The following is a 247992-nucleotide window of genomic DNA, read 5'->3' on the forward strand; positions in this document are numbered from 1 at the left end:
TGACGAACTGACTGATTGGAAAGGTAGCATCCTATGATGGTGCCACGTTGAAAGTCACTGAGCTCTTCATTCTACGGCCAATGTTTGTCTATGGAGATTGCATGTCGGTGTGCTCGAATTTATGAAATAGCCGAATCCACTCATTTGGGGTGTCCACATACTTTTGTATATATAGTGTAATGTATATATCATGAATTGCCCATAGCTTTGAAAAAATCTGGTAAGGTCGGTAGTTGAGCAGTTAAGGTCAGTAGTTGTCAATTGGTCTGAACTTCTGCACCAATTACATTAAATTATTAGCTACCCTTTTGTCAAAACTTCTGTTAACCTCTTCTCTGCAATTACACTATTATAAACATCTAGCAAGCCTACTCTTTTCAATCTGACTGAACTGTGGAAGAAGCAAAACTCATGTTCTCACACCAGATCTAATACTCAGCACAATAAACTAACAAGACACATATTGTGGTCTAATATCCCTCCGGCACTATAACTACACACTGCAGGTTATTATATCATATGATTCACTTAGCCTCCCCATTACCTAGAATCAGTCATGTGATCTGGGCCTAAATATAAACCAACAGCTTTTTCCACGGGTTATTTCTGTTCCATCTGAAATGCACTATAACATTCTTACGTGTTTACCAGAAAAGCACAATTATCTGAGCTTTACCGGGGCACTGCTCTCTGATTCTTAACGGAGTGTTAGCAGTGGGCCCACCTACTGTAGCAACGTTAAAAATCCTAATAGTCATTCAGGGTTCCAAGCCGCCAGCAAAGCAGCTAAGCCTAGATCAGGGCCAAGCTCGAGGACACAGATTTTTCTTCTCATTTCATTCCATCATTTCATTCCATCCCTTTTCTATCTTTAGTAGTGTAAATATGCCAGCTAACTGGGGTCTGGGTGCACTTGTAATGAGACAAGACTGCGACGGCCGGAGCTAATGAGCTGTCAGGGGACTACAGTGAAAGAGACTGAAGACAGAAGCAGCACGCCAGAGCTAGGTACAGTGCCCAGCCAGAGAGGTCAAACAGCAGAGCCCGTATCCAGAGAACTGTACCATAGTGGGGCAAAACAAAAGAGACAAGCCCCATGACAAAACAGGCATCTGCTGTTTCCCACTGCGCCACTCCAAAGTATAGGACATAGCCTTCTACATGACATGGATCGGGAGTGGGTGAAGAAAATGACATCCAGGCCGGATGGTATTCATCTGACGCTGTAAGCACTAGCAGAGTTGTCTCTTTAGAGAAGGGAGGGAATTTGTTGCCAACCTGGGTGTCTAGGTGGAGGAAGGTGCCCTTCTGTCCTCTGTCTAAAGTTCAGCAGGGAGGGAGTGGTATACAGTATCGCTATGGGGCAGTTATCTCCTCTGATGATCCTCCAACCTCACAGCCATTATGTGATCCTGTTTAAATCACTGCACCAGTGCAAAACTCGTCAGTCATGGTGATGGCTGGATGGGGTTAGCCTACAAGTGGTTCGGCTTGCTCTGTTTAGGTCAGGATGTCGCAGAGAAACCACTCACTCGGGCGGAAACGGCATAGGCCTACAACTAAATATGTGTATGAGACCAATAAAATGTGATTAGAAAGGGGTTAACTTACCAGACACAAATGTACTGTACAATAGCAAGGCCAACTGTGAATAAATCAAACTAAGTGGGTGTGCAAGACATTCACAAACGTAAATAATGATTAACATTTACCCTTTACATTTGAAGCACTCCAGGAAACAAATGTTTGCCTTTCAACATCTTAAGTAGGGTTGTCTCACAATGAATGTTTGACTTTGCCTCTGGACCCAAACTTGGAGGAACATTTTTTTAAAGTACGGTGAAAGATTCACCTGCAGCTGAATGGCTGTTTGAACATCCCACACCTTTCTTTATTGAGACCTTAGGACCGTGATCCATCAACATGGAGTGAATGAGTCGGTTCCAGGGAACCTGGATCTACTGATAGTGATTGCTGGGCTGGCAGTGGGAGGAGGAGAAGTATGCTGTTCAATGAGCACAACCCACTAACATATTTTCCATCTGTATGTTGTTATCAACTAACTCATTCCCAAACTGACGAGCTGAAATATAATAAGGAGCCAGACAAATCAGCACTTAGTGGTACCTTGAAAAAGCTTACAAGCTTAAATATCTCAAGATATAACATGGTTGACTCCCTCCTCAACCCCTGGGAACAAGACCTAGCAAAGCTGCAGCTGGCTCAAAACAGAGCAACACGGCTTGCCCTTAACTGCAAATAAAGAACTAACATCAACAACATGCCAGTCTTTCCTGGTTGAGGGTTGACGAGAGATTAACTTCTCTTCTTCTAGTTTTTATGAGAAAATTCCAGATTGTCTGCATAAACAAGTTCAACTCATACATAACCCACAAGATATGCCACCAGGGGTCTTTTCAAAGTCCCCAAGTCAAAAACAAATTCACGACAATGTACAGTATTATACAGAGCTATGATCGCATAGAACTCCCTTCCATCTCCAATTACTCATACAAACAGCAAAATTACCTTTAAAAACAAAAAAAATGCAACATCTCAGAACAGCAGGGACTTTGACACACACACACACACACACTTTCTTTGTATTGTTTGTATAGATATTTTTTGTTATATTGTTTGCATATTGCTGGATTTGTATTTGTTTTTTTAAGTGTGTGACTGTCCTTGTCTATCAGAGTTTTGTTACTGGTCATATTTTCTATTTTTTGTGACCACAGGAAGAATAGATGCTGCCTCTGCAAAAGCAAAATAGCCATCAACAGACACAGAGGCACCTGGGTCGTTCCACAAAATGAGTTCCTTTTGCATCCCTTTTATATTTTAAGAATACATTGTGCACAAATATTGCATTTTAAAAGCCTGCCGTGTTACATGAAATGAAGTGCCCTTTAACATAGACCACATGGAAAATTAAATACATCACATATTTATATAAAGACTTGCTAAAGTGCCAAAATGAATCATTTTGACATGTCCCTTTGTGCAACCTATGTGACTTCTAGGAAGATTTTAACCCTCTTAACCTCAACATTTCTCCACGTTTTCACCATCATTGTATAGACCGAGTTCATATGTCGCTTTGACATTGTAATTTCTGTCGATCATTATTTATGTAGCACTTTACACTCATAAATGTATACGGTTTCAAAATGTCAGATTTGGACACAAACACACACCTAAACTGGCTATCCAGTAACATGGTGTACATGACGTCAGAGCTCAGTGTCTCCTCTTCACCGCACTTTATGGGTTTTGACTAACAGCCGTTCTGAACATGAGGACCGTCCACGACAAGAAGTTGCCCTCCATCCCTCCCGCTAAATTGTGCAGCTTTTGCCAATTGTTTGTTGTCTGAGTGAGGGAAATGCTGTAAGTTACCAAGACTCAACGTATTTTGAAAAATGAGATGTTGAGGATTATAATAAATACCGATTTGAAGTAAGCAAGCAAACCAAACACCTGTGAGTCCAAATGTGCGCTTCACATTTCCATATCATAAAACTAATGTTATATACAGTGTCAACGTTTATGATCACTGTGTTTGATGTACAGTTACAAGAAGACATGGTGTTATACCCTGGGTTTAGGGCCGGGACAATACCGGTGTCGCGAATGAAAACACGAAGCAGAACTCACTCGTTGGACCTTTAAAAACCTGTACATAAAATATTGTGTGCTGTATCTTGGATAATAAATAAATGTGACTCTGGATGACAACATAATGATGTTTGTTTGTAACATTTAGGGCTGTTTCCCTAAAGAAGTGAAGTCCGCTTTGTGTTTTGTTTACTTGCCACGATACTAACGAGTATCGCGATGTTGGTACCGTCAGGGCGCTACCTGGGTTTTCCTGAAAAGAATGGGCCTGTTTGTTGTATTGTGAAGAAAATGTGCCGGATGCAGGGCTGTGTTCCAAACAAAACAACTACAAGTGTGTGTGTAAAGGATGTCACACTGCTTGCTTATCGAGTAGGGCTGGGCGATGTCAAATTCATTTAAATGTATGTTTTTGCACAATATTCAATTTGTCATTTTTATGTGTCAACTGCTCAAATTGCGTGCAGGGCAGACACTACTAAAACAGGAGTATCAATGAACATTGATTCTGGAAAAATGTATGGTCAATTTGTCACGTGGAATTTTAGCCAAAGACTGTTAAACTAGCTGTAAGGTCTGTGTTTAATAAATGTGCAATAAGCGTAAACCACAATTATATAAGGAACTGGCAACTCATTCTCATTCTGAGAAATACGGTAACTCTGTTACGCTCAACCCTGTTACTTTACTTGGCACTTAATATAGTCTTCTTTTATGTTTTGCCTCGAGATAGGAAACTTTTTTTATATATTAAGTTGGAAATTTACTCTTTTTGACAGAATGTAAAAATTAGGTTTAACAATTTATTTTTTTACGAAGTTACACTACTCAAAGGGCATCCAATTGGCTGTACAACCCATCTACAGTACCATAGCATAATGTGAAAGGAAAAAGACCTTGTGCCCAAATCAGCTGATTTGATTTTCATGCTTTGGACCAATCAAGTATATCAGTCCTCCTCACATACTCCTAGCTCACCCTAGTCTATCTGGCCTTCCATTCCACATGCAACAAGTGAAAAGGAAAACACCATTACATCTCATGTTAGATCTGGTTGAATAGACCACGGCCTATGTCATCAAAACCTGCTATCTCAACACAAAGTATGCGTTTGTTTCATGTGTGTAATTATAAAACAAAAGGAGAGTCCATGCCCAAATGCAAAGTCGGGAGTCTGTACACACCTCATCATTAGGTTGGCCTATATGGTTGTCAAGAAAAAGCTACCAAAACATGATCCTTCTCACACTGGACCCATGCAGGAAGATACATGTTGCCCATCTGAATGTATGTGGAAAACGTTTAGCCTATGGACAAACATTGATACAACAAAAAAACGGCCTAGATTATCTCTATATATAATTTTGTTTGAAAATAGTGGACTTCTATGATAACCTAAAGGCCTAGGTGAACGTCAAAACAGGCACGGTGCAGTAGGCTGCTAAAATAAATCTACACCTCCTCTATTTGGTAGCTGTCACAATAATGTTGTACTACGACAGCAAACTGCAAGGCAGAGAACAACCCATGCAACCTATCCGCAACGTCCAAACCGGGAGGTCCAATTAATAGTTGTTTCCCCAAATCACGGTTTCTACAATGATAAAAGACTACAAGCATTATCAACATTGCTGGCTGGAGGCCCACGCTGTGGCTGTGCTCACACGTGAAAGTAAGGTGCTTACGACGCCACGATAAAGACTACTGGCCATATCACGGGCGCAGTGGAATCAATTGAAAGCGACATTGGTGGATACATTGTAACCAAAACAACAGGGAAAACAAATCACATTAGTTGCGAAGAAACATTGTAACGGACTGTCGCAGGCAAAAGCAACTTACATCTTCAAAGAGCGATCCAACGTTGGCTGTCACGAGCAGTATTCCCGAGCCTGCTGTCAGCTTCCCCGCCATAATTCTGTCAGAATCAAAAATGTAGCCGACTTTGGACTGTTCGGAATTGAAAGTAGCAAAAAGTCGTTCAAGGTTTCACGAGGCTGGTTGAGTTAAAATATTGAGGAATTGTGACTGCAGCCAGGTTTGTGACCGTTCGGCTCGCTCATACTAGCAAGGATCGTGCATCTAGCTGCTTGCTGACGGTCTTGCTGCTCTGTAGATGTTCTGGCTACTTTTTCACATTTACAGCCATCACAACTGTTTCCGTTTTAATCCATAGCGACTACTGACTGGGCTCTGGTTCATTCCAACAGTGAGTGTTTAATTCCCTGGCTTTTGCAGTGAAAAAGTCTCCCTCGTAAACCACGACTCCGTAAGGACCATTGCCTTTGATTGTTCAGAGAGGATAGGCTGGAGTCTTTCACTGTCCTGACGTCACCAAGCGAATGGAAAGACGGAGCTGTTTTAAAAGGGCAACGCATTACTTGAAAAGCCACGCCAGACAGCCCCGGAGCCCTTACTTTTAGGCCACTTGACTTGTTGTTGCTTACATGTTTTTTTTTAATACGCAAAATTGTGGGATATAACTGTCCTGCCTAAACAATTTCATTCACTGTGAATGCAGCTTCTGACATATGGCAATGTCATAACAAATAAAACCTAGACTGATTATTACTGACCTTTGGTAGTGACACAGATGATACATGATAGAAAACTTTGCTGGTCAGCTAATTAGCAAGATGAAAGTACTATAGTGAAAGTACTATAGTCAATAGTGTACCTAAAAACTGGGTTGCAGCTGCCGTGTGCTTGAGTCAGTGCAGGACATAAGAATGGCCTACATTATTTTTAATTGCAGATGACACTATCTATTAACTGTTCTTTTCTAAACCACTAGTTATTGTTAAACTTGTAATATATCAATTGTTCATCTTAGCACTTCCATTTAGGCCTACAGGTTTGCCATTGAGTAGTCTATACCTACATTTCTACAAGCTGGGAAGTTGAAATGTTTACCACTTTAAGAGAACAACGTCTCCCATGCCATTTGCCTGTGTGAATTTGGTGGGGCCCACAAATTAGTTTGTTTTTCTTTTTCTAAAGTTGTCATCTGAGTGGTTAGAGGCCTTTTTATATTTATTGTCATTCAGATTTTAGATGTGTTCTCAATGCTCATTAAAAATTTACCTCAAGGGCCTCCCGATTAGCCTTGCGGTCTAAGGCTCTGCATCGCAGTGCTAGAGGCGTCACTACAGACCTGGGTTCTATCCCAGGCTGTGTCGCAGCTGGGGGTGCGACCGGGAGACCCATGAGGCGGCGCACAATTGGCACAGCGTCGTCCAGTTTAGGGCTGGGGGCCGTCCCGAGATGTCCTTGTCCCATCACGCTCTAGCGATTCCTTGTGGCGGGCCAGGCGCATACACGCTGAATTCGGATGCCAGTTGTGCAGTGATTCCTCCTACACATCGGTGCGGCTGGCCTCCGGGTTAAGCGAGCAGTTTGTCAAGAAGCAGTGCGGCTTGGTAGGGTCGTGTTTCGGAGGATGCGCGGCTCTCGACCTTCGCCTCTCCCGAGTCAGTATGGGAGTTGCAGCGACGGGACAAGACTGTAACTACCAATTGGGGATTGAAAATAAATCTAAATAAATCATGAAAATGTACCTCAAATACAACAAGTTTGCAAAGGCCTTTACAACCTTCACCGTCCGAAATGGCCCGGGACATACAAGTCATTTGCTGTGGTCTCATAAGGGTTTCCTCTTCTGTGCCATATCCTCCCCTAATGGTCTGGAGGGAAAAGTGAGGTCAAAAATTGATTCTCGGTGGTCAAGAGGTCAGAACATACAAGAACCAATCAAGACGGGTCTTATTTGGTGAGAAGATGTCAAGATGGTAGAGGCATGAGCCCCAAAGAAAATATGAGCAAATACGGGGACACAGTGGAAGTCCCTAAATGTTTTGGAGTGTTGCCATCTTAGGAGGTAGTGGGCGAGTACACATGGCTCATTAAGATTTTGTGGAGAGAGCAAGGAGATTATCGCTATCACAAGTTATTCAAATTGCTCACAGCTGTGTCTGGCAGTACGCGTGTGTGTGTGTCTGTGTGTCTGTGGCTGTGTGTGTTTAGGGAGGGGATATTGGGTGCCAGGCCCTTCCGTTGTAGACCAGCCGCAGCGGACGGGGTGGTGTACATGATCTCCGGCTGCTTTGCATGTGTTGGTGCTGGCATGACACACCAGGTGTGACTGGCCGCTGGCCTCTCAACCACAGACATGAGGAGGGTAATAACACTCCAGTACTATCCTGCTGCTCTCAGTCAGAGCTGGTTGTTGTGGGTGTGCTGTAGCCTATCAAGTATTTTGCAAATCATTCTTCATTTAATTTGTGTTTCTATTCGTTCCAAAGTGATTACTGCTTTAGATGTTCCTACTTTTGCTTATCGGAATAGTACAGAACGTGACAATGTAGCCTATGTTCTTTCATGGTTCTCACAGATATGATATTGATATCTTTATTCATTTGAAGCCAAGTACTCGTCCAGTTGTTGAAACTGGGGGTACTCTAGTGTAATGTTCTTGATCAGACTGACTGATGTTTATCATTGTTAACAAACATTTTGTCAGCAACTCAGCATACTTGCTACAATCCCGCTGCGGTCGGGTGATTAAGAGGTAACAGGCTTGTGTAAAAAAGAGACCATTAACAGTGCTAGGGAGAGTAAAAGAGAGGGAGGCAGTGAGGAGGAGAGGAAAATAAAGTTGGTGTGTTGCTATTCACATTAGCTGGGGAGGGGGGTTGTCTTTGCCAAGCCTACAGCAGCCCTTTCCCCTTTCCTCCTACTGTATTATTCAAACAGAGATGGCGAAAGCAAGTGCAAGTGTCTCTAAAAAAAGTACAGTATAAATATGTGAGGAGGTTTGCATAGAACATGATGATAACAGTTCAGGTCATGTGTTTCAAAAGGCCCACTAAATACTACACTGTTTGCACTGGACAGGATATCCCACAAGGGTTGTTGTTTGCGTGCGTGTGCGTGTGTGTGTGTGTGTGTGTGTGTGTGTGTGTGTGTGTGTGTGTGTGTGTGTGTGTGTGTGTGTGTGTGTGTGTGTGTGTGTGTGTGTGTGTGTGTGTGTGTGTGTGTGTGTGTGTGTGTGTGTCTTTGTGTGTTTTATTCATTTTGCTGATAAAGGACTCCAACGTCCAACTGGCTGAAGCCCCTCCCTCTCCACTCTGGGTAATGGAACAAATGATGTAGGAATTCCAGTCCGTGAGCAAATATGTGCACTTTGACCCCTACCCCTCCACTGCTCAAATTCACACACATAGAAAAACATGGAAATAAAAAAATGTCAAGCTCTAAAGAGCTGTGATTCAGCCCCTTTAAAACTGTGACAATAATGTCTCAACTTTATGTTTATGTTCCTACGGTGTTCACTGTTTCACTTCCTATTCCCAAGACGTAACTTTTACCATTGTATGGGAATGTCGTCCAATATAGAAACTGTCTAAACTCTCTGTGGCTAATTAAGACGGTGTAGCTAATTTATGAACTTAGAATTCTACATAACACCCATTACAATTTACATTATACACAAAACACTACATTTCAACCAGAGAGTTATAACTGTTTATAACTGATTTACAGAAACTATAAACTGTAAATAAACGACTTACAAACGCATTGCATACCCCGATGCAGCGTTTCCCAAACTCGGTCCTCGGGACCCCAAGGGGTGCACGTTTTGGTTTTTGCCCTAGCACTACACAGCTGATTCAAATAATCAACTAATCATCAAGCATTGATCATTTGAATCAGCTGTGTAGTGCTAGGGCATAAACTAAAACGTGCACCCCTTGGGGTCCCGAGGACCGAGTGTGGGAAACGCTGCATCGGTGTATACCTTTTTCGGCATGCAATGCGTTTGTAAGTAGTTTATTTACAGTTTATAGTTTCTGTAAATCAGTTATAAACAGTTATAGCTCTCTGGTTGAAATGTAGTGTTTTGTGTGATGCAATGTTTAATGGGGTGGTGATCATTGCTAACGTTCACTTCCCAGGATGTTAGGTGGTTGACCTGACATGTGCTGTTTCGTTTCTTCTTGTCCATCTGTAATGCTTTGTCTAGAATCTGGAGTATGTCTTTCTGTGACTGACGGGGTGCTCTCCTTTTGTCAATCACATCACATGTTGTTTTTGGAGAATCGGTCTGTCTCTCACTCCCCACATAGTTGTTGAAGGGGAAATTAGGCTACACTAAAGCTATTCATGTCTTTTTCCTATACACAATGCACACCGGTCAGCACGTGTCCTCTAAGCTACCAGGGAGGTCCCAGTACTGATCTGGAACCTGGAAAGGGGCCCAACCCCCCTCCACACACAGCATGGCCACAAAGTGCCGGGGGAGGCAATTAACCCCGTCCATGATTTCAATTTGAGCAGTTCACAACGTCTCCCTTCTCTGCCATCCCTGTACCCTTAAATGTATGACACATTTCTGTTTCTCCTTTTCTTGGCCTGGGTGGATCCCACCGTGAGGCCGACCTATTTTGACGCTCCCCCAGGAAAGGTCTAATATCCCCTCTTCTAATTTACACTCTCTCACCATTTAATTTGGACCGCCTGCTCCCTTGTGGGACAAAATATCAGTTATTTTCCCAAAAGAGGCTGGTGGACTAAATCTGGTTCATTCTGGAAGGACTGACCGATGAGATGTTCTTCCTTCTTTCAAGTGGTTACTGTACTTCTTTTATATTTTCACTAATTAAACCAGATTTGACAAATGAAAGCAAGGGCTCCACCACTTGGCTTTCATCTGTCTAGTTATTTCTAATAGGTGAATTCTTCGAGGAAGAGAGAAAGAAAGGCTAGATTTTCAGAATTCGAACGGGGCCCTTGTCTAAACCAATGCAGGAAAATGTGGAAAGTTTTAACTCTCTTGAAATCAGGAGTTTGTATCCTGCACCTGAAGTTGCAAACCTTTCCTTGTACTTGTAAATTATAAATACTCCCTCATTTGTGCTACAGAGGTAATAAGTTGGAGCACAAATAACTTGAAATGTGCTAACTATTTGGGGTGGGAATTGTTCAAAAATGTAACTGTACAAGAGATGCTTCACCAGACAATGTACAAATAACCTCACACTTAGTATGCTTTCATTAGCATACAGTCAAACTCACACTGTCATTCCCGCCCTAAAATGTCAACCATTTTAGAAACAGCCGCCCTGCTAACACACAGAGAGCAGGTAGCACTCAAACCAAGACCACCCCCTTCCCACTCTCTTATTTATTTTCCCCTTCATACAAAACCATAACTTCTGCCCTTCTCCTCCACAATCCAGAATCCAAGTAATGAGGTCTGTTCTAAATATACTTTGCAAAATGTAGCCTTTTTTGTTGCTGGTCTAGCTAAGGGATCCTGAAGGTGTTGAAAACTGGCCTGTGTAGCTAGGTAACCGGCATTGCTAAACCCGAAACAAATCCCTCTCTGTGCTCTACTCTGGCCCCTTACGTAAATGCCCTACAGACTTAGACTTAATTGACATCAACTCTTGGCCTTGACCAGACTCAAAATGATGGGATTGTTCCACCTTGTGACCGACATCTGTTTGTGCTGCAGCTCGTAGCCAATCATAGAACCAACCCTGTTCATCTCAGTCTTTGGCTCTGTTCTCTACTTCTGTTCTTTATTCCTTTGGCATGTGTAGCAGAAATGAGTTCTGGCAGATAAAGCATTATTTCTTTATATGCCTACAGTCAATACCGAACTAGATAACGATAAGAGGGACAATATTTGATTTGAGTCTTTACTGTTACAAACATCCTTTCACAGGACACTGTCTGTTTCATTGAATTGTTATACATTTAACTGCTATGGTAAACAAGCTCAATTTGTTGAAAAAGACAGTGTGACATGAATGTCAAATCATGGCCAATCATGTAAAATACCGTTCCATTACATTAGTGTTTTAATTGCGTCAATTGATGCACTCAATGACCTTGTCTGAAAACAATTACATCCTTGCTCATCCTTGTTTCCTCAATTCTTCTCGAAGCTTTTTGGAGGAGGAGGTCAGATCCTCTCCTCCAATGAGCTTTGAGAGGAATTAACAATACCAGAATGGGGGAAGCAAAGATTTGATTTAGTAACATTTTCAGACAAAGTCAATGAAAAATGGCATCATTGTAATAACCATGGTGCTCCAGAAGATGGCAGTAATGATGAACACAAACAACACAGCATTGTCCACCAACTCCAACTATTGTCCACCGACTCCAACTATTGTCCACCGACTCCAACTATTGTCCACCAACTCCAACTATTGTCCACCGACTCCAACTATTGTCCACCGACTCCAACTATTGTCCACTGACTCCAACTATTGTCCACCAACTACAACTATTGTCCACCGACTCCAACTATTGTCCACCAACTACAACCATTGTCCACCAACTACAACTATTGTCCACCAACTACAACCATTGTCCACCAACTACAACTATTGTCCACCAACTCCAACTATTGTCCACCGACTCCAACTATTGTCCACCGACTCCAACTATTGTCCACCGACTCCAACTATTGTCCACCGACTCCAACTATTGTCCACCGACTCCAACTATTGTCCACCAACTCCAACTATTGTCCACCGACTCCAACTATTGTCCACCAACTACAACTATTGTCCACCGACTCCAACTATTGTCCACCAACTACAACCATTGTCCACCAACTACAACTATTGTCCACCAACTACAACCATTGTCCACCAACTACAACTATTGTCCACCAACTACAACTATTGTCCACCAACTACATCTATTGTCCACCAACTACAACTATTGTCCACCAACTACAACTATTGTCCACCAACTACAACTATTGTCCACCAACTACAACTATTGTCCACCAACTACATCTATTGTTCACCAACTAGAACTATTGTCCACCAACTACAACTATTGTCCACCAACTACAACTATTGTCCACCAACTACATCTATTGTTCACCAACTACATCTATTGTTCACCAACTACATCTATTGTCCACCAACTACATCTATTGTCCACCAACTACAACTATTGTCCACCAACTACAACTATTGTCCACCAACTACATCTATTGTCCACCAACTACATCTATTGTCCACCAACTACATCTATTGTCCACCAACTACATCTATTGTCCACCAACTACATCTATTGTCCACCAACTACAACTATTGTCCACCAACTACAATTGTCCACCAACTACAACTATTGTCCACCAACTACAACTATTGTCCACCAACTACAACTATTGTCCACCAACTACAACTATTGTCCACCAACTACAACTATTGTCCACCAACTACAATCATTGTCCACCAACTACAACTATTGTCCACCAACTACAACTATTGTCCACCAACTACAACTATTGTCCACCAACTACAACTATTGTCCACCAACTACAACTATTGTCCACCAACTACAACTATTGTCCACCAACTACAACTATTGTCCACCAACTACAACCATTGTCCGCCAACTACAACTATTGTCCACCAACTACAACTATTGTCCACCGACTCCAACTATTGTCCACCAACTACAACTATTGTCCACCAACTACATCTGTTGTCCACCAACTACATCTATTGTCCACCAACTACAACTATTGTCCACCAACTACAACTATTGTCCACCAACTACAACCATTGTCCACCAACTACAACTATTGTCCACCAACTACATCTATTGTCCACCAACTACAACTATTGTCCACCAACTACAACTATTGTCCACCAACTACAACTATTGTCCACCAACTACAACTATTGTCCACCAACTACAACTGTTGTCCACCAACTACATCTATTGTCCACCAACTACATCTATTGTCCACCAACTACAACTATTGTCCACCAACTACAACTATTGTCCACCAACTACAACTGTTGTCCACCAACTACAAATATAACATTGGCCACCAACTACAACTATTGTCCACCAACTACAACTATTGTCCACCAACTACAACTGTTGTCCACCAACTACAAATATAACATTGGCCACCAACTACAAATGTCCTTTGTGATTCAGTTGGTAGAATATGGCACTTGCAACACCAGGGTTGTGTATTTGATTCCCACGGGACCAGTATGACAAATATACAGCAGCAGTCAAAGTTTGGACGCACCTACACATTCAAGTGTTTTTCTTTATTTTTACTATTTTCTACATAGCAAAAAAATAGTGAAGACATCAAAACTACGAAATAACACATATGGAATCATGTAGTAACCAAAAAAGTACGTCAGACCCCAATAAGATTGTCTGTCGCGATTTGCATCGGCTTGTCACGTGGGACTAGGTGTGTGTGCAGGAATCAGACGCAGAGAGAGTGTAACGGAGTAAAGTGCTTTACTATTGCACACCCAAATGATAAGCCCAATACAATACAGGGTGCAGGACACTATACCAGACAACCCAAAACCACAGGGTGTCCAGTATAGAAAATAAAATACACTACGACCTAATATGTACACACGTAACAAAAGACAATCCAGCACAAAACAAGGGCGGGTCAAACTACTACATATAGGGAAGCTAATTAAACCAAAATACACACAGGTGAAACTAATAAGACAAAACCAACAGACAAACGAAAAAGGGATCGGTAGCGGCTAGTAGGACGGTGACGACGACCGCTGAGCACCGCCCGAACAGGTAGGGGAGCCAACTTGACAGTACCCCCTCCCCCCCACGCGCGGCTCCCGCAGCGACGAGGCACCGGGCAATCCGGGTGGAGGCGGTGGAAATCTCCCAGGAGAGAAGGGTCCAAAATGTCCCCCACCGGAACCCAGCATCTCTCCTCCGGACCGTACCCTTCCCAGTCCACAAGGTACTGTAGGCCCATCACCCGGCGTCTCGAGTCCAGAATGCCACGTACTGTGTACACCGGGGACCCCTCGATGTCCAGAGGGGGCAGAGGGACCTCAGGCACCTCACTTTCTTGCAGGGGACCAGCCACCACCGGCCTGAGGAGAGACACATGAAACAAGGGGTTAATACGGTAATACCTAGGAAGTTGTAAACTCTAACACACCTCGTTTATTCTCCTCAGGACTTTGAACGGCCCCACACACTGCGGCCCCAGCTTCCGACAGGGCAGGCGGAGGGGTAGGTTTCAGGTTGAGAGCCAGACCCTGTCCACCGGTGCAAACATCGGGGCCTCACTGTGGTGCTGGTCAGCACTCCTCTTCTGCCGTTCTCCCGCTAACCTTAGCGGTTCCTGGACGGCTTTCCAGGTGTCCTTGGAGCACTGTACCCATTCCTCAACCGCAGGAGCCTCGGTCTGGCTCTGATGCCATGGGGCCAGGACCGGCTGGTAACCTAACACACTCAAAAGGGGACAAGTTAGTTGAGGAGTGGCGTACGGAGTTCTGAGCGAGCTCAGCCCAAGGAACATACCTTGCCCACTCACCAGACCAGTCCCGGCAATATGACCGCAGAAACCTGCCCACATCCTGGTTTACGCGCTCCACCTGCCCATTACTCTCGGGGTGAAAACCTGAGGTTAAGCTGACCAAGACCCCCAGTCTCTCCATAAACGCCCTCCATACTCTGGACATGAATTGGGGACCCCGACCAGAAACGATGTCCTCAGGCACCCCATAGTGCCGGAGGACATGGGTAAACAAAGCCTCCGCAGTCTGCAGGGCCGTAGGGAGACCGGGCAACAGGATGAGACGACAGGACTTAGAAAACCGATCCACAACGACCAGGATTGTAGTACTTCCTTGGGACGGGGGAAGGTCGGTAAGAAAGTCCACCAATAAGTGTGTCCACGGCCGTTGTGGAACGGGGATGGGCAGTAACGTCTCTCTAGGCAAGTGCCGAGGAGCCTTGCTCTGAGCGCACACTGAGCAGGAGGAGACATAAAATCTCACGTCCTTAGCCAACGTGGGCCACCAGTATCTCCCTCTAAGACTCCGCACTGTCCTCTCGTTGCCAGGATGACCCGAGGAGGGGAGAGTATGAGCCCAATGGATCAGCTTATCCCGGACCCCCCTCGGCACGTACTGAGCCCCCGCTGGACAGTTAGGGGGGGCCGGCTCTAACCGTGAGGCCCTCTCTATCTCCGTGTCCACGTCCCATACTACCGGTGCCACGAGACATGAAGGTGGAAGGATGGGAGTTGGCTCAAGGGACCGCTCCTCGGTATCGTAGAGGCGGGACAGCGCGTCGGCTTTGGTGTTTTGGGAACCTGGCCGGTATGAGATGGTTAACCGAAACCTGGTGAAAAACATGGCCCATCGAGCCTGACGTGGATTTAGTCTCCTCGCTGCCCGGATATACTCGAGATTACGATGGTCAGTCCAGATGAGAAAAGGGTGTTTCGCCCCCTCAAGCCAATGTCTCCACACTTTCAGAGCCTTGACTACAGCTAACAACTCCCGGTCTCCCACGTCATAGTTTTGCTCCGCCCCGAGCTTCCTCGAAAAGAAGGCACAAGGGCGGAGCTTGGGTGGCACGCCCGAGCGCTGGGACAGCACGGCCCCGACCCCTGCCTCGGACACATCCACCTCCACTATGAACGCTAAAGAGGGGTCCGGATGCGCCAACACGGGCGCATTGGTGAATAGCTCCTTCAAACGACTGAAAGCTCTGCCCGCCTCTGCTGACCAACGCAAGCGCACCGGTCCTCCCTTCAGCAGTGAGGTGATGGGAGCAGCCACCTGACCAAAACCCCGGATAAACCTCCGGTAGTAATTGGCAAACCCTAAAAAACGCTGCACTTCTTTCACCGTGGTCGGAGTCTGACAATTACGCATGGCTGTAACTCGGTCATCCTCCATCACCACCCCGGAGGTGGAAATATGATAACCCAGGAAGGAAACGGCCTGTTTGAAAAACTCACATTTCTCCGCCTTGCAATACAGGTCATGCTCCAGCAGTCGCCCAAGTACCTTACGCACCAGAGACACATGCGCCGCGCCTGTGGCAGAATAGATCAAGATATCATCGATGCACACTACCATTCCCTGCCCGAGCAGGTCTCAGAGAATCTCATCTACGAAGGATTGGAAGATGGCTGGAGCATTCTTCAACCCATATGGCATGACGCAGTACTCATAATGACCAGACGTAGTACTAAATGCAGTTTTCCACTCATCTCCTCCCCGGATACGTACCAGATTATACGCACTCCTCAGGTCCAGTTTTGTGAAGAAGCGCGAATTTAGACCTCTATAATCAATGCACGGACGCAGACCTCCATCCTTCTTCTTCACAAAAAAAGAAGCTTGAGGAGACGGGTAATGCGGAGGGCCGAATGTACCCCTGTCCCAGCGATTCAGCAACATATGTTTCCATCGCTACTGTCTCCTCCTGGGACAATGGATACACGTGACTCCTAGGCAGTGCAGCGTTCTCCAGAAGGTTTATCGCGCAGTCACCTCGACGATGGGGTGGTAATTGGGTCGCCCTCTTTTTACTGAAGGTGATAGCCAAATCGGCATATTCAGAGGGAATGCGCACGGTGGAAACCTGGTCTGGACTCTCCACCGTAGTCGCACCAACAGCAAATCCTATACACCTGCCTGAAGACTCCTCTGACCACCCCTTAAGAGCCCCCTATCGCCAGGAAATCACCTGGTTGTGCTGAGCTAGCCAGGGAATGCCCAACACCACTGGAAATGCAGGTGTATCTATAAGGAACAGACTAATCTGCTCCTTATGACCTCCCTGCGTTACCATGTCCAGCGCCACCGTAGCCTCCCTAACTACTCCTGACCCTAATGGTCGGCTATCTAAGGAGTGCACGGGGAGAGGTAGGTCTAACGAAACCAGGGGAATCCCTAGCCTTAACGCGAGCCCACGATCCAAGAAATTCCCAGCTGCGCCTGAATCGACTAGCGCCTTATGCTGTAGAGAGGGAAGAAACCCAGGGAAAGAAGTTAACACATACATATGACCGACAGGAAGCTCTGGGTGAGTATGGTGCTTATTCACCTGGGGTGATCGAGTAGTGCTCCGCCTGCCCTCCCGACTCCCAGACAAGTTCCTCCATCACCTCCTCCACAACTGGTGCAGGAGGACACTCTTCCTCCGGTCCTCCGGTCCCCCTCGAAGCCTCCCCTCCTAACTCCATAGGGATAGGGGCAGGAGGGCTGGGAAGTGGAAACAACAGGACCATATCCGAACGCCCGCGGGCAGCCAGCAGGTTGTCAAGACGGATAGCCATGTCAGTGAGTTCATCCAGTGTGAGGGTGGTGTCCCGACATGCTAGCTCCCTGCGGACGTCCTCCCTGAGACTGCATCGGAAATGATCTATCAGGGCCCTGTCATTCCACCCTGCTCCTGCGGCCAAGGTCCTGAACTCCAGGGCAAAGTTCTGCGCGCTCCTCGTCTCCTGACGCAGGTGGAACAGCCGTTCACCCGCCGCACGACCCTCTGGTGGATGGTCAAACACAGCTCGGAATCGGCAGGTGAACTCGGGGTAATGATCCCTCGCCGTTCCACACTGCGTTGGCCCACTCGAGAGCTCGCCCAGTCAAACAGAAGACGAGGGCGCTCACACTCTCCTCTCCGGAGGGAGTAGGACGCACGGTAGCCAGGTACAGTTCCAGTTGTAGAAGTAAACCCTGGCACCCTGCCGCCGTTCCATCATACTCCCGTGGGAGTGTCAGCCGAAGAGCCCCGGAGCCAGATGCGGTAGCACGAACAGGAGGTGCTGGAGATGAGGTGGGAAGGCCACTCCTCTCCCATCGCTCCATGGCCGAACCAATCCTATGGAGAACGCTGGTATGATGGAGGACCCTTTCCTCCATCGATGGGAGAGGAGATGCGGCTGCTCCTGCTGATTCCATGTTTGGGTGTAGGATTCTGTCACGCGGGACTAGGTGTGTATGCAGGAATCAGATGCAGAGAGAGAGTAACGGAGTAAAGTGCTTTACTATTGCACACCCAACTGATAAGCCCATGTGGCAAAGAAGGGGGTCGAGTGATAAGTGGCAGATATGTGAGAGCAGAGCTAATAAATGGGCTCTGCCCGATCACTAAAATGGCCACCCCTGTCAGAACTACAGATCACAAAATGGCCGACCGCCAAAACTACAAGTCCCAGAAGCAAGGGGAACCCTCAGAAGGTGGAGCCGACTCACAGATAAAGGGTCAAGAAAAACCAGGAAGAGGAAGAGAGAGGGCTGGAAGGAGCTATGAACAATAGAGAAAGAGACTATAGAGATTGGCTGGATTTACCGTGTATGAGCTGGATTGTTTGGACTTACCTGTTGGCGTTTGGACCTGGACCTACCGAGAACCCGATTCGTGTACCGAACCCTGCTATCCTTGACCTCGCCTACGGCCTGGGTGGACCAGGACGGAGAAACAAACACACAGGTACTGTCCTGTTCGAAAGAACTCTCATTCTTGGGTGATTTGGTGACAGTTTACCACTTAGTTTGTGACAAACGCTCCTAATCTTGAAGAGGTTTGCCACACCCAATACAATAAAGGGCGCAGGACTCTATACCAGACAACCCAAAACCACAGGGTGTCCAGTATAGAAAATAAAATACACTACGACCTAATATGTACACACGTAACAAAAGACAATCCCGCACAAAACAAGGGCGGGTCAAACTACTACATATAGGGAAGCTAATTAAACCAAAATATACACAGGTGAAACTAATAAGACAAAACCAGCAGACAAACGAAAAAGGGATCGGTAGCGGCTAGTAGGACGGTGACGACGACCGCTGAGCACCGCCCGAACAGGCAGGGGAGCCAACTTCGGCGGAAGTCGTGACACTGCTAATGGGAATCCTAAATAAAATTATAAAAAATGATTTGAATGATGCGTGTGTTACTATTTTATATATATATATATATATATGTTTTTTCTATTTTGTCTTTTATTTATATTTTTTTTCTCCCCAATTCCATGGTATCCAATTGGTAGTTACAGTCTTGTCTCATCGCTGTAACTGTCACGTTCTGACCATAGTTATTTTGTGTTTCCTGTCTTTGTGTTCTCTGCACCAGATAGGACTGTTTCGGGTTTTGCCACGTTTGTTGTTTTTGTAATTGTTCATCTTTAGTTTTACTTATTAAAAAAACATGAACACATTTACATTTACATTTAAGTCATTTAGCAGACGCTCCCTTCAACGGAAGAAACCCTTTACAGTAACTCCCGAAGCCCGTGAGCCGTGCGTCTTCCGAAACACAACCCAGCCAAGCCGCACTGCTTCTTGACACAATGCCCCCGGAAGCCAGCCGCACAAATGGGTCGGAGGAAACGCCGTACACCTGGCGACCGTGTCAACGTGCACTGCGCCCGGCCCGCCACACGATCCTAACCCGGATGACGGATGATTGTGCTCCGCCCTATTGGCCTCCCAGGCACGGCCGGCTGCGACAGAGCCTGGACTCAAACCCAGAATCTCTAGCTGCACAGCTAGCACTGTGATGCAGTGCCTTCGACCACTGCGCCAATCTGGAGGTCACGTGTGTTAATATACAACATATTATACTGGGCTTTTCCTGTGTATGTTGCCACAGAGGTCCAGATTGTGCCCAAAGAGAAGGGAAGAACCTGGGGAAACCTACAGTTTGGGGAAACTTTGCATTCAGGATAGTCTTCAGACCCCTTGTCATTTTTTACATCACAGCCTTGTTCTGAAATTGATTTCATTGTCCCCCCCCCTCCTCATAAATCTACACACAATACCCCATAATGCCAAGGAAACATTTTTTTTTTTAATTGTTTGCTAATCTATACAAAAAAAACGGAAATATTACATTTACATAAGTATTCAGACCCTTTACTCAGTACTTTGTTGAAGCAAATTGGCATCGATTACAGCCTCGAGTCTTCTTGGGTATGACGCAACAAGCTTGGCACACCTGTATTTGGGGAGATTCTCCCATTCTTCTCCACAGATCCTGTCAAGCTCTGTCAGGTTGGATGGGGAGAGTTCCTGCACAGCTATTTTCAGGTCTCTCCAGAGATGTTCGATTGGGTTCAGAGACTTGTCCTGAAGCCACCCCTGCATTGTCTTGGCTGTGTGCTCAGTGTTTTTGTCCTGTGGGAAGGTGAACCTTCGCCCCAGTCTGAGGTCCTGAGCGCTCTGGAGCAGGTTTTCATCAAGGATCTCTCTGTACTTTGATCCTTTAATTTTTGCCTTGATCCTGACTAGTCTCTCAGTCCCTGCCGCTGAAAAACATCCACACAGCATGAGGCTGCCACCACCATACTTCACCGTAGGGAGGGTGCCAGGTTTCCTCCAAACGTGACGCTTGGCATTCAGGCCAAGGAGTTCAATCTTGGTTTCATCAGCCCAGAGAGTCTTTAGGTGCCTTTTGGCAAACTCCAAGCAGGCTGCCATGTGCATTTTACTGAGGAGTGACTTCCGTCTGGCCACTCTAGCATAAAAGCCTAATTGGTGGAGTGCTGCAGAGATATTTGTCCTTCTGGAAGGTTCTCGCATCTCCACAGAGGAACTCTAGAGCTCGGTCAGTGTGACCATTGGTTTCTTGGTCACCTCCTTGACCAAGGCCCTTCTCCCCCAATTGCTCAGTTTGGCCGGGCGGTCAGCTCTAGAAAGAGTGTTGGTGATTCCAAACTTCTTCCATTTAAGAATGATGGAGGCCACTGTGATCTTGGGGACCTTCAACGTTGCAGAAATGTTTTGGTACCCTTCCCCAGATCTATGCCTCGACACAATCCTCAGACCTCTACGGAAAATTCCTTCGACCCCATGGCTTGGTTTTTGCTCCGACATGCACTGTCAACTGTGGGACTTCATATTGACAGGTGTGTGCATTTCCAAATCATGTCCAATCAATTGAATTTACCACTGGTGGACTCCAATCAAGTTGTAGAAACATCTCAAGGATGATCAATGGAAACAGGATGCACCTTAGCTCAATTTCAAGTTTGATATCAAAGGGTCTGAATACTTATGTAAATAAGCTATTTCTGTTTGTAATTTGTCATGAAAAATCTGTTTTTGCTTTGTCATTATGGAGTATTGTGCATAGATTGCTGAGGATTTGTATTTATTTAATCAAATCAAATCAAATCCAATTTTATTTGTCACATACACATGGTTAGCAGATGTTAATGCGAGTGTAGCGAAATGCTTGTGCTTCTAGTTCCGACAATGCAGTAATAACCAACAAGTAATCTAACTAACAATTCCAAAACTACTGTCTTATACACAGTGTAAGGGGATAAAGAATATGTACATAAGGATATATGAATGAGTGATGGTACAGACCAGCATAGGCAAGATACAGTAGATGGTATCGAGTACAGTATATACATATGAGATGAGTATGTAAACAAAGTGGCATAGTTAAAGTGGCTAGTGATACATGTATTACATAAGGATGCAGTCAATGATATAGAGTACAGTATATACGTATGCATATGAGATGAATAATGTAGGGTAAGTAACCTTATATAAGGTAGCATTGTTTAAAGTGGCTAGTGATATATTTACATAATTTCACATCAATTCCCATTATTAAAGTGGCTGGAGTTGAGTCAGTATCAGTGTCAGTGTGTTGGCAGCAGCCACTCAATGTTAGTGGTGGCTGTTTAACAGTCTGATGGCCTTGAGATAGAAGCTGTTTTTCAGTCTCTCGGTCCCAGCTTTGATGCACCTGTACTGACCTCGCCTTCTGGATGATAGTGGGGTGAACAGGCAGTGGCTCAGGTGGTTGATGTCCTTGATGATCTTTATGGCCTTCCTGTAACATCGGGTGGTGTAGGTGTCCTGGAGGGCAGGCAGTTTGCCCCCGGTGATGCGTTGTGCAGACCTCACTACCCTCTGGAGAGCCTTACGGTTGAGGGCGGAGCAGTTGCCGTACCAGGCGGTGATACAGCCCGCCAGGATGCTCTCGAATGTGCATCTGTAGAAGTTTGTGCTTTTGGTGACAAGCCGAATTTCTTCCGCCTCCTGAGGTTGAAGAGGCGCTGCTGCGCCTTCTTCACGATGCTGTCTGTGTGAGTGGACCAATTCAGTTTGTCTGTGATGTGTATGCCGAGGAACTTAAAACTTGCTACCCTCTCCACTACTGTTCCATCGATGTGGATAGGGGGGTGTTCCCTCTGCTGTTTCCTGAAGTCCACAATCATCTCCTTAGTTTTGTTGACGTTGAGTGTGAGGTTATTTTCCTGACACCACACTCCGAGGGCCCTCACCTCCTCCCTGTAGGCCGTCTCGTCGTTGTTGGTAATCAAGCCTACCACTGTTGTGTCGTCCGCAAACTTGATGATTGAGTTGGAGGCGTGCATGGCCACGCAGTCGTGGGTGAACAGGGAGTAGAGGAGAGGGCTCAGAACGCACCCTTGTGGGGCCCCAGTGTTGAGGATCAGCGGGGAGGAGATGTTGTTGCCTACCCTCACCACCTGGGGGTGGCCCGTCAGGAAGTCCAGTACCCAGTTGCACAGGGCGGGGTCGAGACCCAGGGTCTCGAGCTTGATGACGAGCTTGGAGGGTATTATGGTGTTGAATGCCGAGCTGTAGTCGATGAACAGCATTCTCACATAGGTATTCCTCTTGTCCAGATGGGTTAGGGCAGTGTGCAGTGTGGTTGAGATTGCATCGTCTGTGGACCTATTTGGGCGGTAAGCAAATTGGAGTGGGTCTAGGGTGTCAGGTAGGGTGGAGGTGATATGGTCCTTGACTAGTCTCTCAAAGCACTTCATGATGACGGAAGTGAGTGCTACGGGGCAGTAGTCGTTTAGCTCAGTTACCTTAGCTTTCTTGGGAACAGGAACAATGGTGGCCCTCTTGAAGCATGTGGGAACAGCAGACTGGTAAAGGGATTGATTGAATATGTCCGTAAACACACCGGCCAGCTGGTCTGCGCATGCTCTGAGGGCGCGGCCGGGGATGCCGTCTGGGCCTGCAGCCTTGCGAGGATTAACACGTTTAAATGTCTTACTCACCTCGGCTGCAGTGAAGGAGAGTCCGCATGTTTTCGTTGCAGGCCGTGTCAGTGGCACTGTATTGTCCTCAAAGCGGGCAAAAAAGTTATTTAGTCTGCCTGGGAGCAAGACATCCTGGTCCGTGACTGGGCTGGATTTCTTCTTGTAGTCCGTGATTGACTGTAGACCCTGCCACATGCCTCTTGTGGCTGAGCCGTTGAATTGAGATTCTACTTTGTCTCTGTACTGACGCTTAGCTTGTTTGATTGCCTTGCGGAGGGAATAGCTGCACTGTTTGTATTTGGTCATGTTACCAGACACCTTGCCCTGGTTAAAAGCAGTGGTTCGCGCTTTCAGTTTTACGCGAATGCTGCCATCAATCCACGGTTTCTGGTTAGGGAATGTTTTAATCGTTGCTATGGGAACGACATCTTCAACGCACGTTCTAATGAACTCGCACACCGAATCAGCGTATTCGTCAATATTGTTATCTGACGCAATACGAAACATATCCCAGTCCACGTGATGGAAGCAGTCTTGGAGTGTGGAGTCAGCTTTGTCGGACCAGCGTTGGACAGACCTCAGCGTGGGAGCCTCTTGTTTTAGCTTCTGTCTGTAGGCAGGGATCAACAAAATGGAGTCGTGGTCAGCTTTTCCGAAAGGGGGGCGGGGCAGGGCCTTAGAATAAGGCTGTAATTTAACTAAATGTGGAAAAAGTCAAGGGGTCTGAATACTTTCCAAAGGCACTGAAAATCACAGGATTTATCATAGAATCATAGGCCCTTAACTGTACTAGTCCATTGTGAGTTAAGAATGTGTCCAACTGTACACTTACACTGAGTGAACAAAACATTAGGAACACCTTTCTAATATTGAGTCGCACACCCTTTTTGCCCTCAGAACAGCCTCAAGGGACTCTACAAGGTGCCAAAAGCGTTCCACAGGGATGCTGGCCCAATGCTTCCCACTGTTGTGTCAAGTTGGCTGGATGGTTTTTGTTTGGTGGACCATTCTTTTTTTTGTTTGTGATCAACATTTTATTTTTATTTCACAATATACAACACACAAGGCCGGATCACTTTACAAATACTAGCCGACATGACAACATTAACATACAACTATTCACATACGGTCAGAAGTCAATTATTTGAGTGCACAATATGACATTTACAGAAATGAAGTAGAGTTTACAATAAAACATATTCTATATTATTCTGAGAAAAGAAAATGGCGTCCTCCCAATCCCCTACTATGTAGGTCCATTGCTCGGTCAAGAGTTTGCGTAATACATCCCATGCCTCAACTGTATTTGCCCGAGCTTTATTTATGTTGGAGCATTCTTGATACACATGGGAAACTGTTGAGTGTGAAAAAACCCAGCCGCGTTGTAGTTCTTGACACATTCAAACCGGGTATGCCTAGCACTTGAATCTTTTGTCTTGCCTATTCACACACAATCCATGTCTCAATTGTCTTAAGGCTTAAAAATCCTTCTTTAACCTGTTTCCTCCCCTTCATCGACACTGATTGGCGTGGATTTAACAGGTGACATCAATAAGGGATCATAGCCTTCACCTGGAATCACCTATGTCATAGTAATGGAGGTTATTTACCATGGATTAAATCCAATATGATTTGGTATAGTAACAAGCATAGCATTGCAAAATTCTGGTAACTTTCGAGAAATCTTGGTTGGAGGATTCTGGGTTTCCTACTCATTTTTTTGTCCTGATTCTGGGAATCACCCAACCGTGTTTTCTGGAAAACCTGGGAATTTTGGGAACTTTTATGGAACTTTTTAACCCTAGACAGGTAGTCTTCCTGGGCAGATGGGTTGTCTCCCACGTGAACAACGTTCTGACAAGGTCTGGGATTTTTTTAGACGACTAGACAGGCAACACTTGGTGTGACTTTCCCTTGATATCCACTGGGTGGCAGTGTCTTCACATGCTTTGGTAAACTGTCCTCAGTTGGATAATGGAGTCAGGAGGTCATCTAAGTAACAGTAGGCCATAGATTCAGCAGCCTTAAAACAATACGGGTTGTTTCTTCCCATTGTTGTGTTTCTCTGCCATGCTAACACATCAAGTACATTCCTAAAACATGCTTCACAATTTGCTGTGTTTTAGGTATTGAAATACAGTAGCAGATGGACAGAGATTCAGATACTAGACTGGAATTTCACAATATTTAGCCTACACAAGGGGCCTCACAAACCTCATTAACCCCAGGTGAATTGGGTTGAGACATCAATTTGGAGTTGTGGGTGAGTGGTACCAATCTGAGTGCTGAGTACGCATGCAACAGTGCCCAAATCCAATTAGGCTGTTGAGATTTGGGGTAAGATAACGTCTCATCTGACAGGTCTGGGACAGCTGTTTGGTGGAGGCGACTCCTGGCCCTTTCTGAATTTCTACTCTACTCTGCCTCTGTGACAGCTTCCATTACCCCCACCTCCTTCTCTCCACCTTCCCTTCCTCCTCCTCTGGTTTCCGTGTTATTACTCCTCCTTATACTGTAACCTCTCCAAAAGACCGAAGGACCCGAGAGAGCAGTCAACTGAGAATGCGGTTAAATGTAAAACTTGTCACAAAACATCAAAATGTACATTTTAATTTATCTCTCTATTCTCGTGTGTATCTGTGGTGTAGTGTTTTAAAATATGACTATATGCTTTGATGACAATGTTATGGTAATGAAGATGATCCAATCACAATTTCATCAATGCCATTATTTGTAGAAGCCACAGTCATGAGCGCACAAAGTCACAAGAACACTGAGGCCAGGGCGTTTCAGGAAAGGCGGATGTCAATGTCAGGTTGATTCCACCTGCAATGATCGGTTTAGGGACGAGTGTCGCGTAAGAGTGCCGTGCGTGATCTGACGTAAAACAATGGGAGGATGTGGCTTTTTAGTAAGTAGTGAGTCACAGACAAAGATGTGGCACATACAGAGACACACACAACCATGTGTGTGTGTGTGTGTGTGTGCGTGCGTGCGTGTGTGTGTGTGCGCCTCCTGCGTGTGCATACTAGATCATCTGACCTGAAACTCCATGAGATGATGCACACCCGTCAACTTAATTCATCAAATAAGGATGCAGTCATGTTAGATCGATATCGCTGTAAGCAAGGTTGTATTCAAGCCTTTCCCATCCTCAATACATAACACTTACCATTGGCAGCCAATCCTGTTCAGTTCTCATATCAGAGTAGGAACCTCATTTTAACGTTTGACTGTCGAGTGATTCTCTTGGTGACCGGTACTGTGAATCATAAATGACAGTACAATCACATACACAGAACCTGCATCTGTCAAGAACTGTTCTTGAATGTATTCGTAATGGATTGCGTTCAGACAGCTCTTTTCAAAATGTCCAAATACTGGATTACCTCACTTAATTAACTAGTATTTGAAAACATCTATTTTGAAATGATAATGAATAAAGATACTGTATATACGCTATATATTTAAACAGTGATCTCTGTACTATTTCAACATACATACAACATGTGGGCATGAACACTATGCCTAGGCTGTGTACTTTGGTGTACTCATATGTTTCTTTCTCTTTGTCCTATGCTATGTGTTAATGTTTGTGATTGTCATTTTGTATTGTCCAATGAAAAACAACAAGATAAAATGGAGTGTGTAGGTTGGCCTGCACCCATAATAGCAATTATGTACAGTATCTTACCACCTTTTCAATGACTGAGAGTGATGCAGTGTTGTTCATTGGCCCATAGATGTCAATATTGTACACAGTGTTAACGCAAGGAAATATCACGACTTGGAAGAATTTCCAGCAGCTTTAAGGAGTGGAAATTTCCATTTCATGCACAGTGCAACACCGTGCCCCTACACATGCACGCATGCACACACGCACGTACACATACATACACGTACTTATTTTCTGTGCCTCTTGCCAACTTGCTTTTGAACATTGTGGGGTGGATGAATCATGAATCCCCTGTGGACGTAGTTAGCATAGCGCTGCGTTGTGTTAACAGTAAATGGTCAGAGACATCCTGACTCAGGACAGAGGGTATTCCTGTGCCCAATGTACTAAAGTGTACAGCTCAGAAGGGTATAGTCCTGCCTAACAGCTGGTGACTCAGTGCATGAGCACTAGGATCTGCAAGCAGGTTAATCCACTGGCAATGACACATCCCCTCCCTCTTTTCCCATCATCCGGTTGATTCATGGCATGTATGCGACACTGGCCCTGGCACTGTCACCTTGGGCACATAAAACACACACACACACACACTTATTAAAAAAGATACACACACCCACACCCACACCCACACACACCCTCTAATGCACATAAACTGAACACATGGCTTCATTAGGTAAATGTCACAGAGAGTGACCACTGCACGTGTCTATAGGGGATCATTTTAACACCAGGCAGCTAGAGTCAAGTGAGAAATGGAAGCCCAGAAATACCTAATAGATCCCCACACTGTGAATTCACATTACCTTGTGAATTCAGGGAAAAAAGGCAAATAAAGGTGCTTATCAACCTGTTCCCTTCTAGGGGTAACACAGGTAATGTCAACGAAACAGCTGGAGGTTACATATGTCTGTGATTGGGTTCAGAGAGTCCTTTCCCGAGACATTTCCTCCATTCAGTTCCATTCTCTATGAATCACAGGGCTGGTATTAAGGTGGTCTGGCTCTGGTAGTATCCAAAAGGTTGCACAGGCATATGAAAATAATACCACAGTCTCACTGTGAATCACTTTGACTCTCCCAGCCAGCTCCCCTTTGTGGGCCTCTATGGTATGTGGGTGGGAGATGTGGGAGGGGATTAACACCAAACAGTCTGGGTATCGGGACAATACATTCAAGTATTTCATTTCACCTCAAAACTTGATGTCAAGGGAAAGAGGGTGTGTGTGTGTGTGTGTGTGTGTGTGTGTGTGTGTATGTGTCCGTTACACATGTTTGTATACACTATAATTACTTCAGTATCACAGTAAATACTATCTTCATTCCCATCGGAAATATAGTCGGTAGCAAATACCACCCTGTACCCAATCAGAATGATTCATTAGATGTATTCGGGGGGAGTGAAGAGAGTGAATTTTCTTTGTCTCGGTGTCGGCCATTGATTTCCTTCCCACTGCTGTGGAGGGAGACTGTGAGCATTGAGCTGTCGATGTGATGAACAGAAGACCTGTCAGAGGCCTGAGCCGCTGGGACATACCACTGAGATAGCACTGAGATACCACTGAGCCTCTGGGAATTCTGTGTGAGAAATATGTGGCCTCAGATGCATTTCTCTCATCTCACGCCCCCCAATGTTGTGGTAGAGTTACAGTGAAATTATTTTCTGTACTGTATTGTTACTGTACTGTAATGGGCAGATAAAATACGTGGTTGACCCACATTATAGATCATATGGTATCGTATGATTTATTACTTGGCTAAGGGTCTCAGAGAACCCAAAATTACAGTATGTCTTTGTGAATTTGGCTTTTAAATGTCATTTTTATTTAACTAGGCAAGTAAGTTTTGAACAAATTATTATTTACATTGATGGCCTACCCTGGCCAAACCCAGACAACACGGGCCCAATTGTCAGCCACACTATGGGACTCCCAATCACATCCTGATGTGATACAGCCTGGATTTGAACCAGGGACTGTAGTGACACCTCTTGCACTGAGATGCTGCGCCACTCGGGAGCCTATAAGGATGCCACAAAATCAGTTAGATGTCAGCTCACAATGTACAGATTTAGGATCTTAATTTGATCACTATTTTGTTGCTGAGAAATACACAGCAGGAAATGCAAAAGTCTGGTGTATTTGAGGTATAAAAATACTCCTAAGGTCTGTAATTTCCACTTTGAAATTTCAGACATGATTTGCCCTAAACAAAAATGTATCAACCCCTACAAAAATGTCCATTAATTATAATCCACATAATAATTTACATTTCCTGTTGTCTGCAGGACTGTTTTCCTGTTGTAGCAAACTGGCTCAAATTAAGATTCTACATCTGTGTGGCTCTGAAAAACCACCATGCAAGTTGTTCCATTTAGTACTCTAAACAAGGATTCTTCTAAGATCCTCAAAGTTCTTTGAAGAACCTTAGGGTTCTTGGCACTGAAATTTGCCCCCAAAAGGTTCTTCCAAGAACCCCCTAGGAGGTAGGGTTCACCATGGAACCTCCTTAGTTGGCGGGGGTTCTTGCAAGGAACCTAACTTCCCGAATGAAACATTTGGATTTGAAAGGAGAGAAGAGGCAGACAGACAGAACATGGACACAATTCAATGGCAATCAATCAACAAACAGGTAACAATATGTAGGCATTAAGAATATGTTGAAGGCTATCTGTATTGGGTGCAGATGACTGATCTGCTCACTTTTGTGTCTCTATATATATATATGAGGAGGCATACAAAGGTATGCCAATTGGTATTGGTATGTTATGCAGATCACATTTACCATCTTCCTCCCTTACCTCTTCAATGAATATCCCATAGGCCTCTACATTATGGACAGGGTATGTGTAGGAAAACCATGATCAAAACAGTTTTTACTATTTACCACAAAATCCAAGATATGAATACTGTTGTGTGCATGTTTTGTTAATCATCTGTATAAAAATAAAAACATGGATTCACAGACTTTACCCTCCCTACACCTCTGATGAATATAACCAGTGGTGTAAAGTACTTAAGTAAAAATACTTTAAAGTACTACCTAAGTAGTTTTTGTGGATATCTGTACTTGACTATTTATATTTTTGGCAACTTTTACTTCACTACATTCCTTAAGAAAATAATGTATTTTCTACTCCATACATTTTCCCTGACACCCAAAATTACTTGTTTACATTTTGACATGAATATGGTCCCATTCACACACTTTACAAGAGAACATCCCTGGTCATCCCTACTGCCTCTGAGTTGGCCGACTCACTAAACACAAATGCTCTGTTTGAAGATGATGTCTGAGTGTTGGAGTGTGCCCCTGGCTATCCACAAATAAAATAAAAACAAGAAAATTGTGCCGTCTGGTTGGCTTAATATAAGGAAGTTGAAATTATTTAACTTTTACTTTTGATATTTAAGTACATTTTAGCAATTCCATTTACTTTTGATACTTAAGTATATTTAAAACCAAATACTTTTAGACTTTCACTCGAGTAGTATTTTACTGGGTGACTTTCACTTTTACTTGAGTCATTTTCTATTAAGCTGTCTTTACTTTTACTACAGTATGAAAATGTAGTACTTTTTCCACCACTGAAAATAACAGGAAACCTATTAGATCACCATGCCCTGAAAAATCATTCTGGCTATGGACACGGAGAACTTTAACATATTACCCATTGGACTTGGGGCTCTCCATAAAACACAGACAACTAAAATAATGTGTTATTGTTGATATTGTTATGCATATTATTATTATTAATTATTAATAATAGGGGAGGAGGGTTAGTTAAAATATTAACCCCAAAAGGTTTGACAAAAGTTTCTTCAAGGATCCATTAAAAGGGGTTATTTGAAGAACCCGTTTAAAGGGTTCTTCTAAGAACTTATAGGGGTTCCCCCACAGTTTCAATATGAAGAACCCCTAACGATATTCCAGGAACCTTTTCTTTTTAGAGTGTACATGACTCATTCTTTGTTATGGAGTATTTATGTTTCACATACTTCTTACCTTGCTGAGAGAGACAAAATGGCAGAATCTTGATGTTGCACATTTGTGAATGAACCTCCAACACCACTTGATGAGTCAGTGCTCTCAAATGCCTATGTTTGACATAGAGTGAATGACTGTACAGCTACAGGCATGACTGCTCACATTGCCATTTCCGTTCTGTTCCGGGCAGAGACGGTTGAGAGTCAGAGTCAGAGAGACAGAGAGAGACCTCACAAAGCACCCTGTTTCAGAGTGTAAATGAGTCTGTCAGACTGTCACTAAAAATGAGGAAATGGTGTGTATTGTGCTATTCCTTACATAAGTGAGACTAGGAGCATGATCTCAGACTCTACACTGGGAGACGGTTCTCTGCACTGTGGTTGTGATCAATGTTGAGGAAGACCGCCCCGGGGGATTTAGCAGCATTAATACTCTTGTGTAACTGTAACTGACTCAGATCTGCCATAAAAGGCCATGGAATGTGAAATATGAGGAAGGACATGCACGTGTGTGAGAGTGGCGGAGCTCTCTTTCTCACTCGCTCTTTCCCTTCACGCAGACATACACCCATGGCACATACTGTACATTGGAACATTGTAGATTCAACAGTTCTGTAACAACATGGCCCAACGTAGAACAGCATGTGTGCACATCTGGACCAACTAAACTCACCGGAATTGTTATTCACTCCACTTGTTTTCATGCTGGCTGCTCAATAGTGTGTGCATTTGTGTGTGTGTGTGTGTGTGTGTGGGTCCATAAAATCTCGATTGTTAATCTGAAGATATCAGATATCAGTTTTGGCTGGCAGCAGGAGGACTGCTGGCTACGGCTATTTGATTCATTGTGCCACACACATGGATAGATATTGCACACACAGAGACAGAGAACAAGATAGAAAGAAAGGGAGAGAGCCAGAGGCAGAGGGACAGATTGTCTGAGAGGTTACACATGAACACACCCATGGGTGAAAACAATCCAAAATCCTTCCCTCAGTACACACCCCAGATTCACACACATCTGGCCCATGTGATGTTTGAAGCTGTTGTAAACCAGTTATTATGTTACTGGTTAATAATCTGATTGATACAAAAGACTGATGCTCAAAACATGAATCTGACCGACGGAGAAGATGTTTTGCAAAACATTATGTTATTGGATTTGTTGTAATATATATAATCTAATATATATTTACTTAACAGAACCCATCAAATCTGATCAAAATCAAATCAAATTTATTTATATAGCCCTTCGTACATCAGCTGATATCTCAAAGTGCTGTACAGAAACCCAGCCTAAAACTCCAAACAGCAAGCAATGCAGGTGTAGAAGCACGGTGGCTAGGAAAAACTCCCTAGAAAGGCCAAAACCTAGAAAGAAACCTAGAGAGGAACCAGGCTATGTGGGGTGGCCAGTCCTCTTCTGGCTGTGCCGGGTGGAGATTATAACAGAACATAGCCAAGATGTTCAAATGTTCATAAATGACCAGCATGGTCGAATAATAATAAGGCAGAACAGTTGAAACTGGAGCAGCAGCACGGCCAGGTGGACTGGGGACAGCAAGGAGTCATCATGTCAGGTAGTCCTGGGGCATGGTCCTAGGGCTCAGGTCCTCCGAGAGAGAGAAAGAAAGAAAGAGAGAATTAGATAGAGCATATGTGGGGTGGCCAGTCCTCTTCTGGCTGTGCCGGGTGGAGATTATAACAGAACATGGCCAAGATGTTCAAATGTTCATAAATGACCAGCATGGTCGAATAATAATAAGGCAGAACAGTTGAAACTGGAGCAGCAGCACGGCCAGGTGGACTGGGGACAGCAAGGAGTCATCATGTCAGGTAGTCCTGGGGCATGGTCCTAGGGCTCAGGTCCTCCAAGAGAGAGAAAGAAAGAGAGAAGGAGAGAATTAGAGAACGCACACTTAGATTCACACAGGACACCAAATAGGACAGGAGAAGTACTCCAGATATAACAAACTGACCCTAGCCCCCTGACACATAAACTACTGCAGCATAAATACTGGAGGCTGAGACAGGAGGGGTCAGGAGACACTGTGGCCCCATCTGAGGACACCCCTGGACAGGGCCAAACAGGAAGGATATAACCCCACCCACTTTGCCAAAGCACAGCCCCCACACCACTAGAGGGATATCTTCAACCACCAACTTACCATCCTGAGACAAGGCTGAGTATAGCCCACAAAGATATCTGCCATGGCACAACCCAAGGGGGAGGCGCCAACCCAGACAGGATGACCACATCAGTGAATCAACCCACTCAGGTGACGCACCCCCTCCAGGGACGGCATGAGAGAGCCCCAGTAAGCCAGTGACTCAGCCCCTGTAATAGGGTTAGAGGCAGAGAATTCCAGTGGAAAGAGGGGAACCGGCCAGGCAGAGACAGCAAGGGCAGTTTGTTGCTCCAGAGCCTTTCCGTTCACCTTCTGGGCCAGACTACACTCACTCATATGACCCACTGAAGAGATGAGTCTTCAGTAAAGACTTAAAGGTTGAGACCGAGTTTGCGTCTCTGACATGGGTAGGCAGACCGTTACATAAAAATGGAGCTCTAAAGGAGAAAGCCCTGCCTCCAGCTGTTTGCTTAGAAATTCTAGGGACAATTAGGAGGCCTGCGTCTTGTACGTGTAGGTATGTACGGCAGGACCAAATCAGAGAGAGAGGTAGGAGCAAGCCCATGTAATGCTTTGTAGGTTAGCAGTAAAACCTTGAAATCAGCCCTTGCTTTGACAGGAAGCCAGTGTAGGGAAGCTAGCACTGGAGTAATATGATCAAATATTTTGGTTCTATTCAGGATTCTAGCAGCCTTATTTACCACGAACTGAAGTTTATTTAGTGCTTTATCCGGGTAGCCGGAAAGTAGAGCATTGCAGTAGTCTAACCTAGAAGTGACAAAAGCATGGATACATTTTTCTGCATAATTTTTGGACAGAAAGTTTCTGATTTTTGCAATGTTACGTAGATGGAAAAAAGCTGTCCTTGAAATGGTCTTGATATGTTCTTCAAAAGAGAGATCAGGGTCCAGAGTAACGCCGAGGTCCTTCACAGTTTTATTTGAGACGACTGTACAACCATTAAGATTAATTGTCAGATTCAACAGAAGATCTCTTTGTTTCTTGGGACCTAGAACAAGCATCTCTGTTTTGTCCGAGTTTAAAAGTAGAAAGTTTGCAGCCATCCACTTCCTTCAAACGACAGGTAACTGAAAAAATAAAGGAAACTGTTGAGTAAATGAAGGAAACAAAGTATATTAAAAGCAGGTGCTTCCACACAGGTGTGGTTCCTGAGTTAAAAGCAATTAACATTCCATCATGCTTAGGGTGGTGTGTAAAAATGCCCAGTTGCCCATTATTTTGGCTACAATGGCTAGAAGAATAGATCTCAAAGGAGAACAGGGGGTTTAAAGTGTGTGTGTGTGTGTCTGTGTCGGTGTCCGTGTCTCAGTCAACAGATCTCAACCCAACTGAACACTTATGGGAGATTCTGGAGCAGCGTCTGAGACAGCGTTTTCCAACACAATCAACAAAACACCAAACTATGGAATTTCTCATGGAAGAATAGTGTAGCATCCCTCCAATAGAGTTCCAGACACTTGTAGAATCTATGCCAAGGCACATTGAAGCAGTTCTGGGCCCAAAGCCCTATTACACACAGAGACACATACAAAGCTCACCCTTGCTCCCTCTATTTGTCAATTCTGACCATAACTCTATCCTCCTGATTCCTGCTTACAAGCAAAAACTCAAACAGGAAGTATCAGTGACGCGCCCGATGTAGCTTCGCTAGCACAGACTGGAATGTGTTCTGGGAGTCATCTAATGGCATTGAGGAGTTTACCACAACAGTTACCGGGTTTCATGCATAAGTGCATTGAAGACGTCATCGCTTCCAGGCAAGCAACATTGAACAATACGAGAGAGTACCAGCTGTTCCAGATGACTGTTTGCTCACGCTCTCTGTAGCCGATGTGAGTAAGACCTTTAAGCAGGTCAACATTCACAAGGCCGCAGAGCCAGATGGATTACCAGGACGTGCACTCAGAGCATGCGCTGACCAGCTGGCAAGTGTATTCACTGACATTTCAACCTATCAAATCAAATCAAACTCTATTTGTCACATGCGCCGAATACAACAAGTGTAGACTTTACCGTGAAATGCTTACTGACAAGCCCTTAAGCAACAGTGCAGTTCAAGAAGAGTTAAGAAAATATTTACCAAGTAGACTAAAATAAAAAGTAACAATAAAAAGTAACACAATAAGAATAAGGAGGCTATATATAAGGGGCACCGGCACTGAGTCACTGTGCAGGGGAAAGGTTAGTTGAGGTCATTTGTACATGTAGGTGGGGATGAAGTGATTATGCATAGATAATAAACAGCGAGCAGCAGCAGTGTGCAAAAGGGATTGGGGGGGGGGTCAATGTAAGTTGTCCAGTGGCGATTTTATTCATTGTTCAGCAGTCTTATGGCTTGGGGGTAGCAGCTGTTGAGGAGCCTATTGGTCCTAGACTTGGCGCTCCGGTACCGCTTGCCGTGCGGTAGCAAAGCAAATTATAACTTGGGTGACTGGTGTTTCTGACAATTTTATGGGATTTCCTCTGACACCGCCTATTGTATAGATCCTGGATGGCAGGAAGATTGGCCCCAGTAATGTACTGGGCCTTTTGCACTACCCTCTGTAGCGCCTTACGATCAGATGCCGAGCAGTTGCCATACCAGGCGGTGATGCAACCGGTCAGGATGCTCTCGATGGTGCAGCTGTAGAACCTTTTGAGGATCTGGGGACCCATGCCAAATATTTACATTCTCCTGAGGGGAAAAAGGTTTTGTCGTGCCCTCTTCACTACTGTCTTGGTATGTTTCGACCATGATCGTTTGTTGGTGATGTGGACACCAAGGACCTTGTAACTCTCGACCCGCTCCACTACAGCCCCGTTGATGTTAATGGGGGCCTGTTCGACCAGCCTTTTCCTGTAGTCCACGACCAGCTAATACCTACATGTTTCAAGCAGACCACCACAGTCCCTGTGCCAAAGAATGACAAGGTAACCTGTCTAAATGAATATCGCCTGTAGCACTCACATCTGTAGCCATTAAACACTTTAAAAGGCTGGTCAGGGCTCACATCAACACCATCATCCCAGAAACCCTGGACCCACTCCAATTCGTATACTGCCCCAACAGAGCCACAGATGACGCAATCTGTATTGCACTCCGCACTGCCCTTTCCCACCTGGACAAAAGGAACACCTACGTGAGAATGCTGTAAATTGAATTCAGATCAGCATTCAACAACATAGTGCTCTCCAAGCTCATCACTAAGCTAAGGACCTTGGGACTGAACACCTTCACTTTTTCACATTTTGGTACGTTACAGCATTATTCTAACATTGATTAAATTGTTTTTATCCCCTTATCAATCTACACACAATACCCCAAATGTATTACAAAAAAAATCTGAAACATTACATTTACATAAGTATTCAGACCCTTTACTCAGTACTTTGTTGAAGCACCTTTGGCAGCGATTACAGACTTGAGTCTTCTTGGGTATCACACTACAACATGGCACACCTGTATTTGGGGCGTTTCTCCCATTCTTCTCTGCAGATCCTCTCAAGCCCTGTCATGTTGGATGGGGAGTGTCGCTGTACAGCTATTTTCAGATCTCGCCAGAGATGTTCGATCGGGTTCAAGTCCGTGCTCTGGCCGGGCCAGTCAAGGACATTCAGAGACTTGTCCCAAATCCACTCCTGCATTGTCTTGGCTGTGTGCATAGGGCCATTGTCCTGTTGGAAGGTGAACCTTTGACCCAGTCCTGAGCACTCTGAGCAGGTTTTCATCAAGGATCTCTCTGTACTTTGCGCCGTTCATCTTTCCCTCAACCCTGACTAATCTCTCAGTCCCTGCCGCTGAAAAACATCCACACAGCATAATGCTGCCACCACCATGCTTCACTGTAGGGATGGTGCCATGTTTGGAATTGAAGCTTGGAATTCAATCTTGTTTTTTTAGACCAGATAATATTGTTTCTCATGGTCTGAGAGTCTTTTAAGTGTCTTTTGGCAAGTGGTATGTCGTGTGCCTTTTACCGAGGATTGGCTTCTGTCTGGCCACTCTACCATAAAGGCCAGATTGGTGGAGTGCTGCAGAGATGGTTGTCCTTCTGAAAGGTTCTCCCATCTCCACAGAGGAACTTCGGAGCTCTGCCAAAGTGACTATCGGGTTCTTGGTCACCTCCCTGACCAAGGCCCTTCTCCCCCGATTGCTCAGTTTGGCCGGGCAGCCAGCTCTAGGAAGAGTCTTGATGGTTCCAAACTTCTTAAGAATAATAGAGGCCTCTGTGTTCTTGGGGACCTTCAAATGGTGCAGAAATGTTTTGGTACCCTTCCCCAGATCTGTGCCTCGACACAATCCTTTCTCGGAGCTCCACGGACAATTCCTTTGACCTCAGGGCTTGGTTTTTGCTCTGACATGCACTGTCAACTGTGGGACCTTATATAGACCGGTATGTGCCTTTCCAAATCATGTCCAATCAATTGAATTTACCCCAGTGGACTCAAATCAAGTTGTAAAAATATCTCAAGGATGAGCAATGGAAACTGGATTCACCTGAGCTCAATTTCAAGTCTGATATCAAAGGGTCTGAATACTTATGTAAATAAGGTATTTCAGTTTTTTTATTCGTAAGAATTTTGCAAAGATTTGTAAAAACCTGTTTTAACTTTGTCATTATGGAGTATTGTGTGTAGATTGATGAGGATTTAAAAAAAAATAATCCTGTCACGTTCTGACCTTTATTTCCTTTGTTTTGTATTTATTTTAGTATGGTCAGGGCGTGAGTTGGGTGGGCAGTCTATGTTTGTTTTTCTATGTTTTGGGGTATTTCTATGTTTCGGCCTAGTATGGTTCTCAATCAGAGGCAGGTATCATTAGTTGTCTCTGATTGAGAATCATACTTAGGTAGCCTGGGTTTCACTGTGTGTTTGTGGGTGATTGTTCCTGTCTCTGTGTTTGCACCAGATAGGACTGTTTAGGTTTTCGCACATTTCTTGTTTTGTTAGATATTTCATGTCTAGTTCCTTTATTAAAGAACATGAATAACCACCACGCTGCATTTTGGTCCGCTTCTCCTTCAGCACAGGAAAACCCTTACAAATCCATTTTTAGAATAAGGCTGTATCATAACAAAATGTGGAGAAAGTCAAGGGTTTGAATCCTTTCCGAATGCACTGTAAATGCGTATACCTCTAGTTACAAGGCAAGGCCTAAACTATAGCTAAATACATTGTGTATAGCAATATAATATATCCATGTTGTAAATAATACGCACTGGCAAAATGATTTGATGTAGCCTATAAATGGCATATTAGGTTAGTAAATTCAATTAATGATTACAGCAAATAGTCCATGCATGCCAAACAGCTCAATTGCAAAGAGCTGAATTGATTTAGGCCTGCATTCCAGGTGAATGATTAACCAAATAAATAGCCTGTTACTTTGAATGATAATCTCATATAAGCCTGCCTCTAACAACAAAAAACTCATGAAGCTCCCGCTCAATGGTAACATTAGGCTATAAAAAGGTACGAAATGAACAGTATTCATCAAGAATTCATGAACAGGGTTGATACAAATAAAGAAACCGTTTTGGACAGCTCCCCCGACACAGGCAAATCAGTATGCCACATATCTTCTCATTTATTTGGGCAAATTTGTCTATCACTTTGTACACACCAATATTCTCAGTAATGTCTCTTTCCATTAAAAGAAGAGCGTGGCGAGAGAGGTGCTCCTCTGTCATCGTCAAAAGCAGGTATGTTTTAGCACTAGAAAAACCTGGTTACGAGGGACCCCCCCTTCGAGCCAATGATGAGTCTTTTGGATGTCAACATTCTAACAGTCTAATAAATACATTTCATATATGTTATCGCAAAAATAATCATTTGGTTGTGTTTATGAAGGTCTTAGGTAACATTAGAATCGGAAATAAAAATCTATTTCAAAGTAAACAATAGCATTTTCATTAGTGTATGTACCCTAACAGTACCCCACAATTCAAGTGTTAAAATTAATTCAATTAACACCATCACAAAGAGCCCACCCCAGATAGTCTGCCTGGTCTTATACCCTGACTACACCGCTTGCATCGCGTGTGCGAGCGTTGCAAAATAAATGTAGGAATCTATGTTATTCAATAATTGCGCGTCAACGAGCATCTGTGTTGCCAAGGGCTGAAATAGAAGTCATTCCTATTTCTGACGCAGATCGCACTGCCAGTCCTACTTCTCCCATCTCCTCATTGGTTTATAGAAGCAGGTACCCACGTGCCATCTCCTCATTGGTTATACCCACATGGATGATTGAAAGACAAACTTTTTTGCCGGTTGTCGTGGTAATACTGTGAAAGTTTAGATGCCAATCACCATAGAAGTTCAAAGATGAAACAGCCTGGAAGGAGGAGAGATGACTAGAAACGATTCGGTTGACCGTTTTCTGTGTGGATTAATTGTCGGAGTAGAGGACCTTGTGCATTTCAGGTGAAATAACAACTCAATGTTTATATCCCAGGACAAATTAGCTAGCAAGTGCAAGCTAGCTAGCTAAATTGCCATAAATGTTTAATGCTTTTCGACCTGTCCCCAAATGAATGTAATTGGTTCAGAGTTTGTTTTGATATTTTAACCTGCGTGTCGTGATCGCGTTTGGTGTGGGGGGACAAAATACATTTCTGCACGATGGCGAGCAGCCGGTTTGGGTTCCGTGTTACAGGCTGACCACACCACTCGCGTCGCATGCACGAGTGTTGCAAAATGCATTTCGAAATCTATGTTATTCAATTATTGCACCCACACTGCAAGCTCGCGCAAACGAGCGTCTGCGTTGCCAAGGGCTAAAATAGTTCAAACCTGCGTGTCATGATCGCGTTTGGTGTGGGGGGACAAAATGCATTTATGCACGATGGCACACACAGCCTGTTCAATACCTTGCCAAGGCTCAAGGCTTTTCTGAAATGAGATCAGTATTCCTCCAATGTTGAAGCAGAATCTGTCCACAACCTTGCGCTTCTTCAACACCAGAGACCTCGATTTTATTGGCTTTAAGCTCATTCTCTCCCATCCGGTCAGTTTCTCCAGCCCTTGCAGAATCCACCTGCTTCCTAGCACTGACTCTGTGGTGACTGTCAGGTCGTCCATGATGGACCTGATTTGTGGTTGTTGCATCGTATACATCGTATGTATTTGGTTTTGGGGCACTGGTACTCAGCTTCAGCAGACTTCACAATCATGTTCAAATAGCATCATGGAGACAGTGCAGCCTATTTGATTCCCACCTCAAGTCGGTGTCATACTGTTGTTACTGACCATGATGAGACTCTCATGCTTAACTGTTTGTGGTAGTCCAGAATGAGGTCTGTCACATTTCGCTGTAAGGTCTACTACACCTGCTGTGACAAATAAAAATACAATTTGATTTGACTTTGCCTGGGACATGATGTTTTTATTTTATTATTATATATGTTTTGCCCATATGACTTTACAGCTTTTTCAGGTTGTTGTTACATGTACAGTCTACACACATTTGACATACATGGCACTTTATTTTCTTCACGGTAGTTACATAGCAAGAGCACAGCTGGATAGACAGTAGCCAAACACATACATACATTATAAATAATGTTTTTAGTCATAACTAGTATAGAACATGAGCTTTTAAACATGAGCTTTTAAACCGACCCCCCAACTACTCTCAGTCCATGCCACCTATCTCCATAAACCACCCTCTTATGATTTCCATGTGCCATATATTTTTCAACTGTGCTGTGATGTTTCACATGACTTCTGAACCTTCCTAATCGCACAGTATATACAGATTGTAAGTTAAAGATGAATTTTTTTTACTAAAAGTATTATTATATTGTCGATTGACTATGGCTTTCCAAATCTTCCAACAGTGTTATTTGTAGGGTTACTTTTAGGTAAATGTGATTCTTTAGCCATTCCTGAACCGGTGACCAGAAACAAGCTACATAGGGGCAATACCACAATAAGTGATCTAATGATTCTGTCTCTTCGCAGCAAAATCTGCTCTCGGCTCTCTAAGGTCAGGGTGTGACAGCTGATGAGCTGGGACAACACTCCTGTGTGCTCCAGACACCCAGGTACTTTTAAGATGCTCCTTTTTGCACTGAATTGTCGATGTAGTTATTGTTGGAGAGGAATTCTGCGAGCCGCCTAGCTACAATGCTGAATATCTTCAGTTGACACAGTAAGGAGATGATCCTGAATTGGTCGATTCTCTTGGAATGTTCATCCTTTGCGATCCAGACTCCTTCGGCGAATCTCTGTTGCTAAGCAACCTATCCTCTCCTCCAGATGACCTTTAGGATCTTCCAGAGCCGCTTGAGGAACAAAGGGCAGTGCTCGTGTCGAAATCTGTGAATGGTGCTGGTGGATCTATCAAGCACTCACTGACCGAGCTCCTGCTCCCTGCCGGGGTCGCTATTTGTGCTTTGGATGTGCAGCTCGATCTCCTCCTTGGAGCACGCCAAGTGCCCCCTGCTCTTCTGCGTCAGCAGCTGTTTTGCGAAGCTGAAGGGGTTGGCTATGAAGGTTATCCTTGGCTCTTTCTTTCCGGCATCTCCTTTGCCAGTCAGCCATACGAAGTCAACAGCTTCTTTCTTAGGATGCTCTGTAGCATTGCCAACAGAGGTCTTTGCTCCTCACTGGCCTCCTTGGGCCTGGCTCCTCCTGCGTCTCACCAGGTTTGCTATCTGAGTGTTGTGTCCCTGCCTCCAAATATTTCATCTGGGACTGATGAACCTTTAGGCCTCGGCTGTTCTCGCAGACCTTTCCACAAACACTTGCTATGCTCGTAGTCGGTTGTCATGTTCTCACAACATTCAGAGAATATTAAGAAACAACATTCTTCTGTGGGAATTTCCGTACTTCAGGATAATGTTTTCTGCAGCTTTCCACATGGTTCTATTTAAAGCTATGTTCTCAGAACATAAAGAAAACGTTCCATAAAAAAAACATTTTAGAACTAGTGAATTTATTCAAGAACCATATATAAAAGTGGGACGAAACCCAAAGTGCAAAATAATAATGTGCTCAGGAAATAGTAGGAGAGATTCCTCTCAGGTGTCACATATACTCCCTTTCTGGCCTCTAGGTCATCAGGCTGCTGATTATCCCGCACACCTGTCACCATCGTATCGCACACATGCGCCTCATAACAAGCACCTGGACTCTATCACCTCCTTGATTATCTTCCCTATATCTGTCACTGCCCTTGGTTCTTTCCTCAGGTGTTAATGACTCTGTTTTCATGTCAGTGTGTTGTTTGTGTTTAATATATTTACTAAAACACTCACTCCCTGAACTTGCTTCCCGACTCTCTGCGCACTTGTTATATCAGGAGAACACGCAAAATTTGAAATGACCGGCAGAGAATATTTTTTTAAACAGGCAAGTCAGTTAAGAACAAATTCTTATTTACAATGACGGCCTAGGAACAGTGGTTTAACTACTTTGTTCAGGGATTATTACCAGATTATTATTATTATTATCAGATTATTACCTTGTCAGTTCGGGGAGTCGATCTAGCAAACTTTCGGTTACTGGCCCAACACTCTAACCACTTGGCTACCTGCCACCCCTGTATATATACATTGATAGAGTGGGGATTGGAGCCAGGTGTGTGCAATGATGACGAGACATTAGACACATCATCAATGATGTAACCTAGGGTCAATTGGTGCATAAATATAGGCCTAGCGTTTCAAGCTTTGGTTGATTTCAATTTAATCTACAAGTTAATAATTAATGTTGGATTCACTTCTCCATCTCAACCAAAAATCTAAGTTAAATTGTTGTATAAATAAACAAAATATCTGACATTGTATTCTCATTTGTACTTGGTTCTGATTTGAAAGGGTCCCAAAAAAATCTGGTTGTGCTTTTAGATGGTTGAAATCAAAGTGATAACACAATGCGAATTCAACAAACCTCAGGATATCTTTTTGAGTGGGTAGGAAAATAGGTTGTAATCTCATTGATCAACATCTCAACCAAATATTACCCAATTGTCCACATTGAAATTATGTGGTTTGCCCAGTGGGGTCATTTTATCTTCTGTCACTCTTCAACCACAAGCCTAGTAATGAAATGGTCAAGCTCAACACAACACTGCATTGTCATCGCATGATAAGAATATAGACTTTGTACTAGAGATTTTCCACCGGAAATTTTCCACTGGGGATTTTCCACTGCTTTGCCTAAAAGCCTCAGACTTCCCAGCTCTCACATTTGGTTCCTTGGAAGTTGTGGGAATGTATGTTTTTGGTTTCACATTGGTTGCGGGAACAAAGCCATACATTTCCTGACTAGTCAAATTAAACAAATGTTCAACATTCTGAGAACAGAAATGATCATTTTGCCTGTTCTGGGAACGTTTTCTTTATGTTTCAGGGAGGTTCTGAGAACATTTTACTCTGGTTCCTTGAACGTTTTCCTGGGGGTTTTATTAACGGTCTGAAAACAGAAACTATAGGTTATTGAATAACTTCTTTAAGACGTTCACTGAATGTTTCAATAAGACTTTTAAACTCCAAGCAGAGATAAGACACATGGAAGTTAATTTCATTTAATCATGCAACAGATTTATTGTGATGCGGCATCAGTAGGATTTTAATTGATGATTTATTGTCCATGGGCCACCAGGATGGCGCTAGCATGCCGTTTTTTTTTTTACACATACAAAGCTGTTAATTTTAGTCTATTCAAACAGACCCCATTAAGGTGTCTGGCCAATTAGTGGGCTCAGCCAACACCGGAAAACACTTAACAAGATAGTTTTGTTGATGCTAAGAATGGTATGTACAGTTGAAGTCGGAAGTTTACATACACCTTAGTCAAATACGTTTAAACTCAGTTTATCACAATTCCTGACATTTAATCCTAGTAAAAAAATCCCTGTTTTAGGTCAGTTAGGATCACCACTTTACTTTAAGAATGTGAAATGATTTATTTCAGCTTTTATTTCTTTCATCACATTCACAGTGGGTCAGAAGTTTACATACACTCAATTAGTATTTGGTATCATTGCCTTTAAATTGTTTAACCTGGGTCAAACATTTTCGGTAGCCTTCCACAAGCTTCCCACAATAAGTTGGGTGAATTTTGGCCCATTCCTCTTGACAGAGCTGGTGTAACTGAGTCAGGTTTGTAGGCCTCCTTGCTCGCACACACTTTTGCAGTTCTGTCCACACATTTTCTATAGGATTGAGGTCAGGGCTTTGTGTTGGCCACTCCAATACCTTGACTTTGTTGTCCTTAAGCCATTTTGCCACAACTTTGGAAGTATGCTTGGGGTCATTGTCCATTTGGAAGACCCATTTGCGACCAAGCTTTAACTACCTGACTGATGTTGCTTCAACATATCCACATAATTTTCCTCCCTCATGATGCAATTAATTTTGTGAAGTGCACCAGTCCCTTCTGCAGCAAAGCACCCCCACAACATGATGCTGCCACCCCCGTGCTTCACGATTGGGATGGTGTTCTTTGACTTGCAAGCCTCCCCCTTTTTCCTCCAAACATTACGATGGTCATTATGGCCAAACAGTTCTATTTTTGTTTCATCAGACCAGAGGACCTTTCTCCAAAAAGTACGATCTTTGTCCCCATGTACAGTTGCAAACCGTAGTCTGGCTTTTTTATGGTGGTTTTGGAGCAGTGGCTTCTTTCCTGCTGAGCGTCCTATCAGGTTGTGTTAAGAAGCAGTGCGGCTTGGTTGGGTTGTGTATCGGAGGACGCATGACCTTCAACCTTCGTCTCTCCCGAGCCCGTATGGGAGATGTAGCGATGAGACAAGATAGTAGCTACTAAAACAATTGGATACCACGAAACTGGGGAGAAAAAGAGGCAAAAAATAAATACTGCAATTCCCAAAGAAAAAGTTTGTCATTCTCTGAACTATGAGAACATTCACACCAGTTGGAAAAAGTTCCAAGGTCATTATCAAAATTAAAATGTAATGTCCTCTGTTACGTAATGAAATGTGCTGAGAATGTTCCAAAGCCAAGCAACTATACTGCACCATTTCCAGAAAGTTGTATGCAAAATAACATAGGACAACCATTCTCTCACCAAGCTTGAAGGAACATGTTCTTAGAATATTGTGCTTGCTGGGTGTTGTGTTTCCACCTCCACAACCCGTCTCCGAGTGATGGGAAGTTCAGCTTTTTAATGACTCCAATCTGTTCAACTTGTTCAGTCAAAAAAATAAATATATTTCAAATAATTTTGCTCATTTGAGTCGGTAATGCCCAGAGCATGCGAGACGCCCTTACCGGCGAATTATGAACTACGGCATGTCAATATGTTCATTTGTAGATTGGAAGCTATCCTGTCTTTCTGAGAGGAAGATTAGCACAATATTGTTTGCAAACTGCAGCAGCACCCCAAATGATTAATTCTCGAGTTAGTTGGTTGGGCAGAGGTTTTGGTTCTACAAACCCATCTAACATTCAATAATCAATTAATTGCATTCATTCTTGCACAATGCAATCAATTATCAGTTCTAATCTAAACATGTATTTCCGTCCTATAATGCTTGCAGCATGATCCATTTTCCTGCACAAACACGTGGAAGAAAGTTGGTTGTCGGTGCATGTCTCCAGTGACAAACAAATGACAAAAATCCCTTCAAAGACTAAAGTCATTAAACATGTGAAAACTGAGCTGAGCTTTCTAACCTCCTGCCAAATATATGACCATATTAGAGCCGCACATTTCCCTCAGATTATACAGACACACACAACAACAACAACAATCTCATTTTGATAAACTCCCACATCTACAGGGCCTTTGGAAAGTATTTAGACCTCTTGACTTTTTCCACATTTTGTTACGTTACAGCCTTGTTCTAAAATTGATTACATTTTATTTTTTCCACCTCAATCTACACCCAATACCCCATAATGACAAAGCAAAACTGGTTTAGAAATGTATTAAAAATAAGAAACTGAAATATTAAATTTACATAAGTACTCAGACCTTTTACTCTGTACTTTGTTGAAGCACCCTTGGCTGCGATTGCAGCATTGAGTCTTTTTTGTTATGATACCACATGCTTGGTACACCTGTATTTGGCACACCTGTACTTCTCTGCAGATCCTCTCAAACTCTGTCAGGTTGGATGACGAGCGTTGCTGTACAGCTATTTCCAGGTTTCTCCAGAGATATTGGATCCAGTTCAAGTCTGGGCTCTGGCTGGGCCACTCAAGAACATTCAGAGACTTGTCCCGAAGCCACAACTACATTGTCTGCCTGAGTGCTTAGGATTGTTGTCATGTTGGAAGGTGAACCGTCACCCCAGACTGAGGTCCTGAGTGCTCTGGGACATGTTTTCATCAAGGATCTCTTTGCTCTGTTCATCTTTGCCTCGATCCTGACTAGTCTCCCAGTCCCTGCCACCACCATGCTTCACCGTAGGGATGGTGCCAGGTTTCCTCCAGACGTGACACTTGGCATTCAGGCTCTAGGAAGAGTCTTGGTGATTCTAACCATCTTCCATTTAAGAATGATGGAGGCCACTGTGTTCTTGGGGACCTTCAATGCTGCAGATATGTTTTGGTACCCTTCCCCAGATCTGTGCCTCGACACAATCCTGTCTCATGGCTTGGTTTGTGCTCTGACATGCACTGTCAACAGTGGGACCTTATATAGACATTTGTGTGCCTTTCCAAATCATGTCCAATCAATTGAATCTACCACAGGAGGACTCTAATCAAGTTGTAGACATATCTCAAGGATGATCAATGGAAACAGGATGCACTTGAGCACAATTTTGAGTCTCATAGCAAAGAGTCTGAATACTTATGGAAATAACGTATCTGTGTTATGTTTTTAATACACTTGCAAAAATGTCTAAAAACGTGTTCTCGCTTCGATATTATGTGGTATTGTGTGTAGATTGATGAGGAAATTGTTTTATTTATTCAATTTTAGAATAGGGCTGTAACGTAACAAAATGTGGACAGAGTCAAGGGGTCTGAATACTTTCCGAAGGCACTTAACAAATCTAAACTCAACATGTAAAGTGTTGGTCCCGTGTTTCATGAGCTAAAATAAATCCCAGAAATGTTCAATACGCACAAAATTCTTATTTCTTTCAAATTGTGTGCACAAATATGTTTACATCCCTGTTAGTGTTTCTCCTTTGCCAAGATAATCCATCCACCTGACAAGAAGCTGATTAAACAGCGTGATCATTACACAGGTGCAAAAACTGAAGAACGTACGCACATCCAGGTACTTTCCACAGATGTTAGAGTTGTAGGCAAACTCATGGAAAACAGAAAGGAAAACGCTGCACACTGCTGCTCATGCTCCCAGGTGATATCTATTTACAACGGTTCGACCCTTAGGTCTTCATCAGGCATCCATATCCCAGGTGGGGGCGGAAGGTCCTATATATAGGAGCAGTACTCAGTGACATCACTTCCTGAAACAGGAGGTACAAAAATGTAGTTTCACATTACACATACAATATTCAATTAGGATTAAAAAAACACAATTCAAACTTATTGAAACTATAAAAAACAGTTTCTAGTCAAACTCCTCGTTAAGGCCAAGAGGAGACAGTGTGTTCAGACTGTGGATACAGAACGATTCCCTTTGAAGAAATTTCCTCTCAATGTCCCCTCCCCTGCGTGACATCTTGACCATTTATATCCCAGCTTATTTTTACTTTTGGTTGAAGGCTTTCCAACTGTGTTAGTCCTTCAAAACGATCATTGGCATGTTTTACACAATTGTATTTGTACCCCCTTTCCTTAAACCTTTGTTTGAGGTTCGATGTCTGTTTCAGGTAAGAAGCATCAGAGCTGCATATTCTTCTGATACGACTGAATTGACTCATAGGGAGACTTTTAGTAAGTGGACGTGGATGAAAGCTGTCACCTCTAAGGAGGGTATTCCTGTCTGTAGGTTTCCTATAGAGATCTGTAGAGAGGGAGGTTTTGTCCTTAATAACCATCACATCAAGAAACTGATTTGTGATGGGTCATAGTTCATGGTGAAGTGAAGGTGTTCATTCAAAGAGTTTAGATAAACATGGAATGCCAAGACGTCTTCCTGGGTGCCTGTACACACAGGTGCCTCTTGTGCTGGGGACAATAAAAGGCCACTCTAAAATGTGCAGTTTTGTCACACAGCACAATGCCACAGATGTCTCAAGTTTTGAGGGAGCGTGCAGAGATACCGTGACTACATCCAGAAGCCCGTTGTTGTGCTATTCATCCGCCACCATCACCTCATGTTTCAACATGATAATGCACAGCCCCACGTTTCAAGGATCTGTACACAATTCCTGGAAGCTGAAATTGTCCCAGTTCTTCCATGGCCTGCATACGAGCCAGACATGTCACTCATTGAGCATGTTTGGGATGCTCTGGATCAACATGTACGACATCAAGTTCTCGCCAATGTCTAGCAACTTCGCACAGCCATTGAAGAGGAGTGGGACAACATTCCATAGGCTACAATCAACAGCCTGATCAACTCTATTTTAACTCAGATTTTGTATTTAACTTTTGTTTATTATCTATTCCACGTGCTTCGGCAATGTAAAACTGTTTCTCATGCCAATAAAGCCCTATGAATTGTATTGAATCGAAAAAAGAGTCATTCAAAAATAACGATTTGTTCAAACTGCACATCGCTACCGGCTCCAAAGACTAATTCGGTCATGGCCTCGGTGGCCCTGCTCTGACAAGGGGGCCAATGGGAGGCCGCTGGGACTTTCAATAGTTTTACTCCTCCCTGTACGCCCCAAGTCCTCAGTGTCACCCTGGATGATGGAAACCCTTTAAAACAATTACATTAGCGCTTACATTAAACCTTGAGACCACCTAAGAGGTGGAGCAAGTATAGCTCAAGACAGAGTCCTGTGTTTTGGATGGATGGTTATTCTCCCATGCAGAGTTCTCGTTTTGATGTGATATGCATGGGATATACATTTTCAACCTACCTTGGTGATGTAAGGAGAAACCTGGCAATCTTAACAGTGTACCTCGTGCAAATTGGGCCAGAGGATAAGCCAATATCTAACAGGATAGTGTTATTTAGACCCCCTCAGCCCACTTGAATACAGTAGGCCGCCATAGAGGCACTGTCATCCCCCCTTGACCCACATTGTATTTTAAAAAGCTAAACATAACAGCTTAGACACATTAAACAAGAGTAGGCCAAAACAATAAGACACAGACAGACATTACACTAAACGTTTAAATGTTGCATTTTAAAACACTTGCCCAGCCAATGAGACACTCCAGTGGGGGTCTGAGGATCCACACTGGGCAAAAACAGGTTGAATCAATGTTGTTTCCACGTTATTTCAACCAAAGAAAATCCATGTGATGACGTTAAATTAATGTGGAAAACTCATTGGATTTCCAAAGTCATCAATGTAAGGCCATTTAATCATTTTTAACCTAAATCGAACGACATGCTGACATTTTTTTTAAATGTCAAGTTGATTTCACAATGGTTGACAACTCAAACAAATGTAAATGAACTAAACGAACTGACGCCGCGCACCAATGGGTGTGCACCTTCCTGAACCGACTGCATAGTAGATGCAAAGCCATAGTAAGTAATCACCTACAGTGCCTTGTTTACACTGCAGGCCTTAATGCTCAAATCAGTTTTGTTTTTCAAATCGATAATGGAATACTGACTGTCCAAATGGCACATCGGATGTGTGCGTTCAGACCACAGTCATTTGCTGACATGGCTACGCTAGTTGTCATAGGAATGACAGGTGTGTGCGCAGTGGTGTAGACTGATTGGTGGTACTCGTGCTTCCTATCACTAAAAAGTTATGTTGCAAGTTGCCATGGACGTTTCCCAGTTGCTTTGAATGTTCAAAATCATAGTGTCAGAACAATTAAAGCTTCAAAAAGTATAAGATGATCCAACTTTCAAAATGAGTCGTTTTTGGCTAGCCACAGCTGTCAACAAGCTAGCTAGCTGTTTAGTTTTCTAGCACATTGACTAATTTGTTTGTAAACAATTAACAAGATAGTGAGCTAACGTTACCACCACATGTTCTTGTCAACTGTCAAAAGAATAGCTAGAAAGCAGCAATATATGCCAAATAAGTCTAAAAACCAATTGATGGCAAATAAATCATATTTTACCGTTCAGACTCAAATCGCATTGCCAGAAATCAGATTTAAAAAAAATGTGATTTGACGCACTGACATTGTGAACAAGGATTAATTAGGCTAAGAGACTGGACAAGAGCAACAGCTATGCTGGGATTTGGCTAATTACTTAGAATAGAAAAACAAGCTACAATTTTCAGCATGCTTTACTCACAGAAACACAGGTGAGAGGGCAAGCACTCCTAGAAACCAAGGTTACTATAGTAAACTAAAACGCAGACCAAATCTAGCCATGAACAAATTATTTAGTGAACTGAAATAAAATCATTAACAGATCTGTTTGAGAAAGTAAAAATACTGAAACTATATTTTGCTGCAAAACAAACTAAAATAAAAACCAACAAATTATGTTCAGGTCAAATTGGTTGGGGTTGTGATCAAGAAAGACAATTGTGCTAAAGCTTATAAGGCATTTATAAGTTTAGATGCTATTCATCAATAATCAATGGGTAGCCTAATAAAACTGGGTAGCCTATTCTTTGAGAATCAATGGGTAGCCTAATAAAACTGGGTAGCCTATTCTTTGAGAATCAATGGGTAGCCTAATAAAACTGGGTAGCCTATTCTTTGAGATTGAATGGGTAGCCTAATAAAACTGGGTAGCCTATTCTTTGAGATTCAATGGGTAGCCTAATAAAACATTTAGATTGTAGGCCACCTCTAAAGCTACAATCTATATGTTTTCCTACTTTCTGTTTCTAACACAAAAACGACATAACTAAATAATAGAAAAACGAAATATTTTTTAAATAACACTAAACTAAATAACAAAGTAGGTCTGGAAATTAACTGAAACTAAAGTAAAAAAAAAAGATGAATGGAAAAACACAACTACAATAACCTTATCTTATCTCATTCCCTCCCTGTCTTTGTTGGCGGCGGCCCTACACAGCGGCAAACAACACTCTCCCACCATTTGAGTGAGTGCAATAAAGATACAAGCAAGGGCAGCATTGCCCAATGCTCATCAAAGCACATAAAAGCAAAGTCAAACTCCTCGTTAAGCAAAGCATATAAAAGTCTCTCCAGGGTTCTGGCCACAGTTCACAAGCAGGCACAGGTGAGAGCGATTAGTTCATGATTTGGTGATGTCATTTCTTGCTCGCTTTTTTACAGTTTACACCACAGTACTGTGGACTTCATATAGTAAGAGTGATGCTAGCTATGTTACTGTGTGTTCATCGTGATTTTAGTTTCTGAGATTTGCACAGATTGCCTTGTATGTGAATTTATACATTTTACAATGTATTTAAATGTTTGCCTTTGATAGAATTGTCTATCAAATGGAATGATAGCAAAACAGACTGGTACCCAGACTGCAATTCTCAGACCTTTCTTGATAGTCTGTTCCTGTAACTCAACAATACTTTCTTGCACATTGATATATCTTCATGGAGTCAGATATACATTTTTGATAGACTTTGTTAAAGGTAGACTCAGCGACATGACGGGTTGCATGCGAGCTATGTATGTATCACATAGTACCCACTTAATCAATATCGATCATTAGCTGAATGCTAATTTTAGCAACCAGCTGAACCATAGCTAAACAGCTTATACATTACAACTTTAGAATATAAAAGTGAGCTTAGAACAAAACAGGCTTAATTTGATTAAGATCATGTAAATCATTACATGAGATGAAAGTGAATTGGGACTGAAATTGTTTCATTCACTGAGGAGACGAACCTGCTTGCTGATGCCTTTCCATTTGAAATGACCATTCTTTTGATATATTTTTTTTAAAAGCTACTGCGACAATTAAAACATTAAACAGGCTATTACTGCAATTTCAGGTAAACTCAATAAAACAAGATTCAAATATATGGAAAATGTCTATACAGTTCAGCTGTTTTATAAATATTTCTCTGCTATTAAGATTTTTTTATTGTACGAGCATTTGGCTTGAGACAATTCTAAACTCTACTGCTTGGGATCGGGGCAAGTCGAGGAGAAGTCTCGCACACTACCTACGAAGGTGACATTCGAGATATAGAAATTGTATACTACAGTAATATGTGTACACGCAGGTATTAAACTCTCTTGTACGTAGTGTAAATTACCCCTTTAGAAATGTGAAATTGTTAAGGGATGCATTTGCTCAATTGTTTGATCTTATTTGCAGTGTGGTTTTAAGTCATGAGTCAACTACCTAGATTCTGGAACCTGGGATGGTCTTCCTTCATTGACTGGTGGAGTAGTCAGAGTGCTTCAGAGCAAGGTGATTTTAAATGTTTTTGTAATATCTGATGGGAGGAGAGTGTACTTTCCAGAGTTCTCAACCTGTGAATAGATATCTACAATGCCATGAATTGGTGTTGTATAAATATCGAAACCATGCAAAGAACTTGTTGGTGATTGTAATTATTGACTTTAGGATCATATTACCACGACTATTCAACCCTCTTTGCTTTAACCTCATTAGACTATGTGACAACTACAGGACCATCTCAACCCTATGGTCAGCAGCACCTGAATGAACCTCTTCTGGAGCACAGAGAGGGTCAGCTCTTCCTGACCGAGGCTTTTAAAGTCATCCTTGAGGAGGTGCTATGTAAGGGCACAGACGTCAACAAGAAGGTCTCACATCCCTAAATCAAACTGTTGACTGTCTCTAGCCTAACATGACTGTTCTCTGCACTGTGTCATATTGTTAGATGTTTTGCTGCACAAGCCTTTTGGTAAGTCTTGAGTGACAGAAAGCTGTCCTGGTGGGTCATGTAGCAAACATTTTTAGGAACCACTGGGCTAGTACCCTTATGTTAACTGATATCATCTTCACACCTGACTGCATCACAATCTAACCATAGAGGTACACACTCAGTACTGTATTTTCAGGGGTTTCTTGTGCTTGTTATACCCCTGGTTATAGGTGTGTGAGTGGCGCGAGCCAGAGGAGTTGGCTACTCTGCTAGATCTGGAGCTGAGAGAGTATGGGGAGCAACAGCACCAGCTGCTGCAGAGAGTACGGGATGTGGCCAAGTACAGCGTCAAGACCAGTAAGTCCACCCCGGGCCTAGCTCTGGTCCTGGGTGTTAGGGTGGTTTGCTGCTGGCCTCACCAAGACCAGAGCCACCCGACCCCACAGGGAAACCTTAGAGTGAGATGAGTGTGGTTCTGGTTACAGCCGATTCTTGGTAAATGCAATGGCTTGGGACTGTCCTGAATGCATGCACTAAAGTAAAGCGCATCTCTCTTTCCAGATCATCCGCGGTTCTTCAATCAGCTCTTTGCAGGGGTGGACTACCATGCCTTGACAGGACGATTCCTTACGGAGGCTCTTAACACTAGCCAGTAGGAGGGAGCAATATATATCAGTGGAGGCTGGAGGGAGGAGTTATAGGTGGATGCGCTCATTGTAACGGCTGGAATGGAACGGAGTAAAAAATGTGGTTTCCATATCTTTGTGTTTGATATTGTGCCATTCCAGCCATTACAATGATCTCATCATCCTATGTCTCCTCCCACCAGCCTCCGCTGATATACAGTATATACATATATACATTCCATAAAGTATGTTATGAAGGGGCTTGTGATGGACAGTTGTATTGTTTATTTGACAGGTATACCTATGAAGTAGCGCCAGTGTTCGTCCTGATGGAAGACGAGGTACTCTCCAAGCTACGTTCTCTAGTTGGGTGGGCACAGGGAGATGGCATCTTCTGCCCAGGCGGTACCATGTCTAACATGTATGCCATGAACCTAGCACGCTACCGGGCCTTCCCAGAAGTTAAACTTAAGGGGCAGTGGGCCCTCCCTCGACTGGCTGTCTTTACATCTCAAGAGGTGGGGGAAAACTGTATGGTAGAAGTAATGCACTATTTAACTTCACATTCACATATTAATTCGTTCTACACAAACTTTCCTCCAGAGCCATTACTCTGTGATGAAAGCAGCTGCCTTTCAGGGTATTGGGACAGAGAACGTGTTTAAGGTCAACGTGGATGATAGGTAAAGTGACAAGAACCTTCCTTTGACTCTTGTAAGTCATCTCATTGACATCTATGATTCCTAGGCATGCATGATTTACATTTTAACTCATGCTCTCTGTTATCCTACAGGGGTTGCATGATTACAGATGACCTTAGTGAGAAAATTGAGCTGGCGAAATCTCAAGCAAGTTTACTGTGGTTACCTTGTAATTTACTGTGTCAATTTTATTATATCTGCTGTGATACAGTAATTACACAGATAACAGTTGGAATTGCCACTAGACTAATGGGAATTGCTGATAGACAATCAGTGATATCTTACACAAGGATCTGGCCAATTCCTAGTACTCCGTCAGCATTCAAAGTATTTTATCTGCAATTCCTAGTAGTCTATTGGCAAAGCACATATCACACTGCAAAGCACCAAGTAGAAATGTAAGGATATCATTCATTACCCCTCCTCACCTACCAGGGGGCAGTACCATTCCTTGTCCACGCCACGTCAGGAACGACTGTACAAGGTGCCTTCGACCCCCTGGAGCCCATCGCTGACATCTGTGACAGACAGGGGTTATGGATGCATGTTGATGTGAGTCCTTCTTAAAGTGATCTTTCATTCAAAATCAAACTTTGTCCAATGTTTTCAGACCACAAAAGTAGTCTTCTGTCAAGATGATTCCCAACAGCATCTGTTATGTAGATCAAACTTCATAACCCAAAATAATGTCCAAGATGGCCACCGTCTAATTAAATCCTTTGCAACAGTGACCATCTTTCCCATGTGATTTCGAGCTGAAGAACACTGATTGGTGTTGTCTTGTGGTTTGGCACAGGCAGCCTGGGGAGGGAGTGTTCTCTTCTCAAAGGAACACAGACATCTCATGAGAGGAGTTGAGAGGTGGGAGTCAGGTGCATGCTCAGGAATACAGTTGCTTGAATGCAATTTTGCACTATATAATTGTGCTGCAAAAAACCTACATGTAATTCAGCCTGTGTGAGATAAAGTGTACCAAAGTATAGGTTAGGTGTCTTGATGTCTCGCATGACTGGGCTAGTCTTCCGTATTGGCTCAACATATGACTTTGACTCCCGAGTGTAATTATGTGAATATGTTTGTGATCAGAGCCGATTCAGTAACTTGGAATCCACACAAGATGATGCTGACTGGCTTGCAGTGTTCAGCCATTCTGCTCAAGGACACCACGGTAAGACAACACAACATCCCTTCACCCAGCCTGGTCTCATAGACTAGACATAGCATTGTAATGTAAATCTGAGAAACTCAAATTAGTAGGTTGTTTGGTATGGTTACATAAGACAGAAGGTTACTTAAGGCAAAAACACATTTTGAGTGGATGGGTAGGTGTATAACATGAGTGTCTAGCAATCCAAAGGTTGCATGTTTGAATCTCATCACTGACAACTTTAGCATTTTAGCTAAATAGCAACTTTCCAACTACTTAGTACTTTTTAAATGACTTCACGTTAGGTTAGTGTTAAGGTTAGCTAACGCCTAACCATAACTTTAACCCCTAGCCTAGCTAACACTAGACACATAGCTAATATATAGCGTTATCCACCGAGCTAACATTAGCCAGAACATATTAGAATTCGTAACAAATTGTACAAATTGTAATTTAACATTTAATTTTTTTTTAAAATTTGTAACATATCATACGAAATGGATGACGGACATCCACAAATGAATACATACCATACGAAACGTAACATATCATACTATTTGGAGTGTACCATATTTACGTTTATTATGTTACGAGGTTGAGGTTGAGTCGAGGTTGCTTCATCAGATTCATCAACCAAAGAGTTGTTGTTGAATTGCTGTGGCATTTGCACTCTCGCCTTTGCAATTATGGAAAACACTGTAAAATTACAAATAGTTACACCTCATACATGTTTAAATTGAACTGTTTGTCAATGACAAAACATAATGCAAGTCCTTGATTTGATTTCTCTTATAATAAAAAACGTTATGTTCCTGCATTGTTTAAAGGGATAGTTAGACATTTTGTCAATAAGCCATTTGTATATGATATTTGTGCTTATGTAACTTTCTCACTCAGCCTTATTCAAGATTAATTCAGGACTATCCATTATCATGGTAGCATTCACATTAATGTAGAAGTTTTCAGAAACAATCTATTCTTATTTACAATAAAAGTGACTCTAAAATGACACAATACCTTATTTACCATTAATTTCTATTGGGCACAAAATGATCTGAAACACAAACAACAAATGCATCCAACAAGTTTGTCACAAGCTTGATGTCATCATTGCGTACTAGGAATATGGGACCAAATACTAGACTTTTGACGACCTTAATACACATGTGAATTTGTCCCAATACTTTTGGGTCAGTCAGGAAAGACGCTTGCCAGCTGGTCAGCGCATGCTCTGAGTGCGCATCCTGGTAATCCATCTGACCCTGTGGCCTTGTGAACGTTAATCTACTTGAAGGTCTTACTAACATCGGCTACGGAGAGCGTCATCACACAGTCATCCGGAATAGCTGGTGCTCATGCATGGTTCAGTGGTAATTGCCTCGAAGCGAGTATAGAAGGCGTTAACGGTACTCAGTACTTTGTTGAAGCACCTTTGGCTGCGATTACAGCCTTGCGTCTTCTTGGGTATGACACTACAAGCTTGGCACACCTGTATTTGGGGAGTTTCTCCCATTTTTCTCTGCAGATCCTCTCAAACGCTGTCAGGTTGGATGGGGAGCATCACTTCACACCTATTTTCAGTTCTCTCCAGAGATGTTCAAGTCCGGGCTCTGGCTGGGACATTCAAGGACATTCAGAGACTTGTTCCAAAGCCACTCCTGCGTTGTCCTGCGTGTGTGCTCAGGGTCGTTGTCCTGTTGGAAGGTGAACCTTTAGTCGCATTCTGAGGTCCAGAGCGATCTGGAGCATGTTTTCATCAAGGATCTCTCTGTACTTTGCTCCGTTCATCTTCCCTCTAAATCCCGACTAGTCTCCCAGTTCCTGCCGCTGAAAAACAAATCAGAGCATGATGCTACCACCACCATGCTTCACCGTAGGGAGGGTGCCAGGTTTCCGCCAGACATGACACTTTGCATTCAGGCCAAAGAGTTCAATCTTGGTTTCATCAGACCAGAGAATCTTGCCTTTTACTGAGGAGTGGCTTCCATCTGGCCACTCTACCATAAAGGCCTGATTGATGGAGTTCTGCAGAGATGGTTGTCCTTCTGGAAGGTTCTCCCATCTCCACAGAGGAACTCTCGAGCTCTGTCAGAGTGACCATCAGGTTCTTGGCCACCTCCCTGACCAAGGCCCTTCTCCCCCGATTGCTCAATTTGGCTGAGTGGCCACCTCTAGGAAGTGTCTTGGTGGTTCCAAACTTCTTCCATTTAAGAATCATCGAGGCCACTGTGTTCTTGGCCCTTCAATACTGCAGACTTTTTTTGGTACCCTTCCCCAGATCTGTTCCTCGACACAATCCTGTCTCGGAGCTCTATGGACAATTCCCTCGACCTCATGGCTTTGTTTTTCCAATTGAATTTATCACAGGTGGATTCTAATCAAGTTGTAGAAAAATCAAGGATGATCAATGGATAAAGTATGCACCTAAGCTCAATTTCGAGTCTCATAGCAAAGGGTCTGAATTCTTATGTAAGTAAGGTATTTCTGTTTTTTGAAAACATTTCTAAAAACCTGCTTTTGCTTTGTCATTTTGTGGTATTGTTTGTAGATTGAGGAGAAACATTGAGGGGACATTTTAGAATAAGGCCGTAATGTAACAAAATGTGGAGGAAGGGGTCTGAATACTTTCCGAATGCACTGTAGCTCGTCTGGTAGGCTCGCGTCACTGTACATCTTGCAGCTGGGTTTCCCTTTGTAATCCGGGATAGTTTGTAAACCCCTGCCACACCCAATGAGCATCAGAGCCGGGGTGGTAGGATTTCGATCAGAGTCCTGTATTGATGCTTTGCCTGTTTGATGGCTAGTCGGAGGTTGTAGTGGGATTTCTTATAAGAGTCCGGATTAGTGTCCCGCTTCTTGAAAGCCGCAGCTGGAGCCTTTAGCTCTGTGAGGATTGTTGACTGTTATCCATGGCTTCTGGTTGGGATATGTACATACGGTCACTGTGGGACGTGGTCGTTGATGCAATTATTAATGAAGCCTGTGACTGATGTGATAATATTGCTATTATAAACTGGTTACTAACATAATTAGAGAAGTAAAAATACCCGTGGTATACGGTCTGATATACCACGACTGTCAGCCAATCAGCATTCAGAGCTCGAAAGACTTTACGACTGGGTCGCGTCTCCGGCAACCAAACCGATCGAACGACCAGCCGGCTTGGGTAGTAACCCTAAATTTGAGTCAGGACTATATCTTGTGTAAATGTATTTTCTGAAGAAAAAAAATATATATACCTTATATAGAATTAGGCTGTAACGTAACAAAATGTAGAAAAAGTCAAAGGGTCTGAATACTTTCCGAAGGCACTGTACACATTTTAAATATTCATTTTGTTGTCTTCCTTACCATTATTATTGAGCAAATTCTCCGCTATTCTTGATCTCTTCCCCAGGACCTGTTGAAACGTTGCCACAGTGCAGATGCAACATACCTCTTCCAGCAGGACAAGTTCTATGACATGAGTCTGGACACAGGGGACAAGTCGATACAGTGCGGCCGTAAGGTTGACTGCCTGAAGCTGTGGTTGATGTGGAAAGCTGTGGGGTCACAAGGCTTGGAAGAGCGTGTGGACAGGGCTTTCGCCCATACAAGGTACAAACACAAACCCCAGCTAGCACATTTGGTTCCTTGGAAGTTGTGGGAACGTATATTTTTGATTTCCCATTGGTTCTGGGAACAAAGCCATATGTTTCCTGATTGGTAAAAAGGTCACTTTTTTAAATGTCCTGAGAAAGGAAGTGAACATGCCATCTGTTCTGGTAATATAAATGTTTTGTTTGCAGGAAGGTTCTGAGAATGTTTTACTATGTTTCCCTGAAAGTTTTCCTTGGAAGTTTTATTAATGTTCTTAGAACTAAAATGATTTTAAAGTAATTAAATAACATTCTGAGAACATGTTTCAATAAGACTTAACACGGCCGTCTTAGATTAACTGTGTGGAAATTAGGACACATGGAAATTCATTGGATTAGGTATTAATCGTGCAAACACATTTTATATTCTGTTCACTAGCCATGGAATTACATTTTTTTTGTGAAATATCGTAAATGTGCTGAGAATGTTCTAAGGCCAAGCAACTATCCTGCACCATTCCTAGAACATTATGGGAAGGTTGTATGAAAAATAGTCAAAGGACAGGGTTATTAAACTCTTACCGTACAAGGTCCGGAGCCTGCTGTCCGGAGCCTTTTTGTTGCACTAAATTCACAAACCTGGTGTCCCAGGTATAAATCAGTCCCTGATTAGAGGGGAACAATGAGAAACTGCAGTGGAACTGGCTTCTAGGTCCAAAGTTGAGCTTGAGGGCCATAGGATAACCACACTCACCAAGCTCTAAGAAACATATGGTTCTCAGAACGTTATGTGCTAGCTGGGACATTTACAAAACCTACAGCTGTAATTCTGACTAGTCAAGCTCCTCACTTAAAACAGCTCAGAGCTCTCAATTAAATTAAATGTCAATTAAAGACGTTTCAAACTTCATGGAACAATGATCTGTGTGTTGACTGTCCCACACGTAGATATCTGGTGGAGAAGATGATGAAAAGAGAGGGCTTTCAACTTATAGGGAAGGTAAGTCATTGTTTTATCAAATGTATACTAACATTTTCTTCTCCCATTTTCATCTCACCCATCTTCTGGTTTTGTCCTGTTAAACAGCCTGAGTTTGTGAACGTGTGTTTCTGGTTCATACCACCCAGTCTGAGGGGAAAGGAGAACAGTCCAGACTACCAGGACAGATTGTCAAAGGTTGGTGTCTGTCAAGTTGTTTACTATGATGCCAGTTATATATTTTTTCAACTCAATTTCTATGACATATTCTACATTTAAACCAGTTAGTTTCTGTTGGTCATGGCTGACACAATGCTGTGATCTTGTATCTTCATCACCAGGTGGCTCCAGTGATAAAGGAGCGCATGATTAAGCAGGGTACTATGATGGTGGGCTACCAGCCTCTGGGTGGACGAGTCAACTTCTTTCGCATGATAGTCATCTCTCCGCAGCTCTCCTACCAAGATATGACCTTCTTTCTGGATGAGATTGAGAGGCTAGGGAATAATCTATGATAGTCATTCTAGTTATCGCCTTGCATCTCCATTTATGTCACTGACTCCTCTGGCTCCCAGAATCTGTTTTCTAACAATAATATTACTTGTTTTCTACATTTTTGGGGGAAGCTACTTTGACAATATAGTTTACTAAGCTACTAATTACTTCACAATGGAAGAAGTTAAGATACCCTTAAGAAAAGCAATTTACTTAACTAAAGTTACATTGAAAAAGTAGCTCGCTACATACAAACTACTTTGTGATAAAGTACAGTACCAGTCAAACTACTCATTCAATGGTTTTAAAACATTGGTGTTTTGTGGGTACTATTTAATGAAGCTGACAGTTGAGGACTTGTGAGGCGTCTGTTTCATTAAACTAGACATTCTAATGTACTTGTCCTCTTGCTCAGTTGTGCACTGGGGCCTCCCACTCCTCTTTCTATTCTGGTTAGTATTTAACACTTTTTTGGTTACTCCCTGATTCCATATGGGTTATTCATAGTTTTGATGTCTTCACTATTATTCTACAATGTAGAAAATAGTAAAAATACAGAAAAACCCTTGAATGAGTATGTGTGTCCAAACTTTTGACCGGTACTATATATATATATATATATATATTGTATGGCCTTTATGTATTATTTGGTTGTAGAACATGATGTAGGAGGTCCTTCTGAAAAATACCCATGACAGATGCCAAGGGAAGCCTGATCAATGCCATGAAGCATTGAGACAGACAGAGGAGCCCATGGGCTGTGGGCTGCAGCGGAACCATGTCAACATCCTGGACACGGTTGCATGGACGAAGTCGCCCCTGCATAAACAGTGAACTTGAGTGACCCAACGTGCCTGGATTAAAGATGGCCTTGTCTGGGAAGGGCGGATGCTTACTCAATGTGTCTGCTTATGTTAATGTTTAAGCAGTTGTGTGAGTGTGTACGGTGGGGAGGGGTGGTGGGGAGGAGCTAAGGCTTTGCAGCTGACATGGGCGTGATGCATAAAAACACTCTGCTGGGGTCACAAGTCCATGAAGAAGCTTTCTCTGAGGCCAGTTCCTGCAGGGCCGGCCCTAGCCTTTTCAGGTCCCTCAGCAAAATTTGGTTGTGGGGGCCCCCTCTTTGATGGTGGAGAGCAAAAAAATTACATTTTTAAAGTAAATTTCCTACAATTCTACACATTTTGCCATGTGGCTGAGAATTGTTTTAGTCATTTAATAATTTTGCCATGCGGTGGAGCTAATGTTTTACCTTTTTAAAGCTAATTTCCTGAAATTGTACACATTTTGCCATGACTTATGCCATGTTGATAGGATATCTGTGTAAGAGTGACTAACAAAATCAATGGGGGCTCCCTAAATTTAGATAGCTGGCTTGACTAATTTATAAATCTAAAACATGTTAGCTGACATGGGCCAATTGAGTGACTGCTGAAGACAGAAACTGCTGATGCACAACAACATTTTGAAATTGCACCTGGTGTATTCTACTATTCTAAAAGTAAATTGAGACCCCGACACTTCAGTTAACCCTAACGATCAGGGGGCTTAAGCGACCGCTTATGTCGCTTATGCCTAGGGCCGGCCCAGACTTCCTGCCTTCAAACCCACCGTACATGTTGACTGAGGTCACTGCACCCTGAGGGCCATGTTTGCATTTGGGGCCAAAGAGATGGGCCACGCCTAAAACTCTCAAAGGGACACAGTTTGGCTTCCTGTGGTAACATGAATCAATTTGGGGAATGCAGCAAGTTAGGCAAGCCCAAGTGAGTTTGCAAATAGACAGCTGGTTTCAAAACAAATCTTAGTAATGACTTTCTAATTTGAAACAATTCTCCAATATAGCTTGATCAGTTGATCTTAATGAGCCAAGTAAAATGTAGTCAATGCGGTAGTTAGCTACAGTACAACAGTAGAAGCAGAACTGATCAGCAGGGTTTCACAGAATTTCAACATGAGGAATTTTCTCAGCAAAAAAACTCCAAATGATTACTGAGCCTGAATTAATTAAACCGATCTGATAAAAAGATCAACCAACCAATAAAAACACGAGGACAGTACAATGAAACCAAGGTATCAAGGACAGAAGACAGAACTCTGTATATCAGAGTCTGGAAATGTGCCATGATCTCTGGTTGTATCAGAGGAGGCAGGTGGGAGGAGCTATAGGAGGATGGGCTCATTGTAATGGCTGGAATTAAATTAATGGAAGGGAGTCAAACATGTGGTATTCATATGTTTGATACCGTTACATTCAGCCATTTCAATGAGCCCGCCCCCTTAATGCTCCTCCCACCAGCCTCCTCTGGTTTGTATATCAGGGCCATTTACCATTTGCCTAGCAACTCTATACTAGGAGCGGGTGGGATATTTCAAATGTACAGCCACCAGACCCAGATCAGATTCCTATTATTACAGGTCAAAATATTTCCCAGGATGCTTGACAGAGCCTTTCATTTCCACCGGAGTGTTCATGGTGTTTTTGATAAATACTTCTAGACTTCATTTTTTTTTAAATTACCCGGTCCTTTAAATCCCACATGTGACTTGATTATCTTGCACTATAACCCCAGTATGGACTGGAGTACAATGTCCTTATGGGAACACAGGCCTATGGGGCAATACGATAGTGATATTTATAAAGGTTAGAAGTTAGGGGCTTATTCGAAATGTGAATATCGCTGACATGTCACCCTATTCTTCATGAAAACGAATCATGACTATTCTACACAAAAGCCTACCTTTCTATTTGAACGCTCCATACCGAGGTACCCTCCCGAATTTGACACTTTCTATCTGAACGCTCCATACCGACACTTTCTATCTGAACGCTCCATACCGAGGTTCACTTTCTATCTGAACGCTATTTCTATCTGAACTCCATCTGAACGCTCCATACCGAGGTACCCTCCTTTCTATCTGAATTTGACACTTTCTATCTGAACGCTCCATACCGAGGTACCCTCCTTTATATCTGAATTTGACACTTTCTATCTGAACGCTCCATACTGAGGTACCCTCCCGAATTTGACACTTTCTATCTGAACGCTCCATACCGAGGTACCCTCCTGAATTTGACACTTTCTATCTGAACGCTCCATACCGAGGTACCCTCCTGAATTTGACACTTTCTATCTGAACGCTCCATACCGAGGTACCCTCCTGAATTTGACACTTTCTATCTGAACGCTCCATACCGAGGTACCCTCCTGAATTTGACACTTTCTATCTGAACGCTCCATACCGAGGTACCCTCCTGAATTTGATTGACTCTACATAGAAAATTGACAGGTCTACTCACAGTGCTTGGAGAAGGAAACATACACATAGCACATACTTCCATTACTGCAGCAACACCATCGTTTTGGTCAACAAGTTTCTCCATGAAGTTAAACTCAGACATCTCAGAATTCACAAATTCACACCATACTGTAGGTCCCAGAGTGGTGGCACCATACTGTAGTTCCCAGAGCGGTGGCACCATACTGTAGGTCCCAGAGTGGTGGCACCATACTGTAGTTCCCAGAGCGGTGGCACCATACTGTAGGTCCCAGAGCGGTGGCACCATACTGTAGGTCCCAGAGTGGTGGCACCATACTGTAGTTCCCAGAGTGGTGGCGCCATACTGTAGGTCCCAGAGTGGTGGCACCATACTGTAGGTCCCTTCGTGGTGGAACCATACTGTAGGTCCCAGAGTGGTGGCACCATACTGTAGGTCCCAGAGTGGTGGCACCATACTGTAGGTCCCAGAGTGGTGGAACCATACTGTAAGTCCCAGAGTGGTGGCACCATACTGTAGGTCCCAGAGTGGTGGCACCATACTGTAGTTCCCAGAGTGGTGGCACCATACTGTAGTTCCCAGAGTGGTGGCACCATACTGTAGGTCCCAGAGTGGTGGAACCATACTCTAAGTCCCAGAGTGGTGGAACCATACTGTAGGTCCCAGAGTGGTGGCACCATACTGTAGGTCCCAGAGTGGTGGCACCATACTGTAGGTCCCTTAGTGGTGGGACAATTTCTTTCCCCTGGGGCCTGGAGTTTTCCTTTTCTGGTAACTTAACCAGGAAACCGTTGAACCCTATAGAGTATAAGGTATAACAGTGATTAATCAGTTGTAAAAAAAAAGAAGGTTTTATACAGGCTATGATGGGACCCGTTTTTTTTATCAGGTTACATGGTTTTGAAAAAACTCCTGGAAACAAATCCTGGCCATGGGGGGGTGAAACCCCTGTCAAACTACAGCAAATTATATTTAGACTAGACTAACAGGAGGGTTTCCTCGACCCAAACACAGAGACAACAACTGATGGACAATACAACTCACAGGGCTGAGCTTGCTTTATGCATGTCAGGCCATTGCAACTGTAGACCTAATAAAAAATGTACAGTCGGTGTCATCACTATTATGTTGACTGATTAATTCCAGTTAATAATTTTGCATATAAACCAAATTTGATCACATTCACATTTTTTCCTGACAAACAAATGGACTATAAATACATAATGTTAACAATTTGTTTACACCAGCCAGATGGACAGGGCGCATAGGCGGTATACTCTACAGTTGATCAGACTGAAAAATCATCTTGTTTTCATCCCATACAGCATGTCAGATCTCTAATGTTTGAGTGTGCCTATACAAGAACATTTATTTAAATAGTTTTTGCTTGTGTCTGTCCAGAATGATGTGTTATCGCCTTTACTAAATTAATACCGGCAAAACAACAGCATACCACCCTAGGTTCGTTCTCTGATCCTAATCCTATGATTGGATGGACAACATGTCAGTTCATATTGCAAAAGCTTTGATTGGTTGGAGGACGTCCTCCGGAAGTGGTCATAATTACCTTCTAGGTCTATGGAAGGTGGTAAGGCCTGTAGCCTTCCTCAATTTTGTATTGAAGTCAATGTAGCCAGAGGAGGACGGGGAATAGCGGTCCCCCGGCTACATCATGGCGCTATTGTAGAGCTATATTGCAAAACAGTTTTAATCAGGTATTTGGTGACGTGAACATATTTAATATAGTTGTATCTCATTATTTTTTTAAATTTTGAAATTCACTGAGTAGGATGGGCCTCCCCTTCCTCCTCTCAGGAGCCTCCACTGCCCCACACATGCTGCTTGAGGTGTAACTTTGGTGAAATATATAGAATACATACACTGAACAAAAATATAAACGCAACATGTAAAGTGTTGACACCATGTTTCATGAGCTGAAATATAAGATCCCAGAAATGTTCCATATGCACAAAAACTTATTTCTCAAAAAATGTTTGCACAAATATGAAATTGATATTGTTGCGTTTAAATTTTTGTTCCGTGTATATGGTACGTGTGCTTGCTTTCGTATATGCTCGTGAGATACTTGGGACGTGAGCATGCATCAGTGTGGGCTCTATGCACATGTGGTTGTGGAGAGCATTTGTGAACGACCCTTAGCTCAATGTCAGGAAGTTTGTGGATTAAAAAGAGGCAGAGTGTGTTTGTTGTGTGAGCATGTGTGTTTTTATATAAACAGTGGAGCGGTTAACCTTGATGTCGCTCATTTCCCTGCTCCAGGGGACTGGTTGGGACATGCAGGACAAAAAGGAGCTGTAGATTTAAAGACCCAGATGCAATTAGCCTGTTTCCCCCTCTCCTTTCTACATGAACAGACAGATGGCTGGGGCCCACTCAGCAGAGATGCAGCCCACTGAGGTGTCCCACCAGGCAGGGCACCTGCAGAGAGACAGAGTGCCCTTTGGCTGAGATAGGCATTCAGTATCCTATTCTTCTCTACTGAAATATGGTTATGGGAACATAAATGGTTCTGAACTGAATGCTGTGCTCGTTACAAAATAACCACTGCACTACGGTGAATTGAAGCTAGAATGTAGGCTGCTAGTGTGATTGTATCACTTAATGTAGGCCACACTGGATATCACAATCTGTATAGCAGATCTTTCTCCTTTCCCCATTGGTCGCTACCATCATTCTGAAGGTCTCCTAAGAGTCTCTTTGTTGGAGGTGTGTATATGTGTGTTGTGTGCCCCTCTGAGCACAAACTAGAATAAAGATAGGTATCCTTGGAACCAACCAACACAACCATATTCACCACAGGGTTTCGAAAACACTGCAAGCCTGCATTCCTTCCCCTTACTTCACCAGCATAGAATGAGGTTCTGGGGGTGGAATGGATGCTTGGCAACAATTACTGAGCAAAGTGCAGCTCTGAGCATGATGGTCAGCTCTATGCCCGCAGGCAAAGACGGTACTTGTCGAGCCATGAAAACACGTAAAACCGACAAAACAACAACAACAACCACGGAGGAAAAATCACACGCAATTATCAAAAGCACAATTTGCTGTATGCCTGTTGCGGAAAAAAATAGCTCACTGACATTTTAGCGGGGTGCGCCCCGAGCTATCTGCAGTATCCAGTCTTTTTTCATCATATTTGGACAAGTTTAGGGCCAAAGGAAACAGCTTGGAATGAGAGCTATGAAATCTCTGGCAAGCAGGGAGAAGAGCAGGTCAGTGGTATGAGAGGAGTCTGGGGTGGGAGCACGAGGCTGAGATTCTGAGGTTCCTGGTAAGATGATCTGATTGGGAGATGGGGGGGACAACACCTAATCCTGGATTGGCCGGCGTGCTGCTATCCCTCTGGTTATGCAATAATGACATAGATACAGTCCTATATCTGACCCAGCAGTCAGGGGGGTTATATAAATGAACACTGACATGACTTCAAATGAATGAGAGGCATCCAGGATGCTGGAAAGAGTAGAGCAACAAAGCAGCCCGTTAGTGTCAACTCAGTATAATGCAAGCAAGGGTTCACATTGGGGACGACGAGGCGGAGGGGTATGGACGACAGGATGGATAGATTAGAGTTTAGATGTCAATTCGATTAGCAGTTCGTTCTTTACTTAAAATCCTGGAAATAGTTCAACGCGGGTCGTCAATCACTGTGATAATAAGGGGAGGACGACTATCATATCACCAATGGGGCGAGTGGAGGACGAGTAGTTGATTTACACTATGTACCAGATACGGTGCCTGTCTGAATAGCCATACTTGAATTCTAAATACACTGAACAAAATGATGAACGCAACATTGGTTGGTCCAATGTTTCATACGCACAAAGGGCTTTTTCTCTCAACAATTCTGTGCACAAATTTGTTTACATCCCTGTTTAGTGAGCATTTCTCCTTTGCCAAGAGAATCCATCCACCTGACAGGTGTGGCATATCAAGAAGCTGATTAAACAGCATGATCATGACACAGGTGCAACTTGAGCTGGGGACAATAAGAGGCCACTCTAAAATATTCAGTTGTCACCAAACACAATTACCACAGATGTCTAAAGTTGGCATGCGGACTGCAAGAACGTCCACCAGAGCTATTGGCAGAGATTTGAATGTTAATTTCTCTACCATAAGCCGTCTCCAACTTAGTTTTAGAGAATTTGGCACTACGTCCAACCGGCCTCATAACCGCAGACCATGAGTAACCAAGTCAGCCCAGGACATCCACATCCGGACAGCTAATGAAACGGTGGGTTTGCGAAACAAATTTCTGCACAAACTGTCAGAAACGGTCTCAGGGAAGCTCATCGGAGTGCTTATTGTCTTCACCAGGGTCTTGACCTGACTGCAGTTCGGAGTCGCAACCGATGTCAGTGGACAAATGCTCACCTTAGATTCCTACTGGCACGCTGGAGAAGTGTGCTCTTCATGGATGAATCCCAGTTTCAACTGTACCGGACAGATGGCAGACTGATGCCCATACAGCGCCAGACAATGTGTGAACAGAGTGCCCCCACGGTGGCGATGGGTTATGGTATGGGCAGGCATAAGCTACGGACAACGACCACAATTGCATTTTATCAATGGCAATTTGAATGCAGAGATTCGAAATCGTGACGAAATCCTGGAGGCCCATCGTGGTGCCATTCATCCACCACCATCACCTCATGTTTCAGCATGATAATGCACAGCCCCATGTCGCAAGGATCTGTACACAATTCCTGGAAGCTGAAAATGTCTCCAGTTCTTCCATGGCCTGCATACTCACCTGACACGTCACCCACTGACTGGTTTTCTGATCCACTCCCCTACCCTTATCAGGTATCAGTGACCAACAGATGCATATCTGTATTCCCAGTCATGTGAAATCCATAGATTATGGTCCAACTAATTAACTTCTATTGAATGATTTCCTTACATAAACTGTAACTCAGGAAAATCTTACAAATTGTAGCATGTTGCGTTTATATTTTTGTTCAGTGTAGTAGCCATTTTAGGTATGCGAAAAAAAAGTCTTATAGTATGTGACACACACAAAAAAAATAATAATGAGTATACTTTAAATGCCAGGATGGTAGTGTCATTTCATCTCGTAGAATTCGCTGCACACTTTTGAGGAAGAGTATTGTCTTTCTAGACTGACTTGTGTTCGACACAATGAGATGAGGACACGCTGTACCCAAATGAACGAATGGCATTAGATGACACATTCTCAGGATGGGTGTGCCTGGTTTGCCGATACTTGTTGCTTATCGCATTAGTTTGACTAAATAGTACATTCTAAATAGTATGTAGTATAATTTGTACAGAGTATGTAGTTTACTAAGTAATAGGCAAGAGATTTCAGACATGGCTACTGCCTCAAGTGAGTAAAGAGGTGGAGAATTGTTGCATAAAGTTAAGCCTGGCTAGGCTGGACACATGACAATTAAACTACATAAAAAAGGTAGTCATAACTGATAGGAGTACGTTGAAATACACAAACCAGCAGATGCCAAGTATTGCCTGTATATTTTATTTTACGTACAGTACATATACAAAACAAAAATGAAAATGGCCAATAACATTGACCAACGAGGGCAACAGCAGACAGCCATGTTTGCTCATCAAAACACAACATTTCCTGACATCCGCTTCCATCTTAATCATAAAACAGGTGAAAGGAGCTAGGCACTCTCTCCTTCCCCACTCCTAAAGAGTCAACAAAAACCAAAGGGATTCAAAATGGGGGAAAAAAAACGCATCAGGAGCTCTTGGTCGTGTTCATTGGGGCTTGCAACGGAAAACATTTTGCAACAGAAAACTAAAATTTGCCATTTTTTTATTGGACAAGTACAGGTAGTCCTTGCTTTTTTATTCCGTTTGGGGCCTACTGAACTACCGACACTGGCCAGCAGTATGTGGACACCTGCTTGTCGAACATCTCATTCCAAAAACCATGGGCATCAATAAGGAGTTGGTCCCCCCTTTGCTACTATAACAGCCTCCACTCTTCTGGGAAGGCTTTCCGCTAGATATTGGAACATGCTTCCATTCAGCCATAAGAGCTTTAGTGAGGTTGGGCACTGATGTTGTGTGATTAGGCCTGACCGGCAGTTGGCGTTCCAATTCATCCCAAAGCTGTTCGAAGGGGTTGATGTCTGGGCGTGTAGGCCAGGCAAGTTCTTCCACACCGATCTTGACAAACCATTTCTGTATTTACCTCGCTTCGTGCACAGGGGCATTGTCCTGCTGAAACAGGAAAGGGCCTTCCCCAAACTGTTGCCACAAAGTTGGAAGCACAGATAAGATTTCCCTTCAATGGAACTAAGGGGGCTAACCATGAAAAACAGCCCCAGAACTTAATTCCTCCTCTACCAAACTTGTTGGCACTATGCACCGGGGCAGGTAACGTTCTGCTGGCATCCACCAAACCCAGTTTCGTCCACCGGACTGTCAGATGGTAAAGCGTGACTCGTCCCTTCAGAGAAAGCATTTCCACTGCTCCAGAGTCCAATGTCATCAAGCTTTACATCACTCCAGCAGACTCTTGCGATTGCGCATTATGATCTTAGGCTGGTGCGTGGCTCTTAGGCCATGGAAACCCATTGTTGCGTCTAGATTTTTCCACTTCACAATAACACCGCTTGCAGTTGACCGGGGCAGCTAAAGCAAGACAGAAATTTGACAAACTGACTTGTTGTAAAGGTATCATCCTTTGACAGTGCCACGTTGAAAGTCACTGAGCTCTTCAGTAAGGCCATTCAACTGCCAATGTCGGTCTATGGCGATTGCATGGCGGTGTGCTCAATTGTATACACCTGTCAGCAACGACTGTGGCTGAAATAGCCGAATACACCAATTCCAAGAATGTCCCTATACTTTTGGCCATGTAGTATATGTCCCGACTCCCCTTCCTTCCCCCCTACATTCCAAAAGTGCTGCGTTCAACTAAGATCAATAAAGGTCGATCCTGCAGTCTTCTCCATCTCCAGACATGTAGCCAGTAGTGAGCAGCCACCCATCTCCCCACACCTTCACACACACACTCAAAAGAGTTGAATTCACAGTATTCTTACAGCATTTCTGAGTGACCATAAAGCTTTAATTGATGCATAGTGTTTGACACTTTTGTCCACTCTCTCCAGTGGAAACATTTGACGGGGATAGAACTGGGGTGGGTTGAGAGAATGTACAAAGACACACCGGAGACAAAAATGCAAGAATACAGTGTACACAACCACCCCTGAAAGGATCAATCTCTGGTACCCTTTTTAAAAAAAGTACATCTCCAAGGCCATGGATAGTCAACGTGGGACATTTGAACTCCCGCTGCCTGTCAGTGCTGTAACTCCAGTTAGTGTTCGGACAATGAGCTTACAGCAGGCCACAAAAGGTACAGATAAAGTGCTTTTCTTTACATGACACAAATAATTAAAAGTGAGTTAAAATTAACTCTGGGATCGCTCACAAAAAACCCATAGATACCACACTTCTGAAGTATTCAAACCAAACTGAAATGGAAGAGAGAAACGTTTAAAAAAAAAAAAAAACAACGTATAAATAACGTTACATCGACGTATCCAACTAGCAACGCTGAAGAAGGCTACAAAGATGAAACACTGTATGATAGAATAAACTACAGTACTATCTCTGGATGGAACAGTTTCACAGTTTCATATTTGGAAAGTAATGAACTTAAGAGTAAGACTTTTCACCAGAAATGTTGTGGATATGCTTCCTGGTCTATTCGAAAAGAGTTGCTGGGCTTCCGATGAGGATGGCACTGGGACTGAACGGACTTGACAAGGTCCTCTGACTGGTTGTCGTTGAACCGCTTCGCGACCAATCGGTCGAGAGGACCGTTCACAAAAGCAGCAGTATGGAGATCTCATGGGGATTGTAGAACGGTCAACTTAAATCGTTATGGATAATAAATGGATACAGATAATAAATACATTCGGATTTGTAGTATGTTGCTATTCAGTTCTATTGAAATGTGGTTACATCTAAAAAATAAAAAATACAAAATTGAGGAATTGTTCCGTGTAGTCCATGAGATGCCTCAAAATGGCCCTTTCTTGCTCCCTTATCCAGTCAACAACATTCCACCTGAGCAGCCATTTTCCTCCAGCCATGTGGTGTTGGGAAAATGCTGTATAAATAGTGACCGTGGAAACTGCACACGCTCCCTCTCTCTCCTGGGGATAGATGACTCAAGAGTCAGAGATCCACAACCTCTGACAGAAGACCATTCTTCCACCTTCAGCCTCTACACAGAGTGAGAGAGAGAGAGAGAGGCGAGAGAAGGAGAAAGAAAGAACAAACAGAGTAATGAGTTTGAGCAAATAATGGCAGTTTCCCATGGAGGGACATTCTAACTGAAGGCCTAGACTTTGCACTGAGAGAGATGTGCATGTAGAATAGATGGATTCTTACTTTACTATTCAAGACAGAACATTTCTACGCGAGTCCAAGACACTGTCTTAACTTTCAGAAGTCACGCTTGGACAATCTCTGGACAGCTGACATGGCAAAAACTATTTCCATCATGAGTGATTCGAGTGGCATTCTCAACAGCTTCTGGTGAGCATTCTGAACAGAGCTCAGTACAGGTACCGTCACACAGCTACTGAGGCGTCGCCAGAGCAAACAGTGGTCCTGGGAGCTGTCTGGCTGGATCATATCACCCTGAGACAATATTTAACCTAGGTGTGTGTGTGTGTGTGTGTGTGAAGGGCCTGGTGCTTGGCTACATGGGGTCTGATTCCACACAATCAACAAACAGATACCAGGGGAACATGGGCTTGTGCTTTAGATTGATCAGGCCTAACAATGTTCTATGACAACTAGGGGGATAGGCAGGCTGAGACCAAATCATAAGTCCCTGAGTTCAGTCAACCAAAATCATGAAACTAGCTAAGAATCTACTGGAATGATGGGTGCAAACGTGCACTTTTCTAAAATTTCATGACCAAATCAACTCAATGACTTGGTGTGACGTTACTGAAAAGGTGATTTGGTTTAACTCACATTGATTTATTAGCTCGCCATGGCTAAAATACTCTTCAGTTCATAGTGGCTGTTTAAAGTAATATAATATATGCCATTTAGCAGAAGCTTTTCCCAAAAAGACTTACAATCCGGCGTGCATACATTTTTTTACAGGCTCAGTTAATCGTTAGAACCTTCTTAGGCGCTTCATTAAATCTGAGCAGTTTCCCCAAAACCATTGTAACTAAAGTTCCACTTGAAAAAACGCTCATTATTTATAGGGCTGGGAATTGCCACCTCACGATGCCATCACAAATACTTAAGTGTTGGTACGATATGTATTGCAATTCTCATGATTCTACAGTGCACTCTGACAGTATTCATAACCCTCGACTTATCACACATTTCGTTGTGTTAAGCCTGGATTAAAAAATGGATTAAATATTTTTCCCCCCACCCATCTACACACAATAACCCATAAATGACAAAGTGAAAACAAGTTTAGATATTTTCAGAAAATGTATAACAAAAATTAAAAACAGAAAGATGTTTCACTGTCTCTGTGACCCACAGATAACATCAGAACAAAGTTGACTACCACTACAAAGTTGCCAATGTCTTCGAAATTGTTACAAACAAGGACAAAAATATGCTTCAAATGAAAACAGATGACTCCATTAAAAGATAAATACATTACACAGGGTTGTATATTTAAATCATATTGAAACCAATTCCATGTTCAATAAATTATTATTTTTTGTGCTAATTGTAAGGCTAAGCTACTGTCTGTAACTGTTGCCTCAATATACTATTTCATGATGTGTAACAGCGTGTGCGCAATGATGTGCCAGATCTGTGAATTACTGCATTATTATAGGGTAGTCTAAACAAAAGAATAAGCCGACTCAATATTAGCAGCCATATAGGCCAAGTGATAATATCTCTACTAAAAGTTGATCCGTTGTCAGTATTGTGGAAGAATTCTAATGTTTATGATCCGAGAGCAGCGCTGCCTTCCTTTTGATCCTATCAGTATTGACAGATGCTCCGACGACGACGGACGCACTTGGTGAGCGTTCTCTCTACGAGGCATTCCGGGGAAATGCATGGGACGTCGCCGGCCGGTTTAAGAACGATGCGTCGTTAAAACACTTGTAAGCTTCAGTTTCATCCCTATCGGGAAACCGGGCCCTGCTTAGTTAGTTGTAAAAATGCCAAACATTCTTTAAGCAAATACAACCCCCCAAAAATGTAATTAAGAATATTTTACTATACAATATTTCTATGCCTGTATGTATGAGATAAGCAAAAATTTAGTTTAGACATTCAAAGAGAGGGTGGGTATTTCGCCTGAACATTGCCCAACATGTATCCTTAATCAAAGGTACCGGAATAGTGTATTTAGTGAACAAACTCACAAATGGTCTGAGTGTTGTGGACTCACCTACGTTTCGCAGTGAGAGGTGAGTAGAGAGGTGATCTCGGGGCTCATGTGGCCCACGGCCTTGGCAGCTTCCACGATGGCTCGCCGGTACATCCCTTTCTTCTTGCGGTTGAATCGCGACCTGAAGAACTCCCGGAAGGGGGAGAGTTTGGCAACGGACAGCTGGGAGGTAGTGGGCGAGCCGAACCAGGCCACCTTGGCCTCTGGCCACTGGACCTCGCAGTTAGACTCCTCTTTGCGGCTGCCGCTGATGCTGAGCACCCTCGCCGGCCACCAGGGGAACCCATGGATCTTCCCCCACACGACGTCTCCCACGGCCACCGCGTGGCCCTCCTCCGTCACGCACTTGGTCATGCTACGTGTGTGCAGGCGCACGGTGAGTGGCGGCACAGTCTTGCTGTCGTCTTGTGAGATCGAGGAGGACATGGAGATGTGCTCGCCGGGCGCTAGGTCGCACAGCTCTGGGGACGTGCCATCTGAGCTGAAGGATTTGGATTCGTCTAGACTGTCTGTGCTGCACACGGACAGGCTGGAGGAGTCCGCTTTCCTCTTGCGAAGGTTGATGAGCAGCGCAAGGTCACTTTGGCCTCGGTCTGCCTCCTCTCCAGAGCTCCCCGACCACAGCTCCATGGGGGTTTTCTCCCCAGAGTCCTCCGAGTGGGGCAGGGGACGAGGGACCGGGACCCCGAGGCTCTTTCTGCTCTGCCTCTCTACCAGCTCTGCATCGTAGACCGTCAGGCTGTCCTCTCCGTCCCCCAGGGTCCTCACTCGAATCTTGGGGGAGGGGAAGTCCAGGCCAGCCGTTGGCGGTCTGGGGAGCTTGAGTTTGGGAATGGACACGGTCAGGCCCGTCCTAGTGGCGTCCAGGATGTGGCGCTGCTCCTGGGTCTGGGTTAGGGTGGTGGGCTCGGGCACCTTGCCCAGCTGGCCTTTTAGGCCGTTTTGCATCAGCTGCTTAGGGCAGAAGGGCTTGACAGAGCCGTGGACCCGAGCTGGGATCTTCATCACCTCGCCCTTGCCTTGCGGAGTGCTGTAGGAGATCTTGATGACCGGGCTGTGGGGAATGATGTCCACTGCAGGGAACTTTGGTTCTTCATCCCTCTTGTCCTTCCGGAGCCGCTTGCTGTCATAGCCGGTGGGGCCATTCTCCCGCCTCTTGCTGTTATCCTTGGTGGCATCTGCATCCTCTTTCCTGGTCAACTTCACAGACCCGTCTTTGGAGTCTTCATCGCTCTGTGGAGCGTTCTCTTTCCTGGAAGCCTTGGTTGTGGGCATCCCGTCCTTACTGTCCTCGTCACTGTTCAGTGTGTTCTTACACTTCTCGCACAACACCTGCCGGGGGCGGAGTCTGATGGTGCTCATGGTCATCTGCCCGGGCTCACGGGTCCGCCTCTTCTTCCTTTTAATGGTCCGCGGAGGTGGCTGAGGTACCCATTGACCATAGCTGTGGCGCACCCAAATGGGCTGAGGGAAGGGAGCTCCTTCAAAATATGGAGGGTATGGACCGTGCCCGGCAGGCACTGTTGTGGGCAGAGGGGCTGGGAGACGGGCACCTAGTGGGTCATTTTCAGGGAGCGTGTTTTCATCCTTTGGTCTATGATGTGAAGCCTGGCAGGGAGGTTTAGTAACAGGTTCCTCTCTCAGGACTTCAGGGATTTCACAACCAGGTTTCAATGCAGGGCATTCCACTGGCTTTGTTGTGATATCCGGTAGGCAGAAAAGCCCAGTCCTAAGACAAAAAGTGAGATTTAAAAAAAACTTTAGTATGCTTTGTAGCTTCTGGGTTATTAGATCCAATCATGATGAAGTCAAATTGTTTGCACTCAACTTTATCATTGTGGATAAAGCAAGAATTTAAACTCTTTATAAGTTCCTGTTCGGGTCAAGAACATTAGCTCGACTAAATCTAAGCATAACAAATGCACTCCTCTGACCTTGTTGCAACCAAACCTCTTATGGTTGCAACACTTTAGTTTGTGTAAAAGACAGCACAGTTATCACCTGCGTTGGGTTCTCTACTGGAATGGGGGTTGGGAGACAGCAAGCAAGCAGGTCGTTGTCTAGTTCGCCTATAGCCCATCTCTACAGCCTTGCGCTTCAAACTGAAAAAGCTGAAGTGCGTGTTTTCTCTGTAAATTCACATGTTCCTTTTCATGCCAGTGGCCTACAGGCGCGACGTGTCCAAGCCAGGCTTCTCTAAGGAGCCATTTGAAAAGGGAGTTGAGAGCAGCCAAGGCAGCAGCAGCAACATGGCTGTGCTCCACTCTGCTGTCAGAGACAGCAGACAAAGAGACTACAGGATACCCAGGAGCCCCCTCCACTCCATCTGACTGAAAAAAACAACAACCCCGTGAATCACTCGGGACCCAGAGAGAGCCAGGAGATTCACTTGTTTTTGCATCAGTGTCTGCTGGGTGCTTGTGTGTAATGAGATGATTAATTAAAGCACATTTAGGCAGCCCGAAAGGCGTTTCCCCATGAGCGGCTATTGTCACATTTAAATAAAGAGGCCCAGCGAGGCCTGTTTCCTGTGCTTTAGAGGAGACCTTTAAAGGCCCTTCTTGAGCAACACAATCTCAGCCATCACAATGATTGACACAGGCTGGACATAGTGGTTAACAGGCCATGACAAATCCTGTTTCCATTTAACATAGAATGCTGTACATACACTACAACCAAATAAAGAGATTCTGCACAAAAGGATACATGACATGGAAACTGGAGACGCACAATTAAGGGAAATGCATTCCTATAAACCTAAAAGAAGAAATCACATTTTGACATTCCCAAAGCAAAATATGCCTGTATGCCAAACCACTGTTCTTTGTTTAAGCTTAAGATCTTTTAATATAATAATAATATAATAATATATGCCATTTAGCAGACGCTTTTATCCAAAGCGACTTACAGTCATGTGTGCATACATTCTACGTATGGGTGGTCCTGGGAATTGAACCCACTACCCTGGCGTTACAAGCGCCATGCTCTACCAACTGAGCTACAGAAGGACCACGGGGGAAGGTCAATCTCAAGGCATTTGGAGTGATCCATCACGTGACTGTGTTGGCCTACATGTCTCAGTGAAGGCCTACCGATATGAAAAGCTGGTAAGATTCTGATGCTGAGTCTATAAATAAATAAACCCCGTGGCATTTAAAAAGGTGCACCCACTGCACTGTACTAGCATGTACTAGTGCAACACAAGGCCAGTACATGTGACACACACTGCGAGCCAAATAACATGCCCCATATGAATACCAATCATTCAAATAACATTTTATACCTTACCTCTATTGTTAACACCCTATACATAGGCATAAATGGGATTTCTTGCCAACATTGTGTAGTTCACCCTTTGTCAAGTACAAAGTGGGCCTATAGCCTAGTTTTTCTGGTGTCTAATTTCCTTGGAAACGCAACAATTAGTGCCATCTTTAACAGCAAAACACAGCTGTATAATCTCTTATTTAGAGGTTCAAGTCAATCATTTATAAATAGGCCTACACTGATTGTATCATTAGCTAAGGGTAACATTGGATGACTGAGTTTAACATAGGCCTACATTACTGAAAGCACAACAGGAGTAGGCAAAATTATAATGATGTGATGCCCATCACTTTGCATATCTAGTATTAAAACATGTAACCTTGATGTAATAATAACTAGATAGGTAGCAATAAGAATGTATGTACAAAAGTATAATATGAGAAAGGGTGTTTCAGTAAGGCCAGCCATAGCTGGGTTACATTGTTGGCAGTCTAAATCTGGCCAACATTGAACTAGCTTGATAGTTAAGCTAACAATGAGGTAACGTTACCCACGTAAGCATAACTTTTGTTGAAATGCCCATCACGTTACTTTCACGGGGTGGTTGGCTTTATCCAAACTTCCTAGTAATGATACACGTGTTTATATGTTATTAATATGTTCGCTGTAAAAGTGAGCAAATCGGAGTTAGCTGGCTAACGTTAACTAGCAAGCTAGCTACAACCCCTTGGAGTCTATTGTATGATGGCCCATGTAGCTAGCTAGTTAGCATGCTAAATTAGCCAGCATACATTAGCAGGCTAACTAGCTAATTATTTTGTGATACAAGTATACAATTATTCGAATAAATAAGACTCACTTTTTGTTGCAATCGAGTAATATCCCCATGTAGCACCTTTCTTGATAGGTAAGCGTCACTACTAGTGTATCGTTAACTATTTGATCAACAGTGACAGGAATCCGAGAGCCGGCCCGCAGCTCCTCGGCCACAGCCTCCATATTTTCCGGCGTGAGGTGTCCGGCTTGGCGGTACTCGAGCCCGGCCCTGGGAGCCACGATCGCCTCTGCTAAAGATGCTTCTCCCTTCTACTTTCGAGCACGGGAGGGTACACCAGGGCACGAAATGACGCCATCACCCCCCACCAAGTCAATTACAACAGTTCTGCCACTGGTGACATCACACAAAGACAGAGGATAAAAATATTTTCAGGTTGCCCCTCTATCTTGCTTAAAATTATACCGTTTGGCTTTCCGTTTATTGTAGCCACCATTTCAGAACAATAGCTATTTCATCCACTATTAGTTATTATCTAGCTAATACATTTTTAAAAATGTAATTTAACTAGGCAACATTTTTATTTTATTTACACTGACATCCTAGGAACAGTGGGTTTACCTGCCTTGTTCAGGCTCAGACCGAAAGATGTTTACCTTCTCAGCTCAGGGATTCGATCTAGCAAACACCGGCAAATGGCACAGCGCTCTAACCACTAGGTTACCAGCCGCCACCTGGTACATTTCCCCCTTCCATTTTAATGTTAGCGTCAGGCCATTTTTTTTTATCGTGCCATTCCAAATTACATATATTCCTACCTTCAAACTGCCCTGGTTTACATGAATCACCCCCATATTTACTGTCTGTATCCAAGCCAACTGTATCAATAAGTAATTTAGGCAGTGCTTGACTTGGGCAGGAGCTCTACTGCTTGAGCTCCTGTTCCTCTTATAGAATACTCTTATAGAGCTTCTGCACCTTAATATAAACAGTTCCAGCACCCAAAAGGAGTACCGGAACCTATTGAAGTCAAAGTCAAGCACTGAATTTAGGCTATAGGCACACATACAGTCAAATAAGTATACATGATCAACCCCTGTATAGCTGCTGTACAGTTGCAAGGACCTGAATTAGGCTGCTATTTAGCACTGATTGACTTGATGAATGAGGGTGTGTTTATCTTGGAACACAAGCACTTTACACTTAACTAATGATGTGCGTGTAACAGGCTGAAATGTTTATTGATGACTGGGTATCGGATGCCATTGTAAACTGTTTGTAGAGTGCTATAATTCCATACTACCCTGTCCTGTACGACTTCTTTGCATACAATGTCAATTCATTTAATACAGCAACAATTCTAAATAGCAGTAGGTCTACACACACAAATACTTTCACTTGTCATAGCATCTTGGTGAGTTCTCCCCAGTAAATGCGATGAATCGATACTCGATGTCGCTCTCCTGTTTCCTCTCAGCAAGTTCCGACTGCAATCTCTTGGCCTGAAACAGAAGCAATGGAAGAAAACCACAGAGAAAGAAACACCCAGACATTCATTTAATTCCTGGGGCTGCTGTCATTGAGCACTGAAAATTACTTGACTGGTTACTTGATATACAGTAGAATAGTAACATACTTCCTCCATGTCCTGCCTTGCAGCTTCTGTCTCCTCTTGGGCAGTGCCACTGGGCCTCCTGCGCCTCTCCTGGATCATCTGAACATGGCTCCTGATCCGCTGCTCTAACTCCCGGTCGCGGGCTGCCCTGGGGTCACACAGGTCAAGGGTCAAATGAACCACCATTTCACAAACTAAAGATTCTCTTAGTTACATACCGCTGTGGGTGCTGCATGTTGTTGGTGGTGGAGGATTAGCTGGCTAGCTACAGACTACAGAGACCAGATGCTCGGAGTCCGGACCTGTCTGACCCTGTCCCTAATCAAGACTCCTGATACTTTAACCTGGCTGTGACTGACCAATGCTCCCTCCCTCCACATATACATTTATCACACGATTTCACACGATTGTTTGATTTAATTATTTGTTTATTTATTCTGATGGACTGTACGCTGCAATTCAGCTCTTGTACACCTTGACAATAAACTAAACCTTATACTGAGGTGTACTCTTTTGAATCAATAGTTTACATGAACAGTATTTATTCAAAAGACAGGTACTGGTCTATCGTTGTCAAAATCAAATTAAATTGTATTTGTCACATTCATTACAATAGGTGTAGAACTTGCAGTGAAATGCTTACTTACAAGCCCTTAACCAAAAATGCAGTTAAGAAAAAAAATTGTTAAGTAAAAAAATAGATTAGTAAAAAATCAAAAATCAAACTAACAAATAAAATAAAGTAAAATAACAATAATGAGGCTATATACAGGGGGTACCGATAGAGTCAATGTGCAGGGGCGCCGGTTGGACTAGGTATAGTACTGGACAACAGAAAAAAAAGTCATTAATTAAATCAAATCAGCTGAACCAAAGTATTTGACACAGGGGACAAAATATATGCTTTGAACGAAAGAGATCTTTCCAAAAACCCTCTTTCCACTAAATGTCTCTGAACATCTTTGATTGATCTGCCATTGCTTTCTTTGGTGGCTACTGTCAGTAGATGCTACAACTCATCCAGAACGCCGCAGCCCGTCTGGTGTTCAACCTTCCCAAGTTCTCTCACGTCACCCCGCTCCTCCGCTCTCTCCACTGGCTTCCAGTTGAAGCTCGCATCCGCTACAAGACCATGGTGCTTGCCTACGGAGCTGTGAGGGGAACGGCACCTCAGTACCTCCAGGCTCTGATCAGGCCCTACACCCAAACAAGGGCGCTGCGTTCATCCACCTCTGGCTTGCTCGCCTCCCTACCACTGAGGAAGTACAGTTCCCGCTCAGCCCAGTCAAAACTGTTCGCTGCTCTGGCTCCCCAATGGTGGAACACACTCCCTCACGACGCCAGGACAGCGGAGTCAATCACCACCTTCCGGAGACACCTGAAACCCCCACCTCTTTAAGGAATACCTAGGATAGGATAAAGTAATCCTTCTCACCCCCTTAAAAGATTTAGATGCACTATTGTAAAGTGGCTGTTCCACTGGATGTCATAAGGTGAATGCACCAATTTGTAAGTCGCTCTGGATAAGAGCGTCTGCTAAATGACTTAAATGTAAATGTAAATGTAGATTAGCTACATCATACCTGGCTTCCTCGTGTTCCTTCTGGGACAGGAACGATCTCTGTCTCTGGATCCTCTTTGGTGGGGGGTTGTGGGTCTTGATCTCACCACTTTCAACAACACTACACAGAGACTCTGTGGCGTATGGAGCATTTATCGGTACCTGTACCAAAAAAATACATTCATTTCTATAGAAAGCTGGTCTTTTCTTCATACAACCGAAACTGTGAACTTACAGTAAGTTAAGGATGGATGATAGGTCTATCAGTGACACAGATTGACTACTACTATCCTGGCACATTGCTGAAGAGGTCAGATATTAGATATACAGCTATGGGTTGCTTTCTTTTTTTTCTTTTTTTGAGGATCTGAGGGTCCATGACAAATCTTTTCACCCTCATGAGGTGGAAGAGGTGTTGTCATGTCCTCTTCACGACTATGGTGGTATTTTGTCGACCATGATTTTTTAATTTAACCTTTATTTAACTAGGCAAGTCAGTTAAGAACAAATGATTATATTACAATGATGGCCTGACAATTCCTTAGTGATATGGTCACCAAGGAACATGAAGCTCTAGACCTGCTCCACTACAGCCCCGTCGATGTGGATGGGAGCGTGCTCAGCTCTGTTTCCTGTAGTCCATGATCAGCTCCTTTGTCTGTGACGTTGAGGGAGAGGTTGTTGTCCTGGCACCACACTGCCAGGTCTCTGACCTCCTCCCTATAGGTCGTCTCATCGTTGTCGGTGATCAGCCCTACCACCGTCGTGTCGTCTGCAAACTTAATGATGGCGTTGGAGTTGTGTGCGGCCAGGCAGTCTAGTCTGCTGCTTTGTATCTGACTGTGTGAGTGTGCGCTAGCATTCTGTGGAAGGGTTATGTTTACCAGCTGTGGTGCAGCCTCGCTGGGGACATCTGACTGCAGGATGACTGACTCGGCACACTGGAGGCACAGTGATCCATCGTTAGCTAGGCCTGTCGCTGCCCCTGACCTGGACAGCCTCAACTGAGTGTCTGCGCAGCCTGACGCTATCTTTTTCAACGTCTGCTCACCCAGAATGAAAACAAGGACTCCAGTCAGTCAGTCTCTCTCTTTCTACTCTAACTTCTCTCAGACAGTTTCCTTATAACAAGAACAGAACTGAAAACATTTTTATAATTCAAATGTTCTCCCTTTCCAATGACTGTGAAAGCCTTTCCTCGGGCTGGTATTATGCTGCCCTCCTCTGGTCATTGGAAAGGGAGAACATTTGAATCAGAAAAATGCTTTCAGTTCTGTGAGAGAACAAATAGTGTACTCCAAAAATAGAAAGTGAAAGCAGACATACAGAACAGACATACCTCTTCTCTTCTATGTCTCTCACGCCTTTCCTGCTTGTGCTCCAAGATTTTCCTCTCCTGCATGACCCTAGCATGAGTACGCCATTCCTTGAGGAGCTCTTGGTCTCTAAGGGAAAAGAAAGGCAGGACCATATAAAGCACTGTGAGGAATTCATTACCCCATAAACACTGATCTAAGTTTGGTTTTATTTTGTTTAGGTTAGGATTGGGGTGGGATAAGCTCATCTTAGACCTTGCTGGATTTCTTTACCTACCCCTTATTGGCATTGGCCTTTGCAGACACATAATATTGATCCCTCCCTTTCTGGGACTTCATCAAATGCCAATTTGACACAATACACCCCTGCTTTCTGAAACTGCAAGTAGAGAGACAATTCTCTCTCACCCCTGGTATAACATAGTTAGCAACTAAATACTGTATGTAATTCATGTGATTCAAAAGGCCATGACATTGCTTACTGTAGCATTTATCAATTGTTGATCTCTCAAGGGCTTGACTCTCTTAAGTAGGGAGTCTGAGGTATAGCTAACTGATGTGAGATAATCTGTTGGGTTCTATAAAAATCCAACACTATTAACTTACTTACTTCCTCCTTTGTTCAAGAATGGCTTGTTTTTCTTTAAGCTCTTTCATTGCAGCCAGTCTTCTCTCCTCTGACCTCTTCCAGTACTGCATGTCAAAGGGAGGGAGCTCGGGAAATATATTTCCCCTGGTAATCTCTTTCTTTCTGACAAAGAAATCGAAATAAAATGTTTTATTTTTTTTATTGCTCTCAGAAGGACCGTGTCCCTACAGAGCCTGGGAGATTTTATCGCTAGGCCTCCTCCTCAGAGACTGTCATAAAAATATTCTTAAACTGTCCATGCAGTATTTTCCATCTCAATAGCCTATTCGTCTACAGTGGCTCCCTCTCTTTTCACCTTTCCTTCACAGCATTTAGTTCCTCAGAGAAAGCATCCACCATATTGCTTTCACCTATCATTGCTAGCCTCGTAAACCATACTGTCCACTGTCCTGAGTATAGTGGCACGTCTGGTTGAAGAGTTTGGCAGTTCAAATAAGGAGAGAACACCATAGACTACTGAGTTTCCCCTAGATCTGCAGTTACCAGATGCCTGTCATTTCTCCCAAAACTTTACCAGAGGTTGAACCTTTTTTACTTGACCTTTTAATGACGGGCAGAGGGTATGTCTTGTGGCCTCTATCACCCTCTGCTGCTCTAGGGAGGCGTGAAATAGGGAGGGCATAGCCCAACTCAGCTCTGTCCATTTGGCTCATCTTCTGCCTCAGCTCTCTGAACCTCTGCAGTTCATCTTCATCCACCACCTCTTCACAAAGGTCCAAACTGGACTTTACAAGCTCTGTCAACTGTAGCTTCTCCACTGGGGGCATGTCTGCAACCAAAACATCAACAAGAACTTTCCATGAAAATGATTACGGTAGCAAAATAATACATCTGTCACTTCCGATATAAACAATTGTCCTCTTCTGGATCTTTTGCATCGATGCTGAAACTAAAGTTTTAGTGAATACTAGATGTAATGTTGAAGCTGTAATTAGCCCAAAGTAAGCATGTCCCCTCATTCACAAAATAACATGATGAAATATGGTGTGACATGATCTGAATGCCGGCATATTGCCCTTGCAGTGACAACATAATATCCATCAAGATGAAATTACCTTTCCAGAGAGACAGTGAGCCTTGATCCTCTTTTTTAATAACATGAATATATAAAGATATAATAGGGCACCTTTGTTCTAGGTGTAAGCTTTCTGCTGAGGGGTGCCTTGGCTGGTTACCAATAAGCACTACTAGACAGTGGTTGATGACAAAGCGCCTCTGGTAGAAGCCCACTGGTTATCGATCATTTTAATTGGGCTAAAAATATTACTGGCTATAGCTGCACAAAAAGTCTGCCTGCTGCATGCACCGTCTCCAAGGGAACAGAAGTCACACCACTGAAGTGGAACAAGGGCAAGGAGCTATTTTGGTGGCCAGCCTTTCTTTCTTATACAATCGAACAGATGGCGGTGGGCGTGTTCAGAAGGGCGGACACCACACAAACACCTTGCCGTCACATTGTTCAACTTCATCAGGTGACATTACAGTTATCATTCACCTGGAAGAGAGTTCCGCACACTAACCGGTCGTTCGGCCATGGCACTCCGTAGGTACTGTAGGATGCATTGGAGGCCCTGCCCCACAACCTCTTGAGGTGGAAACGTGATGGGGCAATGCCTCAAACTCAGGGCCTTGAGAGTAATCACATTACCTGAGAAGTACAAACACATATGTCAGAAAAAGGTCATGCAGTTCACAGCTGGAGTTCGGTCACTGAAGAATAAGCTGGGGAAAAAACAACATGTCCCACCCATTCTTCCAGTAAAGGAAATTAAGTCCAAGCATCCTGAAGGACATGCAGCCTAGCCAAAATACTGTCAAAGTCACTGAATACTGTTGATAAAATGCAATGATGTTCTTGTGTAAAGGATAAAGGAAACAAGGTGACAGAATTCAATAATAATAATAATATATGCCATTTAGCTGACGCTTTTATCCAAAGCGACTTACAGTCATGTATTCTACGTATGGGTGGTCCCGGGAATCGAACCCACTACCCTGGCGTTACAAGCGCCATGCTCTACCAACTGAGCCACAGAAGGACCACTCACCCAATTCCAGTGGAAGCTCTGTGATAGGATTCCCTTCGAGCAGCAACGTTTTCAGACATCTGCATCAACCAATGAATACATGAATCCATTAAAATCCACAGCACATCTACAAATATTTTGGTTGAAAAGCCCATACAAACTAGCCTAAAATACCTGTGTAGACCAATTTTCGCAGGAAGGGCTGTGATTTGGTTATTTCTGAGATCTAACCACACCAAGTTTGACAAACTGGTGAACAGCGTATCCGGAAGCCTGGATATTTCATTACCTTCAAGATACAAATTCTTAAAACAACAGGAAGATACAGTTAGAGAGGATACAGTTAGTTCTGAATAACAAAGCATATTCTTGAAAATAATAGCATCGGAATAATCTGCTTGGCCAACCTTTAAAGTAGTGTTCTTCAAAATGCAATCCACAACATATTTGAAGTTTCTTCTGCTGAAATATTGGGTGTCAGATGTGACATTCTCAGTGATCTGTATAGGTCCAACACACTCTGGTAGAATGTGCAGGGTATGTGTTTTCACAGCATTATCACCACAATCAAGGCTTAAATGAAGGTCAGTAATTTCCTTTTCTAAGGAAGACATCGCTGCTGTGCTGTTATCTCATTTGGTCAGTTAGTAAGCAGTTGTATCCTTCAGCCCATCATCAAAGTGCCATCTTGAAATTGTCAACGCCCATGATGTCTAGAGGGAGAAACAAGAAAATATGTCAGACATGAAACTCCTCTTCCAGTTAAATAAAGTGACAGTCAAATTAATGTCCTGGCCCTTTGGGAGAAATTAATCATTAAACGTGTAAAAACTCTCGACTAGATATTGATGTAACGTTAACAAGCATAGATCACATCCGTGAGACACCCCATTGTTGGAAACAGCTAAAATTGAACTCATGCTACTGAAATGTGAACAACTGTTAGCTATAGCTATGTTAGCTACTTTGTCCACATGGAATATTTCTGACATGCAACATTTTAAACGTAGGCTAACGTACGTTTTAGCATTACCATAACTGTTAGCTCGCTAACGCGTTAGATATGCAAACCCAAAACATTTGGTAAAGCGTCATTCATCATCCTAAACCAAGTAATCACTCAAATGTATAAGAACGTATGAGTTATAGGATTATCAACAAGCTGAAGTAAATACATTCAACTTTTGTAGAGGCATTAGCTAGGTAGTTTATTTACCTAGCTAGCTAGTAGTTAGCCAACTAGTCGTGTGATCAGCTATTACCATGGTAACCGTGGTGGCAGGACAACATCAAATACAGGGCGTGTCAATAATCAAACAGTGCGTACAATTGGCATGTGACGCAATTAACAAGTCTCTTCAGCATCATTGGCTTAGAGAGGGGCCGTTTTTGTTGACTTTTAGGTTGACAGACAAACCAAAAGTAAAAATAAAAAAACACTTGTTTTTAAATGAGGAAAGGAATGAAAATCGAAGTATTTATAATATTATTATAATGTCCCATTAAAGTATCATCCACGCCATGCCTAACTAGCATCAGTTTCCTAAATTAACCATAACTCAACCATTTACTGCGTAGATATGTTGTGTCTTGTGATGTTGTCTGACCTGATATGATATCTTGTGAATATGTTATCTGCATGCAATGCCTGTTTGTAGCCTACTTTTTTTGCAAAGCAAAATCATTTTCTGCATTTTTAAATCTTTTTTTTTTACATAAATCTAGACATATCCCATTCACACTGTATGGCATGGAGAAGCATGAAGTGGAATCTCACATCTGTTAATGATGTAGCCTATTCTAAGGTCAGGGAAGTAAAGTGTTAACCCCATTTTCAATGATCTGGCGCCACCCTTTTCTTAATTAGATTCGCATTTTCGCAATGACCGTATCCAGTTAGAGAATATACAGCAGCACTTCCTATAATATTGAAAAATGTTCTTAAGGTCTAGCCGCTAGAACGAGAGCTGCAGAGAGGCTGGGTTCTTCACATGCACGACAGTGAGACTCAAACGTCGACTAGAGAACTGTCACACACGGCTCTGCGAACATAAGTCAGTTGAGGACGGGAAGAGAAAAATAGGGAAGCCGATTGTTTTTCTTTTTAAAACAGTATTGAGGCTCACTATCCGATCTAATCTATCGTCTTTGTTGTTTTAGTGAGGCAAAGTCGCAGTGCGTAAATGAGAGAAAAAAAAAACATTTTTTGAAACAATAACAGAGGGAGCGATGCATTTGTTCAACGTGTCCAACGCACAGGTGTAGTTTTTTTTTAACGAGCGAGGAATGCTATCTGAGCTCACGCATCAATGTTTCACTGGGGCAAGTGGAAGAAGAGGATGGGCGCGAATAGTTCTTCTAAGAGACCGGTCTACGATGAAAAGGAAGATGGTAAGAAAACACAAAGCATTGCTTGCTATTCGTTTGAGTTCATGGTGAACTACAGTGCAACGTTGTAGCGCCACTCAAATTGCACGTGAGTCAAAGTTACAGTGTAGCCTTCTGAAGGCTACATTCATTGGATCAAGCAATTCCATCCCTCTGTTGCCTACTGCTTGTACAATCGGTGACGATGGGCATTCTAGGCTAAACTCGTTCCACCTCGACAATTTTGGAGGAAATATTTCTCAAATGATATCCTCCTCAAGCAAGGTCTTGCTTGCAGCCTAGATATGAAAGGAGAGGTCGGGGGTGTGGTGTTAAACTTTAGATTGGACACTGAAACGAAATGTAAAATGTAGGGCATACATAGTCTAGCAACTAACATCATATTTCACACCTGTCTCTGCCAAACTATGCCAATGTAATGTTTGTTGTTCTTTATGACAAGAAAACAACTGTTCCAGAAAGATGACACTGAAATATTGGTTGCAGTCTATTTATTTTCTCGATCAATCAAGTGGTTAGTGTCTAACGCCATTATCATTACTTATGGGGATTACATACAATGCAGAAGTCTCATTGTTTTCTTGTTATTCTTCAGCCTTTCCAGAAGGAACATTTTCCCTGTCATTCTCTGTAAAAAACAAGATAAGTGTTGGCTGAATGCAAAGAAATATAAGCATGTGAAGTTGTTATTTGTAGTAATTTAGCAGACACTCTTATCCAGAGTGACTTAGTGAGTGCAGTTTTCATACTTTAAAAAAATACTGATCTCATGGGAATTGAACCCACAACCCTGGCATTGCACACACCATGTTATACCAACTGAACTACATAGGACTGAATAATAACAATAATTGAAGAATTAAGACAAGAACAGTGGCACGCATGAAAGTAAGGCTAATTTATGGCTTTTAGTATAAAGGAGAATAAGCCCATTGGAGCTTAACCAAATATACCTTGCTTTGAATCATCAATACCCCTTAATGAGCTAAAATACTAATGTTGCCAACGAGTTTTCGAAAATGACAGAAGCGCCTACTAAATGAGGTCCGTTCACTATAGAGTTGAGGTCATATGATAAGGGAGGGAGGGAGGGGGGGGGGGCAATTCTACGGTAACAGAATCACGCTGAGACTCAGACTTTTCACTTTAAAATGTATGCCAAACAGAAACCATTGATTTGAAAGTTAAACAAACTATAAAACCATATGCACGAGGACTACTTTGAACAATTTACACAGAATATTTCACAAAAATCTGAACAAACCATAGATGTCTATGTTTCACAAGTTTGGACATCACAGTAGAGGTGACAGGTCGCCGGCAGTTAAAAGCGTTGGGACAGTAACCTAAAGGTAATATGTTGATGTGCCTGAAAGCAAAGCACTTAATTGCTCCTGTAAGTTGTTTTGGATAAGAGTGTCTGGTAGGCGAAGAGCACATCAAACTAGAGTACTGAACTCTACTATTCTTCACTGTGCTGTCCAAACTTGTAAAAAACAACAACATAGATGTCTATGATTTAATTCAGATGTGATCTGGTCACCAATCATAGACATCTACTGTACGTTTGGGCCAATTCAAGGCTAGTCCCACCCGGAGTAAAAATCAACGTGTGTGTGTATATATAGATGTTGAAATCAAGGACATGGTGGACTGACCAAATTTCAACTGCTTTTCAATGTCCATGGATGTTTGGTGCAGGTGGGTGCTCAGTGGGTGTGGTCAGTGGATGCTGGTTACAGTAAATGGAAAGAGATGAGAGGTAACATTAACTGGAGAGAGAGAGAGGTTGTCCAGACTGTTTTCACACTCATTTTGACCACCAGATGACAGAACGAAAACAGTTATGAGCTGACCATAACAGTATGCCAGTGGAAGGGAGGACAGTAGCAGGTGACCGAACTGTGGTTTGTGACTACTATGATTTCCCATTGTAGCCAATTCAATTGCACTAATCCCATTACAGATTTTTCGGTAATTCTGCTACCGATTTGGTAAAAGAATTAGGAGTTTGATTACTTAAGTTATAAACCAAAATGTATATCAGTAAAAACTGAACTATTTGGTTGGTTTACCTTTACTTTTTACTTCTGTGAACTTTTATTATCCTCCCTCCTCATGAGGGATATATGGGTTGTTGGTAACAGAATTTTACGGCACAAGGAAATATTTCTTTAACTTAATTTAATTCAAGTAATTTCTCAAACGGAATATACGTGTTGATATTATTTTGCAGGGGTCTTTACTTCAACATTTATTGTGTTTTGATGTATTTCTAATACCCTTTTAAGATGTTTTCTAAGATCCATTTGCATCTGTTTGACCAGAAATCAATGCCATTACTTATGCCTTTTCTTCTCCCAAAATATGGACTCTTGGCTTTCATTTGACACCCAATTTGCTCCCATGAACACGTTGCTGCTCATGGGTCCTTTACATGGAAATGCCCTTTAGCTACAAGGGTTACCCATTTAGAAGCTACCTTTTGTCCATAATGTTAAAATGGTACTTTTTAATGAATCAACAGATGTCAGTGAAAGTTATGTAAAAGTAATGGAAAGTGTAATGGGAAGCAATGAACTGTGCAATCTGTGTTTTTGTCAGTGTTCTTTTTCATATGGAGCTATGTACAGTTTGTCAAATTCAAAGTTATAGAGGAGGCTCTGTTTCCAGAGGAAAAAGGGAGGCAGTTATAAGTTGTTGTTTTTTCTCCCCCCCCTTTTGATTAATGGAGGGGCCTTGAGGCTCAAGGCTGGCATGGAGAAAATGGGGAGGAAACAACATGTATTCTCAATTTTCAAGTCTTATATTATTTCTATGGGCCAGGGTGATTGCTTCGCATTCTATAACGTACTGTTTATTTCTGAATCACAAGTTACATGAATACCTAATTACTTCAGTTACAACGCCTCCACTCCACTCCACCTCACCCAGAATGAGCATGCTGTGTATGTTCATCACCTTCCCCATTATCATTATGCGTAGATGCACATACATTAAGTGAATGTTATGCCGTGGTGCAAGGGGGCGCTTGATAGAATTCCTTTCACATCGTGAACATTTTGAGGGCATTAATTCAAGACTGTGTTTGCAGAGAGAGCGAGGGAGACTTTGACAGTCCCAGTTTAGCCTCACTTGGAAGTGTTTTTCCATTTTATTTTCAGGACATCCAGTGCTACAATTACAACACAAAATGATTTGACGTATACAGCTGCATTCATGAGCTGTATTGACGAATGTCCGCCAAGCAAAAACCTGATGATAAGAATGCAGTAAGTACAGAAATTGTTAGCTCAGTGGGACATGAATATCCTACTTGTCAGCGACAACTGTTTGGAATTTTTGACAGCAACTTTGTAAGCTTATTACAGCATTATAGACACTATGTCCTGGGATTTCCCATGATCTTCTATGTAGAATCTCTTACCTTCTAACGACACTTGTGTCGCTCTAGCTCTGCCCGTGTCAATCACACAGACTAATGGTGCAGATGAAATGGACTAATCCGATGGGTGCACAACCCAGCAGTCTGTAGCTCAAACACTCCATGTTAAAAAGGGGTTAGAAGTCCAAAACGTGCCAGCGTCACGGTGGGGCTGTAGGAGTTTTAATGCGTTATCCATCGCCGTATCTGATCTCTACACATTAAAACGGTAGTGATGACATGCCCTTCAGTCGATTGTATGGAAGTTGCTGAGTTGGTTTCATGTCAAGAGCATCCACTAAGTGTTGTGTTTGTTTTCTACCTGGGTCTCCAAGAAACAGTATCTCTTGGCTTACTGGAAAACTGCACATGGCCTACATCAGGCAGTAATATTAGTGCTCCTTGCCAACAAAGGTCTCGACCATAATCAAGTATTCAGATTGATGTCCAAGAGAAGCTGCCGGAGGGCTATTTTAGTATATATTTTTTTATTTATAGCGAGGAAATAAGAGTGAGCCTATAGGATTGAATGGGTAACTCCTTGCATGGCTGTTATGCATTGCATTATTTCTCTGAACTACTTAGAGCTAGTGTCGTATAAACAGACCATCATATGGCTGGATCCCACTGCAACACTCAAGCCTTTCTTTACAAAGGTCATGCAAACAGTAGCTGGATGAAAGTGTTGAAGCATGAGCAAAGGTAAGTCCCAAGAGAAAGAAGCACTTTGCTTTGACAAAGCCTCACCATACCACTGCAGTAATGCACTGTGTGTGTAATGAGGTCTATTGTAGTAGTGTGTGTGTGCAAGTTTGTGACTCGGGTATGTGCGTTCCATGAGCATGAGGCTTTGAAGAACAAAAACAGCGGGGCAGACATGGAGAAAGATTGCATGGAATACGGAGTCCCAGTTTTCTTTCATCTTCAGCATTACTCTCAATTTCTTACTCTCTTTCTCTCCATCTATTAAACAGAGCGGTAGCCCTGTGCCTGCATATTTTAGCCTCTTACTAGTACTGACTAATTTCCCCTGGCTGATATATGGTGTTCATACTGTAGTATCTGATTCGTGGTGGGAAAGGAATACCTCACCAACTTCACAAGTTGGACATACTGTTCTGTAATAGGAAGGCAATAACATCCCAAACAACCCTTGGACTTTGGGTGACTGATTAGAACTATCCCCTTTTGTGTAGTAGTAGGCTACACTCTTAACAAAAATATACAACCTAAAAGGGTTCTTCAGCTGTCCTCAGAAGAACCCTTTGAATAAACCCTTTTGGTTCCAAGTAGACCCGTTTTGGGTTCAATGTAGAACCCTTTTTAAGGGTTCTACATGGAACCCAAAACGGTTATACTTGGAACCAAAAAAGGGTTTTTACCTGGGGGGAAAAATGTTATTCTATGGGGACAACTGAATAACCCTTTTGGAACCCTTTTTTGTAGAAATGATGTTAAAATTATATATCTCTGTGCTTACAGAAGATGCCACTTTCTAAAGGTATTCAATATTTATAATTCCCTAACCTTGTACTCGCTTCTGGTGATAAACAGGAGACGGTGTTCATAACACAACTATAGTTTCAGACTAAAGGTGTCTTCAAAGAGATCAGCTCAGCTGGGTGCTGAGATAAAAACAGAAAGGAGAAAGGTCACTCTGTGTGTGTGTGTGTGTGTGGGGGGGTTTATGGTGTGAGTTAGTGATGCACGGTTGACTCATAACCTGCAGTCCCTGTGGTTATATCTGCGGGATGTGCTGATTTTAGGGTCATGACATATTGTGTGGGTGGGTGGCAGGAGGAAAGGGTTGAATAAAGAGAAATCAATGCATTAACATTCCATAAATGTATCATTATTGAGCAATTCATATTTATAGGCTATATTAAGGTTTTCTTTCATTATTTTTGCATGGCGTTAGTGCGTAGCCTTAACTTAAATATTAGGGCATAACAGTAGCGTGCTAAAAAACTATTCCCAAAACACACCAATTGCCAGATGCTTTTGTGAACAGAAAACGTCAACGGCGATTCACTGAGGCAAAAAGGACATTGATGTTATTGAATAAAAGTGAAAAGTTGCGAAGTGGAGAGTTGAAAATAAATAGATGGGTCAGAGCAGTAGTTTAATGTTTGGTAAAGATTTGGTGAAGTTGTAAAAGAAGGATGATAGCAGTGCTGGTGTTGTGCCAAAAGCTCCCCCCTCTTCACGTGAATGCACATGCACTCAATTCTTCATTGCTGTGTCTTGCTTGCTTGTTGATATTTCTGATCACGTTAGGCTGCGTTTCATTGATTTTTTACAAATGTATTTTTATGTTGGTTTGATTGTGGGGGAGGCACTAATGTCTGCAGTTTTCGGTTTGGCTATTTGTTTCACGTGTATTAGTCCATAAATAAATATCTTTGCCAAAATTCGTCATCTCGCCCATGTCTTATTCGACTAGTAGTTCTGAAATCTTTATTGCTTGCCTACATTAATTATTAATTTTGGTTGCCTATCCTGATGTGAAGTTTGTTTTATAGAAAGTATAGAATGCCTGGCACACTTCTGAATAATGTTGGTAGCTCATGTTGACCAGTAGTGTGTGCCACAGAAAGTATTTGACTCTAACCACAAAATTTAAGGACATTTGTAGGTGGGGGGGGGGTTCGGAAAGTCTATTTCTTTTGCCAGATGAAATTTCCCCCCCTTCTAATTTTCTTAATTTTATGGTTAGAGTCAAATGCTTTCTGTGGCACACACTACTGGTCAACATGAGCTACCAAAATGATTATGAAGTGTGCCAGGCCTTGCAGTCCTAAAATAGAAGGTGGGGTAGGATATTTCGGCAGGCAAGAAAATAGCCTTGCTGAAACTCCCATAATCATTGTGCTTTGTGGTTGATGGGTGGGGGGGTTGATGGTGGAGGTACTGGGGGAGTTGATGGTGGAGGTACTGGGGGTGCTCTATTGAGGGTGAAGGGACCTATTGGGGAGGAGATTCTTCATGTAGGCGCATTCGGCCATACTTTTGTTTATTATATTATTATACATTTTTTTCTATTATAACAATTTACTGTGATTATGGACTTTATTTTTCACCCAGAGTTCATTTTTATTTTATTACTACTGCACCTATATAATTTAAATTAAAACCAGAAAAAGTGTGCATTTTTAAACACATTTTTTGGGAAAGCAGTAAGATGGAAAAGCACGATGGGATGGTTTGGTGAGTGAGTTTATTACCAAGTGCATCGGTGATGATGTACCCAAGGTCACAATTAAAACCTTCCCCAACCAGAAACTGTGGATTGATGGCATCATTCGTGCAAAACTGAAAGCGCAAACCACTGCTTTTAATCAGGGCAAGGCGACCGGAAACATGGCGAATACAAACCGTGTAGCTATTCCCTCCAAGGCAATCAAACAAGCTAAGCGTCAGTATAGAGACAAAGAGTTGCAGTTCAATGGCTCAGACACGAGAGGTATGTGGCAGGGTCTACAGTCAATCACTGACTACAAAAAGAGAACCAGCCCCGACCGTCTTCCTCACAGACAATCTAAACAACTTCTTTGCTCGCTTTGAGGACAATACAGTGCCACCGACACGGCCCGCTAACAAAACCTGCGGCCAACGTGAGTAAAACATTTAAACGTGTTTACCCTCGCAAGGCTGCCGGCCCAGACTGCGTCCCTAGCCGCATCCTCAGAGCAAGCACAGACCAGCTGGCTGGTGTGTTTACGGACATATTCAATCAATCCCTATCCCAGTCTGCTGTTCCCACATGCTTCAAGAGGGCCGCCATTGTTCAAGTTCCCAAGAAAGCTAACTGAGCAAAATGACTATCGCCCCATAGCACTCACTTCCGTCATGAAGTGCTTTGAGAGACTAGTCAAGGATCATATCACCTCCACCCTAACTGATACCCTAGACCCACTTCAATCACACTACACACTGCCCGAACCCATCTGGACAAGAGGAATACCTATGTAAGAATGCTGTTCATTGATTACAGCTCAGCATTTAACACCATAGTACCCTCCAAACTCATCATTAAGCTCGAGACCCTGGTTCTCGACCCCGCCCTCTGCAACTGGGTCCTGGACTTTTTGACAGGCCCCCCCAGGTGGTGAGGGTAGGAAACAAAATCTCCACCCCGCTGATCCTCAACACTGGGGCCCCACAAGGGTGCGTTCGGAGCCCTCTCCTGTACTCCCTGTTCACCCATGACTGCGTGGCCATGCATGCCTCCAACTCAATTAACAAGTTTGCCGACGATTGGTAGGCTTCATTACCAACGACGATGAGATGGCCTACAGGGAAGAGGTGAGGGCCCTTGGAGTGTGGTGTCCGGAAAATAACCTCACACTCAACGTCAACAAAACAAAGGAAATGGTAATGGACTTCAGGAAACAGCAGAGGGAACACCCCCCCCTATCCACATCGATGGAACAGTAGTGGAGAGGGTAGCAAGTTTTTAAGTTCCTCGGCGTACACATCACAGACAAACTGAATTGGTCCACTCACACTGACAGCGTGGTGAAGAAGGTTGAAGAAATTTGGCTTGTCACCAAAAGCACTCACAAACTTCTACAGATGCACAATCGAGAGCATCCTGTCGGGCTGTATCACCGCCTGGTACGGAAACTGCTCCGCCCACAACCGCAAGGCTCTCCAGAGGGTAGTGAGGTCTGCGCAACGCATCACCGGAGGCAAACTACCTGCCCACCAGGATACCTACACCACCTGATGTCATAGGAAGGCCAAAAAGATCATGAAGGACAACAACCACCCGAGCCACTGCCTGTTCACCCCGCCATCATCCAGAAGGTGAGGTCAGTGGAGATGGATCAAAGCTGGGACAGAGACTGAAGCTGTTTTTCAATCTCAAGGCCATCAGACTGTTAAACAGTCATCACTAACATTGAGTGCCTGCTGCCAACATACTGACTCAAATCTCTAGCCACTTTAATAATTAAAAATTGATGTAATAAATGTATCACTTTAAACAATGCCACTTCATATAATGTTTACATACCCTACATTACTCTACTCATATGTATATACTGTACTCTGTACTATGTCGTTCGGCCGTCGCTCATTCATATATTTAAATGTACATATTCTTATTCATTCCTTTAAACTTGTGTAAGGTAGTTGTTGTGAAATAGCTGGATTGCTTGTTAGATATTACTGCATGGTCGGAACTAGAACCACAAGTGTTTCGCTACACTCGCATTAACATCTGCTAACCATGTGTATGTGACCAATACATGTTTTTATTTGATCGAGGGCCTTGCCGAACCCCCCCCCCCCCTTCTAATTTCCTTAATTTTGTGGCCAGAGTCGAATACTTTCTATAGAACAAACTTCATGTCAGGATAGGCAACTGAAGTTAATAATTCATGTATGTGTGCATGTATGTATTAAAACAGAGGGAGTAAAATGTAGCCAAGCAATAAACATTTCAGAACAACTACTTGTCCAATATGACATGGGAGAGATGCCGAATTTTGGCAAAGATATTTATTTATGGACTAATATACTTGAAACAAATAGCCAAACCGATAACTGCAGACATTATTCCCCCTCGATCAAACCCATAAAAAACATTTAATTAAACGCAGCCGAACGTGATCAGAAACATCAACTAGCAAGCAAGTCGCAGCAATGAAGAATCGAGTGCGTGTGCGTTCACGCCGGGGAGGAGGGGATCTTTTTTTTTTTTACACGGTTATGTTTGGTTGTGAGGCGCATTACAAATACGACAGTCACAAGACGGGACTTCAAAGTGGCACATCAAGGAACTGAAGGCAACTCTTCAGGTGGGTTAAATCGAATAGCCTAACTGAAATCTTGACACTGACTTTAGGTCTATAACCTCTCACATAGTTTGGGAACCCCCATATTAGGCTATTTTGGCCCATGACCCCATTTTGATTTCTGAAAATTCTCGCAACACCAATTGTGTTTTTTTTTTTTGTGTGTTTTTTTTGGGGGGGTCGTGTAATTAACAGCCATTTGTTAACTATTATATGTTTGGAGCTATGCCAGTTAATTGAAAAACATTCTAACAGTATTTCCGATTGTCTTCTCAACTCACCATCACATATGTTTGTGGAGCTATGACGGTCAATTGCAAATTAGTCTGTCATAATGTCTCATCTCAGCAGCACTAATGAGATAAGTGTGCTTGACGCATGTCGTGTCGGATTTTCTCAGTCGGGGAGTGGTCGACATTACGCACCTCATCTCTGCTGTCACATCCAACCTGTATCGATATTTGGTTTTAATGCAGACTGTCGGGTATTCCCTTTGAGTCAGGAACCAAGACACCTCCTTAGTGACCCGTGAATGCGTTTACTGCAGCCTCCGGTCACATGACCGCTCGATCAGCTGTTCGATTTCACTTACCCGAATGTTAACTGAGCCAGGATCACAGTCAAACGGATTGGGTCACAAATCAGTAGCTGTGCTTGGGTAAAATGACCGGGGAAGCCAGGACAGGAAAGTAAGCCATATTACAACGTATGAGTTCTGATAATTGCGTTTTCTCTATAATCTGTTAATTGAAATGCCTTGACACTATATATAGAGTGCCTTGCAAAAGTATTCATTTCCCTTGGTGTTTTTTATTTTATTTTGTTGCATTAAACTACTTTAAATAGATTTTTATTTGTATTTCGTGTAATGGACATACACAAAATAGTCAATTTGGTGAAGTAAAAAGATAAAAACAACTTAATAAAAATCAATAATAATAAAAAACTTAAAATTGGTGCGTGCATATGTATTCACCCCCTTTGCTGTGAAGCCCCTAAATAAGATCTGGTGCAACCAATTACCTTCAGAAGTCACATAATTAGTTAGATTGCACACAGGTGGACTTTATTAAAGTGTCACATGATCTCGGTGTATATATATATATACACCTGTTCTGAAAGGCCCCAGAGTCTGCAACACCACTAAGCAAGGGGCACCACCAAGCAAGAGGCACCATGAAGACCAAGGAGCTCTACAAACGGGTCAGGGTCAAAGTTGTGGAGATGTTCAGATCAGGTTTGGGTTATAAAAAATATACGAAACTTTGAACATCCCACAGAGCACCATTAAATCCATTATTAGAAAATGGAAAGAATATGGCACCACAGCAAACCTGCCAAGAGAGGGCCGCCCACCAAAACTCACGGACCAGGCAAGTAGGGCATTAATCAGAAAGACAAAGTGACCAAGGATAACCCTGAAGGAGCTGCAAAGATGCACAGCGGAGATTGGAGTATCTGTCCATAGGACCACTACGCTATACACTACACAGAGCTGTGCTTTACGGAAGAGTGGCCAGAAAAAAGCCCTTGCTTAAACGAAAATAATAAACAAAAATAATAAACAAATGTTTGGTGTTCCCCAAAGGCATGTGGGAGACTCCCCAAAACTATTGAAGAAGGTACTCTGGTCAGATGAGACGACAATTGAGATTTTTGCCCAACAATGGAAATGCTATGTCTGGTGCAAACCCAACACCCCATCACCCCGAGAACACCATCCCACAGTGAATCATGGTGGTGGCAGAATCATGTTGTGGGGATGTTTTCATTGGCAGGGACTGAGAAACTGGTCAGAATTGAAAGATTGATGGATGGTGCTAAATACAGGGAATTTCTTGAGGAAAAATGTTTGTCTTCCAGAGATTTCAGACTGGGACAGAGGTTCACCTTCCAGCAGGACGATAACCCTAAGCATACTGCTAAAGCAACACTTGAGTGGTGTAAGGGGATACATTTAAATGTATTGGAATGGCCTAGTCAAAGCCCAGACCTCAATCCAACTGAGAGTCTGTGGTATGACTTAAAGATTGCTCTACACCAGCAACCCTACCCAACTTGAAGGAGCTGGAGCAGTTTTGCCTTGAAGAATGGGTAAAAATCCTAGTGGCCAGATTTGCTTAGTTTATAGAGACATACCCCAAGAGACTTGCAGCTGTAATTGCTGAAAAAGTTGGCTCTTTAAAGTATTGACTTTGGGGGGGGGTGAATAGTTATGCATGCTCAAGTTCTGTTTTTTTGCCTTATTTTTTGTATGTTTTCACAAGAGAACAACATATTTTGCATCTTCAAAGTGGTAGGCATGTTGTGTAAATCAAATGATACAAACCCCCCAAAATCTATTTTAAATCCAAGTTGTAAGGCAACAAAATAGGAAAAAATCCAGGGGGGGTTGATACTTTCGCAAGCCACTGTAGGCCTAATTCTGAGACAATAAGAAGACACGGTGGCAGAATAAATTCAATCACATTTGTTTCATTAAACACAGCAAAATCTGTCCTGTGCACAACATATTGTGTGTAACAAAGTTAGTGGGGTGCACGCTAATAGCATTTACAACGTCACTCGCGTGTTTTTTTTGTTTGCTCTGCGTGGCTAACGCTGCTTCGAGGGTGGCTGTTGTCGTTGTGTTCCTGGTTTGAGCCCAGGTAGGGGCGAGGAGAGGGACGGAAGCTATACTGTTATACTGGCAATACTAAAGTGCCTATAAGAACATCCAATAGTCAAAGGTTAATGAAATACAAATGGTAGAGAGGGAAATAGTCCTATAATTCCTATAATAACTACAACCTAAAACTTCTTACCTGGGAATATTGAAGACTCATGTTAAAAGGAACCACCAGCTTTCATATGTTCTCATGTTCTGAGGAAGGAACTGGAACGTTAGCTTTCTTACATAGCACATATTGCACTTTTACTTTCTTCTCCAACACTGTTTTTGCATTTAAACCAAATTGAACATGTTTCATTATTTATTTGAGGCTAAATTGATTTTATTGATGTATTACATTTAAGTTAATGTGTTCATTCAGTATTGTTGTAATTGTCATTATTACAAATACATTTGTAAAAAATCTGCCTATTTAAAAAAAAATAATAATAATAATAAAAAAAATTGGTCAGCTTTGTTTGGTCCTCCAATAATCGGTATCTACGTTGAAAAATCATAATCGGTCGACCTCTAGTCCTAGGCTAGCGAGCATTTGAACAAGCCTAACTTCCTTTCATGGGCAACGATGCGCCAGGCCAGCTAGTTAACATTCGCCTACTACATCTAGCTACATGTTGAACTTCCATACTTTCAGGCCAGGGGCACTACGTATGATTATTGGTTGTCAGAATTGCTGGTATTAATCATTGGCCAGTATGGAGAATTAATTCAAACCACAACTTCGGGTTGGGCGGTATCCAGATTGCTAAATGCTAACGAGCGCGTTGCGTACATTTAGTACAGTTTCTGACCTAAACTATACAAGTAACTTTGATGCACTCAAAAATCTAATATTAACCAGCAAGGCTATTGATCCAGGAGGGGATTCTCTGCTGTTACCAAGAAAATGCTTGATTTTTCTTTTGAAGAAGCTAACCACTTAGTTAGATACACTACATGACCAAGAGTATGTGGACACCTCAGAACATCTCATTCCAAAATCATGGACATTAATATAGAGTTGGTCCCCCTTTGGTGCTATAACAGCCTACACTTTTCTGGGAAGGCTTTCCACTAGATGTTGGAATATTGCTGCTGGGACTTGCTTCCATTTAGCCACAGGTATTAGTGAGGTTGGGCACTGATGGTGGGAGATTAGGCCTGGCTCGCAGTCAGCATTCCAATTTCTCCCAAAGGACAACAGCAAAATGAGATGCAACAATTGAATAATTTTTTTCTTCAGTGACGTTTGGCATCTGTGGTTGGTCTGAAGCTAAATCCAAACTGGCTTCCCTTAAATGTTTTTTTGGGTGCTGCAGGACCATTTCACACCTGAGCTCACTCGCTGATTGGCTATTATTTTTTTATCAAGGGATGCCAAATGCTCGCTGGCTTCCAATATGTTCAACGCTACGGGCAGCAACAATGCCATACTCTTTTTGACCAAACAGCATCAGATGGATACGCGACACATACTGAGACAGAGGGGCGCTGTTTCATTCGCTCAGATGCTTTCTCCAGTGAGATACATTCAGCCTCCTGCGAATTGAAGGAAATGTATGAAACTCAACGAGACGAAAGATAAATAATGAGTTTAAATATTTTTTTCTTTGTTAATTTTATTAGGAAGCCTGGCTTCCCTTGGCATCTATGAATACACACCACTGTTCCAAAGTGCTCCGCTCTTGTCACCTGTTGCTCTTGGTGTATCATTCAATGGGTCCATATTGCAGAGGGATACACATTCATAACTAAAATGCAGAGGCATGCCCGCCGTCCCACCATAGATGTAGCGTCATCTGTACAAATTCCCACCATTCGATCCCATGGAATCTGTTTTTCGCCAATATAGCAGCCCAATGAAAATCCCTATGCTGTTTCATGCTCGGAAACCGTGAGATGGAAGAATGTCTTCGTAAATACCATCCCCCGACATGTATAGAGAACAAAAGTCAGTGCATGGGCATCTCGGCCCTCACAGCTAAAGTCCATTTGGAGAGCAGAAGCTGAAGAGTTTGAGTCGTTCAGTCAGTTTCCTCTTGATTGCTAACAATCGCATTTATGGCGTTTTTAACAGTGTTATATGACAAAGGTATTGATGTGAGTTCACATGCCTCTGCTTCCCCACACATTGTTTTCACCATATCAATTGTGGCCAGTAATATCAAAATCTTTGCAATAGTGTGTGGTTTCATCGCGTAGCAGGCCTAGCTATTCATTGTGGGTATGATTGAAGTGCAAAGGTCAAGTGTGGCCATTTTCCCATGCTCTCAGGGAGCTCTCTGGTTGAATTTTATCTTTTAGATTTGAATCATTTACATTTAGATTGAGAGACAAAGGCAATATTATATTGCATGTATGCATGTACAGTGGGGAGAACAAGTATTTGATGCACTGCTGATTTTGCAGGTTTTCCTACTTACAAAGCATTTAGAGGTCTGTAATTTGTATCATAGGTACACTTCAACTGTGAGAGACGGAATCTAAAACAAAAATCCAGAAAATCACATTATATGATTTAAGTCATTAATTTGCATTTTATTGCATGACATAAGTATTTGATCACCTACCAACCAGTAAGAATACCGGCTCTCACAGACCTGTTAGTTTTTCTTTAAGAAGCCCTCCTGTTCTCCACTCATTACCTGTTTGAACTCGTTACCTGTACAAAGACACCTGTCCATACACTCAATCAAACAGACTCCAACCTCTCCACAATGGCCAAGACCAGAGTGCCGTGTAAGGACATTGGGGATAAAATTGTAGACCTGCACAAGGCTGGGATGGGCTACAGGACAATAGGTAAGCAGCTTGGTGAGTTGGCAACAACTGTTGGCGCAATTATTAGAAAATGGGAGAAGTTCAAGATGACGGTCAATCACCCTCGGTCTTGGGCTCCATGCAAGATCTCACCTCGTGGGGCATCAATGATAATGAGGAAGGTGAGGGATCAGCCCAGAACTACACGGCAGGACCTGGTCAATGACCTGAAGAGGGCTGGGACCACAGTCTCAAAGAAAACCATTAGTAACACACTACGCCGTCATGGATTAAAATCCTGCAGCGCACGCAAGGTCCCCCTGCTCAAGCCAGCGCATGTCCAGGCCCGTCTGAAGTTTGCCAATGACCATCTGGATGATCCAGAGGAGGAATGGGAGAAGGTCATGTGGTCTGATGAGACAAAAATAGAGATTTTTGGTCTAAGACCACCATCCCAACCCTGAAGCATGGAGGTGGAAACAATTCTTTGGGGATGCTTTTCTGCAAAGGGGACAAAACGACTGCACCGTATTAAGGGGAGGATGGATGGGGCCATGTATCATGAGATCTTGGCTAACAACCTCCTTCCCTCAGTGTATCAAATACTTGTTCTCCCCACTGTATGTAAATCCAACAATTTCAACATTTTACTGAGTTACAGTTCATATAAGAAAATCAGTCAATTGAAATAAATTCATTGGGCCCTAGTCTATGGATTGAACATAAATGGGCTGGGGCGCAGCCATGGGTGCACTCTGCACTCTGCTTTAGACATTCCACAGAGATGCCCCTTGAAACCAATTAGGCTCCACTTAAAGATCATCTTAAACAAGCCTCCGATTGTGCTAGGGAAGTTCTACACCATGTGACTGGACTTGACTAGTGTTATATAACAGGAATAAGAGATGCCTTTGAGAGGTTTAGAGTGTTAATTTATTCATGTGACTCTTTGGAGGTCAGGGACAGGCAGAGATTGTATTTTGTGTCCAGCAGCACAACCATAACAGTAAGAGAATGAGGCCAGGGGAGGTTACTGTAGTGCTTTATTCTCAGGCTAGTTGCCTGTCTCCCTCACTTTGCATATTGATTGCTCTATTGAATTAATGTCATTTTGATTGGCATATCATTAAAGGGATAGGGCAAGGTTTTGTCAATTAAGCCCTTTTTCTACTTACCCAGCATCAGATGAACCCATGGATACCATTTCTATGTTTCTGTGTGCAGTTTAAAGGAAGTTGAAGAGCCATTGGTAACTAGCGTTAGCACAATGATTGGAAGTCTACTGGAACAGCTAGCATGCTGGTATTCATAAGTTCATTTGACTCTGGGTCAGTAGAAAAAGAGTTGAATTGGCAATCTCGCACTATCCCTTTAATATGGTTCCAGACTTTTTGAGATGTGATAATATTAAAACAACCAACCAATGTGTTGGAGTTTGCGGACATGCAGCCTGTTGGGCTTAGGACATTCCCCTTGATATGATAAGAGCTCCCTTCACTACACCACGCCTATGTAGAGCTGTGGGCCTCACTCATGATGCCAGAGGGAGTGGTGTCACTCTCACAGTGGCAGCACGCTTGGTTCATTGATGAAATACTGCTCACTGAAGCTATGAATCGGCCCTGAAATGTGACGCCATCAAAAGGAAGGAATAAATACACTGTAGAATGAGTAAAAATAACAGGCTATGTACCAGTACCGAGTTGATGTGCAGGGGTACAAGGTAATTGAGGTAGCTACAGTATTTACATATAGGTAGTGGCAATAGGATAGATAATAGACTGTAGCTGCAGCGTGTGTGGCATTAGTATGCATGCATGTGCATTATATGTTTGTGTGTGTGTGTCTTTGTGTGAATGCATGAACAGTATAGTGGATGGAGCACTGTGTCCTAGATATCTATGAAGGCTCACAGAAGTTAGGTGTATCTGGGCCAGAACTCAACGTGTCCTGCCGCAGCCCCAACCAAGAACTGGACAGAACTAGGCCAGCCTCCATTTCCTCTCTGAACCCCCACATCTGAAGTTTGTGTCTGCCATCATCACTTCTCGTTAGGAATCCAAATATGCCAGAAAGTATACTTTTTAGGGATTTCATTCTTCCCGTTTCTTTGCACCATACTTTTAATTTACTCCATAATTATTTGTGTGTGTGTGGACAGCTTGTGTAACGATGCATAATTCAGCCCTCTGCCTACTTTTCACTTCGGGGAGAGTAACAAAATGCAACTGTGGTGTAATGTCCTCCTCACATCCAACCCAAAGCCCCCTGCAACCTCCTCCAATCTGAAGACTGAAAGCTGTTACACATACTCTATGAATATACTCTTCTCGCCCCCGTCTTGTTTCTGTTCCATTTCCTCCCCTCCATCCCTCTCTCCCTGTGGTCTCTAAATAGATCTCAAGTGTTTTCCTGTGTGCTCTGTAGGACTGACCCCATGTAGTCGACTGGTCGATTGTTTGGTTTGTATTTTTGTGTTAATTAGGGATCCCCATTAGCAGTAGCTAATTAAAGCACATCAGCTAATTACATGACATATTAAAGCACTTACATTACATATAAAACTAAAGATAAAACAGTACATCATGACATTATTACACCACTACATATCTACATATCTAAAATACGAAATGTTTAATACCACCACACAACAATATCCCAGTGTATGCATGTGTCTGTACATTTGTGTGTCTCTCTTCAGTCCCCCCTGTTTCATAAGGTGTATTTTTACCTTAAAAATGACTTCTTTAAAAAAATGTAAAAATTTTTTTGATTCTACTGCTTGCATCAGTTACCTGATGTGGAATAGAGTTCCATGGAGTCATGTGTAGTACTGTGCGCCTCCCATAGTCTCTTTTGGACTGTGACGAAACCTCTGGCATGTCTTGTGGGGTATGCATGGGTGTCTGAACTGTGTGCAAGTATTTTAAACAGACAGCTCGGTACATTCAGCTTGTCAACACCTCTTACAAAAACAAGTAGTGATGAAGTCAATTTCTCTTCCACTTTGAGCCATGAGAGATTGACATGCATGTTATTTCTCTGTGTACTTTTTAAGGGCTTGCCTTGCTACCCTGTTCTGAGCCAACTGCGAAGTCCCTCTTTGTAGCACCTGACCACCCTACAGAACAGTAGTCTAGGTGCGACAAAACTAGGGCCTGTAGGACCCGCCTTGTTGATAGTGTTGTTAAGAAGGCAGAGTAATGCTTTATTATGGACAGACTTCTCCCCATCTTAGCTACGGTTGTATCAATATGTTTTGACCATGACAGTCACCTCAACTTGCTCAATTTCCACATGATTCATTACGAGATGTAGTTGAGGTTTAGGGTTTAGTAAATGATTTGTCCCAAATTTCAATGCCTTTAGTTTTGAAATATTTGTGACTAACTTATTCCTTGCTACCCATTCTGAAATGAACTGCAGCTCTTTAAGTGTTGCAGTCATTTCAGTTGCTGTAGTAGCTGACGTGTGGAGTCATCCGCATACATAGACTCACTGGCTTTACTCCAAGCCTAAACAGCTACCCTGGGGAATTCCTGATTCTACCTAGATTATGTTGGAGAGGCTTCCATTAAAGAACACCCTCTGTTTTCTGTTAGACAAGTAACTCTTTATCCACATTATAACAGGGGGTGTAAAGCCATAACACAAAAAAAATTCCAGCAGCAGACTGATTGATAATGTCAAAAGCTCCACTGAAGTCTAACAAGACAGCTCCCACAATCATTTTGTCATCACTTTCTCTCAGCCAATCATCAGTCATCTGTGTAAGTGCTGTGCTTGTTGAGTGTCCTTCTCTATAAGCGTGCTGAAAGTCTGTCTATTTGTTTACTGTGAAATAGCATTGTATCTGGTCAAACATCATTTTTTCCAGAAGTTTACGAAGGGTTGGTATCGGGCTGATTGGTCGGCTAAATGAGCCAGTAAAGGGGGCTTTACTATTCTTGGGTGGCAGAATGACTTTAGCTTCCCTCCAGGTCTGAGGGAGGGCACACATTTTCTAGTAGGCTTAAATTGAAAATGTGGCAATATCGTCCGCTATTATCCTCAGTCATTTTTCATCCAGATTGTCAGACCCCGGTTGCTTGTCATTGTTGATAGACAACAATTGTTTTCACCTTTTCCACACTTTACTTTACGGAATTCAAAAGTGCCATTCTTGTCTTTCATAATTTGGTCAGATATAGTTGGATGTGTAGTGTCAGTGTTTGTCGCTGGCATGTCATCCCTAAGTTTGCTTATCTTGACAATGAAAACGTAATTCAAGTATTTGTCAATATCAGTGGGTTTTGTGATGAATGAGCCATCTGATTCAATAAAGGAAGTGTTTGGCTTTGTCCTAAAATTACATTTTGGTAATGCTCCAAAGCTTTTTACCATCATTCATTATATCATTCGTTTTTGTTTCATAGTGTAGTTTCTTTTTTATTTAGTTTAGTCACATGATTTCTTAATTTGCCAATCAGTTGGGCTGCCAGACTTATTTGCCATACCTTTTGCCTCATCCCTCTCAACCATACCATTTTTCAATTCCTCATCAATCCAAGGGGATGTAACAGTTTTTACAGTAATTTTATTAATGGGTGAGTGCTTATTAGTAATTGTGTGCAACCTTTATTTAACTAGGCAAGTCAGTTAAGAATAACATCTTATTTACAAAACACAACTGGAATAAGCAATTTCAGAAATGTGTCAAGTGCAGCGTCTGGTTGCTCCTCATTACAGACCAGCAAATATTATTTATCATCAACATATGAATCACTACAAAATGTGTTGAATGACCTCTCATACCCTAGATTAGGCCCTGCCTTTGCAACGTTGGTTTTCCTATGGCTACTATATTGTGATCACTACATCCTATGGATTTGGATACTTCTTTAAAGCAAATTTCTTCAGCATTCGTACAGATGTGATACATACATACATACATACATACATACATACATACATACATACATACATACATACATACATGTTGATTTAATTCCTGTTCTGTTTGTAACTACCCTGGTAGTTTGACTGATAACTTGAACCAGGTTGCAGGCACTGGTTACAGTTTGAAGCTTTTTCTTTAAGTGGGCAGCTTGATGAAAGCCAGTAAATATTTAAATCACCTTGGAAATATACTTCTCTGTTGATATCACATACATTATCAAGCATTTCACACATGTTATCCAGATACTGATTGTTAGCACTTGGTGGTCTATAGCAGCTTCTCACCAGAATGGGCTTTTTGTGAGGAAGATGAACCTGAAGTCATATTACTTCAATAGTATTTAACATGAGATCGTCTCTAAGCTTTACTAAAATGTGGTTTTGAATATAGACCACAACACCGCCCCATTTGTCTTTTCGGTAGATGTTATAACCATGTTTTGCTACCTCTGTATCATCAAAGGTATTATCTAAGTGCATTTCAGAGATATGAATGTCATCTGTTACAAGCAAGTTTTTGACCTCATAGACCTTGTTCCTCAGGCTGCATATGTTAATATGGGCTATTTTGTAGCATTTTTCTGGTTTGCTTGATTGTTTTTAAGGAAGGTTATCATAAGTAGACTTGCTTATGTTATTTCTATTGGAGCTGATAGTGCAGGGTGAGCTGCACACGATGGACTTCCTATTAGGGCACACCACCTTATGGCTAACAGTAACTCTGGTTCATAGGCTCATGATTACTGCATGCAATAACTGTTGGATCACAGGGGTATTCAAGGCAATTAGGGGGACATAAGCTAAGTTACTTGCATTGTCTGCCAACGCCCCTAGGATAATATACATTCGATGCAGCATCATAAAGACTCTTTGTCACAATGGTAGGGATTAGCTGAGATTTTCTTGTTTCAAGTCATTGTTTCAATGCAGCCTTGAAATGCGTGGACATTATTCCAGGAGCCAAGAGGATTTGGATGGACTCCGTCATTCCTGTAGAGCAGGGGTGTCAAAGTCAAATGGACGGAGGGCCAAATAAAAAATTTAGCTACAAGCCGAGGGCCGGACTGTTCGAATGTTCATTGAAAAATTTTAAATGACGCATATAGTCTAGTGAACCTAATTGAACCTACTGAAAACCTAACAAATATATTCCAATATGATCAGATAAATAAAGCAATATTTTCTTATGGCTCTGTCAGTAATCTTTAATTTTCAACAGACACAAAAGACAAATTTCCTTTATATAAAAATCCCCATAACATGAACATTAAATGAAAGAAACCGGTATTCAAGGCACCATCAGTAGCCTATATTTTCTATTTTAGCAAAAAGTGGGCTAAATTTACTTCAAAGAAAAAAACAATAATAGCAATTTTCTATCATCCACTCAACTGAAATATTTTTAAAATATAATTGGATTGAAATACAATAAAATAAAGTGCAAAAATCTATTAATCAAAAACAACACTTTGTTTAAGGAGAAGTAACATGCAGTGAAAACAAATATTAAACTTTAACTTTTAAACTTGAACTGAGTAAAAATTCTAAATATGTGATTGCACAGTAATGTTCACTTGTTTGAGGTTGAGGGTGATACTTGGTGGTGTCCCATCTTTTCCACAAGTTCATCAATGTTCGGGGTAAGGCTCTGAGCTGAGGAAATCCTCAGAATTGAGTGGAGGTGTTCAGCAGTAAGTCGACTTCTGTGTGATGTTTTGTTCAAGTTCATCAAAGAAAACAGTTGTTCACACAGGTATGTGCTGCCAAACATAGACAACGTTTGAGCAGCCTGGATGCGCAGCTGGGGCATTGTGTCGGGAGGAAACGGGCGAACTCCGCAGCACCCACTGCCGCATATTTTGCCCTCAGTGCATCATTGCATTGGAGGTCAATCAACTCCATTTGGAGGTTTGGTGGTGAGCTTTCCACGTCAACAGCAAATGGGTTACCGAGCAGTTCCAACCTGCTTTTTTGTGCTTCAAAGTCAGCAAATCGGCGTCGAAAGTCAGCGGCAAGCATACCTATTTTATCAGCCAACTGTGCGCTCGGGAACGCACTGGTAGAGAGCTTCTCTTTCATGGTCTGGCAGCTGGGAAAGTGGCTCAAATTTTCTTTCCGCATCTGCGTCTCCCACAGAGTCAGTTTGGTTTTAAATGCCTTCACTGTACTGTACATATCAGAGATGACACGATCCCGACCCTGCAGCTGCAAGTTCATTGCATTCAGATGACTCGTAATGTCACACAGAAAAGCCATTTCACACAAACATTTCGTCTCGGAGTTGTGTTGTGTCTTTCCCTTTGCTGTCCAAGAACAGACAAATCTCCTCACGAAGCTCGAAACATCTTTGAAGCACCTTTCCCTGGCTTAGCCATCGCACCTCTGTGTGATAAGGCAAATCACCATGCTCCGTTTCTAACTCCGTCAGAAATGCCTTGAACTGGCGGTGATTCAAACCTTTGGCTCTGATAAAGTTAACTGTGCGCGTGATGATGCTCATTACATGCTCCATTTTCAAGGCTTTACCGCACAACGCTTCCTGGTGTATGATACAATGATAAGCTGTCAGCTCACCTGTCGCGTTTTCCTCTTGCATCTTTTCCCGTATCTTCGCCACCAGTCCGCTCCTGTGTCCACACACATCGCAGGTGCTCCGTCGGTTGTCAAACCCACGAGTTTTTCCCAAGGCAGCTCCATCTCATTTACACATCTTGACACCTCTTCATACAAATCATGCCCCGTAGTTGTGCCATGCATAGGACGTAAAGCCAAAAACTCCTCTGTCACGCTTAGGCTGGAGTCCACTCCGCGGATGAAAATTGACAACTGGGCAATGTCAGAAATGTCGGTGCTCTCATCCACAGCCAAGGAATATGCAATGAAATCTTTTCCCTTTTTCACAAGCTGCTCTTTTAGATTGATGGACAACTGGTCTACTCTCTCGGCAATGGTGTTTCTGCTCAGACTCACATTTAAAAGAGTTGCCTTTTTTCTGGGCAAACTTCGTCACAAACTTTAATCATGCAGTTTTTGATGAAATCCCCCTCCGTAAATGGCCGGGCTGATTTAGCGATCTCTTCTGCCAAAATAAAACTGGCCTTGACAGCAGCCTGGCCTTGTGATTTGGCTTTTTGAACAGAGCCTGTCGAGATTTGAGGCCTCGTTTTAATTCCTCTGCCTTTTGTAGCCTTTGTTCCATGTCCATATTCTTGTTTTTGTCCGCGTGTTTCGTTTCATAATGTCGTCTCAGATTATACTCTTTGAGTACCGCCACACTTTCTCCACACAGAAGACACACAGGTTTTCCAGCTACCTCCGTGAACAAATACTCCGACTCCCACCTTGTTTGAAACCCCCGGTTCTCAGTGTCCACCTTCCGTTTTGCCATTTTTGATGGGTATCTGAAAGTTAATTTTACTGTGATGCTGACAACTGCTGTGCCAATAAATATTGAAATGAAGCAGCCTACTGCTCGGTGCGTCACCGTTGCATTGTGGGAAATGTAGTATTGGTGCGTGTAAAAGATCTGCGGGCTGCCGGCTTGCTGCGGTCTGCGGGCCGGTTCTAATAATAAATCAAGATCATCCCAGGGGCCGTAAAAAACCTTCTCGCGGGCCGGATGTGGCCCGCGGGCCTTGACTCTGACATATGTGCTGTAGAGTATCTTCTTTTCCAGAAGGTGTCAAAGTGATCTATAAAAGTTATTCCAGCAGAGCTACAATAATCTTTTAGCCACGTGTAATGCAGTAACCTGCTGAATCTTTCACACCTGCGGCCCAACTATGGTACTGGACCTAAAATTATTGGCAGTTTTTTTGTATTCTTTTAATGCTTTTGTATTCTTTTAATCCTGATGTCATTTGACCCCACATGGACTACGACAGTGTCAGCTCCCAGCATCTGTTGTAGAATGGTTGGAAGCAGCCTTATGATGTCCTGCACTCGTGCTCCTGGATAGCACAGGGTTTTTGCAACGGGAACATGTTGTTTCTCACCATAGAGATGCTGATAATGACAGCTGGTGAGGTTGAATGGGCCGGTCTCGCAGGCAGTTTCGCAGTCTGAGGGTGGGAGCTCAGAAAATCTGAACCTGTGGGAGAACCCACCAGAGAGGGAGACGGAACAGAGGACGAAGACGCCGGTACCTCCGGATCCGATCTCGAATGGGAAGCCTCTAATGAAGAAGGCGCCGGGCTTAACATCTTCAAGGAGATCCCCGTTGCCAGAGGACACTTTCTTCGACTTCCACGGCGAGTGACGTTGTGGAGAAACGACACTGTGGCGACACTTCCACCAGAGCAGCATCCGGCTACTGGGGTGGAAGTAAAATAAAACGTAGGTGGGCGTGGGCATTCCCCAGTAGCTTGTGTAGGTTTGCTACCTGCTTGCTAAGAGTAGCCCCTTTAGTCCTCTGCAAGCAGTTGTTACATTGAAAGTCAGCACAGTCCACATTGTTCTGGAACAAAGCAAAGTAAACAGCTCCTGCAGCGCTGGAAACATCTGTTTTTACATCCATTGAGAATGACAATAGTTCCTCAACGTAGCCTATTTGAAAAAACATTTCAGCTCTCTCCCTTTCGATAACCACTCAGCATGAAATGGAAAAGAAATGTGATGAAATAGGCCTACCTGATTACTTCTTATCCTTTGGCAAATAGTCTACAGCTGTGTCTGTTTGTCAGGAGCTCACAGGCACAGGAAACTATTAAGGCCCAACATGGGATGGACCAAATTAATAGTTGATACAATGTTTCAAGTTCCTTGCAGATAGGCCATGCATAGCCAATGTGATATGTAGAAAATATCCTGATTTAAAAAATAAAAAAAAATAAAAAATCCTATCTGTAGGCTGCAATGTAATTTGTTTGTTGGTTTATGTAGTACATCTTTACATATTGGCATTAGAAGTTACTTTTTAGATAGAATTTTGATTAACCACATGGCATTGATTTTGAGATATTTAGCTGTTCCACGAAAATGTGCACATGAAAACCATAACTGGCATGCAGATCAGTATAAATGGTACAATAACTTGGCACTCCAAATTGAAAGGTTGCCGGCCACTGGTGTAGCCTGTTACTGGCAACTTGAGGAGCGTAATGGCAGAATCTGCCAAGACCAGCTGCAACGGGAGGAGGGTCTGGAACAGTTTATTTTTCTGCTGGTTATGCTATTTTGATCTCTTGCTCCTTTTTTAGTAATTTGTGTCTTCATTTTGTCTTCTGTCACAGTGCTCATTAGCTTAGATATACACTGCTAAAAAAAAAATAAGGAAACACTTAAACAACACAATGTAACTCCAAGTCAATCACACTTCTGTGAAATCAAACTACTACTACTTCGGAAGCAACACTGACAATACATTTCACATGCTGTTGTGCAAATGGAATAGACAACAGGTGGAAATTATAGGGAATTAGCAAGACACCCCCAATAAAGGAGTGGTTCTGCAGGTGATAACCACAGACCACTTCTCAGTTCTTATGCTTCCTGGCTGATGTTTTGGTCACTTGAATGCTGGCGGTGCTTTCACTCTAGTGGTAGCATGAGACGGAGTCTACAACCCACAAGTGGCTCAGGCAGTGCAGCTCATCCAGGATGGTACATCAATGTGAGCTGTGGCAAGAAGGTTTGCTGTGTCTGTCAGCGTAGTGTCCAGAGCATGGAGGCGCTACCAGGAGACAGGCCAATACATCAGGAGACGTGGAGGAGGCCGTAGGAGGGCAACAACCCAGCAGCAGGACCGTTACGTCCGCCTTTGTGCAAGGAGGAGCAGGAAGAGCACTGCCAGAGCCCTGCAAAATGACCTCCAGCAGGCCACAAATGAGCATGTGTCTGTTTCTGACCGTTTGAGCAGACTCCATGAGGGTGGTATGATGGCCCGACGTCCACAGGTGGGGGAACACCAAGATTGGCAAATTCGCCACTGGCGCCCTGTGCTCTTCACAGATGAAAGCAGGTTCACACTGAGCACGTGACAGACGTGACAGAGTCTGGAGATGCAGTGGAGAACGTTCTTTTGCCTGCAACATCCTCCAGCATGACCGGTTTGGCGGTGGTTCAGTCATGGTGTGGGGTGACATTTCTTTGGGTGGCTGCACAGCCCTCCATGTGCTCGCCAGAGGTAGCCTGACTGCCATTAGGTACCGAGATGAGATCCTCAGACGCCTTGTGAGAGCATATGCTGGTGTGGTTCGCCCTGGGTTCCTCCTAATGCAAGACAATGCTAGACCTCATGTGGCTGGAGTGTGTCAGCAATTCCTGCAAGAGGAAGGCATTGATGCTATGGACTGGCCTGCCCGTTCCCCAGACCTAAATCCAATTGAGCACATCTGGGACATCATATTTAGCTCCATCCACCACAGACTGTCCAGGAGTTCACGATGTTTATGATCAATTCAATAGCTTGATCATATTACAAACAAACAAAACAGCAGACAGACTCCGAGCTCTCTCAATGTCGCCATGCAGTGCTATGATGATGAATAAGAAGATGGTAATGGTGGTAATCATACTCTCTTAGCCCGTGACCTGACTATGCTTTCTGTGGTCTGAATGGAGACTGTTAATGCTGATCTGTTTTCTGAGTGCTGCAGCTCTGCCGACTCTTGAGTGTGGAGATGCAGTATAACCTTAAGAGAGGGTATTTCAGGATGCACTCAGGACAAATGGCTTTAATATTGGTCTGGGTGGAGCCCTTGCTTGAGTTGTATTCATAAGGGCTCAATGTAGCACATTTTTGTTGGTGTTATTTTTTTTTAATGTAACTTTTATTTCTTCAGGGGAGCCCAGTTGAGATCAGGGTCTCATTCTCAGTGGTGCCCTGAGAACAAACAATTCACACACAAAAAAAAAACAAGATACAACACAAATATACAATCAACCGAGACACTTGCTAACCTCAGTGAATTCATTCCTCATCAGCATTTTAATTTGCCCTATTGGCGCCACATATTCAAGATGTAATGAGGATTGTAAATTATTCTAATCATGGGGGGGGGGGTAGTTTTATTTACCTATGATGGTAGATACATGAGGGACCTCGAGTTAACAAACCCTGTGAGTGTGTTTGGTGCCTAGTGTTTTTATTCTTTAACATAAGTGCGATATTTTGGAAGCTTGTGCAGCAGAACTTTGGGAGAAATTACGTGCTCTACGTGAATTTAGAGCGGTCCAGCTGACCATACGATAAAGGATGCAGTGATGAGTATTAAACCTGTCACCTGTGATAAAGTGAAGCGCGCTATGGTACACTGCATCCAAGGGTTTTAGAATAGTGGCAGCTGCATTCTGATAAATGGTGTCACCATAATCAAGAGCTGCCTGCACCTGCGGTTTAGGGAGAGGCATGAACTATTTCTATAAAAGAAGCCTACTTTAAATTTCAACTTCTTGACTAGCTCATCTGTATGTTTTGTAAATATCACATTTTTGCCCAGATATTTATAGGCAGAAACTTGCTCGATGAGAGAACTATCCAATGCAAAAATATGTAAACCACCTGAAATAGTTCTACAATAATTAGAAAATGCATTAAGTACCAATTCTCAATCAACAAGGCTTTCTGCAAGGCAACAACATCTGATTGCAGCTCTAACAGCCTGGTCAGCAGTAGGGGCAAAAGCATACATAAGTGTCAGCTGCATACAGGTGAATGTTACGGAGTTTTGCAGATAGACCAATAATATGTATATAAATAATAGTAAAGAGGACAGGTCCCAAAATCGACCCATGCAGGACACCTTTAGTAAAATCGAGGTAACTTGACAACATCAGAAAGCACACATTGTGTCCTGTTTGACAGATCGTTCCCAAACCACTTGCAAGATGGTCGAGGCCCATTTCAGACAACCTTTGGATGAGTAGGGGATGGTCGACAGTATCAAAGGCCTTGGCTAGGTCTATAAATATGGCAGCACAGTGATTCCTATGATCTAAGCAATTTAACACATTTAAGATTAGCATAGCTGCTAAGACGGTGCTATGTCCAGATCTAAAATCAGATTGGTGCACGTTAAGCATATCATTTTGAAGTTAGTTATTAGTTTGCCAGTGACTAATATTTTTGCAAGGTAAGATCATTTTGAAAGAAGGGCGATACTTATCTAGGTCAGGATCCCCCACCTTTGTGAAGAGGAGGACATGCACCACCTTCCAGATCTTAGGGATCGCACCAGAAGCAAATGTTGAATACAACATTTGGATCAAATGTTCTATAATGAAGGGGGAAGAAAGCTACAGTAAATCGTGTGATAATTTTTTTAAACAAAAATCCACAAGGCACTTAGTACACTGACAAAATGGTTAAACTATTTAAAAAAAAGAATAGTCAGTGCCTGGAAGTGCATCATTCTCTGCTAGGTGAATAGGGGACCCCCTCTAGTGGAACTTATTTTCATAAACTATTATTTCAAATAGGTGGCCAGCTGAGGCAAAATGGTTATTTAAAGTACCCACAAATAAAAAAATGTCTTATGTGACCAGAGGCTGTCATAACCTGTTGGGGTAATGTGGGTTGGAGTTTTATTCAATAGATTTGACCACTTTCCAGAATGTAGCTGGATTTCCACCACTCTCAGATACACAGTTCAAGAAGTATGTTGACTCTGGTTAGAAAAGCAGTCTGAAGGACTGCCAGTCAAAGGTAGAATTAGTCAGTCTAGCCTTAGCCCAAGTTTCTTTCATGAAATCTTTTAGACAATTCATGAGTGAACCATGAGTTAGATCTGTCCTTTACCCTTAATATGTTATGAGGCTTGCTTATCTGCAACAGAGTTAAACAAAGAGGTTAAACATTTAAGGATCCGAATCAGAGATCGAGGACACAACCTCCCAATCACAAAACTCCAGGAAATGTTACTTGATTCTTAAGTTCGAAAATAAATTTTTTAAATAATGCGCGGAGCCGTTTAGGTTGCTTACCATCTCCAATGCAGCCAATCGGGCAATGGTCACTGAGCTCGTTAGCAAAGATTCCATTGGCTGTATACATATGAGTGGCGTTTGTAAGAATGATATCCAAAAGAGTAGATTTATCCGGGTGTTTTATGGTGGGGCAGGTTGGCTTAGTTCAATTTAGCTCAATACAAATATATTTCAAGTCAAAACTAGCATCAACCAATCCAGGTTAAGATCACCCAATATTAATAATTCAGATTTAGCATAGTTAGACAGCAAGTCCCACATCTTGCTAAGAGCAATAGGGAGGGCCGACGGAGGGTGATAAAACTCCCACTGACGTTAGTTGGGCATTATTACCCAGTCGCACATGTAGGACAAGACATCAAATTGCTTGGGGACAGAGGTGGTAATACACACAGCGACATTCAACGTCATTTTTAGGAATATGGCAATACCCACACCTCTGTCAGATCTACAAGATTCTATCCATTTAGAGAGACATCAGTCTGGCACAGACTTTTAACCAAGTAATTTAAAAAAATATCCACGTTGATTTGAGAAGACAGAATTACAATAAGATACATTTACATGAATCTGTCCAAGGCCACAGCTACGGGATTTCAGATCAGACAGTCTTGAACACAAATGCTATGATCAGTAGTAGTCGCTGATTGTCTGGGGGTCATGCACTTTCAAATGAGTAATTAGGTTTGTGTTATTGAAGGATTTCACTTTCTCCCCTCGTGAAAAAATAGCAGCACAAACGTAGGACCTTTTTGTTATTGTCCTCTGAAACCTCAAAATAGTTCCACACAGCAGACATTGTGGGCTAGGTTAGTAAGTCGCTCTGGATAAGAGCGTCTGCTAAATGACTTAAATGTAATGTAAATGTGAATGCTATGTTGCAAGTGTAGTGTTTTTCGTGGCGTCATTACATCATCTACCTACGTTTTATATAGGTATGCAGGTCAGATTTGACATCGGTTTTTGGACATCGGCGTTAAACTGGCATTTTTTAGCTAATACCGTCCAATTCCGATATCCTTACCGATATATTGTGCATCCCTATTTCATATTGGACAAGTTCCGGGAGTCCCTCTTTGTTTCAGTCCATTCTGTGTGGTGCTTAATTAATACGATCTCGGAGTGTCTTTTATGAGGACTCATCTGACCAATAGGAGAATAATAGTAAAATCATGGAATCACAGTGAATTACTTATGTCATTTCAGCAGAGAGAATGCAGCCAGCAAACAGAGGATGATGGTGTTCTATGACGATGTGTCATATCGTTACTATGGTAACCTCAGATGTTTTCTTGGGATTTTGGTCGTGTTGCTTTGTGCATGAGTCCCTATGCGTCGGCACAGAGCGATCAACTGAAGGGTAGAGGAAGGGCTCTGTACTCTCTTTCTCCCTCTCTATTTTGACAGCCTTTCCCCTTAGAATCACTGTATAGTGAGTGTCCTGTTGTGAATGCTTTGTGCAAAGTCAAATTTCACATTCACCTGCATGAATCCCTGTTTGTGTGGATTTATATGTGGCTTTGTTGTACCTCCAACTTTACAAATGAGCCACACACGCACGCACACACACACAATTGGATCTCTTTCTGCTGAGTGTGGAGAATTTGCTGTAAACAAGCCACTTTGTGAGATGTGTAGAGCAGCAGTGCTTTCGGAGTATGTGTATGTTTGTGTGTACAAACATCCAACGAGGCACATCAGTCTAACAGCGGTGTGGGGAGGCAGCCCGCCACTGCTTATTGTAAGCAAGAGACTAATGACAGGGTACCTAAGAGAGACAGGCAGGATGAGGTTGGCTCATCATGTGAAAACCTCGTTCAGGGATAAGGCATCTCTTATATAATTTAATAGGCCTACAAAGAATGGTAAGATGGAGTATAAAGAGTAGACCAAATATTTGGTATGTTCACAGGCAATATCTAGAAGAACAAATACCTAGGCAAGCTAAAGAGTGTTATTGAAACCAATAAAGAGGTGAAATTGAAAAGAGATTGTGGGTAAGATTGACAATTTGGAGAGGACTGTAGTGGTAGACTTGTGAAACCTGGTTACTGAGCCTATTTCCTTCCCCCTTCTGTCTGAGTCTGTGGAACACAATCATTGAGGATGTGGATCCTTAAATTAACAGGCAGGACCACACGGGGGGGAAAATCAATTACTTCCATTTGCTGCTGCTGAGCCACCCAATAATGTGGAGAGTGTTGATGCGAAAGCCTGTGATCTGTGCCCTCTATTGATCCGACTGAGATTCACACATTTTAGAGTTCATTCTAAAGCGATCAGCCAGTTTAGACAGGTTTGGGGGAAAAAAGGATGGATTTCATATGCCTCACTGTATGTTTTAGAAGAGATGTGCATTGCATTAGTTAATCAGTTTAGTAAGTGGGCAACATGCGTGGAAGAAGGAATATACAATTAGAGGTCTACTGATTAATCGGAATGGGCGATTTATTTAGGGCCAATTTCAAGTTTTCATAATAATCGAAAATTGGTATTTTTGGGTGCCGATTTAAAAAAATGATAATAATTTAAAAATACATACATACATGCATACAGTGGGGCAAAAAGGTATTTAGTCAGCCACCAATTGTGCAAGTTCTCCCACTTAAAAAGATGAGAGGCCTGTAATTTTCATCATAGGTACATGATGTGCTCAATTGGATTCAGGTCTGGGGAACGGGCGGGCCAGTCCATAGCATCAATGCCTTCCTCTTGCAGGAACTGCTGACACACTCCAGCCACATGAGGTCTAGCATTGTCTTGCATTAGGAGGAACCCAGGGCCAACCGCACCAGCATATGGTCTCACAAGGGGTCTGAGGAGCTCATCTCGGTACCTAATGGCAGTCATGCTTCCTCTGGCGAGCACATGGAGGGCTGTGCGGCTCCCCAAAGAAATGCCACCCCACACTGACTGACCCACTGCCAAAACGGTCATGCTGGAGGATGTTGCAGGCAGCAGAATGTTCTCCACGGTGTCTCCAGACTGTCACGTCTGTCACATGTGCTCAGTGTGAACCTGTTTTCATCTGTGAAGAGCACAGGGCGCCAGTGGCGAATTTGCCAATCATGGTGTTCTCTGGCAAATGCCAAACGTCCTGCACCTGTGGACGTCGGGCCCTCATACCACCCTCATGGAGTCTGTTTCTGACCGTTTGAGCAGACACATGCACATTTGTGGCCTGCTGGAGGTCATTTTGCAGTGCTCCTCCTTGCACAAAGGCGGAGGTAGTGGTCCTGCTGCTGGGTTGTTGCCCTCCTACGGCCTCCTCCACGTCTCCTGATGTACTGGCCTGTCTCCTGGTAGCGCCTCCATGCTCTGGACACTACGCTGACAGACACAGCAAACCTTCTTGCCACAACTCACATTGATGTACCATCCTGGATGAGCTGCACTAGCTGAGCCACTTGTGTGGGTTGTAGACTCCGTCTCATGCTACCACTAGAGTGAAAGCACTGCCAGCATTCAAAAGTGACCAAAACATCAGCCAGGAAGCATAGGAACTGAGAAGTGGTCTGTGGTTATCACCTGCAGAACCACTCTTTTATTGGGGGTGTCTTGCTAATTGACTATAATTTCCACCTGTTGTCTATTCCATTTGCACAACAGCATGTGAAATGTATTGTCAATCAGTGTTGCTTCCTAAGTTTGATTTCACAGAAGTGTGATTGACTTAGTTACATTGTGTTGTGTTCCCTTAGATTTTTTTTGAGCAGTGTATATTTTTTAGATACCTTTTTATTTAACTAGTCAAGTCAGTTAAGAACACATTCTTACTTTCAATGACAGCCTAGGAACGGTGGGTTAACTGTCTCGTTCAGGGGCATAACGACAGATTTTCACCTTGTCAGTTCGGGGGATCCAATCTTGCAACCTTACATTTAACTAGTCCAACGCTATAACAACCTGGCTCTCTCTCGTTGCCTTCTACAAGGAGACTGCCTGTTACGCGAATGCAGTAAGCCAAGGTAGGTTGCTAGCTAGCATTTAACTTATCTTATAAGCACAATCAATCATAATCACTAGTTAACTACACATGGTTGATGATATTATCTAGCGTGTCCTGCGTTGCATATAATCTGACTGAGCATACAAGTATCTATGTATCTGACTGAGCGGTGGTAGGCAGAAGCAGGTGCGTAAACATTCATTCAAACAGCACTTTCGTGCGTTTTGCCAGCAGCTCTTTGTTGTGCGTCAAGCATTACGCTGTTTATGACTTCAAGCCTATCAACTCCCGAGATGAGGCTGGTATAACCGAAGTGAAATGGCTAGCTAGTTAGCGCGCACTAATAGCGTTTCAAACGTCACTCGCTCTGAGCCTTCTAGTAGTTGTTCCCCTTGCTCTGCATGGGTAACTCTGCTTCGATGGTGGCTGTTGTCGTTGTGTTGCTGGTTCAAGCCCAGGGAGGAGCGAGGAGAGGGACGGAAGCTATACTGTTACATTGGCAATACTAAAGTGCCTATAAGAACATCCAATAATCAAAGGTTAATGAAATACAAATGGTATAGAGAAATAGTCCTATAATTCCTATAATAACTTCAACCTAAAACTTGTTACCTGGGAATATTGAAGACTCATGTTAAAAGGAACCACCAGCTTTCATATGTTCTCATGTTCTGAGGAAGGAACTGAAACGTTAGCTTTCTTACATATTGCACTTTTACTTTCTTCTCCAACACTTTGTTTTTGCATTATTTAAACCAAATTGAACAGGTTTCATTATTTACTTGAGGCTAAATAGATTTTATTTGAGTGTTCATTCAGGATTGTTGTAATTTAATCAGTATTGGCTTTCTTGGTCCTTCAATAATCAGTATCGGCGTTGGAAAATCATAATCGGTCGACCTCTACACAGAATAGCACAACAGTCTGATCCAAGCTTCAGTGGCCACTTTCATTTCCCTGTAAGTCTATTTATTTTGTGTAATCATGAAAGCAGTCCGACATGGGATGTGGGTTATTGCACTGCATTTGAGGATGATATTTAAAAAGGGGGGGAAAAAGAAAGTCCAATGGACAATTAATACAGAAGCCAGAGACTCAAAGAAAGCTTATTCACATGCAAGTCAACCAAAGTGGACCAAGTATAGGCCTCCTGACTTTATGCCCATCAAGTTGCAATGTTCTCTGTTAACCTCAACATCATTATTGTTAATAGATTAGTGGAAATGCCTGGTTGAGATTCTCCAGCATGCAGAGACATTGGACCTGCTACTGCTTGTGCTCATAAGTATGCATTAGAGAGTCTGTTTGGAGAGTCAGCAATTACACTGTATTAGGGCTGCAGTGTAAAATGATGATGACTGCTTAATGATGACAGGAATTGAAGGAAACAGATGTAGTCTTTCGTGTTGCATTGTTCCCTGTTTTTAATGCATGTTGACTAACTTTTATGTTAAGTGTTTGCTGTCACTTGTTTTGCAGTCTTTTTTTGTTTGTCACTTTGCAAATTGGCAAATCCATTTAAAGCCCATCAATTATGTAGTTCTACCATGTCTTATGATTGTTCTTCAACCTATGTGGTAATGCAATTTCAGGAGAATAGGCAATGACTCACTATCATTCTTGAACACAAGATGCTATAGCTAATTCACCATGTAGAGAGGGTAGACCAATGCACGTGTCGGGTACAGAAATTGGGAATTGCTGGCCCTCATGCTGCCATAGACAAGAGTTCAAAAGAACATGTGAGTCTTCTCTCCTCTTGCTCCCAATAAGAGGTGGATAAAAAAAGATCAAAGCCAAGCCAAGGCCTGCCACAAGAGGAGTTCGGTTTTACAAGTTGCGCTCCAACATTGAGCTCTCATGAAAAATGAAGAACACCACCAGCAAAGCTGTCACAGATCACGGCTGAACATACTTGTCTCCCGCATCCTGCTTTAGATGGCCTTGCTCAAGTGATCGTCATCAAAGACTCTGTCCCTGTGTTAGGAGTAGTTCTTCTACTAAAGCCTGTGCAGTATGTGTGTTATCCAACAATTAAATATTCAGTAATCCTGTGCGAAAGAGTCATGGTCTCTTAACCAGAGTTTTTATAGGTCAGCCTTGACAGCGATATGATACTATGATCACTGCGGTGTGGTGGGTTCTCATGTGTTCATGCATATTCTCCGAGAAAATCACAGGGTGATTGATGGGAGATTTTGTGATCCAGCTTCAATCAGTCTGTGCCAGCTCGGTTCAGTAGTACACACGGGAGTTTTCACTCACTGCGAGATCCGATTTACTCTTTCACTTTAGAGAATATACTGAACAATGATATACACAACATACAACAATTTCTAAGATTTTACTGTTTTAGAGTTCATACAGTGCCTTGCAAAAGTATTCATCCCCCTTGGTGTTTTTTCCTATTTTGTTACATTACAACCTGTAATTTAAATGGATTTTCTTTGGATTTCATGTAATGGACATACACAAAATAGTCCAAATTGGTGAAGTGAAATGAAAAAAATAACTTGTTAAAGTGGTGCATGCAAATGTGTTCACCCCCTTTACTATGAAGTTAAATAAGATTTGGTGCAACCAATTTACCTTCAGAAGTCACCATAAATAGTTAGATTGCACACAGGTGGATTTAAGTGTCACATGATCTGTCGCATGATCTCTGTGTATATATACACCTGTTCAGAAAGGCCCCAGAGTCTGCAACACCACTAAGCAAGGGGCACCACCAAGCAAGCGGCACTATGAAAACCAAGGAGCTCTCCAAATAGGTCAGGGTCAAAGTACAGATCAGGGTTGGGTTATAAAAAAATATCCAAAACTTTTAACATCCCAATGGATCACCATTAAATCCTTTTTATTAAAAAATGGCAAGAATATGGCACCACAACATACCTGACCAGGCAAGGAGGGCATTAATCAGAGAGGCAAAAAAGAGACCAAGGATAACCCTGAAGGAGCTGCAAAGCTCCACCGCGGAGATTGGAGTATCTGTCCATAGGACCACTTTACGCCGTACACTCCACAGAGCTGGTCTTTACGGAAGAGTGGCCAGAAAAAAGGCATTGCATAAAGAAAAAAATAAGCGAACACGTTTGTTTGCCTTAAACTTCTTAGGGCTGCAATCCTGTTAACGGGATTGATATGACAACAGCCAGTGAAAGTGCAGAGCGCCAAATTCAAACAAATCTCATAATAAAAATTCCTCAAACCTACATGTATCCTATACCATTTTAAAGGTAATCTTGTTGTAAATCCCACAAGTGTCAGATTTTTCAAATGGGCTTTACAGTGAAAGTACCACAAACGATTTTTAGGTCAGAGCCAAGCCGCAGAACAACAGTTACAAAAAGCACAAATAGAGATAAAATGAATCACTTACCTTTGGTGATCTTCATCAGATGACACTCATAGACTTCATGTTACACAATACATGTATGTTGTTTTTCGATAAAGTGCATATTTATATCAAAAGATCTCAGTATACATTGGCGCGTTATGTTCACTAGTTTCAAAAACATCCGGTGATATTGCAGAGCCACATCATTTTACAGAAATACTCATTATAAATATCAATGAAAATACAATTGTTAGACATGGAAATATAGATACACTTCTCCATAATGCAACCGCTGTGTCAGAATTCAAAAAAGCTTGACGGAAAATGCAAACCATGCAATAATCTGAGAACGGCGCTCGGAAATCAAATCGAGATATCCGCCATGTTGGAGTCATCAGAAATAACATTATAAATATTCACTTACCTTTTGATGATCTTCCTCAGAATCCACTCCCAGGGATCCCAGTTCCACATTAGATGTTTTATTTGTTCGATAATGTCCATTTATGTCCAAAGAGCTACTTTTGTTAGCACGTTTGGTAATCAAATCCAAAGTCATGAAGCGCGTTCCCTAGTTCCAGACAAAATGTCAAAGTTCCGTTACTGTCCGTAGAAACATGTCAAACGATGTATGGAATTCATCTTTAGGATGTTTTTAACATATAACTTCAATAATATTCCAACCAGAGAATTCGTTTGTCTTCAGAAAAGCAAAGGAACGCAGCTACCTCTCATGTGAAATGTGCATGACCAGCTGGCAGACCTCGAACTCATTCCTCTCTCATTCGGTCCCACTTCACAGTAGAATCCTCAAACAAGTTTCTAAAGACAGTTGACATTTAGTGGAAGCCGTAGGAAGTGCAACATAACCAATATCCCACTGTGTATTCAATAGGGGCTGGGTTGAAAATCGACCAACCTCAGATTTCCCACTTCCTGTTTGGATTTCTTCTTAGGTTTTTGCCTGCCATATGAGTTCTGTTATACTCACAGACATCATTCAAACAGTTTTAGAAACTTCAGTGTTTTCTGAGGAGCAGGCACTTTACTCTGGGCACCTCTGGGCACCTTTTCATCCAAGCTACTCAATACTGCCCCTGCAGCCATAAGAAGTTAAATGATATGGAAGAAGGTACTCTGGTCAGATGAGACAGAAATTGAGCTTTTTGGCCATCAAGGAAAATGCTATGTCTGGCTCAAATCCAACGCCTCATCACCCCGAGAACAACATCCCCATATTGAAGCATGTAGGTGGCAGCATCATGCTGAGAGGATGTTTTTCATTGGCAGGGACTGGGAAAACTGGTCAGAACAGAAGGGTGGATGGCGCTAAATACAGGGACATTCTTGAGGGAAACCTGTTTGTCTTCCAGAGATTTGATTAGGACAATAACCCTAAGCATACTGCTAAAGCAACACTCGAATGGTTTAAGGGGAAACATTTCAATGTCTTGGAATGGCCTGGTCAAAGCCCAGACTTCAATCCAATTGAGAATCTGTGGTATGGCTGAAAGATTGCTCTACACCAGAGGAACCCATCCAACTTGAAGGAGCTGGAACAGTTTTGCCTTGAAGAATGGGCAAAGAGCCCAGTGGCTAGATGTGCCAAGCTCATGGAGACATACCCCATGAGGCTTGCAGCTGTAATTACTGCAAAAGGTGTCTCTACAAAGTATTGACTTTCCGGGGGTGAATAGTTATGCACGTTCAAGTTTTGTTTTTTTGTGTCTTTTATTTCTTGTTTGTTTCACAAGAAAAAATATTTAGCATCTTCAAAGTAGGCATGTTGTGTAAATCAAATGATACAAAATCAATTTTAATTCCAGATTGTAAACAAGATAGGAAAAATGCCAAGGGGGTGAATAATTTTGTAAGCCACTGTATAAGGAAAGTAGTCAATTGAAAAAATTCATTAGGCTCTAATCTATGGATTTTACTTGACTGGTAATACAGATAAGCATCTGTTGGTCACATATGCCTTAAAGGTAGGGGAGTGGATAAGAAACCATTCAGTATCTAATGTGACAACCATTTGCCTCATGCAGCGTGACACATCTCCTTTACATAGAGTTGATCATGCTGTTGATTGTAGCCTGTGGAATCTTGTCCCACTCTTCTTCAATGGCTGTGTGAAGTTGCTGGATTTTGGCGGGAACTGGAACACGCTGTCATACACGTGGGTCCAGAACATCCCAAACTTGCTCAATGGGTAACGTGTCAGGTGAGTATGCAGATCATGGAAGAACTGGGACATTTTCAGGTTCCAGGAATTCTGTACAGGATCCTTTCGACATGGGGCTATGCATTATCATGCTGAAACATGAAGTGATGGTGGTGGATGAATGGCATGACAAAGGGCCTCAGGATCTTGTCTCAGTGCATTTTGTGCATTCAAATTTCCATTGATAAAATGCATTTATGTTTGTTTTCCGTAGCTTACGCCTGCCCATACCATGACCCCACCGCCGCATTTGTGCACTCTATTCACAACGTTGACAGCAGCAAACCGCTCAGCCATACTACGCCCTACATGTGGTCTGTGGTTGTGAGGCCGGCTGAACGTACTGTCAAATTCTCTAAAACGATTTTGTAGGCGGCTTATGGTAGAGAAATTAACATTAAAATCTTTGACAACAGCTCTGGTGGACATTCCTGCAGTCAGCATGCAAATTGGATGCTCCCTCAACTTGAGACATCTGTGGGATTGTGTTCTGTGACAAGACTGCACATTTTAGTGGCCTTTTGTTGTCCCCAGCACAAGGTGCACCTCTGTACTGATTATGCTGTTAATCAGCCATACCTGTCAGGTGGATGGATTATCTTGGCAAAGGATACATGCTCACACAGGGATGTAAACATTTGTGCAAAGATTGAGAGAAATAAGCTTTTTGTCCTCATGGAACATTTCTGGGATCTTTTATTTCAGCTCATGAAACATGGGACCAAGACTTTACATGTTGCGTTTATATTTTTGTTCAGTGTATATTCTGTGAATGTCAGAGCCTGGAGTTGGATATTAAGTTGAATTTTCAAAGGCTGTTTGGCCTTTAATTTCTCCTTTCATCCATACTCAATAAGTGTTTTTATTTAATTTGCAAGCATTTAATGTTGGGCCTCTTACCAGCAGTGAATATTGGACCTCTTAATAGTTTCAATTCACCTTCCAGCTGCCAAGGGTCACCCCCTGGAAGGCTCAAAGACGCTTACTCAAATGAACATTTATTCATTTTTCCAGACCGTATCCACAGCAACGTCAAAGGTGAACGTAATAAAATAACCTGGTTGAAAAAATGGCAGGTCTAGTCTTTAGATAAGACATAAATTACTGTAACAGTAGTAGCGTCTGTACTCATTTGCTTGTCACAAGGTACAATATACATTTTAGTGGCATTACTCTGCTCTCAAAGTATTTCCTTAGATGCTGGACCTAAAGTATAGCTTGATACAGTAGGCTTAGGCTATAGCATTTCTCTCTCTGTGGGTTCAGTTGTAGCTCCACAGACAGCGAGGGTATCGAGTTGCCCTGTCCCTAGTCAAGCACTCCTGTTTCTCTCTAGTCCTTGAAAATGTCCCACATATGGTCTATAGTACCTCCATTTTGGATAAAGGGAGGACAGTATCAGACCGCCTAGTTTATTGATTATGATGAGACACTCACCCACGTAAATTACCCAGGGTTCCACAAAAGTAAGATCTAAGAGGCCAGTCATGCCACATACCGTACGTAGCATGGCGTGTCTTTGGTGGCCTATGATTTACAAAGAAAATGATTTAATGGCTGGCTAGTCACCAAGTCTCTTTGTGGTTTTCCCTTCAAGCCCATTGAGGGCCCTTAAGCCCTGTCCGAAGGAACTGTCGGGGCGGCAGGTGACGTCTTCTTCCAATGATATTAGGTTTATTTGAACTTGATATTGAATTGTGAAGTGTTAATTGAATCGAAATATGTATAGGTACCCCAATTCTCACAAACACCAACATGACCCTGCATTATGCTTAGTTAATTAAAGGTTACATTAAAAGGTTAACCTGCATTAACCCTGAACATCCTGGCTTTGAACATATGTTTTAGCTAATAATCTCTGTACTATCCGAACTGCAGGTCCACATTAACATATAGAACTGATCTCACAATTCAACAGCATCTGCGTTCCTGATGACACCCCTCACCCAACTCTTTGTACCGGGAGTGGTGACTGTGATGGTGATTAATAAAGAACGGCTCATGAAAATTACTTCTCTGGATACACAATTACTGCCAAAATATGACTAAAGAAGCTCAGCGCCTGGAAGAAAATTTGTCATTTTTATACATGACACTTTCATAAATTTTCATACATTTGTGATACATCTATTACACTTTTTTTTAAAGCCTTACAAAGTCTGTCTCGCACCCCACCGTGTTTCGGTCTCTAGTTTTTCATATATTGACCATTTGTTATTTTATTAAAGCACAGAATATCTAAGTACGATTCCCACTGTATTGTTTTCATTGCTGTTTCCTCATTCCATTTCTCCTTTTGCTGTAACTTGCTGTGTAAAAAACCTTGTTTTATATGAAAGGTTGGAAGGGATGTGTTTCCAGAACTCAAACTGTACCTGTCAGTATTGGCTTGGGTAGAATGAGTCTCGGTAATGATCCTGCCCACCTTGCAGAGTCTTAGACGTCTCTCACTCAACTCAGCAAGGTTACCATGTCTCCCAACCCGTAGGTAAACTTGCTAACCACTACTCCAATATTGTTAACCTACTTAGAGAAGATTGTAATGAGCCTTCCTAAGCAAGGGTTGCTACCGTGTTGTGGTCATTGCTCAATATCAGCGTCATTTCTGCAGCTCCAGATGGTTGAAATGGGGGTTTTGATAGGGTTATAGGATCGTAGACCTGCGAGCTACAGTATGGTGCTCTCTCTCTCTCTCTGTCCCCCTGGGCACTTCCTGTTTTATCACTGGAGCCAGAGTTGCTCAGGGTGTTGTGCTCCCAGTCCCAGAACAGCTACTGTCCTTTGACAGAACAAGCCAGAGGGATGGTGAGATTCGCCCCCTTCCCTCAACCCACCATTTATATCCCCCGTGAGGCCTGCAGTAGAGCTGTCTCTCAAAGCATGATCTTTTTTTACACTAAGCTGCCTCTGCATAGCACCCATCAAATCTAGCCATTTGTCAAACTGATGTAGTGCCATGCACAGTGAGTGGAATGCAGTATCAGAAAGGCTGATGAAAAGATTTATCATGATATTCACAATCTGGCTTATCTGGTGTCTGAAGTAAAATGCCTTCTTTGCAGTCGTAGTGTGTCATGTCAAATCTTACAATCGGGCTGCAGTATGTCATGGATGCTAACCCAAGTGTAATGGAGAGGTCTCACACATGCACTTCACGCACACACACACACACACTTTCTGTAACCTACTCTGTGGGCTTTGGGCCAACATCAGCACACCTCCCAGGAGCCAACCAATCACCCAGAGAGAAGCACATCACACAGTGAAGCCTGCTCAGTACTTCCTCAAGGTGGGTCAGCAATCAGACTCTTATTGTGGATGTCACCATTAGGGTTGCAAAGGGTCGGAAACTTAACGGTAAATTTTCCATGGGAATTTAAGCCTGGGAATTTGGGGAATTTTGCTTAAATTCATCAAAAAAGTTTGCTTATAACAGTGAACCTTTTTTTTTGTGGGATACACATGGCAATTCTAGGTCTTGTGTCATATTTTAGTTAAACTATCCCCAATTCAATGGAATTTCCACCCTCTGCATTCACAGTGCATTCTTCCATCACATGCACAGCTGATTCTCAAGATCTTGCACACTAATGAAATGCTACTGAGCCCAGACTACTACATTGTCTGAGCCAAGGACTACATGCTTTCTGGGAAGTTTTGATTACAATACTGGGTGGGGTGAATATATTTTATATGACATATTGATCATGATTTTTGTTAACTAGTAAATAGTAGCCTAGAGGAAAGTGTGTTTAAATCAATTCTAACTTGTTAACAATTTCTGCTAGTTAGTTTTTGCTACCATGTGGGTTTTAGATTTGCTTGAGTCTGCTAACCGGAGTGTTAATTCACCTGTTTCCATACATGTTTCAGTTTAAAGCATTTATCTTAAAAAGGAGTTGTTTAATCTAACTGCTTAACTATTTATTTGTACATGGAATTGTATTTGGGTCATTTTTACTAATTTATTTTCAAACTTTACAGGAAAATGCCACGGGCACTATCTGATGTGGAGACATTTCAATGCAGTTAATGTAGAAGGACAAGTTGTGTACATTTGCAAATACTGTGCCAAATCATGTGAAGAATGCAACAAAGATGCAGAATCATCTGGCCAAGTTCCCTCTGTGCTCATAACAAGCAATGTCTGACAAATGTCCCACTACTTCTGTTTGAGGTGAAATGATGAATCCTTATCGATAGCAACAGCTCATGGTCCTCCTGGAATCAAAGTTGTTTTTTTACTCAATGGAGGAACATAGTCAGAGAAATGCTGATCAATGTCTTGCTCGACCTGTGTAGGCAACTGGTACACCTCTGCTGCTCACAGGTAATGTGTATTGGAAGAGATATATGAAAGTTCTTCACCCAGAATACACCCCTCCATCCAGACATGCTTTATCTACTCATTTGCTGGATGCAGTTCAACAGAATTCAAGTGAAGGTCAAGCAAATCATAGAGAAAGCAGACTGTATTGCAAACATCTCTGATGGGTGGTCGAATGTTCGTGGGCAAGGAATAATTAACTACATAATCTCCACCCCTCAACCAGTACTCTACAAGAGCTCAGACACAAGGGACAACAGACATACCGTTCTCTACATTGCAGATGAGCTGAAGGCAGTCATCAATGACCTTGGACCAAAGAAGGTACAGTTGAAGTCAGAAGTTTACATAAACCTAGGTTGAAGTCATTAACTTGTTTTCAACCACTCCACACATTTCTTGTTAACTATAGTTTTGGCAAGTCTGTTAGGACATCTATTTTGTGCATGACACAAGAAATCTTTCCAACAATTGTTTACAGACATATTCTTTCACTTATTTACTGTATCACAATTCCAGTGGTCAGAAGTTTTTAAACAGCTTGTAAAATTCCAGAAAATGATGTCATGGCTTTAGAAGCTTCTGATAGGCCAATTAACATAATTTGAGTCAGTTGGAGGTGTACCTGTGGATGTATTTCAAGGCCTACCTTCAAACTCAGTGCCTCTTTGCTTGACATCATTGGAAAATCAAAATAAATTAGCCAAGATCTCAGAAGAAAATTGTAGACCTGCACAAGTCTGGTTCATCCTTGGAAACAATTTCCAAACGCCTGACGGTACCACGTTCATCTGTACAAACAATAGTATGCAAGTATAAACGCCATGGGACCACGCAGCCATCACTCCGCTCAGGAAGGAGACGTGTTCTGTCTCCTAGAGATGAATGTACTTTGATACAAAATGTGCAAATGAATCCCAGAACAACAGCAAAGGACCCTGTGAAGATGCTGGAGGAAACTGGGACAAAAGTATCTATATCCACAGTAAAATGAGTCCTATATCAGCATAACCTGGAAGGCCGCTCAGCAAGGAAGAAGCCACTGCTCCAAAACCGACAAAAAATCCAGACTATGGTTTGCAACTGCGCATGGGTTACAAATATCATACTTTTTGGAGAAATGTCCTCTGGTCTGATGAAACAAAAATAGAACTGTTTGGCCATAATGAACATCGTTATGTTTGGATGAAAATGGGGGAGGCTTGCAAGCTGAAGAATACCATCCCATTCGTGAAGCACGGGGGTGGCAGCATCATGTTGTGGGTGTGCTTTGCTGCAGGAGGGACTGGTGCACTTAACACAATATCTGGCATCACGAGGAAGGAAAATGACATGGATATATTGAAGCAACATCTCAAGACCTCAGTCAGGGAGTTAAAGCTTGGTCGCAAATGGGTCTTCCAAATGGACAATGACCCCAAGCATACTTCCAAATTTGTGGCAAAATGGCTTAATGCCAACAAAGTCAAGGTATTGGAGTGGCCATCCACAAAGCCCTGACCTCAATCCCATAGAACATTTTATGGGAAGAACTGAAAAAGTGTGTGCGAGCAAGGAGGCCTGCAAACCTGACTCAGTTACACCAGCTCTGTCAGGAGGAATGGGCCAAAATTCACCCAACTTATTGTGGGAAGCTTGTTGAAGGCTACCCAAAACATTTGACCCAAGTTAAAGAATTTAAAGGAAAAGCTACCAAATACTAATTGAGTGTATGCAAACTTCTTATCCACTGGGAATGTGATTAAAGAAATAAAAACTGAAATAAAGAATTATCTCCTATTATTCTGACATTTCACATAATTAAAATAAAGTGGTGATCCTAAATGACCTATGACAGGGAATTTTTACTCGGATTAAATGTCAGGAAATGTGAAACTCAGTTTAAATGTATTTGGCTAAAGTGTAAGTAAACTTACGACTTGAAATGTATTTACACTGGTGACTGACAATGCTGTGAACTTGAAGGTTGCTTGGTCTAAAGTGAAGGAGTCCTACCCTCACATCACACCCTTTGGCTGTGCTGCTCATGCATTGAATCTGCTGCTCAAAGACATCATGGCACTGAAAACAATGGATACACTCTACAAGAGAGCCAAGGAAATGGTTAGGTATATGAAGGGTCATCAAGTTATAATAGCAATCTACCTCACCAAGCAAAGTGAGAAGAATAAGAGCACCTCATTGAAGCTGCCCAGAAACACCCATTGGGGTGGTGTTGTCATTATGTTTCAGTCTCCTGGAGGGGAAGGAATCTCTCCAAGAAATGGCCATATCACAGTCTGCTGATACGGACAAACATCAAGAGGATCCTCCTGTATCATGTATTTGGGAGAGTGGTAAGCATCCTGAAACATATAGCAGTAGCCATTGCATGGATTAATGGAGACAATGGCATCCTGTCTGATGTTCAGACTCTGCTTGCAGATGTAAGAGAAGAGATCCATCCTGCCCTGCCCACTTCACTGTTGCTCCAAGCAGAGCAAACTGCAGTTCTGAAATACATCAAAAAGCGTGAAGACCTCTGTCTGAAGCCCATACACGCCTCAGCGTACATGTTAGACCCCAAGTATACTGGCAAGAGCATCCTGTCTGGTGCAGAGATCAACAAGGCTTGTGGTGTCATCACTACCGTGTCTCACCACCTTGGCCTGGATGAGGGCAAGGTTCTTGGCAGTCTGGCGAAGTACACTTCCAATCAAGGGTTTCTGGATGGAGAAGCAATATGGCAGTCGTGCCAACATATTTCGTCAGCCACCTGGTCGAAGGGGCTTTGTGGAGCTGAGGCTCTTTTGCCGGTGGCCTCCACCATCCTCCAAATCCCCCAACATCAGCCGCCTCCGAGCACAACTGGTCCTTGTTTGGGAACACACACACACACCAAAACATGTAACAGGTTGACCAATACAAGGGTTGAAAAAATGGTGGCCATTCGGGAAAATTTGAGGCTTTTTGAGCCTGACAACGAGACACCCTCAACAAGGTTGGAATTGAAGGTGTGGATGAGGCCTCAGAGTCTGATGTTCAAGGTGTGGACATTGAGGTCCAGGGAGGAAGACATGGAAGCCTGAGAGGAAGACAACCAAAGCTTTAGTTTCTGGATTATAATTTTACAGATGTATGTTGTGTGCTTATTGTTTAACCATTTGATATGTACTAGTGGATATTTTGAGACTTTAAAACGTTTTTGGGAGATGCGATGGATCATTGGGGATCATTCAATATTCCCTTTATTTTGTTGTTCAGTGAAATCATCCCATGTGAAAAGTCGACTCATTTAATTAGTTTAATTTGTTTTTTTTCTATTGGAAGGATTTAATAATTTTCAATTATGTCTTAAGGTTAAATGTTTGTTTCTGTCTCCTTATATGGTAAATATATCCAATGCAAAAAAACATTAAAATTGTATTAATTTTAACTATATTCCCATATATTTCCGTTTATTCTCATGGAAAGTTTCCACCTATGAATATTCCCCAGAAATGTGCAATCCTCGTCACCATGCTTGCAGATTTCCAACTATAGAAGTTCAAAATCCCCTACACCATGCATGCCACTCTGTCTCTGCATGAAGGCCAAAACCCACAGCCCTAATGCAGCACTCACAGAAACCTGAGGCAAGAAAGGGGAGGAGAGTCAATGTCGTGATTGCAGATGCTACCAGCTTCCGTTGAACACCACTTAACCCAGAAATAACCTAAATTACAGGAAGCTTTTACTCTTTTGTTGTTTGAATATCAACATTTCTCCTGACTGTAGGTATGTTCCCATAAAGTTAACAGAAGAGCTGATTCAGAAGATGGATTGCAATAAATTACGTTTAGTGTCCCTTCATTTAGTGTGAATTAACCCTAAAATAGGCAACCACTATCTCTCACTTTAGATTCACAGGAATCAGTTCTTGAGTGTTATTCTGTGTCTGATGTGCAAGAAGGACACTCATTGTGAGAAGGTAAATGGAAGCAAACACATTATTGAAATGGTGGTATAATGCCAAGGTCAGGAAGAGTTGACAGTAGAAAAAATGACTACAGACGAGGCAGGATCTGCGTCCCACACTGCAGTAAAATGCTTTGGGTAAAAATAACGTGAAATGTGTTTAACTGGACTGAACTACACTTACCGAATCCCAGCGGGAGAGATGTGTTAGTCAGGAGTTACCCTCAACTAAGGAGTATTTGCGTTATGAAGCAGGCTTAATCCATGCCCGGGAGGTCTGCAACATGAAAGCACGGCACTGCCTTCCCCATAATCAAGCTCTCAGCATGACTGTGAGCTAGCAAGGCATGTGGAGAGACTAGGGCCTCTGACAGTGAATGAATGGCTACAGGAAGTAGCGTGTCCTTTCTAATTGCCCACGGCATGAAGCAAGGCCAGGGACCTCATTTATATTATTATTATTATTACCTTGGAAGCAAATTCAATAGAGCAAGTCAAAACTAACAAATATCTTCGAGTTTGGGTGGGTGAGAAGCTGAGCTTGTCTAGTCATTTTGAGAACCTGGTAAAGAAGATCAAGTTGAGAATAGGTTTTTATTACTGGCATAAGGCTTGTTTTTCTTTGGAGTCCAGAAAAGAGCTGATATGGTGTACATTCCTGTTTATATGCAGACCTCAAGCACTACCCTGAAGGCACTTGATACCATGTATCATACCAAACAAAAGCATCTGACACACCACTGTGATCTCTGTAGTGCTGTTGGCTGGTCTTTGTGGACTTAAACATTGGTATACTATGATCTTTAAGGTCAGAAAATAAATGCCAGTTACAGTTACACTCCTGCTTACTTTTTAACGGTTCCTAAAATCAGAATGGGTCATAGCAAAAAGTGTTTTAGTAACTCAGCTCGGTGGTCTTGGAATTCTCTCCAGACCAGCTTGAAACTCCAGGATCTTGTTTCCTTGGAGTTGAAAAGTTTAGTTGACTCACATGTTACTGAGGAATGTGATTGTCATTAGGTCATGATGTGGTGGTACATATATTTTTATTTAATCATGACACATGTATGTGTCTGTAATTGAAATGCATGTCTGTGACAAATAAAATAAAAATATTGTGTTTCTATGTCTAAGTTGTTACTGTAACGGAGATGCAGGAAGCAGGTGCAGTCGTTGAGTTTAATAGGAACTTTAACCCATACGCTAATAATCGGGAAGCAAGTACAGGGAGTGAATAATTTAATAAATAAACTAACATGGAACAAAACAAGAAAAACGAGCAGCGTACAGACAAACACAGGAACAGAATCAATAATGCCTGAGGAGATGACCAAAGGGAGTGACAGATATAGGGGAGGTAATCAGGAAGGTGATGGAGTCCAGGTGAATCTCACTATGCGCAGATGCACGTGCGTAATAATAAGACAACTGGCCGCTGCAGAGGGTGATCGGGAGTAAACATGATTGTACTCCCTCCCTGACGCGCAGCTCCAGCTGCCGGACAATGTCGACCAGAGGGACGGTCCCGAGGACCAGGAGAGGGCCGGTCACCTTTGCTGAGGCGCTGGAACCTGTAGAGCAGAAGGGAGCCGAGGGGAACCGGCCGTGGGGAGCCAGCCGAGGCGTCCCCGGTTCTTTTGACGAGGTGTGGGGAACCGGCCGAGGCGTCCCCAGTTGCATTCGGCTGAGGCGCGGGATCCTGCCGAGCCAGCTGAGGCGTGGGGAGCCTGCTGAGACATCCCCAGTAGCTTCGGCCGAGGCACAGGAGCCTCCGGAGCCGGCTGTGGAATGGTTGATTTGCAGTGGAAGAATGTGCAAAGTAGAGAGAGAGAAATAATGGGGTGCAAAGGAGCAAAATATATAAATACAGTAGGGAGAGGTAGTTGTTTGGGCAAAATTATTCATGGGCTATGTACAGGTGCAGTCATCTGTGAGCTGCTCTGACAGCTGGTGCTTAAAGCTAGTGAGGGAGCTGAGTGTTTCCAGTTTCAGAGATTTTTGTAGTTCGTTCCAGTCATTGGCAGCAGAGAACTGGAAGGAGAGGCGGCCAAAAGAGGAATTGGTTTTTGGGGTGACAGGTCGCAGTGGTGGGTAGTATATGGGGCTTTGGTGACAACTGCTGGCACTGTGATAGACTGCATCCAATTTATTGAGTAGGGTATTGGAGGCTATTTTGTAAATGACATCGCCAAAGTCGGATTGGTAAGATGGTCAGTTTTACAAGGGTATGTTTGGCAGCATGAGTGAAGGATTGTTTGTTGCGAAATAGGAAGCCAATTCTAGATTGAACTTTGTATTCAAGATGTTTGATGTGAGTCTGGAAGGAGAGATTACAGTCTAACCAGACACCTATGTATTTGTAGTTGTCCACATATCTAAGTCAAAACTGTCCAGAGTAGTGATGCTGGTCGGTTTTACTTGTATTTAAGAGCAGTTGGAGGCCACAGAAGGAGAGTTGTATGGCATTGAAGCTCCTCTGGAGGGTTGTTGGTGTCCAAAGAAGGGCCAGAAGTATACAGAATGGTGTCGTCTGCATGGAGGTGGATCAGAGACTCACCAGCAGCAAGAGTGACATCATTGATGTATACAGAGAAGAGAGTCGGTCCAAGAATTGAACCCTGTGGCACCCCCAGAGACTGCCAGAGGCCCGGGCAACAGACCCTTTGATTTGACACACTGAATCAGAGAAGTAGTTGGTGAACCAGGCGAGGCAATCATTTGAGAAACCAAGGCTGTCGAGTCTGCCAATGAGGATGTGGTGATTGACAGAGCCGAAAGCCTTGGCCAGGTCAATGAATACGGCTGCACAGTATTGTTTCTTATCGATGGCGGTTAAGATATCGTTTAGGACCTTGAGTGTGGCTAAGGTGCACCCATGACCAGCTCAGAAACCAGATTGCATAGCGGAGAAGGTATGGTGGGATTTGAAATGGTCGGTAATCTGTTTGTTGACTTTGCTTTCGAAGTCCTTAGAAAGGCATGGTAGGATAGATATAGGTCTGTAGCAGTTTGGGTCAAGAGTGTCCCCCCCCCTTTGAAGAGAGGGATGACCGCAGCTTCTTTCCAATCTTTGGGATGAATATTTAGTTTTATAAACTTGTGCACGCCATACATAAGCATGTTTCAAGTTATAATACAAGACCCATCCTGAAACTGCAGGTGTGAATGAGCATTAAAACTCTGCATGAAAAATACCCATTATTCACCTTTTAAAGTTGACAATAATGCCCTTCTTTGCTGTATACTTTGGAAGTATTGGATTTCGGTCAAGGCAGTTTTTTAAAAAGGAAATAGCAATGTCGAACTTGATCAAATGTCTCTGGACTTGTTGGCAGAATGTTTTTTAACTGTTACAGTGACATTTACAGTATCTGACAGTTTCTGAAAGAAAAAAACAATTGCAATTTGTTAACCTGTAAACAGATCGTTTGAATTCAATTTTTTTGCATGAACTTTTTCTCTGAACGTAAATATGCTGCACTGCCTGCAAGTTTTTAAACATTGTCCTAGTATGTCTATTTAATTGTTACACTGAACAAAAATGTAAACACATCATATAATGTGTTTCATGAGCTGAAATAAGATCCCAGAAATATTTAATATTTCAATTTGTGAACATACTGTTCAAAATGTGTTTACATCCCTGTACCTGAACATTTATCCTTTGTCAAGATAATCCATCCACCTGACAGGTGTGGCATATCAAGAAGCTGATTAAACAGCATGATCATTACACAGGTGCACCTTGTGCTGGGGACAAAAAAAGCCACTAAATCTAAAATGTGCAGTCTTGTCACACAACAAAATCCCACAGATATCTCAAGTTGAGGGAGCATCCAATTGGCATTCTGACTGCAGGAATGTCCACGAGAGCTGTTGCCAGAGACTGTAATGTTAATTTCTCTGCATACAACATCGTTCCAGGGAATTTGGCAGTACGTCCAACCGGCCTCACATCCGCAGACCACATGTAACGACACCAGCCCAGGACCTCCACATCTGGCTTCTTCACCTGTGGGATTGTCTGAGACCAGACAGCTGATGAAACTGTGGGTTTGCACAATCAAATCATTTCTGCACAAACTGTCAGAAACCATCTCAGAGAAGTTTATCTGTGTGCTCGTTGCCTCACCAGAGTCTTGACCTGACTGCAGATTGGCATCGTAACCGACTTTAGTTGGCAAATTCTCACCTTCAATTCCGCTGGCACACTGGAGAAGTGTGCTCTTCATGGATGAATCCCGGTTTCAACTGTATCGGGCAGATGGCGTGTGTGGGAGAGCAGTTTGCTTATGTCATCTTTGTGAATAGAGTGCCCCATGGTGGCGGTGGGGTTATGGTATGGGCAGGCATAAACTACGGACAACCAACACAATTGCATTTTGTCGATGGCAATTTTGAACGCACAGAGATACCATGACAAGATCCTGAGGCCCACTGTCGTGGAATTCATCTGGTGCCATCACCTCATGTTTCACAATGATAATGCATGGCCCCAAGTCGCAAGAATCTGTATACAATTCCTGGAAGCTTAAAATGACCCAGTTCTTTCATGGCCTGCATACTCACCAGACATGTTACCCCTTGAGCATGTTTGTGATGATCTGGATCGACGTGTATGACAGCTTATTCCAGTTCCCACCCTATATCCAGTAAGTTCTCACAGCCATTGAAGAGGAGTGGCACAACATTCCGCAGGCCATAATCAACAGCCTGATCAACTCTATGCGAAGGAGATGTGTCGTGCTGCATGAGGCAAATGGTGGTCACACCAGATACCACAGGTGGGACCAAGTCACTATTATTCGAGTCACAAGTCTCAAGTCACAAGGTCCGAGTCTCAAGTAGAACGGGTCAAGACTCGAGTCCAAGTCGTGCATTCTAAGAGCCAAATGGTCGAGTCGCACGTTTTCAAGTGAAATAAAAGATAAATCTATACATGCTACAAATCTTTGTCTATTTATTGAGGCTACCAGACAGCCTATGTAATTAGCCTATGTAATTGTAAAATAGGGCCATAGGGGCATGAAATGAGCAGAAGGCAAGGCAGGTAGACTGGCTCAGTGTACATTTAAGGACTGGTCTTGGTGATCCAATGGTGAAAGCGCCATATCATACAAAATATACAAGTAGATGTATCCAAATATGCATGGGCAATATCCCAAAAGAAAAAGCCTTTATCAGCCCTAACCTGTCCTATTTCAATGGACATCGGTAGAGGGCAAGACTGTACGGACTCTCCTTGAGAAAGCCAAATCAAATCTGTCTAACAGGAGCTCAAACCGGTAGGCCTACATTTTAATAAACACTTGACCACTTGGACTCCCCGAGGACCATACAATTATCCAATTGGCAGTTACAACCAATAAACTGTTCTACAATGTAAAAGGCAATTTCCATATACAAATCAAATAATTGTATTTGCCACATGTGCCGAATACAACAGGTGTAGAACTTACAGTGGAATGCTTAGAACAAGCCCTAACCAACAATGCAGTTAAAAAAATACTAAAAAAAGAAAATAAATTAAAGAGCAATAAAAGAGCAACAGTAAAATAACAATAGTGAGGCTATATACAGGGGTTGCGGGGGCGCCGGTTAGTCCATTGTTACAATAGTAGTTTCGTCTTTATCATTCAATATCATGAATGATATTTCAACACCATGCATACATGAATCAAATCGAATTATATTCCAATGTTTTGTCTCCAAAGCATAATTTGACCCCCCTTTTGTGATCTTGTCTCATCGCTGAATCTCACGAATAGGCTCGGGACAGGCGAAGGTCCAGTCATGCGTCCTCCGAAACATGACCCGCCAAGCCGCACTTATTAACACCCATTCGCTTAACCTGAAAGCCAGCTGCACCAATGTGTCGGAGGAAACATTGTTCAACTGACGATCGAAGTCAGCCTGCAGGTGTCCGGCCCGCCACAAAGAGTCGCTAGAGCTCGATGAGCCAAGTAAAATTGGTTGTGCAGTCAGGGTTCAACTACTAAAAAAAACATTAAAAACAGTTAAAAGGAGTATCATTGTGCAAAGGTGCAGCAATAAATATACATTTCCTTTCATGTGCAGCATCAGAAAGTTTATGGCCTGTGGGATAAAAGAGGTCTTGTATCTGTTGCTGTTGAGTTTGGGAAGTTTTAAAACGACAACCTGAGGGGAAAAAGTGTACAATCGTCAGAGGGGGTGGTCAGGACAGTCTAGGATACTGTTCGCTCCACTCACAACTTGTTTTCTGAATGTCACTAAGACCTGTGCCTGTTGCACCCCGATGACCTTGCTGACCACCTCAACCACACTGTCCAACCTATTTTTGTTGCAAACATTAAGATTGCCTGACCAGTCCACCATCGAGAACATCAATAGGGATTCAATATAAGTCCTGTAAATCAGTGTTCAGCTTTCAAAAAAAATAAAATAGCTGCTGCTGTCCCATTTTACAGATGGCATCTGTGTTCTCCTCAAACGTCTGCTTGTTGTCCAGCACATTTCCCATGTACTTGTCAGTACTGACCAGTCATTTCCCATGACCGCAGTGGATGTGGGGTTCAGTGGCTGCCTTCTAAAGTCAACGTCCATATCTTTAGTTTGAGACATTCAGTTGGAGGAATCAGTTCTCACACCGTGACACAGTCCTCTACCACAGGTCAATGCTCAGACTCTCCATCCTGTAGTGGACCGACGATGACGGCGTCATCAGCAAACTTGATGTGCCCGTTTTTCTATTCGCTGCGACAGTCATGAGTGTATAGTATGTACAGAAGTAGAGGGCACACAGCCTCGTGGGGATCCGGTGGAGGAGCAGAGCTGCTTTGACATGACGCCATTTACTCACACTTGTTGGGACCGGTCGGTAAGGAAGTCCACTACCCAGCCCACAATGCTCACGTCCAGCTTTAAGTGGGAGAGAAGCTTCTCTGCTAGCATGTGAGGCTGGAATAGTATTGAAGGCCGGCGATAAGTCGATGAACAGAAGCCTCGCATGGGTTTGTGGGTGTTCCTGGTGCTTGTAGAGGAAGGGTTAGAGTGGCGTCCTCCACCCCCTGCTTTGCCCTGTAAGCAAACTGCAGGGGGTCCAGGGAATTCTCAATCTGACACAGTACATCCATCTTGATTAGCTTCTCAAATGATTTCATCACTAATGATGTCAGTACCACTGGCCTAAAGTCATTTTAGCACCTTGGGGATTTGCATTTTGCCACAAGAACAACAGTAACATGCTTTCAGAGTTTAGGCACCTTCTGCAGCTGGAGTGACATTTTTGTTCAGTATATTTACCTTTTTTTTCATAAGGATGTCATGTCCTCCATTTGCAGAAAAAGCTTCAGTTACTTTCCTGCTTGCAATGCAAGACTTCAACTATTAGAAACTGCATACGCATGGCCTAAGGTTTATGGGAAGCAAAGTACATTCTCATGTCAAGTTGAGTTTCTAAATGCCAACTTTTCCGTGAAAACTGGTGCACGCATGTTTTAGGGTATTTTTTTGTCTGTACGCAACGTTTATACATGAGGCCCCAGGCCTTTCCTACTTGACACTAATTCAAAAGAATGGCCTGATTTTCACAGGGCTACTACCGGCTGATGCTTAGGCAGAGGCAGGGGCCGTTTTGTTTCCCATCTTACAATGATTCACTCTTTCTAAGGAAGATCCAGATTGATGAGATGGATGGAAAGGTTGAGGTGGCATAATGCAATATGCTGTATATTTTCCCCTTTCGATTCAGTGTATGACAGACAATCTCAATACAAACAGAGACTTATTGTAGCCTAGAGAATGTTCTGCTATAGCAATCCAACTCACTGGTGTGGATATGATGTTTTTCCCTGTAGGCTATCTGAGACTGGAAACGGTATTGAATCAAATCGGTCAGTGTTTCCTGTTTATGTTGCGTATTTGTTTACACAAATATTGCTCCCGAACCCACTTCACAGAGCCCCAAACTATTCTGCAACATTATTTGACCCGGGATAGAGAGATGTTTATGCTGTATAAATACTGCAATGTAGGTTGATCCCTGTATAACAACAACATGGATTTGGTCCTGTCTGTTGACGTTTCTGTGCACCTATCCATTTAAATCATCTAGTTACATTACAAGTACAGTCAGTTTTTTTCCCCCCCATCTTCTCCACTGTTCCCATGTTCATCTGCTGTGGTTCCATCAAAGCCCTGCCATATTTAAAGAGTAGCTATGTACAAAATGTTGAACCGGAAGAATCCAGGGAGGATTAGCTCGTCTTCCAGAGCAAAACATGTAAACCAGGCCTGATGTCTTTTGTGTGGCGCCTCTGCAGTGGCCTCTCAGTCACGGCCTGTGTGCCAAGGTCTGGTCTGGTGGATGGCGTAGCGTGGAGTAAGTTAGTTAGTAAGAAGCTGTCTGCCCAGGGAAGCACACACACACACACACACACGCCACAGGGTGAGGCCAGCAGAAGCCCTCATGACACCCACACGACACGCACTCTGACAGGGCCGCAGAGGCTCCCTTCTCCATGGTCCTTACCCACCATGACATGCAGGTTGACTATTAATGTCAAGAGTCGTATCCTGGAGGCAGAACTGAGAGATTTTCCCTTAGAGAGGCCAGCTGCAAATAAAAAATTGGCAAAATTGAAACAATTCATGAAAACAAATGTGTTGATTTAAGGTTAAGTTTAGGCATTGGGGTTAGGTTTAAATTCAGATTTGATTACTTTGTGGGTGTGCTAGATAGTGACCACTCTGCATAGCTGCTTCCAGAACAAGATTCATGCCGAAAAACGCTAACCGGCTGCTCATGACATTCCAATCAGATGCACCAGTTGCAAATTAGTGGTTTTCAGCTACACTGTTTCTTTTTAGTCAACGACGCAGCGGCATGATCGTTTTATTACTGATGATCTGCAATCGAGATGATACCCTCTAATCGCTTGTGAGCTTTGCAAATTATCCACATAACACATTTAAATTACCAGTGTTACAAAAAGCTAATTATTTCACAGTAATGGATTATGTTCTACTGTATCTACTGTATAATGGCATACTACGAGATCCTAAAAGGCTCAAGCCAGTCTATAGAAATGGAGCTTATTGTCTGTAGACGTTTCTGTAATAACCTGTAATAACCTTTTCCCTGTTACTGCTGTCCCAAGTTTTTCCTTAAACTGCTATCAAAATGTTTGATGCTACTACTGTATGACACCAACAAAGCAACTTGCCTGTCCGATCTGTGTCACTGACAGATTTGTTTTCTTTGTTTTCCCAGTAACCTTTGACCACTTCCAGATTCTCCGGGCCATTGGGAAGGGAAGCTTCGGAAAGGTAATGCAGTCGGCGCTCCGACTCCCTCTGCTCTCTAGCTACTCTGTGTGTGCGTATGTGCTTTCAGCGCCACACAAAATATTGTATTTGAATTCCATAATTTTGAATTTGTATTAGGATATTGAATTTGAATTCAATATTTTTTTCATTTCAATGCACAAATGTAGTAATTTCATTCATGAATTGAACTTGTATTTCACGATTTGAAACTGAAATGAATGAATATTGCATTCAGTTTTTAAATTCCATTTCAGTAATTGAATATTCAAATCAAATTAAATATTTATATATTCAGTTTCAATATGGTAGATGAGGTCATACTTGTCTGTGTATCAAGTTGACAAACTATTATTTCAAGTGTATCAAAGTTTCATATACTCAACTTCTCAGATTCAGTTTTTAAATGCAGTTCTCTAAATTCCGATTCAAAACCAGACACCTTCCTGGTACTTTTCCAGCCAGGAAAGGTGAAGGAGGACAGATAAAATCAAACGCTCTCTGTGGTAAACAGTAGCGTCTGTCATTTTCTGAAACCAGTGTGGCATGTTGAATTTATTTTCTTCTGTTGAATTTGACTCTAGCATTTGAACCGTTTCGGCTATAAACTATTATGACCCCATTCCTGAAAGCTAAGACGATCTGAAACATGGATGTGCCTTCTGTTCCCCTGGGAGAACAAAGTGTTGTCCTTTTATATAAACACTAGTGTCAAATTCATAGGAAGAAAATGGATTCAGCATGCCACATTAGCTATGTTTCCATGAACTTGTCCAGGGATTTTTATTTATTTATTTGTCAATATTTACAAAGTTTTGCATAAAAAATAGATGCGACAGTTGCCTGCTAGTGTGTGTTTCCATTTAAATCTCTTGTGTCGATGAAAACAGCTGGACGTAATGATTTAACTAGTGTCGAATAAATTTGTGGTGATTGAAGTGTTTCCGTCGCCCATTTTAGGCAAATTGCGCATTAATAAATAGGTGGGAGGGCAAACAGGCTATCTGTTTCACTTCTCAGGTAGCACACGAAAGCCAGGATGGATAGAATGCAATAATTGACTAATATTCGCCATATTCTAATTAATCTCATGTGCCAACGTATCTCCACGGTCTGTGCCATGGTGAAACTTGGAGAGTGAAACTTTCCAGCCAACCAGAAAAGCAAGTCCAAGCAATTCAGGCATTTGTGAAAGTCAGGACAATCCTTGTCCTTTTGGATTTTGCAAGACAGAGGCATTTAGAATGAATTGTGAGTGGAACTTTATAGTTACACGGTGACGTCACATGTTCTAGGTGCCTTCAAAATAATTTGACAATCATCATTTATTTCAAAAGCACAGTTTCCATCATCATTTGTCCCAATAAAGAAAGTTATCCACCCCTGACGAATGGATCCAAATGTTGTCAATCTTTAGATCATTTCTCCAATATCTCTATTTCCATTACACATGTCTCTCAATTGTTTTGGGCACGATTTGCTTTTGTCAAACAAACCTGGATCAATGGAAACCTGCCTACTGGCTCCAGAAACTGGCGCCAGAAGATACTGTTTACCACAAGAGAGCTTTTGATTCTATCTGTTCTCCTCTACTTTTCCTAGCTGGCAAAGTACCAGGATGTTGTCTCTGGATTTGAATCTGAATTTAAAGAAATGCATTTTAAAGTTTAATCTGAATGCATCTGAGAATTTGAATATCTGAAACTTTAATAAACGGGAAATTATAGTTTGAACTTGATACACGGACAATGAATGCAATATCTACCATATTGAAACTGAATATGTAAAAATGGAATGTGTAGATTCAATTGAAATTTAATGTTAAAACTGAATGCAGTATTCATTAAATGCTAATTCAATTTCTGAATTCAATGATTCAATTGGTGCATTACAAATGTAAAAAAATACATTCAAATTCAATATCCCAATACAAATGCAAAATGATGGAATTCAAATGACTCTGGGTAATTCTGTGGCACTAATTAACCCTCACACTCATTATTCTCAAGGAAGCAGAGGAGGTCTGGTGAATTGGGCCTGAAGTAATTACATTTTAATTCTGATGAATCTTAAACGTAGCGGTTAATTTAACTGTAGCTGCATTTTGTTTCTTTAAATATAATCTTGTGTCAGTTGGGATGTAAGTAGATTTGACCCTCTGTATTAAATCTAATTACAGATAAGGCAAAATAGCTCAGATCGTCATTTTGCTTAATGCTTAACTTGTGTAATGAAATGCCAATAGGGAAATTGTGTGTGTGTGTGTGCACGTGTGTTTGTGCGGGTATTGAAACTTAATACCACAACTCTTTAAATCCTCTGAAATATCCTGACGAATATATGTTCATTATACTTGCAATCTTTCCTCTTTGCTCTTTTCAAAATGGAATCTTTTGGCAGAATAAGTGTCTCTTTTATACAGCAAGTTAGCCCCAGCTGCAGAATACATTACCATCTGAATTTATGTTAATTTTACTTATTGCTTCTTTCCCTCAAGCTGCTGTCACTTCCCTTATCATGTTAGAGAGAGTATCTGCAGTAAGGCATGAAATCCACCGCATCCAGCCAGGGGTTTAAAGGCTGAGCCATTCGACACATCTGGCCTTAGACTAGTGTCCAGAAAGGTATTACAGAAAGAGACTGACGTTCACTGGATATAAAAACCCAGAGCAAAAGGGAGGGCAGCCCTGATGGTTCTCTCATGCACATACAGGCACACACGCATGCATGTACAACACACACGTTTACACATACAGTGCCTTCGGAAAGTATTCAGACCCCTTGACTTTTCCCACATTTTGTTACGTTACAGCCTTATTCTAAAATGGCTTTAAAAATCCTTAGCAGTCTACACACAATACTCCATAATGACAAAGCGCAAACAGGTTTTTCTAATTTTTTTTTCTCCAAATGTCTTAAAAATAAAAAAGTGATACCATCTTTACATAAATATTCAGACCCTTTGCTATGAGACTCGAAATTGAGCACAGGTGCATCCTGTTTCCATTGATCATCCTTGAGATGTTTCTACAACTTTATTGGTCAATTCAATTGATTGGACAGGCACACACCTGTCTATATAAGGTCTCACAGTTGACAGTGCATGTCAGATCAAAAACCAAGCCATGAGGTTGAAGGAATGGTCCGTAGAGCTTCGAGACAGGATTGTGTCCAGGCACAGATCTGGGGAAGGGTACTAAAAACTGTCTGCAGCATTGAAGGTCCCCAAGAACACAGTGGCCTCCATCATACTTAAATGGAAGATGTTTGGAACCACCAAGCCTCTTCCTAGAGCTGGCCGCCCGGCCAAACTGAGCAATCGGGGAAGAAGGGTCTTGGTCAGCGAGGTGACCAAGACCCCGATGATCACTCTGACAGAGCTCCTCTGTGGAGATGGGAGAACCTTTATGGTAGAATCAGAATCAGACCTTTATGGTAGAGTGACCAGACGGAAGCCACTCCTCAGTAAAAGGCACATGATAGCCCACTTGGAGTTTGCCAAAAAGGCACTTTAAGACTCTCAGACCATGATATACAAGATTCTCTGGACTGGTGACACCAAGATTTAACTCTTTGGCCTGAATGCCAAGCGTCACGTCTGGAGGAAACTTGGCACCATCCCTACGGTGAAGCGTGGTGGCAGCATCATGCTGTGGGGATGTTGTTCAGCGGCAGAGACTAGTCAGGATCGAGGCAAAGCTGAACGGAGCAAAGTACAGAGATCCTTGACGAAAACATGATCAGGACCTCAGACTGGGGTGAAGGTTCACCTTCCAATAGGACAACGAACCTAAGCACACAGCCAAGACAAAGCAGGAGTGGCTTCAGAACAAGTCTCTGAATGTCCTTGAATGTCCCAGCCTTGGGAATATTGTCACAAGTGTCAGCCTCCTGGCAGTAGGCAACCAGGTTTTTGAAGGCTAGGCCAATTTACCAGACACGGTATAGAGTTTACAAGCCTGACATGCAAGGTTACCTGAAGGCCAATTTCTTGGTCACATCTACAGTGCCTCCGGAAAAATTCTCATAAACCTGTTGTGTTTGCCTGCCATTTGTCATTGATCCTCTTTCACCTCCATGTCTCTGCTTATGCCATATTTTGAGTGTGTGTGTCTGTGTATCTATGTCTCTGTGTGTGTGCTCGGTATTCTCTGTATTCTCATTGCTTGGAATGCAGGCTAAATTGTAAACACTTCCTTGTAGCTCAAGGTCTAAGTAGGTATGTGTTGGTTGTGCCAGAGGGAGGGTGGAGATAGATCGCAACACACCTGCAGGTTTATCATGAGGTCTACTGACAGACAGATATAGCTCACTGACTCAGACCTACAGATAGTTTTAAGGAGGTCATCTTGTCTATATGTAGCTGTGTGATGTAGCTGCACTTGGTATGCATGCTGTTAAAGAGCAGCATGGTCTTCCTACCAATAGGGGACTGTCACACAGGAGTCTGTGCTGACCGTTTGTTTCTGTGTGTTTGTGCTTCACGAGGTGTTTTGCGTTTAGCAGCGTACATAGGTCATCGCCTCTGTGTTAATACAAAAATGTTTTTGTGTGTTTGTGTTAGCCAGGCATGCGTGGGGAGCCTTCTTTTCCTATTTGGGAGGGGAGGGGAGGGGGGGTCGGGCGGTGCTGGGAACGGGAGCATGCCCGCTGGAAATTTAAAAGAGGCTCTCAGTGGGAGAGCTGTTTGGAGCTGCGGACCCCTGCTGACACCACCTCTCCGGCTTTCTAAAAGACCTCACTCAGGTGCTGATACAGGTTCTTGTGCCTGTCCACTCCGGCTCTCTTCTCCACACGCACACGCAGTGTGTGTTTATTTTCCCCGGTCGCGATGGAGACTGACATCCTCCTCCTCCTTGGGCAAGGGGGAATAGCCCACATACAGGCCACGGATGAATTGCCTCTCCCTCTGTTTAATATAAAATAACTTGAGACTTGACGTGGAGTTGGAGACTCGGGACTCGACTTTCACTTGAGACTGACTTTGTTACATTTTGTCACTCATTTTGTGGCACAGTCTCCGCGGTTTACTCTACATTCAGCCAGAGACAGACACCACAGAATCGCACATACAAAAAACATGCGACAGATTGGATATAGAAATGCACACTCAGCCCTCTGACTGAACCAGCAAAATGTCAATCAACACAGGTCGGGTGAGCTAGCGAACAGATTGTTGATTTTCTGTACAGCTATAGGATCGGGTGCAGTGCAAACGTCAAATTGTAGGGAGAGAGGATTGCCATAAATAAATATGCAGCTCCAAAAATAGTTTGGGAATCAAGAATATTGACTGTTTACTTTGCAAGCTTGCCAACAATGGGGCACCAAGCAACAATTACTAGCATAGTACTACTGGTCTTTTGTTATGTCAAAATTGCTTGACATGTATCATTTACTTATGAAGCTTGCATTTAGAATGTTGCTTAAAATATATTATTATATTATCATTGTATTGGAGACAAAATAATGAAAAGGGTTGTCAGGTAGCATCAATAAATAGACAAAGATTTGTAGTTGAACTGGTGTTTTCACGATACCAGAATTTTTACTTTGATACCGACACCAGGTTTATTATCATGACACTTGATACCATCACGATACTCCATACCAAAACTATACCAAAACGATAGCAAGGCAAACAAAGAAGGCATATGAATGGCACTTGATCCAGCCAGAGTTCAATATCATTATATTTAACATAATTTTATGTAAAAAAAAATTCAGTTACTGCCATGTATGCATTAATTAATAAATTATACAATCATACAATAAATTTGACTTTGTTTTTATCAATCTAACTACACAACATCACAATGGTAAATCTCTGATAAACTGGGTAAATCAAGATGTAGCATAGGCCTATCCACAATACAGGTCAATGCATATTCAATAGGTGTGTGTGTGTGTGCCTTGAGTTAAACTTGTTTTGGCTGATGTCAGAGGCTACAGATAAAAAAATATCTGTTTCCCTTCCGTTTGGGACTTATTTTATTGTATTGATCAACAGCATTTTGCATAGAATAAATCTCTTCTTTTATAAAATACCTAATGACATCATTCACACACACACAGTGAGAGAGACTGGAGGTACATCACCTAATGTAACCGGTGAGAGACATGAGGGAGGCGAAGAGAAGGAATAACGTTTTTGGCAATGATTGTAGCTATAGTTTTTGGTGACAGTCGGCTTTGAAATCAGCATATTTTGGGTTATGGTTTGCATATTATAACAAAGTAGTGTAGTGAATTTATGTAAGCATCAGCTGTTAGCTGGGAAGGAAAGTTAGCCTACAAAGATGGAAGCTCGCTACCGATATATTCAATCTTGCATTGTAAAGTGTTATAGCCTGTAATGGACATTGTTTTGTTTCTGCATGCTGCATTGCATTATTCAGTTGTGTTCTGTGCAGCATGAGTGGGAAGTTAATATGATGCAGCCCAGACTCCCAGTGAGTGCAGTAATTCCTCAGGACAGGCTAGAGCTTCTGTAGCATTGAGGAAGTGGAGCAGGCATGGAGCAGGCATGGTGCAGGCATGGTGCAGGCATGGTGCAGGCACGGTGTGCTCTCGCTATAAGGTGACATCGGCTGCGCCGCCGATAGACTCTCTCAATCAGTAGACGACATGAGACACATTTGACAGAAGTACCGAAAGTAACAAATTCTAATACTGAAGTGTTTTTCATGTTCTAGTATCTAAAAAGTACAGAAGTTTTGGTCTACTGCGCAATACTAAGTTGAACAAGTCATTGAACATGTATAGTTAAAAACATTTTTTTTTAAACTTGTGACACAACTTGCTCTTAGACTCGAGACTTGACCCATTCTACTTGGGACTTGACTTGAGACTCAGACCTTGGTACTTGAGACTTACTTGTGACTCGAATAACAGTGACTTGATCCCACCACTGGTGATCACTGACAGATCTTTGTGAGCGGATCTATAGTCAGGCAGAACAGCATGATATGGCACCGTATTCCCTGTACAGAGCACTACTTTTGAGTGGACTATTTTTTTTAATCAAAACTGGTCAAAACTAGTGCACTATATAGGTTAATGTGACCCATTTCAGATGCAGTCTGATACATGCATGAGCCTGCTTATAGAGACTGACTGAAAAGGCTTCCACTGGTTGATTATGAAGGCTTGCCTCATACAGATGTAGGATCTTAATTTGATTACCCTGTTTGCAGGAGAACTTTCCTGCAATGAAGGACATTTTAAAACTCGTGGTGTATTTGGGGGTTTATAAATGCTTCTGAAGTTTTTAATTTCCACTTTGAAATTTCAGACTTGATTTTCCCTTATGAAAAATGTATCAAAAAGGTCAATTAAATATAATCCACATAATTTACATTTCCTGTTTGTGAAAGATTGTTTTCCTGCTGTAGCAAACTAGCTCAATTTAAGATATTACTGTACATCTGTACCGCAGGTGCTCAGGCTGCAGATTGCTTCGTATTGCAGTGTGGAGCTGTGGAAAGATGGGCACAGTAACAGTTTGGCCTTAGGCAGCCTATTAGCCCCAAAATACTCCTCCTCTGCTACATTTCTGGCTCAACTCAAGTACAAAGTACAGCTGCACATAGGCAATCAAAGCACACAGGTTTCAGCATTTCGCTTTGAGTGCATTTTTCTATATTTGCCATCCTGCGTCCAGCGTTTGTCCTTTGTTTCCTCACAGTCAAACACCATCTCAGTTCAGGTAAATTTCCAACATAATAATGTCCGGATAGGAGTAGATGGAATGGCATCAAACACCTGGAAACCATGTGTTTGCTGTATTTGATACCATTCCACTGATTCCACTCCAGTCATTACCACAAGCCTGTTCTCCCCAATTTAAGGTGCCATCAACCTCCTGTTGTATCCATCCTAGCTTGCAGCTCTTTAGTCGACTACTGCCAATTTCCCTGTTCTCACCTGTGCTTTTCCTATCACTGTTAGAAATATCCTACTCCAGTATTGTAAGGAACTGTTTGAATGACTAAATAGATATAAGTCATATTTTTTCAACTAATTCCAAATAACCCAACTAAAGCGTTCATCAGTTGTGAGACTAAATGTATAATTTATGCATGCAGGAGGTTGTGGGGACCTCCATGCAACCACAGGCCAGTGTGAAGAAACTAGTTAGATGACAAAGCTCTTTCATCCTTTCCCCAGCACTAGGAGGCCTCTACTATCTCACTTTGAGGCCACGCTCAAACAGTCAAATGGAGGCCAGTCTCTCTCTCTGTTGTTTATTAATGACAATGGCAGCCTTAATAGCGCGTCGTGTTGCTCTGAAAATGGCTGCCCAAGCTTGGTAAACACTTGAATTTCCTCCTGTCACTAATGATATAAGGGAAGACGGCAGCGAGGGGAATGAATGAAATAAAGGGGATTATGTCTTCTCTCTGTGGCTGACAAGTCCATCAGAGCCTGAAAACATATTTGCCTTGCTCATCGCTGCCTCTCGACAAAACAGACAGCTATAGCCCACTTTGTCAGATTTTAATTTTTTTTGTGTGTGTGTGTCTTGATGCATATTATTCTATGCTTGCACCACTCACTGTTTCAATCATTGTCTGTTTGCATACAGTATGTCAAGCACTAGTCTATTATACTGACACAACCAAACCTCTCACGCAACACCTAGCCTGAAAGCCCAATCTGAGATGTTGATAGATATGAGCACATTCCCCCAGAAAAAGGAACACATAGTTTGGTTGCTATGAGGAAATTCTTCTTTGTAATCTCTTAAGACAGGTGCCTGATGCTGTTCATGTTTCCCCATGTGTCCTCAAAAAAAGTCACTTGGCACTTAGCTGACCTAGAAAAATAAATCCTATGCTTCCTGACTACACTGAATTGAATAGCCAACGCTTTTTCCATCACCGCGCCGAGGGCTCCCTGGAGTTCTGGGCCGTGACAACAATTGATAGGGCTTCTAACTATAGCAGAACCAAGGGGATAAGGGTTCTTTAAAAGGTAAACATCCCGAGCCAACCTTGGAGATCCATTTTTCATTACCACACTTTGAAGCCAAGCACGGCATGAAAGAGCTTTTTTTTTTTTAAGTAGTACTTCAGCTAATAAGCATTTAGTAAGTGCATGTGCTGGTAGCTGCTAACATGGTAATGAGCCAGAGGGGGCTGGGAGAAATGAATTCAGGAGGCTGAGGAATGGGATTGGTAGCAGGGTACACGCCATATCAGTCAAGTCAAATGATATGAATAACATTTTAGAACAACAAATATTACTTCCTAAGCCCTGTTAGCCTAAGCCCTTTAGCAGCAGAAAATGGCTGCTTTTCAGGTAACGTATTGCATGGCATCCAAGACCCAGGTACATTAATGTTATTTAAGGGATTGTTATGATTTCATATCAGATTATATATGTGTGGTGGTAAGGTGTTTTGTTAGATAAGGGCCGAAGTGGTTTCTGCCTTGTTTCTCATGTTGACCAGTTTGGATGGCTTATCCATTTGGAACTGGCTTATCCATTTGGAACTGGCTTATCCATTTGGAACTGGCTTATCCATTTGGAACTGGCTTATCCATTTGGAACTGGCTTATCCATTTGGAACTGGCTTATCCATTTGGAACTGGCTTATCCATTTGGAACTGGCTTATCCATTTGGAACTGTCTTATCGTCTTTTCCTCTCTTCTTCTTTGAGCGACCTCCATAAATGTGTCAGTACAAAGCTCTGCTATTGGATATAAACTATTCATTGGTCCATAAAACAGGTATTTCAAGAGCTGGTCATCTTAAAATGTTGATTGTAAAAACTGAGGCGCAGTGTGCTTCAACAGATTGGAATCCTTTATGTTTTGGGGGTTGTGGGCTCCAATAGTTCTTAATGTCAAAATCAAAGAAAAAATTCTGTCTACAGTAATTTAGTAATGCAGAGAGGGGTAAACTGACACCTATGATTTATGTGGGTATTCGTTTGATACACAGTACAGGATAGGCCTACTTTTCTGAAAACCAGTTATTTTCTTTAAATGCCTGGTTTGGGCATGATTAATCATTTTGCGTTTGTAATATGTAGCTATTCATGCCAATAGGCTGTATCAAATCTTTGCCTGCCTTTTTCAGTGACGGGCTCTACTTCGTTGTGGGATGAACCTCTGATTATTAATTTTGCTGCGTACGCTTGGCACCGTCTCCCGTCTGCAGCAGGTTCCCTTTGAATTGTCAGTCAAATGCTGTATCCGTCACCTTTTCAGGTCCAATTAAGAATTTATACTCCATTAGAATTGCAGAGAGATTCCAAATACCCTGACAGGGAGAGAGTGAGTCAGAGGGATGGAGTGTGGAATTGGGGTAGATAATGGAGGAGACTATTACGCTAGCAACAACTAGCGAATGCTTTGAGATTACATAAGTGGATGCTCCCAATCACAATCCTGACAAGCCGACAATCGTTATTTTGCATTTGCTGGTGAGAATCTCCTCATTAAGCATAGGCCTACTCAAAGCTCTAAGGCAAGGGTGTCAAAGTCAAATGGACGGAGGGCCAAATAAAAATTTAGCTACAAGCCGAGGGCCGGACTGTTCGAATGTTCATTGAAAAATTTTTAAATGACGCATATAGTCTAGTGAACCTAATTGAACCTACTGAAAACCTAACAAATATATTCCAATATGATCAGATAAATAAAGCAATATTTTCTTATGGCTCTGTCAGTAATCTTTAATTTTCAACAGACACAAAAGACAAATTTCCTTTATATAAAAATCCCCATAACATGAACATTAAATGAAAGAAACCGGTATTCAAGGCACCATCAGTAGCCTATATTTTCTATTTTAGCAAAAGTGGGCTAAATTTACTTCAAAGAAAAAACAATAATAGCAATTTTCTATCATCCACTCAACTGAAATATTTTAAAAATATAATTGGATTGAAATACAATAAAATAAAGTGCAAAAATCTATTAATCAAAAACAACACTTTGTTTAAGGAGAAGTAACATGCAGTGAAAACAAATATTAAACTAACTTTTAAACTTGAACTGAGTAAAAACTCTAAATATGTGATTGCACAGTAATGTTCACTTGTTTGAGGTTGAGGGTGATACTTGGTGGTGTCCCATCTTTTCCACAAGTTCATCAATGTTCGGGGTAGGCTCTGAGCTGAGGAAATCCTCAGAATTGAGTGGAGGTGTTCAGCAGTAAGTCGACTTCTGTGTGATGTTTTGTTCAAGTTCATCAAAGAAAACAGTTGTTCACACAGGTATGTGCTGCCAAACATAGACAACGTTTGAGCAGCCTGGATGCGCAGCTGGGGCATTGTGTCGGGAGGAAACGGGCGAACTCCGCAGCACCCACTGCCGCATATTTTGCCCTCAGTGCATCATTGCATTGGAGGTCAATCAACTCCATTTGGAGGTTTGGTGGTGAGCTTTCCACGTCAACAGCAAATGGGTTACCGAGCAGTTCCAACCTGCTTTTTTGTGCTTCAAAGTCAGCAAATCGGCGTCCGAAAGTCAGCGGCAAGCATACCTATTTTATCAGCCAACTGTGCGCTCGGGAACGCACTGGTAGAGAGCTTCTTTCATGGTCTGGCAGCTGGGAAAGTGGCTCAAATTTTCTTTCCGCATCTGCGTCTCCCACAGAGTCAGTTTGGTTTTAAATGCCTTCACTGTACTGTACATATCAGAGATGACACGATCCCGACCCTGCAGCTGCAAGTTCATTGCATTCAGATGACTCGTAATGTCACACAGAAAAGCCATTTCACACAGAAACATTTCGTCTCGGAGTTGTGTTGTGTCTTTCCCTTTGCTGTCCAAGAACAGACAAATCTCCTCACGAAGCTCGAAACATCTTTGAAGCACCTTTCCCTGGCTTAGCCATCGCACCTCTGTGTGATAAGGCAAATCACCATGCTCCGTTTCTAACTCCGTCAGAAATGCCTTGAACTGGCGGTGATTCAAACCTTTGGCTCTGATAAAGTTAACTGTGCGCGTGATGATGCTCATTACATGCTCCATTTTCAAGGCTTTACCGCACAACGCTTCCTGGTGTATGATACAATGATAAGCTGTCAGCTCACCTGTCGCGTTTCCTCTTGCATCTTTTCCCGCATCTTCGCCACCAGTCCGCTCCTGTGTCCACACATCGCAGGTGCTCCGTCGGTTGTCAAACCCACGAGTTTTCCCAAGGCAGCTCCATCTCATTTACACATCTTGACACCTCTTCATACAAATCATGCCCCGTAGTTGTGCCATGCATAGGACGTAAAGCCAAAAACTCCTCTGTCACGCTTAGGCTGGAGTCCACTCCGCGGATGAAAATTGACAACTGGGCAATGTCAGAAATGTCGGTGCTCTCATCCACAGCCAAGGAATATGCAATGAAATCTTTTCCTTTTTCACAAGCTGCTCTTTTAGATTGATGGACAACTGGTCTACTCTCTCGGCAATGGTGTTTCTGCTCAGACTCACATTTAAAAAGAGTTGCCTTTTTTCTGGGCAAACTTCGTCACAAACTTTAATCATGCAGTTTTTGATGAAATCCCCCTCCGTAAATGGCCGGGCTGATTTAGCGATCTCTTCTGCCAAAATAAAACTGGCCTTGACAGCAGCCTGGCCTTGTGATTTGGCTTTTTTGAACAGAGCCTGTCGAGATTTGAGGCCTCGTTTTTCTTCCTCTGCCTTTGTAGCCTTTGTTCCATGTCCGTGAACAAATACTCCGACTCCCACCTTGTTTGAAACCCCGGTTCTCAGTGTCCACCTTCCGTTTTGCCATTTTTGATGGGTATCTGAAAGTTAATTTTACTGTGATGCTGACAACTGCTGTGCCAATAAATATTGAAATGAAGCAGCCTACTGCTCGGTGCGTCACCGTTGCATTGTGGGAAATGTAGTATTGGTGCGTGTAAAAGATATGTGGGCTGCCGGCTTGCTGCGGTCTGCGGGCCGGTTCTAATAATAAATCAAGATCATCCCAGGGGCCGTAAAAACCTTCTCGGGGCCGGATGTGGCCCGCGGGCCTTGACTCTGACATATGTGCTCTAAGGCAAGGGTGCCAAACTCATTTTGCCCCCCCAGGGGCCACATTCGGTCTGCAATGTGGTCTGGAGAGCCACATTGAACATTTGATATACACTGCTCAAAAAAATAAAGGGAACACTTAAACAACACAATGTAACTCAAGTCAATCACACTTCTGTGAAATCAAACTGTCCACTTAGGAAGCAACACTGACAATAAATTTCACATGCTGTTGTGCAAATGGAATAGACAACAGGTGGAAATGATAAGCAATTAGCAATACACCCCCAATAAAGGAGTGGTTCTGCAGGTGGTGACCACAGACCACTTCTCAGTTCCTATGCTTCCTGGCTGATGTTTTGGTCACTTTTGAATACTGGCGGTGCTTTCACTCTAGTGGTAGCATGAGACTGAGTCTACAACCCACACAAGTGGCTCAGGCAGTGCAGCTCATCCAGGATGGTACATCAATGCGAGCTGTGGCAAGAAGGTTTGCTGTGTCTGTCAGCGTAGTGTCCAGAGCATGGAGGCGCTACCAGGAGACAGGCCAGTACATCAGGAGACGTGGAGGAGGCCAACAACCCAGCAGCAGGACCGCTACCTCCGCCTTTGTGCAAGGAGGAGCACTGCCAGAGCCCTGCAAAATGACCTCCAGCAGGCCACAAATGTGCATGTGTCTGCTCAAACGGTCAGAAACAGACTCCATGAGGGTGGTATGAGGGCGTAAAGTCCACAGGTGGGGGTTGTGCTTACAGCCCAACACCGTGCAGGACGTTTGGCATTTGCCAGAGAACACCAAGATTGGCAAATTCGCCACTGGCTCCCTGTGCTCTTCACAGATGAAAGCAGGTTCACACTGAGCACATGTGACAGACGTGACAGTCTGGAGACGCCGTGGAGAACGTTCTGCTACCTGCAACATCCTCCAGCATGACCGGTTTGGCAGTGGGTCAGTCATGGTGTGGGGTGGCATTTCTTTGGGAGGCCGCACAGCCCTCAATGTGCTCGCCAGAGGTAGCTTGACTGCCATTAGGTACCGAGATGAGCTCCTCAGATCCCTTGAGATCATATGCTGGTGTGGTTGGCCCTGGGTTCCTCCTAATGCAAGACAATGATAGACCTCATGTGGCTGGAGTGTGTCAGCAGTTCCTGCAAGAGGAAGGCATTGATGCTATGGACTGGCCCGCCCGTTCCCCAGACCTGAATCCAATTGAGCACATCTGAGACATCATGTCTCGCTCCATCCACCAACGCCACGTTGCACCACATACTGTCCAGGAGCATGCCCAGGTGTTGTAGGGAGGTCATCCAGGCACGTGTAGGCCACACACACTACTGAGCCTCATTTTTACTTGTTTTAAGGACATTACATCAAATTTGGATCAGCCTGTAGTGTGATTTCCCACTTTAATTTTGTGTGACTCCAAATCCAGACCTCCATGGATTGATAAATTTGACTTCCATTGATAATTTTTGTATGATTCTGTTGTCAACACATTCAACTATGTAAAGAAAAAAGTATTTAATAAGAATATTTCATTCATTCAGATCTAGGATGTGTTATTTTAGTGTTCCCTTTATTTTTTTGAGCAGTGTATTTCCTCACTGTCAACATTAGCCAAAAATTGTCCTCTATCCATACTTTTGGGAATTTTTGATGCTCCCTGACACTCTAGCTTTCATTTCAGTGATTATTAATGAGCTGGACACCGTCAAGAAACTGTATGAATGTAGGTCCATTATCATTTCTACACAGTTTAGATGTCATGTTGTGGGGGTGCTTTGCTGCAGGAGGGACTGGTGCACTTCACAAAATAATGGCATCATGAGGGAGGACAATTATGTGGATATATTGAAGCAACATCTCAAGACATCAGGAAGTTAAAGCTTGGTCGCAAATGGGTCTTCCAAAAGCACAATGACACCAAGCATACTTCCAAAGTTGTGGCAAAATGGCTTAAGGACAACAAAGTCAAGGTATTGGAGTGGCCATCAAAGTACTGACCTCAAACCGATAGAAAATGTGTGGGCAGAACTGAAAAAGTGTGTGCGAGCAAGGAGGCCTACAAACCTGACTCAGTTACACCAAAATTCACCTAACTTATTGTGGGAAGCTTGTGGAAGGCTACCCAAAACATTTGACCCAAGTTAAACAATTTTAAGGCAATTCTACCAAATACTAATTGAGTGTATGTAAACTTCTGACCCACTGGGAATGTGATGAAAGGAATAAAAGCTGAAATAAATCATTCTCTACTATTATTCTGACATTTGACATTATTAAAATGAAGTGGTGATCCTAACTGACCTAAGACAGGGAATTTGACTAGGATTACATGTCAGGAATTGTGACAAACTGAGTTTAAATGTATATGGCTAAGGTGTATGTAAATCTCCGACTTCAACTGTACAATTATCTGTAAGGTTCCTCAGTCGAGCAGTGAATTTCAAACACAGATTCAACCACAAAACCAGGGAAGTTTCCCAATGACTCACAAAAAGGACATCTATTGGTAGATGGGTAAAAAAGTAAAAAGCAGACATTGAATATCCGTTTGAGCTTGGTGCAGTTATTAATTACACTATGGATGGCGTATCAATATACTCAATTACTACAAAGATACTTTAATGCTAACTCAGTTGCCAGAGAGGAAGGAAACCGCTCAGGGAATTCACCATGAGGCCAATGGTGACTTTAAAACTGTTAGTTTAATGGCTGTGATAGTGGAAAAGTGAGGATGGATCAACAACATTGCAGTTACTCTGCAACACTAACCTCATTGACAGAGTGAAAATAAGGATCCCTGTACAAAATAAAAATATTCCAAAACATCCTGTTTTGCAACAACAAACATCCTGCATCCTGTTTGCAACAAGGCACTAAAGTATAACTGTAACTTTTTGTCCTGAATACAAAGTGTTTGGGGAAAATCCAATACAACACATTAAGTACTACCCTCCATATTTTCAAGCATAGTGGTGGCTGCATCATGTTATGAATATGGTTGTAATCATTATGGATTGGGGAGTTTTCACAATAAAACACAAACTAAATGGAGCTAAGCACAGCCAAAATCCTAGAGGAAAACCTGGTTCAGTTTGCTTTCCACTAGACACTGTGAGATTAATTCACCTTTCAGTAGGACAATAACCTAAAACACAAGGCCAAATCTTCACTGTAGTTGCTTACCAAGAAGACAGTGATTGTTCCTGAGTGACCGAGTTACAGTTTTGACTTAGTCTGCTTGAAAATCTATAGCAAGACCCGTTTGACCCAGAAAGACTTACAGCTTTAATCAATGCCAAAGATGATTCTAACATGGATTGATTTAGGGGTGTGAAACGTATGTATGTATGTATGTTTTTCAATACATTTGCAAAGATTTTTAAAAACGTGGGTCATGAGGTCGAAGAAATTGTCCGTGGAGCTCCAAGACAGGATTGTGTCAAGGCACAGATCTGGGGAAGGCTACCTAAGCATTTCTGCAGCATTGAAGGTTCCCAAGAACATGGCTTATGTTTGGGAAATTAACATTCAATTCTCTGGCAAAAGTTCTGGTGGACATTCCTGCAGCCAGCATGCCAATTGCACCCTCCCTCAAAACTTAAGGTGCACCTGTGAATTGATCATGCCGTTTAATCAATTAATGATGTGCCACACCTGTCAGGTGGTTTGATTATCTTGGCAAAGGAGAAATGCTCACTAACAGGGACGTAAACCAATTTGTGCATATGCAAAATTTATTTTCTTTTTTTAGCCCATGAAACATGGGACCAACACTACTTCTTTTGTTTTTATTTTTGTTCAGTATATTATCTGCTTTCTGGTCACTGAACACTGATTGTGTGAAGAGAAAAAAGTTACAACCTTCCCAGTGAATCAGTGTTTCTTTGAGGTGTGGATCTCTTTTAGGGCAGATATTTTTTTAATTTTTAGCCTCCATGCTTCCTAGCATCCTCCTTTCCTTTGACTCTTTCCACATTGGTCAGCTGCTGCACACTTCCTACTCCCCAAGATTTTGCAGTGATGAAATCAATAGAAGAGAGGAAAGGAAAGGAAAGAAAAACCCTTGAATGAGTAATACATACATTTATTTAGCAGATGTTATTGCGGGTGTAGCGAAATGCTTGTGTTCCTAGCTCCAACAATGCAGTATTATTGAACAATACACACTAAAAGTAAAACAAAAAAATGGAATTAAGATATATATAAATATTAGGATGAGCAATATCGGAGTGGCATTGACTGGAATACAGTATATACAGATGAAATGAGTAGAACGGTATGTAAACATTATTTATTTAATTTATTTATTTATTTATTTATTATTTAAGGCAACATTATCAAAGTGACCAGTGATTCCATGTCTTTGTACATGGGGTTGCAGCCTATAAGGTACAGGGTTGAGTGGCCAGGTGGTAATGATGGCTATTTAACAGTCTAATGGCCTTGAGATGGAAGCTGTTTTTCAGTCTCCTGGTCCCAGCTTTGATGCCCCTGTACTGACCTCACCTTTTGGATGATAAGGGGGGTGAACAGGCCATGGCTTGAGTGGTTGTTGTCTTTGATCTTTTTGGCCATCCTGTGACATTGTGTGCTGTAGGTGTCCTGGAGGGCAGGTAGTTTGCCCCCGGTGATGCATTGGGCAGACCGCACCACCCTCTGCAGAGCCCTGCGGTTGTGGGCAGTGCAGTTGCTGTACTAGGCGGTGATACAGCCCGACAGGATGCGCTCAATGGTGCATCTGTAAAAGTTTGGGTCTTACATGCTGGCGATCGTGCGCATGTTGATTTTTAACCTTTATTTAACTAGGCAAGTCAGTTAAGAACAAATACTTATTTACAATGACGGCCTACGATCAGGACACGCAGTTTGAAATATCAAAACAAACTCTGAACCAATGATATTACTTTGGGGGCGGGACGATGTTGAGAGCCTTTTCTTGCCTGCATTTTTCAGTTACCCCGTTGAAATGTATTCTGACTCTTCTGATTTCACTGCGATTAAGGATTGGTAACATGGGTAAGTACATGATTGCAATAGTGATATTATTGCCAAGACAGGAGTATATTTTAATAAATGCAAATTATAGTTTTACACATCTAGGCACTTTCCTGTCACTGACTCCCATGCTCCTATAGTAGACATGATGACAGGCTGAGTACTATAATTAGCCAGTCTCTTTCACCTTACAACCAAACCACTCTGGGATGAGATATAAACTAATATTATACTCACCCAAAGAAGTTAAAAAAAAAAGATCAATACTTTGTATGCTTTTCTAAAGAGCATGGATTAACAGACGCCACCTGTTAAGACAAGTTGGTCGCACTTGTATTAATTATTGAGGCTCAGACAGGGAAGGAGGAGGTGGTTATGGGTGCATCCCATAAATGTGCTGAGAAGGGAGCATGGGCAATACTACCAAGTTATCCAGGAGTTTCTTTTGGACTCTGCCCGACATCACTGATAGTTCCAGATGAGTGCAGAAGAGATGGAGACTTTTGTTGGCCCAGACCTCACCAAGCAGATGACCAACTACTGGACCCCAATAGAGCCTAAGCAAAGATTAGCAGTCACTCTAAGGTTAGTTATTGGAAAAGGTTGTATTGTGTAAGCAGGAGCATGGATATAAAGAAACTCCAGGAAACTTGTGATCATGATGCTCCACAGATGTAGGCCTGTTTCATTACATTAAGGGAGCAGCAAGATCACCAGGTGCTATAGTGTATTTTCATTATACTCAAGGTAAGGAAGACAGTATTCCAATTACAATTGAAAAGAAAGTTAAATACAAGGTGCAATGCAAATATAACTGCAACAACAAAGAAGTGCAAATAATGTAAACAAAAACATTTCCCTTTTTGAAGCTCTAAAGCAGAACATAGGCCTAAGTATGCGCAGGGTTGGGTTCTGCCTTTCGGAGGTGATTATTGATGTGACTGGGAGTCTCTGTAACAGGTCTCTTGAGAGAATGTACTGAATGTACTGTCATCCCAGCTATATGTTGGAGACCTAGGTTCTGGTGAGTATTGATCCCTCGCCTCATCGTACATCATTGGCTGCAGTCCACCTCTTCTGTGCAGAGTACTTGCGGGCGGTGGTTATGCCAGTTGTGTTGGAGACCTTGATCCTGGTGAGTAGGAGTATTGATGCCTAGGCTGGCCGTACATCATAGGCTGCAGTCCAACTTTTCCATGCGGAGCATCAAAGAGCCATTGTGGTGGTAGCAGAGGTGTTGCATGCTGGTCATCCCAGTTTACAATCAATGATAGTAGTTGCACTTTCAGATGTTCCTTGGTTCTTCCTATATTCAAGGCTGAGCAAAAATGACTCATCCTCCAAGGTAGTAGCAGAAGGGATTGACTTCCTGACAAATGCAAGCAGCTCTTCATCCACATTTTGATGGTTGACCTTCTGTTTTCTAATTCTTGGCTGCTAGTCTTGAACTGTGTCTTTTAGTGGTTGGTCTTGACTGTTGTTCAGGCATCTGAAGCACAGGGTCATGGCTCGGGGACACCATGTCGTCCTCAGTGTCATCGGGCTCCACAGGTTGTAGCTGAGACGAATCAGCGTTTTCAAGGCAGAGGTTGCCTCTTGAGCTGAAAATAGGTCAACATATAAATGTGAAGTCAAATGTGTTTAAGTAAACTTTAAAAACCTCAGCTCAGGCTCAATGAATCTTTCTCAAATCTAGGCCACAAAGTCTAACACTGATGGTTTTCATCATTCCTCTGTAATAAGAGACTGATTCGTAATCTATCGGCCGATATAGTCACTAATTCAGAAATGTAATGAATCAAATAAAATTGTATTTGTCACATACAAGCCCTTAACCAACAATGCAGTTCAACAAATAAGTTAAGAAAATATTTACAAAAGAAACTTTTTTTAAAAGTAACACAAGAAAATTACATAACAATAACGAGGCTATATACAGGGGTTAGCGGTGTTGAATCAATGTGCGGGGGTACAGGTTAGTTGAGGTAATTTATAAAGGGACTATGCATAGTGAATGTAAATAGTCTGGGTGCCATTTGATTAATTGTTCAGCAGTCTTATGGCTTGGAGGTAGACTTGGTCCCAGACTTGGCGCTCCGTTACCACTTGCTGTGCGGTAGCAGAGAGAACAGTCTATGAATCGGGTCACTGCAAGACCTTGAGATTCAGAATTTGGTGCAATCAATTCAAATGTATATTAGAACTTACCTTCTTGGTAAGGTATCAAGAATGATAATATTTTCTTGTATTTCCATTCTTTCTGATTGGTTCCCCCAGTACCACTGGGCTGGGCCTTCCGTAGGTGCCTTACAAAAGTGTCACGGAGGGACTTCCATCTGGTTTTGCACAATTCAACTTCTGTGAAGAGTAAAATAAAATTGATTGTTAACCAAAAACAGATCATTTATTTTGTCACTTTGCATCTGGAGACTCTATTTGCAGCCTGGCCTTCACCTATTGTCTTGGAATCGAGACAGTGTTGCAGTGCATTATGGAGACCTGTGATGCCATAAAGAGAAGGATGCTGACGACCCACTGAGGAAACGTAGAGACAAACTTCTCAAGAGTTTAATAAAACATATTATGATCACCAAACTCAGGGAGATGTTTTTTAAAATGTTATTATAAAGGAAACTTCTCCGTGGTGCTACTCGCCCTTGTGGATGACAAATACGGCTTCACAGCTATTCAGGTGAGGGATTTTGGGAGAAACTGCGACGACGGAGTCTATGCCAACTCCCCATTTGGAAGGGCAATGGCGTCAAAAACCCTGCAGGTGCCCCAAGATGCCTTTCTGCCTGGGGGTGAAGATTTGGGAAAGATGCCATACAAAATGCTGGGGGACACTGCCTTCCCACTAAAGCCCTCCCTGATTAGGCCATATGCCGGGCACAACATCAGCTATGAGAAATACATCTTTATCTATCTTCTCTGTCGAGCTAGAATGACAGTGGAGAAGGCATTCGGGATCCTTGCGGCCAGATGGAGGATCCTGTACAAGAAAATCAACCTACTGCCATGCAAGGTTGATACCCTAATGATTGCAACGTGCATCCCCCATAACATCCTCACAAAGCCTTGTGATATGGAGATATGACTACAGCAGGGTGAGGCAGGGATGAGGTGAGGCATAGCCATCCAGGCCAACAGAGCAGGTCAGGAAGCAGTTTCTGTCAGGCAAAAGTTTACAAAGTATTTCACCTCTGTGGCAGACAGAATTTACTTCCAGGAAAGAATGGTTGTATCTACGCCTACTTCGTGTGTGGTTAAAAAATCCTTCTACTGATCTTTGCTGATTTATCAACATGGGACAGTAAGTTCAACTTTGACATCTTCATTTGTTTTGTGTATTCATTCTACACTTTGCAACTATTGTACAATTCCACCATTATTTCAACAATGAACAAAAAGACATGAACATTTGAAAAATGGAAATACTAGTAATTTTCCACCTAATTTCTCACATGACTGTTGGCTTCAGAGGATTTCTGTATTAACAAAAGCATACAGCACACATGCCATTCACGTTCAGCTAGCTGGTTTGTTTTATACTGGAGGATGAACATTGGGTTGTTATACATTACCTGAAGTGCGCATGGTCTTTGCAATCTCTCTCCAGACCACGTATTTTTTAGTTGGATCCTTGAAGACGTGCGACTGTTCATCCTTTGAAAACGACCTAAACTTTTTTTTTTATGGAAGTTTTGATTCTATTGATTTTTAAAGACTAATGTAAACAAATATGTGAGTATCCCTAAATGTTCTCCTGTCCAGATAACAGAGAAGGATGTGGCCTCGTGCTTGTTAAATATTAAGCACACAAAGCACCGGGCCCAGACAGACAATGGGGTAAAGTACTGAAGGTCTGCGCTGACCAGCTCAAGGGAGTTCTCACATGACTGTTTCAACTCCTGCTGAGCACCTGTACAGTGCCAAAATCTTGGAAGTCGGGGGCCAAATCACCAAATAACTTTCGATCTGTGGCCCTCCAAATGCATGGAAAGGGTTGTTAGTAAGCACCTTACCCTTTCCATAGCAGATTAACTGGATCCGTTATAGTTTGCCTATAAAGCACAGAGGGGGACTGAGGATGATACCCTGACCTTGCTGAGCATGGTGGCTAGTCACCTTTAACATGTAAAATCATATGCAACCGTTTTATTTATTGATTTTAGTTCAGCTTTCAATACAATGCAAATACACACACTGCTGAAACGACGACTGGACCTGAATGTCAACGGAGGCCTCGCAGGTTGGATCAAGGATTAAAACTACCCGCCCACCGAATGGGGCCCACTTTGATGAACTGACTCTGAACACAGGCTTCACTGCTGTTGTTCTCTATCTCCACTAACGAGATGAACATCCAAGGAAACAATGTTTTTAAGTATGCGTATGACATGGCTCTGGTGGGACTTTTTTTTTTTTAAAGCTGCTACGTCAGATATGGACAGCTATTTTAAACAGGCCATCAACCTTCAACAATGGTGCCGGTCAAGTGGCCTCCACCTCAATGTGGGAAATCAAAGGAGACGATCATCAATGGCAGCAACATACCAATGTCCCAACCACCATCTCTGAACGACCAACCAGTTGATAAGCTGAGTTTTGCAGAGAATGCAGACTGTATTTTTTTTTAAAGCAAGCCAGCGCCTGTTCTTAATCAGGAAATTAAAGGGGTTTGGGGTCATTCAGGATGTTCTGGAGAGGATATACAGGAGCTTGGTGGAGAGCATCCTCACATTCAGTATGACAGTCTGGTGTGGTAATCTGAGCATGAGGAGCAAAGGCAAACTGACCAGAACAGTAAACACAGCCAGGAAAGTAATTGGTTGACTGTTCCACAAGTAAACCAAAATGAAGGCACTGGCTGCCGTTGGCGACACCCACCCTCTACACTATCAGTTCAAGAGGCTTCCCTCTGGCAGGCGCTTCAGAATGCTCATGGCCAAGAAGAGCATGTTCAAACATTAATTAGTTCCCTGTGCTGTTGGACTACTAAATGCAATGGAAATTGCATCAGTACATGTACTTATCTATCCAGTGCAGTTGGGTCAGTGGTTGTTTGTGAGTGAACATGCAACATGGACTGACTGGTTTAAATATGTCTGATGTGAGAATGTATGTGATCCTTTTCATGGAAAGTGATGCCAAAGAAAAATATCCATCCTGGATGGACAATAAAGCACCCACATTGGCTTTTGTTTACAGGAAGTACGGGACGTATGTTCGTTGTGAGAACAAATTAATTGATGGGAGGCAGGACTTCCAGACTTGATATGGTGTTTGGCAACCAACTTTAAGGTGCATTACCGCCACCAACTGGACTGGAGTGTGGACCTCAGTTCATCTTTCAATCACCCACGTGGGGTATATGCTCCTAAAAAAGCAATGAGGATCTGAGCATGAGTTGAGTTGAATATGTCCGTGTGTGTATATGCTCCTAAAAACCAATGAGGAGATCGGAGATGCGGAACCTGCAGCGTGTCAAGTGTCATAAATAGAATCAAGTTCTATTTTAGTGGCTGGCTATGCAGACGCTCGTTGATGCGTGTAAGCAGTGAGGGTGCAATGATTTGAATAATATGAATGTGTACATTTATTTTGCAATGCTCCCGCACCGTGACGCGAGTGGTGTGGTCAGCATGTTAGGGGCCAAGCCACATTTCTTCAGCCTCCTGAGGTTGAAGAGGTACCATTGCGCTTTCTTCACAACTGTGTGGGTCCATCATTTCAGATTGTCAGTGATGTGTACACCGAGGAACTTGAAGCCTTTCACCTTCTCCACTGTGATCCCGTTGATGTGGATGGGGGCGTGCTCCCTCTGCTGTCTCCTGAAGTCCACGATCAGCTCCTTTTATTTGTTGATGTTGAGGGAGATGTTATTTTCCTAGCACCATTCCACCAGGGCCCTCACCTCCTCCCTTTAGGCTCATCATTGTTGGTAATCCAGCCTACCACTGTTGTCTGCAAACTCAATGATTGTTGGAGGCGTGCATGGCCATGCAGTCATGGGTGAACAGGGAGTACAGGGGGGAATGAGAACACACCCTTGTGTGGCCCCTGTGTTGAGGATCAGCGTAGTGGTGTTGTTTCCTACGTTCACCACCTGGGGGTGTCCCGTCAGGAATTCCAGGACCCAGTTGCACAGGGCGAGGTTCAGACCCACGGACCCGAGCTTAATGATGAGTTGGAGGGTACTATCGTGTTGAAGGCTGAGTTGTAGTCAATGAACACAATTCTTACAAAGGTACTACTCTTGTCCAGATGGGATAGGGCAGTGCGATGGCGATTGCATCGTCTGTGCATCTATTAGGGCGGTATGCAAATTGAAGTGGGTCTAGGATGTAAGGTGGATGTGATATGATCCTTAACTAGCCTCTCAAAGCACTTCATGATGACAGGAGTGAGTGCTACAGGGCGATAGTCATTTAGTTCAGTTTTCTTTATTGGTTACAGGAACAATGGTGGACATCTTGAAGCAAGTACAGACTGAAGACTGGGATATGAAGAGATTGAATATGTCCGTAAACACTCCAGCCAGCTGGTCTGCGCATGCTCTGAGGACGCGGCTAATATGTTTTGATTTAGAATGGCCTGTTATCAAATGGGCAGGAACAGAGGCAGAGGGGAAAATGACATCATCTGGTTATACACTCAAATAGGGAATGGGGAAGCAGTTTTCCCGCTTCCGGTGCCTGTGAGATGGCCGCCTCGCTTCGCGTTCCTAGGGAACTGCAGTTTTTTTTTTTTTTTTTTTTACGTGTTATTTCTTACATTGGTACCCCAGGTCATCTTAGGTTTCATTACATACAGTCGAGAAGAACTACTGAATATAAGAGCAGCGTCAACTCACCATCAGTACGACCAAGAATATGATTTTCCCGGAGAGGATCCTGTGTTCTGCCTTCCACCCAGGACAACGGAATGGATCCCAGCCTGTGACCCAAAACAAGCTAAGCGTCAGTATAGAGACAAAGTAGAATCGCAATTCAACGGCTCAGACACAAGAGGTATGTGGCAGGGTCTACAGTCAATCACGGATTACAAAAAGAAAACCAGCCCAGTCACGGACCAGGATGCCTTGCTCCCAGGCAGACTAAATCACTTTTTTGACCGCTTTGAGGACAATACAGTGCCACTGACACGGCCCGCAACCAAAACATGCAGACTCTTCTTCACTGCAGCCGAGGTGAGTAAAACATTTAAACGTGTTAACCCTCGCAAGACTGCAGGCCCAGACGGCATCCCCAGCCGCGGCCTCAGAGCATGCGCAGACCAGCTGGCTGGTGTGTTTACGGACATATTCAATCAATCCCTATCCCAGTCTGCTGTTCCCACATGCTTCAAGAGGGCCACCATTGTTCCTGTTCCCAAGAAAGCTAAGGTAACTGAGCTAAACGACTTCCTGTCATCATGAAGTGCTTTGAGAGACTAGTCAAGGACCATATCACCTCCACCCTAACTGATACCCTAGACCCACTTAAGTTTTCTTACCGCCCCAATAGGTCCACAGACGATGCAATCTCAACCACACTGTGAGAATGCTGTTCATCGACTACAGCTCAGCATTTAACACCATAGTACCCTCCAAACTAGTCATCAAGCTCGAGACCCTGGGTCTCGACCCCACCCTGTGCAACTGGGTACTGGACTTCCTGACGGGCCCTCCCCCAGGTGGTGAGGGTAGGTAACAACATCTCCACCCCGCTGATCCTCAACACTGGGGGCCCCACAAGGGTGCGTTCTGAGCCCTCTCCTGTACTCCCTGTTCACCCACGACTGCGTGGCCACGCACACCTCCAACTCAATCATCAAGTTTGCGGACGACACAACAGTGGTAGGCTTGATTACCAACAACGACGAGACTGCTTACAGGGAGGTGAGGGCTCTCGGAGGGTGGTGTCAGGAAAACAACCTCACACTCAACGTCAACAAAACTAAGGAGATGATTGGACTCCACCCACAACTGTAAGGCTCTCCAGAGGGTAGTGAGGGCTGCACAACGCATCACCGGGGGCAAACTACCTGCCCTCCAGGACACCTACACCACCCGATGTCATAGGAAGGCCATAAAGATCCTCAAGGACAACAACCACCCGAGCCACTGCCTGTTCACCCCGCTATCATCCAGAAGGCGAGGTCAGTACAGGTGCATCAAAGCTGGGACCGAGAGACTGAAAAACAGCTTCTATCTCAAGGCCATCAGACTGTTAAACAGCCACCACTAACATTGAGTGGCTGCTGCCAACACACTGACTCAACTCCAGCCACTTTAATAATGGGAATTGATGGTAAATTATGTAAAATATATCACTAGCCACATTAATAATGTAGGGTATGTAAACATTATATTAGGTAGCATTGTTTAATCTCATATGTATACGTATATACTGTACTCTATCATCTACTGCATCTTTATGTAATACATGTATCACTAGCCACTTTAAACTATGCCACTTTGTTTACATACTCATCTCATATGTATATACTGTACTCGATACCATCTACTGCGTCTTGCCTATGCCGCTCTGTACCTTCACTCATTCATATCTTTATGTACATATTCTTTATCCCTTTACACTTGTGTGTGTATAAGGTAGTAGTTTTGGAATTGTTAGCTAGATTACTCGTTGGTTATTACTGCATTGTCAGAACTAGAAGCACAAGCATTTCGCTACACTTGCATTAACATCTGCTAACCATGTGTATGTGACAAATAAAATTGGATTTGATTTGTTTGTTCGGGTCGGCTACTCTGGTTATTTCACTCCCACATCAACCACTGTTTGAGGAGCAAGCAGCCTCACGCTGTGTGACAGGTGAAACTCCATCCAAACTCTATGCCATGGGCTCCCCAACCCTGTTCTGGCAGCTAACAAGTGCTAATTTTGGGAAACCATGTGAAATCTGTTTGGGGAACATTGAAAGTAACACATTTTCACAACAAAACGTATTTAATTAAACCTTCTGCATGCTTGAGAAAGTAATGATGGAGAAAGGGGAAACTCACAGTGGTGAGAAATTCTGTAGCTAAGGTTAGGCTAATGTGTCATATTAATTATTAAAAAATTCACTATTACTGGGCTATTCAAAATCAAATACAAATTCACTATTGTAGGCTAACTCTGTAAGCCGCCCTGCACAATCAATGATCCCACTGCATCGCCTAGGCCTATACGTTCTCTGCCAGATGCATGAATGGAAACTTTGGAGCGTAGCATAAGGTAGCCCGTCCATCCAGTATGCATAAAAGCATAGTCCACTCTCAAAGCCGATTTACTAGAATTTGTAAGATTTTTGATTATAGGCTAGTTTAATTAAAGACCTCTTAAATCCGTTTTTGAAATGTGTTTCAGCAGTGCATAATATGCGGTACGATATGTATGAGGAACGGCACAATCTTTATTTTTATAAAAATACATTTCAGGCTTGGGCTCATATGTAGGCCTGTGAGTATGTATAAGCTCTAATGTGTTTTGAATTGATCATCACCTTTAGAAAGCACTGTCCATTTCGTTGTTTGGCTTTGAAACAACATCCACAATGACCTTGTTTTCCACTCAGTTTCAGCCTGTTGTTGATCTTTCTTAAAATTGATCAATCACAGTGAGGTGAGTTAAAAGCACGATACTGTTTTGTGATATTTTTTTTTTTCATTTTCGATTGCATTGATGTCCGAGTGGTTAGAAGGACAACAGAGCCCTGAGTGCCAGGCCATTAGCTAGTTGGATACTACCCTAGCATGTCCAAGAATATATAAGAGGAGATTCCGCGACTCAACGGTCATGTGGAATTTTACTGCGGCCGTGACTCATGACTGCTGTTGTGGCGGTATTATGGTCACCGCAACACCCCTAACTGTCCTCAACAGCACTACATATCCACAAAACAGCATCCATTATCATACCAAAACCTTGATCTTAGTTGGGCTAGGATAACAGTACTTTAGGTCTCAGGGTGGGTGACATCACCACAGGATGGCTACTAGGGCTTTCTCACTTTGTCTTTCCTTGATTACTCGCATCCCATCTCCTCACCTGTATCCACAAAGCAGCAACTGTATTGGAGAAGGTAATAAGTCCCTCCCCTCTGACTTTCTTCTCCACTGGGTTTTTAGAAGGAGATGAGGAATCGAGGAAGAATGAATTGAGAAAGAGCCTAGCACTCACCTGTCAACTCGCTCACATGTGCCACACACGCACCCCTCTGTTACACTCACTGACCTTGTCCTCATCAACCTCAGCAGCCAGCAGAGCAGACTGTGTGAACTGAGCTATACTGTCGGTGAAAGGGGTGTGACTGTAGCAGACCTAAACTGCAGTTGAGTTCTAGTAGCCATTGTGATGAGATGTCATTCCCCCTTGAGACTTGGAAGTAGTGTCTCCACCTGTCAATCATGAATGGATCTATATTTTAATACTGTAAGCGTCTCGGCTACGGGAGGATCCCCTCCTGCAATTATGCGCCGATTGACTTCATTCTGCTACACTCACTGTCCTCCTTCAGTGGTTGGCATGCTAGCTACAAATGTAATTTGATTAGGGATTAGGGGCCAGGTCAGCCATACAGGGATGGAACTCATATTACATAGCTAATTTGCAGCCCTGTAAAAGTGACCCTTCACTGTGGTCACTCTCCAGGGTATTTTTCCCTTGCCTCCACTATCCATGCTCTACCCTTTTGGTTACAGTGGATGAGAGATTATTTATGTCATGCATTGCGAATGCAGACATGATGAGATTAGTATTGGCCTCGTGGGCATGTCCAATGCACTTGTACATGTTGCTTGTCATTTCTATACTGAAACAGGATTCGCAAATCCTCACATTAAAAAAAAATAAAAATAAAACGTTTTGCTGATGTTTTCTCAATTTTGAAAGGATACTACAAGAAATAGGAAAAGCACTCACATCTGAGAGCTTGTGTGTTAATCATTTGCTACTAACTTGAAATCAAAGAAAAGGCTTATACTGTTAAAATCAGTGTGTGGGTTTTTCATGTTGAAGGATACCACATTTAACTTCTACAGCTACTGCACATACCTTCATTAAATTGATTGATTAGTGCAAGCCCTACCCTTGAAATTAAGGTAGGCCTTACGGATGACATGCTCAGGAGATAAGCATTATCAGCAAATTTCACGATCAAGAGGGTGTGCAGAAAGGAATATTTAAAAATTAATTTGATTTAATTTCAAAATACATGTTGCTTGAAATAAAGTTGCAATTTGTTAGCTTCATGTTATGTATCATCCTGGTGTAATTATATGCAGTTCAAAATTATCATCACAACGTGTCGTCGCTAACATTTGTATTATAGCCTAGCTTAGCTAGAGGTCCTAAGGGGAGGTCGATAATACATGCCTAGCACAAGCTAGCAGTTCATTAACTACAGTATGTTTCTTAATTGAAACTAAGTGGGTGATACATCTGAGTGAAATACAGTTGCGTTTTGGAGGACGCAGACAAAGAGCTCGGAGAGAGATTAGTGAGGGGGGAGAGAGGTTAATAGCAGGGTAATTACTGCTGCTCGCTAACTTTGATGTAAAGAATGTGGCCGTCAAACATTGGACTCGTATGCTAGTTACAGTTTAGTTATAGTGTTGGCTGTCTTCACAGAAATTAAGGTGAGTGTTTTCTACCTTCATTACGCTAGACCTGTGGTTATTTGCTGTGCTAGTTAGCAATTATGGTGCGCGACAGCAACGGATGTTCACTGGGGAACCTCTTGGTTGTGCGTGCATATAGAACGTGTTATTGTTTTGACAGTTGAAAGGTCTTTACTGTACTCTATATTCATGAGGTAATTTTTATGGGAAATGTCAGATACAGACCAGCTAAAAAAAAAGATTCAAATTTTCCATACCTTGGTCTCTGAGCTATTGAATTGCAAATATTCTCTATAAATATATGAATAAATTAATGTTGTGGGGTGAGGGGGGTGTTTTTTCATAAACTCAAACCAACAGAACACAAAAACAACACAACCACCACAACATGCCCACACCTGTCCATGAACGTACAAAAACACAGTTCAGCCCTCAAGTTTGTTATTGGCAGTGAGTATGATGCTTTCCGATGAATAGCTATAAAAAAGAAAATCAGCAATTATACCAGTTAAAAAACTTTCCTTGATATTGGTCACCAATATTTACATTTCCCAACAGACATAATCGAGATGGATGGATATAAATTCCTAAATACAATGATATGATAGTACAGGCATTATCCCAAAATCAAACTTTATTTGTCACATGCGCCAAATACAACAGGTGTAGACCTTACCATGAAATGCTTACTTACAAGCCCTTAACCAACTGTGCAGTTCAAGAAAGAGTTAAGAAAAGATTTACCAAATAAACTAAAGTAAAACATTTATTAAAGTGACATAATAAAATAACAGTAACGAGGCTAAATACATGGTTACCGGTACTGAGTCAATGTGCAGGGGTACAGGTTAGTTGAGGTAATTTGTACACGTAGGTAGGGGTGAAGTGAATAAACTCTTAACAAATCATAATTCTGGCTGATGGTCGGTCAAGAAACATATCTGAACTCAAATGAGGGGCCAGAGATGGGGTATTTGACTGATGATTTGATACAGGTCTGATAGGTCGCCGGCTCCTCGGTGCAGTAGATAGTTTAGTTTAACTGTCAAGAGTGTGAAAGACTGCTTTGCTCTGGGGACCACAGGAAATCACAAGCCTTTTCCAGCTCTCCATGCTTTACAGCAACAAGTGTAATCATAAGGGAAGCTAACAGCCTGAGCTGGACGAGAGGGAAAAGCTTTAGACGTTTTATTTCAGCGACGTGCCCGGATCTCCATCCCATTGAAAGGGCAGATTAGCAAATATAAAGGAAATATAGGAAATATAAATGGGCCATGAACCGCAGTGTCACCATGAGAGGACAAAATTGTTTTTTAAAAACTTCTTTCATCCCCTGAATTGTCCATTTTACCAATCGGCTTCCATGATGGCAAAACCAGAGCCTGCTTTTACTCAGCAAGCTTCTCCTCTTCCACCACAAACCTGTCCTCTGTCATCTACCTGATGTGTCTCTTCCCACACCCTCTCTCCTTACTCACATTGATCCTTAAGGAGGAGGGAAATGGTATTAGTTTATACTAGACTGTAATGAGCCTATGACAAAGACAGAGGGAGGAAAAACCTGTGTATGAAAGAAGAGAGGGAAGGAGAGCAAGATGGAGAGCAGCTCTTATTTGTGCTCCTGCTCGAAGGCAGGCGGGCAATTAGATTGTGTTTTGTAGGGTAATAGATTTCCTCCTGACTTTTCTTCCTCTAATGCTGTAAACCAGCCATCTGCCGAGCTGTAATGAGGAGACATGGGCCTTTGTGGACAATTCAATTCAGTTAGACCCTTCTGCTGTATGGTGCTGGATAGCTGGAGCAGCTCAAACACATCATTCTGCCTCTGGCGCCGCAGTAACTTGATAATACCTGAGACGTGACAGCTGGGGTGGGCTGTATCATCCTGGTACAAGGGATGGCCATGAGTAATCTAGTACTCAAACAGATGTCAACACTCCATCTTAATTCAGAGATCCAAATTTCAAATACTGTAAAACTATTTGGTGGAATGTGCTTTTGTGGCTTGTCGTGGAGAAAAAAATAATTTTAACTGATGGGTTTCACAAGCTACATTCCTTGCCAAATGATGACAGTTTTATCACAAATTCAAAATGGACTGGATTAAAATAGGGAAATGTGTTCCAACAACGAGCTGAAGTTTTAGAATAATTGCGTCCAATCTATTTTCGCATAGGCTACTTTGCTAGTGCCATTTAGAAATGGTTAGCCTAGGCTATAAACCCCCTAAACATAGACAAAGAGTATTTTCATTAGAACATACTCAGCCAACAGATATAGTGGCTGTAATTCATCACCATGCAGTGTACAATGTGGAACTGAAAAGTCCAAAGAACAGGCAGAATAAACTACATCGAAAATACAGATTTTGTTTTGTAACCTTGAATTTTGTTATTTTATTTAAATGTGCCAAACTAAGCCTGTTTCAAATGATCACTCATTGAAATTGTTCCAGAAACGCCAAATGTGTTGACTGTAATAAGGCCACGGGAAATAAGAGTGTATTGCTAAATGAACAAAACAGACATAGACTTTTACAAGGTTACTGCCTTTTTGAAGATTGTGTTCCATAATATAATATAATCAGTTTATATTACGGTTTCAATAAATAAATTAAATGTAAATAGTTTTTTATTGACTGAATATATGAGGCAATTGGGATTTGTTATCTGTAATAGTTATGATTAATTAGGCATTGTTGCTCATAGATAGATAGATAGATAATTGCGTACCAATTTTTCTAAAAATAGTTATTTCCCTCCTGTTCTGAGTACTCTTAACTTAAATGGGTTTGAGGTGACTTTTTACGTAAGAAAGGTTATGTGAAAGACTTCCGGTGATGTAATTTAGGAAATGGCAACTACACATTGGTTGGGTATTTTCCTCATAAATTCAAGTATTTAATCAGAGTATTTTAGTAACTTATAATAAAATGTAAAAGGGGAAAGCAGGAAAAGGTAGTGGAGCTGCAACGATAGTCCTCTAGTAGAAGCTAAAATTGTCTACGAAGCAGAGATTGCTAATGCTAACACAAAACAGCTAGCAGCAAAAGAACCCTCATTCCGTGATATGAAGGAATTGCATGAGGCGCTCGCTGGCTTTGAGAAGATGTACGAAAATAACTGAAGGAGTTCAAGAGGGTCATTAACCAGAAATTCAAAGGGAAAAAAGAGGAACTTCACCCCATATCTACAACAATTGGGGGATGCAGAACAGCGCATTGGGGAAACGGTTACGTGGAACACTGCGGTCAAGGACACACTTGTGCAGTCTTTGAAAGGCCAACACGCACTACAAGCAAAGTGGTAGAACCCGTTTTTTTTCAAGTCATAATAACATTAGACTTTATTCTGTGGCCGAGGGTATATTGGCCTTAGAGCACGGCTGTCAGCCAATCAGCATTTAGGGCTTGAACCATCCAGTTTATAATCAAGGACATACTAGAAGATGACACTGACTTGGGAATCGAGAGACCACACAGAGCTCTGACCTCAAACCCCGTCAGCGTTGCCCCACCAAGATCCATAGTTTCATGTTTCCTACAATTCTCCGTCAAAGAGAGAGTCCTCCGTGCAGCATTGAAAAAGCCTGTTAACTTCCCAGGTCAACGGGTGTCATTTGATCATGACTACGTGTGAAAGATACTGAGAAGAAGGAAGGAATACACAGCTATCAAGAAGGCACTAAACGAGCTGGCTTCTTACGAGCATGTGGACGAGGCGTCTGAGGACCTGAAGTCGAAGGGCATCCCAGTGGAGTATACCACCAGAAGACCGGTGACTTTACCATTGGAAATACTCGAGCAGCTCCCCGCATGACCCGTGGTGTGCGAGCAGAGTCGTAGAGAAAGAGGGAGGTTTCCTTGGCGAGAGGACATTCACATTTGACTCAGACTCAGAAATTTCCAACGCGAAGATAGATGTTACTGAATAGGATGTAACGGATTTAAATTACAGCCAGCTGTTAGACATATTGGGCCGTTATGCTCGACTTTGCAAGAGATAAAACAGCTCCCCAATTTTCCCCCACTGCTTTAAGGGTGAGTAGCCTGAAGTATGTGGCCTCTACTGGCACCTTAGGTATGGTCACGTTAATAACAGATCTATTAGCTAATGATGAATGACACTGACAACGTCATGGAAGGCTATAAGATGAAGAGGATTCAATAAATGAATTGCATATTTACATTTAACATTTAAGTCATTTAGCAGACGCTCTTATCCAGAGCGACTTACAAATTGGTGCATTCACCTTATGACATCCAGTGGAACAGCCACTTTACAATAGTGCATCTAAATCTTTATCCTAAGGGGGGGGGTTTCAGCGGGGGTGACGTGAGAGATGAGAGCGTGAACAGAGAACTTGTGGTAAGGTGGATGAACAGTGCCCTTGTTTGGGTGTAGACAGGCCTGGAGGTACTGAGGTGCGTTCCAGCTGGGCATGGTCTTGTAGTTGTGGAGGGGAGGAGCGGGGTTTAATGGCACAGGCAGGGAGCCCAGCCAACAGCGAGTTGCAGTAATCCAGACGGGAGATGACAAGTGCCTGGATTAGGACCTGTGCCGCTTCCTGAGTGAGGCAGGGTCGTACTCTGCGGATGTTGTAGAGCATGAACCTACAGGAACGGGCCACCGCCTTGATGTTAGTTGAGAACGACAGGGTGTTGTCCAGGATCACGCCAAGGTTCTTAGCGCTCTGGGAGGAGGACACAATGGAGTTGTCAACCGTGATGGCGAGATCATGGAACGGGCAGTCCTTCCCCGGGAGGAAGAGCAGCTCCGTCTTGCAGAGGTGCTGCTCTTCCTCCCGGGGAAGGACTGCCCGTTCCACGCATATGGTTGATGGCTTATACTAACACATAGTAGGTTATTATGGGCTATAGACTCACCCCCTTAGCACACAATACCAATACACCTTTCTCTTTGACTCAAGCGATGTGTCTAGGCGACCAATACGTTTTGGTTGCAACTGCGGCATGCATTTTGATACTTGGCCGAGGGGCCCGTCCCCCAGACTCATCCCCCTCAAACTCCATAGGCAGGAGACAGTCCTCTGACCCCCTCTCCCGAACTTTCGCTCGCCTCCAGCCCACACTCACTGGAGCGAGTGACTTTGAACTTAGTGGCTAGCCCCAAGTCGTTATATATATATATAATTTTTTTTTTTTTTTTTTTTGTGCATTCTGCTATTTGCCTCATGACTCCTGCATGCTTTGTTGACTATGAGCATGCATTTCCCAACCCTGGGATAGACTGTTCCCACATTCGGGACTCATACTCTCTGTTGGTTACTCATTTTTGGCCTCCCATCCCATTCTAACCACCTCTACGCTGGCTTTGTATTCATGTTACCTGATGAAATTGCTGTAAAATATTAGATTTTTGCCATCTGATGCACATTCAGATGTCATAAATCAGCACTGCAGAGCTCTCCCTGTCCTCTGCCGTGCCTTGATTGTATTACTGTTGATGATATTTGGAAATATGCATGTACACTCTGGCCCATCTACAGTTGCTAGCCGCATTTCTGACATGTGCTCTAATATCTGCTTCACTGATTTCTGCTCTCATAAAAGCCTGGGTTTTCTATATGTTAACACTAGAAGCTTATTACCTAAAATTGATCAATTGAAAGTGTGGGTTCACAGCTCCAATCAAGAAGTGTTGGTCATTACTAAGACGTGGATAAGGAAGAGTGTTTGTTGTTAACTGATGTTAACCTTTCTGATTATAGTCTTTTTCAGCAAGACAGATCTTCCAAAGTTGGGGGAGTGGCAATCTTTACCAAGGATCACCTTCAGTGCTCAGTTGTCTTTACCAAGTCTGTCGCCAAACAATTTGATTTGCTGGTTTTAAGTATTAAACTTTCAAATAGCTCTTTGTTGACTGTTGCTGGGTGCCATCGTCCTCCATCAGCACCGGCATGTACCCTACCTGCCCTAATCTCTCTCCTGGCTCCTTACACTAAGTCTGAATTTGTTCTTCTAGGTGACCTAAATTGGGACTACTTAAACCACCTGACCAAGTCCTAAAGCAATGGGACTCCCTAAATATTTCTCATATTATTACCAATCCCACAAGGTTTGACTCCAAACACCCAGAAAAAGGCTACTCTTCTTGATGTTATCCCCACAAATAATCCTGATAGGTATCAGTCTGGTGTTTTCTGTAATGACCTTAGTGATCACTGTTTTACAGCCTGTGTTTGTATTGGCTGCTCAGTGAAACGAGCTGTCCTGATTTGTCATAGACGCTTGCTATAAAACTTCCTTCTGTAGCTCAGTTGGTAGAGCATGGCGCTTGTAACGCCAGGGTAGTGGGTTCAATCCCCGGGACCATCCATACGTAGAATGTATGCACACATGACTGTAAGTCGCTTTGGATAAAAGCGTCTGCTAAATGGCATATATTATTATTATTATTATTAATGAGCAAGCCTTCCTTCATGAACTGATAGAATCACCTTGATCCCCTCTGTAGAAGATGCTTGGACCTTCTTTTTTGATATTTTCGGTATTATTGTTAACAAACACAGCCCCATAAAGAAAATGAGAATTAACAACAGGTTCAGGCCCTGGTTCGACCGTCATCTTGCAGAGTTACTTGTGGCTGCTTTTGTGTGATGTATTGTTGTCTCTCCCTTCTTGTCCTTTGTGCTGTTGTCTGTGCCCAATAATGTTTGTACCATGTTTTGTGCTGCTTCCATGTTGTGTTGTCTGACTTGCTATGTTGTTGTCATGTGGTGTTGCTACCATGCTGTGTTGTCATGTGTTGCTGCCTTGCTATGTTGTTGTCTTTAGGTCTCTCTTTATGTAGTGTTGTGTGGTCTCTCTTGTCGTGATCTGTGTTTTTGTCCTATGTTTTAATCCCAGCCTCCGTAGGAGGCCTTTTGGTAGGCCGTCATTGTAAATAAGGATTTGTTCTTAACTGACTTGCCTAGTTAAATTTTAATTTTACCTTTATTTAACTAGACAAGTCAGTTAAGAACAAATTCTTATTTTCAATGACGGCCTAGGAACAGTGGGTTAACTGCCTGTTCAGGGGCAGAACGACAGATTTGTACCTTGTCAGCTCAAGGGTTTGAACTTGCAACCTTCCGGTTGCTAGTCCAATGCTCTAACCATTAGGCTACCCTGCCGCCATTTATTTAAAGGTTAAATAAACAAATTAATTCAAATGAGGGCTGTCCCCAACTACAACAAATCTTGGTCGACCTAGAATAGTCTGTTCTTTCAACTAATCGATTGGTCAAAATGTTTAAACATATTTTTCCCTATATAGACACACCCTATGTGTTTTAATGAAGTCCACTATATGAAGGCTACTGAGCTTGTCTGATGCTTCAAACACACTGTGATTAAATAACTAAGACACAAATGACTCAAGGGAGACAGAGATCAAGATAGCTTAACGAGAAGAAGGAAAAAACCCTGTTCTCGACCTTCATCCTCCCGCTGCTGCGGGCCTTGGCAGATTATGCTGTTACACTTCTGCTGTTATGCTCCTAATAGGCTACACCAGGGGTCGGCAACCTTTTCTATTTGTAGTGTGTTGTATCTTCTTGTCTCTTATTTTATCCTGTATGTAACTCCCTGAGGTGACATTTCATCATATGATCGATCTGGTTGCCACTGTTTTCACCACACTTAATGAATTAAATAATGTGATTTCTGAAGGTAATTGTTTGAACCAGATCTTATTTAGGGGTTTCATATCAAAGGGGGTGAATACATACAGTAGGCACACACCACTTTTCCATTTTTTTAAATGTAATTTTTTTTAAACAAGCAATTTTTTTTCATTTCACTTCACCAATTTTATCTATTTTGTGAATTTATGTTGCATGAAATCCAAATAAAAATCAGTTTAAATGACAGGTAATGCAAAAAAAATAGGAAAAAAGCCAAGGGGGGTGATTACTTTTGCAAGGCACTGGAAACCTGCTATAGAGGCATCTGCTGAGATTTTGGTTTTGCCAGATTAGGTACAAATTTGCCCACATAGTTAACCTTTGTGCACCCTCTTGATCGGTAGGCGGTGGCATGTTCTTGATGGCTATCTGAACGCTACCTGTCCCAATGCATTGTGCCAACTGTAAAGTTTGGTGGAGTAGGAATAATGGTCTGTTTTTCATGGTTTGGGCTAGGCCCCTTAAAAACAGTGAAGGGACATCTTAACGCTACAGCATACAATGACATTCTAGATGATTCTGTTCTTCCAACTCTGTGGCAACCGTTTGGGGGAGGCCCTTTACTGTTTCAGCATGACAATGCCCCCATGCACAAAGTGAGGTCCATAAATGGTTTGTCGAGATCGGTGTGGAAGAACTCGACTGGCCTGCACAGAGCCCTGACCTCAACCCCATCAAACACCTTTGGAATGAATTGAAACGCTGACTGTGAGCCTGGCCTTATCACCTAACATCAGTGCCCTACCTCACTAAAGCTCTTGTGGCTGAATGGAAGTCTCTGCAGCAATTTTCCAACCTCTAGTGGAAATCCTTCCCAGAAGAATGGATGTTATAGCTTCAAAAGAGGGACCAACTCCACATTAATGCCCATGATTTTGGAATGAGATGTTGGATGAGCAGGTGTCCACATACTTATGGTCATGTAGTGTATATTGCATGCGTGAGATTCAAAAGGTTAAACAGGAAATTGATCAGATTTATAGTGAAGAAGTTGAGAAAAAGCCCAGGTCCCTGAAACTACGATATTAGGAAGCCGGCTCAAGGCAACAAAATTGCCAGAATGAAAACAAAATGCACAGAATACAACCTTCGAAATATAAAACAATGATTACATGCAAATGGGATGAAATACAGAATATATTTGAATCATTACTATACAAATCTGTACAAGCAACCATAGAAGGCAGGTGGGGGGGGGGGGGATCTACCACCATCGTGGAGAGAAGCCATAATATCTGTAATTCCAAAGGAGGGTAAAGATCAAAAGGAATGCAATTTCAAAGGACCTATTGCAATTCTTAATGTGGATTATAAACTGTATGCATCAATAATAGCAAAAAGAATGGAGGACAGTCTAGATGCAGAGAAATAATTTGATTCAGTGGGATGGGATTATCTATTCCAAGTTATGGATAGATTTGATTTCAACAAAGTGATACAGTGCATCAAAACACTACATTCATATCCGACTGCCAGAATAAAGATGAATGGACATTTGTCACAAACAATAAGTCTAAAACGAGGGGCAAGATAAGGCTGTGATCTTTCACCCACGCTCTTCTCGTTGTACATTGAGTCATTCGCAGAGGCAGGAAGAAAATACCCATCCTCAGGGGAATAACAATAAGAGGCAATGAAACACAAGGTATACATGTGTGCTGATGACCTTCTGATATTTCCTAAAGACCCAGGTTCAGGTGTACAGTAGATTGACGAATGTTTTATAAACATTTGGAACATTTTCAGGGTATGTTCAGGGTACACAAGACCAAAACCCTTGTATATAAGTATACCCACAGCAAGAGCTGAATAGTAAATATAATGTCCAGTGGACCTCTTCATCCATTAAGTATATTGGAGTAAATCTACTAAAAGATACACCAAAACCTTATGAAAGAAATCATGTTCCCATCAACAAGAAAAAATATGATGATCGGGACAGGTGTAATTGACTTCCTTTGGATCTTAGTAGTAGAATTGAAACGATCAAAATGAATATCCTGCCGAGGTTACTGTATTTGTTCCAATCACTGCCCATAGAAATCCCACCTAAACAGTTTAGGGAATGGGATAAACGGATATCAAGGTTTATCTGGAACAGTAAGAGACCAAGAACTAGATATACAACATTACACTTACCAAAACACAATGGGAGTATGGCCTTACCAAACCTAAAATATTATTTTGGGATCCATACTTGGAAGTTGTCTAATTCAAAGATGATGTTACTTGTAACTAATCTGATGTACGTATGTGTGCTCTACCTGCCTTCCTGTTTTGTGTTTTTGTGTTCAATAAAAATAAAATATATATAAAAATAAAAGTTTTGAAATTGTTCCAAACTTGCATGAATTGTTGCATTACTCCACTTGGGTGTGGGATAGGTATCAACAGTGTGTTAATATTTGATCACTTCAATATTTTACTCTGTACAGTTGATTTTTCTGTAATAACGGCAGAATTTGGCGTTCTTCATTGGAGATTAGTACTTCTTTATAGAAGTGATTTTTCTTTCCAAACCATTGTTTATTTTCTGCAGCGACTGTTTGCGTAACAGTAGCTGAGGTCATAGCTTCCTAATGACTGAATGTTACAGTAATGAGTCTTGCCCTCCCATACCCCCTGTCCTGCTCTTGACATTTCACATTGACGAAACATCAACTTTTAATGAGCACATGATGAGGTCGGAGACTGTTTGTGTGTTTCTGTAAATGTTTTCCAAGCCCCATTGTAAATATTCTAATGGAGGGCAGTAATATCAGCCATTATGAAAAGCCAATCCTGTCACATGCTCTGGTATACTGTATATTATTGTATACTAAGGTGTCTGTGTGCATCTGTCTTTACTTGCTTTATGCAAGTCTGGTTCCAGTCCTAAGTGGGTAACCTACTCTCTGTTCTTCTGTCCTTGTTTCCCCTGAAGGTGTGCATTGTGCAGAAGAGGGACACAGAGAAGATGTACGCCATGAAGTACATGAACAAACAGCAGTGCATCGAGAGAGACGAGGTCCGAAACGTCTTTAGAGAGCTAGAGATCCTACAGGAAATTGAACATGTTTTTTTAGTAAACCTCTGGTGATTATCCTGTGTTTTCTTTTCATTTTATATACTGTTCGTACATTCTGCATGCCACTGCTGGAACCCTGTGTGTGTGTGTGTGTGTGTGTGTGTGTGTGTGTGTGTGTGTGTGTGTGTGTGTGTGTGTGTGTGTGTGTGTGTGTGTGTGTGTGTGTTCGGGCATGTGGGAATGCGGGCCCATTGCACCACACATTTCTTAATTGTTGCACTGTAAAGTCAGATGACCCCATATTTCCCTCCCAGGAGTATGATATCTGGGTGAAGTAGGGAACCCGTTTCATTATTTAACCATCTCCAGTGTCTCTGCAGCACATATTCAAAATATAATTGGGCAGGTGGCACAATGTTCACAGCAAATTATACCAAAGCACTTTACTCCTGTGTAATTGGTAGAATGATATTGCTCTCGGTGGTTATCTACGCTCTGAGTAATTGATATTGGGAGCATCAATAATTTCATACACATCCTTTAGTACATAAAGAATTTGAGCAGATACATACACCAAGACAAAAGTGCACCCACACCCACTGTATGTCTTGTATGCATGTTTTTTTTTTCTCCAAAGTTTTAATAACACCGAGGGGGGTGTCTCAATGAGAAGCGTCCTCCCAACTAAAATAAGCAGAGGTTTTTTTTAATGAGGTGGTAGTAGGGCCAGTGTATTTTTTTTATATTATAATTCCCTCAAGTAGTGTACATCTGCTAGCCCCATCCTTGTTCTAGTTTCCCTGCTTTGCTCTGCTTGGCTATGGCACATCAAAGCCCCATTAGCGACAAAGACAGCAGACAGCAGCGTTATGGATAGGCGGAAATTATCGGGCTCCTTAGATCGCACTGCATCTTCCTGCAATTCAAGTCTACTTCAGAGGGAAAAATTGTGAAAGTGGTCAGCCCATCTCAAATTACACTGGAACAAAACAACAATCACTCGTAGTCTCGTACAGCCTCCTGAACAATACCCAAGACACTCCTGTGTGCTGTGGAATTGGTTACATCACTCTCATCCAGTATACGCTTTGGACGGTTCATAGAACGTTTGCGTTATTCTGTATCCCTTTGCTGGTGAATATCTTGGGGAGGTGATAGAGAGGCACATTCGCAAGCGGCTGCCTGCCGTCACCATCAAACTGACCAGATTTGAGCAACAAAAGGGAGAAATCTGAAGAAAAAAAATGAAGAAAACATTGCGATGGCCTGCCTGTCAGGCCACAGCACCCGAGGCTGCTGAGGGGAGAACGGCTCATAATAATGGCCGGAACTGAGAAAATAGAATCGCATCAAACATCTGGAAACCATGTTTGATGTAGTTGTTACCATTCCACCTCTTCCGCTCAAGGAGTTTTGAAAATAACTTTACAGAGTGTATCAATCACGCTAGCCTCATTGTGGATCTTTCCTGCAGAGGCAGGCTCTCACTGGCCAGCCCCCCTGTGGCTGTGTTGGACTCTTAAAGGCTCTGCATGGTCAATTTGACATCTGCGGTGGCCGTACAGCATTTACTGCGATGCGGCCATGGCAGTAGTGAGAGCATTCATACTTCTTGTGCTTCAGGGAGCTGTCGTGGATCCAATGAATTGGTCTGCGCTGCACCACTCATAGTGATTCAAAGCTAATCTCTATAGCCATCCCGCTAAATAAAAGCAACTGGATAAACAAAAAGACAAGACCGTACCTCTTCTGAGATGTTGGAGTCCGTTTCCCAGTGCTTGACATAGGAGCTCTGCCAAGATAGTAAAAAGACAGCACTGTTTTCCCACCTGCATCTCCATCCCGAGTCTCCCCATTGCCGCTCAGCAAAATTAGCCTACATTTAGTCTATTGTATATATGTGTATTTCACACTATGTTGAGGTAAAAGTCAGAGAATAATGCTGTATGGATGTCAACCCCAATGCATGTTCTTGTCATCTTCACCAATCAACTGCATTACAGTTAAAAACAACTTAGACTACCACCACCGATTTCTGTATGCTAGCTATGCTACCAGCTTATACGAATGGGAGTTAGCATTTACCAGTCACTTTTTCTAAGCCTTAAAAGGGACTAATTTTAAATGTTATGCAGCAAAAACTGCCAAATATATCCAAATCTGATTTTAGTAACCACATTGTGAGCCTGCTACAATAAATACAGCAATCATGAAGGATTTTACAAATATCCACTGTTAGATCAGATTTGTTTAAAATTGCGCCAATACGGGATCCATCTTTCCCCCACAGTCTGCATTCCATTGACCTCTTTACAGGCATCTATCCCCATTACCTCCCCTATCTCTTTCCGGGAGTTCAAACTCATTTTCATATCTTTGAAATCCCTACACAAGGTATCATAAAGATGTTTTGTTGTCAAGGAAGTGAGTTTGTGTTTATACGGGATTTACCGCCCCCAACTACTGTCAACCAAACATGTCAATGCGGCGCTATACGGAGCCCTCTGCATTGTTACTCCATTTGGGAGGCGCACGGCGATGCGGTACGGAGCTTGATACGGCCTCCGCAAGCCTCCGAAGACATTGCAATTGTGTCACACCCTATGTACGGAGCCTCCGGACCACATGGTCGGATCAAGCATAAATTGGCGTTTACTAGGAATGTCTGAAGGTGACATCTGATGTCCTGCTGAGACTAACTTGCTTGCTCTGTGAAAAATCTCTTGAGAGAGTTCAGACTTATCTCCTGAAGCCAGAAAAAGAGAGCTCAGCACAGAGACAAATTGATTCATTGTTTATTTTGCTTTGGGAATGGTTGTTTTTGTATATACAGTACCAATCAAAAGTTTGGACACCTTCTCATTCCAGGGGTTTTCTTCATTTATTTTCTACATTGTAGAATACTAGTGAAGACATCAAAACTATGAAAAACACATATGGAATCATGTAGTAACCAAGAAAGTGTTAAACAAATCAAAATATATAATTTACTACTATGAAGAATCTAAAATCCAAAATATATTTTGATTTGTTTAACACTTCTTTGGTTTCTACATGAGTCCATATGTTTTATCATATTGTTTTGATGTCTTCACTATTATTCTACAATGTAGAAAATAATTCAAATAAAGAAAAGCCCTTGAATGAGTAGTTGTGCCTAAAGTTTTGACTGCTACTGTAGGTCTACATAAATGCTTTCCCCATTCACAGTGACTATTACTCCATTTTTTGGTGTATAATAGCATAACTTCCTGTTTATACAGGAAACTCCCTTTCATAAACTTTGACTTGCTTTGATAAGAACGATGTTGAGCTATATTTGGTGATGGTCTACTCTACTACAATTTGCACAGTGTAATGACCAGGAGTTGAATTGGTACGGTGTGTGGGTATGCTTCTGCACATCATAAATCCCTGCTGACTTGCAGATCATTTGCAGTATCTATTTAGTTTGGGCAATGACATGTCCCATTATTGATGGACTGAAGATGGGCCAACCAATGAATTCTAGGAACTGCAGTGCCTATATTCCCCAAAGTAGATATCAGAGGATGCAACTCCTAAGATTAGTAGGAGTTGTTTTATTGGTACAATGCCAGAGGGGGGGAGAGCGGGAGCGTGAGAGAAACAGCCATCATGGAAAGTAATGATTCCTGAAATCACAGCGAAGGCAAGGAAGAGAGAGGAAAGCTGAGAGGCAGAGGGGGGTTAAGGCAGTGTTAAGAAGGGATTTGATCATTGATTACTTTGTCCAAACAGAGTTTCAACGTCTATTGGTTTGCTTTCTTCTCTCTCTCACACACTGTTTTGAATCCTATGTTTGCTTTCATTATGTCCTGAATGTTGCTGGGTTTCTTTGAAGCTCCATCCATTGCTTCAGAGAAAATCAGAGGGAATCTGTAATGCTTGGCACTGAATCCACAAAACTAGAACAAGACTGCTTAAGCCTGGAGGACTGTCAAGTTTGCTGCATGCAGTAATTGCCGTGACCCTTCACTTGCTGATGATAGATACCGTATGATGTGTAGGAGTGGGATATATTTAAATGGATTAGCCACCTTGAAAGTATTATCTGCAGCGTGCAAAAAAATCCACCCAAATCCCATAAGCCATCACAGCATAGGTAGGTGTAGATGCTTTCTTTCCACCCCGATCAATTTGTATTTCTAAATTGGAGGTCATATTCCCCTACCCAGACGGACAGTATTACATGCCGTAAGTGTACGCGGTGAAATTGATCCCTTGCACTTTCCAGTGTTAATCATCATCAGAGCAAGGTTTTGCCTTAAGCATTACATTGCAACAAATTACTCTAAAACACCATTGGCCAGTTTCCCCGGAGATCTGGATAGAGGCTCTGAAAGCTGAACCAAGTTAGACGCCTAGCAGCCATGTGGGAAAGTGAGGAAGAAGGGAAGCAAGAGGGAGTGAATGTGTTAGCGCTGAGCACTGGGATTTTCGTTGTCTATGAGCTACGGCTTTGGAGACCCTTTTTAAGAGGGTTGTAAGGTCATCAGTGGGATCCGCTGATTCGCAGTCATCATCCGCTGTCGATCCATCATCTCAGAGAGAGCAAGAGAGCAGTCACTGTGGTGAGAATAGATGCACACCCTGTCCTCCTCGATGTCCATTTAGAATATTGATTCCCGGCTGAACAGAACAAAGCTCTGGGAGACTATTGTAAAGTGACTGTTCCACTGGATGTCATAAGGTGAAAGCACCAATTTGTAAGTCGCTCTGGATAAGAGCGTCTGCTAAATGACTTAAATGTAAATGTAATGTAAATGAGACGTTGAGACGAATTAGGCTTTACCCCAAACACAATAGTCATAACAAGCTCTGGGTGGCATCCAGCGGCAGCCGCTGATTGGCTGAATACCTGGGACGCAAGATGGTTGGAGTTGTCAACAAAGCAGCATGACAGAAATATAATGATATGTTTTAAAACGACCAGGAGTTTCTTTGAGTAGATACAGTGCATTCGGACGATATTCAGACCCCTAGACTTTTTCCACATTTTGTTACATTACAGCCTTATGCTAAAATTGCTTGAATTATTATTTTTTTCCTCATTAATCTACACACAATACCCCATAAGGACAGAGCGAAAACAGGTTTTTAGAAATGTTAGCAAATTTATTAAAAAACAAACAAACCAGAAACCTTACATACATAAGTATTCAGGCCCTTTGCTATGAGACCCGAAATTGAGCTCAGGTGCATCCTGTTTCCATTGATCATCATTGAAATGTTTCTATAACTTGACTGGAGTCCACCTGTGGTAAATTAAATTGATTAGACATGATTTGGAAAGTCACACATCTGTCTTTATAAGGTCCCATAGATGACAGTGCATGTCAGAGCAAAAACCAAACAATGAGGTGAATTGTCCATAGAGCTCAGAGACAGGATTGTATCCAGGCACAGATCTGGGGAAGGGTAACAAAATGACAGCAGCATTGAAGGTTCCCAGGAACACAGTGGCCTCCATCATTCTTAAGTGGAAGAAGTTTGGAACAACCAAGACTCTTCCTAGCGCTGGCCGCCTGGCCAAACTGAGGAATCGGGGAAGAACGGCCTTGGTCAGGGAGGTGAACAAGAAGCCGATGGTCACTCTGACAGTTCCGCTGTGGAGATGGGAGACCCTTCCAGAAGGATAACCATCTCTGCAGCACTCCACCAATCAGGCCTTTATTGTAGAGTGGGCCAGACGGAAGCCACTCCTCAGTAAAAGTCACCACAGCCCGCTTGTAGTTTGCCAAAAGGCACCTAAATAATTATCAGATCATGAGAAACAAGATTATCTGGTCTGATGAAACCAAGATTGAACTCTTTGGCCTGAATTACAAGCTTCACGTCTTGAGGAATCCTGGAACCATCCATAAGGTAAAGCATGGTGGTAGCAGCGTCATGCTGTGGGGTTGTTTTTCAGCAGCAGGGACTCGGAGACTAGTCAGGATTGTGGGAAAGATGAATTGAGCAAAGTAGAGCTCCAAGAACACAGTGGCCTCCATCATTCTTAAATGGAAGAAGTTTGGAATCACCAAGACTCTTCCTAAAGCGCTCAGGACCTCAGACTGTGGCAAAGGTTTTCCTTCCAACAGGACAACAACCCTAAGGACACAGCCAAGGCAATGCAGGAGTGGTTTTGGACAAGTACTCATAATACTAGGACAAGTCTCATAATGCCCTTGAGGGACCCAGCCAGAGCCCAGACTTGAACCCGATCGATCATCTCTGGAGAGACCTGAAAATAGCTGTGCAGTGACGCTCCCATCCAACCTGACTGAGCTTGAGAGGATCTGCAGAGAAGAATGGGAGAAACTCCACAAATACAGGTGTTCCAAGCTTGTAGCCATATACCCAAGAAGACTGGAGGCTGTAATCGCTTGCAAAGGTGCTTTAACAAAGTACTGAGTAAAGGGTCTGAATACTTATGTAAATGAGATATTTCATTTTTTTTATACATTTGCAAAAATGTCTAAACCTGTTTTTGCTTTGTCATTGTGGGGTATTGTGTGTAGATTGATGAGAAAAAAAAAACAATTTAATACATTTTTTAATAAGGCTGTATCGTAACAAAATGTGGCAAAAGTCAAGGGGTCTGAATAATTTCTGAATGCACCGTATATACAGTGATCTGTGCAAACAGCAGAAATGCATCTATTTCACTTTTGCTTGTCAAAAACGAATGACCACTGCTGCACATGCTGCTACTGTTTTGAACAGATTTATACTATTTAGAATGAGCAGCCAGCTCACGAACAAACGAGTGCACCAGGGGATAACCCAAGAAGCATCAAAAGAGAACCATCGCGCTCCCAGAGAAGCTTGGCTGGTGCGTAAAACCCATGAATTCAAAAAGGTGTTGTGGGTTCGCACTCAAAAATCTTACTTCATTATTACATTATTATTTATTTTTTCACTGCATCAGGGATAGCGTACACAGACGTTTTGGCTTCACAGCCTTCCTCAGTGTGTAGGTCAAAAAAATTTGTTTTATTCAAAACAGCATTTATAGAGAACAACCGATTAGCAGCAGGTGCTTCTAATCATGGTTGCCACTCATCTGGATGTGGCTTTTCTGGTCTACATGTATACAAATTAGGCACAAAGAAATACAGAATTATAGGGTATGGGAGTGGGCTCGAAGGGCAACTCACGAATCAACTGCCCCAGGTGTCCGCTCACCTGAATACATCATATCAATTCATGATGATTCACCACAGAGGACAGCAGGTACAGCCGTTCATAAATATATGGGGCCAACTGTTAAACGATATGCTAAATCTGATATGGACGGTGTTCTTGTGGTCCTTCTGTAGCTCAGTTGGTAGAGCATGGCGCTTGTAACGCCAGGGTAGTGGGTTCGATTCCCGGGACCACCCATACGTAGAATGTATCCACACATGACTGTAAGTCGCTTTGGATAAAAGCGTCTGCTAAATGGCATATATTCTTGTACAACAGTAAATTTGGCTTATAAGAAGGAGGTGAAATCTAATTCTTAATTTCGACCGTGTGGAGATAAATGAAACTCTTATATATCCACATGGCTTCTCTTTGGAGTAATTTTTTGTTGTAATCACCTCATCTACATGGTGGATTAACTTTTTTGATTCTTATGCAATTAATTAATATAATGTTTTTTTGCTATATAGTGTCTCGCAACTGGCAAGGTGATATCTTGAGGTGTAATCATGGATTTAGGTTCTCCAAGGCGTAGGATGTTTATCCAATAAAATTCTTATGACAAGAACACTAACATATAAATACTTGACTTTATCTCATAGGTCCTAGACGTCTGAGGGCATACAAAGTTATTACACTTCCTTATGGTGCTACAAGAGGTACATGATCTACAGGGGATCTCTCTCTGACCACATCTGATTTAACCAATATGGTTGTTAACCCAACAAGCATGCAGATGCAGTAAGTGAAAACACATTATCAAACTGGGGATAGCTAGCTAACATAATGTCCCAAAGCATGTTTCATATTTCCGAGTTAGTCAGATATGAGTTTAACGGCTTGAAATTGACGTGGGCGCTAACTAGTTAGCAAGCTACCAGCTAGCAATAGCTAGCCAGCTGCTTATCAAAAGCAAATAACTGGTGAAGTTTACAAAAACATTTTACCAAACTATTTATCAATGTTTCTCAAAATGACTCCAGCTGGCTAATTTGATAATGCTTTCTGATACACCAGGTTTTATGCTGTTTTAGTCCACATGTCACCCTGAGGAACCTGATAAGAAGAGTAGAACCTGATAAACAACATCAGGGGGAAACAATCAAATATGCCATGATTTTTTTTGTCCTACCAGATCAGCGATGAGAAGGGTCTAGCTAGTGTATCCCGCTGTCTTTTGACTCTTGCCTGGTTTGTCAGGCCCCAGGCTCCTATGACTGTTACGATGATTTATTTTACAAGTTCATTACAATTAGCTTTTGGCTTTAGCACCTTCTGTACCTGATCGAGCATCTCGTCCTTCACAGCCGTCTGGTTCAAGAGACTCATTGGGGGGAGGAGACTAGAGCAGACCCAGAAGTTCTGACTGAACACACATTTGAGCACCCCAGGACAGTCCATTTACTTTGTGCTGTTGTAATTTATGCTATGAAATCCTATCATTGGGGCAGTTCCCCCTCATAGCAAATTGCTGGCAAAACAATTCAAGCAATGTTTGCACGGCCTGTGCGCCCAATGGAGGTGGAGCTGCCACTGCTGGCAGTCACAGAGGGGCAGAGTAGTAAGTAACTAAACAGCTTGTTTTGAACAATATTTGAAGCAGGAAAATGTACACATTTACCACACTTTTATAAACATTTAAAACATGATCCATGAATTATATAATATATATTTGTTGGGTAAATATTTTTGGGGTTGGACCAATCACAAGTAGGGTGCCGCCCCTAACGCCCTAGCTGGCGAGCCGCGGCAGCTTAGGTGCTGTTGTCATCCATAAAACTAGCTGAAGGATATTTCCTCAGAGGGCTTAGTTCTTTTCACTTTCGTCTTCTGCTGTTACACACGCATTTATTCTGCAGTAGACAGAACGTCACAGGCGTTAAAGTCACGGTCAAAGGACTCTGTAACTTTCCAAAGCCACCTCACCATTAGTGGTGTTCTGTTCTCTCTGCGACTGGAACTTTCCAGTGCCACCTTACCATTTTAAGTTCCTGTAGGACGTCCGTCAGAAGTGCACCTTGTGAAATAAGGCCAGTGGGGGTGGAGAGAGAGATGTGCTGACGGGACCAGAGGGGGGTAACAGGGGGGACTAGGCGGGGGACCGCAGGGCGAGAGGCAGCGCTCACACATTCACTGCATTGTTAGATGGATCATCAGAGGAGCCAGGTGTGTCTTGTGATCCAGCCCCTTGACCAGCCTCAGCCAAGCTGTCTCTCTATCACAAGACTATCTAGGCCACAGTCTCAAAGCAGACCACATTCAGAGCCCAGTGTCTCTCTCATCCATTCTCTCTTCCTCTTTCGCTCTACTTCGGTCTCTCCCCATATCACCCCCATCTCTCTTTCACCCTCTCTCCCCTGCATCTCTCTCTCTCTCTCACTCATCTCTCTTTCTCTCTCTCTCTTTCGCCCTTTCCCTCTGCTTCCCTCAGCTCATTTTTCATCATGGCCTGATTGTGCTCTGCTGTCCCAGTCAGTTTGGCCTGGCTGTTCCACATGGCCCATATCCTTGGCTCTGTCACAGCGCTCCCTGGGCTCAGGCCTTAGCCAGGTCCCCAATCATCTGTTTTGGGCATATTTGACCCATGACAAGTCCATTCTCAAACCGCTTCCTCTTATAACTTTCTCTTTAAAGTTTCTGGTCTGAACTTGAACTTCTGTATTATATTTTTGCATGGGAGAAGAGACAAAAGGAGACATTTAAAGAACTCCATTTGTGTCTGGTCTCACAGATTTATAATGTTCATCTTTCACTAACTTGTGTTAGTCTCATCCATTTGTCTTACCTGCGTTCTTGGCCTCTCTTTGAACAATTTTTACAGACATTGTGTGTGGGCTCTGATTTTGAATTCCCCAAACATATCGAGTGAGACACATGCTGTATTTGGAAAAACATTAATCTGCAATGATCACTCTTAATTTCTCTCACTCTCTTTCTCTCTTGTTCTCTCTGTCCTTGGTGTTACATCTGAAGGTGACACCGCTATCACTCTCCATGCTTTCATATGGCTCAGATGTCAGCACCATGTCTGACAGTTTACCTGTCACTGAGTGAAGGAAATGTGGAAACTGCACTAATCTCAGCCAAGGAGACTCAGAAAATGGGCTCAAATAACACTGGCATCACACTGGCTGCCACAGAGGGCCTTCACCATCAGCTGGATGCTTCTCCGGATCAGGGGATGACAAGGAGGTGATAATAGGGTGATAATAATCTGGACCTGTGGACAGCAAACACCATCTCAACCAATCTCAGACTGGCCATCTGTTGAAGCTGTATGTGTTTGGAGTGGGGGACCCGTCATCTTGCACAGGTTAGGTTTGTTAGCTTGGTCGGATGATTTTCTATTGGACACGTCACCAGGCTGTCGACGGATGGATTCTGCATGGGATTGCTATTGGTCTGAAAGAGAGGGAAGGTCTGGTGGAAATCCTCCAATGTCATGCTGTTTTTGGCTTCAAGAGGCTGTACTTTACAACTAGGCTATAGATGATATCACTGACTTACTATAACCTTATACAATGCGGTTCACAGCAAGTCAAATATTTCGTTTAGCATGGATCTCTGCCAATCCCTACCAGTTGTCCATAAGAACTTCTATTAATATTAAACAGAAATATAATGGAGAATATTAATTAAGATGGGAGGCTTTTTTTAAAAATCTAACCATTTTATCAATTGATCTGTGTTTTCCTTTTGATGTCATGCAGATACTTTTGGTCATGTAGTGTATGTGGACACCTGCTCGTCATGTCTCATTTCAAAATCATGGCCATTAATATAGAGTTGGTCCACCCTTTGCTACTATAACAGCCTCCACTATTCTAGGAAGGCTTTCCAATAGATGGTGGAACATTGCTGTGGGGACTTGCTTCCATTCAGCTATGAGCATTAGTGAGGTCGTCCGCTGGTGTTGGGCGATTAGGCCTGGACTGCAGTCAGCGTTCCAATTCATCCCAAAGGTGTTTGATGGGGTTGAGGTCAGGGCTCTGCAGGCTCGTAAAGTTCTTCCACACTGATCTCGACAAACCATTTCTGTATGGACCTCGCTTTGTGCATGGCGGTATTGTCATGCTGAAACAGAAAAGGGCTTTCCCCAAACTGTTGCCACAAAGTTGGAAGCACAGAACTGTCTAGAATGTCATTGTATGCTGTAACATTAAGATTTCCCTTCACTGGAACTAAAGGGTCTAGCCCAAACCATGAAAAACAGCCCCAGACCATTATTCCTCCTCCACCAAACTTTACAGTTGGCACTATGCATTGGGGCAGGTAGCGCCCTCCCAGATTGGTCTGTCGGACTGCCAGATGGTAAAGTGTAATTCATCACTCCAGAGAATGTGTTTCCACTGCTCCAGAGTCTAATGGCGGCGAACTTTACACCATTCCAGCCGACGCTTGGCATTGTGCATGGTGATCATAGACTTGTTTGCGACTGCTCGCCCCTGGAAACCCATTTCATGAAGCTCCCGACTAATATTTATTGTGCTGATCTTGCTTCCAGAGACAGTTTGGAATTCGTTAGTGGGTGTTGCAGCCGAGGACAGATCATTTTGACGCGCTTCAGCACTCGACGGTACCGTTCGGTGAGATGGGTGGCCTACCATTTGCGGTTCAGCCTCTGTTGCTCCTAGGCGTTTCCACTTCACAATAACAGCACATACAGTTGACCGGGGCAGCTCTAGCAAGGCACATTTTTTACGAACTGACTTGTTGGAAAGGTGGCATGCTTTGACGGTACCATGTTGAAAGTCACTGAGCTCTTCAGTAAGGCCATTCTACTGCCAATATTTGATTTTATACACCTGTCAACAACGGGTGTGGCTGAAATTGCCGAATCCACTAATTTGAAGGGGTGTCCACATATTTTTGTATATACAGTACCAGTCAAAAGTTTGGACACGTCTACTCATTCAAGGTTTTTCCTTTATTTTTCCTATTTTCTACATTTGTAGAATAATAGTGAAGAAATCAAAACTATGAAATAACACATGGAATCATGAGGTAACCAAAAAGGGGAAGCAAATGTAAATATTTTGAGATTCATTCTCTCAACCAGTTTCACCTGGAATGTTTTTCCAACAGTCTTGAACGAGTTCCAACATACAGTATAATGAGCACTTGTTGGCTGCATGTCCAACACATCCCAAACCATCTCAATTAGGTTGAGGTTGGGTGATTGTAGAGGTAATCTGATGCAGCACTCCATCACTCTCCTCCTTGGTCAAATAGCCCTTACAAATAGCCCTGGAGGTGTGTTGGGTCATTTTCCTGTGGAAAAACAAATGATAGTCCCATGAAGTGCAAACCAGATGGGATGGCGTATAGCTGCTGTGGTAGCCATGCTGGTTAAGTGTGCCTTGAATTCTAAATAAATCACAGTGTCACCAGCAAAGCACCCCACACCATCACACCTCCTCCTCCATGCTTCACGGTGGGAACCACAAATGCGTAGATCATCCGATCACCTACTCTGCATCTCACAAAGACACAGTGGTTGGACTCATCAGACCAGGATGAAGGACAGATTTCCACCACTCTAATGTCCATTCTCTTGTTTCTTGGCCCAAACAAGTCTCTTCTTCTTATTGGTGTCCTTTAGTGGTGATTTCTTTGCAACAATTCTACCATGAAGGCCTGATTCCCGCAGTCTCCTCTGAACAGTTTATGTTGAGATGTGTCTTACTTGAATAAGAAGAAGAGAAGCATTTATTTGGGCTGCAATCTGAGGCTGGTAACTCTAATGAACTTATCCTCTGCAGCAGAGGTAACTCTGGGTCTTCCTTTCCTGTGGCAGTCCTCATGAGAGCCATTTTCATCATAGCGCTTGATGTTTTTTGCGACTGCACTTGAAGAAACGTTTAAAAGTTCTTGAAATGTTGACTGACCTTCATGTCTTAAATTAATGATGGACTGTCATTTCTCTTTGCTTATTTGGGCTGTTCTTGACATAATATGGACTTGGTCTTTGACCAAATAGGACTATCTTCTGTATACCACCCCTACCTTGTCACAACACAGCTGATTGGCTCAAACGAATTAAGAAGGAAAGGAATTCCACAACTTTTAACAAGGTACACCTGTTAATTGAAATGCATACCTCATGAAGCTGGTTGAGAGAATGCCAAGGGTGTGCAAAGCTATAATCAAGGCAAAGGGTGGATACTTTGAAGAATCTCAAATATAACATATGTTTATTTGTTTAACACTTTTTGGTCACTACGTGATTCCATGTGTGTTATTTCATAGTTTTGATGTCTTCACTATTATTCTACAATGTAGACAACAGTCAAAATAAAGAAAAACCCTGGAATAAGTTGGTGTGTCCAAACTTTTGACCTGTATAGTGTACTGTTGTGAATGGTGTTTGGCTTTGCAGAACTGATGTCCCAGTGAGATGGAATTATTTTTGCTCGCTCTGAGCATGGTGCTCCATTTGTCAGATATAGATAGCAGGAAATTGCGCCTGGAGAGGGCCAATCAAAATGCCCCCTGAGTGTGTGGGGCTAAACTCTGAGAAATGGAGCTATATAGGAAATCTGCCAAGATGAAAAATAAATTATAATGTTGCAATAGTGACCAGGATTGGAACCTGGGTTTGATACAGTTGTTTTTCACCTTTTACGGATTGAGAACCTCCGGAAAGCCTCTCTCGCGCGCTCTCTCTCACTTTCTTATTCTTGCTCTCTCGATCTCTCCCTTTTCATGATAACAGAAAGGTGATTGTGGGTTTCTGACGTTTTGTTTATGTACTGTGTGGTTTGGATTGGATTTCTATTGTACAAGGCTTGCTGTAGTGTGCCAGTAGAGCTTGATGTTTAGTAGATGCCTGTGGCGAGATGGTGTAGTATTATTATTATTATTAGATTGTCACAAACCCCACCCAGATCATTATGATCTTAAGCCGTCCACCAGCCATTTTCAGTTAAGAGACATCAATCAAAGGCTGGCTTTGTTCTTGCCTTAATTTGACAGTCACTCTCCTGCATTCACTCCAACAAATGGCAGCTCATTAAGATGATGATCAATCTCAAAGTAATGGCTCCCACTGTGCTTGTTTTGAGCTTACAAGTGAATACACATTCACACCAACTCCTGGATACATTAACACATTATCGGCTATTCATCTACGCCGGCGTTCTCCAACCCTGTTCCTGCAGAGCTACCCTAATCTGACTCAGCTTTTCAACCAGCTAATTATTCAAATAAGGTGCACTAGATAAGTGAAAATCTCCAGGAACGGGTTGAGAGCCCTGATCTATGCACAGTCGTGCACACACACTTAGTTCCACACATACATAGTGAGTTTATTGAGTAAGATATGCTACTATGTTTTATTGCTACTGTGTTTTATTTATTATTTATCTGGGCAGGATGCATGTGGTCAGCATGTTGTCTTGCACCTGTGTGTTTCTGAGTTTTGTTTCCGTGTGTCTGTGTGTGTCTCTGTGTGTTTCTGTGCCTTGTTTGTGTGTGTGTGTGTGTGTGTGTGTGTGTGTGTGTGTGTGTGTGTGTGTGTGTGTGTGTGTGTGTGTGTGTGTGTGTGTGTGTGTGTGTGTGTCTGTGTGTGTCTGAGTCTGTGTCTGACTGTTTGTCAGTGTCCTGGCACTAGCAGGATGTTGACTGAGCCCTCTTGACCTTTTGACCCCTGGCTTGTGTCCCAGGTACTCGTTCCAGGACGAGGAGGACATGTTCATGGTGGTGGATCTGCTGCTGGGAGGGGACCTGCGCTACCACCTCCAACAGAACGTCCATTTCAATGAGGACGCTGTCAAACTCTACCTGTGTGAGATGACCCTGGCACTGGACTACCTGCAGAGCCAGCACATCATCCACAGGTATGGACATTATCCATAGACACAGAATCCACTGCACTGGTATGAGATACAACAGGGGTTGGCAACAGGTGGCAAAAGTGTTTTTATTTTGTCCCCCCAAAGTTTTTAGAAAATAATATAGATATATTTAAAGTCAGCAAAAAAAGAAACGTCCCTTTTTCAGGACCCTGTCTTTCAAAGATAATTTGTAAAAATCCAAGTAACTTCACAGATCTTCATTGTAAAGGGTTTAAACACTGTTTCCCATGTTTGTTCAATGAACCATAAACAATTAATGAACATGCACCTGTGGAACGGTCGTTAAGACACCAACAGCTTACATACGTTATGCAATTAAGGTCACAGTTATGAAAACTTAGGACACTAATATAATAATAACTAAAGAGGCCTTTCTACTGACTCTGGAAAAACACCAAAAGAAAGATGCCCAGGGTCCTTGCTCATCTGCGTGAATGTGCCTTATGCATCCTGCAAGGAGGCATGAGGACTGCATATGTGGCCAGGGCAATAAATTGCACTGTCTGTACTGTGGGACACCTAAAACAGCGCTACAGGACAGACAGCAGATAATAGTCCTCGTAGTGGCAGACCAGGAATGCACAATCCCTGCATCAGTGCTCAGACTGTCCGAAGTAGGCTGACAGACGCTGGACTGAGAGCTTGTAGGCCAGTTGTAACAGTCGGATTTGCGTTTATTGTCAAACGAATGAGCGTTACACCGAGGCCTGTACTCTGGAGCGGGATCGATATGGAGGTGGAGGGTCCGTCATGGTCTGGGGCGGTGTGTCACAGCATCATCGGACTGAGCTTATTGGTGCCTTCCAGGTGCCTTGGTGGAAGAGAGGGGTAACGTCTCACAGCAAGAACTGGCAAATCTGGTGCAGTCCATGATGAGGAGATCTGGCCACACCAGATACTGACTGTTACTTTTGATTTTGATCCCCCTTGTTCAGGGACACATTATTCCATCTCTGTTAGTCACATGTCTAACATCATGGGAAAATCAATAGAAATCAGCCAAGACCTCAGAAAAAAAATGTGTAGACCTCCACAACTCTGGTTCATCCTTGGGAGAAATTTCCATAAGCCTGAAGGTACCACATTCATATGTACAAACAATAGTACTTAAGTATAAATACCATGGGACCACGCAGCCATCATACCGCTCAGGAAGGAGAAGCGTTTTGTCTCCTAGAGATGAACGTACGTTGGTGCGAAAAGTGCAAATCAATCCCAGAACAACAGCAAAGGACCTTGTGAAGATGCTAGAGGAAACCGGTACAAAAGTATCAATATCCACAATAAAATGAGTCCTATATTTACATATCCTGAAAGGCCGCTCAGCAAGGAAGAAGCCACTGCTCCATTACCTCCATAAAAAGCCAGACAAAGGTTTGCAACTGCACATGGGGACAAAGATTGTACTTTTTGGAGAAATGTCCTCTGGTCTGAAAAATACAACTGTTTGGCCATAATGACCATCGTTATGTTTTGAGGAGAAAGGGGGAGGCTTGCAAGCCAAAGAACACCATCCAAACCTTGAAGCACGGGGGTGGAAGCATCATGTTGTGGGGGTGCTTTCCTGCAAGAGGGACTGGTGCACTTCAGAAAATAGATTGCATCGTATGGGAGGAACATTATATGGATATATTGAAGCAACATCTCAAGACATCAGTCAGGAAGTTAAAGCTTGGTTGCAAATGGGTCTTCCAAATGGACAATGACCCCAAGCATACTTCCAAAGTTGTGTCAAAATGGCTGAAAGACAACAAAGTCAAGGTATTGGAGTGGCCATCACAAAGCCCTGACCTCAATCCTATCGGGAATTTATGGGCAGAACTAAAAAAGTGTTTGCGAGCAAGGAGGCCTACAAACCTGACACGGTTACACCAGCTCTGTCATGAGGAATGGGCCAAAATTCACCCAACTTATTGTGGGAAGCTTGTGGAAGGCTACCTGAAATGTTTGACCCAGGTTAAGCATTTTAAAGGCAATGGTACCAAATACTAATTGAGTGTATGACACAGTGTGTCCTTGCCTTCGTAATAGTGTTAAATCCAAATGTCAGGCTAAAAGGATTTCAGTTATATGGTTCTTACCCTGACAGTAATCTATGGGCCAGGACAGTAATCCACTGTTCGGATTTCTATAAACAGCCACTACTAACTTCAGCTAATTTTAGCCATCGCTAACCAAAATTGTGTCTGCGTCTCCTGGCCCTCCTTTAGAGCTCAAACACACTGCAATGGCGAACTGTTAACACTAGAACTGCCAGTCCTCGCTATCCCCCTTACTATGTCAATAAGCAGCCCTTTTGACTGCAACATGCTGACAGTCTAATAAATAAGTCATATACTGTATGCTATCGGAAAAATAATCCTTTGGTTGTGTTTATGAAAGTCTTGATAACATTAGAATACGAGAAACAATGCATTTCCAAGAACACAATAGCATTTATGCTACTAAAGGTGATATGTAGTTGAGGCTATAAACAAGCAGGAAAACCATGCACCCGGACGGAGGCTGCTTCTTTTTACGTGATGCCCAACTTCCATCAATACGTCTCCTTCACCACTAGTGGTGATAAAGTCCGAGACCACTGTTACTCTACCCACAAGCAGCATAAAAGGCAATGTATTGCCCCTTCGGCCAATCATTATTCTATACTCCTGCTTCCTGTCTTCAAGCAGAAGCTCAAACAGGAACTATCCGTTACCCGCTCCACAGAGAAATGGTCCGCCAAATCAGAGGCTATACTACAGGACTGCTTTGTTAGAGCTGACTGGAATATTTCCTGGAACTCCTCTGATAACACCGACGAGCTAACCACCTCCGTCACCGGCTTCATTAGGAAATGCACCTCTGATGTTGTCCCCATAGTGAAGTTTCGCTGCTTCCCCAATCAAAAGCCCTGGATTAACACAGAGGTTGGCACTAAGATAAAGACCAGGTTTACGGTACAGAGGGCTATCACTGCCAACCCCCGAGCCTACGGCTGAGGACACAATCAACTCCTGTTATGACCGCTGCAGAGGTTTCAAACTAGCAAAAGGACAGAAGGAATAAGGTGGAATCCTATTATACAGGCTCTGACACCCACCGCATGTGGCATGATGGATTACAAAGGAAGACCCAGCCGTGATATGCCCAACAGTGCCTTTCTACTAAATAATCTCACTTCGGCAAAATACAACACCAAGCTGTGCATGAGGGCCCCCGCCGGCGCTCACAAGGCCACGGGGCCGAACTATTCCAGGGTGTATTCTCAATGTTTGTGCAGAACAGCTGGCAAGAATATTCATGGTTATTTTCAACCTCTCTTGTACCAGTCTATAATCCCCACGTCTCAAGCTGACAACCACCATTCCTGTTCCCAAGAACTCTAAGGCTACCTGCCAGAATGACTACAGCCCTGTAGCACTCACATCTGTAATAATGAAGCGCTTTGAAAGGCTGGTTGTGGTACACATCAACTCCGTCATCCCAGACATCCTAGACACACTCCAAGCATACTTCCACAACAGAGCCATAGATGATGCAATCTCAATTGCACTCCACACTGCCCTCAACCACCTAGATTAGAGGAATACCTTTGTGAGAATGCTGTTCATTGACTACAGTTCAGCGTTCAACACCATAGTCCCCTCCAAGCTCGTCACCATCCTGGACTTCCTGATGGGCTGACCCCAGGTATTGAGGGTAGGCAGCATCACCTCCGCCACACTGATCCTCAGCACGGGGGACCCACAGGGGTGTGTGCTTAGTCCACTCTTGTACTCGTGTGTTTACCCACGACTGCGTAGCCACACACAACTCCAACACCATCATCAAGTTTGCTGACGACGCAACGGTGGTAGGCCTGATCACTGGCGATAATGACTACAGGAAACGGGGAGGTGACTGCACCATTGAGAGCATCTTGACTGGCTGCATCACTGCTTAGTATGGCAACTGCACCGCCCTCGAATGCATAGCACTAGAGAGGGTAGTGCGGCTAGACCAGTACATCACGGGGCCGAGCTCCTTGCGATCCAGGACCTCTATCAGGCGGTGTGAAAGGAAGGCCTGGATAATTGTTAGACTCCATCCACCCAAGCCCATAAACTGTACTTTCTGCTTCCACATGACACGCGGCACGGGAGCAACAAGTCTGACACCAACAGGTGCCTGAACAGCTTCTATCCCCAAGCCATAAGACTGCTAAATAGCTAACAGAATGGCTACATGGACTATCTGCATTGACTGTTTTACTTTATTTTCACACTTACTCTATGAACTCTCACAGGACTTGCACACACTGACACTCCAGCACACTCACACATACTCACTTAATTTGCTCACACACACAACATGCACACACATTCATACTCCCCGGGCTCCTGAGTGGCGCAGCGGTCTCAGGCACTGCATCTCAGTGCAAGATGCGTCACTACAGTCTCTGGTTCGAATCCAGGCTGTATCACATCTGGCCGTGTTTGGGAGTCCCATAGTGCAGCGCACAATTGGCTCAGCGTTGGCCAGGGTAGGCCGTCATTGTAAATAAAAATGTGTTCTTAACTGACTTTCCTAGTTAAAGGTTTAAATTAAATAAAGAATAGTGACTAAACACACACACACTCACATATGATCATCATATATGCTCCTGATGTCTAGTCAACTTTCCCCCTTTTACATATCTACCTCTACCACTCCAGTATCCCTGCACTTTGTAAATATTGTATTGCCACTGACCCTGGAACTGACCACTTAGTTTACTTACTTTCTCGTGTTCTTCTTATTTCTATTTCTCGCATGGTTTTTGTTCTACTTTACTTTATTTATAGTACTACTGATATTGATAATTGCATTGTTGGGAAAGAGTTTGCAAGAAAGGCATTTTACTGTACTTGTGCACGTGACAATAAAACTTGAAAATTGCTGGCGCGTGCTCATGTATGGACCGCAAAGGAACAGCGATTATTCTTGGAAAAAGTGATAGTTGGAAACCTCTGAATCGGCTCTGTCTGCTCGTCTTACCTGAATGAGACTCTGTAGGAGGATTATGAAAAAGTCACTTTTTGGCATTGGGTGAAAATGATATCCTCTTAAAACAGCTTTAACACATGATGTTTCTGATATAAAAACATATGTATGTTAAATATAATTATTTAGCGAAAGTCAAAGATAGAGGGGGGCATGACTTAAACAATTGCAGAGATATTTACATTTTAAATGAATATGCAGTCAAAATACTGCCTCTGTGCCTCTTGTGTTAAAAGCAGAGAGCGACATTCCGGTCACTCTGACCAGAATTTTCTGATCATTTTCTGAAATGGTGTAAACAGCCATCATTCGCTGACACCCAGCAGGAGATCACTGCTTGTCTGCTTTTAGTTGTACGTACCTCCCTGATTACTCCTATCCTGGGTGACACGTCTGGGACTCCTGGCCCTCCCTCTTCTACTCCCTGTTTCAGACACAGACATCTCCTCACCTCCATGCCCGAAAGGAGATGAATCCCCTGTGTTAAGGGGTGTAATGATTCATCATCATCCTTTTCTCATCTGTCTTGAGTGTCCCCGGGCAGAACGGGCAGTCCTGCATCGTCCTTTTCACTCTCCCAGCTCTGACACCTAATGTGTGGCCTGATGGCTACAGGAGATACTCACCGCACTGCAGTACTGGAAAACCTGTGCTCTGGGTCTAATGATGTAGGCTCCAATATGTGGTGCTCGTTGGAAGAAAAGCCACACCTTTTGAATTCACTAGTATATCACTGGGCAGTGGTGTAGTTCTTTGTGTGCTTGTTAAGAATCTGAGTTTTTATCCATCGGATTATGAAACCAAAATGGCTTTAGTAGCCTATTTGTTTGTCCAACAGTCTGTTGTTTGCTGAATAGTATTCTTTCTATAAGGACCTGGGCAATCCCTTTTTAATGAAGGCTTTTCTATATTCCTACAGTTGTTAAAATCAATCTTCTTCAGCATGGTATGACTTGCAGTTGTGAGCTTTTGTTGAAAGTGCTGAGCACAGGTCAAAGTGTTGGTGCTGTAAATGAAAGTGTTTAGGTCCCTGTAGACCACAAACTCCACTCAAAATGTTTTAACCATTTGGCCTCGATGTTTTAACCTATAACTCCAAAGCTCGTTTTAGCAAATTGCTCCTCTAAAGTGCAAAATAAATATCTGGGTGTGTGCGTACTGGTGAGTGTGTTTGTGCATTTGTGCCGTTGAGCAATCGTGTACCGTGCCTTCAGAAACTATTCACACCCTTTGACTTTTTCCACATTTTGTGTTACAGCCTGAATTTAAAATGGATTCCATTTATTTTTTTCTGTCACTGGCCTTCACACAATACCCCATAATGTTAAAGTGGAATTATGTTTTTCTAAATGTTTACAAGCTGAGGGAATAAGTCAATAATCTTCAACCCCTTTGTCATGGCAAAGTAAACATGTGCTTATGAAGTAACCTAATTAAGTTGCATTAACATCATTTTTGAACGACTATCTCATCACTGTATCCCCCCAGTTGAGCAGTGAAATTCAAAAACAGATCCAGGGAGGTTTTCCAATGCCTCACAAAGTGCACCTATTGGGGGATGGGTTAAAAAAAACAAAAGCAGACATTGACTATCACTTTGAGGATGGTGAAGTTATTAATAACACTTTGAATGGTGTATCAATACACCCAGTCACTACAAAGATACAGGCGTCCTTCCTAATTCAGTTGCCAGAGAGTAAGGAAACCACTCAGGGATTTCCCCATGAGGCCAATGGTGACTTTAAAACAGTTAGAGTTTAATGGCTGTGATGTGAGGATGGATCAACAACATTGTAGTTACTCCACAATACTAACCTAAATGACAGAGTGAAAAGAAGGAAGCCTGTACATAATAAAAATATTCCAAAACATGCATCCTGTTTGTGATAATGGAATCCTGTTTGTGATAAATGGAATTTAGTTAAGCACAGGCAAAATCCTAGGGGAAAATCTGGCTCAGTCTGCTTTCCAACAGACACTGGGAGACAAATTCACCTTTCAGCAGGACAATAACCTAAAACATAAGGCCATATATACATCATGACGACATTGAAAGTGGCCCAGTTCCAGTTTTGACTTAAATTTGCCTTGAAAATCTATGCAAGACTTGAAAATGGCTGTCTAGCAATGATCAACAACCAACTTGACAGAGCTTGAATAATTTTTAAAAGAACAATGTGAAAATATTCGACATTCCAGGTGTGCAAAGCTCTTAGAGACTTACCCAGAAAGACTCACAGCTGTAATCACTGCCAGAGGTGATTCTAACATGTAATATCTCAGGGGGTTGAATACTTATCTAATGAAGATATATTAGTGCTTTATTTTTCATATTTTTTTTAACAAATGTTCACATTTATCTTCCACTTAGACATTAGAGTATTTTGTGTAAAAAAATAAACCTATTTAATCCCACTTTGTGACACAACGAAATGTGTAAAAAGTACAAGAGTGGGAACACTGTCTGATGGCACTGTAGTTCCAACTAGAATGAACACACACTTGTCCTCAACTCAAGTTAAAACAGTAATTCACCCTGTCAACTTGATAAATGTGCTTTGCCATTATTTAAATACCAATTAAGTTATTTGGTAGAAGATTCAGGGAGTTTGCCCAAGTCTCTGTGTGTTTTTTTTTTTCTCTCATCCTGGCATCAACACTTCTGACTCTGACACAGTTGTGTCTGCTGTAGGAGGCCTAATCCAATCCCTGGTTATCTGTATCTCCTGCTCTGCAATTTGGTTCCACGCTGTGGGTTTGCGACAGGAGAATACTATTATTTTGTTGCACTAAATGGGGGAAGAAGTGTCTCCTAGCAACAGTCTGCTGCTGCCATGATGCCTGAGGAAGGTGGAATTAGTCTAAGCAACAAAAAAAGTCCCCAAAGAACACAAGAATGGCCCCCCTCTCTTTACTTCTTCTGCACTGAAGAAAAACTAAAAAGTCAACATTGATTTCTCTTCCCTCTTCTATAGTGAAGGCCTTAAAGGTGGAATTAGACCTCAAACGTGTTAGTCGTCTGCTGCTGGAGTTTCCATTCCATACTTAGGAAACCCGTTTGACTGCATTGCTCGTCACGTCAAAGAAGAAGTGTGTTAAATAAGCAATGCTCTGCATGGTTTTACATCAAATAACCATGGTGGCGGGATGGCAGAGGGTTTCATATTGGAATTTATCCCATGGCCATAGAGCACGTGAATTGAATACATTTCCCATAAACCTCTTGAGAAATACACCAGTTAACATAGAGATGTACTTTTATGGTACAGTATAGCCTCCCCAATGGGCAAAGACGTCAAGTCAGCGTTTATTCTGCGTTGGTTCAACGTAATTTCGTTTTTTATTTTCATTGAAATGACCCGGAAGCAACATTGATTCTACCAGTGTGTTCCCAGTGGGTCAGTGCTAACAGGAATGTTACTTTAGTGAAGTGTATGAGCTGATTTTGCATCAAATAACCACTGTGGCGGTGTAGAGACTTTCATATTTGAGTTCCTCCCGTACATTTCCATTGAAATCTCTTGAGAAATACACCAGTTAACATAGAGACTTACTTCTTGGTATAGCATAACCTTTGTGCATACATTACTTTTTAAGTCAGTGTAGTGTTTGAGACACAGACTCTGTGGACTAAATGGCTTGGGTTTGGGATCACATCTCCATTAAACCTCTTAAGGAAAACACCAGTTAAAAAAGACTTACTGATATCATGTTAGTGTAGCGTATGAGACTCTCTATGTGGACTAAATGTATTATTCACACTTTCGTGACAGGCTGCATAATTAAATAAGCGGGGTTGGCTCTGTTAATTGGCTGTGGGCTTGGAGGGGGCTGTGCATGTGGGTTAACACCAAGGTATTGTTGTTTATGTTGGTCTCCACTGCATTGGTGCCCCACATAAAAAGCATGTGTGGAGAAAACCTGGGAGTGCCTCCCTGGCGTCGGGATTGGAAATGGCCATGTTCCCATTCATCCACGTCGAATATAGTGGTGTAGGGATCAGTACACGGGCATACGCACACACATCGGCACACAGTCACATACGTAATACACACACAGGTTGGTCGTTCCAATGTTTCATTTTAAAAGCTTGTTATATTAAATGCAGTGCCCTAGCTTTAAGATAAACAACATGGAAAATGTAATGAATCTGATTTTTTTAATGAATAAGGAAATGTCCCACGTCACTTTTTCTAGGAACATTTGACCCCATTCAACCCCATTTAACGTTTTCACCATCATTGTCAAGCCCAGGTTATTTTGTTGCTTTGACAAAGTCATTTCTGTAGATAGTTATTTGTCCCTCATTTTAAGGTCAACCCTGTCACATAGACTGAACTATAATTTGAATATGGTGAAACTATTACTTTTTTAATGATTTTTTTCAAAAGAAACATTGAACATTCAAATCATAGTGAGAAAGCAGGTGAGCATTTTCTGGTGTTTTGTGGTAGAAAACTGAGAGAGTCGACCATAACATGTTACCCATAGTTGATGGTCTAGAAAAGAGTTAAGTTTTTTTTTTAAATGTGTTAAGCTTGCATTCAATTGCCCCTCCTTGCTGCACTTCCATTCCCCCTGTCACAAGGGGAGCTATGGCTGATTTAAAATGAAATAATCAAACATTTTTCTTAATTTCACCTCTTTTATGGGGGAAAATGTTTTTTTTTAAATATTAAGTGGAACATGCTCTCTTTATGACAGAATATAAACATTTGGTGAAATAAAAGGTTTTTCTTAACAGCATTACTCCCCCAAAAGGGTCTCTCTTTGTTGAACAACCCAGGCAATACTTACAAGCCTCAATGTACAGATACACTTGCACACACATGTAACACTTACAGCTACCCATTCTGTTCCACACACATGCAGTTCCATATTCTTAGACAATGATTTCTGTGTTTCTCTCTGTTTCTATCTCACAGGGATATCAAACCAGATAACATCTTGTTAGATGAGCAAGGTGAGAATGCCTCTTCTTAGAGCTGACTTTATCTTGTACTCATTAGATGTCTATGATGTGTGTGTGTGTGTTTTACCTTTGTCACATGCTTTATGAAGGCTCGTGTAGGCCATTTGAGTGACATTGTTGTTCATGTGCGTGTGTACAGTATGTGTGGTAGAGAAGGAGAGAGAGGGAGAAAGAGAAAAATGTTCCTATGTACAGTAAAGCGAGCTTCTGAGAAGGAAAATGGTCCAAGGTGACAGATAGGACACACAGTCATGACTCTGCAGGATGTTACTGTAGGTATCACCACAGTAATGGGGTCAGCACTCATGCAGAATGGCCAGAATGTGTGTCTCACACCCCACCATGCTTTGAAGACAAGGACACACTAGTCCTCTTCACTACTGTGGTCTGTAGACATCAGCTCTTACAGTAAAATGCTCAGGCAGACTGCTTCAAGTCTTTTTTAAATATATATTTGTAATGTGTTTTATTGTTTTAAGGACAGTGACAGGCAGAAGGTAGAGACTGAGACAGATACAGAGGGAGACTGGGAGTAGGGGCCGAGGCAGGATTCATAACCCTGTCGCCAGCGGGTATATGTGGAGTCGCCAGCGGGTAGACCAGACTCCGGCAAACAAATGTCTCGTTGACACACTGAATCGTGTTTTTACTAAGCTATTTGTGTTTTGTTTTTGTTTGTCAGTTAGTTAGTCAAAGTTAGTCAGAGACAACAAATTTGATTTCGATTACATCAGGTAATAAAGAGAGAACGCCTACTCAAGTTCAGACAAAAATAGATACCGTAGCTTTAAGTTTCTTTTGGATCGTTTTGTTTAAAGAAAGAAACATGTTTTTGGGAGTTTTATGGATGTGGTGTTACAGTATATTTGAGTTTGGTTCTAAGGAGCGCTGTCTTCCCAGGCCACGCCCACCTGACAGACTTCAACGTTGCTACAATAATCAAGGATGGAGAGAGGGCCACGGCCTTAGCTGGAACCAAGCCCTACATGGGTAAGACTTTTTAAAATTTTATACCTGTTATTCCTTCAGCCCTTGGAAACCTTTGTCACTAGCCTGGACCCAGATCTGTTTGTACTGTCTTCCTGTCCTATGGTCCTAGTCACGACTATGACGAGACTGATCTGGAACCGTATCACTAACATACTGTGTAAATATCCATTCGTGTTTGATGGTCTCGTGTAGGTGTAGCCTAGCTGACTGACTCTGTCTGTGTTGTATCTCCTCCAGCCCCAGAGATCTTCCAGTCCTTTGTGAGCGGGGGGGTGGGGTATGCCTTTGAGGTGGATTGGTGGTCACTCGGCGTGACGGTTTTTGAGGTGCTGCGTGGATGGGTAAGGATAGGCATTATGGGAAGTGGAGCTGTTCTTGAGTAACGAAAACTGAAGCTTACTGTATGTGGTTAATACTATCTTCTTTCCATTTCTCAGTCTGTCTATGCTTTCTTCCCCCTCTCTCTCTCCCCCATCTCTCTCTTACTCTCTCTTCCTCTCTCCCTTACTCTCTCTTCCTCTCTCCCCCTTCCCTCGCTCTCTCCCTCTGTCAGAGGCCCTATGAGATCCATGCCAGTAACTCAGTGGAGTCTTTAATGCAGCTCTTCAGTACAGTCAGTGTGCAGTACAACTCCACCTGGCCCAAGGATCTGGTCCATCTCATGAGGAAGGTAAGTGGGGAGGGGAAGTGGAAGGGGGAAGGAGAAAGATGAGCGGAGGGGATTTCGATGTTTGATTTATTACAATCCCCATTAGTCGATGCCAATAGCAACAGCTAGTCTTACTGGGGTCCAAGAAGAGCGGCGAGCAGAGGAAAGGAGAGTAAAAGTGAGGAGAGGAGATGAGGGGCAGAAGTGGAGAGATGGGCTGCTGTAGAGGGGAGAGTTGTCAGGGGAAAGTCTACAGTGGAAAGTCTACAGTGGAAAGTCTACAGTGGAGTAGAGAGTCGAGTCAGTGGTCAGAAGACATTGGGGGGGGCTCACAAAAGTAGTTGAGGTGAAAGTGGATGGAGGGAGAGTTTCCTGAGGCCGAGGGGAACAGAGGGAGAGATTTAGAGATATAAGGACGATGAGAGACAAATGGAGTGGCAGGGAGTCAGAGTAGTGAGGGACTACTCTCTAATCTGTGCGTGTCTGCTCCAGTCAGAGCCAACGAGGCTCCAGGGCGATGGCATCTGTATCTTCCGCTTGGCTGCGGATCGATTACCATGTCTGAACCCCACCTAGACGGACCTAACCAGCCCTCTGGGAGAAATGACTCGTCTGAATTTTCAGAGTGGGAGAGATATGGTTAACATGGCAACCGAACTACATCCCAAAATCATTTCTCCTAGGTTTATGTTAAGCTATCCCACGGCGAAACTTAACAGCTGTTCTATTTCAAATAATTGTTTCGATGTCTCACAAATGGGGATTCACTCTAGAAGATTCACTAACTGAAGAACCAATCACAGCGTCTGTTGGAGAAGCTCTCCTCAGTGCGACTAGATCACTGTCTCCTACTGAACTGTTCTCAGGCGAAACCGTGAGGTTAAAGCTGCAGAACATAGGACCTCAGCTCCTGTTGATAGTGTTGAGTACTGACCGAGAGGAAAGTTTTGCTTAGAGTATAAATAGTTTTCTACTCCTCAGTCTCCGGTGGTAGCTAGCGTCACAAGCAAGCCCCAGGTAGTTGAGCCGTCACTGGCCAATGACCTCATGCCCAATGCTGCATCACAGGCCGACACTTCTCTTCCTGGGAAGACAGAGCGCATTTCCCTCTCCATCTTCCAGATGTTTTACGTGTCTGCTGCACATTCATTAGAGGAGCCATTGACGGATGTAGAGAGGGCAACGCACTGGCACCAGGGTTTTTACGTGGCAGGTAGAGAGCATCACACTGGCACCAGGGTTTTTACGTGGCAGGTAGAGGGCATCACACTGGCACCAGGGTTTTTACGTGGCAGGTAGAGGGCATCACACTGGCACCAGGGTTTTTACGTGGCAGGTAGAGGGCATCACACTGGCACCAGGGTTTTTTACGTGGCAGGTAGAGGGCATCACACTGGCACCAGGGTTTTTACGTGGCAGGTAGAGAGCATCACACTGGCACCAGGGTTTTTACGTGGCAGGTAGAGAGCATCACACTGGCACCAGGGTTTTTACGTGGCAAGTAGAGGGCATCACACTGGCACCAGGGTTTTTACGTGGCAGGGAGAGGGCATCACACTGGCACCAGGGTTTTTACGTGGCAGGTAGAGGGCATCACACTGGCACCAGGGTTTTTACGTGGCAGGTAGAGGGCATCACACTGGCACCCGGGTTTTTACGTGGCAGGTAGAGGGCATCACACTGGCACCAGGGTTTTTACGTGGCAGGTAGAGGGCATCACACTGGCACCAGGGTTTTTACGTGGCAGGTAGAGGACATCACACTGGCACCAGGGTTTTTACGTGGCAGGTAGAGGGCATCACACTGGCACCAGGGTTTTTACGTGGCAGGTAGAGGGCATCACACTGGCACCAGGGTTTTTTACGTGGCAGGTAGAGGGCATCACACTGGCACCAGGGTTTTTACGTGGCAGGTAGAGAGCATCACACTGGCACCAGGGTTTTTACGTGGCAGGTAGAGAGCATCACACTGGGTTTTTACGTGGCACATCAGGGGGTTTTTACGTGGCAGGTAGAGGGCATCACACTGGCACCAGGGTTTTTACGTGGCAGGTAGAGGGCATCACACTGGCACCAGGGTTTTTACGTGGCAGGTAGAGGGCATCACACTGGCACCAGGGTTTTTACGTGGCAGGTAGAGGGCATCACACTGGCACCAGGGTTTTTACGTGGCAGGTAGAGAGCATCACACTGGCACCAGGGTTTTTACGTGGCAGGTAGAGGGCATCACACTGGCACCAGGGTTTTTACGTGGCAGGTAGAGGGCATCACACTGGCACCAGGGTTTTTACGTGGCAGGTAGAGGGCATCACACTGGCACCAGGGTTTTTTACGTGGCAGGTAGAGGGCATCACACTGGCACCAGGGTTTTTACGTGGCAGGTAGAGAGCATCACACTGGCACCAGGGTTTTTACGTGGCAGGTAGAGAGCATCACACTGGCACCAGGGTTTTTACGTGGCAAGTAGAGGGCATCACACTGGCACCAGGGTTTTTACGTGGCAGGGAGAGGGCATCACACTGGCACCAGGGTTTTTACGTGGCAGGTAGAGGGCATCACACTGGCACCAGGGTTTTTACGTGGCAGGTAGAGGGCATCACACTGGCACCCGGGTTTTTACGTGGCAGGTAGAGGGCATCACACTGGCACCAGGGATTTTTCGTGGCAGGTAGAGGGCATCACACTGGCACCAGGGTTTTTTAACAGTGCAAAACCCCCAGCCGACACAGCAGGCTGCGAACCCACCACTTGGTTCCCCTTACAGAGGCCGACAGTGGGGTGATGTGGTCCTTCGCTGCTACCGCATCCAGGTCCCATCCACCTGATTCCCCTGGGAAGAAGGGTCACCTGACCTAGGGGTGCGTTCCCAGCTGTAGAGAGGGGCAGCAAACAAGTCACTACATGTTCTGGCCTGCCCCCAAGTGTCCCCCGTGCCACAGCTCTCCTTCAGCGCATTCACAAGCACCTGAGGCAAAAAGGCAAATGATCATTCACCCCATTCTGGACCTACTTCAACAGCTATCTGAGAAAGTACACGTTTCGTATTCTTACGCTCAAAGTGCTGTCTCGCTCTATTCGTCGAGGCGATGTTACTCAATGCTTATTTTCACATAAGTATTCTGCCAGCACACGGGAAGTTTCTCAGGTTTTCCTTTCAAGGCACAGCCTGCGAATACCTCGCTGTCCCCTTCGGGCGAGCACTAGCTCCACAAACGTTCAGCAAGTGTGTGGATGCAGCCCCAACACAGGAGAAAGCGGTATGCGACATGACTTCCCTTTTAACCCATCTCACCGGCCAAACGTTAGCCTATTATCATGGAAGAAGATGACTGAAAATTCGTCATTGGCTTTATTACTCTGATTGGTTAGAGATGACTAAATCGCTGATTTGTACAACACCGCTCATTTTGACGTCACCACAAACAACTTCAGTCTCAGACTGAAGTATGTAGCGAATGATAGAGCAGCAGATTAATTCAGTTTGAGTTGTCAGGCAAGGATTCTCTCTTTCATCGGGCTACGCTATTGGACAACCACATCACGTCGTTCCGATAGTGCCTCTCCCACTCGGTCACGCTCAAAACCTGCCTCTGAGTGCTGGGATTGATTGCGTCCCCCATCTCAGTTGTACCGCTAGGACTACTGAGAATAGAAGAGAGCTCACCTCTTCCCGTTATGCGCAACTCATTTCCTGGGTGTACTGAATGTAGGAGTAGACTTATTGTCCAGAGGGAATCCACTTTACGGGGATTGGAGACTCCATCCCCAGGTGGTGAACCAGATCTGGGAGATACACGATCTAGTCACTGTAGATCTCTTCGCATCGAACAAAGACACACACACTGTCCGTTGTTCCTAGCAGGAGATGCACCACTGGGGTTGGACCCACTGACACCTCCTTGGCCAAGGGTGATGATTTACGCTTTTCCTCCTCTCTGCTTGATACTCCCCACTCTGGACAGAGTGAGGGAACAAGGCGTATCCCTCCTCTCGATAGCCACTCGATGGCCATGGAAGCTCAACTCTCCTGCTTTACAATAAGCCCAGGCTGCTACCATTAGGATCTTTTGATCCAAAGTGAATAAAGATGTTTTCCACCCTCACCCAGAAATGATGGCCCTCTGGGCCTGGCCCGTGAGAGGATGCGACGGGCTTGCCAATCGGAATCATTGAGACTATCCAGAGTTCAAGGGCCTCTTCGACACGCTCACTGTATGGAAACAAGTTGTGCGTTTTTGAGAAGTGGTGTGAACAATAGCCTTCAGATAATTCCTTACCGATGCTCAGTATCCAAGGTTTTATGCTTCTTGCAGGACATTTTAGGCAGAGGGAAGACATTTTCATTTTCCACTGGTTAAGGTCTATTTAACTGCTATCTCGGCCTGTCATATAGGCTTGGACAGTAACATAGTAGGGATACGCCCTCGGTTATGTCGTTTTATGGAAGGGAGCGCGTTGCTTCTGCCCAGTTTCCAAGCCTTTAGCACCATCTTAGGACCTGTCTATTGTGCTTGAGGCAATTTTGCAGCAGCCTTTTAAGCCGCTGGATAGTGTGGAGATGAAATATCTCTCCTTTAAAACAGCTTTAGTGACTGACCTTACATCAGCAAAGCAAGTGAGTGACCTGCATGATTTGTCAGTCCACCATTCGTGCCTACAGTTTGCCCCGTGTTATCCAAGGTAACATTGTTACCCATCCCCGCCTTTATGCCTAAGGTCAGAGGCAATTAAAATGGTCTCTTCTTAGAGCTTATGGCTTTCCAGCAGCCACCTTTCACTTCTACGGAAGAAGAGCGTCTCCACCATTTATGTCCAATGCTTTGAAAGAACGAGAGCATGTCGAAAGAGTGACCAACTCTTCGAGTGGGCCCCTCTCTTGTCAACAGCTATCCCATTGGACAGTGGAGGCTATTGTATTGCCTTATAATAGCAAGGGTTTGCAGTCAGGGTTGAAGAGTAACTGATAACAGGTACCGTTTTCTTGTAATCAGTTATGTTTACAGGCAAAAATATTGTATTCAGATTACATATACTTTTGAAAAACTAGATGATTACTTTTGGGATACTTTTAGATTCAAGATACATTATGACACCTTTCTGTTTTCTCAATGACATTCAATTCAGCATTGGAAAAAGGCACAAATTTAAGTTTGTTCGTCCTGAGCGAGTCTGACCGCAAGTACAAGACCACTATGATGACATGTCAAATGCGTTTGATGGATGCTTTTTGTCTTCTTCTGATGCCTCTTAAGGGGAAAGTAATTCAAAAGTAACTGAAAGTTATCAGTTTATCTTACTGAGTTTGGGTAATCCAAAAGTAACTTTACTGATTACAATTTTGGACGTAACTAGTAACATAACTATAACTAGTAGTTGTAACGGATTACATTTAGAAAGTAACCTACCCAGCCCTCATTCCACCAAAGGTATGGTTACCTCTTGGGCACTGTTCAAATGCATCTCTTAGCAAGAGATTTACAATGCGGCATGTTGGGCCACCCTGGTTTTGTGATAATGTGAGTGAGATGACTCACTGTATTTCCATGCTCGCAAGGAAGAGAGGCATGAGTTTTTAAACTTTGTTTCCATTGAACATGCCATACAAATAAAGGAATTATATTAAGAGTGCCTTCATCCTCCTTTCATTTGGATGAGAGGCATGCTTGAGAATGACCAGAGGCGGGGCGAGTTGCGCCTTATAAGGCGGGGAGGGGCTCACCTCTTCTCCAATTTTACCCGCCTGTCTCCAAAAGATGCTGCGATTTGGTTCTTCATTTTGTGAATCTGCTAGAGCGAATCCCCATATGTGAGACGTCTATCTCATATTATCATAGAACCGGGGTTTCGTAAATACCCTAGATTTCCCTTCATTGTAGATACAATACTATTGATACAAGTTTATTGTATCCCTGACAATGATCTCAATCCTTATCTAATTAAATGTATGCTAATCGGGGTGGATCCCTGTACTGTAAGACTGTGGCTGATTTAAGAGTGCCCCCTAATGTCGATACTCCCTAGATTATTGGATCTGATTTGAACATTCAACCTGTTTAGTCACAAGCCATAAGGTTTTTCAATTCAATACGACTTCATTAATCCCTGCGGAGAAATTAGAAAGCAATGTAGTGGATAATGTAGAGGTGATAGTGTTTGAGACTTTAATGGAACTAAATGATGTATAGTATAATCTGTGTGTGTGTGTCTCCCAGCTGCTGACGGTGAACCCAGAGCATCGTTTCTCCAGCCTGTCTCACATGCAGACGGCTCCCTACCTCTCTGACATCAACTGGGACGCTGTGTACGAGAAGAAGATAGAGGCTGGCTTTGTCCCTAACGTAAGTATGGACCGTAAATCTATCACATGGGAGCATAGAATGCAGTGTGCTGTGTTTTCACCTTTTTATGGACTGTAAACACTGATTCACACTTCACACATACCGTATATAAGATTAACTACATTATCTCATCTTGTTCATTTATTCAGACACATAAACGTACACATGTAGTCTTATACATAATCCAGTCTCTCACACGTATTACATTCTGTGAAATGTCCAGTATTTGTTTCGCTGTTATTATTTCTATTATTATTTAATCCCTGTACATATCTACCTCTAATACTCCAGTATCCCTGCACATTATACATGTGGTACTGGCACTGACCTTGTATATTCATGGGTTGCAATTTGCGTCACAATATTGTTTTGAACGTTCGTTTTAGGACGGATGTTCAACTGAGCATTCTACTCAATGCATCCTCATTGGGCGCTGATGAAGATTTGGTCTAAAGTGCATTACTGTGGCTTGAAAACACATTACATTTCAAAAGAAGGCAAATAATTAGTAGGAAAACCTTTTGTCATCATTTAAATGATTGACTTTAGATGGACTTTAGATGCATTATAACGTTAGCTAGCTAGCTAAGATTAAGGGTAGACCTCCAGATTTTAGCTAGCTAACATTAGCATTGCTAGCTATTTTTTATTAACTTTGCTCGCTAATGACAACGTTGCCAGCCGTCTAAAGTATATTGACAACGTGATGATGATGGCAAAGTTGTTTCCTACTAAATGTGTCTACTTTAGCAATGGCATCGTCATCCCAAGCCCCTATAGTGTAATTTAGACTAAACAGTCATTAGCCCTGGTTCTACTTTTGAGCATCAATACTGCTGTGGTGTCTGTAGAACGTTGATAACAAAGGCAACCGACACGACCGAGGGACAGTTGTGCAACCCATAAATAGCTTCCTCTCTTATTACTATTACTTTTTTATATTGAATACTGCACTGTTGGCTAGGGTTTGCAAGTTAAGCACTTCACTGTACTGAAATAAATACATATAAATAACTATAATAAGTCTATTGAAGCCAATAAACTATGCTAGTCCATTTTATTCATGCTGTGGAGTCTGTAATATGTTTTTGTGTGCGTGGTGTTTGCATGTGTGTGTGTGTGTGTGTGTGTGTGTGGGGGGGTGTGTGTGTGTGTCTGGATTTAGGTATATAGTTATTCATTAGTGTACTGTGTATGTGTCTTGGTTCCACAGAAGGGCCGTCTGCATTGCGACCCCACCTTTGAGCTGGAGGAGATGATACTAGAATCTCGTCCCCTCCACAAGAAGAAGAAGAGGCTGGCCAAAAACAGGTCACGGGAAGCCAGCAAGGATTCCCAGTCTGTGAGTGTCACATCAACCAGTCACTACTGACTGTACCTGGGTCATGTTAATCAGAATCACTTTATTCGCCAAGTACATTTAACACATACCCAGAATTTGACTTAGGGAATAGGTGCTGCCAGCAATAGACAATGTACAAACAGAATACAGACAAGTCAACCAAATGGAAGGAAACATGGAGGGACTTCCTGAATTTGTCCAATTAGAAATGTTCTATGTTGCCCCAAAAAATGTTAAATAGTGCTAGGACAGTGTGGCAGATCTGGTTTACACCGAGGGCAGTCTGTTGCCTCCTCTTCCCCAGTTGTTATTTTTCTCCCTTCATTTCATGAATATCATGAATCTCTTTGTCTTAAAGGCCGGTTATTTTCTTACATGATTACAGTATTATAAGAAATCCACCTTATCTGTGATTGCGGCCATTATTTAACATGGATTTTAGACAATCCATATGTATGAGCTGTGCCAGGTTTTCATTGGCCAAGCCCCTCATTACGAGCACCACATTATTAAAGTCGACCTTCGGTGTTATCAAGAGTGATCTCTGGGCGCTGTAAAAGCAGTAAAGCTTGTATCTTCTAACAATAGGCCCCCATCTTACTCCGGGCCTGAGCAGTCTTCTTGTGTGCGAGGGGGCTCAGTTATTACCTAGATGATTAAATTATGAAGCCATCAGTGGTGATGTCATGCCTCCAAGTGCTTTCGGAAATATGAGCTTCTATTTTTGTCCTGTGCCAAACAACCAATTTCAGGGAACGCACACAAACATATCACTGGGCGTGATTTAAAAGAGGGAAGAAGGGGGTGTTTGTAATCTTTCAGGTCTCACTGGTGATTGATTGAGGTGAGGTTGATCTCGTACTTCATCATTGTCGACCTGTGCGGGTGATGATGATAATGGCTATTCTCTTTCCTTCACTGCCCTCAGGAGAACGACTACCTACAGGAGTGCCTTGAAGTCGTGCAGTCAGAGTTCATGATCTTCAACCGCGAGAAGTAAGACCACAAACCAAACCCTTCGCCTGGAGACAAATCAAAACATATTAATGTTAAACCTTCGTGGAATGCTTTTTTTAAAAAGTGGTATGCATGAGACTGAGATACCACCTACATAAGGACTATATGATACCTGACACACACGACGTGAATAGATATTTATAAATGTTTGTTTCACCTGACCCAAGCATTGTTAGCTCTATAATAATATACTAAGATTATATAAACGCAGAACCAATTACTGAACCTGGGAGACGAATACAAAACATATTAATATTACATCATTCTTAGCTCTGTAGTGCCATAAATGATTCACACTGCTTTACTTTTTCCACATTTTGTTGTTACAGCCTTAATATAAAATTGATCAAATGTAGATTTTGTGTCACTGATCTACACACAATACCCCATAATGTCGAAGTGGAATGTTGTTTGAAGAACATTTTTCAAATTAATAACAAATGTGAAGCTGAAATGTCTAAGTATTCAACAAATCACATAGTAAGTTTCATGGACTCATTCTGTGTTCAATTATAGTGGTTAACATACAATTATCTGTAAGGTCCCTCAATTGAGTATTGAATTTCAAGCACAGATTCAACTACAAAGACCAGGGAGCTATTTCAATGCCTCAAAGAAGGACACCGATTTGTAGATGTGTATAAAAAAAACAGACTCTGAATATCCATCTGAGCATGGTTAAGTATTAATTCAGCTTACACCCAGTCACTACGTGTCGTTCCTAACTCAGTTGCCGAAGAGGAAGGAAACTGCTCCTTCACTATAATGGTGATTTTAAAACAGTTACAGGGTTTAATTGTTGTGATATGAGAACTGAGGATGGATCAACAACATTGTAACTTAAATGACAGAGTGAAAAGAAGGAAGCCTGTTTGCAACAAAGTACTTAAGTAATCCTTCAAAGAAATGCACTTTTATTCCTGAATACAAAGTGTTATGTTTTGGGCAAATCCAACACAACACGTTACTGAGTACCACACTTCATATTTTCAAGTATGGTGGTGGCTGCATCGTGTTGTCATCAGCAAGTACGAGGGAGTTTTTTAAATTTGTATTATTATTAATTATTATTATTAATTATTACTAATTTTATTTTTGTACCCCTTTTTTCTCCCCAATTTAATTGTTTAGTAGCTACTATCTTGTCTCATCGCTACAACTCCCGTACGGGCTCGGGAGAGACGAAGGTTGAAAGTCATGTGTCCTCCGATACACAACCCAACCAACCCACACAGCGCGCATCCAACCCGGAAGCCAGCCGCACCAATGTGTCGGAGGAAACACCGTGCACCTGGCAACCTTGGTTAGCGTGCACTGCGCCCGGCCCGCCACAGGAGTGCGAACCCAGGGTCTCTGGTTGCACAGCTGGTGTTGCAGTACAGCGCCCTTAACCACTGCGCCACCCGGGAGGCCCTGTACTAGGGAGTTTTTATTAGGATAATCCTAGAGGAAAACCTGGTTTTGTCTGCTTTTCAACAGCAACTGAGAGACAAATCCACATTTAAGTAGGACAATAACTTAAAACACAAAGTCCAATCTACACTGGAGTTGTTTACCAAAACAACATTGAATAACAATGATCAACAATCAACTTGACACAGCTTGAAGAATTTTAGAAAGAATAATGGGGAAATATTGTACAATCCAGGTGTGCAAAGCTCTTAGACATACCCAAAAAGACTCCTACAAAGTATTGACTCGGGTGTGAATACTTATGTAAATTAGGTAATAAAATCTAGGGTATTGTGTGTAGATGGGTGAGAAAGAAAATCTATGCAATAAATGTTTTAACTCAGGCTGTAACACATCAAAATTTGGAATGAGTCAATGAGTCAATACTTTCTGAAGGCACTGTATATGAGGCCTCCCACTCCTCTTTCTATTCTGGTTAGGGCCAGTTTGCGCTGTTATGTGAAGAGAGTAGTACACAGCGTTGTACGAGATCTTCCTTTTCTTGGCAATTTCTCGCATGGAATAGCCTTCATTTCTCAGAACAAGAATAGACTGACAAGTTTCAAAGTTCTTTGTTTCTGGCCGTTTTGAGCCTGTAAACGAACCCACAAATGCTGATGTTCCAGATACTCAACTAGTCTAAAGAAGGCCAGTTTTATTGCTTCTTTAATCAGGACAACAGTTTTCAGCTGTGCTAACATAATTGCATAAGGGTTTTCTAATAATCAATTAGCCTTTTAAAATGATAAACTTGGATCAACTAACACAACGTGCTATTGAAACACAGGAGTGATGGTTGCTGATAATGGGCCTCTGTACGCCTATGTAGATATTCCATAAAACATCAGCTGTTTCCAGCTACATAAGTCATTTACAACATTTACAATGTCTACACTGCATTTCTGATGGGAAAGGCGGCGGGTGGAAAGCCACAAGCTCCAAGGGGGGACAATTGTAATTGCCACTAACCTTAGCGGGGTTGGGCAACAAGGTAACCTAGGGGGGAAAAGCGCTAGGGAAACTGTAGGCACGGATGGTGAACTGAAGGTGCGTGAAGGTGTAAGGGAGACCAGTAATGGCGTCGTAAAGAAGAGATATACAGTTGAAGTCTGTTTACATGGAGTCATTAAAACTTGTTTTTCAACCACTCCACACATTTCTTGTTAACAAACTATAGTTTTGGCAAGTCGGTTAGGACATCTACTTTGTGCATGACACATGTAATTTTTCCTACAATTGTTAAACATACAGATTATTTCACTTAAAAGTCACTGTATCACAATTCCAGTGGGTCAGAAGTTTACATACACTAAGTTGACTGTGCCTTTAAACAGATTGGAAAATCCCAGAAAATGATGCCATGGCTTTAGAAGATTCTGCTGGGCTAATTGACATCATTTGAGTCAATTGGAGATGTAGATGTATTTCAAGGTCTACCTTCAAACTCAGTGTCTCTTTGCTTGACATCATGGGAAAATCAAAAGAAATCAGCCAAGACCTCAGAAAACAATTGCAGATCTCCACAAGTCTGGTTCATCCTTGGGAGTAATGCCCAAACTCCTGAAGGTAGTATGCAAGGATATAAACACCATGGGACCACGCAGCTGTCATACTGCTCAGGAAGGAGACGCATTCTGTCTCCTAGAGATGAATGTACTTTGGTGCGAAAAGTGAAAATCAATCCCAGAACAACAGCAAAGGACCTTGTGAAGATGCTGGAATAAACAGGTACTAAAGTATCTATATCCACAGTAAAATGAGTCCTATATCGAGATAACCTGAAAGGCTGCCCAGCAAGGAAGAAGCCACTGCTCCATTACTGCCATAAAAAAAGCCAGAATAAGGTTTGCAACTGCACATGGGGATGAAAATCTTACTTTTGACCTCTGGTCTGATGAAACACAAATAGAACTGTTTGGCCATAATGACCCTTGTTATGTTTGGAGGAAAAAGGGGGAGGCTTACAAGCCGAAGAACACCATCCCAACCATGAAGCACGGGGGTGGCAGCATCATGTTGTGGAGGTGCTTTGCTGCAGGAGGGAATTGTGCACTTCATAAAATAGATGGCATCCTGAGAGAGGAAAATTATGTGGATATATTAAAGCAAAATCTCAAGACATCAGTCAGGAAGTTAAAGCTTGGTCGCAAATGGGTCTTCCAAAAGCACAATGACACCAAGCATACTTCCAAAGTTGTGGCAAAATGTTTTAAGGACAACAAAGTCAAGGTATTGGAGTGGCCATCACAAAGCCCTGACCTCAATCGTATCGAACATTTGTGGGCAGAACTGAAAAAGGGTGTGCGAGCAAGGAGACCTACAAACCTGACACGGTTACACCAGCTCTGCCAGGAGGAATGGGCCAAAATTCACCCAAACATTTGACCCCCAAGTTAAACAATTTAAAGGCAATGCTACCAAATACTAATTGAGTGTATGTAAACTTCTGACCCACCGGAAATGCAATGAAAGAAATGGAAGCTGAAATAAATCATTCTCTCTACTATTATTCTGACATTTCGCATTCTTAAAATAGTGGTGATCCTAACTGACCTAAGACAAGGAATTTTTACTAGGATTAAATGTCAGGAATTGTGAAAAACTGAGTTTAAATGTAAATGTATGTAAACTTCCGACTTCAACTGAATTTCAACAATACGCTTTCCTGCAGGAAACAAAAGGCTATGAAAGCCTCAAGCACAAGAGATTCCCTTGCCAGGAGTAAAAGCTTGGTAACTGGTCATATGCAAGGCACCCCCTTCATAACCCCCTGGGGCGGCAGGGTAGCCTAGTGGACTAGTGGACTAGTAACAGAAAGGTTGCAAGTTCAAATCCCCGAGCTGCCACGGTACAAATCTGTCGTTCTGCCCCTGAACAGGCAGTTAACCCACTGTTCCTAGGCCGTCATTGAAAATAAGAATTTGTTCTTAACTGACTTGCCTAGTTAAATACAAAAAATGATAAAACAACATACCGTGGGGTGTTTTCCCACCATGTTCTTGTTGAAGGTTATATGACAGGCTGGGATAGGGGCAAGGTAGACCTTAACAGTGGGAAAAAAAGCCTCCTCTCTGTCTAAAAGGTCCAGCAGAAAGCATAAAACCTTGGATACTGAGTATTGGTAAGGGATGATCTATTTTTGGACAAACCACTTCTCTAAAACTTATTTCCATACAGTGAGTGTCTAGAAGGGCTCTTAGCACTCTGGATAGTCTTAATGACTCCTGGAAGCAGGCCTGTCACATCCAGATTTAACCTCTCACAGGGTAGGCCATTGCATCCGGGTGAGGGTGGAAAATCTCTCTGTTCATCTGGTTCAGCAGATCTCTGTGTAAAGTTTTATTTGATTTCTTTCATATTTTTTAACCAGGTAGGCTAGTTGAGAACACGTTCTCATTTACAACTGCGACCTGGCCAAGATAAAGCAAAGCAGTGCAACACAAACAGCAACACAGAGTTACACATGGAATAACCAAACATACAGTCAATAATACAATAGAAAAAGTCTATATACAGTGTGTGCAAATGAGGTAGGATTAAGGAAGGTAAGGCAATAAATAGGCCATAGTGGCAAAATAATTACAATATAGCAATTAAACACTGGAGTGATAGATGTGCAGAAGATGAATGTGAAGGTAGAGATACTGGGGTGCAAAGGAGCAAAATAAATAAATTAATTACAATATGGGGATGAGGTAGTTGGATGGGCTAAGTACAGGTGCAGTGATCTATGAGCTGCTCTGACAGCTGGTGCTTAAAGTTAGTAAGGGAGATATGAGTCTCCAGCTTCAGTGATTTTGCAGTTCGTTCCAGTCATTGGCAGCAGAGAACTGGAAGGAAAGGCAGCCAAATGAGGAATTGGCTTTTGGGGTGACCAGTGAAATTTACCTGCTGGAGCATGTGTGGGTGCTGCTATGGTGGCCAGTGAGCTGAGATAAAGTGGGGCTTTACCTAGCAAAGACTTATAGATGACCTGGAGCCAGTGGGTTTGGCGATGAATATGAAGCAAGGGCAAGCCAGCGAGAGCATACAGGTCGCAGTGGTGGGTAGTACATGGGGCTTTGTTGACAAAACGGATGGCACTTTGATAGACTGCATCCAATTTACTGATTAGAGTGTTGGAGCCTATTTTGTAAATTACATCGCTGAAGTCGAGGATCAGTAGGATAGTCAGTTTTACAAGGGTATATTTGGCAGCATGAGTAAAGGATGCTTTGTTGTGAAATAGGAAGCAGATTCTAGATTTAATTTTGTATTGGAGATGCTTAATATGAGTCTGGAAGGAGAGTTTACAGTCTAACCAGACACCTAGGTATTTGTTATTGCCTCCCCCATTTCTCCTTCACCCAAATCCAGATAGCTGATGTTCTGAAAGAGCTGCAAAATCTGGACCCCTACAAATCAGCCAGGCTAGACAATCTGGACCCTCTCTTTCGAAAAATTATCTGCCGAAATTGTTGCAGTCCCTATTACTAGCCTGTTCAATCTCTTTCGTATCATCTGAGATCCCTAAAGACTGGAAAGCTGCCGCGGTCATCCCCCTCTTTAAAGGGGGATACACTCTAGACCCAAACTGCTACAGACCTATATATATCCTACCCTGCCTTTCTAAGGTCTTCGAAAGCCAAGTTAACAAACAGATCACTGACCATTTGGAATTCCACCGTACCTTCTCCGCTATGCAATCTGGTTTCCGAGCTGGTCATGGGTGCACCTCAGCCATGTTCAAGGTACTAAACGATATCATAACCGCCATCGATAAGAGACAATACTGTGCAGCTGTATTCATCAACCTGGCCAAGGCTTTCGACTCCAATCACCACATTCTTATCGGCAGACTCAACAGCCTTGGTTTCTCAAATGACTGCCTCACCTGGTTCACCAAATACTTCACAGACCGAGTTTAGTGTGTCAAATTGGAGGGTCTGTGGTCCGGACCTCTTGCAGTCTCTATGGGGGTGCCACAGGGTTCAATTCTCGGGCCGACTCTCTTCTCTGAAAACATCAATGATGTCGCTCTTGCTGCTGGTGATTCTCTAATTAAGTCATTAAAACGCAAACTTTTTTCCAAATTAACTCCATAATATCGACAGAAACATGGCAAACGTTGTTTAGAATCAATCCTCAAGGTGTTTTTCACATATCTATTCGATGATAAGTCATTCGTGGCAGTTTAGTTTCTCCTCTGAAGAAATGGAACGCGCATGGACCACGCATGGACCTGGAGATTACGCAATAATTTTGACGTAGGACACCGGGCGGACACCTGGTAAATGTAGTCTCTTATGGTCAATCTTCCAATGATATGCCTACAAATACGTCACAGTACTGCAGACACCTTGGGGAAACGACAGAAAGGGCAGGCTCATTCCTGGCGCATTCACAGCCATATAAGGAGACATTGGAACACAGCGCCTTCAGAATCTGGGGCATTTCCTGTATGAAACTTCATCTTGGTTTCGCCTGTAGCATTAGTTCTGGGGCACTCACAGATAACATCTTTGCAGTTTTGGAAACGTCAGTTTTTTCTTTCCAAAGCCGTCAATTACAGCATCTTTTCGTGACAAAATATCTTGTTTAAAACGGGAATGTTTTTTATCCAAAAATTAAAAGAGCGCCCCCTATCTCGAAGAAGTTAAACCAAAACCAAACCGGCCTCAAAAACCACCAAGTATTCTGCAAAGTGGTCATCAAAATATATTTAGTTTTGTTTAACACATGTTTGGTTACTACATGATTCCATATGTGTTATTTCACCGTTTTGATGTCTTCACTATTATTCTAAAATGTAATTAGTAAAAATAAATGAAAACCCTGGAATGAGTAGGTGTGTCCAAACTTTTGACTGCTACTGTATGTTACATGGATTTATTAGACGTTTTAAAATGGCTTGTAGGCTATGTGTGGAAGCCAGCAGATGCTAAATGTGTTTATGTTAATTAACGGTCAATTACCTTGAGACCGACAGTTATTTGCTTGACAATCACCGGCTGATGAAATTTCGTAACTGCCACAGCCCTATATGGGACTGCTCTGTGATCATGAGGGAGAGAATATTGGTTCAGCCCTGATCTAAATTAATACCCCATTCATTATTTACCAGTGTCTGAGATTGCAGCATAATTTGGAATTCTTCCTGCATGGCAAATGGAGTTTCTTTATTGCTGTAATTAATGGAGCTTGAGTTCTATTTTTACTACTTGGGCATCATTTCTGAACAGAGAGTATATCATAGTCTTTAGACTCCCACTATGTATTTTAATCACGAATTAGCTTTTTTCTCTATTCCGTCTGTCTGTGTTTGTGTGTGTGTGTTGGTGCGTGTGTCTGCATCTGTCTCTCAGGTTGAAAAAGAGTCAGGAGGAGGGTGCAGAGGGAGGGGAGTGTGAAGGAGCTGCCGAGGGGGGTGATGATGGTGATGGAGACGGATCCGGAGAGGCTGAGGGAGGCACAGAGGATGAGGATCCCGAACCCGAACCTGAGTCCTCCTCCAAACTGAGCATGTGCGGCTCGGTCTGCTCCTCTCCTGGAAGCTCCTAGCACCGCACCGCCACCTGGTGGTCTCACAGGCTGGTGTGTGTGTGTGTGTAACCATGCCTATAGATACTTTAACCTCTCCTATGTAGCCATGATGACTGTGGGAACAGGGACACACAGCAGAACAACAATACACAGCAGGACACAAAATGGCTCCCCTATTTCGTCTTCTGTAGCATCCATCGTTAAGGCATGAATGGGACTGCAGGTTCCAGAGCGGTCCTGCCCTTCACGCCCCTAGAGTAAGCGCTAACTCTCTTCTATGCAACGTACAGTATAGCATGAAGGTAAGGTATCATTACGAGAGGGGATAACAAGCAGCAGTAGCCACAGACACAGTACATGAGCCTGATGACATACAGAGCAATAGGAGCCAGGTTTAAGAGTGTAAGATATATTTTAGCAGAGCCTCCCTGCTCTTTCAACCTCGACTAGATGTAGCTCCCACTGCAAACTCACATGCTGAATTATTCAAATAGAGTTAGGCACTCTTTGTTTTCTTTGCCTGTGTAGCTCTTTCAATCCCTCTCATTCTCTCTGTGCACCCTATTCGGAACTACAATAGTACTGTTGGGTTACCTTCCCCAAATGCCTTTCATTTCAATGATAATATATAATTGTATCACACTGCCAATATACAGTGTAGTGCACATAGAAATAGGATTACTATTATATTACTATGTTCTATGTGATTCTATTTCTAAGGTAGTGCAGTGGATAGAGACTTTAAGAGGTTAATACTGTTTCCAGTCGCAGAGTGTGAGGCTTATTAGCATATAATACTGTATGGGCCATTAAGGATAAGGAGGTTTTGCAAGTGTAAATAAATCACTAGTTCAATACTGTAAAACCACTTTAAATGGTGTTGATTGTTAATCAATAGCCATTCATCACACGTAATTATATCTACATTATGCATCAGCATGCCAGTTTGATTTTCCTACAGCGATTACGCACCTCCACCAAAACATATTCCCCTACGGTGTTAGATTTCCGAACTGCGGTGTAAATGGAAGGTTTCCCTCACCATCGATCTCTGTGACTGTTGCCAAGATGCTGTTCTTCTCACACTGTTCCATTGTGGGCTATATGCTCGTACTGCTTCAGTTCTTACCTGTTAAACACAAACCTTGTCACTAACAGGGGATCAGTCGTTCTAGTCATTCTATTTCTATGGATCAGAAATGATCAACTTCTTTTGAATAGCTACATTATCCTTTAATAGACAACAATAGCTACAACCTAGTGGAATTTGACAATTGTCTCTCAAATATGATTGTCTCGATCACTTCATATAGAAAGTTATCATTGGGCAGTGTTTTGAGTTGTGTAGTTGAAACTTTCCCCTAGTAGAGACAGTGGTACATTTAAGGTGGTGCCATTTACTCTCAGCATGGGCATCTGGGAACATGTAGCATAGTCCGCCTTAAAACCCTAAGGCCTAACAAAGTAACACGTGTAAATAGACTAGCCTAACTCTCCACAGTTTTATGTGGGACTTCTTACTAAATTAACGTAAATGTTACTAAATTAAGAGTTGTATGAAGCCAAACCTTCATACATTGTACTGATCTTATTTCCAAGTGTGCAGGCACAACTTGTAGGCACATATGCCAAAGCTTTTCTACCATTTGCATAGCCATTTCTTAGGAACTTTGAGTGTGTGAATGTATGTTTCCTCTCTGTTGTGCTTAGAACCACTGTTTCTTCAGCAAGTGAAAATACTATCATTTGTATACAACCATTTTATTGTGATTATAGATAAATGAATGTTTTTTGGGAGGAATTAAATAGCATTTAATTATATAATAAAAAATCAAGATGCCTCTTAAAGGTGAGGTGGGAAAAATGCAGTTTTCCTATAAAAATAAGCGCATTAACTACAGCGATAGTGTCTCGCACCCTGCATGTACCTCTATTCAAGGTTTTATTCTGATTTTGTAGGAGAGCCAAATGCTAGGGTTTGCATGGCTTACAGTATGTGCACATGCAAGCTTCGGCCATAGAGATGGATAGAGATCTTTACTTGGCAATAATCTGTTTTTTCATGGACATTGCTATTGAGGGCTTCCTCAATTTTAAAGTAGTCAACTGGGTGGGGATTCCTATGCTTGGGAGCAATAAGTTAATAATCAGAGCATTTGCTTCTACTTCAAATTGGATTACCTGGTTGGTAAATGGCTTTAATTAAACTGTATCGATGCCATTAGTGGCCACAATAAATAAATTACACACAATATTTGGTTCAGGACTCCTGCACTGCAGGTGGTGGTAAATCACTAATATAAGCTGTATGCATTTTTTCAAACACAAAAGAAGAAGAAATTTGACCACTTCAATGGCGATGCCCATGCTCTCAGACGCTATAATGGGATAGATACCAAGATGAGTCGTCTAACTAAGTCTATGGCAGTAGCATACCTTGACTTTCGCCTCGTCCAATCAGTGTAGCCCTGCCCTGTTTGCCTGTCTATGTGATGTTTAGGTTTACTAAAAACAAGATTTACGACCTCCTACAACTGTACAAATCATTTATTCCCAGTGTTAAACGGATGGTATAATATTTTAGATTGTATGCAGTAACTTTTGACATCCCGTAGTTTGTCTTAAGAATATGTTCAAGTGCACAGGCTTTTCCTTCCTTAAATGGATGTTTTAATATGTCAGTAATTATGCTCCAATGTGGGTAAGTTAGAGTTTTATGTGCTTAGTTATGTATATGGAAAAGGTATAAGCCCAAAGGTTTGGGGCAGTTTTTAAGTATGCCCTTAGATGGTCTTGGCTATGTGAAAAGTCTTAAATTGCTGCTAAATAACATACATACATATACAGTACCAGTCAAAAGTTTGGACATACCTACTCATTCCAGGGTTTTTCCTTATTTGTACTATTTTCTTTATGGTAGAATAATAGTGAAGTAATATAATAGTGATAATAATAATAGTGGATAGTGTAGTCAGAAAAACCATCAAGCTCTATGATGAAACTGGCTTTCATGAGGACCGCAGAGGAAAGGAAGACCGAGAGTTACCTCTGCTGAAGAGGATAAATTCATTAGAGTTAACATTAGAGTTAACTGCACCTCAGATTAGAGCCTAAATAAGTGCTTCAACAGACACATCAACATCAACTGTTCAGAGGAGACTGTGTGAATCAGGCCTTCAGGCCTGGTCGAATTACTGCAAAGAAACCACTACTTAAGGACACCAACAATAAGAACAGACTTACTTGGGCCAAGAAACATGAGCAATGGACTTTAGACCAGTGGAAATCTGTCCTTTGGTCTGATGAGTTCAAATTTGAGATTTTGTGTTCCAACCGGTGTGTTTTTGTGAGACACAGAGTAGGTGAACAGATGATCTCTGCATGTGTGGTTCCCACCGTGAAGCATGGAGGAGTTGGTGTGACGGTGTGTGGGTGCTTTGCTGGTTTAGAATTGTAGAATTCAAAGCACACTTAACCAGCATGGCTACCACAGCATTCTGCAGCGATACACCATCCCATCTGGTTTGCGCTTAGTGGGACTATAATTTGTTTTTCAACAGGACAATGACCCAACACACCTCCAGGTGGTGTAAGGGCTATTTGACCAAGGAGCGTAATGGAGTGCTGCATCAGATTACCTGGCCTCCATAATCACCCAACCACAACCCAATTGAGATGGTTAAGGATCAGTTGGACCACAGAGTGAAGGAAAAGCAGGCAGCAAGTGCTCAGCATATGTGGGAACTCCTTCAAGACTAGATGTCCTGTTGAAAGTAAATGATAGTGGGACTAAGTCCAAACCAGATGGGATGGCGTATCGCTGCAGAATGCTGTGGTAGCCATGCTGGTTAAGTGTGCCTTGAAATCTAAATAAATCACAGACAGTGTCACCAGAAAAGCACCCCCACACCATCACACCTCCTCCACCATGCTTCACTATGGGAACCATATATGCAGAGATCATCCGTTCACTCACACCACGTCTCACATAGACATGGCGGTTGGAACAAAATATCTCCAGGGCAAAGGAAAAATGTCCATCAGTCTAATGTCCATTGCTCGTGTTTCTTTGCCCAAGCAAGTCTCTTCTTATTATTGGTGTCCTTTAGTAGTGGTTTCTTTGCAGCAATTTGACAATGAAGGCCTGATTCACAGTCCCCTCTGAACAGTTGATGCTGAGATTTTTCTGTTACTTGAACTGTGTGAAGCATTTATTTGGACTGCAACTTCTGAGGCTGATAACTTTAATGAAACTATCCTCTGCAGCAGAGTTAACTCTGGGTCTTCCATTCCTGTAGCGGTCCTCATGAGAGCCAGTTTCATCATAGCGCTTGATGGTTTTTGCGACTGCACTTGAAGATATTTTCAAAGTTCTTGACATTTTTCGGATTGACTGACCTTCATGACTTATCGTAATGAAGGACTGTCATTTCTCTTTGCTTATTTGAGCTGTTCTTGCCATAATATGGACTTGGTATTTTACCAAATAGGGATATCTTCTATATTACCCCCATACGTTGTCACAACACAACTGATTGGCTTAAACTCATTAAGAAGGAAAGAAATTCCACAAATTAACTTTGAAGAATGCACACCTCTTAATTAAAATGCATTCCAGGTGACTACCTCATGAAGCTGGTTTAGAGAAAGCGTGTGCAAAGCTGTCATCAAGGCAAAGGGTGGCTATTTGAATGATCTCAAATATAAAATATATTTTGATTTGTTTAACACTTTTTTTGGTTACTACATTATTCCATATGTGTTATTTCGCAGTTTTGATGTCTTTCACTATTATTGTACAATGCAGAAAATAGTACAAATAAAGAAAAACCCGACTGAGGAGGTATTCTAAAACTTTTGATCAGTAGTGTGTGTATACACACACACACACACACACACAGTGTATTTGGAAAGTATTCAGACCCATTGACTTGTTCCACATTTTGTTAAGTTACAGCCTTATTCTAAAATCGATTAAATAGTTGTTTTTCCTCAAATCTACACACAATACCCCATAACGACAAAGCGAAAACAGGTTTTTAGACATTTTTGCAAATGTATTAAAAACAGAAATACCTTTATTTACATAAGTATTCAGACCATTTGCTATGAGACTTGAAATTGAGCTCCGGTGCATCCTGTTTCCATTGATCATCCTTGAGATGTTTCTACAATGTGATTGGAGTCCACCTGTGGTAAATTCAATTGATTGGACATGATTTGGAAAACCACACACTTGTCTATGTAAGATCTCACAGTTGACAGTGGATGTCAGAGCAAAAACCAAGCCATGAGGTAAAAGGAATTGTCCATAGAGCTCAGAGACTGGATTGTGTCGAGGCACAGATCTGGAGAAGGGTACCAAAACATTTCTGCAGCATTGAAGGTCCCCAAGAACACAGTGGCCTCCATCATTCTTAAATGGAAGAAGTTTGGAACCACCAAAACACTTCCTAGAGCTGTCTGCCCGGCCAAACTGCACAATCGGTGGAGAAGGGCATTGGTCAGGAAGGTGACCAAGATCCTGATGGTCACACTGACAGAGCTCCAGAGTTCCTCTGTGGAGATGGGAGACCCTTCCAGAAGAACAACCATCTCTGCAGCACTCCACCAATCAGGCCTTTATGGTAGAGTGGCCAGATGGAAGCCACTCCTCAGTAAAAGGCACATGAGAGTTCGCTTGGAGTTTGCTAAAAGGCACCTAAAGGACTCTCAGACCATGAGAAACAAGATTCTCTGGATTGAACTCTTTGGCCTGAATGCCAAGTGTCACATCTGGAGGAAATTGTCACCATCCCTACGGTGAAGCATGGTGGTGGCAGCATCATGATGTTTTTCAGCGGCAGGGACTGGGAGACTAGTCAGGATTGAGGGAAAGAGAGATCCTTGAAAGAAACCTGGTCCAGAGAGCTCAGGACCTCAGATGGGGTGAAGGTTCACCTTCCAATAGGACAACGACCCTAAGCACATAGCCAAGACAACGCAGGAGTGGCTTCTCTGAATGTCCTTGAGTGGCCCAGCCAGATACCGGACTTGAACCCAATCAAACATCACTGGAGAGACCTGAAGAACCCGATTAAACATCTCTGGAGAGACCTGAAAATAGCTGTGCACCGAAGCTCCCCATCCAACCTGACAGAGCTTGAGAGGATCTGCAGAGAAGAATGGGAGAAACTCCCTAAATACACGTGTTCTAAGCTTGTAGCGTCATACACAAGAAGTCTCGGCACCTAAAGGACTCTCAAAGGTGCTTCAACAAAGTATTGAGTAAAGGGTCTGAATACTTTTGTAAATGTGATATTTCAGTTTACATTTTTTAAGTAAACGTCTAAAAACCTATTTTTGCTTTGTCATTATGGGGTAGATTGATGGGGGGGGGAACAATTAAATCATTTTTTTAATAAGGCTGTAACGTATCAAAAACTTAGTCAATGGGTCTGAATACTGTACGAATGCAATGTATGTATGTATGTATGTATGTATGTATGTATGTATGTATGTATGTATGTATGTATGTATGTATGTATGTATGTATGTATGTATGTATGTATGTATGTACACACACATGCAGTGGGGTCTGAAATAAATCACACCCTTGAAAAGAATTAGCAAAAATGACCATATAAATAATTCAAATACTGAGCTATATTGTATGCTAAAAATATTATTTTATACTAATACAACTGCTCAGAGAAAGATATTTTGTTTAACAAGTAATACTTAAATATTTGCATAAAAGCGTCTGCTAAATGGCATATACTATCATATTATGACTTTTTTCAAAAGGTAGGGGTCAAAATTATTGTCACCCTTTTTTCAATACCTTTCAATACCTCACGAGGATAACAGTACTGAGACATTTAAAAAATACAAATGTTTTATGGATTGGAGGACCTTGGGAGGGATTTTAGACCATTCCTCCATACAGAATCCTTCCAGATCCTTGATATCCTTCTTCTACACTTCTGGGCCGCTCTCTTCAATTCAAACCACAGGTTTATTATATACAGTATATATACAGCTCTTCGACATCTCTTTACATTGTCCTCTCCAATGACGATTAGATTAAAAAGTTGATTGGATGCTCAGTCTCCACTGCTAGAAATGGCCATGTAATTATGTTCAGTAATTGTAATGAATAGTCATGGGATTTAATATAACCCTGGATAGCTTTTTTCAACAATATTGCCTAATATCATTCCCTTGGTATCTAAAAATTAATCTCCATTCCTGATCGGGTGTTGCTTGCCTAACTCGCAAAAAAATCGAAACCATGTTCTTACCAATGTGTTTACATTCTAGTTTATCAGATAACATTGTTGTAAGTATATTTACCTGGGTGTTTCAAACAGCATTGTTACAGAGCGAGTGACCAACTACCACAGCACCTTTACCGTGAACTGGATAAGGATCAACGCTCTCACATCTAACATTAGTGTCTGATCTTTGTAGAAACATTTAGTAAAATAGTGTACATTATTTTTAAGAACAAAAAAAAAACTGGTTTGATGAACTATGACCCCTCTCCTTTTTGTGATCCGATTTTGAACATGTTCTGTAAGATTTTTATGGTGACTAAATAAATACACTTGCAACTAGCCTGGGTCTCAGTGGAAGCCTTGTACTGTACCTATTCAAACTGCTCTGTGTATTGAAACATAGTGCTTTAACTGCTTTGATAAATAAATACATTCCTTCTAGTAGTCTCTGTAATGATTTTGTTTTTGTCATTCATCCACATTGAGATGATTAGTGGTCCCTAACCACGGATACAGGGTCAGGTATTATTTACAGCCTCCTAATAGTTTGGTATTGGATTGGGGGTTAGGGTAACCTGATTCTTGATCTGTGTTAAAGGGCAAGGTCTACCTTGTGACTCGGTGCTGCATGTGTCACTCTTATAATATATGCCATTTAGCAGACGCTTTTATCCAAAGCGACTTACAGTCATGTGTGCATACATTCTACGTATGGGTGGTCCCGGGAATCGAACCCACTACCCTGGCATTACAAGCGCCATGCTCTACCAACTGAGCTACAGAAGGTCTTGACTGACACCAGGGGGCGGAAGAGAGGCATGGGACAGAAAAGGGTCAATCCCACCCAAAACAGAAGACATTACCAGAGAAAACAATCAATGGTTTACGACCTTGATGTAAACATCCGGAGAGGCTGGGGACACAGTTACCCCTGGGTGTAGGGATTCAAGTTCAGCCAAAGACGAGAGAAAGAATGAGTGCCCGAGGAACCGAGCAGTGTATTATGGGGACAAATAAGCTTTAGTGTTGTGATCTAGCGACTGTACCACAGAATATATACTAAGCCTGTGTTTACACTTTAGAAGGCTTGTTTTATACCGTTTTTGTCCACTTACAAAATACAACTTCAGCAAAACAGCAGAGACTGTACATTTAGTCTTTCATTGTTTGACCTAGCCAGGTGCACCCTCATCACTTCCTAAAGCTAAAGTGAAGTAGAATTAGTAGCTGCTCAACAGAGATCTTCTCCTCTTCCTCTCTCAGGAGTCGCCATTCTCTCCCAGTCCCTGGCCGTCCAGGATGTCCACCACAGGTTTTCCAACAGTTTCCAGCAGGGGACTCCACTCAGGGGCTTCTATGGCATCCAGCAGCATGGCCAGCTCAGCCTCCAGCTTTTGTACTGTGTCCTCTACATGCTGCAAGAGACAGACAGGGACCATCTATCAGCCCAACTCACATGGATTCTTAGGTCTAGGTTAAAGGGACAGGGCCTGAGTGTCGATCTTAAAGACTTGCTCCGGGAACTTTAGCGACTAGTAAGTATTTTTTTAAACTCCCGCTTTGGGCTGGATGTGTCCATGTGTAGTTCATACATGCATAATCTATGAGCAGATTTACTGTTTTACCTTAATTACCCACGAAATCCCTAGTATGAAAACAATTATTTTCTGGTGCTGTGTGGTGCCATTTTCCCTACATTTTCCCCACATGGGCCAGCCCCCAAGCAATTTGAGTGACAGCTAGCAGAACGATTGAGAGAGAAATGACACGGTGCACATATCTGCACATATGTGACGTAGTAAGCAATTTTCGGGGATCACTTTTGGGTCTTGAGCCTACTTTCAGAACTAATGACTAAAAAGTACCGGAGAATCGGAGTACCGGAGAATCTCTTTAAAGAATTGGATAGTAAGTAAGACATGGCAAAGTTTCCATATAGCATATCAATGTACAAGCTGAAGCTATTACCATTGTTTTTAACTATCCTATAATCCACCACTGTTTTGAGGGTTTAAGTGCCTTGCTCAAGGGCACAACAGCATCTAAGATTTGATACCAGCAACCCTCCAGTTATCAGCTCACTTCCTAACATATTTTCCCTGTCAGACCCGTGATTCAAACTGGCAACCCTCCGGTTGCTGGATCGCCTCTCTAAATGCTAGGCTACCCGCCGGGGATAGGTTCTCCTCAAATGCACTCAATACTCACTCAACATCAATACTCTCTGGGTGGCGTGAATTTAAAGGGGAAGAAATGTTAGTAACTGAGTGAATTCCACTGCTGAATCGTTTGGATGGGCTCTTTAGCTAAAAAAAAAAAATCTGATTTCCTTAAAAGGAAATAGTGCAGATAGTTTGGCCGTCGATTAAACGAAAAACAAGTTGATATACAGTATTAATGTTACAAACCACTGGGAAATCTTCCAAATTCCTGATTGAACCCTTTAAGTCCTACTACTTAAATCACTTAGAAGAATATTACTATGTCATACTAAAGAGTGCCATAAAGGTCACACCACAGCATATGTAAGGACCTGTTATATCACCTTTTATTATGCCATGAGGTTTGGTTATGAGTGGTTTGTGAAGCAGAAACATATGTCTTATAACGTGTTTCTAAAGGCTTTATTAGATGTGTTTTGTTTAACGTGTGACCAAACAAGACCGTGAACAGCATTGATTACTACTCCACCTTCTCCACTACATCCAGTCTGTCATGAAGAGTACTGTGGTCCTGACAGGCACTCGACCGGACATCTCTGGGTTGGAGCGCAGACTCGGGTCCTGATGGAAAACACAGGCCAGCAGGGATCATTTTTGATTACAAGACAAATATGTGTTATCTTGAAGAACAGATCATGTTTTCTCACTTTATTTCTGACTTAACCAACACCTGTTCTTTTATCATTTCAATAGCTTAGTCTTACTGTACATCCTTCAAACAGGCTAGACTAGAGGACATACTTATAGACTTCAATACACACCAGAGCAGAATTCTCAAAACCTCCCTGAGAAAACCCAGTGTATTTTTTTTCTATACTATCTTTATCCACAGCTTAATTTCTTCTCTGCAGAAATGAGAAAAAAAACTCAGTTCTGTTCCATTATGAATCCAACTAATATGAATCCAACTAATCTGTAAAGGTCACCAAAACAAGTCTTCCTTGTCTCCTCTCCCTTGTTCTCCCTCCCTCTCCCGTCTGTCTGGTTCACAGACCGTTCAACGTGTTTTCTATTACCTCTACATCTCCGCTCTGCAGGCAGCCTGCTGCCCAGCCAATCAGTTCACCACAAACCCCTAGCCACATGCCATTCTGCTGACATGGCGCTCCAGCAAACGTAACCAGGATCAGTACACCCTCACTTTCACCAGGCCGTGACCCAGTTTATTCAGAAGAGATGCCGATGATCCAGAGTCAGTGCAGTATGGGACAGAGTTAGTGCAGCATTGCATACTTGCATAACCTTAGGCCAAATAGACTACACCTTTTGGCTTAGCTTTGATACACAACTCAACACTTTGTCTGGCAGTGAACTGTGTGGTGCTCTCAGTTGGAATCAACCTTGAACCTTTATGGGTTGGGTGTGGTGGAGAAACATGGAAAAACATCCATACGTTGTTCGACCACCTTTTTCCATTTGCCATGCAGGTTTTATGGTTCCAATTAACCACCTACCCCTTTTTAAGAGCCCTTATTTTTCTCTGTGAGCTGAAGCGCTGGTGGCTATGGCGGTGAGGAATGTGGCTGGGATGTGTGGTCCGTTTGTCTGTGAAGACAGGTGTCTTCTTAATGACGCATAGAACATGTACAGTATAATCTATGGCATGGAGCCCTGTCTATTCTCTTCAGCCACACTTCCTGTTGCACCTGGTTTCCATGACGTCACAGAACGTTTTAACATAAACCATTCAAGCTGGAAATGTCTTTCTTACTATATATCGTCCTAGGACCGTAGGAAAGTTTTTTAATGTAGACATGCACACTAAAAGGCATTACAAACACAGAACAAAGACCGTTACATACAACATATATATATATATATATATATAGCAGTCTGTTGAGGGTTGAATTTGGCCTCTCTCACATGTATAGTAAGTAGTCTGTTCCCTGCCGGTCATAAAAGTAACACAACATAAGGAGCATTTACTTTTCCAACATCATGACTGTCCTCCAGTGCCCTGTGAACAGCAGTCATGAATTACCAGTTGTGCTGTTTTTATGGCGCTATCCCACGGTACAATTTCATAAGCTCCATTACACCACCACAGAGCATGCCAAGTGGACCCGGGAGAAAAGCCAAGGAATCCCAAAGGATGAATGTGAGATGGAGCTCCTCTTTGGATTTCTCTCAATAGAAAAACGCACCACATGTCTCTGCGTCAGTACTACAGACGGTCCCATAACTTCCCGTATGTGAAATCCATCTGGACACATTAACCGGTCGGCAAACTTCAAGGCTTTTTCCCTGAGGAAGACGTGTGACATGTCAATTGATCACAATCTGTGAAAGATGCATGGAGGGCATTGTCTTTGAATTGAAGTTTAGCACGTGATAACAAACAAACACACGGGCACACCGATGCAGGCAGGATGCCGTCTCGGTTCTATAGCTATCCAGCGTATGTAATCGGAGCGTAGTGGTTTGCTGTTGAATGCCAGAATTCCCTGCTCTGGTAGTTAAAACAGCCTGTGCTTCTCTGGTTTGGCTATCAACATGTCGGGACACCAAAAGGCCCTAAGACTGCAGCTAAAGCTTGTCTGGGGGGAGCGTGTGTTGGACAAAGGCAAATGAGGCAGATGATGACATGCCTGATGAAGTGCACACTCCTTTGTGTATTCTATCATAGTTGCACCAGGAAGTTGAGAAATACTGACCCACACACTCAGAGGAAACCGGCTATAGGAAAGGAAAAAAACAGCAGCCCACAGGAGCCTGATCTAACACACTCTGCCCTGGGAGACAGGGTTCGGGAAGATGGCGTGCGTGTTGGCGTGCGTGTTGGCGTGCGTGTTGGCGTGCGTGTTGGCGTGCGTGTTGGCGTGCGTGTTTGCGGTGGAGTGAATAATGAAGAACACAGTCTGAGTCAGAACATTAGATCAGTTAGTACACAACACCAGTGGTCCCACAAACCAGCTATTGCCTAATACAGGCCCGCCAATGAAAATAAGACTAACAAGTTGTTAGTCAGATCTCCAGGGTATTTCCTGGATCGATAGTGTGTTGGCAGAGAGAGCGAGAAATGTGTGGTTCTACGTGTTGTTGCGACAGTTGGCCATTCCTGGTGTATGAAGTCACACTCAAGCCTATATTGAGTAGGATATGGAGGAGTGACCGAAGTGTTTGTGATTTTCTCTGGAAGTCAGTTTGAGCAATGAACAAGGTTGGAATGATAGGTTTGGAGACAGACACAGGACATATGGATACGATTGAAGATGTTTGTAGTCAAACACTGTACTGATGAAGTACTACATGGAGAATGGTCGATGACGCTTCGAAAATAAAAAACAGATGTTCTAACCCCATGAGTCCCTTTTCTCTCTCTGTCTCTCTCTCTGTCTCTCTCTCTTCTCTAGCTGTGTCTGAATACCCAGACTAGCGTACTACATAAACTGTATACCCATTTTGGCATTTTAATTAAATTGTCTTTTCCAACTCACGTGTTCGACAACAGCTGATAATCAGCTAAATTGACGCGTTGCACCAAAATTAAAGAATGGCGGGAGTCAACACATTTGCGCATTTAATGATTCATTCAGAAAATGACTTTCTAAACTTCACATACTGTAAAACATAATTTCTTTCTCATACTATTTACTACTCTAGTCTGGGTATTCAGACACGGCCTTTCTCTCTCTCTCACACACACACGCACACATGTTCATCCAACCATCACCTCCGCACACACACATCCTGTAACCTATATGCTGAATGACCAAGATTGATATTCCTTAAAGAGCAGGTCCATTTCACAGTGGAAAGATCCCCAATTCATGTAAGCTTCGACATCACATTACGCTTCTCCATCTGCATGGCTTGCTGTTTGGGGTTTTAGGCTGGGTTTCTGTACAACACTTGGTGACATCGGCTGATATAAAATGGGCTTTATAAAAACATTTGATTGATTGATTTAAAAAATTATTTCCAGCGATTCACTAAGCACAAATAACTCTTCAACTCCATTGCATGGTGAGTGCTCTGCATTGCTACACTCTTAGAAAACAGGGTACCAAAAGTGTTCTTCGGCTGTCCCCATAGGAAAATAATTTTTGGTTCCAGATAAAAACAGAATCTGACAGAGTAGACAACACACCTATTGATGGTTTGTTTACCCATCTCCTGTGCTCCCTGCCCTTTCCCCTATGACCTCTAACCCCAGCAACACCCAATCATGTCTCTTACCTGCCGCTGCGTAGCCAATGAGGAGGAGCAGGAGTCCAAGTGAGATGGTGTAGGGGCGGGTCATGGCGTAGGAGAGGAAACCTGGAGTACAGCAGAGTCTTAACTGTCTCTTGCAATGAGAGAAATATGGAGGAAGTAGAAAAGAAAGAGGAATAAAGAGAGAAAGAAATACTCACAGTGTATTCAGTGCCCAAAAACGTATTGAAAGTCTCTCTGTCTCTCCTCTTCCCTCAGCTGCACCCAGTTTCCTAATGAAAACATTAGATGCAGAACAAAAGCCCTTTATCTGAGGGGAGGGGTGGGGGGTTGTTTCTAGGGTGGAACTCCTCAGCCTAGCTGGAGCCTGCACTGAAGCATACTCCAACACGGATAACATTTAGCAGGAAGGGCATGAAGGTGGGGTTGTAATCATTGTGGAACGATATGATATGTAATGACACACTGGGTGAATTCAGAGTGAAGAAAACAATCATCCTTAAGAGTCTATTTAAAAAATATATATATATATTTCACCTTTATTTAACCAGGTAGGCCAGTTGAGAACAAGTTCTCATTTACGACCCGGCCAAGATAAAGCAAAGCAGTGCGACAATGAACAACACAGAGTTACACATGGGATAAACAAAAGTACGGTCAATAACACAATAGAAAAATCGATCTACAATGTGTGCAAATGGAGTAAGGAGGTAAGGCAATAAATAGGCCATAGTAGCGAAGTAATTACAATTTAGCAAATTAACACTGGAGTGATAGATATGCAGATGATGATGTGCAAGTAGAAATACTGGTGTACAAAAGAGCAAAAAAAGTAAATAAAAACAATATGGGGATGAAGTAGGTAGTTGGATGGGCTGTTTACAGATGGGCTGTTTACAGATGGGCTGGGTACAGCTGCAGCGATCGGTAAGCTGCTCAGATAGCTGATGCTTAAAATTAGTGAGGGAGATATGTCCCAACTTCAGCAATTTTTGCAATTCGTTCCAGTCATTGGCAGCAGAGAACTGGCAGGAAAGGCAGCCAAAGGAGCTGTTGGCTTTGGGGATGACCAGTGAGATATACCTGCTGGAGCGCGTGCTACAGGTGGGTGTTGTTATGGTGACCAGTGAGCTGAGATAAGGCGGAGCTTTACCTAGCAAAGACTTATAGATGACCTGGAGCCAGTGGGTCTGGCAACGAATATGTAGCGAGGGCCAGCCGACGAGAGTATACAGGTCGCGGTGGTGGGTGGTATATGGGACTTTGGTGACAAAACAGATGGCACTGTTATAGACTGCATCCAGTTCACTGATTAGAGTGTTGGAGCCTATTTTGAAAATTACATCGCCGAAATCGAGGATCGGTAGGATAGTCCGTTTTATGAGGGCATTTTTGGCAGCATGAGTGAAGGATGCTTTGTTGCGAAATAGGAACCCGATACTAGATTTAATTTTGGATTGGAGATGATTAATATGAGTCTGGAAGGAGAGTTTACAGTCTAGCCAGATACCTAGGTATTTGTAGTTGTCCACATATTCTAAGTCAGAACTGTCCAGAGTAGTGATGCTAGTCGGACGGGCAGGTGCGGGCAGCGATTGGTTGAAGAGCGTGCGTTTAGTTTTACTAGCGTTTAAGAGCAGTTGGAGGCCACGGAAGGAGTGTTGTATGGCATTGAAGCTTGTTTATAGGTTTGTTAACACAGTGTCCAAAGAAGGGCCAGATGAATACAGAATGGTGCCGTCTACGTAGAGGTGGATCAAGGAATCACCCGCAGCATGAGAAACATCATTGATATACGAATACAGAGGCACCCCCATAGAGACTGCCAGAGGTCCGGACAACAGGCCCTCCGATTTGACACACTGAACTCTATCTGAGAAGTAGTTGGTGAACCAGGCGAGGCAGTTATTTGAGAAACCAAGGCTGTTGAGTCTGCCGATAAGAATATGGTGATTGACAGAGTCGAAAGCCTTGGCCAGGTCGATGAAAACGGCTGCAGTACTGTCTTTTTACCGATGGCGGTTATGATATCGTTTAGTACCTTGAGCGTGGCTGAGGTGCAACCGTGACCGGCTCGGAAACCGGATTGCACGGCAGAGAAGGTACGGTAGGATTCGAAATGGTCAGTGATCTGTTTGTTAACTTGGCTTTCGAAGACTTTAGAAAGGCAGGGCAGGATGGATATTGGTCTGTAACAGTTTGGGTCTAGAGTGTCACCCCCTTTGAAGAGGGGATGACCGCGGCAGCTTTCCAATCTTTAGGAATCTTGGACAATATGAAAGAGAGGTTGAACAGACTATTCATAGGGGTTGCAACAATGGCAGCGGATAATTTTAGAAAGTGAGGATCCAGATTGTCTAGCCCAGCTGATTTGTATGGGTCCAGGTTTTGCAACTCTTTCAGAACATCTGCTATCTGGATTTTGGTGAAGGAGAAGCTGGAGAGGCTTGGGCAAGTATTGTGGGGGGTGCGGAGCTGTTGGTGACAGGGTTTCCTAGCCTCAGTGCAGTGGGCAGCTGGGAGGTGGTCTCTTTTTCTCCATGGACTTCACAGTGTCCCAATTTTTGGGGGAGTTAACTGACTGTGTGTATTGGTTCCTGACTTCCCTGAAAAGTTGCATATCGTGGGGACTATTCGATGCTAGTGCAGTACACCACAGGGGTGTTTTTATGCTGGCCGAGGGCAGTCAGGACTGGAGTGAACCAAGGGCTATATCTGTTCTTAGGTCTACATCTTTTGAAAGGGGCATGCTTATTTAAAATGGTGAGGAATTTTCTTTTAAAGAACAATCAGGCATCCCCTACCGACGGGATGAGGTCAATATCCTTCCAGGATACCCGGGCCAGGTTGATTAGAAAAGCCTGCTCGCAGAAGTGTGGTCCTTCTGTGGCTCAGTTGGTAGAGCATGGCGCTTGTAACGCCAGGGTAGTGGGTTCGATTCCCGGGACCACCCATACGTAGAATGTATGCACACATGACTGTAAGTCGCTTTGGATAAAAGCGTCAGCTAAATGGCATATATTTTATTATTATATATAAGTGTTTCGGGGAGCATTTAACAGTGATGAGTGGGGGTTGTTTGACCGCAGACCCATAACGGATGCAGGCAAATAGGCAGTGATCACTGAGATCCTGATTGAAAAGAGCAGAGGAGTATTTGGAGGGCAAGTTGGTCAGGATAATATCTATGAGGGTGCCCATGTTTACAGATTTAGGGTTGTACCTGATTGGTTCCTTGATCATTTATGTGAGATTGAGGGCATATATCTTAGATTGTAGGACAGCCGGGGTGTTAAACATATCCCAGTTTAGGTCATCTAACAGAACAAACTCTGAAGATAGATGGGGGGCAATCAATTCACATATGGTGTCCAGGGCACAGCTGGAAGCTGAAGGGGGTCTATAACAGCCTGCTCAGTGGATCCTATGATCTCAACAGTGAGAGACTTATTTCTGGAGAGATTAATTTTTAAAATTAGAAGCTCGAACTGTTTGGGCATAGACCTGAAAAGTATGACAGAACTTTGTAGGAATATCTGCAGTAGATTGCAACTCCTCCCCCTTTGGAAGTTCTATCGTGACAGAAAATGTTGTAGTTGGGGATGGAAATCTCAGAATTTTTGGTGGCCTTCCTAAGCCAGGATTCAGACACAGCAAGGACATCAGGGTTGGTGGAGTGTGCTAAAGCAGTGAGTAAAACAAACTTAGGGAGGAGGCTTCTGATGTTAACATGCATGAAACCAAGGCTTTTACAGTTACAGAAGTCAACAAATGAGAGCACCTGGGGGCACACAGGGCCTGGGTTAGCCTCTACATCACCCGAGGAACAGAGTAGCAGTAGGATGAGGGTACGGCTAAAAGCTATCAAAACAGGTCGTCTAGTGCGTTGGAGATTTCTGGGCGTGGTAGGATTGATTCGAGGCATAATGTACAGACAGGGACATGGTAGGGTGCGGGTACAGTGTAGGTAAACCTAGGCATTGAGTGACGATAAGAGAGGTTGCATCTCTGGAGGCACTAGTTATGCTAGGTGAGGTCACCGCATGTGTGGGAGGTGGGACAAAAGAGGTATCTGAGGCATGTTGAGTGGGACTAGGGGCTCCGCAGTAAAATAAAACAATGATAACTACCCTAAACAACAGTATACAAGGCATATTGACATTAGAGAGAGACATAAAGCGAGGCATAAAGTAAACACGATTTGATTGGGAGAGCAAGCTAAGACAACAACAGATAATTCAGCTAAGACAGTTAACTACACACAGGGCCTGAGTTCGAGGCTGGGACCGACAGATCAACAAAATAAACAAAATGGAGTACCGTGATTAATGAACAGTCCAGCAGGCACCAGCTATGTTGCCAAGTGATCATAGGGTCCAGTGAACAGCAATGTATGAAACAGGGAAGCCGTTAGGTAGTAGTTACTACGCTAGCAAGTGGGAGACACAGCGTTCATAAAGTTAGCAGGCGGGGGCTAGCAGAAGCGTCTTCACCGACGTCCGGCAAAGGCCGGTTGAGGGCACATCGAACGGAATTACGTCGGCGGACGAGTCGTGATGGGTCAGCGAGGCTCCGTATCGACAAAGGGTCCAGGCCAATTGCTAAAAGAGGTATTGTAGCTGGAGTCATTTTGTTTGCTAGTCGGGAGATGGGCCTGGCTCGAGGCTAACTGGTGCTAGCTTCGGGACAAGGGCGTTAGCCACTATAGCCACTCGGTAGCAGCTAGCTAGCTGCGATGATCCGATGCAAAGGTCCAGAGCTTACGGCAGGAATCCTGTGACGTAGTGGCTTCTAGTCATGTTAGTGAAGAGTCCGGGAGCCATCAGCTGTGTAGCCAAATGATCATAGGATCCACTGAGCAGGCTGGGAGTTGGGCCTGGCTCAAGGCTAGCTTCGAGGCTGGGCCACTCAGTAGCAGCTAGCTAGCTGCGATGATCCGGATGGTCCAGAGATTACGGCAGGAAACCGGTGTTGTAGTGGAGAAAACCAGTCCGATAGGCTCAGGGTTGATATTGCGCTGTGCAGACTGGCAGGTATTATCCAGGCTAACATCGGCTGGTGTCTGAGCAAAAGGTAAAGGCTGCTATGACTAAATAGCCACTAGCTAATTAGCTGGTTAGCTTCTGATGGCTAGCCTCTGATGGAGGTTCTAGCTATAAGGTATAAAAATAGCAGATTCGAATCACATTGAGTGAGGCGGGTTCCCGGAAGGTATATTTAATTTAAGATTGAAATATATACAAAAAAAAGACTAAAAAAACATAACATTTACAAGGACAGTGACAAACACGTCTGCACTATTACGCCATCTTGGATCAGGAAGGTGTGCGTCAATCAAAGCCTGTGCGTCAATCTAATTAACATAATAATAAAAAACATCAAAATCAGTCAGTTTAAGCTAGAGATATCGTCTCAATCCACCTATCTCAGCCTTCAACATCTGTGGTGGAAAGTGGCAGTGCGACATCGCTGTTTGTCAGAGCTTCTCTTTTGTCATTATACAGTGCATTCGGAAAGTATTCTGACCCATTGAATTTTTCCACATTTTGTTACAGCCTTATTCTAAAATTGTTTTTTTTAATCCTCATCAATCTACACACAATGCCCCATAATTACAAAGCAAAAACACGTTTTTAGATTTAAAAAACTGAAATATCACATTTATGTAATTATTCAGACCCTTTACTTTGTGGATGCACCTTTGGCAGCAATTACAGCCTCGAGGCTTCTCGGGTATGACGCTACAAGCTTGGCACACCTATATTTGGGGAGTATCTCCCATTATTCTCTGCAGATCCTCTCAAGCTCTGTCAGGTTGGATGGGGAGCATCGCTGCACATCTATTTTCAGATCTCTCCAGAGATGTTCGATAAGGTTCAAGTCCAGGCTCTAGCTGGGCCACTCAAGGACATTTAGAGATGTGTTCCGAAGCCACTCCTGCATTGTCTTGCCTATGTGCTTCGGTCGCTGTTCTGTTGGATGGTGAACCTTTGCGCCAATCTGAGGTTCTGAGCGCTCTGGAGCAGGTATTCATTGAGGATCTCTCTGTACTTTCCTACATTCATCTTTCCCTCGATCCTTACTAGTCTCCCAGTCCCTGCTGCTGAACCCCCCCAGCATGATACTGCCACCACCGTGCTTCACCGCAGGGATGGTGCCAGGTTTCCTTCAGACTTGTCGCTTGGCATTCAGGCCAATATTGGTTTCATCAATCTAAAGAATCTTGTTTGTCATGATCGGAGTGACCTTTAGGTGCCTTTTGGCAAACTTCAAAAGGGCTGTCATGTGCCTTTTACTGAGGAGTGGTTTCCGTCTGGCCACTCTACCATAAATGCCTGATTGGTGGAGTGGCTGTCAGAGATGGTTGTCATTCTAGAAGTTTCTCCCATCTCGACAGAGAAACTCTGGAGCTCTGTCAGAGTGAACATCGGGTTCTTGGTCACCTCCCTGGCCAAGGCCCTTCTCCCCTAATTGCTCAGTTTGGCCGGGCGGCCAGCTCTAGGAAGAGTCTTGGTGGTTCTAAACTTCTTCCATTTAAGAATGATGGAGGCCATTGTGTTCTTGGGGACCTTCAATGCTGTAGAAAGTTTTTGGTACCCTTCCCCCAGATCTGTGACTCGACACAATCCTGTCTCGGCGCTCTATGGACAATTCCTTCGATCTCATGGCTTGTTTTTTTCTCTGACAATGCCTGTCAACTGTGAGACCTTTATATAGACAGGCGTGCGCCTTTCCAAATCATGTCCAATCAATTGAATTGACCACATGTGGACTCCAATAAAGTTGTAGAAACATCTCAAGGATGATCAATGGAAACAAGATTGAACCGAGGTTGGTAGCTTTATCTACCTGCAGATTTATAGAACAGCGATGACAATGTTTGTATTAGTAGTATTATGAGTTGGGATTATGTCGGCTCATTGTTTAGCTAGCTGTCTACATGTCTATACAAAAGACTCTACTTTGGCTGGATTATTACATGACCCATCAAATAAACCAGGTGTGTCTGGGAGGGAATGGGGTCATCTATTGTATATCATGAACATGTGTCTAGACCATAGTGACCCGTCCACCTAGATAGATGTGGCTGGGTGGTGGTTATAGCATTTCCTTTACATGACCCATCAATTTAGACAAGTGCATCTAATATTGATAAAATATTTTTATCTGGACACTCTGTTTTTTTACATGCTGATCAACTTTTAAAGCAGAATTACTTTCCCATTGTTCCTCAACTGCAATGAATGATATACCTTTTTCTAGCTCTGAGTCTCTACTTTTATCCAATGTAAAAAACACAATTTCCAAATTTGCTAC

The 247992-nt window shown here is 42.8% G+C and overlaps 6 protein-coding genes and 1 long non-coding RNA gene across 21 annotated transcripts in view; 3 read left to right on the forward strand and 4 right to left on the reverse strand.

Annotated features, from left to right (window-relative positions):
* Positions 1 to 6012, reverse strand: part of LOC118369550 (inositol polyphosphate-5-phosphatase A-like) — a 300208-nt gene extending 294196 nt beyond the window's left edge. Inside the window, exon 1 of one of the 3 annotated variants that reach the window (XM_035754029.2) lies at positions 5461 to 6003. In XM_035754029.2, coding sequence (XP_035609922.2) covers positions 5461 to 5532 — 72 coding nt within the window. In that variant the 5' untranslated portion in view covers positions 5533 to 6003. Of the gene's footprint in view, positions 1 to 5460 lie in introns of all 3 variants that reach the window. The other 2 variants (XM_035754028.2, XM_052498410.1) reach the window with 2 other exon arrangements.
* A 45361-nt stretch (positions 6013 to 51373) lies between these two features.
* LOC118369551 (cysteine sulfinic acid decarboxylase-like) lies at positions 51374 to 61425 on the forward strand. The gene is made up of 15 exons (XM_035754030.2): positions 51374 to 51422; positions 52488 to 52583; positions 52788 to 52942; positions 53235 to 53361; positions 53566 to 53656; positions 53926 to 54148; positions 54234 to 54313; positions 54424 to 54478; positions 54767 to 54883; positions 55128 to 55192; positions 55418 to 55499; positions 58876 to 59075; positions 60005 to 60056; positions 60144 to 60233; positions 60377 to 61425. Exons 2-15 carry the CDS (start codon positions 52502 to 52504, stop codon positions 60548 to 60550), a joined length of 1593 nt encoding a protein of 530 aa, XP_035609923.1. The 5' UTR covers positions 51374 to 51422; positions 52488 to 52501; the 3' UTR covers positions 60551 to 61425.
* A 990-nt stretch (positions 61426 to 62415) lies between these two features.
* Positions 62416 to 64502, forward strand: LOC127916496 (uncharacterized). Of its 3 annotated transcripts, none has more exons than XR_008095032.1 (3): positions 62416 to 63298; positions 63544 to 64329; positions 64386 to 64502. It is a non-coding gene; the product is annotated as an uncharacterized LOC127916496 (long non-coding RNA). The 3 variants fall into 3 exon arrangements; XR_008095034.1 differs by having other exon boundaries at positions 63544 to 64273; positions 64386 to 64475; XR_008095033.1 differs by lacking the exon at positions 64386 to 64502 and having other exon boundaries at positions 63544 to 64077; positions 64162 to 64232.
* LOC118369552 (PWWP domain-containing protein 2B-like) lies at positions 64494 to 79354 on the reverse strand. 3 transcript variants are annotated; one of them, XM_052498403.1, is made up of 4 exons: positions 79097 to 79354; positions 78363 to 78671; positions 74241 to 75965; positions 69319 to 72070 (listed from the first exon to the last, which is right to left on the reverse strand). In XM_052498403.1, exons 2-4 carry the CDS (start codon positions 78500 to 78502, stop codon positions 72064 to 72066), a joined length of 1872 nt encoding a protein of 623 aa, XP_052354363.1. In that variant the 5' UTR covers positions 78503 to 78671; positions 79097 to 79354; the 3' UTR covers positions 69319 to 72063. The 3 variants fall into 3 exon arrangements, with proteins under 3 accessions (XP_052354364.1, XP_052354363.1, XP_035609924.1); XM_035754031.2 differs by lacking the exon at positions 79097 to 79354 and adding an exon at positions 78935 to 79086; XM_052498404.1 differs by lacking the exons at positions 69319 to 72070; positions 79097 to 79354 and adding an exon at positions 64494 to 64608 and having other exon boundaries at positions 74237 to 75965; positions 78363 to 78883.
* Positions 79355 to 79494: 140 nt separating this feature from the next.
* LOC118369553 (leucine-rich repeat-containing protein 27-like) lies at positions 79495 to 86768 on the reverse strand. 8 transcript variants are annotated; one of them, XM_035754033.2, is made up of 13 exons: positions 86663 to 86768; positions 85854 to 86159; positions 85621 to 85751; positions 85468 to 85526; positions 84915 to 85067; positions 83960 to 84188; positions 83381 to 83521; positions 83048 to 83149; positions 82794 to 82899; positions 82339 to 82497; positions 81477 to 81616; positions 79915 to 80041; positions 79495 to 79780 (listed from the first exon to the last, which is right to left on the reverse strand). In XM_035754033.2, the coding sequence occupies exons 2-13, from the start codon at positions 86058 to 86060 to the stop codon at positions 79673 to 79675; spliced, it is 1662 nt and encodes a 553-aa protein (XP_035609926.1). In that variant the 5' UTR covers positions 86061 to 86159; positions 86663 to 86768; the 3' UTR covers positions 79495 to 79672. The 8 variants fall into 8 exon arrangements, with proteins under 8 accessions (XP_035609926.1, XP_035609928.1, XP_052354366.1 ...); XM_035754035.2 differs by lacking the exon at positions 86663 to 86768 and adding an exon at positions 86467 to 86643; XM_052498406.1 differs by lacking the exons at positions 82339 to 82497; positions 86663 to 86768 and adding an exon at positions 86467 to 86641.
* Positions 86769 to 87255: 487 nt separating this feature from the next.
* On the forward strand, positions 87256 to 229573 carry LOC118369554 (serine/threonine-protein kinase 32C-like). The gene is made up of 12 exons (XM_035754043.2): positions 87256 to 87837; positions 143359 to 143414; positions 183624 to 183775; positions 198563 to 198736; positions 208684 to 208721; positions 209631 to 209720; positions 209958 to 210061; positions 210274 to 210390; positions 216581 to 216706; positions 217920 to 218048; positions 218977 to 219044; positions 226862 to 229573. The coding sequence occupies exons 1-12, from the start codon at positions 87756 to 87758 to the stop codon at positions 227055 to 227057; spliced, it is 1332 nt and encodes a 443-aa protein (XP_035609936.1). The 5' UTR covers positions 87256 to 87755; the 3' UTR covers positions 227058 to 229573.
* Positions 229574 to 233687: 4114 nt separating this feature from the next.
* Positions 233688 to 241019, reverse strand: LOC118369555 (placenta-specific protein 9-like). 2 transcript variants are annotated; one of them, XM_035754044.2, is made up of 4 exons: positions 240876 to 241019; positions 240700 to 240780; positions 236990 to 237081; positions 233688 to 235713 (listed from the first exon to the last, which is right to left on the reverse strand). In XM_035754044.2, the coding sequence occupies exons 2-4, from the start codon at positions 240761 to 240763 to the stop codon at positions 235558 to 235560; spliced, it is 312 nt and encodes a 103-aa protein (XP_035609937.1). In that variant the 5' UTR covers positions 240764 to 240780; positions 240876 to 241019; the 3' UTR covers positions 233688 to 235557. The 2 variants fall into 2 exon arrangements, with proteins under 2 accessions (XP_035609937.1, XP_035609938.1); XM_035754045.2 differs by having other exon boundaries at positions 240700 to 240802; positions 240876 to 240963.
* Positions 241020 to 247992: the final 6973 nt, after the last annotated feature.

This window comes from Oncorhynchus keta, chromosome 36, assembly GCF_023373465.1.
Source record: "Oncorhynchus keta strain PuntledgeMale-10-30-2019 chromosome 36, Oket_V2, whole genome shotgun sequence".
NCBI classification, from domain to species: domain Eukaryota; kingdom Metazoa; phylum Chordata; class Actinopteri; order Salmoniformes; family Salmonidae; genus Oncorhynchus; species Oncorhynchus keta.

What these genes read in the sequence shown, in the direction of transcription:
- LOC118369554 (XM_035754043.2), top strand. Translation starts at nt 87,756, where the DNA reads ATGTTTCACTGGGGCAAGTGGAAGAAGAGGATGGGCGCGAATAGTTCT. An exon ending in GTTTTTTTAGTAAACCTCTG is followed by an intron (nt 183,776 to 198,562) that starts GTGATTATCCTG and finishes CTTGTGTCCCAG; the next exon opens with GTACTCGTTCCAGGACGAGG. An exon ending in CATCTTGTTAGATGAGCAAG is followed by an intron (nt 208,722 to 209,630) that starts GTGAGAATGCCT and finishes CTGTCTTCCCAG; the next exon opens with GCCACGCCCACCTGACAGAC.
- LOC118369551 (XM_035754030.2), top strand. Translation starts at nt 52,502, where the DNA reads ATGAGTCAACTACCTAGATTCTGGAACCTGGGATGGTCTTCCTTCATT. An exon ending in CAAGTACAGCGTCAAGACCA is followed by an intron (nt 53,362 to 53,565) that starts GTAAGTCCACCC and finishes CTCTCTTTCCAG; the next exon opens with ATCATCCGCGGTTCTTCAAT. An exon ending in GAGGCTCTTAACACTAGCCA is followed by an intron (nt 53,657 to 53,925) that starts GTAGGAGGGAGC and finishes TTTATTTGACAG; the next exon opens with GTATACCTATGAAGTAGCGC.
- LOC118369552 (XM_052498403.1), bottom strand. Translation starts at nt 78,502, where the DNA reads ATGGAGGCTGTGGCCGAGGAGCTGCGGGCCGGCTCTCGGATTCCTGTC. An exon ending in TTACTCGATTGCAACAAAAA is followed by an intron (nt 75,966 to 78,362) that starts GTGAGTCTTATT and finishes TTTTTGTCTTAG; the next exon opens with GACTGGGCTTTTCTGCCTAC.
- LOC118369553 (XM_035754033.2), bottom strand. Translation starts at nt 86,060, where the DNA reads ATGTCTTCCTTAGAAAAGGAAATTACTGACCTTCATTTAAGCCTTGAT. An exon ending in TGAAGAACACTACTTTAAAG is followed by an intron (nt 85,752 to 85,853) that starts GTTGGCCAAGCA and finishes TGTTGTTTTAAG; the next exon opens with AATTTGTATCTTGAAGGTAA. An exon ending in AAGGAACACGAGGAAGCCAG is followed by an intron (nt 80,042 to 81,476) that starts GTATGATGTAGC and finishes GTGTGACCCCAG; the next exon opens with GGCAGCCCGCGACCGGGAGT.
- LOC118369555 (XM_035754044.2), bottom strand. Translation starts at nt 240,763, where the DNA reads ATGACCCGCCCCTACACCATCTCACTTGGACTCCTGCTCCTCCTCATT. An exon ending in CATTGGCTACGCAGCGGCAG is followed by an intron (nt 237,082 to 240,699) that starts GTAAGAGACATG and finishes GTTTTCCATCAG; the next exon opens with GACCCGAGTCTGCGCTCCAA. An exon ending in GACTGGATGTAGTGGAGAAG is followed by an intron (nt 235,714 to 236,989) that starts GTGGAGTAGTAA and finishes TGTCTCTTGCAG; the next exon opens with CATGTAGAGGACACAGTACA.